This window comes from Natator depressus, chromosome 10 (genome assembly GCF_965152275.1).
Source record: "Natator depressus isolate rNatDep1 chromosome 10, rNatDep2.hap1, whole genome shotgun sequence".
NCBI classification, from domain to species: domain Eukaryota; kingdom Metazoa; phylum Chordata; order Testudines; family Cheloniidae; genus Natator; species Natator depressus.
In genome coordinates this window covers 14,785,458-15,073,815 of record NC_134243.1, presented here as the reverse complement: position 1 = coordinate 15,073,815, position 288,358 = coordinate 14,785,458, and the positions used below count along the sequence as shown (strand labels likewise).

At 41.7% G+C, this 288,358-nt stretch overlaps 2 protein-coding genes and 1 long non-coding RNA gene across 6 annotated transcripts; 2 read left to right on the top strand and 1 right to left on the bottom strand.

Annotated features, from left to right (window-relative positions):
• Positions 1-34,607: 34,607 nt before the first annotated feature.
• LOC141994382 (uncharacterized) lies at positions 34,608-39,086 on the top strand. Of its 2 annotated transcripts, none has more exons than XR_012641116.1 (3): positions 34,608-34,649; positions 35,192-35,232; positions 38,741-39,086. It is a non-coding gene; the product is annotated as an uncharacterized LOC141994382 (long non-coding RNA). The 2 variants fall into 2 exon arrangements; XR_012641115.1 differs by having other exon boundaries at positions 34,643-34,676.
• Positions 39,087-91,857: 52,771 nt separating this feature from the next.
• TMEM130 (transmembrane protein 130) lies at positions 91,858-110,708 on the bottom strand. The gene is made up of 8 exons (XM_074965260.1): positions 110,333-110,708; positions 106,354-106,656; positions 103,167-103,338; positions 102,072-102,241; positions 100,428-100,512; positions 94,829-95,031; positions 92,824-92,936; positions 91,858-92,245 (listed from the first exon to the last, which is right to left on the bottom strand). The coding sequence occupies exons 1-8, from the start codon at positions 110,412-110,414 to the stop codon at positions 92,060-92,062; spliced, it is 1,314 nt and encodes a 437-aa protein (XP_074821361.1). The 5' UTR covers positions 110,415-110,708; the 3' UTR covers positions 91,858-92,059.
• A 3,556-nt stretch (positions 110,709-114,264) lies between these two features.
• On the top strand, positions 114,265-270,928 carry TRRAP (transformation/transcription domain associated protein). Of its 3 annotated transcripts, none has more exons than XM_074965258.1 (72): positions 114,265-114,374; positions 114,742-114,791; positions 117,932-118,042; positions 118,727-118,831; positions 119,667-119,750; positions 120,867-120,923; positions 127,283-127,408; positions 128,587-128,664; positions 128,883-128,971; positions 130,606-130,702; positions 131,129-131,267; positions 132,966-133,044; positions 134,642-134,876; positions 136,562-136,883; positions 136,996-137,093; positions 137,764-137,958; positions 138,872-139,063; positions 140,492-140,657; positions 142,887-143,143; positions 144,114-144,314; positions 147,901-148,052; positions 150,896-151,095; positions 151,978-152,195; positions 152,333-152,530; positions 153,198-153,458; positions 155,474-155,635; positions 158,372-158,468; positions 160,141-160,262; positions 162,094-162,264; positions 163,855-163,923; positions 166,753-166,806; positions 166,940-166,960; positions 168,071-168,190; positions 168,514-168,633; positions 168,932-169,096; positions 170,645-170,826; positions 171,099-171,297; positions 171,962-172,090; positions 172,930-173,196; positions 173,991-174,197; positions 175,278-175,436; positions 175,517-175,651; positions 175,855-175,965; positions 176,866-177,012; positions 181,199-181,412; positions 182,062-182,187; positions 184,320-184,466; positions 187,066-187,268; positions 189,519-189,640; positions 190,548-190,761; positions 192,399-192,578; positions 193,031-193,177; positions 195,153-195,272; positions 195,582-195,869; positions 196,413-196,550; positions 197,020-197,132; positions 197,610-197,745; positions 205,314-205,505; positions 223,009-223,204; positions 223,519-223,784; positions 224,333-224,433; positions 228,175-228,376; positions 231,664-231,828; positions 234,503-234,593; positions 236,420-236,619; positions 237,692-237,953; positions 250,682-250,907; positions 251,638-251,855; positions 254,997-255,181; positions 257,568-257,771; positions 258,972-259,166; positions 269,690-270,928. In XM_074965258.1, the coding sequence occupies exons 1-72, from the start codon at positions 114,275-114,277 to the stop codon at positions 269,972-269,974; spliced, it is 11,583 nt and encodes a 3,860-aa protein (XP_074821359.1). In that variant the 5' UTR covers positions 114,265-114,274; the 3' UTR covers positions 269,975-270,928. The 3 variants fall into 3 exon arrangements, with proteins under 3 accessions (XP_074821359.1, XP_074821357.1, XP_074821360.1); XM_074965256.1 differs by having other exon boundaries at positions 223,009-223,237; XM_074965259.1 differs by lacking the exons at positions 166,753-166,806; positions 166,940-166,960.
• The last annotated feature ends 17,430 nt before the right edge of the window (positions 270,929-288,358 follow it).

Here is a 288,358-nt window from a genome sequence, read left to right as displayed (position 1 = left end):
TGCTCAGCTCATTGTCACCCTACGTCTCCTGGGTGCTGGCAGATGTGGTACTGCATTGCTACACAGCAGCAGCAACCCATTGCCTTGTGGCAGCAGACGGTGCAATAGGCCCGATAACCATCGTCGTCATGTCCAAGGTGCTCTTGGCTGCCTCAGTAAGGTCGCTCAGGAGCGCCTGGGCAGACATGGGTGCAGGGACTAAAATAGGAGTGACTTGACCAGGTCATTCTCTTTAGTCCTGCCGGCAGTCCTATTGCACCATCTTCTACCAAGCAGGCAGGAGATGAAGATGGCTAGCAGTCCTACTGCACGGTCTGCTGCTAGCCAAAGATGTAAAAGATAGATGGAGTGGATCAAAACAAGAAATAGACCAGATTTGTTTTGTATTCATTTGCTCCCCCCTTCCTCCCTCCCTCCCTCTGTGAAATCAACAGCCGACAATCATTTTGGTGAGGTCTGTCAGGGGCACCTTGAAAAGTTTAATGGAGATTCAGTCCTGCCTGAAATACTGGGGGCAGGGATAGCTCAGTGGGTTGAGCATTGGATTGTGCATTGGCCTGCTCAACCCAGGGTTTTGAGTTCAATCCTTGAGGGGCCCATTCTGTGTTACAGTTGTTTTTGTTTCTCCTTGATGTAAAGCCACCCCCTGTGTTGATTTTAATTCCCTGTAAGCCATGTCGTCGGTCGCCCCTCCCTCCGTCAGAGCAACGGCAGACAATTGTTCCGCGCCTTTTTTCTGTGCAGACGCCATACCACGGCAAGCATGGAGCCTGCTCAGATCACTTTGGCAATTAGATGCACATTAAACACCATGCGCATTATCCAGCAGTATATGCAGCACCAGAACCTGGCAAAGCGAAACCGGGCGAGTAGGCGATGTCAGTGCAGTGACGAGAGTGATGAGAACATGGACAGAAACTTCTCTCAAAGCACGGGCCCTGGCAATGCGGGCATCCTGGTGCTAATGGGGCAGGTTCGTGCGGTGGAATGCAGATTCTGGGCCCGGGAAAAAGCACAGACTGGTGGGACCGCATAGTGTTGCAGGTCTGGGACGATTCTCAGTGGCTGCGAAACTTTTGCATGTGTAAGGGTACTTTCATGGAACTTTGTGACTTGCTTTCCCCTTCCTTGAGCTGCAAGAATACCAAGATGAGAGCAGCCCTCACAGTTGAGAAGTGAGTGGCGATAGCCCTGTGGAAGCTTGCAACTCCAGACAGCTACCAGTCAGTCGGGAATCAATTTGGAGTGGGCAAATCTACTGTGGGGGCTGCTGTGATGCAAGTAGCCAAGGGCAGTGACCCTGGGAAATGTGCAGGTCATAGTGGGATGGCTTTTCTGCAATGGGATTCCCTAACTGTGGTGGGGTGATAGATGGAACCCATATCCCTATCTTGGCACCGGAGCACCAAGCCGGCGAGTACATAAACCGCAAGGGGTACTTTTCAATAGTGCTGCAAGCACTGGTGGATCACAAGGGACGTTCCACCAACATCAACGTGGGATGGTCAGAAAAGGTACATGACGCTCGCATCTTCAGGAGCTCTGGACTGTTTCAAAAGCTGCAGGAAGGGACTTTATTCCCAGACCAGAAAATAACCATTGGGGATGTTGAAATGCCTATAGTTATCCTTGGGGACCCAGCCTACCCCTTAATGCCATGGCTCATGAAGCCATACACAGGCAGCCTGGACAGTAGTCAGGAGCTGTTCAACTACAGGCTGAGCAAGTGCAGAATGGTGGTAGAATGTGCATTTGGACATTTAAAAGTGCGCTGGCGCAGTTTACTGACTCGGTTAGACCTCAGCGAAATCAATATTCCTATTGTTATTACTGCTTGCTGTGCGTTCCACAATATCTGTGAGAGTAAGGGGGAGACGTTTATGGTGGGGTGGGAGGTTGAGGCAAATAGCCTGGCCGCTGGTTATGCCAGACACCAGGGCAGTTAGAAGAGCACAGGAGGGCATGGTGCGCATCAGAGAGCTTTGAAAACCAGTTTCGTGACTGGCCAGGCTACGGTGTGAAAGTTCTGTTTGTTTCTCCTTGATGAACCCTCCCCTGGCCTGGTTCACTCTACTTCCCTGTAAGCTAACCACCCTCCCCTCCCCCATTTGATCACCACTTGCAGAGGCAATAAAGTCATTGTTGCTTCACATTCATGCATTCTTTATTAATTCATCAGAATATGGGGATAACTGCCATGGTAGCCCGGGAGAGGTGGTGGAGGAGGGAAGCCCCAGGTGGGGTGGTGGAGAAGGGAAGGACAAGGCCACACATCACTATAAAAGTTTAAAACTTATTGAATGCCAGCCTTCTGGAGCTTGGGCAATCCTCTGGGGTGGAGTGGCCGGAGGGCCTCCCCCACTGCGTTCTTGGGCGTCTGAGTGAGGAGGCTATGGAACTTAGGGAGGAGGGCAGTTGGTTACACAGGGGCTGTAGCGGCAGTCTGTGCTCCTGCTGCCTTTCCTGCAGCTCAACCATATGCTGGAGCATATTAGTTTGATCCTCCAGCAGCCTCAGCTTTGAATCCTGCCTCCTCTCATCACACTGCCACCACCTTTCAGCTTCAGCCCTCTCTTCAGCCTGCCACTTACTCTCTTCAGCCCGCCACCTCTCCTCCCGGTCATTTTGTGCTTTCCTGCACTCTGACATTGTCTGCCTCCATGCATTCGTCTGTGCTCTGTCAGTGTGGGAGGACAGCATGAGCTCAGAGAACGTTTCATCGCGAGTGCATTTTTTTCACCTTCTAATCTTCGCTAGCCTCGGGGAAGGAGAAGATCCTGTGATCCTTGAAACACATGCAGCTGGTGGAGGAAAAAAAAAAGGGACAGTGGTATTTAAAAAGACACATTTTATAGAACAATGGGTACCCTCTTTCACGGTAAACCTTGCTATTAACATTACATACATAGCACATGTGCTTTTGTTACAAGGTTGCATTTTGCCTCCCCGTACCGCGTGGCTAACCCCTTATCCCTCCCCGTGGCTAACAGCGGGGAACGTTTCTGTTCAGCCACAGGCAAACAGCCCAGCAGGAACGGGCACCTCTGAATGTCCACTTAAGAAAAGCACCCTATTTCAACCAGGTGACCATGAGTGATATCACTTTCCTGAGGATAACACAGAGATAAAGAACGGATGTTGTTTGAATGCCAGCAAACATACACTGCAATGCTTTGTTCTGCAATGATTCCCGACTACGTGCTACTGGCCTGGCGTGGTAAAGTGTCCTGCCATGGAGGATGGAATAAGGCTGCCCTCCCCAGAAACCTTTTGCAAAGGCTTTGGGAGTACATCCAGGAGAGCTTTATGGAGATGTCCCTGGAGGATTTCTGCTCCATCCCCAGACAGACTTTTCCAGTAGCTGTACTGGCTGCAAATGCCAGGCAAATTAATCATTTAAACACGCTTGCTTTTAAACCATATATACTATTTAAAAAGGTACACTCACTAGAGGTCCCTTCTCCACCTGGTGGGTCTGGGAGGCAGCCTTGGGTGGGTTCGGGGGGTACTGGCTCTGGGTCCAGGGTGAGAAACAGTTCCTGGCTGTCAGGAAAACTGGTTTCTCTGCTTGCTTGGTGTGAGCTATCTACAACCTCATCATCTTCCTTGTTCCCCCTACCTGCTTCCATGTTGCCTCCCTCTCCATTGAAGGAGTCAAAGCACACAGTTGGGGTAATGGTGGCTGAACCCCCTAAAATGGCATGCAGCTCATCATAAAGCGGCATGTTTGGGGCTTTTTGCCTCTCTGGTTTTCTGGTAGGCTTGCCTCAGCTCCTTAAGTTTCACGTGGTACTGCTTCAGGTCCCTGTTATGGCCTCTGTTCTTCATGCCCTGGGAGCTTTTGACAATTTTTTTGGCATTTCGAAAACTGGAACAGAGTTTTGATAGCACGGATTCCTCTTCCCATACAGCAATCAGATCCTGTACCTCCCATTCGGTCCATGCTGGAGCTCTTTTGCAATTCTGGGACTCCATCATGGTCAGCTCTGCACTCACCTGCAGCTTGCCATGCTGGCCAAACAGGAAATGAAATTAAAAAGTTTGCAGGCCTTTTCCTGTCTACCTGGCCAGTGCATCTGACTTGAGAGTGCTGTCCAGAGTGGTCACAATGGAGAAACTCTGGGATAGCTCCCGGAGGCTAATACCTTCTAATTGTGTCTATACTTCTCCAAATTTGACCCAGCAAGGCCGATTTCAGTGCTAATCCCCTTGTTGTGGGTGGAGTAAAGAAATCGATTTTAAGAGCCCTTTAAGTTTAAAAAAAAAAAAAAAGGGCTTCGTCATGTGGACGAGTGGAGGGTTAAATCGATTTAATGCTGCTAAATTCGACCTCAACTCCTAGTGTAGACCAGGGCTAACAGATTTATTTGAGCATAAGCTTTTGTGGGTAAAAACCCCACTTCTTCAGATGCATGGAGTGAAAGTTACAGATGCAGATATAAATATACTGACACATGAAGAGAACAGTCCCCGTAGGCTTTCTTGCCACTCAGACAAACTGAACTTTGTGATAAAAGGTTATATAAACCAAAAATCACATCACATTAAATTACTCCCAATCCCAAAGGGTCAGTCACTTACCCCAGATCAATTTAGTACTTTAGATCTCACATCAAAGACAACACTGGGAGCCAATTCTCTAGTAAACTAAAGATTTATTAGCTAAGAAAATAAATGAGATATTGAGAAGTTAAAGCAGGGGAAATACATTGAATGGGTGGGTCAAAATGGATATCCAAAATGATAGCAGAGATGTAGCAATCTGCTAGTTTCTCAGGTCTTTCAGGGTTACCCAGAATAACTCTGGGGATCTCAGTTGGCTTAGCCAGATATTCCACCCTGTTAGAATCCAAACAGTCCAGAAATAAGGATTATTCCTTTGCATCAGTATTTGTTTTCTGTGAGCAGAAACTATAATCTGAATTGTCTTCACCCACATGGGCCAGTGAATTTCTATTATCGAGCACAATGGCCCTTGCTTTGAAGTTTGCATTTCTAAGGTTCCAATCGTGTCTGATGGGTAATTTAATTACAGGAATATACACACTGTAAAAGGTAATGTAATAGCACACACCAATCCTTCATTAGTTTTCATGAAGTTTACACATCAAGTACATTCTCATCTTAACACTGACACACACTTTTGATCTAGGGTTAACTAGTTACAGGGATATACATAATGTAATGTGATGGCAATTAACTGGTTATAGATAAGCGAAGACAATACCATTAACATTTCCTTTGACCTAAACTAACACACAAACGAATTGGCCTGATTTCACGACAATACCTTTTGATACTCATTTGATTTCTATTAGCATATGATTATTATGTAGCCCTGCCCAGAGCTGGCACCAGGGCAGACAGCATCACAACCTCTACTATGACTTGCCAGGGCCACCTCTAGGAGTGAGAGAGAAGTTGCATCTCCAAGCCCACGCTCGTTCTAAACTGCTTTCCTGTGGCTGCCAGCAATGGGTTTTGTGACATGGGCACCTATCCGCCAGGAAAGGGACTGAGATTTGGATGCTGATTACATTTGGTCACTGTTGACCGAAACTGGATTCAGACCTACAACTCCCTGAGAGATGGGAGGTGTGTGGGGGAAGCTACGTATCAAATTTCTGACTCTCTGAGCCCAAAACGGGTATTAATTTATGGTTCATGGAGATTCCTTAAGTCCTCCCTATGGGTCCTGTGCATCAGTTAAGTTTCCTGGTTTTCAGAGATGGTGTGTACTAGCAGCTCCAATTGACTTCAGCTGGAGCTGTGGGTGCTCAGGATCCCTGAAAACCAGACATTAAGCATCTCTATTCTGGGATGTTTGACTAACTTGGTGACTAAGGGTATGTCTGCACCGCAATTAAAAACATGCGGCTGGCCCATGCCAACTGACTTGGTCTCATGGGGTTCAGGCTAAAGGGCTGGCTGTTTAATTGTAGTGTAGATGTTCAGGCTTGGGCTCTGGGACCCTCCCACCTCATTGGGTCCTAGAGCTGAGGTCCCAGCCCGGACGTCTGTACCACAATTAAATGGCCCTTTAGCCCGAGCCCTGTGAGACCAAGTCAGCTGGCACGGGCCAGCCACGGGTGTCTAACTGCAGTGTAGACCTACCCTAATCTAGGTCCCACTGCAGTCAAAGGGAACCTTTTCACTGATCAGTGGGAGCTGGAACAGATCCGGCATGCACTTACCTCTCTGAATGATGGCCAATTTAATCTCAGAGCAGTAATGTTGCTTAACTCTGCAGTACAGTTTGCAACGTCTGCTAGGTTGTGCTTAACAATTAGTCATTTATTTAGCACTTGACTGCTGGAGCCTAACGGTACATAAATAACAATGCTGTCCCACATTGGTAATTAGTGTGGTTAAAATTAGCACATTAAATACACACTTTGGTATTAACTGCCTTTTTCCTAGACATGGTCAATTACATCTTCAAAATGAAAGTGTCTTGATGATTAACTGTCCAAAAGAAAGTCATTTTGATGTCAAAGTCTGGTCTAATTTGACATCCAAATAGATTAAATATTGCTTTTGTGTCAAATTAGCTTTTATAGGCAGAGTATTTTGTTAGACTTTTGGCTATATCTGAATTAAATTGTGTTCATTTTGCTGGACCTGGGAAGTAGTGAGATCACCTGGCCGGATGATCTTTCTCTGGGACACACCTGCCGTTATCAACAGGAACAGAGCAAACAGCTCTTTACTTAACACAATTCCTTAATTGCTATGGTCAAAAGACTAAACTGAGGGGCTACGTTATTGGATACAGAATTAATTCTCTTCATTTGTTCTACATGTCCCAATTTACAGTATTGATGCATTTTTAGATCTAAAAAAGTCCAGAGTCATTATTCTGATTCATACTTCAGTTTGTACAAGATGCAGCTTTGATCTGGTTTCACAATGGAACTTGCTCTATATATTACATTCACCAGCACGGACCACAGAAAGATCTTTTCTTCAAGCAATAGGCCAGGTCTACACTACAGACGTATATCAATATCACTGTTATGCAGGGGTGTAAAAATCCACACCCCATATCTACGTAGTTATATTGACCTAACCCCCCATGTAGATAGCACTATGTCAATGGAGAAGCTACTGCTTCTCAATGTGGTCGCATCTTTGCTAAAGCGCTGCAACGGTGCAGCTGCACTGGAGCTGTAGCGCTATACGTGAAGACAAGCCCTAAGTCTCAGAAGCTTCCCTGAATGTTTCTTATGGAAATGGGGGATGGTGTAGTAGGCATCTTACCTTTCCACCCTTCCCCCTCCCCAACTCCAGCAACAGCCAAACAAGCAAAACAACGAGAAGAAAATACCGGGGCACGTCAGATGTATGTGGGAGGGAGTCTCATCTAGGTCCAATATGGGATCAGAGGTTGCCTTAGCTAACAGGTTCATTTCTTATGTCCTCCAAAGAAAGCTGTATTCCTTAGACATTTGCTCTGCCCTCTCACTAACAGTATTCTAGATGTCCATTCCTAACGTTAAACAGACGAGTGTGACATTCCCGGGGTACCCAGAGTAGTGAGGCACCTCACCACCACCTGCCCTTAGCATGAGGAAGTCTTTTCTGTGCCTGCTTTGGATCACCAGCTCCCTGAAATGACCATCCTCTGGCAGCACAAGCACTGCCTTCCAGCCTCCACAGGCCTCCCTCTTTCTGTCCTGGTAGAGATAGGCATAGACCAACCCCTGAGTCATTAGAGCATTCCCTATATTATCCAGCCCCACGTCCACTGGACGCTCACAGAATTGCCAGACCTACTCTCCCCAAAGGAACAGTACACACCAGTTAGTAAACTTCAACTCAGGATCACTACTTTGCTTAACACCACAGCACTTTGATGTATTTATAGTGAAAACAAGAATACGTTTATTATCAAAGAACAGAGCTTCAAGTGAGAGTGAGTAACAATATCAGAAACAAATGGTTACATATAAAACAAAATCATAACAAGCTTTCTAGAGACTAAACTTAACTACTGAGTTAACCACCTATCCAAACAAGCTTACCTCACCAAGAATTCTCTCCAGTGTTTTCAACCAATCCTGGCTGAGACTCCTCTTTCAAGAAGCAAACCTGCTATCTATTTATTTCCTCAGCGAAGGATGCCAAGGTGTCGTCTTTGTCTCCCAAATATACTTGATGTTCACCTAAAGATAGGGTAGTCCCCACTACCGCCCACCTACCAGCTACTTGCTTTTTCCTGTTACTTTTCTCTCTTCAAAGTTTTCATAATCCTTCATTAGCATTCAGTTCAGACTGGTTAGAGGAGACCCATTGTGAACTATACAATACGTAATTTATATATAAGCAGACAGCTGGATAAACATTTCTTGTCTGGCGGGATCTGTTTTTCACCTTTGCTGGTGACCAGTCCCTAGACACAGACCATAAGGACATAATTTTCAGTGTAGAAACATAACTCCTTATACAACATCCACATGTGCATTTCACAATTATATTGATGACCAATGCGACACTGGCTTTTATTTGAGACCTCACTCTTTGGTGAACTAAAAATATACATACCAGACTCAGGAGATCCTTGTAACACTTCTGCACCCCCTCTGTACTCTTTGCCAGTTGGCACTAAGACGTTCCTAGGTTACAACAAGTCAGTCAGCCAAGGGAGATATTTACAAGGACTAAATGTCTTCAAAGACTAAGCCAGAGGTTTAAGACATTGGGAATTTGTCGATGGCTTCTAAAAGATGGAATTCCCCTACTGACAAGACAATCAGGTACTGTTTGTTCTTCGTTTTTTTCCAAGTGGGCAATAGGTAGGTAAGTTGATCTTCCATCTGCGCAGGGGAGATACACAAGCTCTGGAATGGAGTTATTCTCCAAGAAGAAAATTCAGTGTTTCTCCCACAGAGATGAGAGAAACAATTCTGAAGAAGATCTTGCCATCCATGTGAAAGAGTTTACAAGCCAGGCTTCTGTGATATTCTGTACACAGTGAAACCCAAATAGCTGCAGGGAGACAGAACGTGGAGGATGCCTTGGAATATGGAAATCCTGAATCAAGTCACACAATAAGGTTAAAGTGCTAGGCCAGATGGATGGTGCGTGTGTGCACAGGTGTGGAGTTGGCTTTGATTTTTGGCAAAGACTGACCATTTTATTGTATTTATTGTAAATATTGCACCCTGAACATCCCAGGGAATCAAAAAGACTTGAGGAACACACATGGCCCAAAAGATTGCTTTGCCTCTGCTATTCTACCCGCTGAATCATTCTGCCTGCTTATGTTCTGCTTGAAAATCAACAGAACCATATGGACCTGGGAATTTTGCTATTACTTGCACTGTCATAAATCTGGAATAAATCCAATGAGTGTAGTGGAGTTACACTGGAGCAAATCCAGATTAACTGGCAACATAATTTAATCCAATATATCATTATCATCTTCGCCTGTGGAAGCACATATGATATGCAGTGATTAATTTAAGAGTCTGGTGTTATCAAATATCAAATACGTATCAGTCACTTATTTACTTCCGCACCATGTTGGGATCTTAATGGAAACTGAGTAGCAGCCGTGTTAGTCTGTATTTGCAAAAAGAAAAGGAGTACTTGTGGCACCTTAGAGACTAACAAATTTATTTGAGCATAAGCTTTCATGAGCTACAGCTCACTTCATCGGAGTACTTGTGGCACCTTAGAGACTAATAAATTTATTTGAGTATAAGTTTTCGTGAGCTACAGATGCATCCGATGAAGTGAGCTATAGCTCACGAAAGCTTATGCTCAAATAAATTTGTTAGTCTCTAAGGTACCACAAGTACTCCTTTTCTTAATGGAAACTGATTCCAATGAATTTTGTTTCCTTTACCAATGCAAACTGACTGGGGGTACTGGTGGATTGAGCCATGATTTATTTCAGGTACTTTTTGAATTTCTGTTTTCAGATATATGCTGTTGCAGCTTGAGCAACCCTTCCTGTTGGTTATTGCAAGAGCTAAGATATCAAATACCAACTTAAATATTTATGCAGGTGGCATATCTTTGCAAGTGCTGCTTGGTGGTGAGGAAATAGTGTTTAAAGAGACATATATTGTGGTTCAGAGGGGATGAATACAGGAAAGCTGTCCGTGTTATGAACAAAATCTGTGGTTACATGAAGTGGTAAAATTACTCATTCTCAAAGTCTGTGCTTTGGGAGGAAACACATGTGCTGGCTAATGATTCTTTAGTAGTGGCAAAGAATTCCATTAGAACATAGGTGCATTAACCGAGCATTTCTGGTCATTGAAACTAAGTAGTGAGGGGTTCAGGCAGTTCACTCTCATTTACGTTAACAGAACTTGCACACCTCTATCGTCTAAAAATTGATGCCCATATTATTCCCTAATAGTTTGTAGAAGTACTAGGGCAGAGGTGGCCAACCTGTGGCTCCGGAGCTGCATGCGGCTCTTCAGAAGTTAATATGCGGCTCCTTGCATAGGTGCTGACTCCGGGGCTGGAGCTACAGGTGCCAACTTTCCACTGCTCAACCCCAGGCCCTTCCCCCACTCCACCCCTTACCCCAAGGCCCCCGCCCCTTCCTGCCCCCTCCCCTGAGCCTGCTGCACCCTTGCTCCTCCCCCCTACATCCCAGAGCCTCCTGTACACTGCGAAACAGCTGATCGTGGTGGGCAGGAGGCACAGGGAGGGAGTGGGAGGTGATGATTGGCAAGGCTGCCAGTGGGCAGGAGGTGCTGGGGCTGGCGGCTGATGCGGGCTGCTGATATATTACTGTGGCTCTTTGGCAATGTACATTGGTAAATTCTGGCTCCTTCTCGGGCTCAGGTTGGCCACCCCTGTACTAGGGAAAGCAACTATTTGTTCTTACACCAGATGCAACACCGAAGTGGAGACCATGGGGAGGGAAAAAACCATTTGGTTTTGACCATTTTCCAAGACCGACGGTAACTTTTACAAAGTCCTTGTGCAAAAGTTCCAACTTAGCACCTGCTGCTCGAGACCTGCCCACTTGATCTACATAGAGAAATGCAGTTTACACATGCAAACACTCCGATGCCAAAAAATTGCGCATCCAAACCCCCATGGCAGATACAGTGTTAGAAGCTGCTTTAGGAATTTGTCCTTCATCCTTTTTCGACATTTTATCATCAAAAAGGAAGGGGTATGTGTGTAGATCTAGCAAAGGCTTCTGGAAGCATTTGATAAGAAGTACAGTAATTTGGACAATTAAATCTGCCTTCCGTAACTTTTAAAGTTTTCTTTAAAATATTTTTGGGACTCATGTTGAGTTGCCATATAGGTTACAGTAGCTGCACAAATACTCATCATAAAGACCATATCAAAATATAATGAAAGTGACTGAAACTGCCATCTAAAGTCCCATCAGAATGTAGCGCTTTAGGGCCTGAGAGAGATCAATGGAAGCCTTTCAGTTGCATTTAATAATTGATATTGAATTAGGCTTTTCGTGGAGCTGGTCTACTTACTAAAGATCAAGCACATTTGTAATGGAAATTCTATCCATTGTGAATGTATTTATATTGTAGAAACATGCTTATTCATAAAGGATTTTTTCATATCCCAGAAAAGAATGACAGTATTACTTACTAGTGGAACTCAAAGGTTAATTAATAATACAACGCCCCTGTGGGCTTAGTTTATTCGATGAGGGGGCTGTGCTCTTTCAAAACACATAATGCATAAAGCAAAATGCCAGTAAATAGACAAAGAGGTAGGCATTGGTGTTTCTTTGAAATCATCCATCTTGCGAAGGCTGGTATTTACTTGTTCAGTTTGTGCACTTGGTACCTGTTCCTGGTGCTACAAAACTGAGGGGCAGAATGATCACTGAAGGAGTCCTCTATTGAAGGAGCAGGGAGGACTGGCAGTGCCTTCTCTAAGTTTCCTCTTTTATTAGAACCAGGAGGGGTGGTCAGTGGGGCTGGTCAAACATTTTCCAAAAAATTTTTTTTTGATTAATTAAAATTTTTCTACAAAAAATGGCTGCTCTGTATAAAATTTAACTTTTTTTTCATTGAAAACTGAATGCACAAAACCCAAAGTATTTGGATTTGGTGCTGCAAGGCTTCATGGGAGCTGTAGTTTTGGTGCCTCGTGCTCTCCTTGTCCTCTGGCTGGGCTCCCTGGCTGAACTTCACAGATGCACTGTCTCCTCTCAGGAGGCAAGACCATGGTACATTGTGGGAGATGTAGTTTGACGAGGGACTCTGGCCTGTAGAGGAGAATTGGAGCATGAGGCACCCAAATGACAACTCCCAGGAGGCACTGTGACAGCATTTCCAAATGGAAAATTTTGGTATTTGAATTTTCTCAGAAAAAATGGAAATTTATCTGTGCAAAATTTAAATGAAACAATGTGGTGTTTTGGGGCGGGGTGGGGTGGGAAGGGGAGGAGGGGTCTGTCATTTCCCACCCAGCTGTAGTCATCAGTTATTAACAAGCAGACTCATTCCCCAACCTTGCTGATGTAACCCAATGTGGTGTTCTGCCTCCTTAGTGATGGATGAGCCTACAACTGCCTCTTACGGCTAAGAGAGGTGAGTCTTTTCACTCAGGTAGTAGAGGCTCCTCCATTAAGATTCAAGACTTCCCAGGTTCAGTGCCCATGAGCCATCCAGGGGTGTACAGAAAGCATTTATTTTCCAGAAGGAATGCCTGGAAGAAATAAAAACACGAGCCTCCTGGGAAAGAAATGCTTCATTGTATCTGACTCTGAGCTTGGCAAAATAGTCAGTCTGCCCCTAAATGAATTATTTTATAAACATTAATTTCATGTCTAATTTGGAACACAGGTCTATCTTTTCCTTTGTAGCATATGGCAGGTCCTACGTAGTGGCAGCGGCAGCGAGGAGACAAAAGCAGCTGAGAGAAAATTACCAGCTTCCACATCTAGCGATTCTGAGCTGCTGCTTGTGTTGTAGTTGGAGATAAACATCATGGGGTCAGATTTCTGTGTATGTATGTGAGGAGTTGGGACGTGCAGCCTCCATTAACAATGAAATGAACTTTGCATCTCCTTCCTCACGCTAGCTGTTACCGCCATGGTTGCAGCTCATGTGGATTCATAAGTGAACTGCCTCATTCTGTAACAAGTTAAATTACAATCTAGATACATCTTCTGATAACGGCTGAGGGGAGAAAAAACAAAACAACTTACAAACCGTCACAGGCAAATGCTTTCATCAAAGAAATTTGCGTTGATGGTGCATTGAGTGCTGTGTATCTTGAAAGGCAACCTCCCTCTAACTAGAATGTGTGTATTTGTTATACATTGTATAGGCCGAGGCTTGGCCATCTGCTAATATATTCAACTAGGTACAATAAAGCAGCTTTACATCATTTTAGATTGTTACTTCAAGTTCTATTTTTGTTGCCGTTAGGACAGATACAGCTGAGCTGAGACTCTTAGGAACATGTCATGCATTTTATAATGGACATATCTAAAGAAAATTCACTGAAGGATTAGAATTAAAAAAAAAACTAGGGAGTTTAAAATTGTCATTATCTTGCCTCTTGCCAGAGGTAGCTTATAACCTTTGTGTGTGTGCAGAAGTTGAGTCACTTTCATCTTTGTATTATGTAGTCTGTACAGTGTGAGCCTGTATGTGTGAACTGCACTGCGATTAGATTGGTCAATAACACCTGTTGCTAGTACAGCCAAGAAAAGCCTGTAATTGTGGTCTTGGAGATTTGTCAGATTCAAAGTCTCCTGAGTGGCAGAACAATATCTACATTAAGTAAAATAAATAAATAAAGGGAATCACTTATTTCATGTAAAGGTTAAATTCAAGCTGCTAATATTTTGAAGATTTGATTTCTTTCCCTTTATTATAGATGCAACTCTTATTATTCATACAGAATTTAGATGTGCTGTCTGGTACTGATCCTGAGAATTCAGTGGGAGTCAGAGTATGAACGAAGTCTAACAGTTCATATTGAACTTTCTTGAACCTATTGAAATAAGAATGCAGAGTAAGGAGAGAATGAACTTTCTCATACTATTTTAAAGTGCTTTTTTCATGCGTCTTTGTTTTTGACCATAACAGTCATTCAAAACTGTTTGATAACTTGAAGACATAATGCTATCTTGTAAATGACTTAAAAAATATCTTGTAAATGTCAAGCTGGCCTCATGGGTCATGAAACAGAATAGTGGATGAAACCAAAGAAATAAAATGTAGACTGGACTGAATCTTCGGAAAACTTTCTTATAGTGAGATCTATTGGTTACATAATTTCTTTAGGAAATTTACAGAAGAGGAAATCTAATTGTTTGGGGTGTATTAAAAATATATTGGACAAAGCACTAGAAAATAAACTGCAGGGAGAAGTGGGACTGGGTTCATTGCAACAATTGTTCTGTGCGTTTCTGCTATATTGCAGGGTCTTAGCCACTATTTTTTAGTTGTGCATCTGTTTTAGTAATGTAAGAGGTTATACTTCAAATAAATACTTCAAAAAGAGGTCTATTAAACTGAAACAATCCTTTGCGTATTCACTGTGACTAGAGCAGGAGACAGGTCTCAACGCCAGCTGTAAATAAGTATGAGCTCAGCCAACCTCTGTGAACTTCTGTCCAACTACTAACAGAGTGAAAATGGGTGGGATTTTCAAAAGCTCTTGGCATTGACCTGATTCAGTTCCTATTGAAATCCTGAGTAAAACTCCCATTTAGGTCTCATCCAGAGACAAAGTTGCATTGGTTTAAATAGAAGTGTGATTTTGTTTGTTGTTTGTTAAAAATGATTTTGTTAAACCTGACCGACTTTGTGTGTGGACACTCTTAAATCAGCTTAAACCTGGTTTATCAGTTTATCTTGCATGTGTAAATTCAGGTATGTAAACTGATGCAACCAATTTTTAATGAATGTGTGTCCATCCAGGGATTCCAGTTTAACTACATGAGTTTTTAAACCAGTTTAAGTTAAATTGATACAATTTCTGTGTGCAGACAAGCCTTGACTTCAATGGGAGAAGAGTTGGATCAAAGCTGAGTGTCCTGAAAATGCCTCCCAATATCTTCTGTACATAAGAAGGCATATTGATCTATTTGAGAAACGATGATTTGAGGTGATTTCAGAACAATTAGTGACGCTGGTGCTGAGCACTGACTGCTCTACCTCCTTCCAGTTCTTTTGCACTCTAACCTTGGAGGCATAGTTCCCTTTTGGGTCTGGAAGCATCTGGAAAATCTAAGCCTTTGTTGTTCCTGAGAAATTCTTTTATCAATGATGCCATTAAAGTACTAGGAGTAGGAAGAGTAATTGTAGTAGCATCATGCCATCCCACTCTTACTGCTGGAAGCCGTGTTGATATAAATTGAGGAACCTGTGGGACTAGGATGCTGTCTCATAGTACCCTGGCATGACTATCCTGAAAGACTTCCAGTAAATTCATTATGTATGACCAGCTCTTCCTGCTGCGGGTCCCAAATTAGCTGTGTTATTTGCCAAACCTTTTCCTCCCTGAATCCTCGTTCTGAGACTTCCCTGAGTGATATCAAGCAGATTACTTGGCTGTAATTTCTATTATCTACCTCTCCGCACATTTGCCCTGCTTCCCAGATCCCTGAACAGCGCACCAGGAAGACAAACCTTGGGAACAGGAGCAGGAGAGAGAAGTTGACCGGAGGTTCAATATTTGTTTAGTTGCTCCAGCCAAATGTGGGGAGTGGAGCTAGGTGTTTGGGGTTGTACGCAGCTTTCTCCCACCTCCACAGACTAAAGATCACTTTAGTCCCCAGGGATGGGAGGCTCAGAGGGGAACTGGAGCATGATCCCACCCTGCAGCAGCTCCTGTTCTGCTGGGCTGGCCTGGCTCCCTGCTCTGGCCAGATGGTCTTTCTGTATACCAAGCAGGTGGGGCCCTTCTCCTGCCCAACCCCCTTCTGGCTTTGGTACTGCCAGATCACCTCCCCTGAACTGGGCTGTGATGGGCCAAAAAGTGGTTGGGTCATGGCCAAAGTGGCTCTCCCAGCCTTTGGTATCAACACATTCCGGAGCCAGCAATGTTGATCTTACTGAAAGGTGGCTTTCCTTTCTATGTTCTGCCTCCTCAGCAGAGTAGCTGGCTCAGCCTCAGGCAGCCAGCTGGTCTGCATTTTGCAGGTCTTTGAATGCTGTTGGCAGTAGCATGGGTGGAGTTGCTCCCTACAGCTGTGTACTGATCTGGGTCTTGCTGTGGCTGTTATTTCCAGACTGCAATTATTCTGAAGGGTCTGTTAATCACCTGTGGATTTTTTTGGGTGGGGGTGGGGGGAGAGTAGAAGTGGACCAGGAAGGAAAATCATTGTCTATCTTCACAAAAAGAAAAGGAGTACTTGTGGCACCTTAGAGACTAACCAATTTATTTGAGCATAAGCTTTCGTGAGCTACAGCTCACTTCATCAGATGCATACTGTGGAAAGCGTAGAAGATCTTTTTATACACACAAAGCATGAAAAAATACCTCCCCCCCACTCCACTCTCCTGCTGGTAATAGCTTATCTAAAGTGATCACTCTCCTTACAATGTGTATGATAATCAAGGTGGGCCATTTCCAGCACAAATCCAGGGTTTAACAAGAACGTCTGGGGGGGGGGGGGTCCACCAATGTGATATATGCCATCATGTGCCAGCAATGCCCCTCTGCCATGTACATTGGTCAAACTGGACAGTCTCTACGTAAAAGAATAAATGGACACAAATCAGATGTCAAGAATCATAACATTCATAAACCAGTCGGAGAACACTTCAATCTCTCTGGTCATGCAATTACAGACATGAAAGTTGCGATATTACAACAAAAAAACTTCAAATCCAGACTCCAGTGAGAGACTGTTGAATTGGAATTCATTTGCAAATTGGATACAATTAACTTAGGCTTGAATAGAGACTGGAAGTGGCTAAGTCATTATGCAAGGTAACCTATTTCCCCTTGTTTTTTCCTACTCCCCCCGCCAGACGTTCTTGTCAAACCCTGGATTTGTGCTGGAAATGGCCCACCTTGATTATCATACACATTGTAAGGAGAGTGGTCACTTTAGATAAGCTATTACCAACAGGAGAGTGGGTTTGTGTGTGGTGGGGGGGAGAGAAAACCTGGATTTGTGCTGGAAATGGCCCAACTTGATTATCACACACATTGTAAGGACAGTGATCACTTTAGATAAGCTATTACCAGCAGGAGAGTGGGGTGGGGGGAGGTATTTTTTCATGCTTTGTGTGTATAAAAAGATCTTCTACACTTTCCTCAGTATGCATCCGATGAAGTGAGCTGTAGCTCACGAAAGCTTATGCTCAGATAAATTGGTTAGTCTCTAAGGTGCCACAAGTCCTCCTTTTCTTTTTGCGAATACAGATTAACACGGCTGTTACTCTGGAACATTGTCTATCTTCCAACCCTAGTGATAAGCGTATAAATCCAAGCTGACCTTCTCCTTGAGCAAAAGAGCCAGAAACTCACTCAAAGAATTAAAATCAGGCCTGATTTCCCCCAAGTTCAGGAGGCCTCAAGAGGGTGGCTCTGAGCATTTTTATTAGTAATGGTGCCCACAAGCCCCAACTGAGGTCAAGGTCCAAGGGTGCTAGTCACTCTACAACCACATAATAAGAGACAGTCACTGCTCTTAAGAGCCTATAATCTAAATCAGGGATCGGCAACCTTTGGCAAGCGGCCTGTTCGGGAAATTCGCTGGCGGGCCGGTTTGTTTACCTGCAGCGTCTGCAGGTTCGGCTGATCACAGCTCCCACTGGCCGTGGTTCACCATTCCAGGCCAATGGGGGCTGCAGGAAGTGACGTGGGGTGAGGGATGTGCTGGCCACCGCTTCCCGCAGCCCCATTGGTCTGGAACAGAAAAAATGAAGTGTGCAACCCTCTAGTATACAAATCAATCCATGATGTATAGGTGCTATATGTCAAAGTTGCATGATGATACTAGATAGGCATCCATGAAAGAAAAGATGATAATTTCATAATCTCTTTAACTCCTGCAGTATTTGGGGGGGAGTAGGGGGGAGAGGAGACATATTCAAAAATGGATTTCAATAAAAACATCATAAGGGATTCTTCAGAAATTGGATGAACTGGAAATATATCCACTCCAGTATATTTGGTTCCTTCTACATCTAAGGCATGTGACTGAACTAAGAGGTGTTTTGGCAAATGAGAATGGTAATTGGCTAGTGGGCTGGAAACCAAGAAAATGGTTTTCAAGTCAATGAGAGTTTGCTGATAGTAGCAGGTGTACATTGCTGGAACCTTGGTAAATTACAATAGCTGTGGCCAATTGCCATGAAAAATGAGATTTCCAAGTTTGCAGAAGTAACTAAATGCAAGAGCACAGTAAATAATGAAGAGAAGCATGCAGACATAATGTAATCTAGACATCAAATGTGTTTTATACCGTTGTCTATTTTACTGGTTTGGCATCAAGTTAAGTTCAGATAAAAGCAGAACAATAAACTCTGAAACAAACCAAAACAGTAGGTAGGATTTGGAGGGATGTCATTGCTTAGCTGAAATGTAATGCAGGTACTCACAACCCTGGTACTTGTTATGTGGGTGAGGACGAATGCATTATCCTAAACAGCCTCCTTCCTTTCAATTACAAAAGTGTATCTGAATACTTGAAATCTTCAAATAAGCTTCAGAAATTGAAAACTCAGCTTTAAAAGCTTCAGAAGTGACCACGGGGACTAGCTGCTCACAGGGAGCAAATCTAAGCTGACAGCTTGGATTCCCCACTGGACCCTGCTAAATCCTGCACTCGGGGTCGCGTCACTTCTGAAGTCCTGCCAATGCACTGAGATCAAGGGGACATACTGATTACCTGATTTTGATAATGTGCTGCATCCACCAAGTAGCTGGTTCATATGGAGCACACAGTTACCTGCCCCTCCTACCTCTTCTCTTCTGCGCTGAGGCATACATTTCTTTGTTCCTAAGCATCTGCCTCCCTCCTGCCCTCATAAATAAGTGTGCAGAAAAGTAATGTGAGGATGAAACAAAAGCTCAATCAGGCTTTTCCAAAACTCCTGCTCACTGATTTCCCCCCCAAGATTGACTATAGCAGGGAGGCTATCAATAGAAGGGGAATGCCACAGTGCGCACACAGACTACGCAGTGCTCTTTCTATCGTAATTATTTTTATTAACCAACCAAACAACAATACACACACTGCAATCTGGTAAAGGAGCAAAAGACCAATACAGAACGCATAGTATTTGCATTACTCACACCATGCCTTGCAGAAAAACCCAAAGTGTTAGTCATCATCGTCATCACCAGTGGTTGTCATCCTGGCATCTCCATTCCCACTCCCACAAGGCACACAGGTTGGGATACTGCTTTTATAATGTATTACACTGAAGCCCACTGGGGTTCATAAATATTTATGAAAGTGGTAACCCCTTTTCCTTATTTGAACTTCCACACCACACTACTTTTGGGATGCCCAGTTTTTCATAGGCAAACTCATTTAGTTCCCATTACATGTATGTCCCCTTATCACCATAGTAATAGGCAGTTACCTTAATGAAGTCTCTAAGATTTCAACCCAGCTACCAATGGTCATCTTGTGGTGCCCACTGATCTCTTGTGGACATTATTACCCAAACCCACCAGTTACTTGCAAAACATCAGTGTACCACAGACATAGACACAAGCTCAGCAGATTTATTATTGGTTGAGAAAGTTTATTCCCACCCTTCTCAATTGCTCATTCTCATCAGGGTCCCCTCTCAGTGCAAGCATGTTATCTTTATATATATAGCTAATTTATCCTAAGGCCTAAGGCCTAATTTGGCTAAGCTAAATCTCTTGCAGGCCTGAGGCTTGTAGTCATTGTCTTAAAACATTGTTATATTCCACTTCTATATCCTAAAGATACCTGACATCTTTTTCATCCTGGGTTACAGAGAGAAGTGCTGTGAAGGCAGGGCAGTGTGAAGAAGAGAAGAGAGGCAAAGCCCTGTTTTATCTATTAGTACTTTTCCTTTTCCTTCTTTATCCGAGAAGGCCCTTCTGTCTCACCTCTTCTATGTTTCTCTCTTATTTTTGTAATCATTTTAAGAATTCTGTGACAAAACCTGAATCAAAGAAATGTAGGGCTGAAAGGGACCTCGAGAGGTCAAGTCCCACTCCCTGAGCTGTGCCAGGCCCAAGTAAACCTAAAATCATCTTCGTCCCTGTCTATTTAAAAAGCAAACAAACAAAAAACCCATTCCACTTTTGCAAGTGTTGATACAATTAATTTAAACTTAAAATGTCCTGGAAAGCTTACGGCTTTGGATGGAAAATATCGCCCAGTTGTTCCTGATGAATCCCTTATTCCTTATTGAAACTTCCTAAGTAGTTCAAGTATCCCTGAGGATTGTAACAGATTTCCATTTCCAAATCCAGCTCAATTCATCACTGCATGTTGGTCCCTTGACTTCTTTTTCCTTTATTTTGTATCATGTCAGCCTGTTCTAGCTGAGGCCACTGAATCATTTACTTGAAGAATTCTCCTAGGCTGTCTCACTGAAGAGCATTCTCAGCTTTGAAAGTCACCTGGGTATTTCCTGCCTGCTCCAAGCCATGAATCCTCAGATCCTCTGTTTTGGTCTCATTGTTTCAGATCTCCCCATGGGGAATTCTTAGTCTTTTTTTTTCTATAGATATTTTTTCACTGTTTCATGTTAATAATAAAGAAAGATGCAATGTTTCAATTCTGCTGGAGTTTTTCCAAATCAATTCATCAGTCTCCCCACATTGTTTCTCTCCCCATAAGCTTTCTGGCTTCCTGTTGACCGTGGAATAAAATTGAACCAGTTTAGTCAGTAGAGAAAGGTGGGCAAGGGAGTGAAGATGCCTGTCAGAATGGTAGTTCTTTGTTCCAAACTCACAGCTCATTTTGCAGAAAATGGTTGTTGGCAAATTGCTTAAGGTAGAGCAGTAAAGCACTGACAATATGTTAGGAGAAAACATTCACGCCCTTGTGTAAATCTTTGCAGCATTCGTTAAAAAATAAAGCAAATATATTGACCAGAAAAATAGTCCTAAATCTTAGGACTTGACTAGCACAACAAAAATATATTCTTTTGATAATAGTACTATTACAATGAAGTTAACCATTTGCTGAAAGGGCACTGACCTTACATTTTGCCGCAAGGAATTTAGTTTAACGAGTTACCCAAAAAAAGTCTCTGACTAGAAAAGACTTTGCCCGTATGAATAGTCTATCCTTTGAAAAAACTGGATCATTGGAGTTAGAGATGGAAATGAGCTGTTGAGTCACTTGGTTCATCTTCTCTGCCACTGTGTATTATAGTATATCTTGTTCCCTATGATCTTCGTGCTTGCCCATCTAGGATGAAATGTCTTAGGTAGTGGGTATTTTGCCACTTCCATTGCCAGTGGCTAATTTTGGTTTAGTTAAACTAGCTTGCATCCTAAGAAATACTGGGGCAGATTCAGCTCATGATCTCTGCTGTACATCCCAGTGGTGGAAAGCTCACCACTGGGGGAAGATGCAGCAGCCCAGAGCAGCTACAGAGGTCAGTATCACTTCAAAAGAGATCGGTGCTGGCTATTGGGAGGTAAAGCCTAGGTATGAGCTGAATCAATGCATCCTCTTAACTGTCTCTGTTGGTGGAGAGCTTTTGGAGATGGCAGATGAGTGGGCCAGAAATGGGAGGCAATGCACAGAAACGAGGCCTCCACGCAAAGGAGGGCAGAGCTATGAAATCATGGATCTAAAAGTTGAGGGCTGAGCCCCCTTTCCCTTGCAAACTCTGGTTTCTCTGATTGGAAAACAATGACCCCAAACTTGGTTTCCTTGCCTCAGTGAGGGAGTAGCCCACAGAGAAGCATTAGGCAATAAAATATTCAGGTTTAATCACATTCTTCCAACACCCCTCGCCCCCCACTCCACCACTGAAGTAAGTCTCATTACTCCCTACTGCTTTTTGTCTGCTTGTCCCACAACACTCCATAGGCTTTCTTCCATGTGACCCTGTACACATGGAATAGCCTTCCTGACCTGGTTCTCACAGACACTATCATCTCCTATTTGTGATAGGGTCCAGAAATGCAAAAGATTATTTTTGGCTTCACATAGAAGTATTATTGGTCTATGTTGTAGCCCATTGTTTTCTCAGGCTTCTGGAGACGCGTGTGTGCCCGTATATATCTGTTCCACATGTTTCTGCAGTCATCATAGTTGGCATTAATTTTAGAAACTGGGTTTCAGTGTTTACACAATTATCAACTTGAACTGTTTGTTTCCAAATCCTTTGGAATCTAGCATATTTCTGTGGCTAGAACCTGATCCAGCAAAATACATCGCCTTCTGCACTACTGAAGCTCCAAAAAATACCTTTTGCGTTAATTGGAGCAAAAGCTAACTGTAATTCTTAAAGGATTACAAGTGCCTCGCGACCTGAGGACTCTACAAATCCAGGAGAATACTCAGCACAGCCTACATTCTACCAGCTGCCACCCCCAGACATATGTCTGTGTTTTTTGTATATCACTTGATAAGGTTAGAGAAGGGCGCTAATGCTTTTTTTCCTTCCCACCTCCCAACTGAACAAATGTGATACTTTTTTCTAAATTTAAACTACAATAACTTGCATGCACTTAGAAGAATGACTAATTTATTATAGACGATGTAATGTATTGAAGCTAATGAAGTTACACTAGAGAGGGATTTGGCCCGTTTAAGTTATGACATTATTAATAATGACTTCCAATATTTTTGCATCTGTATTTTTATTTCAGTGGTGTCTAGGGGCTCCATTCAAGGACCAAGACCTTATTGCGCTGGGTGCTGCACAAACTTGTATGAAGGGGACCGTGAGTTTTCAATCTTTGAAATTCAAGCTGTGCTAGATAGTTGAGTGAGATAAATAGGAGGAAGTTTACAGTTAAATGAGCTTTTTTTAATAACAGAGTAATCTTTAGATTACTTTAGATTCCAAAATGCTTTAGAAACCATGGATACAGGAATTATCTTCCCTACCATTAAAATGCAGTCACGTCTGGGGAACAAAGGAACAATCACAGTAACACTGCAGTCACTAATGACAGGAAGTGAAACATACCATATCTAATCAAATTAAATTCAGTGTTTTGCATTTTGTAGCTATGTGTTTATAAATGATTATAGGGTGTGGGTAGGCATATTGACATAACTATATGGAAACTACAGGTGGAATTTGGTTATGACACCATGGTGAGCAATACGTCTACTGTAACAAGTGCATGGTAGTTTTAACACAAGTTGCTATGACCTGGGATTTATGTCTTGTGCTCTGCTTCTTCAGCAGCATTGCAAATATTAGGTAACACCACTTCATGTGACACAGTGGATTTCCTAGGGACTACTGTGCAACTGCTGACCAAATCTGACCTTGCTTAATTTCTGGTGGAAGATGGAGAGTTTTATGGTTAAGACACTAGCCTGGGATTCAGGATCTGAGTTCAATTCCCAGTTCTGCCACAGACTTCTTGTTTGAACTTGGGCAAGTCACTTGATCTCACTGTGCCTCAATTCCCCATATGTAAAATCAGGATGATAATATTTTCTTTTTCTTCCCCTCCCCCTCATCCTTCAATTTTATGTATTTAGATTGTCAGCTATCTTGAGCAGGGAGTTACTATATGACTGTACAATGGGGCCCTGGTCATGGTTGACCTCTAGGTGCTATTATAACACAAATAAATAATAAGGAAATGCTAACTTCAACTGGTATGACTTCAATAAAATATTTGATGTAATTTTAATAAGAAAATATGTATAGGGTCAATTATATTCTTTACAAGATATGTATTAAGCCTTCAGGTATAACTTTTCAAAGACCTGTACAAGGTTTTATTTGCATAATTCTTATTGACTTTAATAGGCATTGCTCAGCTTAACCCCCTGACATTTGTTGTGTTGGTGTGAAATAGGGAGGGAATACTTTTATTTTTACTACCTAATGAAATAAACTTTGGGCCATATTGTCCCACTGGTTTTAAGCAAAACTTGACCTTTAATAGATCTGCTTAAAAATTGATGGTGTGATATGGCTCAGGGTAATTAACAATACATTTTATAAGTCCTTGACAATCTTACAAGTATTTTTTCTAAATGAAATAATGAGGAAATTAGTAATTATTTTAGTTATTTAAATATATTTATTTGAGTTTTGTGTAACTCAAAGTGATGCCTCCCAGGGAATTAGGATGTTAGAACCCAGAAAACTTTACTGAGAAGTTTTTGAGTTTCAAAGTCAAAGGTTCCATATATGTGCCACTAACTAACCTGATAGAGACAAGAATACATTTTCACACTGCAGCTCAAGGAGAAAAGTAAATATTCCTTGAAATACAGTATCAGTCCCCTCCCTTATTTCGTTAATGAATATGGACCTGATTCAGGCACGCACTGAAGCATATGCTTAAAGTTAAGCACATGCTTTAAGTACTTTTCTGAATCAGGGCCTATAATAGTGAATAGTGAATTAGAGAAACACTTATAGAGCATGGGTCAAAGCCCACTGGAATCAGTGGAAAGATTCCCATTAATCTCAATATAAGAACATAAGAATGGCCATACTGGGTCAGACCAAAGATCCATCTAGGCCAGTATCCATGTGCCCTAGAGGGAATGAACAGAACAGGCAATCATCAAGTGATCCATCCCCTGTGGCCCATTCCCAGCTTCTGGCAAACAGGCTAGACACACCATCCCTGCCCATCCTGGCTAATAGCCATTGATGGACCTATCCTCCATGAATTTATCTAGTTCTGTTTTGAACCCCGTTATAGTCTTGGCCTTCACAACATCCTCTGGCAAGGAGTTCCACAGGTTGACTGTGCTTTTGTGAGAAAAAATACTTCCTTTTGTTTGTTTTAAACCTGCTGCCTATTAATTTCATTTGGTGACCGCTAGTTCTTGTGTTATGAGAAGGAGTAAATAACACTTCCTTATTTACTTTCTCCACACCAGTCATGATTTTATAGACCTGTATCATATCCCCCCTTAATTGTCTCTTTTCCAAGCTGAAAAGTCCCAGTCTTATTAATCTCTCCTCATACGACAGCCGTTCCATACCCCTAATCATTTTTGTTGCCCTTTTCTGAACCTTTTCCAGTTCCAATATGTCTTTTTTGAGATGGGGCGACCGCATATGCACACAATATTCAAGATGTGGGTGTACCATGGATTTATATAGAGGCAATATGATAGTTTCTGTCTTATTATCTATCCCTTTCTTAATGATTCGCAACATTCTGTTTGCTTTTTTGACTGCTGTTGCACATGGAGTGGATGTTTTCAGAGAACTATCCACAATGACTCCAAGATCTCTTTCTTGAGTGGTAACACTTAATTGAGACCTCATCATTTTATATGTATAGTTGGGATTATGTTTTCCAATGTGCATTACTTTGCATTTATCAACATTGAATTTCATCTGCCATTTTGTTGCCCAGTCACCCAATTTTGAGAGATCCTTTTGGAGCTCTTCACAGTCTGCCTGGGACTTAACTATCTTGAGTAGTTTTGTTTCATCTGCAAATTTTGCCATCTCACTGTTTACCCTTTTTCCAGATAATTTATGAATATGTTGAATAGGACTGGTCCCAGTACAGACCCCTGGGGGACACCATTATTTACCTCTCTCCATTCTGAAAACTGACCATTTATTCCTACCCTTTCCCCCCTATCTTTTAACCAGTTACCAATCCATGAAGGAACCTTCCCTCTTATCCCATGACTGCTTACTTTGCTTAAGAGCCTTTAGTGAGAGACTTTGTCAAAGGCTTTCTGAAAATCTAAGTACACTAGATCCACTGGATCCCCCTTGTCCAAATGCTTGTTGACCCCCTCAAAGAATTATAGTAGAATGGTGAGGCATGGTTTCCCTTTACAAAAACCATGTTGACTCTTCCCCAACAAATTATGTTCATCTATGTGTCTGACAATTTTGTTTTTTACTATAGTTTCAACCAGTTTGACCGGTACCGAAGTCAGGTTTGTAATTGCCAGGGTCAACTCTGGAGCCCTTTTTAAATATTGGCGTCATATTAGCTATCCTCCAGTCATCTGGTACAGAAGCAGATTTAAATGATCGGTTACAAACTAAAATGAGTAGTTCTGCAATTTCACATTTGAGTTCCTTCAGAACTCTTGGGTGAATACCATCTGGTCCTGGTGACTTATTACTGTTTAGTTTATCCATTTGTTCCAAAACCTCCTCTAATGCAGTGGTTCTCAAACTAGGGCTGCCGCTTGTTCAGGGAAAGCCCCTGGTGGGCCGGGCCGCTTTGTTGACCTGCTACGTCCGCAGGTTCGGCCGATCGGGGCTCCCACTGGCCGCGGTTCACCGCGCCAGGCCAATGAGGGCTGCAGGAAGGGTGGCCAGCGCATCCCTTGGCCTACGCCGCTTCACACAGCCCCCATTAGCCTGGAGCGGCGAACTGCGGCCAGTGGGAGCTGTGATTGGCTGAACTTGTGGACGTGGCAGGTAAACAAACCGGCCCGGCCTGCCAGGGGCTTTCCCTGAACAAGCGGTGGCCCTAGTTTGAGAACCACTGCTGGAATGACACCTCAATCTGGGACAGTTCCTCAGATTTGTCACCTAAAAAGAATGGCGCTGGTTTGGGAATCTCCCTCACATCCTCTGCAGTGAAAACCGATGCAAAGAATTCATTTAGTTTCTCTGCAATGTGTTTTGGATTAGATCCATGGGGTGAAATCCTGGCCCCATTGAAATCAGGGCAAAACTCCCATTGACTTCCATGGGGCCAAGATTTTACTCAGAGTTTTGAAAATGGGATATTCCGAGGATAAAACATGCCATTCAATAATATGATAATTATAAGGAAAGAGCTAATGATGGCACTGTATAGTCCATGCTATATAATGCAATGGAAAAATGGCAATAGTTTCTATCAGCCGCACTTCAAATGAGAGGTGGAAATCAGTGTTCAAAGGAGTCAGTTTGTACTTATTCCACTGATTTTTTTATTTGAAAAATCGAAATATTTTGTAGTCTTTATAGGTCAAATTCACTCCTGATATAAGTTCCTCTGACCATCTGTGTTTAATGTCAGACTCTATAACCACTCCTGCAGGCTTTTTAGAGAGATTGGATGCATGATGGCAGCAGATCATATTTTATAAGGTGTTGCTGTGAAAATTGGCAGATCATGTTTTATTAGGTGCTGCTGTGAAAACTGGGAATTTTGCCTAAATCTTGTTTCTGAGGCTTTTTACTTAAAAATCTCTGAGAAGGGAAAATATCCACTCGCTAAAAGGAAGAATGAGATGGGGGCAAATAAACTTTTCTCTGAAAAGGCGGAGTCATCATCACTGTTGAGTGGTGAATTTAAAATATCCTACCCTCCACTTTTAACCAGCACTCCTTACCGATTGAAATCAGGAAAACTACTTTAAAATGGATGACATGGTATGGTCCCATTTGTTAAAAATATTCCTGGAGATTCCTTTGGAATGAGGTCTGCCTTTTGAAGAGGAACGGCATTACTGTCTCTCATTAATTGGAATCCCATATAATGATGGACTACCCTATGTGTTCTTTGTCACGTGGCCAATAGACTCTCAAACTAAGATAGAAACACAAGACCTGAGAAGCCAAACAACTAAAACAAGACAGCCAATTAATTTGAAACTTACTACTTTGTAACGATATGTTCCTGAGTTGCTTGAACGTTAACAAGGAATCTGTCAGGAAGTATTTCTATCTTGGAGATCCAACAAAAGCTCCAAATGTCCAAAAGCCACACTGCAAGCTCAGGCAAAGCATGGATATTTCCCTCTTGTTTTAAGGAAGGCTCAGTCTTTCTTGTTCATTACCACAGCTACATTCAGCCTGTTGAGGGTAGCAAATACACTGGCTGTTTTGGACAGTGCAGTTATCTGTGTTGCATAGAACTCCAGATTTGCCTTGGAGAGGTGCTAATGGGAGTTCATTTAGCAGTGTAAGAGTCCTGGAGTTTATCCCCAGCACTTTAGTAGTATTAAGTACTTTAATTTCTAAGATTTATTAGGATTATTAAATTGTACGTGTTCTAACTTCTACTGAAAGGATCTCCAAGCATCTGCAAAAAGTGCAGTACTCCTCTAGCAGCACCTTTATTCAGAGTCCAGTGTAAAGTCTCAGGGATGAATATATATAAAAAAATTATTAATTATTAGAGGATCAGGTAGTACTTGATGGGTCTTTTGCTGGATATTACCGTAATGGATAGGATGCCTTAGCAATTACTTACTAGGCTATTAAAGGAAATGTGCTTTTCCCTGGAGCTCTGATATAGTCCTGTTTTAATTAAAAGAAGGGAGTATCCTCCATGAATATTTTTTAAAGCTTGCTTTAAAAAAAGAAAATTCCCACCTAGTAGATTTTTACAGGTTTGACTAAGGAGATTTCAAAATGAATTCTTTGAGGCTTTTGTCCAATTTATTTATTTAATTCGGTTACTGGGTGCAGTACCTGAGACTTACTCTGTGAAACACATTATAAAAAAACCTCTTAAAGGTTTCCCCCCACAATGGCGTTAGTGCAATTGAAGCAATTAATATTTGGATAGCTTCAAATCTCATTACAACTAATTCCCCAAACACCACAGTAAATTGAATGCCTTCATTTCCCATTGATTTCAATGGAAGCTGAGGTTGCTCAGTTTAGTATTCTGCAGTATGAAGCCCAGCCCTCTCTCTTCCCCTTTGCAAAAAGCAAAGCGGTTACGAATTAAGGACAGTCAAGGTCCCTCATATTGTCACCACTCAGCATACAGCAACCTCATGCTCCAAGCAATGTAATCCCCCAGCCCCTCAACGCCTGTCCTTCCCCTTCCTGCTGTCATCCAGAAGCCAACTGAACCTTTTGAACGTTGCCTGCTCTGGGCCCAAGTTCCAATATAAATGTGAGTGATAAAAGTCTAAACCTCCCTACAGAGAAGTGAAAATTAAAGGCACTATCATGCTAATCTCACTACTGGCTGTGTAGACAGATCTCAACAAATGATAAATCACTTTTAGAACTAATGGGTGTAAGGGACTGGGGTGTAGGCAGTATTGCCTAGCGGTCACAGTTGGGCTGAGGTCTGCCCACCAGGGGTAGGAGTCGCCAGGCTGGAGTTAGAGGAATCGCAAGGTCAGGGTCAGTCAATCCAGGGTTGGTGGCCAAAGATCAGAGGCAGTACCAGTTTAGGACCTTGAGGCAGGAGTCAGTGTCAAAGTCAGGCTGGAGTCAGATCAGGAGACAAGACAAAGTCCAGCATAGTAGCAGGCCAAAGTCCTGTATGTCCCAGACCATTTCCTATGGCAAGCCCTACGGTTAAGTAGGGGCACTTGGCAAATCAGAGGGCTGTGGGGTACTGCCATTCTGGGTCTCTTGCAGGGTACTTCCTGTGGTATCTATTCTTCTGTGGCTCCCTGGCTGTGCCTTTGCAGGGCCTTCCAGTGGCCCTGTGGGAATATCAGACCTTCCATGCTCTACAGATCTGGGTCCTTACAATGGGTCACACATAGGGTCATCATTGAAATTCAAAAGCAAAAGTAGGGGCTAAGTGCCCAGCTCCCAGTGAAAGTCACCTAACTCATTTGTGCCTATGAAAATCTCTTTTTTCAAGATAGAAGGCAAAGGGATTTATATCTTTTTGGGTAGCGTTACCATATTTCAAGTTCCCAAACAGAGGACGCTGCTGTGAGGTGGGAGGGGTAATACAGCAGCTGCTGCTCTCCAGCCACCCAGCTCTGAAGGTAGTGTGGAAATGAGGGTGGCAATACCAAATCACAGACATTTGTTCATATTTCAAAAATCCACCTGGTCAGAGATCGGAGGAACAAAAAAAATCTCTTGTCCAGGTAAACCTGGATGTATGGTAAACCTATTTTTAGAAGCTCAGATCATATAGAATTTTGAAAGTTATTTAAAGGTAGTTTTCATCAACGCTGTGTATTCAGATTCCACAAGGACCCATTTAAAACCAAATATTTCAGCATTCACATTTCATGAAGGCTTTTTCAGCCTAAGGAAGTCATTGAGAGGGCTGAAATAACATGAGATTTAATCTTCTTGTTGCATTTTCACCATTCAGGAACTGAAATAGCATCTATTTACATTGGGCCAAGCCCTGCAGTCCTTATCCAGTTCCATAGGAGGATAGCTTGGTAAAAACTGAAGGCCATATCCTGTTCATATGCGTAGCACCTGACTAAACAGACTTTGGGCATCAAGCCTTGTTACAGGGCAACTTCCCACTCTTGTCTTTTGCTCTGCCTACACTGACTCTGAGGCCTTCAGTTGTTAAACACCCAGTGTAGTTTATTTACATTTGCTCTTCCTACCACCTAACTGATCCATGCACCATATTATTTACAGTTTCAGTTTCTCCTCAGTTCTCTGCCAGGGACAGGAGAGGAAAGAGAAAGAAAGGCTCTCTACCCAGAGATTGGTCCTGGTTCTTTTTCCCCTACACATCCTTCCTGTGCTTTCTTATACCTGCTGTGTTAATGGGCCAATTTGCTCATTAGTCCTCCCCCAGCCTATTCTCATCCACTAATTAGGCCCTTCCTGGTCCACCCTGGGGGGAATTAATTGGTGTTTAAGTGACCAAAGTGCTGGCTCAGTTGTTGATTTATGCACACTCTATCCATGGTCCCACGAAGTTCCTTGTCTTCCACCTCCTGGCACTGGCAAATGTGGCCATCTGTTCCACCAAGAGGAGGATGCTGGACAGGAAGGTGCTCTGTGACTGTGGGACCTACTTCCGCTCCTGCCTTCACTCACATGTCTGGGCAGGGTTCCTCTGGGTTGCGTCCGCCATCTCTCTAGACACCTTTGAGGAACAGTGAGCACTGTCTGGGGTTCTCTGCTTGGTGTCTCCCTCAGGTTTCATGCTTATGACCCTGTGACCCTCACACCTGTTCCTAGGGTTGCCAATTTTGATTGGATGTATTCCTGGAGATTTCATCACATGACATAATCTTTAATTAAAGATTAATCTTTAATTCCTGAAGACTCCACACCAATCCTGGAGGGTTGGCAACCCTATCTGTTCCTGGTTTATCATTTGTTGTCCCCCCCAATTCATTTGAGCCCTGGGTTTAGTGGCTCCCCTCCTTAGGCTGGAGTACGGGCCTTCAGACGTGGGTGGGCTTGTGCCTGCTTGCTTCCCCAGAACTCAATAGGTGTTGCTTCCCAGTACTCTGTCAGAGGCCTGTATATACACCAACTACCACATGCTACTTTAGGACTGTCACAGTACCACAGTACCTGTCTATTTGTGTGTTGTGGTCAGTGGACCTGTGCAGCTGCTGATCTTCTGGCCAGGACGTTGGCTTCCTCTCTAATTATCACCTCTCACAGTGCCAGGTGGACAGGCCCCCTAGGGGAGTGCCAAGATAATGGGGTACCCCCTCTGTAGTCTTTTCTGGTCTAGTATAGCAACCTGGAAGAAGAGAATAATTTCAAGGAGGCACCAGGAAATCAGTGTGTGTGGATTGCTAGGAAGGCTGAGCTGCATTTGGGGCATCTCTATAAATTGGTGCATTAGTAAAGAGCTCACTTAATTTAATAACAATGGAGTCCTCCTGTGCTATTATCCAGTATGTGATCCATCAAGCATCTTGCACCACCCTGCAAAGTACCTGTGTATTTTGGGCTTGCTGTAATTGTAACCCTTCCTCAGGCTGGGCTGGAGGATTTGGTGCTGAGTAAGGATTCTAAGATTTGGCCCAGTAGAAATCAGCATGACTGCAAAAATGTGAGCTGTCATGCATCTGACTGACTACTGTTGAGCTGGACTGCGGCTTTGGGTAGAAAAGTTTTAGCTGAAGAGAGGCAGCACTAAACACACCTTTGCTGATATTTAATGCTTATACGGTGCCCTGTGCTGTTGCAAAATAGCAGTTAAGCAGGTGACTTGACCCAGGGCTGAAAGACAACAGGCCTTTTTCTGAAAGCACAAGGTGCCATCTGTTACTGGCCCCATCAGATAAATAATAAATGAAAAGTAAAAAGGTGATGCATAATTGCAGAAATATGGCTCCTAAAAGTCAGAGGTGAAAGGGATGACACATGAAGTGTTTGCTCACGTTGAAAGGAGCATGAATTGACGTTTGTAGCCCTGAGTAATACAGTAGCTCTTTCATGATTCTAGTGCACCCCTCCACTTTGTCAGAGTTTATATAGCTTGGAATCAATCCTTTCTCCACTCATCAAACACTCTGTGCTGATTTTAATAGGTAAGATGAAACGGAAGACGGCTCAGTATGGGTTGTAGATTGAGTCATGGTTATTGAATTTGTCCAGGGTACAAAGGTTCTGTTAGTAGCAAAATGAAATGTGACTTTTTAAAAAAAAACCCAACCCTGCAAGAACAAAGAGATCGGAGAGTAACATTTGTCACACTCTCTGCAACCTTTTGCTTGTCTTGATGCTTCTGATGAGAAATGTATACAACATAAACCAAGGAAAGTTTAAAAACTACACTGCAAACCTCCAAAAACTAAGTACAAGAATCGACTTGAAAATGAAGTTTAAAAAAAAAAAAAAACCTCAGCCACAACTTTATTTTTGCTTTACTAACAAATGTAAGGAGAGGCCATCTTGTCCAATGGTTAGGTTACTGGCCTGTGACGTGGGAGACCCAGGTTCAATTCTTTCCTCTGTCATAAGTTTCCTGTGTGACTGTAAGCAAGTCACTTAGTGTCTCTGTGCCTCAGTTCCCCATGCGAAATGGGGATAATAGCACTTCCTTACTTCAGAAGGTAATATGAGGATAAATGTACCCATTAGGACTTCATGCTCCAATCCTGCAGTACTACATATGAGCTTAATTTCAGGTCCCTGGATAATCCCATTGAGTTAAGTGGGTTACATACGTGTCTGTAGGATCAGGGCCTAAGGCCCCAATACAGTAAGGTCTTTTAGGTACATGAGTAGTCCCCCCTGAAGTCAATGGGATGTGTGCTTAAGTACCATGTTGAATGGGCACCCCTTCAGTTAAGCAACATTGCTATATGCACCTGCAAGTATATTTTTAATACCCCATTATTCTCTCATTATATTAACATTGGTTCCCCATCCCCAATGGAATGGTTTAGAGGAAAGCTAGCAAAAGACAGGACAATTTGAGTGAGGGATGAGAGGGAAGCTCTGAATGAATAAAATATTAATTTTCAATTATATCCATAGACCTTCAACAAAATGAGCCTCCTTATGCCTATTTGCAGTGAGTGATGACAGCTGATGTGCTCTGTGCCTATCTGGCCTCTTCTCTAATTGAAATGGAATTAATCTGTTTTTTTTATGTTGTTGCATAAGACTTTTCTTCTTTTTGTTAATATGGTGGCAACCTTAGGACCAATCCTGCAAAATGCTGAGCACCCTCAATTCCCATAGCACGGAGGGATTCCCCCAAGAACTTATTGCAGCGAAGGCTAGCTTCTGCAGAGATTACCTACAGGGTTGCTAGAAGGTAGAAATTTATAATATACAATCTAGCTCTCAGACCAATGATCCCTACGCATTTTGACTGAGGTGGCCCTCGACTGAGGGATTCTAGTGCTTCAGGTACAGTCCAGGATTCAGAAGACCTGCGTTCAAGTCTCCGCTCTACCACAGGCTTCCTGTATGACTGTGGGTAAGTCACTTAGTGTCTCTATGCCTCAGTTTGCCATCTGTAAAATAGCATTTCCCTACCTCATGAGGCTAAACCCATTAAAGCCTGAGAGTCTCAAATACTATGGTAATGGGAGGGGGCATATAAGTATTTTAAACAGATATGCAGCTCTCCTCTTGGGGTATGTCTACACAGCAATTAAAAACCCACTGCTGACCCATGCCGTCTGAGGTGAACTGCAGCCCCAGCCCAGAAGTCTATAGGGCGATGAAGCAGCTCTGCAGCCCGAATCAGATGGTATGGGCCTGCCGCGCAGGGGTGAAAGTGAGAGAAAATACTTACTAGTAGGGGGGCCTGGCCCCAGGCCCCCCAGAAGGGGCGGGGCCTCAGGCAGAAGGGGCGGGGCTTGTCAGCCTCCCTCTGCCAGCCCTTCCAAGCTGCCTGGCCCATGCGCCTGGGGTGATTTAAAGGGCCGCCAGGGCAGTCCCTAGCCATTTTGGTGCCTTACGCACACCCCCCCCCCCCGCGGGGGGACTGTGTGGGGCCTCGGCGGGGGGGGAAGCACTTGCTCCTCCCTCCCCCACCCTAGGGTCTGGGCTGCGCTCAAGGCCGGCGGGGGCGCTTTGGGGGGCCCCACAGACCCGGAGTGGCCCGGGGGATTAGCGGGGGGGGCCAGGAGCAGCCCGCTCCGCTTCCCTCACCCAGCCCCAGCCGTGTCGCTCGGGGGAGGGGGCTTGCGGGAAGGGGTCCGTTCCCCCCCGCCTGGGGAAGTGGCGGGAAGCGGAGCAGCCCGGCCCCAGCCCGCTGTCCTCCGCCAGCTCCCAGCGCGGTGCTCCGCTTCCGCCGCCGTCCCGGTCTTTTCCCCAACTCCCCCCTCCCCGCAACACGGCTGGAGCCGGGGCGAGGGAAGTGGAGCGGGCTGGGGCCGCGTCGCTCCGCTTCCCGCCGCCGGTGCGTGCGGAGCGCGTCCTTTCCCCAACCTCCCCGCACGCACCGGCGGCGGCAGGAAGGTTGGGGCCGGGCTGCTCCGCTTCCCGCCGCCCCTGGTGAGTGCGGCGTCGCTGGGGGAAGAGGTGGAATGGGGGCGGGCCGGGGGCAGAGCGGGGGGGGAAGGGTGAGAGGTGGGGTGGAGGGAATTGTCCCCCCATGGGCCTGCCCCTCGCAGCTGCCTACGGCACCATGAAATTTGGGGCAATAGGCAGCTGCGTATTCTCTGTATGCCCAGGGACGGCCCTGCGGCCCGCTTTTACTTCTGCCACCGCAGGTTTTTAATTGCAGTGTAGACATACCCTTAGTGACCCAGACCACAATTTGTCCCTATGTTGGCTAATCTGTTGTTTTTTATCCCTCTTCACCTTTAATACAGTTTGTTTTCTTTTAATGACAGAAATCACACAAGAAGTACTTGGAGCTGAGGCAGATCTTTCAGCTTCAACTTAATATCTTTGTCCCCCCTTTCTGTTTACAACTGTATAATAGGATAGTGTTACCAGTTAACTTTCCATGTCTTAGCTTTCCTTAGTTTGCTTCACAAAAGAAATCATAGCTAATCGTATTTATTTGTTCCCTGTCTAATGACACACCATAGGAAAGAAGCTTTTGGGCAGGAATGTGTACTCCATAGTCAAGGTAATGTCTCAAAGTGACTCTTGAGTTTGTATTCCTCATGCATTGTGTCCCATAAATATGTGAGCCTGACAGTTATGTAGATTTTTCCTTTTGTTTCAATTGCTTCAACAAATCAACAGAAATGAATAAACTTTATCAGGAAGGCGCAGTAAAGAGAAAAGCCAGATGGAGTGAGATAAACTCTTTACCTCCTATATCAACTCCTCAGTGTGAAGCATTGTCGTCTTCCATTAAAGCGCAGGCTGCCAGCGTGCCCTGTTGTTCCCAAACTCTGTTGCCAAGGACACAGAATCAAATCCTCTGGCTCTGACTAACAGAGCATGATTAGCGGTTTTCTCATAATTTAGGATAGGTTTGGTTCTCATTCCAGACACCTCAGTGGAATCCTAATCTTATCTAATCTTGCCATTTTCTCTGTATTTGACTGATCTTTTCTCACCTTAAATCGCCAGCCTGCAGACACAGTAAGCAGGCAGGTTTGTTCTTCATCTCCAGGTTCACTCGAGACTGGGCTGGGCTCAGTTTTTTCCTCAGTTGAGCATCCTTGGCCAAAGAGCTTCCTCCTAAGGGGAGGGTGTGATGCCATCTCTTGACAGTTGTTATTGGTAATGCTGAAATTTTGATTTTTGGTTGGCCTGCTGTTGGCCATTCATAGGCTCCCTCTTACCCATTTGATTTTGTATCTGTTACAGAGCTCACTTTCTTGATTCTTCCAGCTAGTTGAATACTGATCCTTTTTGGTGAAGTGCTAGCCTACACACCCAGACATTTAATTCATTTTAATTCATACCTTTTGTTATTTCTGTATAAGTCTCTGTGTGGACACTTATGTTGGAAGTGAAGTGTCCTATATTAATTTAGCTTAAGTAATTTTTTGACCAACTTAAGCTAAGGCCAGGTCTAGACAACAAAGTTTTGCCGGCATAGCTGTGTCTGTCAAAGGTGTGAAAAATTCCATACCCCTGACTGATTTAGCTACACTGGCAAACTCCCCCGCCCCGTGGATACAACTAAAACAGCAGGAGACTCCGTTTGCTGGTATAATGAAGTGAGCTGTAGCTCACGAAAGCTTATGCTCAAATAAATTGGTTAGTCTCTAAGGTGCCACAAGTACTCCTTTTCTTTTTGCTGGTATAGCTTCTGTTGTTTGGGGAGGTGGTATAACTGTACCAGTACAAGATCCCCTTTCCCTGTGTAAGTGTCATCTCCTTTCTAGTGTAGACTAGCCATAAACATTTTTTCTCTATCTTAAGCTGAACCAAAAAGGACACTTATTTCAAAATAAATGTCCACACACAAACTTGCAGCAAAATAACAAAAGGTGTGAATTAAGCCAATGGAGTTATTTCAGTTCAAGTTTGTGTGTAAACCAACTTTACCTGTGTTGTATCTGGCTGGTCATATTGTCTTTAAATTTTCAGTATTACGTGTTTGGGGACGTAATACTGGTGTTACGTCAGATCTTCAGCTGGTGTTAATTGTCAGAGTTCCATTGATCCATTTAGACTTAACTCTATGGGGCTCAATAAAAATTCTATAATTGCAACACTTGTTGTGTGTAGTCTTCTCTGTCCAGGAAATGCTTCTTACATGAGGGGGCCATTTTGCAATTGCTGTTTGCTGGTGAAATAGAATCAATGAAACAGTCCCAGTGTACATTGCCTGAGCTCTTGCTACCTAATGCAAATCAAAACTTGAAAAATGTAGGCAATGTGTGTCTGCTGTTTGCATACACTTCTTAGACAAACCCCTCAAGAACAGCAAGTCAGGTCACAGTTGCAACGTATACTGCTGAAGCCTATCATTGTCCCCGGATAGGGGTCATGTGGGGTCCAGCTTTCTATGCCTTCATAGTCCTCATCATGCCGATATTGTAAACAAAAATGCAAAATTTTACCTCTAAACTTCATAAGACTGTTCTCCAGATCAGACTGTAAACTGGGGTTCCTAAGTACCACAAGTATAACTAGCAGGGATATCTCAGCTCACATGTACCAACTGAATTCTGAAAGGAAGAATAAAGATGGCGGGGGGTGGGGGAAAGTGTAACATGATCATTCCTCCTCTTTCTCAGGTTACATAATGAACTCTTATGTTCTGTTCCCAGCACTGCCACTGACCACCTGTGTAGCCTTGGGAAAGTCACTTAGTTTCTCTGTCTCAGTTTTCTCTTCTGTAAATTAGGACAATGAAGAAAAAGGCACACATTTTAATATGTTCCTCAGACAGTCAGTATGTCAGCCCAGAGGCCTATAGTTACTAGTGGTGTAAGGCACTTTTAAATGAGAAACCCATAATCAGATGTTGAAACTGGTATTTCCCCTACTGGGCAAAGAGATGATTGGGTCAAATTAACTGAGGGATAAGAAGTTATCTGTACAAAAAGTTTCCTCAATAAAATATGTGAATGAGTTGTGGTACATATGAAATGAAAATACATTTTTGCAGCTCACGACTGAGACGCAGTATTTCTCTTGAGGTTTGGTAACTCTTTTGCTGTGTCTAGTTGGGAAGTGGATTTTTTATGGCCGTATTATGAAGTTAGTACATCTATTACTCTTCAAAGATTTAATTTGCCATCTGGAACCATATTTCAGATTTGTGTGTATGTAATTACTTCTCAAAACAAATGAAGTTCCTAAGCAGCTTGAGTCTGAGCAACTTGTAACTCAGCTGGCCGCTTTCAAGACATTGACTTGCTGATGTGTGGAAATGTTTACCTACAACAGAAGCACTTTTTTTTTTTTCTGGAATACCAAGCTGTGAATTTCTGGAGGAGATTTACACGTTAGCAACTATTACTAATAGTGTAAATTACTCTCCAGAGCTTTGTGCTTTTCTCACTCTTAATAATTAAAAAAAAGTATTGGGATCAAGTGGGTTTCATGGTATCCATTCCTTGTAAGATAAAAATCAGAAATAATGTCTCTTCCATGGAAACTTACTAGAAATCATCAATATAAATAAGATAAACTCCAGTTGTTTTTCAACATTTATTTGTTCTGAAGATAAAACTCTTTGCTCAAATTACCCTTTCAATGCGTCTTATTTTATTACAGCTATAATTTTCTACATAGGGGAAACAGGCAGTTTTAGGTTCTGATACTGCAAACACTTACACACATGAGTAACTTTACACATATGAGAAGCCTCATGACTTCTTATGTGCATAAAATTACTCATCAATGTGTTGGCAGGACTGGGGTCATAAGGTACATTTGGTGTTTCTATTAGAAACTACTCCTAATATAACCATGCTAAACCACTCCTTGCTAACCCACTAACTCTATAATAGATACAATTGTTTGCATTTCACTTCTAAGCCATAACTTCATAGCAGATGCTCCCACAAAATCCTCCCTCCCCACCTCAGCATTGATGTGGGGTGAACGGGGTTTGACAGTGAAGTATGGTGGAGCGTATGCTATGGCAGATCTTACCAATCCGAGAAGGTGTCGAGTTAGCATCCACGGTAGTAGGGAGCCTGACCATACCTCTATTACTCTAGGGCGACCCGGCCAAACTGGAGGGGGTACCACAGCTACAGGGCCCATGGGCTGGCATCCTGAATGCACTGCTGCAAAATTCTTCTGCCAAACAAGCCACACAAAGCAGAATAAACCAGGAAACTGAGCATAGACCATGCATCGGCCTGACCAATGCTCACGACCCAGGGTATCACAGGATGGAAAATGGCTAAAAGAACAGTGGAACTAGTCGTTGCAAGTCACAAAACAAGAACATTATCATCTGATCTGTACGTCGATACTTACATTGAAGTCACAAAATCAATAAAAGCCGATGTCATCAGGATACGCACAACAAGAAGAACAAAACACGTCATTGCACAATGGAAAAGCGGAGAGCAAGTATTCCTAGGAAGACACTCTAGTGAAGTGTCCTATATTAAGATTTAATACAACATATAATACGATATATTGACTAGTATAATAGGAAGTATTATCATATTGTAAATAATTAAAGAAACCATAAACTGCAGTTGACAAATGAACAAAATGTTTTTGATGGGTTTTTTAATTGTGATTGTTTACTTATTAAACTTTTAATATTGGCAGGTAATTAGCAGTGGATCTCCCAAGCGTTAGGTGAATTAGTGAGGATCTGTTGTAATTAAGTTGTTTGTTTAAAATCAGTTACAAAGTAGGAAATGGGAAGGAGCACAAGACAGAATAGAGAATGAACAATTAAATAATATTTAGACAAGTTTGATGTATTGAAGTCGGCAGGGCCTCATGGAATTTATCTTGGGGTACTTAAGGCAGTAGCTGAAGCAGCCTTGGATCAATTATCTTTGAGAACTCATGAAGGATGGGTGAGGTCCCAGAGGACTGGAGAAGGGCAAACATATGACCTGTTTTTTAAAAGGGAAACAGCGAGGACCCAGGGAATTATAGATCAGTCAGCCTAACTTTGATACCTGGAAAGATACTGGAACAAATTATTAATCAAATTGGAAGCACCTAGAGGATAATAGGGTTATTAATAGACAACATAGATTCCTCAAGAATAAATAGATAACATAGATTTGCCAAACCAACATAATTTCCTTCTTTGGTGGGGTTACTGGCCTAGTGGATAGGAGGAAGCAGTAGATATGATGCATCTTGATTTTACTAAGGCTTTTGACACAGTCCCACACAACAGTCTCATAAGCAAACAAGGGAAACATGGTCTAGGTGAAATTACTGTAAGGTACGTGTGTAACTGGATGAAAAACCATACTCAAAGAGTAGTTATCAATGGTTTGCTAAGTTGCTCAGGCTTCGGCTTGAGCCCCAGATGGCTGGGTTTGGGGCCCTGGGCTTCAGCCTCACACAGTGGAGCTTCAGCTTGTTTCCCTGGGCCCCAACAAGACTAATACTGGCCCTGCTTGGCAGACCCCCTGAAACCTGCACGCGGCTCCCCAGGGGGCCCAGGTCCCCGGTTGAGAACCACTGCTCCAGGCGGTATCCTTCTGGCTGCAACAGGTCTCTCCTCACTGGTAGAAGGATTTTGGTCTTTTGTCCCATCAGTGTCTGCACTGGACTGTTTTGGCACCCTGCGATGGGGTATGCTTGTGTGCCAAAAATGCTAAGAAGAAACAGCCTTGTGTAGCAGTCTCTTTACCCATTTTCACAGCTGATTCCACCCTAGCATTACTCTGTGGATATTCTGGGGAGGAACTGTGGTGGCCAAACTCCCATTTGCGTGCAAATTCCTTATAGTCTTGTGAGGCAAATTGGGGTCTGTTGGCGATTTAATACAGTGTCTGGAAAGCCATAGCTCACAAAGTAGGCCTTCAGTTTGCCACTCACTGACTTGCTCTTTGTATCAGGCAATGACCTCTCAAAAATTTGAACAATAGTCCACTGTAATCAAATATTGCTTTTCACTGAAGGTAAATAAGTCGGTTCCCACCTTTTTCTTTGGTCACTTGGGCAGCTCATGTGGTCACAAAGTCTTTTTCTGCTGGTGGTTATCACATGACTGGCAGCTGTCACACCCTTCTATCAAGTAGTGGAGATATGTATTTATTCCTGGCCAGTAAACACACACTCAAGCCTGGCTAAGACAGCTGTCCATGCCGAGGTGTGGTGTTTTTTGCATGACATCCCTGTGTAATAAGATGCGGTCAACCGCTCTGTCTTTGAAATATAACTCTATCCTGCACACTGAGCTCATTTTTAGTTTGAAAATATGGTTCTGCTCCTACTGCTGCTTGGCTTTTATCTTCTGGCCACCCTGCTACTATCCTTCTCTTGGCTGCCTGTAATCGGATGTCTTTTTCTGTAGTGTCTCTGTTTTCTATTAGCTTCGCTTTGAAACTGGGAGATGGTGCAGCATGTTAATGGATTCAGTGTCATGATCCCCTTGCCCGCAACTCTCTGGGTAGATGTGCCCTGCTCAGGGTGGCAGCATGCACCAGTAACCATTCTCGACAATATCTGAGTTCCACCTGGTAGTGCTGGATTTGCATCAACATGCCCTGCAATCTCTTTGGAGCACTGAGAAGGGGCTTTGCAGGATTGTCTCCAGAGGGTTGTGGTCTGATTGCACTAAACAGCCAGCACCATACAATTAGCCCTGCCTGCTGCCCCTGGGATGGTGTGTGGGGTTTAATTATTAGAACTAGTTGGGGATGGAGGAGCTGATTATCCTAGAAAGAGCAGCAGAACAAGAGAAGGCAGAGTACATAGTCTGCTGGGAAGGAGTAGGCTCCAGCAAGGAACCTTGAGCTTTCAGGGAAAAGGGCCTGGGCAAGCCTCAACAGGAAGATTGGGAACATGGACTTGATGGGGATTTGAGCACTTATTTTGAATATTTTGTTATGTTAATAAATCCAGCCCCAGTGCAGGTTGTTGCAAGGTACAGGGTTTAATAGACCTTGCACTCAGCTCCGCTCTTTGCAAATGAAACTAGGGGCAGGATCTAAGCAGAGAGTTCTCTGAAGTGCAGAGTTAGCAGCGTGGGCCATGGAACTTGGTCTGATGCTCCCCAGAGCTTTGGATTTTGCAGACACGCACCTAGCCCAGGGAAGGAGCAGGTGGAAGAAGGAATTCAAGCTGTTCGGATCTGGCCCTGCAGGAGGATGACAACAGCAGGAAAGTAAAACTATTAGTTTATCTTATTGGTAAAGATCCAATTCTGTCAGGTCAGGGATTTTGTGACTGTTACGGACCTCCGTGACTTCTTCGGCTGACTCAGCCTGCTGCAGCACGGAGGCTGGAGCAGCTGTCAGCCCCCGCCCAGGAGCAGTGGTGAGGCTGGAGTAGTGGCCCAGGGCTTGAGCAGTGGCAGCGATCAGTCTCCACTGCCGAAACAACTGCTGGGTCCAGGTCAGCTCCTGGGCAGAGTGACAACCGCTGCCACAGGAACAGTGGCCCCTGGGGCTGGAGCATGAGCAACGGCCGGGGCTAGGTCAGCCTCCAAGGCTGGAGCAGGGGCCATTGGAACAAGAGCTGTGGCCACCAGGACCAGAGCAGCCCCCTGGTAGAGTTACCACCTAGCCAGTATTTGACCAGGCTCTCTGTTTTTTGAATGGCTTTGGCCAGTTGCCAGAAAAATAATTTAATCTGCCAGGTTTTCTTTTTATGTGGCATTTGCATTATTATCACAATACACTGGGATATCTAATGCAAAACGTTTTTGTGTCCCGCTAAAGATTCTGCAGTTTTCCCACTTCTGTAGTTTAAGCGATAACAGATCAAAACAGTTGAAAATACAGCAGCTGTGGGCCCACCAACATGCAATTGCACCGCGCGTGTGTGAGAGAGTGTTTGAGTCACGTGAGAGTGAGGAGACGTGTGAGGCATATTAAAGAATGGAAGATCAGAGATCCTACTACACCCCCCTAAAAACTTGCATCAGAAACTGCACATTCAATGACAACTGGCTAAATGAAACAGATTACAAAGACTGGCTGGCAAAGTGTGCTGATAAAACAAATATTCATTTGTTGTCAATGATGTTATCAATCTTATGTGTATGTGTTATCTCTCTAGATACTATAAGTGGCTGTTGGGGGGAGGTTGCAGAGTTGCCTTGTGGTTGGGGATTGAGGTTGCAGTGGGCTTGCCTTGTGGGGGAGGGATGGGAGCCTTCCCCTCCCCCAAGAGGTGGTAACCCTAGCCCCCGGGGCTGGAGCCATGGCCACTGGGGCTGGCAGTCAGCCCCCAGGGCTTCTACAGCAGTAGCTCTGGCCCCCTAGGCCTGGAGATCGAGCTGCGGCCTCCCCGGGGCTGGAGCAGCAGCCGGGCTGAGTCGGCTCTTGGCAGGGCTCTGACTGTTAGCCTCCCCCGCGCCCGACCCCCTGCCCCAGGGGATTTTTAGTAAAAGTCAAGGACAGGTTGTGAGCTTCTGTGATTTTTTGTTTATTGCCCGCATCATGCCCTTGACTTTTACTAAAAATATCTCTGACAAAATCTTCACCTTACTGATTGGAGAACAAGGCCAAGATGTTACCTGCAAAAATTTAGGGCACCCCGCCTATACTCTACCAAGGGCTCAAGGCGTGACCCAATCAATGTCGGCACCCCTTCCCTTTCCTTTCTGAGGGCTCAGGGTGTAAGGCACCTACTTTTACCCATGGTTCAATGTTTTAAAAAATTTAAAATAAAATTGACAATTTCAAAATGAAAAGTTGATTTTGAATTAAAAAAATGAAGTTTCATTTCAGAATTTTTTTTTTACCCAAATTGGTAAACCAACATGAGATTGCTGTATGTGTCAACGTGGCTGACTCTGCATTTTTTTACCCAAACAAACGCCACAAAAAACAGCTTTGGCCAAAGAATTTCACCCAGCTCTCCCCTGGGTTATACTTCCCTGATTGCCAGCTATGACAGTGAGCCGGTTCCAGGGGCTTGGCTCCTGCAAGAGTGTCTCTTTGGGAGCCGGTGAACAGTAACAGTGTGCAGTGATATAAAAACAGCTTCTTTAAAAGAAAATATAGTTGATCTTTCTCAAAAGGTGCACAGCATTTGAGGAAACAGATTTCTGTTACTTTAAATCCACGTGCGTACTCTTTTACCTACATTTGACCCTCCCCTCCAATCTCTAGGTAGATATGACCTAGCCTTGGTGCTCCCTGTTTTCTTGGGGTCTAAGTTACAATCTGCTTGCTACAGACCCCAACTCTCAGTCAGCCTATGTTATCCTGCAGCCCCTGACAACTCCCCCACCGCCTTCTAGCCCTCTACGTAGAGTATTTAAAAAATAACTGACTTTTGATTTCCAGATTCTGAGCCTTGGCAAACAGCCTCATCACCAGGCTTGGGGCTGAGGAGTCCCTCCTCGAGGCTATAAATCTGACTATTCTGTTTGAAAGGATGTTCCTTATCTAGGCTATCATTCTACCTTTCCTGCCTGGTTTCTTTAACAATCCCTTTTGTTGCATTCAGACAGGGCACTATCACACAGATACATCAACACATCGATATGATATTTATTTAAAAAATACAAACATTTTCCAGTGCTCCACAGACTGACTTAAACGATCCTTTGTTGTATGCAGTGATGCTGTAGCCGTGTTGGTTCCAGGATATTAGAGACAAAAGGTGGGTGAGGTAATATCTTTTATGGGACCAACTTCTGTTGGTCAGAGAGACAATGGTCCCATAAAAGATATTACCTCACCCACCTTGTCTCTGAAATTATCTCTTTGCTTGATTTGACTCTGAGAATGAGGCCCAAATTAGCTCAAGTTGGTCATCCAAAATCACGGTTTGTGATAACATTGGGCACACCATCTCTGTTTCTGTAAATATGGACGATGCCTTCCTTTATAAAGTACTTTTAAACCCATTGATGAAAAGTGCTAAGTGGTGGTGGTGGTGTAGCAGTAACAAGCGCACTATATAAACCACAGTAGCAGCTCAATGCAATATCGGTGAGGGGTTGGGATGACAGGGAGAGCAGAGGTTCCTTTACACAGCTGATCAAAGGACTCATGAATAATATTGGTTGTGAGTTATAGCATTCCAATAAGCATTTGTGAATAGAATGAATGTTTCCATTGGTTGGCCAGCTCTATTCCTTTTCTTGCACCAGATAGCTGTCAAATGTGGTACATATAAAATAAAAGTGAAGAGTTAGCAGTCAAGTTAGCAAAAGAGCAACTACAAAGGAGATTATATTTGTTTTCTCTCCTTTTTTCTGAAGGGAGAGCACCATAGCTTACAAAGAAGTATATTAAAGTAGAACGGTGAGCATTTAAAACATTTCTGTGCAAGTTCTGAGTTTGCTAAACTCTAAGTTTAATCAATGGGAGAAATATTGAAAGGGGTGGGGGAGTGCTTAAATTTTGATTCTGGACTCACCATCTCTCATCCTGATTGCTGTGATTCTCAGAGAAAACAAAACACCCAATGGCTTAACTACAGCTAGGTTTTGGCCTTTGGTGTCCAGTTACCAATAGATAAACTAAGAACTTTTGGTATTACTTTCTTTTGAATGGCTTGGATTGCAAGGTTGATCAGAGTTCCCATTTCTGGTCACTGGTTCATTGCAGGCCCCTTTAATGCTAATTATATTACTGCAGAATGTACATTAAATTAATTCTTATCTCTTTGTAAAGAGAAGAACCACATTGACATAGTATGGACCAGATCAGAAAGTTGACTAGAGATATATGAGGGGAGAGGGGTTATTTTCTTAAGTGCCAGAATTCCCCAAACAGTGTGGCACCTTTAACAGGAGACTTACACTTTTTACCTCATGTTGTTAGCAGTCTCTCCTTTTCCTTTTTTGCCCAGCAGGATTCTCCATCAAAGATGAAGGGGTCTTTGGAGGTTGGCATGAAATGTTTTTCTTAGCTCTGTGGATGCTAATATTTTAATTAGGCAATTCATTGTGGTGTTAACTAGCTTTCCAATCAGCCGTTTTTATAAGTTTGCTCACCTTTGCTAATTATATTACTGTAATTCCTTATTGAAGAAATAAATCTCAACGGACAAGAATCCTTTTACAAAAAATCATTTAGCTTTCATGACATAATGGTGATTTCTTCCCCCTCAATTTTAGGCCTCTTAGCACTCTACAGAGAATCTGACCAGAAAGACAGCAAGTCACTGAGATGAAACATCAAGAATCAAGTTGCCCCTGAGCAGGGAACAGGAAACTGCCTAGATTTTTACTTGAGAGTTTCTAGCTGATTATTCTGTTAAGGGGAGTGGAACAAGAAAGAGGGTTCTGCAGCTGCATGGAGTTCAATCTACTTTTCATGGAAGATCATCAAAAAATAAAGTGAAGCACAGAAGTGAGCCCAAACAGCCAAATTCATTCCTGATCACGGGAGTCAAACATAAGGTAAAACTGGCCAAAGGGGATCCCCTGAAGATTATTTTCAGTTACACTTTATATTAAGTTTCCATTTGTAAATGGTTTATAAAGGGTTAATGAATACACAATGATTACAACATGGGTAGTATGTGTTATTGATGGTTATAGGTACAGCAGTAGTTGTTGTAGGAGGATATAAGCCCTGGTTATAAGAAACCTGTTGGACACTCTAACTGATTTAACCATTTATTAAAACATCTATTAATCATTTATTAATGTTGTATAAGCAGAACTTACATAAATCATATAATCTGTAACTCTTCAGTTATGTCAAAGTAAACCTTTCTGGCTATATTGCTTCACTATAAATGTAAGAGTGTTAACTATTTTTTTTTTTTAATGAAACTGAAGAACTTTTGTGTGGTTTCCTTTGATTCTGACCATTAAAGATATCTATGGAAATCTCAGCAGAAATTCAGTTAAAATCAGTTTTTCCCTTCCAGTTGTTGTTGTATTTAAGAAATTGTCCATTGGTGAGAAAAATCTCATTAAACAGACTGATGAATGATTGATTGTATTTCAATCAGTGTTTCAGATAGATAGAAGTGTAGAGATAATTTTAATAATTTTAGGGCCATATATATATCTAGATCCATGGCTCTAACTCTCATTGATAGTAATTGGAGTCCAATTAATTCACTCCTCTCTCATTTTAATCTTGGGTTTCAAGTACCTTTTTAAAATGATGAAAAATGTAGCTCATGCATTAGATTAGTCTTCATGGGAAGACTGAGTGGCCCAAGGAGTTGATAATTGGATACAGAGAACTAGAGCTTGTTGAAAATTTTTTTGACTAAACTGTTTTCCATAAGAAAATGCAGTTTCATCAAAACTGAAACATTTTGTAGAAATGCATTGATTTGGACAAAATTTTTGACAGGAAAAAGTCAAAATGAGTAGTTATGACTTTCTTGATTGAATTAATTTCATTTACATTTTTGTTCTGTATATCTAATATAGCATACTTAGTATTTTATATTGTTTTGACATTGTGGAAACAGTTTATTTCAATGCTTTTGATTTTAAAAGTTTTTCAAATTTTTGTTCAGTGTGAAATTTTGAAATTACTGTTTCTTTGTTCTGATTTCAGAACAAAAGGAAATTTTGAAATATCATTGTGATAGGTGCATAGACCACACGTTAGCATTCACAAAATGGTTAATAGATGGAATAATCACCTTTCAGCTGTTACTAAGTGGCTGGTTGGTGACAGCTGGGATAAAAGGCTTACAGCCTAGGCAGAGAGGGAGGCTTGGAGTTACCTTGGAGAAACTTGAGAGAGAGATAATAAATACAGCTTGTGAAAGATGCCTGCAAGCAGGCAAGAGATAGGAAGTAGCCTGGGGAAGTAGAAGGGATCTTAGGAAGCAATTTTTAGTATGCAGAGTGGCTGGATTGGAACCAGAGGAGATGGTAGACCTGCATTCCCCTACAAGCCAACACAGCAGGGGAGGTGCAAACTCCTGAGTGCACAGTAGAAAGGACATTTGGTTCCATTTGAACTTCTTTGGTATCCTGGAGGGGGCAAGACTATGAGCAACCTGGCTAGCAGGATTAATCTCAAGAAGGGATAGATTGTTGTGGGGCCTGGAGTGCGTGTTGGTAGGAGGTGCCTGGTGCAGAGGGAATGCCATGCTGTGCTCAGCCACAAGAGGGCACACTCACCAGTGAGTGGCCCTGCAAAAGTCAGAATGTCCTGTGGAGCAGAAATTCTGGTTCCCGATCAGCTCGACAAGAAACCTTCGACTTCTCATTGTTCAAATTAAATAATGACTGATAAGGTGTATGACCTATCAGTCACTATGTGATATGCATTAAGAGTGTTAGTATAGTCCCTAAGGGACTGGTCTTTGTATCACAAAAAATCTCTATTGCAATTGTCACTAATCAGGGGTGCGAGTGGAGACTCTCTCCATGAGATGGTCAAATATATTTTATGTAAAACAATAAAGAGCAGGTAATAAGATGCTAACTTACAGGATGGGGGAATCTCTCTCTCTCTTTCTCTCTCGTATATGTTCAATGGGTTTCTAGAAAAGTGAATCTAAAGCAAGTCTATAACCATATCCCGATGTCGGAGACGGAATACAAACACTCCACCAAAGGAAACTCAGGTGATGACTGTAAAATTAGAAAAAGGGGGCTCTGCCACCTCATTTATTATGGACAAGTCCTTTAGTCTAGAAGTGACTGGACCACATTCTCTTTCCGGAAGGAAAGTCTTTGTCTAATGCTACAATAAAATCAAAGTTCTAGGCTAAAATTAATTCAGCCAACCAGCTATCATTTCAGAAATTCTCTGTAGATTTCCAGTGGTACAAGCTCATGTGGTCAGTGATGGAGAAAGCAATGTTACATATCTTCCACTAGGTAATAGGCTGCCCAAAGGTAGGAGTAAATCTAGCATACAAGACATGAAGGCAAGAGGATGTCTGAAATGGTGTCTGTGTGCACTACTTTCAGAACAGAAGACTTCCTCCTGATAACTCCTAGGCAGTGAGAGAATATACTTAAGAGGGTGACTTGAGTAATGCTGTGGATTCTCAAGATCCATTAACTGCCCTTGGGGCGCATAAATACTGACTCAGGCTGGCAATATAAGCTGATAGGTTGACTCAGCAGAAACAAAATAGACCCTCACCAGAAATCAAGACTTGCTAATATTTGGAACCCCCTACTCACAAAAAAGGAGTAATGGAAACTCCCCCATCCCAGTGCAAACACACAAGGATCCCAATCCTTAAAGCCTTTGAGAACAGGTTAGAAAAACACCTGTCAAGGATGGTCTAGGTATACTTAATCCTGCCTCAGCACAGGGGATAGACTAGATGACCTATTTAGTTCCCTTCCAGATCTATATTTCTATGATTCTCAGGGGCAATCCCTGCCCCAAAGAGCTTACATTATAATTAGACAAGATGGAGAGGTGAAGTGACCAAGGTCACACAGCAAGTCAGAGGCAGAATTGGGAATAGACTCCATCTCTCTTTAATCCCAGTGTAGTGCCCTATGTACGAGACTGGACTGCCATCTGGATCAGGAGCCTACCCTTCTACAAAAAGAAAAAGGAGTACTTGTGGCACCTTAGAGACTAACAAATTTATTTGAGCATAAGCTTTCGCCACAAGTACTCCTTTTTCTTTTTGTGAATACAGACTAACACGGCTGCTAGTCTGAAACATACCCTTCTACAGACAGTCTTCCCTTCCTTTATTTCAAACGGCCAGTGTCTTTCCTTTGAGTGCTTGTACAAAGGGAAATTCTGATAAAATTAATCCCTGGCCCTTGGCCTGCATAGAATTATGTCTTTATCATGTGAGGTGTCTAGATATCAGGAAACATTTTTTTCCACCTTGTGCACAGCACTGTTTTGGTCGAGCTGTGTTGTGTCAGACTATATGAGGTTGTCTCCTGGTGACGAGGATTTTACTCAGAAGTACTATGGTATATGAGCATTTGGGGGTTCTGATAAAATGTTAAAATACATTTGAGGCCATCTCTTAGCTCTGAAAAGAGAAGATGCATATCTGTGCGAAATACATGAAGGGTAAACATCTCTAAAGAATGGGTGCTTGTCCCCAAACTGGTTCTTCAGGCTTTTGTAATCAATTCTCAAGGCTTCTCCCTACTTTAATGATGATAGCTCATGGAATATTGACTGTACCCAGTGCAGCTGAGGTTTGTAGCAACAGGAACCCAGTACTCATGGACAAAAGCATGGTAACATACTCCCTGAGCCATTTGCAAGTTTGAAAATGGCCCCACTGAAACATGGGCCAGACTCTGATCTTGCTGTATGTAACTCTGGAGTAACTGTACTAGATTCAGTACAATCTTCATACCTGATTCTTCTCTCGGTCCATGGAGTTGCCCTTGGGTAGAGATAGTGCTTATTAACATGGGGGAGTTGACTGGTGTGGCTAAAGGATAATAAACTATTTCTCTGTAGCAATTCCAGAGTAATATATTATGCTGTCTCTGTGCCGGTCAGTTCCCTGTGTAGACACGCCCTACGTCAGATCACAGAATCAGATCTTTAGTTTTTAAATTAACTTTCTTAGAAAAAGATAATCCTTTTTTGACCCAGACCTGTGTTGGGGGCAGCGTGGAGAGGTACCACAGGCATATGACCTCTCTGTACTGTAAGAACACACAAGCTGCTCTGCTCCTTTAAGTGATGCTGCATACTCTACCTTGGGTGGCCAGCTATGGGGGTGAGATTGGGCCATGGTTAGGACTCCATCCCACCTCACATGGGGCACTGTGAGGTAGTAGCCCTGTATGCCTCTGAATGCAGTGCCTGGAGTTCTGCACAGCCCTTATTCCATCTGAAGAGAGGTGTGGGGAAAAAGAGGAGAGAGGAAACTCTGTTCTCCCTCAGAGAACACCGTCAGAAAGCAGTGGGTGCTCTGTTGGTACCTGGTAGATTTCTGTAGCTCTGTTCTGACATGGAACTGGGGAGAGGGGAGGGATGGCAGCTTGGTGCATGCATAAAGATGTAATGGCTATGAGAGAGTTACCATATATCACCACTGTATATAACCTGCAACACTGAAACATGATGGTGGCTATTCCCTCTTATACAGTGATAACATTCCTATAATAGTTCTTTTTTATATACTGTAAATGAGAGGTTGATAGGAAAAGAGAGTCATACACCAGGCTTTCCAAAGCAGAGCTGACTTTCTGCAGTTTCCTCCAGGGATATGTCTCCCGTAGCAGGTTTCTATTGCATATGGAAGAGATGATGATCTGTCAGTGACCCACGGAATTCTTTTCATTTTATCATGGTGAATAATCACAAAAAAATATCTACAGCTTAATGTCATAGGAGCTTCTGATTTAAAAAATAAGGAGCTTAGTACGTGCAGGGTCAGAGCACAGTAGCAAGAGCAGTAGGTTAGATACTCTTTCTGTTGTTGAAAAGGAGCGTTGGGTAACCACACTTTAGGAGGGATTTATTATAGTAAAAGAACATCACCATTCCCTTCTACACCTCTTCTTTTTCCCCAAAAAGACTGATTGGAAACAAAGATGACACAAAGCTCCAACTTGAAAAGAAGCTGAGCCTTAGACGTCCGTGCTGTGTACAAATGGATGATTCACCTGAATCCATCTTTGTGGTTTTTAAGCTTGATTTCTGTTTGAACTATAAAGACATCAGACTTTGTACAGATTCCAGGTTTGGGTTCTATGCTAATCCCTGCTTTTATCAGGTAAAATGTCATGTGATGGCATGGAAGGGGCTGCCGGGATAAATGCTCCTCTCTGTGAGTAGTAGAGAAATAACCGCTGAATTCTCTCTCTTGCCACCTCCATAGATGGTTAAACTGGGCACTTTAGCTGAATCCATATAGGCATTTAACTGGGCCCTCTGCCCCAGCGCTGTGGTGGGTGTGACCTATGTGCTCTTCTGATCCTGAACACACCCTGTGCTGATCTGGTTGTCTACCCTTGCCTAGAGCAGAGGTTCTCAAACTGTGGTCCGCGGACCACCAGTGGTCTGTAGCTCCATTGAGGTGGTCCATGGACAGTTCCCTCTAAGGTGCACGCCTGGGCAGCCGCACACAAGAGAATGAAGGGCCACCCACCGAATTAGTGGAGACACGCAGGCACGGCTCCACAAATTAGGTGCCTGGACCCTGGAGAAGACGCACATGTAAGGTGAGGTGGTGGCCTTGGGGAGATTAGGGGGTAGGTGGGAGGGGGCGAGGAGGTGGGGGGAATTTGGGATGTGCACACCTGCGGCGGCCAGAGAAAGAGGCGGCTGTCCCCAGCTCCAGGGCTGTGGCTGCTGGGGAGAGACGGCCTTCCTTCCCTGCTGCCAACAATGGTAAGGGACTGATACCTCACCAGGGAGCATTGGGACATAAGGAAACTCCAGTCACCCCACCTTTCCCTTGTCTATGCCAGCAGCATGGGAGAATAGGGTAGCAAGGAGCCTATATACAGGCCTTACACCAGAAGATCTTCCTACTCTAGCTACAGGTGGCTATGCCAGCTTTAGGGATGAAGTTGGTGGAGCTTTACTGATTTTTGCCAGCTGATTATCTGGCCCTACATGTGCATGCACTGAGCGAGCCACATTCAATCACTATGTATTATATGGGCCAAGTTCATCTGTGGTGTAACTCCATTGATATTGCTGAAGTCAAATCAGGGAAGTAGTAGGAATGTACCCAGAGCTGGACGCCAGCCTACAAACTGTGAATACAAATAAAAGTTTGGGGGGCCTGTAAAGAGTGTGTGTTGCAAGCAAAACTGGAAGTCCTAAAAGCTGAAATAGAAGTGCTGCAAGACATCTACAACATCAGTACTGTGCATTTCTATCGTGCCTTGCTGCTGAAGGGAAAATATTAATTAAGCCTCACAACAGAGGGCTAAACTCAGGCACAGAGTTTAGCCCTCTAATTCTCCAGTGGGATTACATCACTAGTGTAAAACTGATGTGAGAGTAGAGACAGGGCTACAGATGGAGTGTCGCTTGGCCCACTGGATAATGTACTGGCTCAGAACTTGGCTGTAGCCTTGACTCCGCCTTTGAACTATGTGACCATGGTCAAGTCACTCCCTGCCTCAATTTCCTCTACCACCTTTCCCCCTGTCTTCTTTCTATTTTGACTGTAAGCTTTATGGGGCAGGAACCATCTCTCCCTATAGGTATATAGAGTGCCTAGCAGAATGGGGCCCCAGTCATAGTTGGTGCTAGTGTAATAAAAATGTCCATAAATCTGGAATACTTGATTCCTCTGCCATGGAGTTACTCTGGATTTACCCCAGTGTGAGTGAGAGCAGAATCTGGCTTTTTATATGCATAACTCCTCCTCTTGTTCCCATTTAGCCCTAACCTTGTGCTCATTCCAAAAGCATGACCTTGTACCTCTACTGAAGCAGCGACAAATCACGTAGGCTTGCTTTCTGCAAAGTTTGCTAAGCAGCATCAGTGGGAAGTCGAGGGTAAATGGAGTGTACCCACTTCTCATTTGGGGAATATGGAGGTTAGGTTAGTTTACCTCGTTCTCCTCCCCTCCCCCGAAAGCGTGCCCTGTGGTGTTGTGAGTCTTCATTTCATTCACGTTTGTGAGTTGTTAGCATGCTATATGTAGCTTGTCATTCTTTTGTACCATGTTTCCCTTTCAGCACTTTTTTTTTTTTTTTTTATTACTGGCAAATAGAAAAAATGCTCCCGGCTCCCCAGTTAAAATCTTTTGCGGTCAGATGCCCTAGTACAAAGTTGCCCTGTCCTGGAGACTGAATAGTCCAAGGCCTGCAGCATCTGTCTCAAACTTGCGAAGTGTTATGTCTGATGTTGTTTGGACTCTTTCATCTTTAACACCAAAAATGCAGCATGTCTTTGTTTAAAGGGATTGAGAGTTGAAAAGAAAAACACAAGGCACCAAACCCCATACATAGTGAATGCTCTGCCTTGTGCCTTCTGGACTTAAAAACAAAAATAAAAACAAACAGCGACGAGGTGGGTGAGTTAATATCTCTCATTGGACCAACTTCTGTTGGTGAAAGAAGCAAGCTTTTGAGCTTACGCAGAGCTACAACACTGCAAAAAACAAACAAGCAAGCAAACAAAAAATAGTGTGTGAGATTCTCATCTCATGACCTTGATTCTGAGACCATGATCCGTCCCCTTACATTGATCTGCAGGGCGAAGTATGCTGCAAAAATAACTAAATAAAATATAAATGACACATTCTAGGAAGCAGGTATCACCCAAAACCGTGCAGCAGAATGTTGCCCTAGCATAAACACTTTCAGACTGACTGGATTTTAGCTCAACCAAAAGTTGCCAGAAGCATTTCAATATTTTTCCCTTTCTGCCAAAGCAAAAATGGCAAACTAGAGACACGTTATGGTCTCCTTGGGACTCATTAGCATGGCACAGCTGTAGCTTCAGCAAGTGATAGAGTCAGCCACAGGGGAAAGTATCACACATGCAGCTAATGGCAACCTCCATGCAGGAACAAATCTATGAAGCAAAACTGGGAGGGAGGGAGAGAGAGGAGGAGAGAATCATAGTTAATATGCAAATCGATGTAGCAGTTCACAAAGATTTGATTTGGGTTTCGAGGCAGCTGCTAAAAATGTTGTTTTAACCCCTCTTGGGAGCATAAATGTATCCCATAGACATGGAGTAGGTAGAGGGTGATTAGGTTTTTTAATAATGTTAATTTTACAAGGCAGAGCATTCCAAAGCAGTCATGTCTTTAATCCTTGGACTCAATTTGCCAGAAAGACGTCTCTGTATAGGATACACGTATCAGTGTTAATATGATAGAACCATACCAGTCTGCGCCAAAAAATGGCACTCTCTTAGAAATACACTGCAGCAGTTTTATTTATTTATTAATTACCCAGCTCTTATATAATGCTTTTTATCAGTTGATCTTAATACGCTTTACAACGGAGGTCGGCATCATTTAGTATTCCATGAAGTATTGCTGTGAATAATTAAACCTGCAATATAATGCACATATGTGATGCCTTCTTTTTTCTTTTATTATTGTTTCAACACTGATGGTCCAATACTGTGTGGTGCTGAATGGGCTTAATGCCGGGGGTGTTGCAGACTGCTTGTGGCCTTGCTGGATTACGCCCTTTGTTTACTAATCTGCAAAGTTCAGTTGCACAATGGCTCTCCTATTCCCTCGTGGAAACAAACTACTGAGAGTTTACTGCTACTCTGAAACCTGCATCTGTTAATGAGATCTCACACTTTCAGACATCAGGAATGGAAAGTCACTAGAGTTACATATGACAGAGGGCAGAATCTGGTTTAGTGGGGTTGCTTCATTGTGACACAGACATAAGAGAGAGCAATATTGTGGCCCAGTGTCTGTGCCAAGGAGAGAGCTGCTTTGTGACTAACTGGGTGCTTGGCAGGACTATGGGAGATCTATACTCAGAGACCTGAGCTCCAACTGCTGTGAAATTAATAAATTGTCAGTACTCTCCATTTGTAGTTAGGAAGGATGTTGTTTCTGTAGAGTCTCCTACTATGCTAAGTAATTATTCAGAAACTAGAACGTTTGTTGGGCATGATCAGGCCATGTTTGTTTTGTTCTCTGGTATTCAAATGAGCTGCTTATAGTCTCCTTCAGGAGATCACGTAGATAGCTGCACAGAATTATAATTCCTGTTTTTCACCTTTTTAATGTTATGTTATTTTCTTTGTATTGTGGTAGCGCCTAGAAGCCCCAGAAATGAACCAGGACCCCTTGGGGCAAGGTACTGCATAAACACAAAATAAAAACCCACAACGAGCCCACTCCAGATCTCTAGTTTGGTTGGAAGGATAGCTGTGGTCTCAACTAGAATGATGACACAAGAAGTAATTCTTCTGCTCTACTCTGTGCTGAATAGGCCTCAACTGGGGTATTGTGTCCAGTTCTGGCTGCCACATTTCAGGAAAGATGTGGACAAATTGGAGAAAGTCCAGAGGAGAGCAACCAAAATGATTCAAGGTCTAGAAAACATGACCTGTGAGGAAAGATTGAAAAAAATGGGTTTGTTTTGTTTGAAGAAGAGAAGTCTGAGAGGGGCTAGGGTAACAGTTCTCAAGTATATAAAAAGCACTGGAATAAATTGCCTAGGGAGGTTGTGGAATCTCTGTCATTGGAGGTTTTTAAGAGCAGGTTTGACAAGCACCTGTCAGGGATATACTTAGTTCTGCCATGAGTGTAGGGGACTGGACTCGAAGACCTCTCGCAGTCCCTTCCAGTCCTACAATTCTGTGATGTTGGGGCATTTTATCACACCGCAATAATCTCCTTGATGATAAACCTCTGACAGTGTGGGACTGGTCCAAGGCTTCAGTATAATTCAGGGACTTGGTTAACACACAGTGGATGTTAGGCAGGTGATGCAATGAAAATTCATAAAGTTAAGGCCAGACGGGACCATTAAATCATCTAGACTGACCTCATGTATATCACAGGCCTTTAAATTTCACCTAGAAACCTCTACATTGAGACCAACAGCTTGAGTTTGCTTAAAGCATTTCTTCCAGAAAGACATCCAGTCTTGATTTGAAGACAAAATGAGACAAAAAATCTACTACTGCCCTTAGTAATTTATTCCAGTGGTTAATCAACCTCACTGGTAAATATGTGTGCCTTATTTCTAATTTGAATTTGTTTGGCTTCAGCTTCCAGCGGTTCTTGTTATGCCTTTCTCTGCTAGACTACAGAGCCTTTTAGCACCGAGTATTTTCTCCCTGTCGAAGGTACTAAGACACTGTAATCAAGGGACCTTCCAGTCTTTTTGGTAAATTACACGGATTGAGCTCTTTAAGTCTCTCATTGTAAGGGATTTTCTCTAGCACTCAAATAATTTTAGAAGATCTTTTTTGCACCCTATCCAATTTTTCAATATGCTTTTAAAATAGAGGACACCAGAACTGGATGCAGTATTCCAGTATCACCAATGCCATATACACAGGTAAAATCACCTCCCTGCTCCTCCTCATTACTCCACTGCGTATATATCCCAAGATCGCATTAGCTCCTTTTTGTCGCAGCATCACACTGGGAATTCTGTTGAGTTGCTTGTCCATTCTGACCCCTAAACCTTTTCAGAGTCACTTCTTTCCAGGATAGAGTCCCCAATTTGTAGGTATGGCCCACATTTCTAGTTCCTAGATGTAGAACTTTGCATATGGCTGTATTAAACTCGATGAAAATGAATGAAAGAATTTCCATGGTATACCAAGATCTATTAAAAATTAGCATCAGCAGGCCAGAGACCCTCTTGGTTAGCTCTTTCAGAACTCTTGGGTGCAAGTTATGTGGACCTTCTAAATTAAAAATGTTTATCCCTATTAGATGATGTTTAATATCCTCCATCATCTTTATGTGATACAAGCACATCATCCTGCTTCTTTCCAAATACAGAACAAAAATATTAACTGAACGCTTCTGCCTGTTCTGCATCATTAATAATTGTATCCTCTCCATTTAATAGTGGATCGCTAGGATTATTTTTGTTCCTAATATACTTAAATTCCTTCTTACTGTCCTGGGCCCTGCCAGCCATGAATTTTTCCCTTATGTCTTTAGCTTTTTTCTACACTTCATAACTTCTAATTGATATAAGTTACTGTCTATTTCCCCCTTTTCCCGTTTGTCACATATTGCTTTTTTTGCTTTCACTTCACCACAGAACCAGGATGGGCTTTTAGCCAAAGTTTTCCTCTTTCTTGGTTGTGGAATTGTGGTTTTTTTGGGGCATGAATAAACTCTTCTTAAAGAACTCCCAATTTTCATTCACATTTTTCTGTCTAAATTTTTCCTCCCAGTCCATTTTGCTCATTATTTTCCTCAGCTTTGGGAAATTAGCCATTTTGAAGCACCAAGTGTATACTACTATAGGACTACTGCTTTCTATCTGTATCTATATCTAACATGTTCATCTTGCTTTTCCCTTGTTCTCCCCATTCTGTTCTTATTTGTAGGGTTTTTCTGTTCAACTTGTTGCATCTTATAATACTAGACTGTGAACTGTTGTGCAGGGTCAGTCTTATTTTCATGTTTGACCAGCACGTAGAACAACAGGGCCCTGATTCTTCATTGTGGCCTTTAGGTGCTATCGTGATCCAAATAATCTATAACCTTCTGTCCCGAGGCACCCTCAGAAATGTTTCCCATGGTACACACAGCAGAATCATTCTCACTTTAACTTAGGATAGCATCTATGCATATGCTTCTTTTACTTTACACTAGGCACAACCCTAGGCAAAAGCCCGTCATGTCTGCCCTACTTCTGCCCCAGGGGTCCCCACTGGCCCTCTCCTGGACAGCTCCCCCATGCAGGTACTCACTGCAGCTCGCAGTATTTGTAGCAGGTCTTGAGGCTGTCACTGAGTGAGTTCTGGGGGCAGAGCAGAAGGGACACAGGCTGTTGGAATTGGGGCAAAGCTGGGCAGGGCCCTGAGGGAGGGGAGCTCTGGTACAGTAGCCAGCCCCATAACAATGATGGGGAGCGGTGCTGTCCAGCTCACTGCCCATTCAGGTTTGGCCCTGCAAGCCAAAACTGAGTGAGTAGCATTGCAACCTGGTTTGGCCCTACAAACCCTCCATCATAATGCCAGGTCACACCACCACCTACTCAATTTTGGCCTCATCCTCCCATCATGGCAGAGGGCTTGTGTGGTCAAACCTGAGTGGTACTGTGATCCCCGTGTGCCAGGTCGCAATGCCATTCACTCAGTTTTGGCTCCCCCACCTCCTGTCATGATGCAGGGCCGTGGGGCCAAACCTGGTGGGGGGGGAGCCAGCGCTGCTGCTCCTTGCCACTGCTGTTGTGTGAGCATCTGTACGAGTACCTAAAGCAGACCAGCTGGAGCTCAGGTTGGGTGCTCCCACTAAATCTTCCCTAGGCACGTGCCTGGGCTGTCGATGCCTTAATCCAGCCTGCCAATGTGTCTGGAACACACGCAGGTGGTGCTGTTGTATCCCGTCTACTCTGCATGACAGCACCCTGTTATAACCACCATGTCAGGAGATGACAACACTGAGCACGGTCCTCCCACACCAGGAATATGTTCTTGCAGTGTATCAGAGGGGTAGCCGTGTTAGTCTGTATCCACAGAAACAATGAGGAGTCCAGTGGCACCTTACAGACTAACAGATTTATTTGGGCATAAGCTTTCGTGGGTAAAAAACCCTCTTCTGCATCTGAAGAAGTGGGTTTTTGACACACGAAAACTTATGCCCAAATAAATGTTAGTCTTTAAGGTGCCACCGGACTCCTCATTGTCCTGGCAGTGGTGACTCGGTAGGGCTAACGGGGCCTCAAATAAATAGCTCCAAAACTGGAGGCTGCTGGTTTGGAATGGTGGCTTAAGAGACCTGCTGCTGTGAGAGACTAACAGAGCGGATGTAAAAGCAGTACATGGTGCAATGCCCGTGTGCAGAGACACAGCTGTACCAATTGTTATGAAATAACCTCCTCCTGCTGTGACAGAAACTTTGGTTTGTATGTCTGAAGGTTGCTGTTATATTACTGTGTGTCTGTCCAGTGAGCTATGCAAGGCTAAAGATCCAGTGTTTCGCAGGAAGATAACTACGGTGCACTTTGCCCTCCTCATCAATCATTCTTTGAACCACCTCTCTGGCATGTCTAGATGATGGCTCTGAATCCTTGACACTTAATTGATAATAGAAACATTGTTTTGTACAAACGTGTCTGGCAGTGTTCAGGAGGTCTGCTGAGTGATACCTAACCCCAGGCGGCAAACAGAGAACAAGCCTCATTTCAGATGGTTCAAGAGACATACAAACCTACTTTATTAGGTCCCACTGAGCTGAAGATACTGTGTGGGAGTTAGGTTGAGACAAGCCAAGCGCATGTGTGCAAGTGGGAGAAAAGGGTGCACTGGAGTTGAGCACAATACGAATGGGCAGAACTGGCACTAGCCCCCCGAATGGGGCCCATGGCCCTGCATACCCTCCAGGCTTGACAGCGGGCCAGCCTGGGCATTCAGGGGATTGCATACTGCACGCTCAAGTGGTTGTAGAGTTTCTACTTCTTCATGGCCTCGATCTGAGCCTCAAGAGGGATTCTGACTGCATGAGGAAGCATTCCTGCTAGGGTTCTGCTATGCTCCTCTCCTTCCTTCCTACCCCAGATGGTGATGGCCAGGGCTTAAAGGGCAGTATCTGCCTCTGAGTGTCTTGCTGGTGCTGTCTTCTGATTGGCACTTGTGCAATGCCTTTTCTCCCTTCCTCCCTCTCTGATGTGCGTCCCCAGATACCTAAACACATCCTATTGAGACTGTCTAGTGAGCACAGAGCATGCTGACTGCAAGCTGCTGAATTCAGCTGACAATCAGCTCCTAATGCCAGCACCTATTTCTGTTTTTATATACTCTTCTTCCTTCAATCTGATGTCAACAGGGCCAAGTCCAGAAACTTTTAACAAAAGTTATTTTCTGGTTAACAGGCAACAAGATGAGCAACAGCTCCTGTTTTTATGTACACCAGTTACTGCTGTAAATACTTTTCTCCGTTGTAAGCTTTGTCTTCTAATGGCCTGGTAGTTCTGGAATGGTCAACACTGTCACACCCTGCAGGTCTATCTGCAAACGTTACTTATTTCTGTGTATTTGTCATGGTTCTGTTGCTATTTCAGTTGCACTCTGGGCCATATTCTCTCATTAGATCCAGCTCCTCTGAGCTGCCTGAGGCTAGTGGTGGGGGGAAATGGGTTCAGAGGGGGCTAGGAATCAACTGTAACTGGCCTATGGAAAGCTCCCTTGTTGGAGTGGAATTCCCTGCTGGTGAAGGTGCGTTGGTTTCAGGCTCTGCATCTCAGACACCATACCTAGGGTTGCCAATTTTGGTTGGACATATTCCTGAAGGTTTCATCTCATGACATAATCTTTAATTCCTGGGGACTCCAGGGCAATCCGGGTGGGTTGGCAACAGACATGCCAAACCCACGGGAAAAACATAGAAATTGGGCTTGTTTTCAGCTTAATTGGCTTGTGAGTTGCTTGTTGGCTAGTTTTTGGCTTGTAGCTTGTTGATTCTTTTTTTTTTTTTTGATTGGCTCCTGACAAGCAGTGGCAAGGGGTGGCAAGCAGGGGCAAGGGGGGAGAGAATCAGGGGTGCACAGCGGGCCCACCACAGTCTCAGACTGCACGCCAGAGGGATCTAGTCACATAGAGTGTTGGGGTTCTTAGGGATTGGCTTGTTTTGGCCTCGTTTTGAAATGGGATTAGCTTGATTTTTGGTTTATTGTGAAAGTCAGGGTGCTTATTTACCGTGTGAAAGTTGGCAACTGTGGTTGGCAACCCTACCCATATCCCTTATTTAGGAGTGTTTTGGGGGATCCTCCAGCAGTCCTGCACTGCCTCAAGATCCATTAAAATCCATTAAGGACCCAAAGCCAGTTGCACATCTGAAAGATATCTGAATTAGTAGCTGTACATTATACAGGTGTATACTGAAAATGTGCACCATCCAGTAATTAAGATGTGTGTGTATGAAATCATAACCAGTACTAAGTACGATGCTTCATCACTGTGCTGACTATGGATATTTTAATTTAATTAACACTATTGCCTATAATTTTAATGATTATGTGCCTCGATGTAGGGAGGGGTGTGTGTGTAAATACTCTGATATATAATAATGACATTTGTATCTTGTGTCTTGATGCATGTGGAATCTGACAACCTGATCCCAATCCCACTGAAGTCAACGGGAGTCTTTCCACTGTTGTCAGTGGGCTTTGGATCAAGCCCTGAATGAAGAGTGGATCTGGCTTTTGGGATCTGTAATGTTCATCTCTTTTTGTGGACTGTGCATGCCTGTAAAGAAGGCCTTGGTTGGCACTATTGTTTCATGATTGTACTGAAAGATGAGGCATTCTAGTTTCTGCTGTCATTGATGTGCTGAAACTGTTTGTTATGGATAGATAAGGAAGCAACCAAACTTGCTGTTCTTTCTGAGGCATTGCTAAGGGTGCAGAGTTAAGACTTCTTAATGGAAAGTAATTTTAGTCTCATCCTTATAGCAGCATTTTGTATGCATTGGAATGAATAAACACCATCAGCCGCAGCAGAATGTCCCATTAATACTGGCCACTTATTATTACTTATGACATTTAGCTCTTAATATATAATTATTATTAGATACTGAACACAGTCTTGCACTAGAAAATCTGTCCTCTCTGTTTCTGCTGATGGTACAGAATTATTGTGATTTATACTCTTCATATTAGAAGCAATATGATTATTCAGTTAATCTATTATTCATTTCACTCATGATCTATTCTTTTCACATCCTTGCTCTGAGTCAATTTTCCCCTCCCTGCTATTTTAATAGAGTAGCATTTTAAATTGTGAGAACACCACATTAAACATGTATAAGATTTTATCTAATCTAAAATGCTTTCTTCTAGCAGGATATGCCTAATAAGCATAAAAACAATAATGCTCACAATGCTATGGCATATTAACATGACATAGTGTGAAGGATGCATTTTTCAAATAAAGCTAAGCACTAATTAATGAATATGTTAAAACTTTCTTGTATTTCCCCGAAGCTGCAGCATGATAGACACTGAAGAATTCTTTTGACAGAGTAGCACTGCGTATAAGCTGCTTTGAAGTTTACAAACGCTGTTACTTGCTGTCTAATATGACCTCTCTAAAATAACATGGATGTTCAGAGATGATCTGTCCCATTATTAATGTTAGGTTGATGCTGATGTATTGGTCAACAATTAATTTTGTAATTCAGCTGGCACTGGATGAGTATATGTAACCTACCGGTGAGGGTACGTTGTAAGTCCCTCTCCACCTACGCAGACTGGTTTTTTATCTCAAGTCAGCTCTTGCCTCTAGCTCTGGAGATCCGCAGTTCAGTCCCTGATGCATTGGTCAAGATGGTGCCATCACATATGCAATGAGGTAGTAAAAAGTTAAAGCCTGCAAAGACTTACATAGTATTTAAAGTTAAGCCTGTGAGTTGTCTTACTGAGCTCAGTGAGAGTACTCATGTGCTTAAAGTTAAGTGTTTACATCTTTGCAGGACTGGGACCTAATTCTCCACCTTCTGTTAATTAGCACCATTACTAATTAGCATACATTGCTCTCCACTTAGTTTTAGATTTTCAGGAAATTCAGACAAGCAGTGGGAGTCCAATTTGTGCATGCAATTTCTTTGATTACTCATACATTGCAGGCAATTCTAAGCACAAATGGTCAAAATTAGCCATTCCCTGCCATAATTAGCCGGTTTTGTGCGCATAATCGCAATAACTGCACGCCATTGCACATCCACACGGTCTGAAAATCTGGGCTGAAATGGTGTACAAAGAAATTCAGATGGTCAGATAAAGAGCTCAGAAACTGCCATGTGTTTCTTTTCTAGACCCTGTAGAAAAGCGACTGTGTGTATCCACACGGCAAAAAAACCCACGCAGCAGCAAGCCTCAGAACCTGGGTCAACTGACTTGTGCTTGCGCTCCAGGGCTACAAATAGCTTCCCCTCCTCACTGGTTTCAGAGTCCAAGTACCATCCTGAGCAGGGACATCTACACTGCTATTTTTAGCCCTGGAGTGTGAGTACTGCAAGCCTGAGTCAGCTGACCGAGGCTCTGAGACTCATTGCCACAGTGTATTTTTAGCTATGTAGACATACCCAGAAGTTCCAAATTACAAAATAAAATCTCTCATGAGGTCAGAGCATGTATTTTAAATGTGTCATTCCTTACGCAGGAATGACAAGGATTTGTGTCGGAGTAAGGAATTATGGTTATATTCGGCAAAGGACTTAAGCGTATGCTTGACCCCATAAAAGTCAATGCTTTTGGTTAGTTGTGGTAGTATTTTTATTCTCATTTTGGTAGAGCTTAGGAGCCCCAGTCTTGGATCAGGACACCATTGTGCTAGGTGCTGTACAAACTCAGGAAAAAATACTGTCCCTCCACCAAACAGCTTAATAAGGATGGAGTTAAGCATTTGTTTTGCTTCACTGGAGATCGTATGAGGTAAACGTTAACAGGAAAACAGATGGGTTCTTGAACTTTTTTTAAAAAAGTTTTAGTAGAGTAAACGTATGTACGAGGTATTTTTTTTTTAACCTAGAGGGTAATCTCCCTTTGAAATTCCCTGTCCCAGAAGAAATTTTCAGAATCCGTATTGCAGGGATTCAAGAAACTCAGCAATCAGTTTCTGGAGTGCTGATGATCTCTCAGGGTATCAAAGAGACGAGACTGGCACTGAGGTGATTCTTGCTGACATGTACAGACAGGGTTGAAACGATTGCCAGATTCAGACGTGAGAAGGAATTTTCTCCCAGGGAATATTGTCAGGGACTGGGAGTTACTCTTCCTTCCCCCATTACTCCCATCATTGCTGCACATGGTCAGTTTCCTGTGGATACAGGAGAGTGGCATGGCTGCATGGCTGGCTTAGGGGCAGGTGATCAGAGTGGCTGCCCAAGGTGCCAAATCCCCAGGGTTTCTTTGCTTGTGTCTTTTGGGTTGGAAGTGGCAACAAAAACATTTTCCACCTGGGTGACAAACACCTATGGCTAGTCCTGCAAAGCTGGACCTCAGTGCTTCTGTTTTCTGCTGCTATATTTCAATGCTATTTTGTGATTACATCCCTGCCTTTGTGACAACGTGGATTATGGCAAGGTTGGATCATGGCAATGTGCTCTGCCTGGTACTACACTGGAAAACCATTCAAAGACTTCAGCTGGAGCAGTATGCCATTGCCTGGCTGCACAGAGAAACTTGTTACACAGAACACATCACACCTGTGTAGCACTTACCTACGGTGCAACTAAAGGTGGTAGTTCTGATCTAGAAATTTCTAACTGTTTTGGGTCCTCAGCCCCAGAAGTCTCAAGTTGGACAACCAAACTCACTGGCTACTTTGTGCCTGCGGTCACACAAACAAGACATAACTTTCTGCACCTATCCAAGTGGTGATACTGTTTTTGTGAAGACTTATTTTGGTTTCAGCCTTCAGGAAATAACAGAGGAAAAAATGTCTTTGACAAATTTTGAAAGCTTAACTGAAAAAAGTTCTAGCTGGCTGCTATTTTTTCTGTGGGTATTTGGAAAAATCCTTGGAATGATTTTCAGTTGCCTGGTGAGATGAATGTTACTATGGTAACAGATACAGAAATGTAACATAAAAGTTTCTCAATAGGTTTTTTTTTTTTAAATTCTGCCATAAAATCATATGACCACGTTACTGAGAAACTGGGTCAGACATGTCATAATTCTATCTTATGGGGTGGTTAGAAAAAAAGAAACAAACAAACATGTTGAAATCTTAGTGTTCTGGATCCCAGTGTAGCAGCAGAAAGAAAAACTGAAGTAAATTAAGAAATAGGAAAAAGAATCCCAGCAAATAAAACACAAGAATCTTTTTTTATTTCAGTGATTTTTTTTTTATTACTGATGCTCCATTGATTGATGTGTCTGAGAGCTCTAGAGAATGCAATCCGCTATTTAATCACTGCTTAGTTACTATTTGATCAATCTGGCCCTCTGAAGTGCTAGCATTTCTCCATAAGCACTGGCTACTGCAGTACAAGCTTCCCTGCACTATCAGCATCCCTCAGCCCTGCTTGAGAGGGATAACCTTGTGTAAATGAGATAGCAATTAAGAAAGGACCGCAGGCTCCCTCTGCTGCCGAGAACAAAACTGCATTGGGAGGACAGAGACCTAGAAAGTCATCTAGTCCAGTGCTACTCAAAGTGGCGGTTCGGTCCGTGAGCCATCGGCTGCCGGTCTGTGCACACATTGGAAAAAAAAATTGCCAGTCCCCCACATCAGATAGCCTGAGAAGCACTGATCTAGTCCACTTTCTTCTCCACTATTATCAATTAGTCAAATCCTGCAGTCCTTAGTCAGACAATACTTCCATCACTGGGAATCTTGACAGAATAAAGACTTGTGGCTTGATTTATTCCACGTCTGAAATGTGGTCATGGGGGAACCCTCCTGAAGTTCATTTGAACTTGATAAGAACAAAACTATTCCAGAATATTGTGTAAAGGCACATTGGTCCATGCAAAATCCAGACCCACACAGGGATGGAGGCAGTAGTAGTCATGAATGGAAGGTCTGGAGGAAATGCTAGGCATAGATGGAAGGCCTGGAGACCGTGAAGACAATGTTCAAGTTCTGCATTTTTATTTCCCTAAGTGGGTTAAGGAGAGATTCCACATGGACTCAGTTATTAGAACAATTTAAGAAATATGTGGGTGGTTTTTCCACACAAGGTCTTTCTTACTGGCTTGGTGATAGCAGAAGAATTTGGTGGATAAAAGAGCATTACACTGTGTGTGTCATCAGGACTCTCTAGCTGTTTACATGTGTAATTACACAGAACTCTAAAGAAAAGGTCAAACCTAAATCAAGGCCAGGAGTTCTCTCCAATGCTGCATTCATTGCTACAAATACTCATGAGAAAACAAAGAGTCCTGTTCATATTCCCTCCCCCCTCCAGGTCACTTGCAATAATTGTACATCAATGCTGTTGCTGGTACTTAGGCCCATACCTAAGCCCTTCATCTAAAAAGGTCTAGTGTGGGGATTCAGAAGCCAAATCTGGATGCAGATCCATGTGTCGCAGTTGGCCCCTGTCTTTGTAATGGACCCATCCAACCCCCCAGATTCAAGCACCCCCAGAGTTTGAAGGGTTCAAAATCTGGATAAAAGTTTTGCAGTTCAAGCCTACCTCTAGACTATATGTTGTTCCTACTAAGGCTGAATGTGCATTGAAGGCAATTTGCCCTTCTGGTGTTCTTGCATTTCTCCATAATAATTACATATAGTTCAGCAGTTTTTTCTTTATTTTTTTATGTTAATTATTTCCTTTTGTGCCTGAATGCCTGGAGGCAATATTAAATCCGAGAAACGAAAGGATAGGAGGAGGGAGAGGAAGGTAATCAAAGGCCTAATAGTCTTTTTTTTAAAAAAAAGATGGAATGCAGCTATTACTCCTGCATTAACGTTGACAGGATCCAAGCAATTACACAGCAGGCTGGGAGAGAGAATTCAGGAAAAACGGTGTGGTTTAGCAGACCACACTTCAGGTCCGAAACACGTATAGCTCCCATTTTGGCAGGGTTGATGCAGCCTTTCATATTTCCAACATAGACGCAGTGAGTTCCTTGCAATATACCCTGGAGGTAAGGGCCTGATCCTGAAGGCATTGGTGCAACAAGAGACCAGACAAGCTGATGAGAAGTTGCCATTTGATTGCCCTGTGGATCTGGGACCAACATTTTCATTCAACTTATTGGTCCAAATTGTCCACTCAGTTTCTCTGATCCAATTCTGTTGAAGTCATTTAAGTCTTCACTAGAGCAGTGGTTCTCAGCCAGGGGTACGTGTACCTCTGGGGGTACTCAGAGGATTTCCAGCGGGTACTCAACTCATATAGATCAGTGTTTCTCAACCTGCATGTTGCAGCTCCCAGAGGGGTCACGAGACAGGTTCAGGGGTGGGGGGGGTCGCAAGTGCAGGGCCAGCATTAGGGGTGGCAAGCAGGGCAACTGCCAGGGATTCCATGCCACAGATGACCTGGCAAAACTAAGTTACATGCTTCAGCTCTGCCGCTTGCAGCTCGGGCTTCAGACAAGGCTCACAAATGCAAAACAGACTCAAGTAAAATATTCATATTTCTATTGATTTATTTTATAAGTATATCATAGAATCATAGAATATCACGGCTGGAAGGGACCTCATGACGTCATCTAGTCCAACCCCCTGCTCAAAGCAGGACTGATCCCCAATTAAATGGTAAAAATGACAAAGCAAGCAATTTTTCAGTAGTAGTGTGCTGGGTCTCCTCTGTATTTTTATGTCTAATTGTGTAAGCAAGTAGTTTTTAAGTGAGGTGAAACTTGAGGTATGCAAGACAAATCAGACTCCTGAAAGGGGTACAGTAGTCTGGAAAGGTTGAGAACCACTGCAGAGGTGTAACAGGGAAGAGAATTTGGCCCAGTACTTTCATACATGAGTTCTCAATCTGAGGATTGGACCCCCCAGGTGGATTGTGGCAGGTCCAGGGGAGATCACTCTCATCCACCCTTTCTTTATGGATAGATGGGAGGAGGTTCCTGAAACTATGGCGATGTCTACAGTACGAAATTAGGTCAAATTTATAGACGTTGGTTTTGTAGAAAGCGTTTTTATACAGTCGATTGTGTGTGTCCCCACACAAATGCTCTAAGTGCATTTAGTCGGCATTTAGTCAGCAGAGTGCGTCCACAATACCGAGGCAACCGTCGACTTCCGGAGTGTTGCACTGTGGGTAGCTATCCCACAGTTCCCGCAGTCTCCGCTGCCCATTTGAATTCTGGGTAGAAATCCCAATGCCTGATGGGGCAAAAACATTGTCGTGAGTGGTTCTAGGTACATATCGTCAGGCACCCCCTTCCCTCCCTCCCTTCCTCCATGAAAGCAACAGCAGACAATCATTTCGCTCCTTTTTTCCTGGGTTACCCGTGTAGACACCATACCACGGCAAGCATGGGGCCAGCTCAGCTCATCATCACCATGTGTCTCCTAGGCGCTGGCAGACGCGGTACTGCATTGCTTTACAGCGGCAGCTCATTGCCTTTTGGCAGCAGACATTGCAGTATGGCTGGTAGCCATTGTTGCCGTACTCCAGGGTGCTCTTTTAGCTGACCTCGGTGAGGTCAGTCAGCAGCGTCTGACTCAGCCAGGTCATTTGGGATTGACTCAGCCAGGTCATTTCCCTTTTAAATTTCGCCTCATAGCGATTCAGTCCTGCCAGCAGTCCTACTGCACCGTCTTCTGCCAAGCACCCAGGAGATGACGATGGCCAGCAGTCGTACTGCACCGTCTGCTGCCAGCAAGATGTATAAAGATAGATGAAGTAGATCAAAACAAAAAATAGACCAGATTTGTTTTGTATTCATTTTTTCCTCCCTTCCTCTCTCCCTCCGTGAAATCAATGGCCTGCTAAACTCAGGGTTTTGAGTTCTATCCTGGAGGGGGCCATTCTGTTTCTCCTTGATGCAAAGCCACCCACTTTGTTGATTTTAATTCCCTGTAAGCCAACCCTGTAAGCCATGTTGTCAGTCACCCCGGCCTCCGTCAGAGCAACGGCAGACAATCATTTCGCGCCTTTTTTCAGCGCAGTCGCCATAGCACTGGGAACATGGAGCCCGCTCAGATCACCGCAGCAATTATGAGCACTATAAACACCGCACGCGTTTTGGGAGTACATCCAGGAGAGCTTTATGGAGATGTCCCTGGAGGATTTCCGCTCCACCGCCAGACATGTTAACAGACTTTCCAGTAGCTGTACTGGCCGTGAATGCCAGGGCAGATTAATCATTAAACACACTTGCTTTTAAACCATGTATATTATTTAAAAAGGTACACTCACCAGAGGTCCCTTCTCTGCCTTCAGGGTCTGGGAGCCCACCTTGGGTGGGTTCAGGGGGTACTGGGTCCAGGTCCAGGGTGATAAACAGATCCTGGCTGTTAGGGAAACCAGTTTCTCCACTTTCTTGCTGTGAGCTATCTACAACCTCCTTCTCATCATCATCTTCCTCGCCCCCAAAACCCGCTTCCATGTTGCCTCCCACTCCTTGGACAGAGTCAAAGCACAGGGTTGGGGTAGTGGTGGCTGCACCCCCTAGAATGGCATGCAGCTCATCATAGAAGCAGCATGTCTGGAGCTCTGAACGGGAGCGGCCGTTTGCCTCTCTGGTTTTTTGGTAGGCTTGCCTGAGCTCCTTAATTTTCATGTGGCACTGCTGCGGGTCCCTGTTATAGCCTCTGTTCTTCATGACATTGGAGATTTTTTTTCAAATATTTTGGCATTTCGTCTTTTCGAACAGAGTTCTGCCAGCACGGATTCGTCTCCCCATACAGCGATCAGATCCCGTACCTCCCATTTGGTCCATGCTGGAGCTCTTCGGCGATTCTGGGACTGCATGGTCTCCTGCGATGATGAGCTCTGTCTGGTGACCTGTGCAGGTGAGCTCACCACGCTGGCCAAACAGGAAATGAGATTCAAAAGTTCATGGGCCTTTTCCTGTCTACCTGGCCAGTGCATCGGAGTTGAGAGCGCTGTCCAGAGCAGTCACAGCTGAGCACTCTGGGATAGCTCCCAGAGGCCAATACCGTCGAATTGCATCCACAGTACTCCAAATTCGACCCGGCAAGGCTGATTTCTGTGCTAATCGCCTCGTTGGGGGTGGAGTAAAGAAATCAATTTTAAGAGCCCTTTAAGTCGAAAAAAAGGGCTTTGTCTTGTGGACAGGTGCAGGGTTAAATCGATTTAACGCTGCTAAATTCGACCTAAACTTGTAGTGTAGACCAGGCCTATGAGAGTGGGCTTCTAGAAACTCTTTTCTGCTCTGACACAGGGTCACAGTAGGGAAAAAGCTTAGAACTGCTGATAGTTCAGGTTCTACAGGCAGGGTCTAGAGCCTGATACCCCGCAACCATTTTTATGTCTTTTCAAAACTATAAAATCTCTTTTAATATGCCTTTGGAAACTAGCCTGTAGGTGGAGAGCCCATCATAGGAGCTACATGCCACTTAACTTTATTCTGAAATGTGTCATTTTAGGACTATTTTATTCAAAAGGACCCAGCAAGCAAATAGCAAACCATTGGATGCTGCTGTAGTAGTAATCAATCATCATAATTAATAATATAATGGAATTATATATTGGGTCCCTGGTCTTCCTGCAGTCACAGTAATGTTCTGGGTGTTGGTGTGGAGATGGTTGGGGAGCAGAAGAGACAGTGATTCTAGCCACTGTTAATTTAGGAAAGGATTGAGGAGTGTTGCACATGGAAAATGAAAACCTGTGTAAACACGTAGGCAAGGGGGGACGGGAGCAGGGGATGTAGTTGACTTAGGTGAGCTACACGTCATGTGGCTTGTGTGTCAGCTTCCTCCACAGCTACACCTCAGCAAGCACAACTGAAACACAATCGTGCTCTGAAGAGCATGTTGTGGCTATAACTGTTTGTCCAGATGGAGTTTTATATTTGTTCTGCGGTTATTAGTAAGTAGGTGCTCACACTGTGCTCAGCACCGCAGGAGCTAAGAACCTACATAGGACAGAATAGAAGTAGATGTGCAAGCTTGGGAAATGGATAGGAGGATGATGAGCCTGGATTGAACAGTAAGGCTCCACTCCTGCATGGTGCTGAGTACGCTCCCACTGTTTCTGGTGGGAGATTCATAGATATTTAGGTCAGAAGGGACCATTATGATCATCTAGTCTGACCTCCTGCACAACGCAGGCCACAGAATTTCACCCACCATTCCTAAAAAAAAAACCTCACACCTATATCTGTACTATTGAAGTCCTCAAATCGTAGTTTAAAGACTTCAAGGAGCAGAGAATCCTCCAGCAAGTGACTCGTGCCCCATGCTACAGAGGAAGGCGAAAAATCTCCAGGGCCTTCCAATCTGCCCTGGAGGAAAATTCCTTCCTGACCCCAAATATGGCGATCAGCTAAACCCTGAGCATATGGGCAAGATTCATCAGCCAGATACTACAGAAAATTCTTTCCCGGGTAACTCGGATCTTACCCCATCTAATAACCCATTGGGCCTATTTACCATGAATATTTAATTACCAAAACCATGTTATTCCATCATACCATCTCCTCCATAAACTTATCGAGTTTAATCTTAAAGCAAGATAGATCTTTTGCCTCCACTGCTTCCCTCGGAAGGCTATTCCAAAACTTCACTCCTCTGATGGTTAGAAACCTTCGTCTAATTTCTAATCTAAATTTCCTAGTGGCCAGTTTATATCCATTTGTTCTTGTGTCCACATTGGTACGGAGTTTAAATAATTCCTCTCCCTCTCTGGTATTTATCCCTCTGATATATTTATAGAGAGCAATCATATCTCCCCTCAACCTTCTTTTAGTTAGGCTAAACAAGCCAAGCTCCCTGAGTCTCCTTTCATAAGATAAGTTTGAGTATGCTCGCTGGGGCAGAGTCACAGCTGGTGTAAATTGGCATTCATTCCACTGAAGCCGATGGAGCTCTGTTGATTTGCACCAGCTGAGCATCTGGCCCACTTCCCAACAAGAACGAATGCTCGGCACCTTGCACAGTAGACCCTTAAAAGAGCTTATTACAATTTCAGTTCTCCTGGAGCAGCAGAGTCTGATCTAGATGCCAGGGCACGTACTGAGTATAAAGAGTTGTTTGAAGTGCTGCCTTTTCCATTGTACCTGAGAGAGACCATCAAATCAACCTCGAAGAAGTGGCACTGGAGCTCTCATTTTACATATTGGGCCTGATTCTGGTCTCACTTACACCACTGAATATCAGTATTAATTCCACTGAAGTCAGTGCTGCCATCCCTTGGGAAAAACAGATGAGGAGGTCAGAAACAAGCACTGTTCTTTATGTATGTATGTGACCAACCCGAGCAGGAAGCAACTCAAGAGAAAAGCTGGAAAAGATCAGCTTTAACTGCATTTTTATACTTATTATTGTTATTATTTTACTATACTTCATATCAATCCCGGACCTTAAAACCAAAGTAAAAGATCACATGCAGGGCTTTCATACATAATTTACTTACAGCTGACACCAGTCAAGGAGCCATAAAGCTGAAAGAGCGCTGTGTGCCCGTTCTGTTTCTAAAAGCACTGCAGGAGTTAACGCTGAATTTAAAACAAAAATACTGCTGCACTTTTTTCTCTGAGGTTGGATGAGGCTCAGGAGTTCTGAAAGATCTGGCTCAGGCCCCAGCCCATCAAATACCATTGGTGGTGCCTGGAAATGTACTCTCTGTTCATTCTCACCCTCCCACAGGAATAAATAGGCTGAGGGAAAGAATGATCTTGTGTTAATTCACCGGACTTTGACTCCTGAGATCTGGGTTTGATACCCTGCTTTAACACTGACTTCCTGAGTGATCTTGGCAAGTCACTTACTCTACCTGCGATAGATTTTTTTCGAGGGTTCATTTCCCATTTAGGCACCTAAATAAAGGCCAGATTTTCAAAACTGCTCGGTATCCCGGAGCTTCCATTGTGACAATTCTGGCCACATTTTCCAAAGAGCATCCAATGTGCTTGCCTTTTTTTGTAAATATGGCCCTTACTCAAGGGCCTAAATGTGTGCTGAGTGCTTCTGAAAACCTGGCCCCCATTATGGGCGGTGAAGACATTTTGAATATTTGGCCCTCTTTATTCAGGTCCCCATCTGAAAAATGTCCTTTGACTTGTCTATTTAGGTTGTAAGCTCTCTGGTGGAGCTGGCCAAAGTTTTCCATCTGAAAAACTTTCCTTTTGAAAAATGCGCTTTTGTGGAAAACAATTTGTGCATGGGAAAATGTCACTTTGGATAATGATTTCATTTTAAATTGATATTTTTGTTCTCGTTGATTTTTCCCAATCAAGCAAATAAATAAATTTTTCATTTTTCTCCTTTTTGTGACTGAATGCAGTAGAATGAATGTCGAAGTATTTTTCTCTGACTTCCCACAATTTGTTCTTTGCCAACTGGAACTGTTTAAAACGTATCCAACTTTGGAGAAAATAACAGAGTAGGAAAAGGACAAATGAAACACAGTAACTCTGCTGCTATGTTGCTTCTCCAGACTTTGAGAAGTCTTGAAAAGTTATACAGTAGCAGAAGGAAAAATGGGGGAAACTGAAAAAGTGAGGGGGGAGGAAAGAAAGAAAAGCCTGCACATTAGTCATCCATTTTATTGCACAGGGGGGTAAAAAAGAAAAAGGAGAAAGGGGAAAACTTAAATTCTGAACATTCAAAATTTAGAAATCTTGATAATTTAAAATAAGAAGCATGACAAACTTGTATTTTTTTTCCATTTCACATCATGGGAAAAGGAAACAACATCACATTTTCTAAATTTCTCACAAAACTGTTGTTCCATTTTTTTTTGCTGAGTTCTACTCTTCGAGGTAGGAGCGGTCTCTTGGTATGTGTTTGCACAGCGCTTTGCGCAGTGGGTCTTGGCTGAGGTCTCTAGGTGCTACTGTAGTACAAAGAATTAATAATAGGCAAAGCCTGAAAGTTTGACTCTAAAGTTATCAGGTTCATCTCCTACCAAAGTAGCGGAGGTTGGGAGCAAATGTTGCAGAGAAGGGATGGAGAGAGAGGAAAATGCCAAAGAAAGCAAGGTGAAAAATGGAATAGTGAGAAGGCAGAATGGAATAGAATTAGGAAGATACTGAGCAGAAGGAATAGAGAAAAAAAGTTTAATGGGGAAAATTAAATGCCCTATACCAGAGGGGGCCAAGAATCAGCATTTGGATCTGGTGCTGAGCTACTTCACCAACTTGGCAATGCTTTGTACAGGCCAATATAAAGAGTGAAGCTTCGAAGCCTGGGTCTGAACTTGCCCAAAGCTTGAGACTGTTTGAGTCTAGCTCTTAGGGCACTTTACAAACCTCTCTCTTCGGGGAGAGTCCGGCTATTTGTAGTGTATAGCCCAGACTTCCCCTTCACTAGCCATACATGTGGCTGGATTATGGTTTTGTTTGTGGGTTGGTTTTTAATTGACATGCCTTGTTTTAAAACATGGATTTGAAGACCATGAACAAACATTCATAAGTCTGAGTTAGTTATTTGAGTCCAAAAACTAGTGCACAATGTTGTCCAAACCTTTGACTCCACAATGAGGAAAACGGTTAGGGCACAAGCCTGGGACTTGGAAGTTGTGAGTGCCATCCCCTGTTCCTTCACAGACTTCCTGTGTGATCTTGGGCAAATCAGTCAGACAGGCAAGCTGGGCCTCAGTTCCCCATCTGTAAAACAGGCAAAACAGCATTGCCCTGCCTCACATGGGTGCGGTGAGGTGCTGAGATACTATCGTGCTGGGGCTGTGTAAGTGTATAGACAGAACGATATGCATCCCCCAAAAGTTCACAGCAAATATTTTTGAATGAGTGTTTTGCAAGTGTTTTCTCTCAGTAGACCATGTTACTGCTCCATCTTGCCCAAAGTTAGTTCTGGATTATGCAGCAAATCTCCTAAAAGTTTCCTTCACTTAAAAGAGGGGAAAAATAATTCTGCCAATGGCCTGGCATCTGTACGTGCTTAGCACGCAGCACAAGCTCTTTATAATTCATCAAAAAGGCCACACAGATAATGAGACAAGGTTCTTACTGTAGCTGGATGTTCTTTCTGATGCCTCTTAAACATTAAAAGTAATGAAAACCTTGTTATGCTGGCAATTCACAATGAGTCACAGCGAGTTAGTAGTATGGAGAGGCATGCCTGTGCCTGTGGGCATTCATCATCCTACTTCAATGAGGTTCCCGACCAAACCATGAGCCTTCCCTTAGTGAATTTGCTGGCACTGAACATGGGTTGAAATGGCCAACTTTATGCTAAACTAGCTTCAAAGGCTCTCAGACGTGCCTTTGTAGCTATAGAGGTTCCACTGTTGCCCCCCTGCTGTCAGTTTGCTCTCATTCTACGCAGGGACACCTTGTAGTGCAGTCAGACTTTATGCACTCAACAGAGAACATGGCCATAAGAGAGAGAGAACATTATGGCCTTGAGCTTTTTTGTTTTGTTTTAGAACACACAGCAAACCGAAACTTCTTGAGGCCCTAGAGAAAGAAGGCCACCCCCAGGAAACCACTCCACCTTTTGGCACCAGCTCCAGGAGGAGTCAGTAAAGATTTCACCAAGCTTCCTTCCTGATGATCTACACTTTATGCTTAAAGATGTAAAAAGGCACTTTCCTTCAGAGCTCTATGAAGCATGGCAGGGAGGGCTGCTCCTACAATTAGCTGTAACGAGAGCTATAAGACTGCTCACAAGCACCAAACGTACAAGACCGGCCAAGTGCACATTGGTGTTCACTGATATATCTTTTTGCACACACAGTGGGTTCAATTCTGCTCTCATATATGCAATTCCCTTTGACTTCAGTGGGAATTCCAGGGGTCTCCGTAAAGTTGGAGTTGTCTCGCCATATCTATACAGTAAAATTCTCTGCATGCAGGCTAACTCCCTTTGCTCACTATTAGTTATCCCTTCATCTCCCTTTAAATTCAAACCACAAACGCTTTGACAAAGTAACTGAAAAGGGAAGCAGGTTTACTGTACTCTATTGAAAAGATGTTTGGTAACTTCCTAGTCCTACATTAATCTTCTACAGTGAATCACAGCCAGTAATAATCATGACATTGCAGAGAGAGGGGATTTTGCACGATGCAGCCTGAATGTGGGTAATGTTGTGAGCCATGCTTCTATGCCAAGGGCTGGCTTCCTGCATGCTCCAGGGTGCATTTGGGCTCTACTAAGGAGATGGGATTTTGTGTGCTCCTATGTGTATATTTACAAAGTTTAAGGTTTACATGTTTGTTTTATTTCCCTCCTAGTCCTAGAAGCAGCGTGAAAATTATTTCAAAGGAAAAAATGATTTTGTTTCACTCTGAATCTGTCAAAAGTAAGCAAGGGAAACTTGGAAAATATGAAATCCTCTCTATCCTCGCAGGATGTGAATCCAAAACTAAAAGTCCATGTAAAGTCAAAACACGACATAGAAACGTCTCCAACCCCCATCTCTGTTACTAGTAGGTCCTGTATTTTGTATTGCAGATCGAAGTATGAGAGGTGACATTAGGAATTTCCCTGGAAATGGGCCAGGAGGGTTCATTAATAAGTATAATCAGAGGTCTCACTTCCTCCTCCCCCAAGATGACGTTTGAGTCATGGCCTAGGTAAACTGCACATGATTGCCCTGACTACTCAACATACATTTCTATGTCTTTTACGATCAACAGATCATGGTAATTCAACCAGGATCAACAGAGGTGACTAGCCATGACAATACCTGCATGTGATTCCAAAATGAAGTAAGCAACTAAGTTTAACTATCTATCCTCTAGGAATAGGAATTATTGTGGCAATAACCTGTTGAGTTGCTGGTTTTTATTGTACAATTATTTGCGTTCAAATCTGATGGTGAAATAAAGTACAATGCTGAAGCACTGCAGAAAAAGACAATTTAATGCATAGAATACATGTCCACAAAGAGGAAAATCCCTGCTGACTAAAATCTACAGCTCTTTCCCTACAGCTCTAGTTCATACATTTCTAAAAATGATGGGTGAACCCCCCCCAGGTTCAGAGTTTGCATTCAATTCAGAAGAGTTTCCCAAAAGTTCAGCTACTTATCCAAAGCTTATGTTCTCTATCAGAATGTTACGAGTCTGCAAAGCTGGACTGGAAATCCGACGAGGATAGGCTGCTTTGTAATATTTCAGCATTTCTGGTTCCCACAGGAGCACAGAAGTGCAAAGGCATACAAACCTGAACCAATTCTGAACCTAAAAAAAAAAAAGTCAGTTGAGTACTAGAAATAGACAAAAGTTCACGGCTCGAGGAGAGTCTGCCAACATTGGCTTTAAACAATAGAAAATTCATGTACCTCTGACTGGGGAGGTGTCTGCCAAATTGGGTCAGTATCTTGCAACCTGTAGACACACAATACTGTATCATATTGTCACACCCTTATGAAAATATTATCCTGGGTAACATGCTAATACAGTGTGGCTCTTTGTCCTCCACCTGGTGGCTAAACTGCATATAAAGGTTTTAAATCTGCTACTGCCTCCGAGCTGATGGACCCCATCCTTTAGTTCAAGCAGTCCCCCCCAAAGGTCTCAGCCACCAATGTAATTACCCTGAGAGGAGGCAGTAGACTTGACCAGTGGATATAATTTCAGCTGAAACTTTCTGTTCTTTAAAAACAAAACAACAAAACATCCCCCAGACCAACCAAACCCCTTGTTTTTCCCAGACAGTACAGTTAAGAAGGCTAGCCCCTATTCAACTTTGAGATATATTTTCTAGAGGTTGGCTCCTCTTCCCTTTGAAGTCAATGGGAGTTTTACAAATGACATCCGTGGGAACGCTGTGGAGCTCTAGCACTTGTCTCTCTCACCAAGAGAAGTTGGTCCAATAAAAGATATTGCCCCATCCCCCTTATCTCTCTAATATCCTGGGCCTGACACGGCTACAGCAACACTGCATACATCAGTGGGCAGAGCTGTCCCATCCATAGGATGGACCAGGGCAATCTGGGGGGCTCTGCGCTTCAGGACACAAGGTCCAGGGCGGCCTGGGCGTTAGCAGGGGGCCTGGCACCGGCAGCAACGAGCAACCCGGGCCCAGCCTGCCCCCGGCCCCTGGCATCGCTTGGGGGAGGGGGCAGAAGCCAGAAAGAGATGGGGCGGGGACAGGGGCTTGGGGAAAGGGGTGGAATGGGGGTGGGGAGGGGTGGAGCAGGGACGGGAATAGGCAGGTCAGGGGCTTGGGGGAAGGGGCGGAGTGGGGGTGGGGAGGGGTGAGCAGGGGCAGGAAGAGGCGGGGAGGGGGTGGAGCAGGGGCAGGAAGAGGCACGGCAGAGGCTTGAGGGAAGTGGTGGAGTGGGGGCAGGGACTGGGCCGGGGGGGGGGGGGTGTCCTGGGACCCACACCCTCCTAGGGACAGCCCTGTCAGTGGGACTGTTATTTGGCCTCAGATATACATATCATTTATAGATAATGACCAGGATGGTCCAGGAGTGCAGAGTGCCTGTTCGGTGCCTAGAATCAATGTAAATTTTTTGGAGAAGAGTAGAAATTCTCTACTTGGAGAAAGAAGGAAAAAAGTTTTGTGCTTGGCGTTTTTAAAACAATGGTGATTGATTGAGGCTACTCAATGGTTTTGGAATATTAGAATCCAACCTGGAGAAGTAGAGCCTGGTGCATATGAGGTGGTCAGAGGTGTGTGATAAATGCAGTTCATCACATGGTTCCACAATTTGTCATATGGGTATCATCACCAGGGGTGTGTGTTTATAGAGCCGATCAAACTAGCGGCTATGGAGTTTACCCTGCTTGCCTCTGAGCTTGTGGTACACCTGGAGTACAAGGAATATCTGAAAAGATTTGGTGTTCCAGAGTACCCTAGTGACCCCATTGGGTAGGGCTAATTTCAACAGAATTAATATTAAAGCCCCAACCAATCCCAGAGTTGGATAAACTGTACTGACATAGCTGAGAGCCTGGGTTATGTTCTGTATAAAAGCCATATTGATAAGCCAGAAATCACAGGGGAGATTCTCAAAGGCAAAAACAGGGGTGAAGCATCCAACTTTGAGATTCAGACATATCGGTGCCCTTTTTACCTTTGAAAACTCCCCTGTGTGGACTACTGGCACACATTAGTGAGTAAAGACTATGTGCTTTCCTGCAATGTGAAAGTGTACTTTCTTCCCAGCTCACTAAAATAAAACCACATAGTTATTTTTCAATCAAATCACTGGCATGATGGCCCTTGTACAAGTGCTGACAATGAAAGGCATGTGGCATTAAACTCTGTACTGAGAAATTCAGTCAAGGCAGATATTAGAAAATTTAGCTATGGAAGCTTTAGCTTTAGAGGATGTTTTTGTTGTTTTGTTTTGAAGTCACATTGTGAAAATGTTTACAGGCAACTGTGCATTCGCTTAGCTGTTTAAACAGCAGGCTATTGATTCCCGCCCCCCCCCGTCCTTCCGCACTCTCCCTGGCCCCTTCTCTCCAGACTCCAGGGAACAAAGTTCCTCCTTTTTGAACATAAAGCAAGAAAACTAAATAGCTGTAAGTAAACCTGAGCAGCTCTTTAATGCTGAATCCTTGCTATACTTTTGAAGGTTTTTGGATTGTAGTGTTTCCTCTCAGATGTAACATGATCCACTCTGTAGCATACTAAAACCACTCCATAGTTTACTCTCTCTGTCTCTGAAAGTAGGAAGCAGTTTAGAAACAAACCCTAACATAGCACATATATTTGGAGCATGTATAGAGTAGGAAAATAAGTCATGGTTAAAAATGTTTTGGCTAATATGGGTCTCCCCCCACACACCACAATGTGGAATTTCATTCCCCAAAGTACTCAGGCCCAATGTCCATGGCTTGCAAGATTCAGTCCTGGCCCAGTAAAATATCTCCGATGGATAAAATGTCGCACTGCATGTTACTGGAGAAAAGATTCCTAGCTGCCCCCTCAGACTGAGCAGCCCATTTGTAGCCATGGAAAGGCCAGAGTTAGCAGACTTTAAAACTGTGGCATTTGCAGGCAAATAAAAGCTATGTTAGGTCATTTGTAGAGGTTTTTATGTTTCCATCTGAGGCCTGCATAATTAGATGGATGGTAACTATTTGGCTTTACTCGTGGAAGGATATGAAAAACCGTCCCAATAAAGAGAAAAAATAAAGGAAATCCTCTAAACATTCCTCGAACAGTTTCTCAAACCTATGTAGCATGTACAGAATAGGATAACCTGCATGACCTCCTTATGCTATCCACCCACTCCATGTAATACACTCATTCCAAACTTACACTGATAAAATGTGTGTAGCACCCCATCGTATATTTCCAGTTGATAGAAAGAGCGAGAGAAAGAGAGAGAGCGATCCAGCTGCTGTGAATGCATGCTACCTTTAAGGCATATATTAGGTGGAAGTTTTCCAGGTTTTTATTTTAAAACTTGAGGTGCTCAAGAGCATTCGCACTAAATAGGCTCCATCTGTCTTAAAAATGTGCCCAGTACTGACAACAAGCCCCAAGGACTCAATGGAAATTGGAAATCTTGGATAGGACACAGCAGTGCACCAGGTGACTTCTAAAGTAATGGGAGGATTTCCAAAAACTGTTCTTGTACCTCTCTTCTCAATGCCACTGGGTGGATGCACTCAGCAGAAACAAGGGCTGCATGTCTGTGTGTAATGAACTAGACCTGAATGATGTTGTTTTTCTAATGAAAGGGTTTTATTACAAACTTGAATCTGGCCCAAGTTAGCTGAAAGGTTCACAAACTCTTCCTTTTTACTTAAAAAAAAAAAAAGGGGGGGGGGGGACATGATCTTGACCTAAATATAACCCCAGCCCTCAATCTATTGAATAATACCCAGGTCTGGAACCAAGATGCCCCATCTTGAAGTACTGGTATATAGGAGGTGGTTGTTGCTCAGTGCTGTGCAGATGAGTTTGGTGCTGTCCAAATTGGGTCCTTGGTATCTTCCAGACTGTCCTGTAAAGGGCAGAAAAAGGACACCTCTTCCTGTAGGGTGATAGTACTGTCTCGCATTTGCTGACTGGCTCTTAACTGGTCACTTGTGTTTTTCCTCCTCAAGTTTTCCTCCTGTCTGACAAAACATCATGATATTGTAAAAAAAAAAAAAAAAAATTACCAAACAATCGGGGCAGGAGGCCACACATCTCCAGGGTTTGCAGATGACTGATGTATGCTCGGGCATGCACTGAAATGGTTCCATTTTGCCATACTCAGATCTGGATTTCTGCCAGTTTCAAGTTAGTGCTGCTCTGGGGACAGAAGAAAGAATGGAGGGAACTTAACTTGTCTCAATGCAGTGATTAGTCTACTGCTTGTCACTGCCAATGAATTGCTAAACCCTCTGTCTCTGATAGCTCCCTGTGATCTTGCGAATGTGCTTTGATTCCCATTGTCTTTTTCCTTGGCTCTCAAGAATGCATCTGAAGGAAAAGGCAGTTGTTGCTCAGAGAATTCCAAAACCAAATGATCTTCCCCTAATCATGCATTCATGCTTCATTTTTTGACTGTTCCCTGAAGAGAGAATTCTTTCCACTCTGTTTTTTGCAGACAGTGCTTGTCTTTACAATATCCTTATATTGGTACTATTGTTTATTGACATGTTTATTGCTGAGTGGTTTCTCTTTCTGATAGTCCCTCTTAAAATGGTCTTGTTTATTTTAATACTTTCCATGTATGTATTGTGCCAGGGTCGGGCCAGATGGCTATAGGAGAGTAATAGAAAACAGATATATTAGCCCCAGGTTAAGTATGTCCCTTTTCCCTGGGTAAGGTAACAGGGAAGGTTCCAGAACAATCAGGAACCTTCTGGAGACAATTAAGACAGACAGGCTGATTAGAACACCTACAGCCAATCAAAAAGCTGCTAGAATAATTAAGGCAGGCTAATCAGGGGACCTGGGTTTAAAAAGGAGCTCACTTCAGTTTGTGGTGCGTGTGTGAGGAGCTGGGAGCAAGAGGTACTAGGAGCTGAGAGTGAGAACGCTGGAGGACTGAGGAGTACAAGCATTATCTGACACCAGGAGGAAGGCCTATGGTGAGAATAAAGAAGGTGTTGGGAGGAGGCCATGGGGAAGTAGCCCAGGGAGTTGTAGCTGTCGCACTGCTGTTCCAGGAGGCACTCTAGACATCTGCATACCACAGGGCCCTGGGCTGGAACCCGGAGTAGAGGGCGGGCCCGGATTCCCCCCAAACCTCCCAACTCCTGGTCAGACACAGGAGGAGTTGACCTGGACTGTGGGTTCATGAAAACGGCCAAACTGAGGGCTACCGTGAAGCTCCAAGGCAAGCAAATCCGCCAATAAGCACAAGACCCACCAAGGTAGAGGAGGAACTTTGTCACAGTATTCTTTCTGTTGTGTAAAAATCAGCTGGACCACAACTGTTAACAATAACAATGCATCTCTGTAATCATCTCAACCTCCCAGAATATAGAGGAGATGAAGAATTCATGACCTCACGGGAACTCATATTCTTAAGCGCATGATGGGCAAACTACTACTTGATTGCTGTCACAGGGTGGACTGGGCCTTTAAGAGGGAACTGCTCCAGCCTACCTCCGTGTGTTAACAGCGTTGACAGGGTCCGATGGAGGTCAGGTGTTTCCCAATCAAGACCAGAGAGGAACAAGAAACAGGGAAAGATGCTTCAGAAACTTCAGGGCATGGGAAGGAACGGGGCGAGAAAGAGAGTTCCAAATACTGTGGACTGTGATGTTCTCAAGGCGCCCTGAAGGGGTGAAAACAGAGGCAGGGTGCTGCAGAATGACCTCTGGCCATGAGGGGCTCTCAAGAAATAGTCAACTCTGTTTAAGTCATTTATTGTGCCTTTAATAAGCATTTTACAGGCTGGCAAATTCTGGGCATGGAGAACAGTTTCTTGTCACCCATCACTGAAGTGCAGCTACCTCTGAGATGGAGCCTGGCAACTTTTAAATAGTTCTGAATGGTTCTGAAACAGGATCTTGAAAGTATGGCAGGGTTAGTTCCTGGACGCATTATGGAGGACATTTACCTGTCGTTGAACAAAGAGGTTCATAATATGGGGATGCTCTTGGGCTGTGAACCATTGGTTAAATCGCAGGTAACATCAGTGGCTCAGACCATTTTCTGGTGGGGGATTTGTAATCTTTCTTTTTGGATAAGGATCTCACTACTGCATTTGATGCCTTTTGTGACATCAGGGCTCGATTATTGCAAAGCACTCTACAGGAGCTACAGTTAAATCCACCTTCCATTTTGAGAGAGATCACCAGTCCCAATGACATTTCCCATTTTAAGCATAGGCAATATCTCAGACATCTTTAAAAAAGGAAAGGAAACTTAGCGTGACAAGTGGGAACACACCTAAAGACCAATGGGAAGCTACAGCTAGTGCTGAATTGAGCTGTCTACTCTTAAAGTGATACTACAAACAAAGGGAGATATAATGCCATGAAACAGTTCTGCAGGTGCGTCCAGGATAATATACCTAACTCTAGATGGAATCATTACCTTTCAAAGCACTCATTGTTTTGGAACTTAGGACTTGCCATGCTGGATAGATGCCAGAAGAGCTGGTTGAAACTTAGCAAATTTTGAGATCTCAGAGAAAAAATTGAAATTTGTAATTTAATTTTAAAATAGGGAATATTTTCCACAAAATCTCTGTAGTTTTTTCCTCTGTTTTTCAATCACTCATAGAGCTAGTTGAAATTCTTGCAATGATTTTTTTTTCCACTTTGGACCTCTATCTGCTCATTACTTCATCTTCTGTAGTCTTGCCTCTCCTAGAGGCACGTTTATTACAGCAATGGATCAAGTGGAAATTCTGTCAGTATTTCAATGTAAACCCTGATTTTCATGGTTAAATTAAATCAGATCATGCTGAGACTTGGGGAGTTGCAGTTATCAGCTCCAAACATTTTATATAATTTTAAAAAGTTCAAAGCTATTTTAGAGTTCCCGAGTGAATATCTTTCTAGCTAGTTCTTCACCAAAATAGTTTTAATGATTTTTTTTTTTAGGAAACTAGAAGCTAATGCCGACTCATTCTCTGGTGAGTTGCAAACATTTTATATTGACCATACATTATAGTTAATTTTTTTTAAAATACAAACAAGCTTTTTACAATAAGGGCTGCAGAAACCTTGTGGTGAAATAGGACACATTTAGGGCCCCAATCATGAAAAACGTAAACACTTAATAGTTCCATTAAGTCCAATGGGACTACTCACATGTGCAAAATTACTTTTGTGCCTAAGAGTTTGCTGACTCAAGGTCTTAACAAGTGGTATTTTAATTATATTAAAAGTAATATAGCCACTAGTTTGTGGGAAAATTAAGGCAACCTCTATTGCAAAGGTCATAAAACAGAATATACAGAGCACAAATCTTTACGTATAGGCATCCTGCTGGTAGCAATTGAGGTGTAGTAGCCTGTTGTTATCTCTCAGTTGTATGTGTCATTTGATCCCTAGGGTTGCATGTCATGGATGGCGTTTGCCTTCTGAGATCCCTGTACCTTTCCTCCTGTATTTTATTAGTAATGGCTGAGGGTCCTCCTGCCCATTAAAAAATGGATGCACTACTTACCTGATTTTTCTCATATTTTCCTTATGAAAAAGGATGTGGCTCCTGAAGAATTTAAGTGAGTGCTTTTATGTTTCATTACAAGGGGCTCCTCTTGTGAATAGATTTCCCCCCTTGCTTCTCACCTGATTGCAACCCAAAGGAGAGTAGAGACCTAGCTAGAGAAAAGGGAATGCAAAGAGAGAATTGTATGATCTAAGCCCTCTTCCCTTTAAATATCCCTCCCCATTTTTCATGTGCCTGGTGCATTTTAAGAACATAAGAACGGCCATACTGGGTCAGACCAAAGGTCCATCCAGCCCAGCATCCTGTTCTCTGACAGTGGCCAACGCCAGGTGCCCCAGAGGGAACAAACAGAACAGGTAATCATCAAGTGATCTATCCCCTGTGGCCCATTTCGAGCTTCTGGCAAATAGAGGCTGGGGACACCATCCCTGCCCATCCTGGCTAATAGCCATTGATGGACCTATCCTCCATTAACTTATCTAGTTCTTTTTTTGAACGCTGTTATAGTCTTGGCCTTCACAACGTCCTCTGGCGAGGAATTCCACAGGTTGACTGTGCATTTGTGTGAAAAAATACTTCCTTTTGTTTGTTTTAAACCTGCTGCCTATTAATTTCATTTGGTGACCCCTAGTTCTTGTGTTATGAGAAGGAGTAAATAACATTTCCTTATTTACTTTCCCAACACCAGTCATGATTTTACAGACCTGTATCATATCCCCCCTTAGCTGTCTCTTTTCCAAGCTGAAAAGTCCCAGTCTTATTAATGTCTCCTCATATGGAAGCCATTCCATACCCCTAATCATTTTTGTTGCCCTTCTGTTTGTTCTGTTTGTTTGCCTTCCTTGGGCCCACGTACTCCTGTTCTGCTGCTGAGTAAGGGAGTCTAAAAGGATGCAGTTCTCATGCCAAAGAGCTGGAACAAGGTGTAAATTAAAGTAGCCTTCATTCTATTTTAACATGCACCTTCTGACACCTTTCTTTAGTGCCTCGGCAGTAGTAGGTTACACCAACTTAAACTTCCATACACACCACTAGATTAATGGTTAGTTGCTCCAAGGGGATCTAACTACATGTAGGAGGGTCGACATACACCACCTGATACATCAGCTCTGAATGTGATTGCCTCCCTCTGCCTGTCATGGAGTCCCCAGGGGTGCTTCTGCTGAGAGCCCTTGGATGTGCAGGCTGGAGGTAAGGTGTTTCCCATGGAGTGTTCTTAGCTGTGAAACTTGCTCTGCCTGCTCATCCCCCATAGCCTGGGTTTACTACCTTTCAGAATGACGCACAAGGCACACCTCTTTTGAGTCAAGCACTTGTTTGGCTAGTGACTGTCAGAGTTATTTATCGTAATTGGTTGGGATGGTGCAGAAGCCGGGGCTGTTTGTACTGCGTATGGTGAGCATTTTAAATGGAATCTGGTATTATATTTAGTTTAGATGCCATAGTGATGCATGCATAAACATAAATAGATCAACCACTGGTCTGATAGCAACTCGTCTTCTACCAGCTCAACCTGCTGGGGTAGATTCAGTGCAAACATTCTTATGCTTAGGGAGACATCTGCTGTGCAAACTGCCAGCTGCAAGCAGGATTTTCTTACAGCACACCGCGCATTCCCTCTAGGTCCTGCTCACAAGCTGGTGGATCCCCCCAAATCCATGTGGATCTCATGCTGCTGCCAGGGGTGCAGAAACATCTCTATGGAGGCCCTGTGTTGCTGCAGCATCTCTGGGTTCCCTGCAGCTCTGCCCCATTCCCTGGCAGATTTCAGAGTAACAGCTGTGTTAGTCTGTATTCGCAAAAAGAAAAGGAGTACTTGTGGCACCTTAGAGACTAACCAATTTATTTGATCATAAGCTTTCGTGAGCTACAGCTCCGATGAAATCCGGTGAAGTGTCCGATGAAGTGAGCTGTAGCTCACGAAAGCTTATGCTCAAATAAATTGGTTAGTCTCTAAGGTGCCACAAGTACTTCATCCCCTGGCAGTGCATCTTCATCCAGACCTATTCTAAGGAAAGTATAATATAGCAAGAGGCTGCATTAACCATTCCACCCCCACCATGGTAATACTCTGCTGCTCAGTCCATGTGCTCTTTGTTGCTTTCCCACATGAAGAAAGCTTGCTGGGTGCCCTTTGCTGCATCTGAGGGATGTGGGGAATGCTACTGTGGAGGCAACTGACTGCCCCTTTACACATGGATAGGAGAGCCCCCTCCATACGTAGGGATCACAAGCACACAAATTGGCCCCATTATCCTCTACCATCCTGCATATGTGTCTTGGAAGAGTCTGTTTCAGACAAAACCAGGGAAAACAGGAAGGTGATTTATAACACTTGTTGATTTATGAGCAGGTGCAAACCACTCTCTGTTGGTTCATGAGACTATGATATTGGAAAGGTCTTGGCCAATTTCCAACTAATATGGACTTCACTTCATTTTCATGCTGCAACCTTATTGGCTCTGAAAGCTGCAGAAATTATTTGGGGTTTGTTTTTGCTCTCTTGGACTTCAAAAAAAGTCTTATAAAATAGGCTTTAGATCACTTCCTGGCTAGCAGTAATACCAGCTGGGTGGGTTTCCTTTTATAATCACAGAGGTTGGGATTCAGCAGACAATAGAAAGTCCCTTAAATGGTTACACTTCTACATGGGGAAACGTGGTAGGGAAAGATGCTTAAGATGTTATCCCTGCTGTATTTATTCACATGTCAAACACTATGGCCTAGATACCTTTCAGACTTGTATTCAAAGAAGGTTGGCGCAGTGATTAGGACAACTCAGGTTCAGGTTCCACCATAAACTTCCTTCTCTCTGTGCCTCAGTTCATCATCTGTAAATTAGGGATGATACCACTGCACTATGTCACAGGAGTATGGTGAGGCTAAAGGGAGGTGCTCAGAGACTGTGGTGAGCTCTTTGGATGGAGCTGTGGAGCCCTAGAAGATTCTGAAGCCCCTGGAATCCCCCAGTTGGTACTTTAAAAATCAGACCTTGTAGCGCTCAGTTAGTTGTCACAACTGAAATGTGCAGAATTTTAACAATTCAGCTGAATGTGCAGGGCCCACTTCGGTTTCCATGGAAACTGACATCGGCTCACCAAACTCAAGGCAAAGTGTTGGCTGATTATCTGATGATAATGCTGAGAATTTAAATATACAGTGATTATTCTGAAGCCCTTCACCTTCCTCTTGCTGAACCAATTTCCAGTCCTAGCTCATTCAGCAAAGTAGATAAGACTCTGGAAGTTTTGAGTTGGGGCTTCAGTCTGCTATCCAGTCAGGTCTCCAGAAGTGAAAGACAGATTAGTGTCTTGGCCCTTATATTGTGTTAAGAAAATGGGGTAACTGTTCCAAAATCTAGCAAGTAGTAACTGGGTTAATTGAATATGGTACAAACTAGAGGATAATGATTTATTTGCTTTTTAAAATTCAAAAATTTTGGATCTGAATATCTTTGTTTGTAACCCATCCTTATAAATTCTAGGGCCAGATTCTGCTCTTGGTACATTGGTGTAGTTTGGAGTAACTCCACTTTTACCTAGCTTTATAGTGGTATAACTGAGAGAAGAGTTTGGTCTATAGAGTGCTCTGGGGAAAAAAAGCTAAAAAGTTAGGGAGGGAGGTTTAGAACGTGGCTTTAACCCGGCTTGATACCAAAGGCTTGGTCAACACTGCAGAGTTGGGAGGCAGTGGCCAGTGTTGCAGTAGGACTGGGCCAGCTCCATCAGGGGTGCTGGAGCAGCTGATCAATGGATACTCACAATCTCTGAAAATCCAGCTGTTATCTTTCAGTTAATGTATAGGATGCAGAATTTAAACCCTCATTATTTAATTTGATCAAAAGCAGCTTATTGACATATGCCACGGATGTGGAAGAAAAATGCAAAAAATATTTAGTTTTGGCTGCTCCTTTTTTTTGATCCGTTTTAACCAGCTCTGGCCCTGAATTTCATCTGAAGTGTGTTTAAACATAGTCTCAAACTGAGATAAATGGTCAGCGGTTAGAGACATGTCTTGAGAATGGATTCCACTCTTTCCAAACAGGTACCGAGTATTCCTTGAGAACTGAATGAATACAAGTGACAATATTGAGTTGAATTGTGGGTGTCCTACGCCAGCACTTAAACTCTAATAAAATACATGATCCATCTCGATCCCTCCTGGATGCTGGAGTAGCATGGGGAGGTGCATCGGAAATTGAAATGGCTACTACCTTATGAATTACCAGGTATAACCAACATGACAATCCACTAGATCAGTGGTTCTCCAACTCTTCGATAGTGTGAGCCCATGTTACAACAGAAAAAAACACGTTGAGACCCCCTCCCCTTTAACCAAAAAGGAAGGGAAGTGGTTGTCACCCACCTGGACCTGACCAGGGCCCCTAGGTTGAGAACTCATGCAGTAGACTAGAGGAAGTTACATGCTCAGGAAATAAAAGAAGAAAATCTTAATGTATAACGGAAGCAGTTACATTTTTACACCTGGGTTTATTCAGTGTATTAGCTGTGTTCCAGTTTGTGATGCTGTTTGCTTGATATCCAGGATGCTGTGCCATGCAATTTGATATAATGTCCTTTCAATGTGTTTCTTCCCTTATTCTTGTTTTATTAAAAAAACAAGTTCCCTCAGTTGCATAAACTTCTTATCTGTGTATACTCTTGCTTATCATCTGACCTTAACCGCTCTCCTGCTTTCCACGCTCTGCTCTCGGTTTTGGATCAGTGAATTTCATCATTTTGCTGAACACTTTTTTTCCCCAGGTCACTGATTTAAAAGGTTAACAAAATGAGTCCTGCTGATTCTTGCTACGTTGCACTACTCGCCTCACTCTGTCCTGAACTGCTCAATTACCCTTTGTCTTCAATTTCCAGAGCATTTACTGAACCCATAAATTAGCTTTTTTGTGCAGGAAGTGGTCTCGTACCATGTCCAAAAATGTATTAATGGGTGTATTCCTTTTACTTATAGCCCAGTTTGTTAGGGTTATTCAAATCTTCTATTACTGATTTGCCTTTTGACAAGCCCTTTTCGATTTCTGCAAACAATCATCCTGGTGCTACAAAAGCACAGCCAGTATATTCGGATTTCCTGCCACCAATTTACTCCCTTAATTATCTGTACTTTCAAGTAATAATGATAGTTCCCTACCCAAACTTCCTGCAAGAGCTATCTCTGTTACTCCCAAACCTTCCATTCTCTTCAATTTGTCGTAAGCGATTAGCATTTCCCAATATTTTTCAGCATTGACTTTCACTTTCCTACCCTTTGTGTTTAAGCTTTGAAATTATTTGGCTTCTTTGTCACCCTTCTTGCATTGTTCTAAAGAAAATGAGAACAGATTATTTCCTGGGGTTTGCCTTCTTTTTTGCAATTCTTTTTTCTTGATACCATTTTTTATTTCTCTCAGTAATTGATCTCTTTCATGCATAGGCCAGTCCTTCACCCTATCCATTTACTTATTCCTTTTCAACTCAGAGTAGCCCAGTTCCCACTTTTCTTTACATGATGGATTCCACACCCCAACCAGTGCTTGGTCTGATCACTTTCGTGGGGCTCAGTCATACCACTGTAGAGGCTGTGGTGTACTGGGGACAGTGAGGAGGTGCACAGCTGAAGCAGTGGTGCTAGCAGGCATATATCCCCAGAGTTGTTTGGGGGTGGATGGAGCATATCACAGGTGTACGTAGTTCTACCCCAGCAAAGTCCTGCCTGTACCTTCACCCCATGTCCCTTTTTCTAGGGCATCTAGTGCTGCCAATCCTTCCTCCCCTATTGCCTGCAGGCAAATTCTGGCCAACTCCAGTGGAAGTGTGATGGGGTATGGGGGAAGAGAGAGGCTCCCTGTATCCACTCTCCCCCACTCACCGTGCCTGGGTTAGCATGCCCCACAATGTAGTATGTATGAAATAAATGAATATCAAACGTCATCAGCTATCTTCATGATCTGAACTTCCCTCCTCACATAGCAATTGCTGAGGGCAGCACTGTTCTCTGAGGCCACCATGGGGCAGCTCAGTCATGCAAACCAAATGCCTCCTTTCCAAGGAACTGTGCAACCTTTTGTGGGGTATGTTAACAGCCAGGAACTAGTCCTGTACCTTCTGGCAATTTTTCAAATTGATATTATCTCAGGAATAAGCAGTATTATTCTTGCTTATAATTAGAACAAAATAAGTAGAGCCACCTTGTTAAGACTGACTGAAGATAAGATTTTGGCATTAGCACACCTAACAGGAACACAAAGGACACCTTTTGTAATTCAAAGGTTCCACAATTCACTTGTAAATACACCATCAAAGCCTTTCTTAAAAAAAAAAAAACACACAAACAAAAAAAAAAACTGGGGGTGGGGGGGAGTGGGGTGAAAGTACCTGCTAAGAGAACTTGGATTGACTAGATCACTTTTAAGGGTCCTTGTCCTCACCTTAGAGGATCCCAACTCCCTTTATAAATATTAATTCAGTTAGCATCACAGCCCACCTGCTCTGAGTTAGGTATGAGCCCATGTACCGGTGGAGGCACTAAAGATCAGAGGTGAACTGACTTGCCTAAGGAAACGCTGCAAATTGGTGTCAGAAACAAGAAGAGAACCCAGGAATCCTAATTCTGGATCCCCTCCCCTTTAGCCATTACACAATATTTCCCATACTCCAGGTATAACAAAGTGCTTATAAAAACAGTGAGCAAAGCAGCAGGTGAGAAGATGGAGAACAGAGGGAAAGAAATGGAACAGAATTTGATTTTATGTAAATCTTTCAAAGTACTTAAGGGCTCTAGTACAGTAGTAAGTTAAATGCTAGTAGTGCAGTGAATTGGAAGGCGGCAAAGACAGCAGCGAGTATGCACTAAGCAGTGAGTTTGCACAGGTTTGAATGGCAGAACCTGCTCTGAGGGGCACTGACAGCCAGCACTGGTTTTAGCCTATTCTTTACTTTGTCTCTGAAGAATGCCAGTGGAAACTTCGCTGACTATCTAGGAAGAGATTAAAAATGGGCAAAAAGGACCTTATTTTAATGCCTCATCTGAAATATGGCACCTCTCCTGGACTAGAAGACGTTAGTACTGTACAGCGCCATCAACAATGTGTCGGGAACATAGCACCTTTTAAGTCATGTAATGTCCTCACACAGTACCTTGTATCTGTTGTTAGTATCTGCAGGTTTCCACCAGTGCAACATCAGCTATTATGTTCCTGGTGAATACTGTTTGCTAAAATTGAGGTCCTTTTAATGTCGCAACGTAATAATTATGGAGTCTGGTTCACTGAGCAGGGTATTGGAATAAGAATGTTTCCAATCTGTTGAACAAATAGGTTTTCTTTTAAGTACTAATATGCATTAGAGTAACAGCATTTCACCTGGTTCAGTCTCCTGGTAAACTGAATGCTGTACAGCTGTGAAAAAAGAGAAAAGCACTTTTTTGTCTTGAGCATTTCCATCTTTGAAACAAACAGCATTGAGATGGGAGTGATGTGGGAAAGCCAGACAAATTACAAAGGAGAGTGGATTTGGCAAACATCTGCACATAAAATAATCCCTCATAGGAATAACATACTGCATTTAAATGATTTGGCAATGCTCTCTACTGTAAGATATACACTCGTGTAATTCAAATATGCGAAGCCACTTTTATTGTGGATCAGGCTCTTTCCTTTTAAATTACACTATGAAGTACTCTTTAGCATTGGGCCAAATAAGTAGTTAATCTCTCTATGTACCAGCAAAAATAAACCATCCATGCAGCACTTGGCTTTTAACTCATCAGAAGAGAAAAGTTAAGGTCAGCAGTTAATGTAACCAAATGAAGCTGTGATCTTCACACTGTGTAAGTTTTGACTGGCTTGTACAAAGGATGGAGGAGTCTGTGGCTCTCCCTGACGGTCTCCCAATATTCTTGAGGTGGCTGAAGGAAACAGGATCTGCAGCATATTCGACCGCAGCTTGACTCAGAATCAGGAGAGGGATTTTTGTCAGACAGAGGAGAAAAATCAAAGTCAGCTACCTGGAAAGAACATCAAAGAGGGGGAGGTCACTTCCAAATCCAGGACTACTCTAGCAAGTGAAAAATCAGAAATGGAGCCAGAGTCAGTTTCTCTCTTAACAGGCCTATTATTTATATTGTGCTACTGTCCAAAATGTTAGTTGCTTTCTAAATATCTAGGAAGATATGGTCTCTGACCCTAGCAGTCCCCTCTCTCAGCACAAGAAAATATTGGAGAATATTAATGGAAATTCAATTTTAAATAGATTTCCCACTAGAATTTGCACTGCAGCCTGAATCAAATAAGGACAAAGAGCCATGCCATGTGACTTAAATGACCGCTTACAAAGCTCAAATTTCTAATAGTGAATTCATGCAACAAACTGCTGTGGAATGAACTACAGACCGAGAATAATTTGGTGAAACTATTCAGTGAATAATTTCAAATATAGCTGAGAAAATCACCCTGTTTGTGGGCAATCTGCAACCAGGAAAAAGAGAAACAACAACAAAAAAAGTGGTGGTGGTGGGGAATAGAAATTCATCCAGTGACTTGTTCTGAATTATTTGCCCAGCGCAAAGCAACACAACCCCTGTACCTCCACAAGATCCTTCTGTTGAGAGCTGCTTCGGAAGGTCGTGTATATAACAAATCCCAGCATCACTGAAATCAGAGCAATACATGGCAGGGCGAAGAAAGCTGGGTGAATACCTGGGGAAAGAGCACAAGGGAATGTGTCCAGTATAATATAATGCACTGAGATCAGGCCATTCTAGGTGAAGAAACTTCAAGACTGTGTAGAATGAAAGAGCAACATGCCCTTGGGCACAGCTTATTCTCCCCAAAACACTATTTTTTTAAAAAGCAAATTGCACAGCTGTATTTGAATAGTTTGGTGTATGCTAAATTGTTTTCAATTCTTTGAAACCAGCCTTCACTTTGCCAAATATACTTCCTCTTCCTCCCTCTGCAACTATGTAGCATTTTAAGCATACTTGTGACTACACAGGGGATACAAAGGGTCCTTGACGCTGCTCTAAAGTAGGCACCTGAAGATTTCCCAGGCTCCTCCCTGAACCTACCCTAAGTTACGCCAAGAGTTGAATCAGTCCTTTGCTGACCGAAAAAGTGCAGAAACAGGAGACAGAAAAGTGAAATAAAGTTTCCCTGGGTCTCTCCTCACCTCCAGGTGTGCAGAGCATTGGGCCCAGAGAAGTGGAGGAAAAGAGAATACACAGGCTAATCAGAAAATCCATATGCTAAGGCAGGGAGAGATTCCACCGAGCAAGCCTGCTTTGTAAATATATTCTACCTATTCTGTCCCCTAGTGCATGAAGTAAAGCAGATGATGTCAGAACAAACCTCACATGTGGCTGCTAAATCTTCTTAACGCGGTTGCCTGGATTCTGAACAGACCGTGGGATTCTGCACCTTTAACCTCTAGGCCCCTGGTTCAAATCCAGCCTAAATTTTGTAGCAACCAAAAGTAATTCCCATCTGCTAGCTTTCCGGCAGCTTCAGTGAAATGAGGCGGTGGCTAAGTCACAGGTCTATTCGACAGGTGCTTGAATCATTACAGCTGGCACTTTTGCTGGCTAGCTCAGGCCAGTGACTGAGGACCAGAATGGGGCCAGCCCTTATGAGAGAACAGGGTGGTGGCGTGGGAGGTTGTAAAGGTCCTTTCCTTCTCCCCTTGCATGGTCTGCACAAAGGCCAGGTGCATAGGCAGCTCCTCAGTGTTTGTGTGCATGTTCTTGAGGTGAGCAGGAAAGAGGTGTGGCCAGGGCCCACTTTCACAAGCTTGGGGGATGGGTTGGCTTTACAGCCCCCAGTGTGAGTCAGTGTCTTAAGGGCGATGGAAATTGAACTACCCTCTTACCCCTTCTCCTGAGAATTTTTAGGCATTCTCTCATCATTGCTCCAGCAGGCTGTCCTGGCCATGCTCTCTTCCCCACAGGGCACTGATCATTTGCTCAGTGCTGGCCCCTTACAGATCTCTGAAAACTGGTTTCAGTTCTGGTTGCCCTGTCTCAAAAAGTGTATAACAATTGATGGCGCGGGGAGTTGGAGGGGCAGAAATTGGCAACAAGAACAATTACAGACCTGGAAAAACTTCCCTATAAAGAGAGCGACTGAAGAGAACGGGACTGCTTATTTTAAGGAGGAGGTTAATACGAGGGGACGTGAGAATTTGTGTGTCCTGTTTAGCCTCTCACAATGCATGAGCAAGAGGCCACTTGTGAAACGTAAAGGCAGCAAATTTAAAACTGATAAAAATGCATTTTGTACACAAGTCAGTTATCCTATGGAACTCACAAGGTACCACTGAGACTTAGTAGAATTTTAAAAAGGAGTAGAACATCAGTGTTATGAGAGGAAATTTAAACAAAAAAAAAAGAGCATATAACCTCCATGCTTCAGGGCATAAGCCAACTTCTAGGGCATAAACCAATTCAGGAGGAAACCATCTCTGGGCTGGTTATTCCATAATTGTCCACTAAGAAGCTTTTTGCACTGTCCTCTGAAGCTTTTGCTAGTGGCTACCGTCAAAGGCACATCTAATCTGAGCCAACACGGCAGTTCCTCTGTATCTCGAGTCTCACCTGTTGGCCACACTTTAATCGCATGGTACGTCTGCAACATGTTCACATCATTCTCCACTCTCACGCTGAGACAGTATTGTCCTGCATTACGAAAGATATGGCTCAAATTGTAGGAGGAGCCATTAATCACCACTAGATGGCACTTTTCCCCTTCCAGTGGAATACATTCAGCCTTTATGAGCCAACATAAGGTGAGTGGAGGGCTGAAATGACAAGGACAAAATTCAGCAGAGGCTTGTAAAAAATTATTTGAAATAGGAGTGCATGAATCATATAGATTAAATAGCACAGGAACTTTGAAAACATTGACGGTTGGTGTAAGTAGTAATATTACACTGAACTAATGCTATGACTAAGTAACTGTACACACATTTATCTATTGAACACTTACACTTACATAGCCATGGATATTTTATATAGATCTGACCGCCAAATGCCTGACAGGCTAGTGGGGCAGACAGCTTTGTGTACACAACATGAATGTCAGTTTCTGATTGCTTAGGCAAGAGCAGCAGGACGCACACACATCGCGTCACAATTCAGTAGTTACAATTGTAATGGCTCAGCCTACCTTTTGTTGGGAATAATGGACCAAAGTCTCAACAAGCACAAATCAGCGTTCCTCCCTCGCCTTCAGTGGAACGATACTGATTTACACCATTTGAAAATGTCCTACTACTCACAATGACTTTTCCCCAGTTCTGTTAGTACATTAACGAATCTTCATTTCTGCAATAACATGAATTATTCTTATGCCAAAACACTGCGGGGAGTGGGGGGTGGGGATGAGGGAACGGGGGATGAACAGGGGCTGATGGAATAATTTTCAGCGTATGGGTTTTTGTCAAACATTGACTATTTGTCTTTTGTGCTGTGACACTGATCACCCAAATCATGTGGTATTGTTTTTGTGATGCTGGTAGACCAGGTGCCAGTTTTTGCCAAGTCTGTAGGCGTCAGCTGAGCACTGACAGATTCAGAGCTGGAGACCAGACGTAGCTCACCTGTATGTTAGTGTTGTTGAAGACAGGTGTTAGACTTGTAAGGATGGGTTTAGTGTTTAGACTCTATAAAATGCTTGTAAGTTGCTGCATGCATTAATGCTATTTGTAGTGTCTGCATCCCATGCTATAAAGGTAATCTATAAGTTTTGCTTTATAATTGTAAAAATGCCAGCTCTGAACTTGTAAACTCAGACAGGAGGAGTGATTTCCCCCCCACTCATGAAGGAGAACTATCAAGACTAAGGCTGTGAAAAAACACCCCCCTGAGCAACAAAAGTTTTAGTGCTGAAAAGCACCAGTATAGACAGCGTGATAAAGCTACCACTTCATTTGGGGTAGTAAAAAATCAGAGATCTCCAAGTCAACCTGGTTTAGCCCTAACAGACATTCAATGGACAGATTACTACGTCTCTATCATCTTTGGAAACCACAGACTGTAACTCATTTGTGCCTACATGTTGCCTGCTTTAACCTGTAAATAACTCATTTCTTTTTCTTACTTAATAAATCCTTAGTTAGTTTACTATAGGATTGGCTACAAATGTTGTCTTTGGTGTGAGCTCTGAGGTAGAAATTGACCTGGGGTAAGTGATTGGTCACTTGCAACTGGGAGCAACCTGAATATTTTGTGACCTTTGGTGTAAGTGACCATTTATCCTTAAGTCCAGCTTGCCTGGGTGGCAAGATAGACTGGAGTGCCCAAGGGGCCTGCCTGTGTCTTCATGGTAAGACTGGTATAGTGCTTCAGGAGTTCACATTTGTTACTAGATTGGTGAAATCTAATTATAGAACATACCACAAGTTTGGGGTGTCTGCCCTGCTCTTTGACAGTCTGCCCTGAGGCTGGCACTCATGATTGTGAATCATTCCACACAGTGACAGTTTTTGCTTAGTTGACTGTAAATTTTGAGACCGGATAATAAGTAAACTTCTGTTATTATTTTTTTGGATGAATAATCATTTGGGCTAAAATTTGTGAATTCACAAATGTTTTCCTGAATACCGGGCAACTGTCTGAATGGACATGAATAATATGATACTATTATTAACAGAAAACTAAACTTTGATTCCTTTATTTCTTTATGAAAATTTGTTATGATCAGGCTGTTTTGTTTGTTTGTAAGTCGGTTCCACTTACCATTATGAAATGCTGTAAACATCTAAGAAATATATTTTAAAAATTGAAAACCACCAGGACTCCTAAAGTATTTGGTGTTGGCCACATTCAGAGATGGGATACTGGACTATAGTGACCTTGGCTGTGATCCAGTCTGGAAATTCCTATGTTCCTAACTTTTAGTCATAATTCAACCCTAGCAATGAGGTCAGAAAATGGACTTCATATGTAAACATCCTGCACACAAACAGAAGTGGATGTCTATTATCATTTTCATCACTTTCATGGTATGCTACATAACTAGCCTTTCCTTGATCATCATCATCATCACATTCCACAGCCAAGACTGAAAAGGAATCCCCTCTAGATACTGGAGGGGAAAAACTTGTTCCACCGCCTGAAGATATACCTCAGGGTCCAATCCTGCATTCGTTCTTATCCAAAACACCCATTCATTTTGGAAGCTTTGGGTCCTTTGGCCTGTTTGGTTTTATCAGAGCTTACAAACTAAGCAGGACCCAGAAGCACTCTGATAGGAAACCTTCAAAGGAAACCCAAGATGCTGCAAGAAGTGGTGCTGGCGATGCATAATAGGTGCATGTCTCCTTGAACAATGCGCCAGGGGTACTGCCTTTTGAATTAAATGCGAAACTGAGGTCCTAACCGTCTGTGGCGATTAACGATCTCATGTGGTTTTTAACAAAGTAGGAGTATTAATCGTAGAGCCCAGGCCAAATTGCACCTTGCCGGATTACATTCTGCATACCTAGATGCTCCTGCAGTTTTATCTAGACAGAAACTGTCTTCATGTCACATAGGAAGTGAAAACTCTTACTGTCTCCAGATAAAACTGCAGGAGCAGCTAGATATATAGAATGTAATCAGGTTCCAATTCTTTGTGCTCCAATCCTTTGAGGTGCTGAGTGCCCTCAACCACCACTGACTTGCACGGGACGGTTAGCACCTCACAGGATTAGGTCCTTAAACACCTGCTTTATTCTACCCCTCATGTAGCTGGATTTCAGGGGAAAGGAAAGGATCTTCACAAGGGTACATAGGAACTTTAGGAATAGTTGGCATGAAAGGTGCTGGAAAGGTAAAACGGTATTATAAAAAACGTGTGTCTCTATTTTTCATCCCTTCCTCAACTAAGGCAAGCAGAAATGGACTTCATTCCCAGAGGTCAGAAAATGTTATTTTTCTTGTTCCATGGACAATAAGAGAGGTCAATGTCTGTGATTCTGTGACACACCCAGGATTTTCATGTGTGTTCTCTGCTCATAAAAAGACCATACAAGAGCAACAGATGAGCTCAACACAACTATTTGGATTAAAGGCTTGGCAAAAGTAAATAAAGCTTGTAAATCACAGCATCATCTTAAAGCAATGTCAGAAAGCTCTTTATTTGCTAGAAATACATCAATGTACACCACCATTTCCACAATGTTTTGGCCATATAGCTTTTTGCTGTGTTTTGCTTGTGCTCTTTATTTACATTTTTCAGACCTTTGCGCTACATGGTTCTGCAGAGGCTCATCTGCTGCTCTCTGGACTTCAATTCTGATGATAAACTTAGCCTTTCTTGATCCTTTTTATCAACATCCACTCCTCCAACCCTGCAGCACATTCATTGTTGAGTGAAGAAGTCAGTTTGTGCGTGGCTCACTTTGAGTTCTGCTTCTGTCATAAAAATCCCATCCCTCAGGCCTGATTTTAACTAGACCAGTTTATTTATCATTCAGTGCTGCTTTATATCACCCATATTCTTTTGAACATGTTGGTGCTATTTCTTCCACTAGAGTTTAGGGTGTGGTTGGGTTGTTCATTCTAAAACCCGGTTTCAGGGGTCTAAAATTCACCTGCCAAACAATTTTTACAATTTATGTTAATTTGCACGCAATGTAGGCCCTGCGCCTGAAAATGTGTAAGCCCATGAATAGCTCATGAGCAGTCCTGCTTGATTCAACAGATCATGACTTATGTGCAGGCAAATTACCAGTGATGTCCTGGTGTCACAAAGTTTGGGCACCTGGCAGGAGCCTTACATACACCTGTACTCGTGCTACTGTCCTCCATTTGCAATGCACACAGCAAGGCTGTATCAACCCAGCCAACTCTCACAGGCAGGCCTGGCAAGCCTCACTCACTGGGAGGAAGACTTATTGCTGTGGGATAATTTTTAAGCCAGCGTTTGTTCAGTATCTCTCTCTGCTGATGAAGGATTTTGTTACGTGTTTCAACAAGACATTTCAAAACTCCTTCCCTATCTGAAAAGATCTCCTTCACTCAGACAGTCACACAGCTTGACAGAGCATCTGCAAGGCTACACTTGTGTGTGCCACTCTCGTGTTCCTACAGCCTTGAACCTTTAGTCCCAATGCACCACTAAATGCACCAAAGTGGTGCATTGGAAAGAGGGCCGAGACCAGCCTCTGCACTGTAATCTTTCTCTCCCCCCCAGAACCAGCTGTCTTTGGCTAACTTCTTCACTACTATCCAGTTCTTTCGCATGCAGATGACATTTTCACTCCTCCCCTTCTGGGTCTACTGCCGCTCAGACTCTTCTTGCCTGCTGCTGTTACCTGGCTGAAACAGTATCCTAAACTTACCACCCCCTAGTGTCAGCCCTGGTATGTCTATTGGTTAGTGTGCCCTACATGCGGTGTGCAGGTTTCTTAGTGATAGGGATCAACGAGAAAGAAAAGTCCAGAGCACAGTTTAAAAAGCCCCTTATTTTCCTTCCTTTTTTCTGCTCTCTGTTTCTCTTCTTACTGTCCTCTTTGATCCTCATTAACATTTGTAAAAAGAAAAGGAGTACTTGTGGCACCTTAGAGACTAACCAATTTATTTGAGCATAAGCTTTCGTGAGCTACAGCTCACTTCATCGGATGCATACTGTGGAAAGTGTAGAAGATCTTTTATACACACAAAGCATGAAAAAAATACCTCCCCCCACCCTACTCTCCTGCTGGCAATAGCTTATCTAAAGTGATCACTCTCCTTACAATGTGTATTAGGGTGGGGGGAGGTATTTTTTCATGCTTTGTGTGTATTCAAAGATCTTCTACACTTTCCAAAGTATGCATCTGATGAAGTGAGCTGTAGCTCACGAAAGCTTATGCTCAAATAAATTGGTTAGTCTCTAAGGTGCCACAAGTACTCCTTTTCTTTTTGCGAATACAGACTAACACGGCTGTTACTCTGAAACCTGTCATTAACATTTGTGTTGTGTGTAAAGCACTTGGGGATTCGCTGCAGAGAAGTGCAGTTTATTAATATTCTACATTCCTGCAACCTATTGCAGTATGAGAGATTTTTAGAGTCACGAACAAGTAATGTGCAGTAATAACTTGTTTATAGAAAATAAATCTTTCTAGGGATCAGTTCTGTAGCATGCAATGGGTTACACCCTGGGGAAATCAGAAGAAAAAAAAACAACAATTTTTTTTATAGCAAGGGATATTTGTGTGTTACTTACCTGCCATTGATATGTAGAGATAAACTTAAGTTTTCCATTACACGAGTCTCTCTGGAGCCTATGACATTTATACTTTTAACACCATCTGGAAAGAACAGTGTGACAAAGTCATGAAACTGTGGCTTTAAAATCAAAAACAATTTCTTGTTTTACCGTGAAAGTTTAATTTTTATGCACTTTTCTATGCTGTCTTATTTTAGTCACATCAGAGATATTTATTTATTATTATTATTATTTCTTTTGCTAATAAATAGAATAGCTTCAGGTCAACTAGTATGTTTTGTCAGTTATCTTTAAAAATTACAATTGATCATTTTTATTTTTAGGCTTGGAAAGATTAGATTTCTATCAGTAAATGTTGATTACACCATATACACATAAACCGACAGAAAATTTCCATCAATGATAATTAAAATTTACAGATAGGCAAAGTAAGAAAAGTGCTGCCTGAAAAAATATTAGAGTTTGATTTTAGGATATTTACTTTGTATATTTAGACAATGTGATGCTGACAATTTGTGTTTTAACCATTACAAGCATTAGGTTTTTGAATCTCAACATCTACTGTCATTAAATAATTATGGTCCGACCCCACCATTGTCTGTACCTCCCCACAATAATTTCCTGCATCTGTGAAAATGTAAATCTTTGAAAATTTAAAAAAAATGCTTAACAATAAACATTGATATTATCTGCTGAAATTATCAAAAAATAAAAATAGAATTCTGCCAAGCCTAATTTCATGCATTTATGAATTGCCCTTTGCTATGGCCTCTGGGTGCCAAAGCAAACATAAACTAGCCTCATGTAGAGCTAATCAATATAATTAATGTAAATAGAGCGATTACACAATTTTTAATATAATGATTACAAATACAAATTATTTTTGTAAGGTTTAAATTTTGCATTTTTTTTTTAGCACAAAATGTATTTGAAAATTTTCATTTACTAAAAACTAGGTTTTTGATACATGGAAATCTTTAATAATGGTTATGATTAAAAATTGCAGATTAGAAACCTTATAAATAATTTAATTAAAAATGAAAAATTTAGAAAATGACAGTTTTTTCACTGAATGCTTTCTTTTAAAAAGGGCTGTTTTGATAATAATAAAACTGGTCATTTGAAGAAAAACCTGAAAAGCTCTGTTAATAAACTATAGGTCTGATACAATGCTTTATAAAAGATTTCCATATTTGTTTAATTATCATGCTCAATTTATGGTCTAGACTAGGGATCGGCAACCTTTGGCATGTGGCCCACCAGGGAACTCTGCTGGCGGGCTGGGACGTTTGTTTACCTGCAGCATCTGCAGGTTTGGCCGATCGCAGCTCCTACTGGCCACGGTTCGCCGTCCCCGGCCAATGGGGGCTGCGGGAAGTGGCTGCCAGCACATCTCTTGGCCCGCGCCGCTTCCTGCAGCCCCTATTGGCTGGGGACGGTGAACCGTGGCCAGTCGGAGCTGCGATTGGCCGAACCTGTGGACGCTGCAGGTAAACAAACTGTCCCGGCCCGCCAGTGGATGTCCCTGACGGGCCGCATGCCAAAGGTTGCCGATCCCTGGTCTAGACACTACATTATACTACAGCTTGTGCAACAATACAGGAAGTTCTGTTTTGCGCATCCAGCACCATTTATAATTACCCAGCAACTCCAACTCGGTGGTGAAATCTCCCATTTTCTGCACAATCTTTCTTTCCTGTGTGGCACTCTCAATTTGCTCCCATTCAGCTACAACTTTGAGATGTACCTTGCAATTCCCTGCCGTAGAATAATTATAGTAGACAAAGGGTTCTTCAGTTAGCAGCTGAGTTCTATGGGTAGCATGAAAAGATTTAGAATCAGCATCACCTCTGTTTAGAAACTGTTTGCATCAGACATTTTAGATACATGAAGGTCTGAGTCTTTGTTACACTAATAAAAATCAGGACTAACTCCCCAGAAGTTCATGGAGTTATACTTATGTCAAACTGGTGAAAGTGATATCAGAATTAGGTCCACCAGTATGCTTTTCTTACTTTGTTTAAGTTTTTCAAGGAAAACAATGGCACAATCATCCCTAAATATCATTAATGGGTCAGAATTAGAAAGGGTGATAATGATCTAATATTTCTTTTATTACAGTCATTAAAGCCGGGGTGCCACCAGAAAACTAAATTTTTTAGTAAAAGAATATGGGCCACTATTTACAAAAATCAAACCTGAAATGTACACTCACACACATTCATGCCAGAAGTGCTTATGCACTCATCCAATCAGAGAATAGAAACAGTACCATGTGACTATCTAAGGTATTTATAGATGGCCAGTCATTGTCATATCTAGTTACTGTTCAATAACAACCGAGGAAAAGAATACAATTGCTTATTCAAATTTATTTAAAATGAGAAAATTTCAATCTGGTCAGGGAGATTCTGTAAGCAGAAAAACATGCTCAAGTCATTAAATACATTATTTACTATGAAATATTCGTTCAGCTCTATGTATTTGCACTAGCATACCCTCTCTAACTAAACATGGACTTTAACCTAAAAACACCCCTGCATTTTGGGGAACCTCAGCACACATGAGCACCTGAGTATCACAATGAAACTTGGAGACAGATCCTCGGCCAAAGCTTATTTTTAACTGTTTGTGAGCTTCTAGACTATCTGAAGATTGTGAGTGTAGGAGTGCGTTACACATCCTTACCAGAAGCATCCAGAGCCTTAGCATAAATAAACAAACAACTGGACATACCCATCTCCGAAATCCCAGTTGTAGATGAATGATGCTGACTTGAAATAATTACTCGGATCATGCAGAAAGAAAGAAATCAGGGTCAGAGTGTCTGTGGCAGAACTCGAACCTTGTTCGACAAATGTTCTGTTGTCTTCTATTTGTGCAATGGTAAGATTCCCTACTATAAACTCTGCAGGAGAAGATGATAAAGGAAGAATAATGAGACTATATTTCACTTTCATAGCATTACCTACAAATCTCAAAGCCCCGTTTAAACATTAATTATTTTAATCTCTCAACATCCCTGTGAGGGTGGGTAAGCATTTTTATATCTATTTCACAGATTGGTAAATTTAGGTAAAGAGATTACATGATTTACGCAAGGTCACACAGCCTGCAATACAATCCAAGGGGGGAAATCTTGGCCCCATATAAGTCCAGAAAAGTTTTGCCATTGACTTCAATGGGACAATGATTTCACTACAGGAGTCCTGTCTCTTGACCTAACCAATACACTCTCTCTCTAAAACAAAGTATAGAAAAAGAAAATTTTAACTATTGTGAATGACTGACATGCTATACACAATCCCATACTGATTTAAAATACAGTTATACAATGTCAAGTGATTCCATGCAAACAGCATAGTGAAGTTCGAAATTTCATGTCTCCCCGTGCTAATATCCTCATATTTGCTTGGTTTATAGGCTGAAAGATGTTCTAGGGCTATGTATACTGCATTTAAAAACCTGCCGCTGGCCTGTGCAAGCTGACTCAGGCTGATAGGGCTCAGGTTTGCGAAGCTGTTTAATTTCAGTGTAGACATTCGGGCTCGGACTGCGGCCCGAGCTCTGGGACCCTCCTAGGGTTGCCAATTTTGGTTGGATGTATTCCTGGAGATTTCATCACATGACATAATCTTTAATTAAAGATTAATCTTTATATCCTGGAGACTCCCGGCCAATCCTGGAGGGTTGGCAACCCTACTCCCACCTCACAGGGTCCTAGAGCTTGGGCTCCCGCCTGAGCCCACATGTCTACACTGCCATTAAGCAGCCCTGCGAACCTGAATCATCTGGCATGGGCCAGCCACGGGTTTTTAACTGCAGTGCAACCTGTGATATAAGAAATTGGGCTGGAATCTCTCTAGATCATGCATAATCATGATGATCAGATTCCAAGGGATAACCTCATGATAGATAACGAGACAGATTAGATAGATCACCTGTAACACATATTCTGCTATCCAGTGGCAGATTAGCCACTGGGACAATCGGGCAGTGTCCAGGGGCCCTGGCCAATTGGGGCGCTCCTAGGCTCCACGCACCCGGCGCTCCGAGAGGGGTTGGTATGTAGGGGCTTGCCCTGCTACCCCCACCCGCCTGGCACTCCTGCCAGGGAGCGGGGTTTGGGCCCCCACTTGCTCTGGCCCTAATCTGCCTCTGCTGCTATCTTGTTAACAATTCTCTTGATCGGCAAACAAAGTTAGAATGAAACTCACTCCTCCAGACTGGGACTGACTCTGCAGAACTAACCGGAGACAAAACTAATACAGACTTATTTTTTATTCTGGAGCTTTTCCTTGGGCTCCACAAAGCCAGTGCCTGAGGGCCTGCTTGCTTGGGGAAACTAGCAAGGTAAAGGCGAATCTTAGCTTTCATAGGTTAAAAAGTTTCTCCTCCTTTTCCTTGTGAAGATAGCCTTGAAAACATAAGCCAATGGAACCTGAGCACCGAGGTTGAAAGGAATAAGCAGATAGGCTCTGCTTTGGCAGTAAGAGAAAGGAGAGGACCGAAAGATCCTGTGCACGCATTCCAACGCATCGTGTAAGATGGCTTGGTTAAGTTTGAGGTATTTCTCAAAGAATGATCTCACTAACCCTCCCCAAAATGTTGTTCCCTGTGGCTAGTACTATGATCCTGATGGATGAGAATCGGTTATGTTTAGGGATGATGGAGAAAATCCTTTCACAGGCCCACCCAACAATCCTGAGGAGGGGTCCACTGGACAGTAAAATCAGATCATGTGACTCTAAATAGACACATGATCAGGTCTGTTGAGTGTGTAAGCTCTTTAGGGCAGGGACGTCGTCTGTTCTGTTTGTACGCTGCCTTGCATAATGGTCCATGACTGGGCTCTTAGGTGCTATGATAATCAGGGGTGAAAGTGAGCCAGTACGAGCCAGTACGGTGTACCGGTAAAAAGTGGCCGCCGGTACTGGCCCGTACACAGCCGACGTTAAAGCTTAAGGACCCTGCTTAAAGCGCTGACGCGTCAGCGCTTTAACATCGTTGCCCCTCCCCTCTCACCCCTGGGCAGCTGATGGTGGGGGCCAAAAGGAGTAGCTGCCGCGGGGCTGCTGCTGCTGTAGCCCCGGGCCCTTAAAATCGCCGCTGGAACCCTGGGCGGTGTGGGCCAGGCAGCGCGGAAGGGCTGGCTGGGGGACGCTGACCCCAGGCCCCGCTCCTTCCAGGGGCCTGGAGCCGGCCCCCGTACCGGTAAGTGTTGAATGTTACTTTCACCCCTGACGATAATACAAATAATAACAGAAGTGATATTTTACATAGTCCCACTTGTGACTGTAGCCACACCTTCAACTGTGATCCAGCGATAGTTATTCAAAATACTTTTATACAAAGTATAATAGCTCTACCATGCCGATGGCCTCATGTTATTCCTACTTCAGTCATGACTTGTGCACAACTTGGATGTGACTGATAAAAGGGGAAACTTGTAGATTGCTGCTGCTGGAGGTCAGCTGAAGTTGGGAACTAGATATGCTGAGCCAGTGTCACAGCAACAATCTGAATCTTCAGGAATCTAGATTTCACAGAATAAAAATGGCCGATCCATACCGGGCTCACTCTAGCTTTTGTGAGCTACAACTAGCAGAAACATGTGAAGTACAACTGCTCAAACATGAGGTTTCTAGCATGGTTTCCTTGAGCAGTGGGCACAGGGATTTTTTTTGTAAGGGAGCATGTTACTGATTTTCTGTCTTAGGTAGTCTACAGCATGGTCTGGTGACCACAGTTCATGGCAAAAAATCTCTCTGTCCACCAGTCAAAGAAACTGTTCTAGAGCCCTGCTAGTAGAAGCCATGTTAAACATGGGTGTAGCTAGCACCATTCTGAATCCCAGAATACACAGCGCCTATCTCAGTGTAATGTGTGAAGACTTGAACGAACTGTTCTAAAGATATTTTACCTGTAATGTGAAGCATTGTGACGCTTTTGGCGATGGGCTGACATAACCAACAGTGTGTCTCAGTTGCCCAGACAGAAATGGGAAAGTCTCCAGAAAATTCACCAGTCACTGTAATCGTAGAGTTAAATCGCTGCTCTGATTTCTCAATCAAAGTCAGAGGGGTGAAAATCCAGTTAAAATGATAGGACTTTAGGTCACTAATGAATGCAACATCATCAGTCTTCATACTCAAGCTGGCCTGAATTGTAGCTTGAGCTCCCGTTGTGATGGGACCATTGTTGTTGATTTTCAGAACATACTGCACTGTAAAATCAGAAAACAAAAGTCGTTGTGTTTTATATATATATATATATATATATATATATATATATATATATATATATATATATATATATATTCTCCCTGTGATCAAACGTGAAAAAAGTATTAACATGCTGTAATTATGTGGTTCTAGTGCCCGATGGCACTAAACACAGTCAAGCCTCTGAACAGGCACTGCACCTTGGTATTTAAAAATATGTGTATAAACATTATTCTCCTCTCTAGCTCCATGACTAGTTATATGTTATTTAGAATTAAAATAATTAGCAATGAAAAACAAAAATTTTCATAGGAATGGGTCCTGGAAATGTTAAAAAATAGAGAGGGGCCCAAACCAAACTGCTAGATCAGAATACTCACAACACTTTGGGGAAGTTTAGATCCAGATTTGGACCTTGCAGTTGGTTAAATAAAAGTGTATACACAGAGAAGGGGCCAAACGTATCTGTGAAGTAATAAAGCCTCCCCGGCTTTGTTTGACTTCTGAGATGTTACAAGTTAAAACAAATCCTTCCTGATAAGGGTCTGTTCCAAGATGTGTAAACTCCTTCCATTTTAGGGTTATTTCTCTCTTTCTATGTCACCATGTACAAGCCTGAACACACTTTTTACACCAACTTTGTATGGTGGGGAGAAAAAAACCTTTGTGTAGTTAAGAAAAAGATTCTGTGCAGAGGAAAATGCAGGCTTCAGAGATCAGCTGGGCCAAGCTGCCTTAAAGTAGCTTGTAATTTTAAAATATACGGGCAAATTTAGTCCTGGTGGAAGCAGGCACAAACTTGGTCCAGATTTTTAAAGGTACCTGGGCGCCTAAAAATGCAGATAGGTGCCTAGCAGGAGTTTCAAAAGTGCCTATGTGGCTGACTCCCGTTGAAATCAATTGGAATTAGGCACCTAGGTGATTAGGAAAATTCCACTAGTTGCCTAAGTACCTCTGTACATGCATTAAAATTGTTGGTGTTTCAGCTTCTTATCACCAGGGTAGAATTTGTCTTAGGGAAATGGGTGTGATGATTTGGTCTGGGGAAGTCATTACAGAGCCAGTCTCTGAATTTGAAACAAGACCAGTTTTACTTTAAGCCTATAAAAATAACAAGCATTATTCCATTGTGGCTTTTTCAGTGCAAGCCAGAAACTGAAGCATGCATGTTATATGGACATGCCAACTCTCGCAAGTTTATTGTGAGAGAGGCAATCGCTAAGTCAAATGAAGCCTCGCTCATGATCTTGTGATAGAACTCTCAAATCTCAGGATTGTTTTTCTACCCTGGCTGGGTGGGGCTCATTTTCAGCCTTGGGTGGCTGTTCCCCTAGCATCCTGGAAAGTGGGAGAGGGGACTCTACTGCAGCCCCCAGAGGCCTGGGAAGGGGGAAGAGGAGCAGAGGTGAGACTAGGAGGGCTACTATGGCCAGAGGGCAGCAGGAGGGCTGAAGTGAGGAGGTGACGGGAGGTACCGTGGAGGTCTGTATTGATGGTGGGTTCTGAGCAGATGGGGTGAGTGCTGGGAGGCTGAACTGAGGGTGCTGGGGGTTAATGGGGAAGGGGGCTGAACTGATGGGGTGGTGATAATGAGGACCTGGGGAAGTGAACTGAGAGGGACTGAATTGTGGGGGTTGGGTGGGGAGAGAACCGGTGGAGGACTGGGGGCGGGATTAAGTACTGGGCAGGTGATGGGCAGATGTGGGGGTGAGAGCTCCTGCAATAGGGGCCAAAATCACCTTATCCAGCACAGGTGGGAGAGTGGGCAATTGTTAAATGCACACACCCTGGGGATGGGCATGGGGAGTTCAAAAACCAAGAGACTGACCTAAACAACACAATACCATCTTCTTTAAAATGTCACAATTTTGGCGGCCAATCTCATGATTTTTGAGGGTCCAACTCATAATTTTTTGTGTTTTGCAATTTGGCAATACTGTACAAGTTAATATCATAGTACTTCACTCAGGGAATCCCTTTTCCCACCTGTATTCACTCTTCCTGCTAGTGTTGGGTCAGGCTTTTGTAGCCACAACTCCATTTTCTCCAATCACCCACTTCATTTAAAAAAATAATAAATAAAAAGACCACAACTCCAATGCAAAGAATAAATTTTGTGTGAGCGGATCTCATGCTGTTTCTGCAGACCTCATCTTTATAAATAGAGTCATTGCTAGCTACACCCTTCCCTTAATCAGTGTTTTCCTTAGCGCAGTTTTGGCTTGAAGATGTGTCCATAAAACCAGGTACGTGTTACAGGTTTAATCCCCTTATTTCCTTATTAAACCCAAGAAAAATGCAAGTTTTTCCTTTAGGCTTATGTGTATGAAGGAGAACATACTTTTTTGTTTGTTTTTTGGTCCTCCATTACTAACCTTTCCTCTCTCTACTTCTCCCAGCCTGGGAAAGAACCAGTCTAGGGCCCTAATGTAAAGGAAACATCCACAGCCTAAATTGCATACGCTAGTGAAGGTTGGCCCTGTATTCCAGGGCAATGAGAAAGGGGGGTGAGGGGAAACTCAAGCCCTTGTGGAATGGCTGGGAGTAGAAAGAAACATGGTGGTGCAAAACTGGAAAAACTGAACTCCTTCCTGACGCAGGTGACCTTTTAAAAGCCTAAATGGAGAGATGTCTCCTATTTCTCTATGAAAATTAGACTTAGCTCACTGTCCATTTTGCTGAAGCACAAATGGAGGAAAATAGCAGAAATCAGGGAGGGATATCAAAAAGACACTGGGGAGGGGTCTTATTGAAGTATGATAACTGAGCGAGAGGGGGGTTAAGTGACTAGCTCAAGGTCATACAATGCATAAGTGGCAGAGTGGAGTATTTAACCCAGCTCTCCCGACTCACTTCTCCTCATACCATTTGATGTAAGATGCAACACATCAATGTTAGGAAGGAGCAAAGGGAGAGGCAGGCTGTCTTAGTCATTTGTGACTCACTGGGTGCAATAGCAGTGAGGGAGCAGAGATGCTTTACTGCATCCCAATTAGGAAGGAAATCTAGAAGGGGGCTGACAGACTCATTCTTGTCTGAGATCCCTTCCTCCCAGATTTGCCAAGCCTCACCCTGAAGAGGAGGTGGGAGCTGAATGAGGTTTATGGCTTAAAAAGGGCAGAAGTAGCTGCACCTCCCTCCCCCCTTTTGATCCGTGAGAGAACTTGCTCATTATTGCCAGCCCCACGGGGAAGGTGTCCCTTGTGGGTACAGCTCCCTTCACACCTGCTCCAGCCATTCAAGCAGGATGAATGATTACACAATCCACTGCAGAACAGGAAAACAAAAAGTCTTCCTTATAAATAACCAGTGTTCAAGCTAGGAGGTTTAAACACATCTCCTTCAGTTTCAGAGTAGGGTTTTATCACTCTTCAGGGAAACAGAAACCTAGCACTGCAGAAATTAGCAATGGGAAAAAGATCTCTCATCTAATCTGTTCCCCTGCAAATGCAGGATTGTTTCCATATGTAGGATAAATATGACACTGCAAACCTTGCTGCAAATGCAGGTAGAGCATATATTTTCATGCAAACGCTAGGAATGCTAAGTTGCTTGGAGCTTGCCTGGAAATAAATGCTCATTCTGTGTTTACAGCAGCATAAGATTGCTTTTCAGGACTGCTTCTAATGACCCCTGGCTCATTAGCCCTGTATTGAGAAAGGAGCAGATCTACCTTACCTGCTGCTGACTTGAAATGGAAAAGGAACAGCACCATGCAAGTCACTTGGAGGATGCTCGAGGTGAAAAATGCCAGGGCCATTTGTAGTCAGTGTGCCAAGAGAAAGGTGCTGCTGTCTGTTCAGCTCCGATAGCCAGACTTCATCTTCCAAGTGGGCTCGAATTTGTCTTTATGCTGGGGAGGAGATGGGGAGCAAACAGCCACTGCTGCTGTCCCCTAGAGGCAATGTGGGCGTACTGCACTGTCTAGTTTTTTGTTTTGTTTTTTTATTTTCTCTGTACATTGTTTACCTGGCAAATGCTGGCTACGCCTAACCAATTTAGAAAAATTCTTATTAGGTTTTGTTACGGGCATATTAGACACCTGTTTCAACCAACAGATTAGAAAAACGAGGCAGAGAAAATCCCTATCTGGGGTGTTAATGAAAAGCTCCTAGAGCTGCAAGAATTTTGAAAACAAAAATCAGTTTTCTGGTAATAGAATAAATGTATTGGTATGTTTGGCCATGTGTATCTTGCAGAATTTTGTATAAAACACTGTATAAAAATCTACAATAGACTGAAGCTGTACAGGGCTTAATATCCCATTAGAAAACAGGTGAAGTACTCTGCCCATCTACTGTATCATATTCTTGATGGTAGAGAAAAAAATGCCACCTTAAAAAATCTTCCCAAAACAGATGAGTGATGAATTTTTATGAGTCATACAGCTAATAATACAATACAAAGCAATAACATTTCAGGACCCATTCCTGCAAGCCCATAACTCTTTGAATGTAAGTAGACTCATTGAACAGACTGGGACTACTTCCATGCATAGTTACAAACACATGGGTGTTTGCAGGATAGGACCTTATTTTGTATTAGCTCTTTCATACAAACTGGGTGACACTCGGGTTTTAGAGAATCATGGCAGGCTGGGTAAGATGAGTTACTTTTAATAAAAGATATTTTATTGTAAAATAGTACAAAGCATAGATTGAGAGAGATGAGCTCAGTACAAAATATAATATCCCGTTTCGTATTAACTGATTGCTTCTTGCAGTACAGTTTGTTGCAAATCAAGTTTCTGAACTTGACTACTGCCTGGGAAATCTTCTCCCGCAACCCACCTTCCAATGTTTATACTCTATTCCCTTGTATTTTCTATTCTATACCCTGCTCATCACCATAGTAATCAAGAGCCACTGAATCAGCATAGCTGACTTTTCAAAAGAAACCATTGGGCAGAAACAAGTTTTGCCTCCTTAGCTAGGGTAGTTGCTGAAGTTTTTGCTTTCATTCAAATCCAGTTATTTGGTCCAGTCCAGTTCTGTGGAAGACTATATACAGGTACCTCGTCTGTGGATCTCCAAGCACTTCACACAAGGAGTGGGGTGGGATAAAACGTATTACCCACATTATAGACCAACAGGGTTTCACAGTAGTTGAGTTTCTGCGTGCTTAATTCAGCAGCAGGCTGTCAGCTTATCTGCCATCTCCTTTCTGCTCACGTTTTTAGGGGGAAAGCGTATTGTTTCCGATCCTTTGAAGCATCTTTCTTCTACATGTAAGGTATTTCGAGCCGGGGAGAACACAGCGCCTTTCGTTTTTAACCTCCCCACTGTCCCCTCTATCACCCAGGCTTGAGTCTGATGAAGTGGGTTTTAGCCCAGGAAAGCTTATGCCCAAATACAGGTGTTGGTCTCGAAGGTGCCACAAGGACCCCTCGGCTGTTTTTGCGGATACAGACTAACAGGGCGACCGCTCAGGAGCCCGCCTTTGCCGGCAGAAGCTGTGGCTTTAACAGCCGGGCGGCTCCGCAGCGGGAGGGGCGGCTCTGCCCGGGAGGTCACCCGTGGGCCTGCTGCTGGGAACTGACGAGCTCCGCAGCTTCCGAGGGTAAATGCCGGTGCGCGGGTAACGGACAAGGCCAGGCCCGAGCTGGAGGGGCCGCGGGTGCCTTCGCGCGCAGCCTGCGCTGGGTGCCATCGGCCGCGCCGCCGCCGCCAGCTTGTGGCCGGAGGGACTGGGCTGGGCTGGGCTGGGAGCCCTGCGCCGGGTTCTCGCCCGTCGCGCGGGGGTTGGGAGGCCGGAGCTCTTGGTGCCTGGCCGGGGGCATTGGGGCTGGGGAGCCCCGGGCCCCCCGCTGGCTGACTGGGGCGGGGCCGGGGCGGCCGAGGGGCCGGGTGGGGGGTGCTGGAGAGAGGCTGGGCAGCGATGCGCAGGGGGTGGCGGGGAGCGAAGCCGTTCGCAGGCGGCGGCGGCCGGAACTGAACTTCGGCAGCTTCCGTCGTGCGCTGGGTGCCCATGCGCCGCGCCCGGCTGCGGGCTCAGGCTGGAGGCGACAAAGGAGGGACTCGCGCGAGCTGGGGGCCGGGGCGGGCAGGTAGAGCCGGGGGCGGGCCGCGGCGGCAGCAGCCGCCCCGGGGACAGACCAGACGCGGGGGAGGTAGGGCCCGGCCGGGGACTAGGCCCGGGGGGGGGGCGTGGTGCCGGGGTAGAGCCTGGGGCCGAGCAGTCACGTCCCGCAGAGGCCCTGTCGTGAGGGGGGTGGGGAGGCCCGGCCCGGCCTGTGTGAGGGGGAGGGGATCTGGCCCTGGGGGGGAGACGACACCCTGCTCTAATGGTAGGGGGCAGGGATCTGTGGGGGGGGAGTCCCTGCCTTGCTGGGGGGCAGGGATCTGTCGCGGGGTGGGGAGGCCCTACCGTGGTGGGGGGCAGGGATCTGAGGAGTGGGCAGTCCTAGCCCTGGTGGGGCTGTGGGATCTGAGGGAGGGTCAGGAGCTCTGGCCTGAAGGGTTAGGGAGATGGTATAGATGTCAAGGACTTGGACCTGAGAGGAAATGGGGGTTGGTAGAAGGAGCTGGATGCAATATCGCCTTTGTGCATATTTTTAAAATCCATAACAGGATTCGCACAATTACAGGGCCAGAGCACTGGCTGGCATGGGGTCAGCATAGATGGAGTCCAATCAAAGAGAAAGTGCCCCCCTCAGTCAGGAGAGAGCCACCGAGACAGAGAAGGTAAGGTAGAGAGAGGAGCTGAGACTTCTAGGTTGTATTTCCAGTGCTGTCATGAGCTTTCTCCCCCTTTGGGCAAATCACAGAGCCTCTCTCTTCCCCTGGGGGCTCCCTTATCTGTAAAATGGGTAGACCAATTGTCATAAAACTTTACAGGAGTTTTGTGACATTTAATCAATATTTGCAAAGATATTAAGATGAAGGGCGCTGTAAAAGTGAGGTGTATTTTTATTGAAATGTAGATTGATCTGAAAGCTAAACCAAATTAAGATGTCAGATGTGACAGAAAGTAAGCATGGATTGTGAAATGAGTTCAGCAGTAAAGCTCTGTGACAGACAATGAAAACTAAAACCAACTGAAACTCTACTGCTTTCAAGTTTTATTACATATTGGAAACTCAGATCATGTTTGTGGAAAAGCTTGCTTCAGGTACCCTGAAACCTTGTTGAGAGATACTTAAAAGGACATTATCAACTTGAAATCTAGTCACGCTAAAGAATGCTGTTAAAAGAAGTTTATGTTATACTCCCACCTCTGAGTTCCCTTGCTAGTTTTTTGTGTCTTTTCCACTGTATTTTCCTAATCTTTTAAAATGTTTCTCTCCCCTGTTGCTATTTGATAGATCCACACAAACAGGAGGGAAAACTGACTATATGCAATTCTGTAAAAGACTCAGTAACAATTTTTCTCTGATTTTTTTTTTCAGTTAGTTAGATGTTATGAGTTTTGGTTATAGGCTTAAATACATGTAAACAAATATGATTTTTAAATTGATGGTGCTCCTTTAAAATCATATGTCATAGGAATAAATCTAGATGACGGTGTCTCCACCAGTAAGTAGTCCTACTTACAATGTTTTTTGTTTTTGTAGGTGGGCTGATTCCCCTCCCCCCCCCCCCCCCAGTTTTTTAATAAACTCTAATCTGGTCCAGAAGAAAAATGGCCTTTGTTTCGACACAAGGGCCCACTGTGGTTGACCAAACCACTTTGATGAAGAAATACCTGCAGTTTGTGGCTGCTCTAACAGATGTTAATACACGTAAGTTTATTTTCCATTTATTAAGGAAATGTAATTCTTCTTTACTCATTTGCTTCAAAGAGTTCTGTAATATTGTCTACTGAGTTGGTTGGTAAACTTGCATGGGGTTCGCTTTGCATTTCCTTTGATCCTTGATGTTTGAAGAAGCAAAATGATGAGCATTATTTACTTGAGCCTTAGAGAGATGTGTGTGAGTATGAAGTGTGAGTATGAAATTGTGTGATTGTGAGAAATGAGTACCTTACAACTGGGCAATGATAGCTAAACTGATAAGATCTGATTGCTTCTTTCACCTGTGAATGTTTGATGGTATTTGTCTGGCTTTTTTTGCATATTTAATTATTCACTTGAATTTGCGATTTTTCAGCCGATGAAACAAAATTGAAAATGATGCAAGAAGTCAGTGAGAATTTTGAGGTAATTATAAAATTAGCGTACTTTTGAATGATTTAAATGCAATATTTCTTGTTCTTGGTGTGTATGCAATCTGGATTTCTGGTCTTGTTTTGTTTGTTGTTTACTTAAATTCAAACATATACTAATTATTAACAGCCATTACTCATTGGTTCTGTGTTCAAGAAAAACCTTATTTCATTTTTAGAATGCATTACATGTCTCACTTGAAATTTATTAGCAGAGTTATTAGAGAATTGTAGGTTGTGTCCCTCCAGGGGTCTCTCCCCCCTCCCCCCCCCAAATAATTGTTTTAACAGAAAATCTTTGTTCAGTGAGTAAGTTTGATTAGTTTCTTTATTCAAAAATGTATTTGAATTTTACCTCTCCAGTGTTTACTGCGTAACCTGATAAATTTGTCTGTGGAATTGTTTCTTTAACTGAGTTCAGGTGTACATTTAGCTCTTTTGAAGTTTCGGGCTGCGTGGCTGTTTTGTATTAAGATATGCAATAGTTTAGAGGTGAGGATGAGTTGTCAAGTGGGGATTCCTTCCTTGAGGATTGTAATGAAGTGGAGGTGACAGCATTGACCCTTTTCAGTTCCTGGAGGGCCACAGGATTCAGGTTGGCAGGAGAAAATAGTTTAGACATATTATTAAGAGGTACCAGGTAGAAATATTAGATGCTAGGTTTTGGGGGAGGGATAGCTCAGTGGTTTGAGCATTGGCCTGGTAAACCCAGGGTTGAAAGTTTTATCCTTGAGGGGGCCATTTAGGGATCTGGGGCAAAAATTGGGGATTGGTCCTGCTTTGAGCAGGGGGTTGGACAAGATGATTTCCTGAGGTCCCTTCCAGCCCTGATATTCTATGATTGTTTGCTCAAGAAATGACACCATTATATTACACTAAAATCTGAATGGAATTCCCCCATTCTTATGTGTTGGCTTTTATTTAGAAGTACTGAATTCTAGGTACATTAGCCAAATAGAATTTAATCTGGGGAATTCGGGCAAGAATATCCACATTAATGAAAAATGCCACATGATGTTTAATGACCAGTGCTGAGGACCTCTGTTCTATGTCTTACACAAAGGTACATCCTACAGAATGGTAATCTCTGACATTGCTGTTGAATGAATTGCTGCACCACTTCCTGTTGCCCCTGGGTTATCCATGGCGATTTCTCATCCAAGTACTGATATGACCTAACGCTGCTTAAACTAGGGGCACACAACTCAAGCTAATATAGCTCCACCATAGAGAAGATAGTGTTAAATACAAAGTCAAATATTGAAAGAATGTAGGCAATACTTCTTTACCTGAATACATATATATTTTTTTGCCTACGCAACTCTGTTGACATCTGTGGCAGTCTTTCATATCAGTCTCTTGCAAGTATGTGATGGATGAATTTGGAGTGTCATTCTTCAAAAATTGCTGCAGGAAGGGAGAATGTTTGTTTTTTCTCTTCCCCCTGTTCTAGAGCTTCTTGGCCGCTGCAAAGTTGGGAGAGAGCTAAGAGGTCTTGAGTACCTCCCCATCCTCTGTTTTTGAGCCTGTCTCTCCTGAGTTGCTCCGGTGTCTGCCTCTGCTGCTACTCATCTCTTTTGTGCAGTAGTGGGAGTCTGACATTGACTAGATTCTTGACAACTTTGCCCTAAAAGGCCCTGAAGAGCAATTCTGAAATTGAGCAGAGTCCTGTTAATTTCACTTTTCTGCTTCTTAGTGAAGATACATGGGAAGAAGTCTTTATAAAGCAGGAGCGAGACCTGTGGCTGTGTGGTAGCTTTTGCTTCTTGCACTGGTTAGTGCGGGCCAGAAAGCATCATGGATTTCATGCCTGTCAGAGGTGTTGAAGGGTGTCTTCTCTTCTCTGATCTCTTCAGTGTGCTGGGGGGAGCAGGGTTAGCCTGCACTCTCCCAGTTCTTCTGTAGGGCTGGGGAGTCAGAAACATAACCAGAAGGAGAGTTTGGTCAAAAAGGGAGAGACCGTAGGACAGAGGAGAAGAGGAGGTACCGGATGGGCAGCTCCTTTCTTGGTTTTGGAAGGGAGCAGGGACAGGCCTGCAGTTCCTGCTTCTGCTGCTGAGTCTTGGCTGATAAGTGCCCTTTTAATTTTAACAAGTTTTAAACTGTTTCTCTGCAGTCCTCCTATTGTATCTACCTGCAGTCTTACACTTGCATTGTAAGCTCTTTGGGGCAGAGACTGTCTTTACACAATGCCTAGTATATTGGGATCATCCTGGTTTATGACTGGGGTCTCTAAGCTCTACCACAAATCAAATAATAAAATTGGCTGTATAACTTGTTTTTTTTTTTTTTTTTTTTTTTTTCCTCTCTCTCTCTCTCTCTCTCTCTGTGTGTGTGTGTGTGTGTGTGTGTGTGTGTGTAAAGGAGGGATGTGAATAGACAGTTGACATATTTAACTATAATTAATAAAATATTGCATTCTTATTTATGCCTAACCTAAATATTTGTGTTAGAGGCATTCTGGTGTACTTTTGAAGTTTACCTAATACTATTGTTTTGTTGAATATAGCTAAGAGTTTCCAAGTAACGATTAGGATGGGTAAACTAGGCTTCTGAATTAAGTGCAGCACTTATAAATGGAGGCAGCTTGCTCCTCTGATACTGTTCCCAACTTCGTAGCAAACAAAACAGCAGCATGAGATCAGTCCTCACAATAAAAAGAAGTAGAAATGTTTAATTCTAACTTTTGTGGTACGTATGCCTGCATAAATAACTGTAATCTGTACTTAGTTGTGGGTGAGAAGGCTTGAATGTCATTGAACAAATGAGTTCACTACATCCAGGAATTTAGTCAGCCCTTTCATTTGAAATGGTAACATTTACAGTATTTGAGCAGTTTTTCTAAATGTAAGTAAGGTGTTACCCCAGAAGGGGAAGGCTATTTTTTCCTGTGTTCAATTTTATTCATTTTTAATGTCAGCTTTAACTTCCTTTCTGTCAGAAGATGGTTGATTGCTAATACTTTAAAGATTTGGGTTTTTTTTTTTTTAAAAAAAAAAAAGCTTTTTCAGTGGTTCTATATTTTGATGGCTGTCTGTGTAGCATGTGTATTACAAGTAACTTGGTTAAATCACACTTGAAATGAGAATATTCCTCCTCTGCTCAAAGAAAGTATTTTTTTCTTTTAATAACTAGAATGTAACATCATCCCCTCAGTATTCTACATTCCTGGAACACATCATCCCTCGATTTCTCACCTTTCTGCAGGATGGGGAGGTGCAGTTTCTTCAGGAAAAACCAGCACAGGTACTCTGTACAAAGCAACAGTTATCTTTTTGTGCAGTTTGAATTTACCAATTCAGAAATGTGTGAGATTAGAGAGAGTGCTGAGTGAGCAAATCTGTTTTTGAATATATGTTTTATATATATACACAAAGAGGCAGAATTGAAAAAGTCTGTGCTCCTTTCAGTAAGATACTTGTTAAATAAAGCTGGCTATTCTGTTTTTCAAACATGCACTTTAATACCCTCTCTTCTATCACTTAAAAGTAGCGTACATGTTACAGTTGGCTCTATTACTGAGAGGTGATCACAACTCAGTTTGCATTTCAGAGTTAAAGGCAAAAGTTGAAGCTTTACTGTCAAATAGTTACCAGAATATTTTTATCATTTTTTTAATTTAAATTGCATCTTAAGAATGCAAATTAAATTTGTGCCATGCTTTATAGCCAAATAGTTGAACATTAGAAGAAAATACTATGTATACTTATATAGGCATTTAATCTATTTGAAGAAAAGAGTTTGTTTTTTTAAAAAAGCATGTAATTTGTCATTTTAGTGAATTAACTAACAATGTAATTTAATGTGAATTAACATTAAATATTTGACTTGAACAAGAAATCTTTTTTTTTTTAAATGATTAAGGATTGTCCTTTCAAAGTTTTGCTTATTTAAGTTCTAATAGATATCTTTGTTCATTTTGTTTTCCAGCAATTGCGTAAACTAGTTCTTGAAATAATTCATAGAATACCAACAAATGAACATCTTCGTCCCCATACCAAAAATGTCTTGTCTGTGATGTTTAGATTTCTAGAGGTATTTTTATTTATTTCACTTTGTTAAAACTATGCTTCAGATTTGGAGAAAGATTCCTCTTTCTCCTCCTTCTCAAAAATATTAGGGTAGAATTCTGACTACACTGATGCTTGGGGTTAGATAATCTTTAGAGTCACTTTGGGATGGGGTTGTTCTATTGTTAATAATTGCATTGTTTGAGCTGCTTGGACAGGAGGGGAGGGGCAGTTGATTAGTCTTCACTGTATGATGTTGGTTTGAGATATAACATATCTGGGTTCTATTTTACCCTTATGTAGACTCTTGAAATGTTTGTTAGGATTTTACTGAGACACAGAACTGTTCTTGATAGCTTACTCAAGGTAAGATGTCATGAAAGAACATTTTTTCTAGACTAGCTCATTACATAAGTAAAGAGGAGGGGCCAGTGGCCCATTTTAAATCCTTCAGATTCTTTCTTGCATAGAATTTAAATTATTGATAAGTGAGGCCCAGTGTAACCTGCTCTGTGTGAAAGGATCACTGTCCCTGTAAGGAGCCCTATTGACTTTGGTTAATCAATGGGGCTTTGCAAAGGGATCTGCTGAAGTAGAGCAGGTTGCAGGATTGAGGCCTGATCTTGCCAAATATACAGACTCAATATTTCCATTGACATTTTAATGGGATCACCATGGACACAGATTGCAAGACTGGGCTCTGATAAGGAACATGTCAAAAATGAGATGTTTTCCTTGTGGCAGTTTATATTAGGCAGAAACTTTCTAGGTTGCCAAGATTAAATTAGAGCTATATAATATATATTGAATGAAGTTGTTTAAGAATACAACAATGGGCTAATTAAACAAATGTTTTCCAGACAGAGAATGAAGAAAATGTACTTATTTGTTTGAGAATAATTATTGAACTACACAAACAGTTCCGGCCACCAATCACCCAAGAAGTGAGTTGTATTTTATTATGTGATATTGAAGAGTTACTCTACTTGATCTATTTCTGGCGTATTTAGTTGATGAATATGCCAGAAATATTCTTGCACTGCTCTCAGTGTTTTATAGGTATTAATATGCTGTGGGTATCCTGCATTTTAAAAATTCTCCTGAGAGTTAATGCTGTAGACAAGGATTGAGCCAGGGTTTACAGGCTCAATGGTTTTACTCTGGAGCAGCATCAGTTTTGCTCCTTATGAGCCATCCGCCTAGATTTATTGCAGTGGAGTAACAACCTGCTGTTCTAACCAAATATGCAACTGACTAGCTTTGTCAGTTTCACTCTGATGATATTATTTCTGCTAGAATTCTGTGTGCGGAAACTGTGGTACCAGCATGACCTTGGGGAAAAGCCAGAAGGAAAATAAATACATAGAAGGGAGGTGGCATCCCAAAACATTCCAAATGAAAGATAAGGATTGAAAGGCAGAACAACATGGGATGGGGGGCCAGAAGATTCTGGATGAGTGGGGGAAGGTGGAGGACCAACATTTCAGGATATGGAGGTGGACCACCAAAAAGAGGGAATCCATGAGAGGAGAAGAAAAATTGGGGGTATTTTGTTCTGAGAGAGGGGAAGAAAACCAGAATAGGAGCAAGAAGAAAGTCTGCAATCTATGTAAGTTCTTATACTGTACTCTGTTACTAGGGTTATGAGTATCTTACAAGAACTAGAAAACCAAAACTGTAGTATCTCTTCTTCCCGCATCCCACTATTGAGAGGATTTAATGGTTTTGGAATAATGTAATGATGGTGTATCTGTGTTTGAATTATTATTGTGAGTGTCTTCCTACTGCTATTCAAGTTTAATGTTGACAGTAAACTGGCTTGGTAGTCAAAAGAAACTCTCCAAAAGTATCTCCTCAATCCATTTTAAATTTTTGAGGATTCACCTGCATACTTAAGTGAAATTTAATCTGCTGACAGTAAGTAATTTAACAAAAGATTCTTGAGTACATTTCCCCCCCCCCCCCGCCCCAGTATTGATACAAGGATCTTAAAGTAATGAAATTGATTCTCCCTTCTTCTGCCTCATCGTCTTGTAAACTTAATATTCTTTTCTTCCTAGATTCATCATTTTTTGGACTTTGTGAAACAGATTTACAAGGAACTTCCAAAAGTAGTGGTAAGTCTTATTCCCTGTGATCACACTGTGTCTGGAAGTGGTACTTCTTGTTTTAATTTGTGCTAATTATAAAATGACTTTTTTAAATTTAGTGACATGTAACTAATGCTGTTTAAAGAAAATAAACTATATAACAAATATTACATTTTAAAAAGGGAGAAATTAGCAGACTTCTATTGAGTTCTTACATTCTGATTAACCTCCATTTTAGAACACAATCTAACTAGCGTTAGAAAGTGAAGTCACTATTAGTTTGGTCAGGGATTCTTCTTTTTTTGACTTAGAGCCTAATTCTAGACTCACACAAACAAAGTATATTTTGAAGAAATCAGCTGCTATGCCTCAGACAATACCTAGTGTTTGGAGGCATGCATCTGTAAGTGCGCCCCCACTCAAAGATCTGATTTGAGCCTTTCTTAACTGCTTAATAACTAGAGTTGAACGTGGAGAGACTACTATTTCAATCAATAGTGAGTAAAATGAGAGTATTAGTACTCTGTAGTTTAATCTTATGTTCAAGACTTAGTGTGATAAACACTTGGCTAGTAATAGGAAGTGTGAAACCTGTTTTTGCCATGTTCAGTCACACACTATTTTGATATTTGCCATCATGAAATAGATTGGTTTTTGTCGCTTTCAGTGTGTTTAAGTCAGCCTTTACACTAACATAGGAAGAGAGCAGCATGCGTGATGTGGGGTCTTAGAGACACTGCAGCTTAGGCATGGGCTCCACAGATGCAGTTGCAGTATTGCTAGGCCCTATAACCCTATTAGTGGCCCTGTGTTTTAATAACATTGTTTAATCTACAGAATTCAGCTTCTTTAAGTCTATGTCCACAAAGATCCCACTGTAGGTGTGAGTGCTTCGTGTGCGTGAGCCTGGAATCTTCTAGACATCTGTTTCCTTCGGAGCTGCCCATGTGTCCTGTACGCTCTCATGCCACCTACAATGAGGGTATAAAAATGGAGCAACCCCAACCATCACTCACTTTCTTCTTACTGCCCAAGGCACTGAGTTGATGCACAATGTCTTTCTGCTTCGCTATAGCTCTTGGGGATAGGATTAGGGTTTTATAGTTAGTTTTGTGCCCCACCCCCTGCAGCCCCTGTAACTTTTTTTTCTTGTTTCATTTAAGCTGGTTGACTAACTCCTCTACCTCCTCCGAAAGACTCCTTGTTTTCTTTCCAAGTCTCAGGTCTGATAGCTGAGATCTGCCCTGCCTGCGAGACAGCTATGCCAATGAATGATACACATATAAAGTGCCTTTTTTGTTTAGGAGAATCTCCTACCTCAAACAACTATTTTATTTATAACCCTCTTTTTGAAAACACACAAGGAATGTGATGACCACTTGGTGCTGTTTTTGCTGGAAAAGATAACATTTTGACTGTGAGATTTCTGCCCGAGAGCAGTCTGCTTCTGCTTATGAACTTGTTTCAGCTTCTGCTTTGGCTACAAAAGATGCAACTTGGGGGGCTAAGAGCTCTTTTGATTCTGGGAGTCCCTGAAACATTGAGCCTTCTATTTGCTCTTAAGAAAAAGAGAAATGATGTGAACAGGATTTCAGGCTTTTTGAAGAGTCACAGTACCAACGTGACTTTGAAAAAGCAGAGATCTCTGGAGGCAGCTTGGCACCAATCTGTATCGCTGGTACTGGCCAAGAGGAAGGATAAAAGTCTGCCTCTGAGTTGCCTAAGGCTATTCCTTCAAACTCACATTGGTGCCATGATTCTGTGAAACCCTATTCTTTTGATGCAGGGGTGCAGCATATGTCTTCATTGATCAGTACTGTTGGCATTGGTGTACTGTATGCCACCAAATCACTGCATTGTGATAAGAAGATATCTGCCGAGGCAGCTGCATTGGAACCATTGGTCACAGTATCATTGACATCGGTACTACCTCCTCTTTCTTCCCAGGCTATTTTTAAATCTTCTGCAGATCTAGCTATCACCCTGGAACTGGAATCCCCTTTGCTGAATCTCTCTCCTTTATCTGTGATATCCAACCTCTGCTTGGAGTCCAGAGTACCGAAGGTGAACCTGTCTACATTGATCCTCTATGGTAGTAGTGTCTACCTTTCATACCAAGGGGTTCTGAGTTTGTGTTTCTACACTTTTAAGTATCTGCACCTCCTTTAGAAGAATTCTGCTTATCTTCATAAGGCAGAAGATGTTGGCAGCAGATGTTGTTCTCCTAGGAGATCTTCTCATTTGCCTAGAGCGGTTCCTGAGAGAAACCTTTAAAAGGAGTCACAGATCTCATGCTTCTGTCATGTTCCTTGGTTCCCATCTCTTTGGCACCATATGCCTTTACCTTCTGGGACGCAGTGGCCTTAATGTTCTGTGTGGAGTCCTCAGCCATTCCCTGCTCTGTGCCATATACAGCTGCATCAAGATCTAGAATAAGGTTGTTGTCTTCCTAAAAAACCACCCCTCCACAACAAAACAACCCCAAACCAAACCCACACCCCATCTCAGTCATTGCTCCAAGAGCTTCTTCATGGTTCTAAACAGAAACTGTATAGTAATGAGGAAGACCTCCTCAAGGAATATGAGGACCAATCTGGTCGTATCGGCTTTGTTGCCTGATGAAGGTGTGACACCATCTACTACGTCAAAAATAGACCATTTTAAGGCCATGCAAGATAGAGATGTAAATATCTGTAAAAAGTTAACTGTTTAAATGATTAAAATTGTTTAATTGGTTAACCGATTAAAGGGAGAGGAGCCCAGGGCTGGGGGTCAGCCGGCCGGCCCGGGGCTGTGGATTAATGGTTAGGGTTGGTTAACCAGTAAGACTAATGCTTACCAGTTAACAGTTTAGTATTTTACATCACTAGTTCAAGATCTCCTTAGAAGAGTAGTGGACTCTTGAGTTTCTGCTTGAGATCATTTTAAGAGAGCTCTCCTAAATTATTTGACATTTCCCAGGGTTGCTTAGCCATGCCTATTAATAAAGGCATTCTCAAGATAGCCAAGGGTCTGTGGCAGCCTGCACTTTCTAAAACAGCCACATCCAAGAGGGCTGACATAGATGCCCTGCTAGATAATCATCGAGATCAGGAGATGCATCACACCAAGTCACTAGGGATGTTCACATAGTTCTACAGTTGTTTTCCAGACAAGGCCTTAGCATCAGTTGAGACATGTCTGATTTCACCCCTACTGAATCCACAAAATTTATATGGGTGGTGCTGGACTTCACTTTGGCAAGAGCATACATTCCTAAACAAAGACTTCTTTTCACGAGTCACCTCATTTCATACCTTCGATCTCATCTGAGAACGTCAGTAAGATTCTCCTCAGTTTACTGGGTCACATGGCAGCTTTACTTATGTGACTCCATAAATCCTCCAGTCTTTTCAGAGTTGGTTAAGAACAGTTTATGAGCCAGTCAGATACAACATGGACTTGCCTCTAGGAGTGCTACCAAAAGTGCTAACATCTCTGCTTTGGTGGATAGACCCTTAAAAATCTGCCAGGGAATTATGTTTCATCCACCCCCCCCCCCCCCCAAACTCTTGTGATGGATGCATTTAGACGATGCTGGGGTGCGCATGTGGACTTCCTCCGAATACAAGGCAAGTGATCCTAAGCAGAGCCTGTTACACATAAATGTACTGGAGCTGAGGGCCATTCATCTAGCCTGGAAGGCATTTCTGCTTCTCCTTCTGGGCACCACCACTCAAAGCTGTTGCGTTGTCCATCAAGATATTTGTTGTATGAAGAGTCCAGGGGGAGTGAGATCATACCACTTCTGTCAGGAAGTGATACATCTATGAGACTGCTGCATCCTACATAAGATCATCCTAGTAGCTCTCAGTCTGTCAGGTACCCAGAAGTATTTGGCAGATCATCTAAGCAGAAAGAGCTCTATCACGATTCACATATGAGTGGGAGCTGAAAGATTGTTCTAAATCAAGTGTTGCTAAATAGAGAGTTCCCTGTTTGTTGGACCTGTTTGCTACCAGTGTGAACATAAAGTCTCCAATGTTCTCTTCCCAAAGAGGAGTGAGTTCAGGATCTATGGTAGTTGTATTTCTGATTTGGTGGGAGAAGAACCTGCTAAAGTGTTTCTCTATTTCATTAATTCCCAAAGTCCTTAGAAAGATATATCAGGACAAAGCCCAGGTGGGAACGATAGCTCCAGCCTGGGTGGATCAGTTCTGGTATTCTGACATGATACATCTATTAATTGGGCCACTTCTGCTACTAAACCTCCCAGATGTCATTCTGCAGAAAAAAGGCCTGGTGCTGCACACCGACCTGGCGTCTCTACATGTGACCAGCTGACTAAGGTCTTTAGATAGTGGCTGTACAAGAGCTTTTGATCCAGAACAAAAAGGCCTCTGAGAAGTGTGTTTCAAGCTAAAAAGTCGTTTCTTGTTGTGGTCCATTGAGACACATTCAGCCCTTCTATTCCAGCTCTTTTGGACTATTTGCCTTTGAAACGCTTGGGACTGTAGATTAACTCTGAGTCATGCGACCACTTTATCAGCATATCACCCATCTGTTGAGGGTCATTAAAAAGTGGTTTCAGATTTTCGTATAAAGCAGTTTATACACTTAACTGTAGTTTTTCCTAAATACCCTGTACAGGAAAGTCAGGAGAACCGCCACACACTTATAACTCTGTAGTATAGACCAGGTCTGCCTACCGAAGTTGCCTTACATCTACCTAATTATGTCAGTGTCTACGCTACAGCCGTGCTCCACCGATGTAAGTGCCATACTACAGCGACATAACTCCACCTTCACGAGAGGCTTAAGTTGGTGTCGTTAGGGCGACGCAGTGTCTGTGTAGACACTGCATTACATACATGGGCTGTTGGCTGTCTTGTCAGTTTCATGGTAGGAGAGCTGGGTGGCTGTACCCCATTCCTGGCTGGGAACCTTGGCTGTCTTGTAAATTTAAGGGCTCCTTGCTAGAGCCCTGAAATAGACAAGGCTGCCTGGCTCCTGGCAGGGAGTGGGCTGGGAGGAGAAGCTGGGTCAGCTGGACCCTGCTCCCCAGGGGTGAGAAGCCCCAGGCGGCTTCCCCACCACTCCGGGCAGGGAATGGGGAGCAGACAGGGGAGGCAGCCAGCTGGGGCTCAGTTCCCCACACTACCGCTCCTAGATCAGTGCAAGCGTTCCTAGTGTAAGTCGATATAATATAGGTCAGCTTAGTTTCTAGTGTAGACGTACCATTAGATAGTCTTAGGGCTATGTCCTTTTATCTTTCCAGAACAAAGCCATTTCTGAAATCATCCAGACTTTTTGTGGCTTTTGGTGATAAGTCTACAGTGCAGGTTGTTTTCTCTGAAAGACTCTTAAGTGGGTTACCGTCTGCATTTAGATTTCCTGTACATTAAACAAACAACCTTTTTCTTCTCAAGGTAGAAGTGCTCTACTAGTTCTCAGTCAACTTCTGTTTCTTGTTTCAGGGGAGACTATTTCTGAGACTTATAAGATAGCTAATTGGAGTTCTGTGCATACATTTAGCAATCATTGCTCCTTTGTGGCAGTTTCAAGATCAGATGCCCAGTTTGGTAGGGCTCTCCTACAGTCACTTTTAGGTAGGGCTCCTGTCACCAACCTCCTTGAGAGGTAACTGCTACTTAATCACCTGTGGTGGGATCTGTATGGACAAATGCACGAAGAAGAAAGAGAGGTTACTTGCCTCACAATAACTGGAGTCTTTGAAGATGGTTTTTGTCCACATGGATCTCATCATCTGTCCTCCTTCCCACTCATGTGGAGTCCTTACCTGCTTATTCTGTATTAGTGAAAGAACTTAGTGGGGCTGTTCCATTATTTATATTCTTTGGGGAATGCAAAGGTGTATCCAGCAAATGTTCAGTCCCAGTGGACACTGGTGGTTCAGAGTTTGTGGGCTCACAGCTACAATGGGATCCATACGCAGAAAAGCACTCCGAAGAACTCCAGAAACGAAAGTAAGCTGTTTTCTGAAGAATTTAGTAGTATTACAAAATACTTTCCTCATGGACAACCTACCTAATTCTCAATTACTGAGGGACGATATCCACTCATTATATTTTGCTTTCCACAACCAAATCTCTGTACAGCTTTTCATGAGTGATGTAGCCGAGTATTCGGATTCTAATATCTAAACTGTATTGTTAAATATATTCACCTAAATTTGGGTTATTGCTGATTATGTACTCTATGTATCATATAACTTTAAAAACAAACCTGTATTTGTGGATAATCTAAGCACTATACCCAGATGTACAGACACTTTTCTCAACCTAAGTATTATATCATTGTTAACATTAGCTTTAATACATTTTTTAAATCTGTTTCTCTTCTTTAAAATTTCTGCCTTGTGTGTGTGTGTATGTGTGTGTGTGTAGAATCGATACTTTGAGAATCCTCAGGTGATCCCAGAGAATACTGTTCCTTCCCCAGAAATGGTTGGTATGATCACAACAATTGTGGTGAAAGTAAATCCTGAACGGGATGACAGTGAAACAAGAACAGTGAGTATTTTGACCAGGTGACCTCAAAAACTGAGTACCTGTAAAATTGTCTATATGTTAAAGATAAAATCTTACTGAAAACAACTAAACAGATAAAAGGCATTCAAACTTATTAGCCATAGAGGTGGGAACAGAAGATACTCCTTTTACAATGGGCACATTGCATAATTTGCCTGCAGCCAACTCCCAATGAAGTTAACAGAAAAACTCCCATTGACTTGATGTGGAGTTGGATCAGGCCCTGCGTAAGTTGTGACCTCACATGATGGAGTAAATTAAAAAAAAAAAAGCCTATTAGCGCATATAGATCTCTCTGTGGTAGGGTTTACCTGGTCTGGCTTTGGACCCTGCTGCTACCCTAAGTTTCCCTTTCCTCCCCAGTCAGTCATACTTCGCACTGTTAATGTTTTCTCAAAAATTCTCCCCTTGTGGGAGAATTTTATTACCACAAAGTTCAAAACAGCCCACACCTTTCACCCAGCCTACCTAGCTGGCTCTTGCTCCTAGCAGGCTTCTTTCCTGGGCCTTCTACCTAGGAGTTCTAGAGAGTTACTCAGTCTCTGCCACCTCACTGACCCTTTCCAGATAGTGCGCCCTGTTCTTTGATGGAGTGGTTCCTCCAGAGTTTGTTCTCCCTGAATGATCACTAGCTGCTCTTATGTTTCCCAGCAGGCCTGATTCTTAGTAACATGCTCTGTCACATGACTATTGTATTCACTCCCTCCACCCCGGAGATTGGCTAAGCCTAGCCCAGGTGCAGTTGAGCTCCAAACCTCTTAAAGGGATAGTTCGCAGGTGGCACCATCTCTAATGTCTATGATTCTATGTCTTGAATTACCCAAAAGTAGCAGGTATATTGAAAAATATTCTGTTAAAAATGTGTGTGACTCACTCTTCTTGCTGTTGGGAGTTGTACTTATCAAAGCTGCATTTAAAATGCAAATGTAGTTGCAGATCAAGAAAAGTCTGCATAGAATTTTTATTTGGCCAAAGAATAAAACTTCCATATAATATCATGCTCTCTGAAATTAAATATTGTTTAACCCTGAATGTTTAATTATTAAAAGGAATGATAAATAATGTACATGTTTTTATGAAGGGATTAATTATCAGGTTTTTTTGTACTTTTTTCTTTTGAAAAGGAATGAAAATTTTAAAAATATTTTTACCTCTTTCAGCATTCTATAATTCCCAGAGGGTCTCTCTCCTTGAAAGTGTTGGCTGAGCTTCCCATTATTGTTGTTCTAATGTATCAGGTTAGTACAATATCTTGCATGTGAATATTTTACTATTGCTTATTCAGATAGTCTGTGTACTGTGTCTAGGTTGTTAGTTAAAATGGATATAAGATCTTGTGGCAAAAGCCACCATGATGATGATGATCCATTCTGATGTGCTCTCAAATAATTTGCTGAGCACAAATGTGAAAAATGTGGGTATTTGATTTTGTTTTCAAGTTGTTGTTTCTTTTTAGCTCTATAAACTGAACATTCATAATGTGGTGGCTGAATTTGTGCCCTTGATCATGAACACTATTATAATACAGGTATCCTCGCAAGCAAGGTAAGACTATCTTAACAAACAATTTCAGTTGAATCTGGGTCATATTGGTGATAGATCTAAGTATGACTCATGCTCTGTAGTGTAGTGTGGTGTGTGTGGGGGCGGGTTCTTTTCTTCCTTGACTTAGAAGTAACACAAGAACCAGAGGTAACCCAATGAAATAAATAGGCAGCAGGTTTAAAGCAAACTTAAAGTACTTTTTTCACACCATGCACAGTCAACCTGTGGAACTCATTGCCAGAGGCTGCTGAGAAGGCCAAAAGTTTAACTGGGTTCAAAAAAGAATTGGCCCTATCCTTCAGAACTTTTCTATCAGTGGCTATTGGCCAAGATGGTCAGGGATGTAACCCTATGCTCTCGGCTTTCCTAAACCTGACTGCTGGAAGCTGGGACTGAACAATAGGGAATGGATCACTTGATAAATTGCCCTGTTCTGTTCATTGCCTCTGAAGCGTCTGGACCAGCCACTGTAAGAAGACAGGATACTGGGCTAGCTGGACCATTGGCCTGATCCAGTATGGCCGTTCTTATGTTCGTAGTTTACTAATAGCTAAATTTGCCATTTAAAAATGATCCAAAATCTTAAAAGGTAAATTTCTCTCAAAGCACATCTGCTTGCGTTTGGTTGCTTTTGCAACTACAATAAATGTCGGCTACTTTTGATTTAAAACTGTTCTATAATAAAATTATCTTGGCTCTCAGGAAATTAAGAGTCTTGGAATATTTCCATTCCAGGTCACTGGCCTGAATCTGTCCCAGTTCACTAGTGACCTAGACTGTCATCAGAACTGTCTCAGTTTGTTTTTAAGTGGACATCTAACAACATCACAACAATTGCTATTGCAGTGGGCAGTGTTTGCTGGGCCCCATATTTACACGCATGGAATCTCTGTTCTGCCACAAAACTGGTATTCTTGCTCTTCTTGGACCCATGAGAGCCTCCTGTCTAGGCAGAGCATTGAGATTCTGCCTATTGGTTACTACTGTCTGCTTTAGAGAGACAGAGTGCCTGATAAGCAGCCAGTGGTTCTCTAAGGGGAAGGAGGAAGAAGCAGTCTATCACAATCTTCCCAATTCCTTGAAGCAAGAGATTGCTTGAAAGGCAATAAGGTAGGGAGAGCATTCTTGACCTGAGGGAAAGTGGAGGTGACCCCTGGAGGAGGAGGTACGGAGTCATGTATTCCGTGTCGGTGTACCATCTTGGAATTCTGTAGAAAGTCAGAAACTGCCTGGTGGTCTGAAACTCATTAGAAAGCGCTCACATTCTGAGGGCCTTTTCAATATTAATTGTTCATTTTAATAAGTTAAAACCTTCAAATGCCTATCAACCTATTACAGAATTTCCAGTATGCCACAGTGTATGCAGGGCCCTGATTATTTAACCCCTTTCTGCCTGAGGCTAAGCATCGAATGGGCAAGGAGCTGGAAATGTTAATGGTGGGTCTTCCCCTACTAGGTTTAGGCCCCTTTAGGGCAAAGAAGGGAAGGTTTGAGAGCCCAAGTATGCTCTACATTGGGTAAATTAACCATATAGCAAACTGAAGACCTTTCTGGCACTATTCATGAGCTCTAAACTCGTTTCAAAAAGAGAGGAAGAACAAAATAAGCATAACACTTGTTCAATTCAATTTCAGGCAACACAAACTTTACAATAAGGAGCTGTATGCTGACTTTATTGCTGCCCAGATTAAAACATTATCATTTTTGGCCTACATTATAAGAATATACCAGGTAGGTTATGCTAAAGATTATCCCCGTTATAGGTAATGTGAGTTCTGTTGCAGGGAAGCAGCCAGAGGAGGAGGAGTGGCACAGCATGCATCTGGGACTAGGGAGGGAGGAGACTTGTGCAGCAAATTTGGAGTTACAGGTTTCTTCTATTAGTGAAAGTTGTTGTGTGTTTGTATTTTTTAAAAAAAAAAAGAGGATCAGGTTCAAGTCTGCAGACAAACCTTCCAGCTGAAGAAAAGGTGTATAGAACAGTTGTCTACTGAACTTCATTTTAATTTTTTTACAGGCAGAATTTTTAAAGAAAAAAAGTAGTGAATTTCTGCCAGAGGGGCCTGTAGATAACTACGAATACAGAAAACTGAAAACAAAACAATTGTTTAAAACAACCTGCATTGCAAATATAACTTGAGCATATTTACTTTACAGGATTTGGTGGCTAAGTATTCTCAGCAAATGGTAAAAGGAATGTTGCAGTTACTGTCCAATTGTCCAGCTGAAACTGCACATCTCCGAAAGGAGCTTCTGATAGCTGCTAAGCACATTCTTACCACAGACTTGAGGAGCCGTATGTATTTTTTTTTTTTTTTAATGTGTGTAGAAACTGTAAATATCTCAAATCCATTCTGTTTGCTTGATACTTTGGGTTTCCTTTTTTTAAACCATTCGTAGTGATTTTAAAATTGCTTAAATTGGGCTGTATTGGATTGAGTTCTTTGGGTGGGGGTTACTGGGACAATTGTCAACAAAGTTGTTCCTTGACATCTTTCTTTTGTCCCAGGCAAGGGAGCTTGTCCTATGTCCTAGAGTGGGACGGAGAACTGAGCAGGGTGCCCTGACAGCTCGTTCTTTTTTTTTTTTTTTTTAAACCTGTGCATTGCCAAGTTGCTACTATACAGTGATAGACACCTAGACCCTAATCCTGCAACCACTGACGTGCATGCTTGACATAAAGCACTGAGTAATTCAGTGACATCAGTGGGAATAGTCACTCACCTAAAAAGTGATCTTGCTTGGCTAATTGGGCTCGGTTCTTTTCTCCAGACAGAAGACCTCTTTCAGTCTGAACTAATGTAGGTTCTTTGTCAGATTTGTTCTTCATTCTTTTCTTTTGGCAGGATTGTCAAGTTTTAGACTTCTCAGAGTTTCACCTTTTATTTTTCCATCTTTGCTGTCTTGTTGGGAGGAGAAGGAAAAAAAAAAAACAGTCCGTGCGGATGGGTGGAGTAGCTCACTGTGTGTGCTAACAAGGGTCTGCTGCTTCAGGTGCTAGAGCTGGGCTAGGGAGGTACAGAGGAATTACAGAATGTTTTCCTTAGGTTGTCCAAGCTTTTGAGTTTAGTATTGTAGTCACACATAAAACTGTTTTATTTTGGATGTCACATGTTTGCGAGGGATTCCTTATGCTTAAAATGAGGCCTAACATGGGAACCAGTAATATATCTGAGTGGAAGAAATTTTCAAAGTGTAACCCCTACGCTGATTGACAGATCATATAGTACTTGTCATTATGGTTCTTCCTCCCCCTCCCCCCCCCTTTTTTTTTTTTTTGGAGCTCAGTCTTCTGGGGGGTGGGCAGGGGAGAGAAAAGATGTCCTCAGCCAGCCTGGCACCTGGTCCTCCCTCTCGATGCAAGAGCTGAACTTCTCTGCTCTGCTGCTTGTCTTATAGAGGGCCCTTCTGGCCCCAGATTGGCTGCTCCATCAGCCTCCCAATTGGCCGCTCCTCTGCAGCCATCCTAGGCTGCCTGGAGGACCTTGCTCTGCTCTGTTCTGGGGCAGGGTAATGCAGGGCCACGAGGCTGCCAGCACGGGGCCTCCAGACCTAGTCCACCTTGTCACAAATAGGTTTTAGGAAAACTTAGTAAGAGCTTTTGTCCTTAATATAAGTTGATAGCATCTCTTATATATATTACAAAATTATTTTGGGGGGATTCACCCCTCACGCTTAAGGTTACTTTATTTTTTTGTTATATAGAATTGGATTTTTTTTTTTTTTTTAATTTATACCAATTTTGTGGCTTTGAGTACATGCTAAAGTATACCATCTAGGGAGAAAATTAGTGCAAAGTTCCTAAAGTTAAGTAAACAGACCTTTTTTCATTATGATATTGCTTTTTGTGTGCTTGAAAAATGACTTGCACAATAAATTCACTGTAGTCTGGTAGTGGTTAAGTACATTTGTTACTTGATGCAATGCTTAATTAGTTTTTGTTTTGTTTACTTATTTTCTTGGTGATATATGTCGTGGTTTTTTTGTATTATAGAATTTATTCCATGCATGGACAAGCTATTTGACGAATCTATTCTAATTGGCTCTGGATACACAGCTCGAGAGACACTGAGGTATGAGATTAAATTTGTGGTATCTGTCTGATTGCTTGTCACTGGTGGGTTTTAGTGGTATTTATTTAGTGTTTTCTGAATATACAAAGTTCTAAATCATTCACTCCATTATACTTGGGTATTGTGTGTGCTTAAGAAAAGACTTGTAAGGGTATTTAACACTGTGTGGTATCTAAACATAACTGGATGAGTTAAAGGCAAAATGGGAGCTTTTGGTGAGAATTGTCTTACTGTTTGGACTTGCTGTCCTAATACTGTTTAAATCAGGGCTTTACAGATGCACTAGTTGTGAGATGGAAACTTTGTGATGAGTGGAGGGGGATCTTCTCTACAAGTTTTTACAGAATATATGTACAGTATTGGGTTCCTGAAACTGCAGAGAATCTGAAACAATAAAGAGCAACAAACTGCATAAACTCCAAATCCTGGCCTCAGTACAAAGTTTAAGATTTTAAATCACCAGCTGAACATGTGAGCTTAAAATTCTCAATAAGTAATTGTAAAAATAAATGGAATGTGTGTAGCTACTAGGATCTCAGTTGAGAGAGACATCTGGTTTTTAGGACTTCTTACTGGACAATCAGAGAGCTGGATTTTAGGTTCTGTTAAGTAAGCAAGAAGAATTAACTTTAAAATATTGTTTTTAAATTCAGTTATTAAGATGGACACGTTTCTTCAATGACTTAAGCTCGTAAACAGTTTTTAAATGATTTTAAAAGCATTTCATTTTTCTAAAATGTATCAGATTTTTTAGTCATCCAAGTTTTTAATTTTTTTTATAAGTTAGTGTATTAGTACTTTAATCTGAGTAAATATTTCTGCATATGTACAGTAGGATACACAGAGAGTCCAATTGCCAGATGACAAGCATGATTTTTTCAAATGGGGCTGCAACCCCTGCTTTTATTAAAATTCAAGCTTATATTTGCATACTTAATGGCATTTTGCATGTACAAATGGAGATTTTATTGCCACAACAGATGTTTGGTAAATTTTTCCTAGCATGGTCATTGTGTGCTGCCTTAAATGTGTCCCCACGTGCTAATGGAGTATAGAATAAAAATTTGCATTTTCTTAAAATTTTTGAGCCCAGGAATTACAAAAGTGTCTGAAACAGCTAACCAGGAACACTTTAAAAGTTATATTCTGTTACCTTAAAACAAGCTAACATTAAACCAAGCTATTTGTTGTGGAAGAGGGCATGTGCTTAGGACATCCTGGGAGAGGAGGAAGAAAAACTGGGGAGGGAATATTAGGGTTTAAACAAGTTGTGTTGGCCTATTAGTGCTCCTATATTGAGGTACAAAGGAAATGTATAATCATTTGTATACAGGAAAGAATCAAATACATTATGTTGAGAGCTAAATGTGAATGCACAAATAAAGCTATTACAATTTGAATTTTAATATTTAATAGTTATTAATGTAGTAACAATGAATGATATCCGAGGAGCAACATACTATAACTGTATAATCAATAAGAAAAGGAGTACTTGTGGCACCTTAGAGACTAACCAATTTATTTGAGCATAAGCTTTCGTGAGCTACAGCTCACTTCATTGAATGTGATGTCTTTTTATTCCTTTTTTTATCCATAGGCCACTTGCATATAGTACACTGGCAGATCTGGTACATCATGTCCGTCAGCATTTACCACTCAATGATCTCTCCCTTGCTGTCCAGTTATTTGCCAAGAACATTGATGATGAGTCATTACCTAGCAGTATCCAGACTATGTCTTGCAAGCTTCTTCTAAACTTGGTAGACTGTATCCGTTCCAAAAGTGAACAAGAAAATGGAAATGGCAGAGATATTCTTATGAGGATGTTAGAGGTATTGATTTGGATGAGAAGTTTAATATTGGAATGATATATAAATGATCATCCAATCTCTTAATCTTTGTTAATATATTGACAAATGCTTCTTGATACTCTCTCACATCCACCCCCCTGGGAAGGAGAACATACAGGAATAGCAGGACTGAAATACACCACCTAGTCTTTATTGCCTTGAGCAGTGTACAGTTCCAGATAATTCAGAGGAAGGATTTTAAAACTTGTGCAGTATCTTAACCTGAAGGGACATTCCTTTTTGTCACCAGCTGGTGTTCAGCTTATGTTTGACAGCTGGAAAATTGAATTGCGATTTAGTTGGAGGTCCTCCGCATCCCTTTTTAGAATACTGGGTGTGTCCCCATTCCTTTCTGTTTAATAAATACCTTCTTTAGGTTCCCTTGTTATAATGCCCATCTTTCCAGCTGAATATTGGATGGGAGTTCCTAAAGAACCTGTCTTCACAACTCCTTTATATACTGGGAGTTTTGCTGTGCTAAATTGAGCATCCATTACCTTTCAAGGGTGAAGCATACTTCCTCTGTAGAACCTTGTTCACACTGAGGTTTGTGTGACTATCTCCCACTGCTGTGCTAGTGTCCGTGAACTGCTAGTTGCAGTCAGGGTGTTAAAGTAGAAGGGCCTCCAGTGCTTCTACCACCATATGATCTGGACTTTCTCTGAGCAATATTTATACAACATGGTTAGTTTAACAGCTGGAGACTTTTACAAAGACCTCCAGGTGAACATGGCCTTGAGGTATGAGAGCAGCCCTGGGAATCAAAGCCAGGTCAGTCTCATAGCAGTTCAAGGCTGTGGCATCATAGTCTTTGTCTCCTGGGCAGGCAGGCCCAGAGATACTGTGATCCCTGGAGATTTTGGTTTTTCTCCCTTCCCTGTCTTCTCTCTAATCTGTTTATAATGACAGCTTATATCATGGCTCAAGCTGCCTGGGGAGGGGGTGACGAAGGGTGGGGTGGGGGCTGGGTTGGACATGGCTGCTTTGAAATTTAGTCAGCACCACTCCTGAACTATGTCATAGCAGAGTAACAGGAATTACTGCTTAGGCTAGGCTTGGCTAGGTTTTTAGTCTACAGCTGGCAGTTTTTCATGGATTGTAAGGCATGCTTTCACTCAAAACACAAAGTAGATCTGACCCTATATATTAAGATTCTTTAATATTAGATGGTATTGAGTGGTGTAGTGGACTGGCAGTGTCTGTGTTCCAGTTATCTATGATTTTGCTCATTTATCAAACTGGAAGTTAAAATTTAGAAAAATAATCAATTAAATAATTAAATAGTGAAAGCTAGGAGCTCTGCAGGTATTACTCTAGGATTATGTATGACTGTTCTAATTTTTGTTCTCTGATGTCAGACAGATCAGGCAAGTAACCATAATGAGCTCAGATCTCAGTTGGGGGGCTTAATTTGTCTTCAAGTATTATTACTTTTGGAATGTGTTAAGGTAAATCAAATATCATCAATCCATTTTTAGAAGAGCATTTGAACAGTGATCGCTTGAATTATTATGAGGCTATTTGATATTTCTGAGATCTTGAGTATAATTTTTATTAACCCAGCAGTCTTGGTCTGAAGCGGTTTAACCCTAACGTTGATATACTAGAAACAATCTTCAAAATTAATTCATTCCCTCCCCCCCCTTTTTTTTTCTTTCCTGCCTCAGGTTTTTGTTCTGAAATTTCATACCATAGCACGGTACCAGCTTTCTGTCATTTTTAAAAAGTGTAAGCCACAGTCTGAACTTGGTGCAGCTGAAGCAGCTTTACCTGGAGTACCAACAGGAGCAAATGCAGCTCCTGTTCCATCCCTTGTCCCTGCCACTCCTGTGGCCCCAGCACCAGCACCTGTGTTTGAAAAACAAGGGGAAAAAGAGAAAGAAGATAAGCAGACGTTCCAGGTCACAGATTGCAGAAGCTTGGTAAAAACTTTGGTCTGTGGTGTCAAGACAATTACATGGGGCATAACATCATGCAAAGCACCTGGTGGTAATACTACACAATATTTAATTACATCCATTTTTAATTTTGCACTTTATAACATAAAATCAAACTATATTTGTAATAGAGGTAAACTTTGCTTATTCTTTCCTTCTTCCAGAAGCACAGTTCATCCCTAACAAACAATTGCAGCCAAAGGAGACACAGATCTATATAAAGTTGGTGAAATATGCAATGCAAGCTTTGGATATTTATCAGGTATGTAGTCTGGCCAGGGCATAATTGTCACTTTTATATTCAAAAGCTCTGTATACTGTGTTTTTGATCCATGATATTGATCCAGAATATTTTTGATCCATGTATGAAAATGAAGTCCATGCGGCTATATTTATTTACCTAGGTTTTGGGGTTCTTTTGTTTTTGTATGTGTGGAATTTATGATGTTTGAAATGCTTCTGCTATAGAATTTCATTAATTTAAAGACTCACGAAGTGCTTGGTGGTCTGTGAGGAAAAATGTGTATTTTGTCAAGAAATATTCTATGGTCCGTGTTATGTTGGAGGTCACTGTAGAATCTATGAAATAAATACAATCCTGCCTTCAAAAATTCATGAAGGAATTCACTTACCATATGTCTAACTGAAATCTGTAGTTTAAAGGCAGACTTAGTATGAAATTATGTAATTGCCCAAATATAATGTGATGTTATCTTTATCTCCTCCCCATTCCACTCTTGACTTGGTGATTTTTAATTTTATAATTGTGCTTAAAGTATTTTCTGAAAGCTTCCCAGGGCTGGGGCATTGTTGTCTTGCATGTAAGGCACTGTGTACCAACTGGCATTCTATATAGATATTTTGAGAATAATAGGGAAATTGTTCATGTTGTGACAGCATTACTTAACTATGTGCTAACTTTGCTGCATTAGGTCCAAATAGCAGGAAATGGCCAGACGTATATTCGAGTTGCGAATTGTCAGACAGTCAGGATGAAAGAGGAAAAGGAGGTCCTGGAACATTTTGCTGGTGTCTTCACAATGATGAATCCTTTAACTTTTAAAGAAATCTTTCAAACTACTGTTCCTTATCTGGTGGAAAGAATCTCAAAAAACTATGCCCTTCAGGTAAATGGCTTTACTTTATACAACGGTAAGGCATAACCGTTTTTGCTCTAAATCAGACTTCATTTTTGGTTTTAATTCAGATCATTGAAATTAACTTTTTAAGGTATTTCTACAATTGAAGAAACAATATAAATATTCTGCAAAGATGGATTTTATTTTCTACAGTTATTGCTGTGTAGGTAAAATTTAAACCATGTAACTTAAATTTAAGCATTTCAAGTTAACAGTGAAAGTATCAGTGGACTGTATTATTCAAGTGCTGAATGTAGTGGGTTTTTGAGTTGTGCAGAAAGTAGTAACCTAGAGCAGTGGTTCTCAACCAGGGGCCCACCAAGCAGGGTCAACATTAGACTTGCTCGGCCCAGGGCTGAAAGCCGAAGCCCCACCGCATGGGTCTGAAGCCCACGGCCCTGAGCCCCACCACATGAGGCTGAGGCCTGAGCAATGGAGCTTCGTGGGGGGGTCCTGTGGCATAGGGCCCCTGGGCATTGCCCTGCTTGCTGCCTCCTAACTCTGGCCCTGGCTTTTACGTGCCAAAAACCAGTTGTTGTGGCATAGGTAGACTGTGGAGTTTTTATAGCATGGGGGGGGGGCTCAGAAACAACAAGGTTGAGAACCGCTAACCTAGAGCTCTCATCTACTGTCCTTCAGTATTAATTCCCTTAGACTGCAATGTGATATTGATACTTGTGCCATAACTATTGGAGCTGGGCCAGTTAAGTGAAAAGTTTGATGTGTGGCACAGGGAACAGGATAACTTATCCTTTGTGGATAATGTAAACTGAGTCACTGGTGGTGGAACAGCAACAGCGGGGACTACTTTTTTTTTTTTTTTTTAAATGGGAGCAAGTTGACTTTCCCTATGTTGCTTTCATAATGCAATTACTATTGCCCTATCTGCTTCTTTTGACAGATTGTTGCTAATTCCTTTTTGGCAAACCTTACCACCTCTGCCCTTTTTGCTACAATTCTGGTGGAGTATCTTCTAGATCGGCTGCCAGAAATGGGCTCGAATGTGGAGCTGTCCAATCTGTATCTCAAGCTGTTCAAGCTGGTCTTTGGCTCCGTTTCACTATTTGCAGCTGAAAATGAGCAAATGCTGAAGGTAAAGTTCATTTTGACCAAGGGAGGGAAAATATTCCAATTTGTGTTTGCATTTTTCTAAACTGTTTTTAGCAATAAAATGCCTTTCCTGAAATGACCATTTTAACATTTGAAAAATGTTCTTTATGTTTTCAACCCCCCTCTCCCCCCAGCAACAAAAAACCCTGCCATTAATGACAGTTTGTGGGTTCACTATAAAAGGACTGGTTGAGTGCTGTCTAGATAGAGCAGTTTAGTCTTACTTATGGATTACTAATTTTACTTGCTTCTTTGTAAGGCAACAGTAATCCAAAACAATATGCATGTAATGTGCTACGTTTCCCCTCACCTGTCATCAAAATCAAGGTCACTTAGATTTTATAAACTGCAAATCCAATTTAAATGGTATGATTTACTGCCTTCACAGTTCCATGCTTCTGTTATATTTTTGTTTCAACAGAATTGATGATGTGGCCTTGAGTAGACAATTTAATTGAATGATGAAAGCTATTCACAGCAGTTGTGTAGCAGAGTACAGGACTTTCAGATGTTAATAAAACCTATAATTATTTCACTATTCATACCTGGGATGAGACAGTCCTGATATCTCCTTGCAATTTTTAATAAGTTTCCACAAGCTATTAATGCCCTACATTCTAAGATGACCGTAACCAGAATTGCAATTTTCTAATTGCAGAGAGATTAAAAAAAATATGGATTGCTTTTAAAAAATTAGTGAATGTAGTGCTCATGAAAGTGAAGGCTTTAATGATAGAGCTAGACCTAGAGCAAGAGGATGCTGTAGAAGTTCTCTGCTCATTTACCTCTGATATTTCTGCTAGTCCATCCTTAAGGTTCTTTGGCACACAGACTGCCAATTATGTCAGATTTAGTGTTTTGTTTTGTGCTTAGTAGCAGGATAAGTGAGCAGACTCTCTCTTTCATTTGTGACTAATGTGAACCCATGTCTCCAGTGGTTGAGAATGATACATTTCTTAACTCTAATTCAGATAATCTCTTTCTATATTTTTAATGCTTAACCTTTAGCAGCCTCTCTGTTAAGCTTGTGTTTCTGCTGCTCACCTATATCAAAAGTATTTGGGGTAATCAAGGAAGGTTATTTCATTTAGAACAGTGGTTCTCAAACTTTTGTAGTGGTGACCCCTTTCATACAGCAAGCCTCTGAGTATGACCCCTCCCCCCCCCTTTATAAATTAAAACCACCTTATTTATTTTTAACACTACTATAAATGCAGGAGGCAAAGCAGGGTTTGGGGTGGAGGCTGACAGCTCGTAACCCCCCCACGTAATAACCTCATGATCCCCTGAGGGGTCACGACCCCCAGTCTTGATCTAGAAGATTGACAAGCAAATAACTTTGTATCCTGTTGAACTTTTAAACAGTGGTGATGAAATGGATGCTTTAATCTTGAAGCTTTTCTTTTTATAGCCGCATTTGCACAAGATAGTGAACAGCTCTATGGAACTTGCACAGACTGCCAAGGAGCCATACAACTATTTCCTTCTACTTCGAGCACTGTTCAGATCTATTGGAGGAGGCAGTCATGATCTCCTGTATCAAGAGTTCTTGCCACTGTTACCAAACTTATTGCAAGGTCAGAACAAATACCTTTCCCTATTTCCAAATAGGTGTTGAAAATACAGTTCTATTACTGGGTAAAAGTGTTTTATAGATATCACACATAGTGACTCTTGGCAGTTGACATTTTTTTAAATATCTGAGGCCTGGTCTACACTGGGGGCAGGGGGGATCGATGTAAGTTAAGCAACTTCAGCTACGTGAATAACATAGTTGAAGTCAACGTACTTAGATCTACTCACCGCGGTGTCTTCACTGAGGTGTGTCGACTGCTGACGCTCCCCCGTTGACTCTGCCTGGAGTACCGGAGTCAATGGGAGAGCGCTTGAGGGTCTATTTATCTCCTCTAGACTAGACACGATAAATCGACTCCCGCTGGATCGATCGCTGCCCGCCAGTCCGGCAGGTAGTATAGGCATACCCTGAATCTAGCTTATTTCCCCTTGCTATTCACTACCTCCGTCTCCAGGGTTCTGGCTACCTTAGCTCCTGATATTCACTCTTTCTGCCTCCTGTTGTGAGTTCTGCTATGCTTGTTCTTGTTAGCGTGTAGTACTGAGGAATAAGAGTGGGGTAGGAGAAGCAATGTGGCCAGAACCAATGCAATTTGGGTAGACAGCTACAAAGAAAAACTGCCTTTTCTCAGATTTAAAAAAATAATGGTGACGGTGTCTTAAGACAAACTAATTTAACAAAATTAGATTGGCTAAAAGGGTCTGCATGACTGAAAAGATAGCAGCCAGAAGTATTAATGCTGAGCAGGGGAGCAAGCAGAACCACTGAGATTTGGAAAGAGGTAATCAGCATCAGGAAAGTGAAATCCTGTGTTACCCATCTTCATCTAGAAAATTTTATTTTCCATTTAGTTAACAAATATATGTAAGCTACATATAACCAATCTGTACATAAAGTGCATTGGGGAAAATATATATATCCAAATAGAGTTACTACTTTGGGCTTATCGAATCTATGCCAGAAAAGTGGGGTTTGGTTTTTTTGGTGGTTGTTGAGGGAGGAGCTAGAGGTAGGGCATCGTGTACATATTTATTTTGTGGACACAATAGAAGTTCTTGAAAATATTTACTGTATTTTTTAGTTTATCTTTACTGGCAGCCCAAACTCTTAAATTAAACCACTCAGGTTAGCATGTGCTCCTTTTTATATTTAAAAAAACAAAAAAAAAACAAACAAAAAAACCTTACTGAACATATGAATTCTTCCAGCATCCTCATTGTCCGAAGGCTAGAATTAACCAAATTAGACCAATGTACTAAAAGGTTATTTCATTATGTTAAATGTGCATTTTACTGTGTTTGCGTACACATGTACACTCTTTTCATAGTATTTGCAGTCTGTTTTCTATTACATAACAGTTATCTTTGGACCTTCATATGTATAGGAATAACAGACTTATAGTTAGGGAATAGATTTGGAGAAGCAGCTTTACCAAATGCATTAAATGTAGAAACCTTAAGGCACACTGAATGTGATTTGAAAAATATTGGTTGTTTTAGACCAGGGGTGGGCAAACTTTTTGGCCTGAGGGCCACATCTGCGTATGGAAGTTATATGGCGGGCCATGAATGCTCCCAGAATTGGGGGTTGGGGTGCAGGAGGGGGTGAGGGCTCGCTGGGGGTGCAGACTCTATGGTGGGGCTGGGGATGAAGGGTTGGGGGTGCAGGAGGGTGCTCTGGGCTGGGACCAAAGGTTATGGAGGGCAGGAGGGGGATCAGGGCTGGGGTTGGGATGCGGGAGCAGGGCAGAGGTGCAGGCTCCAGGAGCTGCTTACCTCAAGCAGCTCCCAGAAGCAGCAGCATGTGCCCTCTCCAGCTCCTACGCAGAGGCGTGGCCAGGCAGCTCTGTGTGCTGCCCCGTCTGCAGACGCTGCCCCTGGAGCTCCCATTGGCTGCGGTTCCTGACCAATGGGAGTTGCGGGGGCAGCGCTTGGGGCAGCGGCAGCATGCAGAGCCCCCTGACCGCCCCATGCGTAGGAACCAGAGTGGGGACATGCAGCTGCTTCCAGGAGCCATGCAGAGCGGGACAAGCCCCTGACCCCGCTCCCCGGCTGGAGCGCCAGAGCAGGACAAGCTCCAGACCCCGCTCCCTGGCGGGAACTCGAGAGCCAGATTAAAACTTCTGGAGGGTCAGATGCAGTCCCCGGGCCATAGTTTGCCCACCCCTGTTTTAGACCATATTATTATAGTGTCTGTTTTTAAAAACATGTAACTTCCTACTATTTTTCAGGACTTAACATGTTGCAAAGTGGCCTGCACAAGCAGCATATGAAAGATCTGTTTGTAGAACTCTGTCTCACTGTACCAGTTCGATTGAGCTCCCTCCTTCCTTATCTGCCAATGTTGATGGATCCTTTGGTGTCAGCTCTAAATGGATCTCAGACCTTGGTTAGCCAAGGTTTGAGAACTCTTGAATTGTGTGTGGATAATTTACAGCCAGACTTCCTGTATGATCATATTCAGCCAGTTAGAGCGGAGCTTATGCAGGTAAATATGTAGTTTTTACTAAAACCACAAGGGGTCATTGATCACTTAAATATCCCTAAACTTTTGCTTTGAAATTTAGACTTGCTGAATCTCAGGGTGGTCTGTGTTTTTGAGAACCATTCCCATTAGGTACAAAGTAGAGGCAGAGGGTGATGCACATATGAAAAGCTTTAAATTAAACTAGGCCAGGACATAACATTTTGGTAGGTCTTCCCCCTATATTTGTTCTTAGAAAAAACATTTGAAAGCTAAGAATTCAGATTCGGTATCAAGGTGGCAAGTACAATAAGATAATAGATACAGAAGATGAAGAAGTTTAGGTAATTGACTGGAAAATAACTCTTTTAAATTACTTTTGTGTTATCTGCTCTTTTTAAACCATGTGGTATGTAGATTTGAGCCATGATTTATTTCTTAAAGGGGGTTTGGATCATATTTTTAGATGGAGGATTATCTTGAAATGCTACATCACGTTTAAACTTGGCCATTTCCTCTAAAATGCAATGTTCTTCATCACATGCAGAAAAAGCTGAATATACCTTGCATTCCAAACATAGCATTTACTTTTCAAGCCCTGTGTATATGGCACTTCCTTATTAAGTAGCACACTAATTTAAATTTACTTCAGCATCTGTGAGTCCTTATATTTTGTATATTATGCTTCCCTTCCAGTGTTAGCCATGAAATCTAAATTGTAATTGAGCACTGTACCGTTTCTTTGTTATATTGAGAAAAGCTAATACTGCTTTTCAGAACCAGAAGTAAAAGACCAGCTGCTTAAATACAACATAATGGAAACATTTGATTTTTCAAAAAGAGGAAATTCTTGTAATGTCTGGTAAGCTATTGGAGGGAGAGAGAGAGAGAGAAATAAATTTATCTTATATAGAAATGTGCAGGTTTAATTATTAATATTTTGAAGCAACACTTCTCTAAATATAGCACACTTAAACATTTAAATTATCTGTAGGCTTTATGGCGTACATTACGCAATCCTGCTGACAGCATTTCTCATGTGGCTTATCGTGTCCTTGGTAAATTTGGTGGAAGTAACAGGAAGATGTTAAAGGAATCCCAGAAACTACAATACATAGTTACGGAAATTCAAGGACCCAGTATTACAGTAGAGTTTTCAGACTGTAAAGCCTCTATTCAGCTTCCAATGGAAAAGGTAAGCTTACACTTTTTTCCTCATCAGTTTCCTTCCAGTAAAGTTTCTGCACTGTTAATATTTGCTGATGAAAGATCCTCATTAAAACTCCTAGTACATAGGCCATCAGTGATGAATTGTTGATGTCCTTAAACACATTTTTATTGAATTATATAAGTGGCATAATGGATTCCTGATGCATTTAGCAGGGTTTATATTTTTTTCAAACGCAAGGAAAACAATGAAAGGATTATTTTAATTTATACCATTGTATCTGGCCAAAGAGTTCATACTTAAATTATTATTTCTTGGCCCATAAATCAGTTCTTCATTAGCAAATAAAAATCAATTCAGGTGTTTTCGGGACACTTCCTGACTTTCATTGCCTTCTGATACATAAAATTGCACAGGAAAAAAAAGCCAATAAGTAATAAGTTTGCAATAAGTAATTAAGAGAGAGAGCTGTTGGTATTTTGCCTAAGATTCACTGGAATTCCCTTACAATTGGGGGTGATCCAGCCTTGCTGGAGTTGGACAATTTGTTGAACTTCTTGTACCATTCTTTTGGCATGCAAAACTAGTTCAAGTTTGGCAACTGTTTTTTAGTTCCCTTCTAATTTTGAACCCTATTTTACCCCAAAGGAGAGTCAAAAAAACCAAACAACTTGTTAGTATAAGTCTGTATTAGATTTTGAGGACAGGAAAATGCCTGAAGCTTGGTTGGCACAAGTAGGGTGCCCTCTCTATGTGTATACTGTGGGTTTTTTTTCTTATTATTTTTCTCTCCCAATTCTCATAGTTTTGTATGGTTGGCTCAGGAGCTGAGAACTGGAACCTTCTGGTTTCTTTTCCTGCTGTTTTTTTAAATAGTAGAACCACACTAATGTAACTGCTTGAGATTCGAATGTGTACCAACCTCACTAATGCTGATTTCTGTCTAGCCTTCTAGAAAGCTGAATTTGCATGGTATCTAAAGGCTTTTATGTTTCACAGCTGTTTCTTCAATTACATGGAGCACTGGTCAACTTCTTAGAGTTGACCAGGAAACAAAACTATTTACAGTACGCTTAACTGGTGCTGAAAGTTAATGCTGAATTTTAGAAAATTTTGGAATGAGCTGAAAACGTAAGAAATCCATCTTTCCTTTTAGTGCCCTGATGAGAAAAGTTCCACTTCAGTGGTCTGTGATAACTCATTGTTCTTTTCATTGAGACCTTGATAAGATTGCTTAAAAGATGATAGAGCAGCTAGTTAAATTCAGTAGATGAAAAGATTATTTTCCTTAGAAAGAATCAAAATATCCCTTTGTATGTAGCAAAAGGTCTTCAAAGGTCATTTTTATCTACCTAATCTCATATTAACTGTTTAAGCATGGATGATTAGGTTTCATTTTACAATCAGTTAAGCAGTGAAATTTCTTATTTCATGCCCCCCAAATGAATTTTCCACATGGGTCACATTTGATGCATGTTTGTCTTATATTTGGGTGTGCTTTTCCATTTCAGGAGAGGATATAATATAATGTATGTGCACTTGTAAAGATTTAACTATAAAATATATAAGGCCTGGTCTTAAGAGACAACTTCAAGTATCCTCAAATGTCTTGTGTACAGTTGTTCTTCTTTTGGCGGAAGACAGATCGCCATTAAATAAAGTGTTTGGATCTGTTAGCAGTTGCTTAATGTAGGTTTTATAATGTATGATGTAAAAACTTTTTGTATTGGGTGGAAAAAGGAACAAATCCTCTATGAAGAGAGACACATCACCTTCATATTAGTGTACATAACAAAATTCATGTGGGGGGGGTGGGGCTTAGGTGTTCAGAGTATGGGAGGGGACAGAGGGTTGGGTGCAGGGGTCTGAGGGCTCCAGTTGGGGGTGTGGGCTCTGGGGTGAGGCTGGGGATGAGGGGCTCAGGTTTGGGGCGTAGGGGTGTGAGGGGCTCCGGGGTGGGGCCAGGGATGAGGGGTTTGGGGTGCAGGAGGGTGCTCTGGGGCTACGGTGGGGAGAGAGCACCTGGGCTGTGGGGGAGAGGCACCTCTCCCTGCTGCGGGATCTCTGGGGCTGCAGGATAGCTGCCCCTCCCCCAGCCCCAGCAGGTGGGGAGATCTGCCCCAGCTGCTCCTGGGGCTGGGCCGAGGTCGGGCTGGGGCTGGGGCTGCCCCGGCTGTGGCGGGATCCAGGCTGATCTGGCTGCGGCTGAGTCCAGGTTGCTTGGGCTGCATGCCCTCCCCCCCAAGCAGGTCTAGGGTTGGGGTGCAGGGGTCTGAGGGCTCCAGCTGGGGGTGCAGGCTCCGGTGTGGGATCGTGGATGGAGGGGCTCAGGGTTGGGGCTGGGGGGTGTGGACTCTGGGGTGGGGCAGGGGATGGGGTGCAGGAGGGTGCTCTGGGACTACAGTGGGGAGAGAGGACTCCCCGCAGCAGCACCTGGGCTGGGGGGGAGAGGCACCTCTCCCTGCCATGGGATCTCTGGGGCTGCAGGATAGCCGCCCCAGCAGGTGGGGAGATCTGTCTCGTTTGCGCCTGGGTCCAGGCCAGTCTGGCTGGGCCTGGGGCTTGGCCAGGGTTGAGCCGGGCTACGCTGACCCAGGCCACAATGCCCAGACACAGCGGGATCCAGGCTGACGTGGCTGGGGCTGGGTCACTCGGGCTGGACCCCTCCCGGCAAGTGTGGGCCGCAGGCTGAGTTGGGTGTGGGGGAGGGGCACCCAGACCGCGGCAGTTTGGGAGTCTGGAGAGGGGTGCCCCTCCCTTGGCCGCGGCAGGTCCCTGGGCGGGTTCCCTGAGTACCTGCGCTGCAGTGAATAGGCTGCTGCACAGCCATGCAGCTTATAGGGAATTCACACTCACACTCACACTGTATATCCAGCATATGTGGGAATTATGTGCAGTAAGTACGGCTGGAGGGAAGAGACAAAGTGTTTTCATGGGGAGTTGGGGAAGGAAGGAATAAATCTTCCATGAGTTTGGCCATGATGTAGAGCCCTGCAAATCTGTGCATATCTGCATCTGTGGCTGTGGTTGTATTAATAGACTCATAGAAGATTAGGGTTGAAAGAGACCTCAGGAGGTCATCTAGTCCAACCCCCTGCTCAAAGCAGGACCAACGCCAACTAAATCATCCCAGCCAGGGCTTTGTGAAGCTGGGCCTTAAAAACCTCTAAGGATGGAGATTCCAGCACCTTCCTAGGTAACCATCTTTTTACCATCTTTGCGTATCAGATGCAGATCCAAATTTTTACATTTGCACAGGGCTCTAACAGTAAGATAGGCTGTTGGTGCGGGTGCACATGCCGATTCTATATAGTAGGTGGAATGCGGATCGCAGGTAATTGTTGTGGATGTGGATTACATGTTTGTATCCGTGCAGAGCTCTACCACGATGTAGTCGGAGCTTCCCATTCACATGAAACCAGGATAAACATAACAATTTCAAGTTCAGTCAAGCCTACGTACATTATGCAAAATTTGACATTTGTAATGTGAAGAGGTTTAAAGAGAAGCAGAAGTAGTATTTAAATGACTTAGGTACCCTTACAAGCCTATTTATTATAAGGCAACATGATTAACCAGTGCTCAGTTGATGATGTCTCATTTTTCATTGCAGGCAATTGAGACTGCTCTGGACTGCTTGAAGAGTGCTAACACAGAGCCATATTATCGGAGGCAGGCTTGGGAAGTGATCAAGTGTTTCTTGGTAGCCATGATGAGCCTGGATGATAATAAACATGCTTTATACCAGCTCCTTGCACATCCCAAGTATGATGATCCTTTAAAGCATTTATATTTATGTAAAATGTGAACTGTCCATAGAATAGTGTAATTTTGAGGCAAAAATTAATTATTGAGTCTATACAATACATGTCCACTGTGGGATTGTTACCTGCAGTTTGCTTTCTGATACTTGATCCTATTATTGTTTTAAATGTCCAAAGCCAGGGACCTCCCTTCTCTTGAGGGACAGTTCTAGAATTTTGCTTTATTTACCATAGATGATGGATGTTAGTTTCTTGACACTTCTTCCTTACCCAAAGCCAAAAAAAAAAAAAAAAAAGGCCGGGGTGGGGGGAGACTGGAGGATCAGTTTAGTAAGTTAGATGATTTAAGACAATACATGTGTCCTATTGGTGAATTGTTGGTTGGAATATTCCAGAATTTTGAGATTCAGAATTCTAGATAATGGTCAAAGCACTATAGAGAATTTATCTGTTCCTTCTAATATCCTTTCTTAGTGATTAAGCATTTTAAAGTGATTTTCGTACAATAATATCTTAAACGGTCAACACTTCGCCACACAGAAGAGTTATTCTTTTCAGAAAGCTGGGTAAATTTTTGGTGCTATGTAAATTCTTTAATATGGATACAGATTTTTGTTCTGGTTTCAATACAACAGGTCTTCCTGGCAGTCCAGAAACCTCTCTTCTTGCACCTTGCCTAATCTCTACCTCCATGTGGCAGCTTGCATGCTCATACCCTTCTCCTTTCCCTCTTCTCCTCCCCCATCCAATTTCTGTCCAAGAAAGCTATGTACTTGGAACCCAGAACAAAGATGGCTGAATCTGAGTTCATATTTAAGGTAGAGGAGGATACTAGAGGCTGACATAGACCTGTCTACACCTGTAGTAGTATGTAGGGTACCTGTAACTACACACCGCAATGAAGGGCAGGCTGCGTCCACTCTCACTGTGGTGTGTAGATAACACGTGGCAGTGAAAGTCTGGCGGGCACGGGGGGAAGCTGGGGGGAAGGCTCCGGCAGCGGGGAGCTGCCAAAGCCTTTCCCTGCTCCCTTCCTTCTCCCAGAAACTTTCACTATGACGAGGAAAGGCTGTGCTGGTGGGGAGCTGCAGGAGCCTTTTCTCAGTGAAGTAAAAAGCTCCAGCAGCTGCCCTCTAGCAAAGCCTTCGCTCACCTCGGTGAAAGGCTCTAGGAGGAGGGAGGCAGCAGGACACTACGCTGCTAAAAATAGCAGAGTAGGCATGGGAGTTATAGCTCTCTACATGCCCAAGCTGTGTAGGGTATGTACTCTAAGGCAGTGGTTCTCAAACTAGGGCTGCCGCCTGTTCAGGGAAAGCCCCTGGCGGGTCGGGCCGGTTTGTTTACCTGCCGCGTCCGCAGATTCGGCCGATTGCGGCTCCCACTGGCTGTGGTTTGCTGCTCCAGGCTAAGGGGGGCTGCAGGAAAGGTGGCTAGCACATCCCTCGGCCCGTGCCACTTCCCGCAGCCCCCATTGGCCTGGAGTGGTGAACCGCGGCCAGTGGGAGCTGCGATTGGCCGAACCTGCAGACGCGGCAGGTAAACAAACTGGCCCGGCCCGCCAGGGGCTTTCCCTGAACAAGCAGCGGCCCGAGTTTGAGAACAACTGCTCTGAGGTTCAGGTGTGAAGGTCACTCTGCTTTACTATTCGTGTCTAAGTTCTGCCTCAGCATCTGCACTGCTGTTTATATCCGTACTGGCCTGGTGCTGTTTCTGTACTCCACATGCGGCTGCAAGTGTAGACATACCAATGGGGTAGATGATGGAAGGTGAATCAGATGATGGCTAGGAATGGGGCCAGAGTCCTCAAACAATCTCCTACCTAGTAATCTGTATGCTAAGACAATCCCTTCCCCATTATGTGTGCCCACTTTGTGCACCTCCTGGGGAAAGTTTCCTCCCAGCTGTGTCAGATTTGCCCTTCTTCTTTCTTCTCCACAGTTGCCAAACAAAACCCTGATGTTTGCTTTCTTTTCTCTTCCCTTAGGAGTCCTAATGGAAGGTTTCCTATTAGGGGGCTGCTTAACTCTTATTTAATATTTTTCTGTGCAATTTAAAAATAAAACTGTTTTTGTCCTGGACACAAGCCTGAGTGGAAAAAGCAGTGTAGTTAGACATTCAATCAGTGTGTTCCATGGAAATATAAAACCTTTTTAAAGTTGATCTTGGAAAATACTAGGTATTTGCCTGAGCTAGGGTTTGTTAAATTAAGCAGTTGCTTTTCTAGGTTTTAAACTTAAACTACTTTAACTAATCATGGATAATAAAATTGTTGCATTAAAGTTACTTTTGCCATCTGTGTGCATATTGTATATGTTACATTGATTCCCTCAGCAAATAATAAGTAGCTAAAAACCACGATTGTTTATTTTTATAATGATGTAATACATTCATGTCAAATCTAAAATATAACTTTTAAAAAGTCTATTTGGACTTTGAAGCAAATAGGTTTTATTGGGCAGTGAATTAATAAATAAATAACATTTCAGACCTTAAAGATCAAAATCAAATGTCATCTTACTTAATAAAATAAAAGTGTGAAAGTATCAAAAATGCCATTCTGTAATTGAATTCCAGTATGATGCCTGTATACATATTATTTGGAATGCGTGTGGCCTCTTCTGAGCCACTGGCTTTAAACGTTCATGATGAAATTGAGCCATCCATCATGTTGCCAGTGGTTGCCAAAATTAAAATGGATTAAGTGAACTGATCTAGCTTTATCAGAATGGTGGGGTGGGGGTTATAAGTCAGAAACAAACTGTAAATTAAGTCCTTGATGGTCATGGTTGAACTGTTGGTATGGTAGTTTAGGATTATAATATAGATATAATTTTGTCTTTTCAGCTTTACTGAGAAGTCCATACCCAATGTAATTATTTCACATCGGTACAAAGCACAGGATACTCCTGCCCGTAAAACATTTGAACAGGCATTGACAGGTGCATTCATGTCAGCAGTCATCAAAGATCTGCGACCTAGTGCTCTGCCTTTTGTAGCCAGCCTGATTCGCCATTACACAATGGTGGCAGTAGCTCAGCAATGTGGTGAGTAAATACAGAATAGAAATTGCATGAACTGCCAGGAGATAGGACAAGAAGGTTTTTAGTCTTTTGCAATAATTTATTGCAAAAAAAAAAGGCATAAAATTGAAGTTTGGTACATTAAGTTCTTAGTTTGGTTTCTTAATTATATTATTGTTACAACACCTATTTGAATATGCTTACTCTTCCTCTTCTGTTACTTAACTGTTTCAGTTTTTAAAAAATAGGTTTGTAAGCCATACTTACAAAGTTGTACCTTAATTATATTTTTAAAATCAAACACACTGAAATGTGCACAAGTTATAACTAAACAGACCACTTTTGAAAACTATGAGCTATATATATCTCTGATATCAACGGATGTAGAATGCATTTATAACCTTAAATGCAAAATTTTTGTTATAGGCTTTCCACTTCCTCCCTCCCCCCATGTTGGGATTTGGGAACATTTTCTTTTGTTTTCTTTTAATTTTTGAAGGACCAGAAAAGGAATTGTGTAAATAACGAAGAGTAATTTTTCACTTATAAAATGTAACTTAATAATCTTGGTTTGTGCCTTTTTGTATAGTTCAAGTGATTGGAAAAAAAAAATTCTGTAAGCATATCTCTTCAAGATACTTAAATGTAATTTTATTTTAATATTCTTAGTTTTAGTTTACTTTCATAGTGAAGTACATAGTCACTGAATTAAAGGCAAGAAAACATTTGTTTTTTTCTTTTAAAAACTAAAAAAACTATGACAATCCATTTACATGCAAATAGCCAGAATTTTCACTAGTTTTGCGATGCACTGATCAGAGAAGATAGGAAGATCTAATTTAAAGACTGTTAATGCTGATGGATCCATTTCTCTCCTCTACCACCCTCCCCCCCCATAAATTGTAGGCCCTTTTTTGCTGCAGTGCTATCAGGTTGGAAGCCAGCCCAGCACAGCCATGTTTCACAGTGAAGAAAACGGATCAAAAGGAATGGATCCTTTGGTACTTATTGATGCCATAGCCATCTGTATGGCATATGAGGAGAAGGAGCTCTGCAAGATAGGGGAAGTGGCTCTGGCTGTGATATTCGATGTTGCAAGCATTATTCTGGGTTCAAAGGAAAGGGTAATATAATCTTTAATTGTTTAGTTTTAGCCTGTTTAATAGTGCTCTTGAACTCTTTAAAACTGGGAATAGGATGTGTTGATTGAATTAAATAATAAATCATTGACAGGTCTCTTTTTTTTTATTATTATTTTTAGGCTTGTCAGCTTCCTTTGTTTTCATACATTGTGGAGCGTTTATGTGCTTGCTGTTACGAACAAGCTTGGTATGCTAAACTAGGAGGTGTGGTGTCAATTAAATTCCTCATGGAACGATTGCCTCTCATTTGGGTTCTCCAGAACCAGCAGACTTTCCTCAAGGCATTGCTATTTGTCATGATGGACCTAACTGGAGAGGTATTTAATGTATGGATGATTTCAATGAGTGTTTGGGAAATCGTGGAACTTCATATGTTAAATTTATACAAACTAAACTCTTGCTAATCTGAGTTTTATTACTTCACAGTTTAGTATACCTGTAACAGTTGTTGAGAATGTGTTCGTCTTTTTATTTGAACCTAGTGAAGATCTCAAGCACATTGGGTCAAATTTAGCTCTGGTTTTATTGGTTACAACCCCACTGAAGTTGTTGGAATTGCACCTGCTTACCTCTGAGTTAAATTTGACCTATAGACTTTTAATCAACAAAAGAAATTAAATATGCTGTGGACAAACATTATTTTTCTTTATTTTAAACTCTACTTCTGGTAAAATGTGTATCTTGCTACCGATCAGCTTTAATGTAGTTCTTGTTTAGTAGATGCTTAGAGAATAGAGTTCTTGACCTTTTTTGAAACCTAAATTGTTCACTAGCCAAGCTATCAGTGTGTTCTTGCTTTAGGATTTCATTTACGAAATTGCATAGCACTCTACTTTGCTATCTTTGGATGAAAGGTGGAAAAGGTTAAAAAGGTGTGTTAACTTTTTAAATTTCTAGCAGAACAGCCATTCATAACTGAACATAGTGTTTGTAAAGGTCGCTAATCTGCATAACAGCAGCACTAACAAATCCATGACTTCTTAGGTTTCCAATGGAGCTGTTGCTATGGCAAAGACCACACTAGAACAGCTTTTGATTAGATGTGCCACTCCTTTAAAAGATGAAGAAAAAACAGAAGAAATCCTAGCAGCACAGGAAAAGTCTTTCCATCATGTGACACATGACCTGGTTCGAGAAGTAACCTCTCCAAACTCCACTGTAAGAAAGCAAGCCATGCATTCATTGCAAGTGCTTGCACAGGTCACTGGGAAAAGCGTTACTGTGATTATGGAGCCACATAAAGAGGTGAGGTTATCACTAAGGGGATTCATTGAGACACCAAAGTATGTTAAAATAACTTAAGGTTTTTGTTTTGCAAAATGTTTTTTGAAAGGGTTTTTACACTATTAAAACAAGCTCTAAAGTACTATTAATTCTGGATGTTTTTCATAAGGCTTTCACAGTAACAGTCCAGGATAATAGCTTTCCCCCTACTAATGTTCCAGTGGTGCAATGAGTCATTGAAGCTAACTTTCACTGAAGCCTACTTTTCAGGCTGTTTTTTTCCCAGCTTATCTTCTGACATATCTTATGCAAGGAGGTGAGTTTGTAAGCAGTTGTCACTCCCCATAGGAAGGTGATAGCTGGTTTGCACAGTGTTTTGTGGTCTAATTTACAGTTCTAAAACTTCATGATTAAACTGAATATTTTAGTGCATTTTAAAAGCCTTTAATGCTGATCTGTGGTAACCAAAGAGGCAACCAGGCTGTGTAGGCTCACTGCTTGCGCCTACTTGGGGCTTGGCATAGCATGGCAGCTTGCTCTCTGCTGGGGTTTGCTGCTGCTGGCTGCCCCACTCTCTGGTGACTTGCCTCTTCCTCTGACTTAGCCTGCCGGCCAGGGTCACTTCAAATTCTCTCCCCTTTCAGGGTAGTCCATAAAAAAAAAGCAAGGGGAATTAACACAAATAAACTGAGTTAGTAAGAGAGAGTGGGGAATGACTCCCTCTTAGGGTGTACCAGGATCAGGCAGTCCCTTTCCTCAATGAGGGTTCTTCAGGCAGTGGTTGTTGGAAGTTCTTGCTGTCAATTGCCCTTTCCTGTTTTCTTCCCTGCTCTGCTGGTCTGCCCCCAAGTAAGCTGTTCTGCTTCTCTTTTAACTCCTCCAGCCTGTGCATTTGTGGAAGGGTGGAACTGGTTGAGCCCAGAGCAGGTCCTTAACCCTTTGTTCTCCAGTGTGGTTTGTATAGCCCATCACACAAGCCCAACCTAGCTTTGTTAGGTTTTATTGGTCTAAGCACATTTCAGAGTTGGACTGTTACTTGCATTTGTATATATAGTGTCTGGCTGTTAGGGCAGAATCAGTGAAATATATTTTACTCTGGATAATTTAGTTCCTGAAATTGTAGCGTAGACCTTGTCCCATCCTTCTGGTACAAGCTGAAGACTGCATCTCATGTTACCCTCCACACGTATTCCAAACAGACTTTGCTGTGCCTCTCCCTATCCACCCTCTCAGTGTTAAATTCTCCAAAGTTTACATGCAGGCACAAATCACCTTTTTTCGCCACTTAGCAGATAATGACATAGGATCCCTCAAAAACCTTGTAAAGTGGGCTTTCGATAGGCCAAAAGGATCTGTACAGGATCTCCTCTTACAACAAGAGACGTTCATATTGTAATTCAGACATGTAACTGGGACGACATTTAATAATGGCAATTTGTCAGAATTTCACAGGTAGATGGGGGTAGATAAGTGAGAATAAGAGGTTGATGTAATAATTCACCAGTAAATGAGTATTTCCATACTTTAACATTTTAGGATCTGACAGTATTCTATTTTGCATGACCTAAAACATGTTTTATCCTTAAATCTTTGAGTTTTCTGTGACTTTCAGACATCTATTTTTTTTTTTAATATCTTCAGGGTTCTAATAATGTTTTAAAAGAAAATATTGATCCATTTACAGCCTTTACTATCTTGACAGTTTTTTGTCTAGAGTTGTGGTTTTAATGTTTACAGTTTTGTGTAGATCTTTTGTCTTTTCATATGAAACATGTAACAGTTACTCATTCAGTCAGAAATAGTCATGATGACAAAAAGCTAATCATTCCATAAAAAACAAGAAAATATTAGTTAAAAATAGGACTATGTAATGGCATGTTAAGCAAATTATTATGAATGACATTGGCTCAAGGAAATCTTTTTCAACTCGATTTCTAAACAGGTATTGTGAGAGAGCCATAATGAGATGGATATCCTCTTAATAGACTATTTATATAATCATGTATGCCTATAATCAAGACACTGTTATTTTGCAGGTTCTCCAAGACATGGTTCCTCCAAAAAAACACTTACTTAGGCATCAGCCTGCAAATGCCCAGATTGGGCTCATGGAGGGGAACACATTTTGCACAACTCTGCAGCCCCGGCTGTTTACAATGGATCTAAATGTTGTGGAACACAAGGTTTTCTACACCGAGGTACTTCCCTTTTTGTACATTCTGATATTTCAAACAGAAGTTATTTATATTATATCCTATAGCAATGATCTAAGCACTGACAATGTAAGTAGGGACAATGGAAATAAACGTTCAGCATCTCTGTGCGTGCTGTATGTTGAGGCTAACCCTGGTATTTGTGGGTATCAGTATTTTCTGCTGAATTTAAGATTTCATTAAAAAAAAACAAACAAACTTTTTGGTTCTCATTGAGAATATAACCTTTGAAATGTGAACTGATGAAGGGCTGTCTGCCTGCATCTGCAAATTAAAACAATAGCTTTGAGAAGTGTGGAGTGTTCTTAATGTCAGTGAGGTAGCAGTTTAACTGTCTCAGGCCTTGTTTACACACACTGTTCACATTGATTAACAGAATTGGTGCAACCCCCTAGCGCATATGCAGTTATATTAATTTTAAAGTGTTTATTGGTTTAGTTTATATTGGTAACTGCTTTAACTGAATTGGTTATACATTTGTGTATAGATCAGCCTTCAGTACTGTTTTCTGCTTTAGAAACATCCGGCTAATTTGCTTAGAGTGTAGCTGGATATTTTTTAAAAGGATGTTCCACTGAAATAAATTTTGCAAGTTTAAAAATAAAGATAACTGAATGTTCTTGCGGAACTATGAGACTGTCCAGAAAACTGGGGACTTTCTCAATGTCTCAGGACTTACCTTAGTTTCAATATAATTGTCTAGCTGCCTGGTGATCCATTCCTTACTCTGCAATGCCCCAATACACTTCTTGCTTGTGAAAGGTCCCCGACACCAAACTTGCACCACCAGCCTGCCTCTTTATTGTGTGTCTAGACAGATGTGGCCCATATTTCCTCTTTACGATAGGGAGGAGAATTCAGGGCCTCTCTGCAGTGGAAGAGAGGAGGCTAAAAAGCCAAGTATAGTAAGTGGCACCCTTTTCCTCCTCTAGGTATTAAGTACTATCCTCTCACCTCCTTAGACCCTGCTTCGCTCAAGGACAAAACCCTCAGCCACCAAAAATATTTTCTGCTTCCTGAGTTTAACCTCTTTCCTCAGTCTGCAAAAACTCACTTGCATCTCCACAGTGGATTTTTTTTTTGGCTCGAAGGACTTTTTGGAGACCATTAACCTACCTTCCTTTAGAGGTTGTTTCAGGTCATTGTGATTATCTACCTCTATAACCAGGGCCTATAGACAAACTCAGCAGTACACCTCTACCCTGATATAACGCGGTCCTCAGGAGACAAAAAAAAAATCTCACTGCGTTATAGGTGAGACCGTATTATATTGAACTTGCTTTGGCCTCCCCCCCCCGTTCCTTGTTCCCTGACCACCCTCTCCAGAGACCCCCATCCCTAATCACCCCCAGAACCCCACCCGCTACCCAACCCCCCTGCTCCCTGTCCCCTGACTGCTCCGGCCCCTATCCACACACCCTGCCCCTTGACAGGCATTCACTGGCAGCAGCAGGAAGCGGTGCAACGCAGCCCCAGCCTGCTCCACTTCCCACCTCCGAGCTGCGGCGCTCAACTTCCTGCCGCCGGTGAATGTGGGGAGGTTGGGGAAGGGACGCCCTCCACGCTCACTGGCGGCGGGAAGCGGAGCGATGCGGCCCAAGCCCACTCCGCTTTCCTTGCCCTGGCCCCATCCGTGTCACTCGGGGGGCCTGGGGAAAGGTCCCGCACTCATCTGTGGCGGCAAGTGGAGCGCTGCGGCTGGGAGCTGGTGGAATGGAGCGGGCTGGGTCCGGGCTGCTCCGCTTCTGCTGGTGAGTGCGGGGGAGATCCCTTCCCCCAAGTCCCCGCCCCCGAGCGACACAGCTGGGGCCGGGGTGAGGAAAGTGGAGTGGGCTGCTCCCAGCCCCCCGCTAATCCCCTGGGCCACTCTGGGACTGCAGGGCCCCCAAAAGTGCCCCCCCACAGCTCCTGCCTCCCAGACCCTGGGGGTGGGGGGGAGGGAGCCCCTGACCGCCCCTGAGACACTCTCTGCCCCTTATCCAACCCCTCGTCCCCGGCCCGGCACCCTTAACACGCTGCTCAGAGCAGCATGTCAGAGCTTTACCGCGTTGTATGTGAACCCACGTTATATCGGGGTAGAGGTGTATCTCTACATCCTCCTGGCTTTGAGCATGAGACTCAGTCTAGGGAATGGACCATGATCTATTGATAAAGGTAGTCTTCTGGGAAAGAGCTAGGTAATGACCTAGTTCTTGTTCCTAGTTGAAAAAAATGATGCAGAGAGCAGGTCATATAAACCAGGTTGAGGAGTCGTCATAGTAATACCTAGCTGTTATATAGTGCTTTTCATCAATAGACCTCAAAGCATTTACAAAGGTTGTTAGTATCATTTATCACCATTTTACAGATAAGAAAACTGAGGCACAAAGTGGCGAAGCAGCTTGCTCACGATCACCTCAACAAGAGAGCCAGAAATAAAGCCCAGGTCTTCTGAATCCCAGTCCAGTAAACTAGTAAATTAAAGCACTGAACCTAACCAGGGTTCTTAGAAATTGTGCAGGCTGACACTTTCAAGTATGGAATTGTGTACATCTTGTATTTTCAGCCTCTTGTATGAAACTAATTGTTTGTCTGAAAATAACTTAAAGCAGCTAATGGCGAGAGCAGAGCTGTGTAGAGAGAATTATTGCCATGCTGAAAATGTGACTGGAAAGATTATTTCACAGTAATCACTGGGCTAACCTCTCTTCCTTTTTTTTTTTTTTTTTTTTTAACTTTCAGCTGTTGAATTTGTGTGAGGCTGAAGATGCTGCCTTAATGAAATTACCCTGTTACAAAAGTCTTCCATCACTAGTACCTCTTCGAATTGCAGCCTTAAGTAAGTTAAAGCATGTAAATATAGCTTGTGGTAGACCGACACTCTCCTTATAATAGCAGCAGGTGCTTTTGTAGATAATCTCAGCAGACTGAAGCCCTTGGAAGTTGTTCTTTCCAGATCATAGTTTGGGAGATAATGATGGGGACAGCACATGGGAGCTCGTACTTCCATTGCTGTACTTGTTCTCTGGATGAACAGGGTTTAGTTTTCAAAGCTGTGAATCAGATAATTGTCACAAGTAGGGTTGCCTATTGTCTAATCACACAAAAGCAAAGACCCTTGCCATGTTCCGTCCCTTCCCCGCCCCTTCTCCAAGGCCCTGCTCCCCCCCTCTCCCCCCTGCATTGCTAGCTCTCTCCAGCCCTCACTCAGTTTCACCAGACTGGAGAAGAGGTTTGGGGTGCGGGAGGGGATGTGGGCTCTGGGCTGGGGCCGAGGAGTTCAGAATGTGGGAGGGGGCTCTGGGCTGAGCCTGGGGCAGGGGGTTGGGGTGCAGGAGGGGGTGTGGGGAGCAGGCTCTGGAAGGGAGTTTGGGTGCAGGAGGGGGCTCAGGGATGCGCAGGGGGTTGGGGCATGGGAGGGGGTTTGGGGTGCTGGCTCCAGCCGGGCAGCGCTTACCTCAGGCGGCTCCTGGTCAGTGGTGCAGTGGGGCTAAGGCAGGCTCCCTACCTGCCCTGGCTCTGTGCTGCTCTTGAAAGTGGCCGGTACGTCCCTGTGGCCTCTGGGTGGGGATTGGGGAGGCTCCATGTGCTGCTTTTGCCTGCAGGCACCGACCCCTCAGCTCCCATTGGCTGCAGTTCCTGGCCAATGGGAGCTTCAAAGTCCGTGCTCGGGGCGGAGGCAGCGTGCGGAAACCCACTGTCCGCCACCGCCTTCCCCCCCGCCCCCTCCAGGGGCTGCAGGGACCCGCTGGCCGCTTTTGAGAGCGGCGTGGAGCGAGGGCAGGTAGGGGGAGCCTGCCTTACCTCAGTTGCACCACTGGATTTTTAGTAGCTTAAAATCTCCTGTTTTGGCTTCAGTAGCCTCCCGGAGATGGAGCCCGATTCCAGGAGACTCCCGGCTAAACCGGGAGGGTTGGCAACCCTAATCACAAGCAATAAATGACATACATTCCAATGAGAGAGAGAACATGAAAATATGAAGCAAGCCAGGAGCTTCTATAGGCAGTAATGATCCTGAAACGTCTTTAATTCATGTGTGGCTTTATTGCCAGAATTAAAAGAGAGAAAATATACAAGTGATCTGAAAATGAGGAACTATATATTATATCCAACAATGTTACATTCTCACTCTGGATTAAAAAGAAATTATTAACAAGAAAGGAAAATACTGCTCTCTGTTAACATACTTATAACCTTATTGAAGTCAGTGTGATTGCATGTGTTGGAGAGCAAAAGTTGACTGACTGCTTATTCCAGTGACAATATTCCTCAGTTCAGTTAATTACAGTAATGATTTTTAGTTCCTAAGGATTAGAATGACTTCCTTGAATAGCACTCAGAAAATTTAAAATACTATTAATAGTAACACCAGTCTTTTGTTCTTCTTGCGATGTCTGTTGCTTGTGGCAAAAATGTTAAGGCTGTAGCTGTCAGTAATTTCAGAATAAATAAAACAAATGGCCTTTCCTTTTGTATTTCAAGTTAACAAAAAAAAATTTTGATTTTTGCAGATGCTTTAGCTGCCTGTAATTACTTACCTCAGTCTAGAGAGAAAATCATTGCTGCACTTTTCAAGGCACTTAACTCAACAAATAATGAACTGCAGGAGGCGGGAGAGGCGTGTATGAGAAAGGTTAGTGATATTAAAACAATGCTGCTTTGTGTGTGTCTTTCTTTATGCTTTTCCCAAGAAGCAGTGTAACAAGGAAGCATTATTTCTAGTGGGATTAATGACTACTCGGTTTGTGTTAGGGCGGCAGCAGTATAATTAAGTTACTTTCATTGTTTCTATGAAGTGTTTTTGGGGAGGATTTGATCTTGCCCATAAAAATTTCCTCTGGTGGAAACCAGGCATACAGGCTCTTAGCCAGGAAGCATATTTTTCTTTTGGACTAAATATATTCAGCTTTGTTATTTCAAAGTTTTATGGATGTGTCAAACTGCTCCCAATCAAAAAAATCAGCATTATGCTTCCCTTGTGCTGATATATTTCTAACATAGCTTTAATTAATAAAAAGATATGTAATTATTAATATTTAGTAAGTGTTTACTATTCATAGTCCGTATCTACTTCATAATGAGAAGCAGGTATTTGTAGCATATTGCACAGGATAAGTATTCACACCAATAATGTCAATGATCCACAGATTTGTAGGTTATGTGTATACTATGGATCAGATTCCTTCCTATGACAGTCTTTCTGTGGTGATGCCAGAGTTGGTTAAATATAGCTCCCTGATTGTGAGGGCTGGCCTGGCAAGAGTTAGAGCAGCTAAGAGGCTTAAATAACTTTTGCCATTGGTAGAGGATCATCTCCTGACCTGTTCTAAAGCCCTTTCTCTCTTCCCCTGTGGCAGGAGTGTGGGGGTAGTTGGTGCAGGAGCTGCCTTCACCAGCTTCATCCTAGCAAGGGGTTCAGTTACACCAAAGGAAAGCTCTACTAGCCAACTGTGGCCAGATTCCAAGCCCTTTTCACTGTTGGGGAAGTGCAAAATGACCTTGGGATTTCAGCAGAGAATCTGGCCCTACAGCTTTAGCTGAGTTTTTAACCAGTTACTGATATGGCTGGCCCTAAATATAGATTCTCCACAGTCCTTTCTTCAGTGGACTATGGCAGCTTGCAGTATTTTGCCCTTGCCTGTGGCATAAGAGAGCACACAGCTGTCTTCCTGTAAACTGTTGTGCATACCATTTTTTAATATAGGTAAAACCTCCAAACAGTGCTTGTGGATCTGATTTGGATGACTTTTTCCATCCTCAAGTTCCCTTTGCAGTAGGATATCCTGAAGAGTACTTCTGGTGCCCCTCTGTTTATCTTTTCTCTTGTTGCTGTCACCTGCTAAGGCCTTATAGATTTGCAGCCCAAATTTTCCTGTAATGCTCCTTTGAAATGCAGTTAGGCAACATGGATAGAGAAATGCAGTTAGGCAACATGGAGACACACACTGATGCTTGGTTTGTTGTGAAAAAAGCTGCTGTGTGTAAAAAAAAAAAAAAAAAAAACTTAGCTGTGTTTATTATGACCAGGGTTCCAAACATAGTGCCTGCGTGTCTCTTACCTCTCAGTTAAGATTTTTTTCTGTTGCATTTTTAAAACTGCTGGTTAAATGAGAAGGAAATTAAATGATTATATACTTCTTCCCCAGTCAGAATTTTATAACTCCACAGTTAACAGTAGTATTCTAGGAATAAAATCCTGTTAACTGAATCTCTTGTTTGCAGCACATTCCGTAAACTGAGCAATGTATCAGGATTAAACATTTTCTTTACGAGTCCATCCTGCCACCAAAAGCATATTTTAAAACCAAACATTTGTTGAACCATTTGTTATTGTACAGCCATTTTATTGTGAACTTTAAAAATATGAAACCAGTTCTGCAGAGTTACTTTTTGTAAGTGTCTGTACAGAAGTAACTGAATTTTCTTTTATTTCTGTTGTGATTCCATGCTTTATTTCTTTGCAGTTCTTGGAAGGAGCTACAATAGAAGTAGATCAAATTCACACACACATGAGACCATTGCTCATGATGTTGGGAGATTATCGAAGCTTGACATTGAATGTTGTGAACCGCCTGACTTCTGTCACTAGACTTTTTCCAAACTCCTTTAATGACAAGTTCTGTGATCAGATGATGGTAAGCCCAGTCCTTTTATTTTTTTTTAAACGTTCCTAGAAGAACTCTCCTTTTAACTGACATCCATAAAAATTGAAGATTAAAAGAGCAGTTTAATAGTCATTTAATGAATAGATTTGTACAAAAGGTTTCCATGCTTTACAATTCATGTATATTAATTTGTGTTTTGAAACGTTTGCATGATTAGAATTTGATGAAAACAATCATTTTGAAAGAGGCTTAGTTTAGTGAAAAGGAAAACAACAAACAACTCTTTTTTTCTTCTAATGAAGTCAAACTTAATTATACTGAAATCTCCTTGGACAGCTTTCTCTCTAAACGAGGGGTTGCCAGGATACTATGGTAAACATTGTCTTGGAAACTTGCTTTTTCCTTTTCAGTGGATAACATTTCGTGGGCAGGCTGGCTAAATGCTTTGAATGCTAAAATGATGGTGGTCTTGCCTTTATCTTCTGTATTTCGATTTCTAAAAAAATTTGCCTCTATCCTTTTGCCAGGGGCTCTAATACTCAGGAGATGAGTGATCATACTTGGTCATTGATTTATATGATTTGTACATTTGACCAAATATGAACACCCATTCCCCTTTGCCTATCAGACTTAATAAATATCTTCCCCTTCAACCAACATACACACTTTCATATTCATCCCTTTTTTGAAAATTGGGGAAAACGTACCTTGCAGAAGGCCTTAACGGTCAGTCGATTGGGGCTCTGTTGGATGAAGTGGTGACAGTAGTTCCAGAGTTGAGGGCTTTTAACACCCTCAGGTGACCTCAGCTGCTGGGATACCAGATAAGGAATGAAGTGGCAGCCATTAGATTTTGCTGTGCCTGTGTAATCCACTCCCTGTGGAAAGAACCTCTAAGAAAGGAGACCTGCTGCATTTTTCACTAGCTAAAGTTCCCTAATGGACTTCAGATGTAGCCCCTTGTAGGATGTATTAGTACTCCAATCTAGAAGTGACAAAGGTATGGATAATTGTGGTAAGGTTAAAAGAAAAGCTTGCAACCTTCCAATCAAGCACAGGTTTAAAAGCTCTCTTGGCCTCTGTAGGTAACTGGGCAGTTTAGAAGCAGGTGAATGTCTTCCAAGACTGGTAGGTTGCAGACCAGTGGGTCGCAAACAGCAAGCGAACGTCTCCAATCAAGGGAGCTGAACTAACTACTTGCAGCTGTTTTGTTTGCTTCCCTCAAAAATCAGGCTGTACGTCCACTTTATCTCGTATAAAATCTTGATGTGGCTTTCATAACTGGAACTGTAAAATTAGAGTAATCCTACTGATGTTTCAGAGTAGCAGCCGTGTTAATCTGTATCCGCAAAAGGAACAGGAGGACTTGTGGCACCTTAGAGACTAACCAATTTATTTGAGCATAAGCTTTTGTGGGCTAAAACCCACTTCATTGGATGCATGCAGTGGAAAATACAGTAGGAAGATATATATACACACAGAGAACATGAAACAATGGGTGTTATACACACTATAAGGAGAGTGATCAGTTAAGGTGAGCTATACCAGCAGGAGGGGGGGAACAAACAAACAAACAAAAACCTTTCGTAGTGATAATCAAGATGTTGGATTTCCCCACAGCAACACCTGCGTAAATGGATGGAAGTGGTAGTAATTACACACAAAGGAGGACAGAGGAGTGATGGAAATGTAAGTTAATAGTTCCTTTTATGGGGGAGGGAGAAGCAGAAGTAAACAGTATAAACGTTTATAAAATACAGAAATCATACAACCATAAATGTTACCATAACTGGGTATCCACTGTGGTTTTTTTTACAAGGCTGCGTAAAATTACTTTTTTGAAATATATGTGACAAATCTTAATATGGAAAGCTTTTGCGTCGCATTTTAAATTTGTATTTACAGTGACTGAAATTCACCTGGCAAAGATAGTGCCTGTACAAGTGTCTCAGCACTTTTGCTCTGAAGCTGAAATGGTGTGGAGGATCTTTGGTGGGATCCTGTGTAGTGGGGTGAATTTCATCCAGTGTGCGCAGTTTCCTAGTCCCTAATCCTGCATTGAGGTCTGTATGGGCAGAATGACTTGAGCGGGATCTGCCTATATGGATCAGATTACATGATCAGTGCCATAATTTCTCAATAGTCCGTTTTTTAAAATAATTCAGCTTGGTTTTATAGTTTAGTTTTTAGTTAATATGCTGGATGTTCATGTCATATTTTGTCAGCAAATTTATACTACATATAACATTCCCCCTTCCATCTTAAATATGATTTTTGAAAGCTACATTTTAAAATTTTCCTTAATAATTAAGGTCAGTTTGTTGGTTTATTGTGGGAAGTGATAGTTTGTTGAAATGTGGGAATTAAGTTTCCTTGCAAACTGGAAATTGCATCGTTTAAAGGCAAAGTGTGTTCTATAATATTATACTTGTAGGAATAATGATCACATTCAGTGCTATAGTTTGTATTGTGTTTGCAGTTCTATTAGGAACTATACCAGTAATTTCTACTAGGGGTAAAGATTTATCACTGTCTCAAAACTTCCAAACTAGGAAGGAATCTGTTTTGTTTTTTGTTTTGTTTCAGATTAGAACTAAATTGGGCTGTCTGTTTTTGTTTCAAGAAATCAGTAGATTGAAATGATTTTGTTAACTATGTTTTTCCGTCCCATCAAAAAGCTAACTTCAAATCTAAATTGGTCATCACTTCTGAAGTGACGTTAGATATTTTGTAATCAGATTGGGTTAATTTCTTCTTTGCATTAAGACTTAAAAGTAGGCTACTGTGCATGCATGTTTGCCAAAATACTAATATTTATTAATTCCTGTGCACTGCTATGGCTTTCTATAGACTTCTTTTTGGATCCATTTTTTCCCACTCCCAATGATTATAGATATAATTGAGTCTTTCATAGTAGTCTTTCAGTCCACAGTGGGGCACCACTGTAACAGTTTTGTCTCGTTCTCCCTACATATTAGACCTATTTCACTCAGCTGTGAATTCTTTTGCTTTTAATGTTTTCTTTCACAATCTTTTGTCTATGTATTTTTTGTGTTTTAAATACCCCCCCCTCCAACAAAAAAATTTGTGGTGGAGAAAAAGCTATTTCAAACAAAGTTGTGAATGTTTGACACATGTTCAACATTTTCAAATAGTGTTTTTCTGACACTTAAATTAAAAAAGATTTGATTGATTTTAAAAAAAGATAATTCAGTCTTAAATTTTACTCTTTTATTAGATGTTCATCTCAAGACTCCTTAATACTAGAAATATTAGTAAATTGACGCAAATGAACTTTGACACTGATCTTCACGCAGTTTAGACAGCAGGTGTTGTTCATGCATCCATATATGAGATGTCTTTGTAACTTCATCTCCTAAGAGAGAGAAACAGGGGTGAGGTTAAGTAGTCAAGGGGATTAATTGTAGTTGGCATTAATACTTGTTTCTTCTTGGGGTTTGTGGACTCCAAAATTTCACTGGTTCACATTAAAAGCAAATTTCTGAGTGTGAAGTGCCGTGTATTATACAAACTGATTGTGAATGCTAGCTTCAGGAGGAGATCATAACTTCAGTGGAGATTTACAGGCTGAGAAAAAGAAGCACATCTGCTTGCTTGGTGAGAGGATACAAGGGTGGTATGAGGAACTATACCTTTTAAAAAAAAAAAAAAAAAAAAAAGACCTTCAGCAATTTTTATCCTTCTCTCTCCATCTATAAATTGGGATGAGGTGGTGAATAGGACTCCATGCTCTTTTTGAGCATGCTTGTTTTGATACCCAGGTTGTCGTGCAGTTCTCAGAATTCTGAACACTCTGATTAGCTGACAAGACATTAATCATTTTGCCTCCTAGTAAAGTATTTTACTGCAAAATTCCACAAGGCCTGCATTTTTCAAGGAAAACAAATGACACTTGTAAACTAAAAAGGCTGAAAATCTCAGTTAAAAACTGATTTATAATGATGTAAGGTCTGTCAAGGTAAACTTCAGGTGTAAAGTAAGGGAGCCAGAATTATTCAGCTTTTTTGATCATTCATCCTTGCCACTTAAAACAGCCCTTTTGTAGCCTAATATAGCCCTGATTATATGTGACTTGCTGTAAAAAATTGCATTCCAAGTGGAAATGAATTTTTAATTAATGGATCTGAGGTTTAAAAGCTTCATTAAAAAAGCTAGTCTTTCCTTACTGCATATGAAATATATAAAGTAACTTTTCTGATCAGGCAGGTTGCAACAAATTTTTCCCCCTTCATCAACAATGCTGCTTAAGTGAAAATTTGAATTTTTGTTTTGGGGGAGGGCTGAAGTCCGTTTAAAAGGACTTGTTTGTTTGATATTTTAAGCATTGAAGGTTCTTGTTGTCTCCGTGGGCAATACTTGTCTCTGAAGATATCTGACTATTGTTTCCACTGTCTTGTTCATCCCTAATATTTTTATTGTGCACAAGTATATGGGAAATTATATGTAAATGATGTACAAATAGAAAAAAAAAAAGATGCTTTTCCTCCCCATCCTCAGGAGAGCATTTCAGAGTGCGGGAGATGTTCGTTGTCTCCATTCTGTCAGTTTGAGGTGAGAACATAACCCTATTAAAGTCAGTTTCTGACTGCAATCTGAAGAATAGCATATACTTTTTTTACATTTTTGTGTTTCTTTTTTTTTTTCTTTTTTTTTTTTTCATGCTGTAATTTTTGTTTTGGTTCAGCCTGCCGTGGAAGGGGTAGAGGTGAGAAATTCAGTGGAGGCCCCAGGAGGTTCTTTGTTGTTGTTGTTTTGGTTTTTGCTGTGATGTTAGCTGTATTGTTATGTAATGGGCAGAGTGCATTGTGCCTTTGAGTGCAGTGCTGTGACTTGTCCTATGTTTGTCTGTGGCAGAGTTGTTTTAGTAACAGTGCTGTGAAGGATGTTCAGCATGTTTTGTACTAGGAAGTTTGGAGCAGAACTTTTAAGTGCTTTCCAAGGGATCTAATATTTCAATGATTTTATAAATTTAAGCCCCAGTCTGGCAGTGTGCTCTGTCTGGGCAGCCGCAAGGACCTCCTTGTGCAGATCAGATCACAGGATTGGGGCCTTAATGCTTTGTATTTAATTTCAGTTTAAAAAACACCAATAATATCCCACTACAAACATGGTGCATAGTGTCTGTTAGAAATGGATTTTTTCCCCCCCTCTTCATGTGGTTCCTTGAATACTATTCATTAAGTAATACTCCCACTCTGAATAGAAAATACAGTTCAGTGCCCTAGGAAAATATGAAACAAATTTAAACTACACAATTTTAAAAAGAAATCCTGAAATTTGCTCAGACATTTAGAAGAATAAATATTTGATGGGAGAGCAAAGCTGTTTTTAAAAATAGCCAGCCATATGCAACATGCATTGAACAGTGATGGGAGGGTTCTTTTCTTTCATTCCTATTCTGCTGTTGTAGAATGCGTATGGGAAGTTGTTTTGAGCTGCTAGTTTGGGTTTTTGAAGTGTGAACCACTCAGTATATTGCCGCGATGAGTCCTCATAACTCCCCTCATCACCATTCTCATTACACACAGTTTAGCTTTAATATTAAAATATCACTAAAGAGACAAAGTAAATAAATAAAATGTGCCTACAAAAACATGATACCAAAATGGGAAAAAATATATTTCCCCAGGACAGATTCCTTCCATGTACTGGGGTAAGTAGTTGCTGCTTATATGTTAACTCCTTGCTTTTGTTTGCCAGCTGTGCTAATATATAGATAGAGAAATGTAGTCATGGTAAGATCTGTGGTAATATGTTTGTATGTTTAGTTAGGAAGTGTTTAGTTTATTTTGATAATGTTTATTTTTATCTGTAGGAAATGAAGATTTGTTCAGCAATCATAAACCTATTTCATCTGATCCCAGCTGCTCCTCAGACTCTGGTTAAACCTCTGCTGGAAGTTGTGATGAAAACAGAACGGGCTATGTTGATAGAGGTAAAAGTGGAGTTTAATTTTGCTAATTGCATCTTTTATTGTTTTTATAATACTCCCATTTTAAGTGGTTTTTTTTAATTGTTCCAGCCACCTGCGTAGGATTATTTGGTATAAAAATTGATTTGTAACAAATTATCTCCTCTTTTAAGACTGATAATACTTGATTGTTTTAAGACCTTGGGGCGGTTGTAGTTGCTAACAAATCCATTTTATACCAGTACACATGCTAAGTTCAGTGCCCTATTCTTTGCCAGATAATATGAGAGGAATGGATAAATTGAATAAAGGGAAATAACTTAATTAAAACATTATGAATGTTTCAGGCGGGCAGTCCATTCAGAGAACCACTGATAAAGTTTCTGACACGTCATCCATCCCAGACTGTTGAGCTGTTCATGATGGAAGCGACTTTAAACGATCCACAGTGGAGCAGAATGTTCATGGTAATCTCTGCGAACAATAGTCCAATTTTGATAAATTGGAAGTTATTCATGTACCTTTTTACCATTATTCTTACTGTATAGTATCTGCTGTGTCAGACAAAATACCAGACTTCAGTCCTGAGGACAGATGATTTGGCACCTTTTTATAAGTATTAAATTCGGGCACAAAATTAAAATGCATTAAGGCTGAGTGGTATAGGTAAACTATAAACGTGGGTATACAACTGTATGATGATACAACCTTCGGTATGTTTTCTTTAAAATTTATTCCTTATAATGGTTGGTTGCCCTTCTCCAGAGTTTTTTAAAACACAAAGATGCGAAGCCTTTACGAGATGTCCTGGCAGCTAATCCAAATCGATTTATCACTTTACTGTTACCTGGTGGCACCCAAGCTGCTGTTAGGCCTGGATCACCAAGCACCAGCACAATGCGTCTTGATCTTCAGTTTCAGGCTATCAAGGTATTTATTTGCTGTTTTTTCAAACGTTGTCATGGATAGTTCATATCTGTTTAGAGGGACACTCGCTATAGATACATTGAGTAATGTCACATACATATTGGTAGATTTGTGTTTAAAAAAAAAAAAAAAAAATTTAAAAAAATCGAATTTCTCTTTCACCTGCCAGTTTACTTGTTGCATTTTACGTGTCTTAAAGCAAATAGACAATCAGTTTGACTCTTCTGTTTCTCATTTACTAGCATAACGCTGCCAATGCTGAATAGGAATGTTTTTTAAAAAATTTAAATATATCTGTCATTGGAGTTAAAAAGAAAATGAATTAATGGCAGTGTTTCTATGGACAATTCTTGTAGAACCATATTTAGCCCTAAATCAATCTGAAATGTGTCCCTGTATATCAAGATTGCTATTATGGAGTGTTGCTGTAGCTGTGTTAGTCCCAGGATATTAGAGAGACAATATGGGTGAGGTAATATCTTTTATTGGACTAACTTTTGTTGATGAGAGAGACAAGCTTTTGAGCTACACAGAGCTCTTCTTCAGGTCTGGGAAGCATACTCAGTGTCACAGCTAAATGCAAAGTGGAGCAGATTGTTTAGCATAAGTAGTTAACACGTATTTCATATTTTTAGTGTCTAGCAAAGTTATAAATTTAAGCTCCAAGGCACCTTCAACTTTGGAAGCTTAAATGCATAACTTTTGCTAAACACTAAAAATCATGGACTTAATAGAGGCACTGGATTTATGGCTTATTACAACAATCTATAACGCACTAAACCTCCCCACAGTTTTCCCCTACTCCACCCCCTTTTCCCCACCCCACCCCCGGTGATTGGAGAGGTGGTAATGGGCCACTTCACCTTGAGTGGTCCCTTGAAATATATGTGAACCACTTGTGCTAAACAGTCTGTTCCACCTTGTATTCGAGAGACAAGGTGAGTGAGGTAATATCTTTTACTGGACCATCTTCTGTGAGATGGTGAGACAGATAAGCTTTCAAGTTACACAGAGCTCTTCCTCTGGTCTGGGAAAGGTATGAAGAGTGTCAGTTAAAAACAAGGTCAAACAAATAGCATATGTGCTAACTACTTATGCTAAGCTAAGGCAGAGGTTCTCAAACTGGGGGGCTGGGGGCACAGAATGTATCCGGGGGGGGGGGGGGGAAAGAGCATGAGAAGTTGGTCTGTCTTCAGAGCTGGGCGCCTGGCCAGCAGCTGCTGCTCTCCATGCTGCCTTCAGAGCTGGGCGGTGGTTTATGTACTTGAGGGGAAGGGAGTGTAAAGGGCTACAGACAAAAAGAAGATGGGGGTGGGGGGCACAATAAAATAAATTTGACAACCACTGTTCTAAGGGACCATTCAATGTGAAGTGGCCCGTTAACACCTTGTTTCCGAGACTAGAAGAAGTGCTCTGTGTAAGTTCGAAAGAGTGTCTTTCACCAACAGAAGTTGGTCTAATAAAATATATTAACTAACCCACCTTGTCTCTCTGATTGCTATTATTAGATATAGGTCTAATAGATGTATTTGTCTTGTTTGTTTTTGGCAGATCATAAGTATTATAGTTAAGAATGATGAATGTTGGTTGGCAAATCAACATTCCTTAGTGAGTCAGTTAAGACGTGTGTGGGTAAGCGAAGCTTTTCAAGAAAGACATCGTAAGGAGAATATGGCTGCAACAAACTGGAAAGAACCTAAACTACTGGCATACTGCTTATTGAATTACTGCAAGTATGTAGAACTATTTATTGATCAAATCAATTTTTTTCCATTTGTGTATATTTTTTCTGTACTTTCAAAATAAAACTGCTACATAATGCTGTGTGGAAGAAAAGGCTGAAAGTTGCTCCTTAGTGCTGCCGTTAGAACCAAAACCAAGGCTACTTTCAGGGATTTTTTAACTGTGCATGTTTAAAAGCAGTGATGACTCCTCCCCCAAGTCATCAAACAAAATAGTCTGATACTAGTTTCTCACAAGAGATTTTAATTGTTTCCTTTTCCAGAAGGAATTATGGTGATATAGAGTTGCTCTTCCAGCTGCTTCGAGCTTTTACAGGCCGTTTTCTGTGCAATATGACTTTCTTAAAGGAGTACATGGAAGAAGAAATCCCAAAAAACTATAGTATTTCCCAAAAACGGGCTCTGTTCTTCCGGTTTGTAGACTTCAATGACCCAAACTTTGGAGATGAGCTGAAAGCCAAGGTAAGTAAAGCAATTAAATCAAAATAGGCTGATATTTAGGTTTAATTCTCATCTTGGGAACTAGGGCAACAAACCTTGCTTGCTTAAATGTCAAAAAGAGTTCAGTAATTGGCAGAGCCAATTACGTGAAATACCATATACGTGGAAGACCAACAATACATGGAGTCAGCAATTCCGCTGACTTTCAAAGTTGATCATTTCTTAGGTTGTGCCTACGTGGCCCTGCAGTTTGGACTATGGGGTGTAAATTGCAGAGTGCACTAGCGTGCTGTGCTCTAACTCCCATGTGTGATACACAGCTGGCGTGAACTAAAAGGTAGATACAGCACAGCATGCCAGTGCATTCTGTAGTCCATACCCAAAGTCCAGATGCAGGCTGTGTAGACAAACCCTTAATCTGCCCTTTCTAGGAAACCAATTTTTGTGTTGTGTGTGTTTTTTCTCTCCTCCTCCACCCCCCCCCCCCCCCCCAATTATCTGTCTGTTCAGGCTTTTTTACATGCGATCTCTCTAAGTTTGAAAGAGAGAACGTCAAGAGGTTCTGAAGCTGCAGTGCACTGGTTTTGTCAGTAATCGGGAATAATCCATATAGCTTTTTTAAGTAATTGTTTTATTTAGAGAACTTAATAGCATAGTATTAACTTCTTCCATTTCTGGTTTGTAGGTTCTGCAGCATATCTTGAATCCTGCATTCTTATATAGTTTTGAAAAGGGAGAAGGAGAACAACTTCTGGGACCACCCAACCCAGAAGGAGATAATCCAGAAAGTATCACCAGTGTTTTTATAACAAAGGTATCAATCTCTGCTAGCTTTAAAGAATTGAAAAGCGAAAAATAAAATAAATGTAGCTGAGTTGATTGACATTTCAATCCTGATTTGAATTATTCTTGCTATTTCTGGCCACGGCCTTCTCTAAATATAAGTGATCAATTATACTGACTCATATAATAATTTTGAATTGTGGAGAAATATCCACCAGGAACTAGAATGAGATTACAAATACTCAAGTTACTTGTGACTTGACTAGGATTTCAACATATTTTTTTACAAATGAAGGCTTGCTGGGGCAACCCCCTGTATCACCTATCTCTTGGTAAGAAGAGTCTTTATAGACTCCTAGAAATGACTTGTGCCTCATTATTATACCAGTCAGCAAAGATAAGATAGTCACTGTTGAAGATATTTTAAAGGCCAGATCTTCAGAAGTGCTCAGATCCCCTTTTTATAAAAATGTGCTCACTTCATTTAGTTGCCAAAGTGGGAGCTGATCTCTTATGAAAATCTGGCGTCCGTTGTGTGTGCTGAAGACTTTTGAAAACCTGGCCCTAAATATAGATGTATGTGCAAATAGTGTAATCAAAGATCATTTGGGCAATAGAGGAGAAATGGACAGTAGCCCATTCCTTTGGAGAGTGCTGATAGCTGGTGATAAAATTACATTGTTCTAAAAGTCATCTCATCTGTTGCTGTAGATACCAACCTGTAAAAGTATGTTTTTTTTTTTTTTATAGACTTAGTGAACTATATTTGTTCTTGTAGTTGGTAATGTGTGTGTAGAGCTTACAAAGATATTTCTTTTTTTTTCTCTCTCCTCCCTTCTCATCTTGCTACCCCTCCACTCTTGGGTATAGGTACTTGACCCAGAAAAGCAGGCAGACATGCTGGATTCACTCAGAATTTATCTCTTGCAATTTGCAACACTTCTTGTGGAACACGCCCCACATCACATTCATGACAATAACAAGAACCGGAACAGCAAACTACGACGCCTGATGACCTTTGCCTGGCCCTGTCTCTTGTCTAAGGCATGTGTGGACCCAGCGTGCAAGTACAGTGGACATTTGCTTTTAGCACACATCATTGCAAAATTTGCCATACATAAGAAGATAGTGTTGCAGGTATTGTTTACAAATTTGCACTAATATGCTAAAAGGATGCTGATAAGTACTGTTTCTGGTGTACGCTTTCTTTTAATCCATTATTTTGTTCTGTAATGGAGGGCCTGTCATGGAGGATGGAGATGTAGTTTTGAATAATCATTATACATGTGATAACTAAAACCGCAAGAGCAGATAAAATCACACAGGGAGCAAGTATAGAAGGAGCAGGCCAAAGACCAGCACCTTGTGGAGTATCTACAAGAAGGGAACTAGTGAAGGCAGTAGGTGAGAGAGGAGAGTCACCTGGGAAGCTCAGTGGGAAGAGGGGCTTGTTCCTGGTAATGATGGCAGCAAAAAGATCATGAAAAATGAGAATTGGACTTAATGTGGAGAAGATCATTGGTAACTTTAGGGAAGTTTTAGAATATGGAGAAGGTAAAAGGTAACTGACAGGTGTAAAGGAGAGAGATGAAGGCACTTCAAGATCGTGGGCGTAGATGACACTTTCAAAGAGCTTAGAGATGGGGGAATAAGGGAGATGAGGCAGTGAAGAAACAGGTAATATTTAGAGGTCTCTTAAAATCAGGGCATTAGCGGCATCATTTGAAAGAAAGGTGTTTGAGAAAGAGGTCAAGGGATTCGTGAGGGAGAGAATATAAGAAAACAGCATCAGACACTGGGGAAAAGCAGGATAGCAGGTAGGACAAGGGAGTGAAACTACCATTTATTCAAGGAAAAAGGTCTTAAAGAGCTGTATTATTCTTTAGAAGAAGAGGTTTGTATCATGTTTAAGAGGATCACTCCTTTTTTAGGTTTTTCACAGTCTTCTAAAAGCTCATGCAATGGAGGCTCGAGCAATTGTCAGGCAGGCAATGGCTATTCTAACTCCAGCTGTGCCTGCTCGAATGGAGGATGGACATCAGATGCTGACTCATTGGACACGAAAAATCATTGTAGAAGAGGGCCATACAGTTCCACAACTGGTCCATATTTTGCATTTAATAGTACAGCATTTCAAGGTATGTATACAGTGACCAGCCGAACAATTGGACAAATTATCCTAGATGCCTAGGAGATATAATACAGATTAAATAAAAATTAGTGAGATTCAAATTATACAGCAGAGAACAAATATTTAAAGGAGATAGTTCTCTACGCACATGTGCGTACTACAAACATTTAAAACTGAAAATGTCTGCTGTTAATGTACCAATATATCTGGCCAATTCTGAAATGCCTCTGTCTCTTTGAACTTTTGCTTTTACATTGTTTCATCTTTCCCTTTTCTACTCACATGCCCTCTGTATTTTTTGTTTGTTAAAGCCTCCTCCACCCATATATGGTCATTTAAAGAGTCATGTTCCCAAAAGCGCACAAATGCCTGAAATACCAATTTAACTTAAGCAAAGGGTCAGCTTGGTCTTGGTCCATAAGTACTTTTAAAATTAGCTTGCACACGGTATGAAATAGCGTAAATAGGGAGCCAACTGAAATGCTAGTAAAACTTTGAAAGCAACACTGAAAGTGAAGTTTGGAGTGGTTTGTTTCCAAAATGAAACACTAGATAGGTATGATTCTTGGGCTATGTCTGTATTGCAGCTTATGTCGGCATAACTTATGTCAGTCAGGGGGGTGAATAAATTACACCCTTGAGTGATATAAGTTACACTGACATAAGCACTGGTGTGGACAGCGCTATGTTGGCAGGGGAGCTTCTCCCACTGACGTAGCTACCGCTGCTTGCGAGAGAGGAGTAGTTAAGCTGACGGGAGAACTCTCTCCTGTTGGCTTAGAGGAGCTACACTAGAGAGCTTGCAGCGATGCCGCTGCATTGGCACAGCTGTTCTGCTGTACACTCTCTCTAGTGTAGCCATAGCCTTAGTCTGGTTTACCTGTGGGTCTGGGAAAATCTGGTCAGAAATGTCTGTTTTACCAAAGAACCAGCTTCTTGTCTTAATTCTAGAGGGATGAGCGTGGTACAGATATAACCAACTCTGGGCTTAAATGCAATTAATTTACCATCCTGTTTTCTGTGTAGTAGGGAATATGTAGAATATAATTAGTTTACATGTAACATATTTATGAATCCATTTCTACAGGTTTATTACCCTGTAAGACACCATTTGGTGCAGCATATGGTTAGTGCCATGCAGAGGTTGGGTTTCACTCCTAGTGTTACTATTGAACAAAGAAAACTGGCTGTGGACCTTGCTGAAGTAGTCATCAAATGGGAATTGCAGAGAATTAAAGATCAACAGGTAGGAATAGTAACAGTCTTGATGAACCTCAAAATGTTGTCATGAATTTTTTTTAAATGTGTGTATCGCTGATATTTCAGCCAGATTCAGATATGGATCCAAGTGCAAGTGGAGAAGGAGCAAGTTCTGCCTCATCTTCTGTTAAAAGAGGATTGTCTGTTGATTCTGGTCAAGAGGTGAAACGATTCAGGACAGCTACTGGGGCAATAAGTGCAGTAAGAAATATTCAGTTTCCTTTTGTTCTTATAACCAGCAATTTTAAGATTAAGTAACCTTTATGTTCATTTTCCTTCGTAATTTTGTAGCCTGCTCACTGTTAAACTACGATTAATTCATAGTTGTGCTTTATATTATTATTTAAGCACAATTTATTATATACCATTACCCCTCTTTTATTGAACAAAAATTGTGTGCACAGGTATTTGGACGTACTCAGTCGTTGCCAGGAGCTGATGCACTTCTTTCCAAGCCAATCGACAAGCAGCATACAGATACTGTGGTCAACTTCCTCATTAGAATTGCTTGCCAGGTACTGTATGATTCTGAAATGCATGTACCAATGCTTCATTAGTGTTCAAAAATGCAAATAACCTTTTATTATACACTCTGGGATAAGTGTATAAACTTCAACGATGGCTGTCGTCTTCTGAAAAGTTTGGAAATTGGTATGAAAAATTCATATGAAAAACATAGGGTTGTGCTGATTTTTATGTAAATTTTTATTAAAAGTATTCATGTTCCATATCTTTGTAGTTATACTCCGAGATGTCTGGATAGCTGATGAGACATTTAGATGTAAAGAACTTTAAGACATTGACTTGTTTCTGAGATATAAAAATATATATTGGAACAAAACTAGAGCAGTTATTACTTAGGTTTCTACATGCCGAAATCACATGATCAGTGGGTGAGAAAACTATGTCCTACTGACTTGCACTGAGATGTAGTCTCTTAAGTGCCTAAGTAACATTGGAAAATGTGGCTTAGACTCCTAAGCCACTGAGATGCTTTTGAAAATTTTACCCACAGAATAATTTTAAATGTGAATAAACTAAAGAACTTTAAACTGCTCATTGACAAATTGTGAGCATGAACAATTAAATTAGTCAAAATAGTTCCTGTGAATTGTTTGCTCAGCTGTATTCTTCGCATAATACATTTAAAAATATTGTTGCAACCTGACATTCCTTTGAGAATTTTTTCAGAGACTAGGTAAATCCGTTAACATCTTAAAAACAGTTTGTATATAAACACAATACTAGCCTTTTGTGTAATACAGTATCGTGACTGTGTTGGTATAGTTACTTTAGCTAAGCCTTTCCAAAACTAGACAATGATATGCTTATATAGGAGTATAAAAAATTAATGAGTTATAAAGATCATGGTTATAAATGGTTGTCATTCTGCAGTAATTTTGATTAATTGCTAGGTAAATGACAACTCAAACACTGCTGGATCTCCTGGAGAATTGCTGTCTCGACGCTGCGTTAACCTTTTGAAGACAGCTTTACGACCAGATATGTGGCCAAAATCAGAACTCAAACTGCAGTGGTTTGATAAACTGCTAATGACTGTGGTAAGTTACATTCCAGCCCTGTAGAGCTTTAAGATTCAGTAACACAGGACATAATTGAGTACTGGCTTAATAAGATATTGAAGGTCTTTAACAATTTACCTATTTCTTGATAAGTCAGTATCCAAGAGATCTATTTTATTTATAATATGCAGATCTTAGGTTTAGACTATATATTGAAGATAGTAGCACAACATTGATGTAGAGAATTTTAAATTAAATGTTGTCCATTTAATTACTAGTTTAATCACTGTCATTACTAGAACTAATGAAATTGATTTATAGGTTTTTTGAGTAATTAATTATTCTTGTCATTTTTCTTGACAAGAGGATTTAGGTAAAAGTCAACATTTGAGAATGGAAGTGCACGTTAATAAATGTTAGATTCTTTCTGTCAAGCATTTGTAGCAATGCTAGTATTGTTAAATAATTTTAGTTTCTTTGTAGAGTCATTAAAACTGATTTTTGGTCTAACATGTAATGTAAATACTACATATAAAATCGATAGAAACAAAATAAAGGAAACAAATAAGCTTATGGATCAGTTTGCACATGCTCAGCAGAGACTTATAAAAGTATGGCAACTAAAGTCGCTGAAGATTCTATCCGTGCTGGACATGCTCCAGCCTAGGGTGGCAGGACTGTCTCTACAGTTGCCCCTCTTGGCAGCTGGGCACCGCTGAGACACCCGGCACCAGAATTAAGAGCATGGAGGCAGTTTGTTCATTGTTCTCAGTGCTTCCTTTGCTGGTGCCCAGGCAGGATGAAGGAGAAGGAAGGAGGCTGTCTGACTGGAATGCAGAGTGTTGAGGAATCGGGTCTGGGGATGGCGAGTAGGGAAACTGGGACAAAGGTGGTGGGGAAATGACTGGTGCAAGGAGTTGGTGGTGGTACAGACTTGAAGAAGAGCTCTTTGTAGCGCAAAAGCTTGTCTCTCTCACCAACAGAAGTTGGTCTAATAAAAGATAACACCTACCTTGTGTTAGTGAAAGGTTGGCATTCTATACTTAACAGTGAAGTTTTTAATTATGGCGTAGTTAATGCATGCTATTAACGTAAAACAAATTAACTGGATTAAAAAAAAAGTTGTGATAAATTGCAGTTTTAATTACACTATTAAACAATAATAGAATACCAATTTAAATTTATGATTAATATGTAGAACACTTAAATGTATTTTTGTTTTGTTTTTGCGTGGTATATGAAAAAAAAATGTAAAACTTTAGCGCCTACAAGTACAAGCATGAAGAGGCATACGAATGTTTAGCATATCTGGCATGTAAATTCCTTGCAGGGCTGGCTACAACAGTGCCATTCGAACGCCTGTTCTCACTTTCAGGTGACATAAATAAGAAGCGGGCAGGTAAATATAAACAAACTCATTTGTCTTAACGATTGGCTCAACAAGAAGTAGGACTGAGTGGACTTGTAGGCTCTGAAGTTCTACATTATTTTGTTTTTGAGCGCAGTTATGTTAAAAGAAATTCTGCATTTGTAAGTCGCACTTTCAGGATAAAGAGATTGCACTACAGTACTTGTATGAGATGAATTGAAAAATACTATTTATTTATCTCTCTTTGTAATATATAATAGATATATTATATTTGTAATAAAAATAATATAAAGTGAGCACTTTACACTTTTCAGTTGCAACACAGAATACAATCAATGTATCTGAAAATGTAGAAAAACTGCCAAAATATTTATAGTCAATTTAAATTGGTATTGTATTGTTGTTTAACAGTGCCATTAAAACAGCAATTAATCGCGACAGTTTTTTAAATCTTGTGATTAATTGATTTTTTTAGTCATTTGATATCCCTATTTTTAATACATTACATGACAGTATGCCATATAATATGCCATTACAATACTATAAACTAAGTTATTTGTACCATGCTACTACTATAAGTAGTATGAACTTTCTTATTGTGGTAAATATGTTGGGATCACTTTTTGGTTTCCACTGTAGAATAAAGCAGTGGCAAAGCCTACTTCGCTGCAATAGTAAATGAATTTAAGATTTTTAAAGAGTACTTTTACCATGATTCCTTTTTCCAAATGTTTAGAAACTGTACATTACTGGTGTGAAGATAGTTGCTTTTGTAACCTTATTTTTAAAAGGTAGTCACTTAATAATTTTCTCCTCCTACCATTGGGGCTGCTTTAGTTTACCTCTGTTTAAAGGTGGTTAATGCTGTTGTTTTTATATACCTTGTACATTTGGCTTTCAACCTCTGTAGTTGATGATGCTTCATCATTATTCATTACTCAAAACTCTACTTATGCTTCTCAAAAATACTGTACAACTTAACTAATGAGAACTCCCATTAACATTCAGCACTTCAGGAGCAAATGTTATCCACGCTGAATAGAACATGCACAATTACTTAACCGCAGTTCAGCACATCATTTTCTCTTCAGTCCTACAAATGAAATACTGTACATATTCAGCTTTTTGTCAGAATTCTCTCCCACCCACCTTTCTTGGTCTCAGTAATTCCAATGCAAATATATTTATCTGAGTGCAGGCCTTACAAGGTATTGGTGGCTGAGCAGAAATAACAGGACTTGGGTAAAACAAAACTGCACTTGAATATTTCTGTGAATAGAAGATGCAGGGGCTTGTACTGAGCACTAAAGCTGGGCCAGGTTTTATAGCTGTAACTTTTTTCACTGAATAATGCAATTTTGGGACAATTTTAGTGAATTGTTTGTTGAAACAATATATATATTCACAAGGGGGATTTTAAGCACAAAAACTGGAGGAGGAGCAAGAGAAATAGGTGGTGGTAGTGGTGGTGCCCCCTTATAACATTTAGTCTGGTGGTTAGGCCACTCACCTGGGATGTGGGAGGTCCAGATTTGAATTGCTGTTCCGGAGCAGGAACCTTGAACCACTGTTCCTCCTCTCTTCCCCATGTGAGTGCCTAACCTCCAGGGTATTCTGGGGATGGGGCTCTTTTAATTTCTCCTGTTGTTGAAGCTGTTCCACTTTTTACAAAATACTTAAATATTCAGTGAAGTAGACCTAGGAACCAAGTATGTCCTCCCCCCAGATGAGGTAAGTCCTCTGACCACTGGGCTATAGAATCATTCTCTGTTTCTGGCCCAATGATTACTCAAGTATTTTATACGAAGATTCATCAGGAAAGGTGAGACCCCCCATCTCAGAATATCCTATCGCCTGGCAGTTAGGGTACTCACTGGCAGCGGGGCGACCTGCATTCAAGTCCTTGCTCAGGAGTGGAGTCCTGGAGCTTGTTACCCTTTTCCAGATAAATATAAGAACATAGAGTAATGGTGAGGATGGCAAATTTACTTGCATGAGCAATTGAGAGAACCAGGTTGTCTGGGACTTCCAGTTGTTGAACTGTAGTCTGTCCTAACTCCCTCCAGTGCTCTGGAGAAGAAGTCTTCCAGTTTGTCATCTCTTGCAAATCTTCTGCTTTCTTATTGTGGTCCTGTAGGCATCACAGAGTTGGAAAAGGCAGGGCTCGCCGCATCCAGCAGCTAGTAGGCCAAAAAAAAAAAAACAGGCAGGAAGGTGGGTGGCCCTAGTGCTTATATAACATTTAAATGGTAAGCTAGCATTAGGGCTCCTAGGCACTACAGTAATCCAAATAATGAATAATATCCTTCTGCTTTCTGTTAGGTGAAGTCATACAGCCTAATTCACTGTAACAGTGGTTATATTTTAGGATGGGAGACAGACAAGGCTAGCAAAATCTTTTATTTTCCACTCATTCAGTTGGTTTAGTTTCAAACATCCTGTTTCTGGGCTTGAAGCACCCATTTCTCATAAGCGCTTCTTTTAAAGGTCCATCAGAATAAGCGGTTTTATACCTGCTCTTCAGTATCTTTTTCTTTAAGGTATTTCCACAGGCAAATGTAGTGCAGCCCATTGTTCCAAGCAGTGTCTAGCTAGCCACTTTCTTTGCTGCTTTCACCACTCCTGTAATGTTAAAACTATGCAAATAGGTAAATTTCAGCTATGCAGTTAGTGGCTTCCAAGGTCTCATATTTTGCAGATCTGGAAAACATGGCTGGCATAAGAGAATGGAATTGAAACTCTTGTAATATGGAAACCTGGAATCATGTTGTTGTAGATTTTACACAGGTTTGATGTGAGTTAACAAGTCTAATACTCTTTTGTTTGTTGTTTTTTCCCGTATATGTGTCCTTCTAGGAACAGCCCAATCAGGCCAACTTTGCCAACATTTGCACTGGGCTAGAGGTCCTAAGTTTCCTATTAACTGTACTGCAGTCTCCAGCTATCCTTAGCAGCTTCAAACCTCTGCAACGAGGAGTAGCAGCTTGTATGACATGTGGAAACACCAAGGTTTTGAGGGCTGTCCACAGTCTACTCTCTCGCTTAATGAGTATATTCCCTACAGAACCAAGTATGTGGTATTTTCCTCTTCCTTTTTCTTTTATCACTGCATAACTTAAGTGGTTTTGGGGGGGGGGCAGGGAGAGATTTCTAATATGCTAATCTTCTGTTTTATGTGTTCTGCATTTTATGGTCCATTTTAGCTTGCACTTTCAACCTCTGTTTAAAAAAAAAAAAAAGTTGCAATAAGTAATCATGTGGAATACATCATTATCCTTTGACATAAAAACTTAATAACCTGTGGCAGTCATTACTTTGACTCAAGAAATGCCTGCTATAAATTTAATGTCTTTTGCAATTACCATTTTTCTGCTTTGAAAAATGCTGTTTTTCAGTAGTTGAACATCACTGTTTTACTAAGACAAGAAAGAGAAATTGGGTGTAAAGAGAGGCTTTAGGTAACATGGAACACTTGACAAGGATAAGCACTACTTAGTCATAGCACTACTAAATTAATCGAGACCATCTTATTACTAGGAAAATTTTAGTGAGCATACTGGGGAAGTGATACCCAACACAGAGGCCACAGTGGTTGTATAATACATACAGGGTTTTTTTACATGCAAGTACGGAAGGTTCAGAGAGAGCCCCTTGTACTGTTTTAATAACTATAATATTATAAAACTTATTTGGTTTTTATGTTGTCAACTCTGTCTCAGGTACTTCAAGTGTAGCATCAAAATACGAAGAGCTGGAATGCCTATATGCTGCAGTCGGAAAGGTTATCTATGAAGGACTTACTAATTATGAAAAAGCCACTAATGCTAATCCTTCCCAACTCTTTGGTGAGTTTCTCGTTCTTCTCGGACATGTCTATAAATTGGCTCGCTAATTAGCGTGTTCTCTGTCATTAGGTTTTATTTTATTTTCTGTAAGGGGGTTGATAGCCGTGTAGATAGTGCTGTGTGCCGCTCTGGGAAATCTGGATGTAGACATGACCTTGGGAAGAAGGCTGACAGCCTTGAGGAATAAGACTACAGGGCTCATTGCATTCTATCATTCCCAAGCAGCTGGCTTGAAGATAAGTATTGAAAATGGATACTGGTGGCTGGATAGGTGCCTTAGTTACTAAGGGCACATAGGAAGGAGAAAAGGCATTTAAACTAACAATGATGTAAAGTAAAAGCTATTGGAAATTTCAGCTGGAGCAGCCAAAATCCTCCAGTTACTATTTTTGGGGCATAAGATCATGGGTGTTTTAAAAAATGAAGTAAATACATGTAAATGTTTTTTGTCCAGTATTTTTCATTTGAATACAAGCACCAGTTTGTTGAAAGCATCAAATGTTAGCTGATTTAAATCACATAAGAGTCTTCTTTAGAACTTGGATTCTGAATCAGTGAAGAATCCCAGATACAGTACACTCTTTTCAAAAGGTATTTTTATGAAGCACATTTTTGAAAAGCTGAAACACATTCCTAGTTCACTATTTATTTACATTGATTAAACTACCAGGGAACTAATCTCCCTTTAGTTCTTGTCTGAACGCTTGACTACAACTGAGATATGTTGGAATGATTAGACAGTTTGGCTGGTCATAGCAAGTTTGGCACAGAATTGGTTCTGTCAATAATGCAAACTTGAAATTGCACTAGTTAGAAAAGCTTGCTGCTTTAAATGGCAAATGTCCTTCACTATCCTAGTTTGTGATCTGTGTAGACAGGTGTAATTTCACTTAGGGAATTGCCTATTTGTCAGGTGTCAGGATGTGCTATACAACACACTAACCAAGAAAGAGACTTTTTATCATTTGTCCAGAGCACACTCCAAGGTTAGATTCTACTGTTTTCTCTGAGTCAGTCTATATCTTATCGATTATAAAAAAGCGGTCCAGACTCTTAACAGATAGATACCAGAGTATTTGTGAGGGGTGGAAAAGGAGGGACAAAATAAAGTAAAGCTTTCAAAGCAGTCATTCTGTCTGTTAATAAAACACTTAAACTCTAAATATTGTTTTGGGTTATTTGATGAATTATGAAGTTGCAGAAAAGTAGGAAATGGTTGTTACTGCCAGAATAGGGTTTCTAGTCTATCTGTATACTGTGTGAGGACAGGTGTTGCTATATATCTTGTAAAATCAGCTGCCGTACGTGAACACCAACATACTTCAGAGGAGCATCAATCTCTACATTTACATCCAATATATGTGCACAGGCATTGTTAACAAATATACAGTTTGAGGGGGAAAATACATATTTGTTCTAATACAGACACTTAGGAAGCGTCTTTAATACTAAATGACAGCTCCTGCATAGCTCAAGTATATACCCTTTTAATTACGGTGATTTCTTACCTACTTAGTAACTGATATATGAAACTAATTAATTACATTCTGGGAGGATTACATCTGTATCCAACAAGTATGATGCTTTATTTTCATATTATGGGATTTAAGAACTGACATGTTCCAAGGCATGAAAAAAGCCATTTAACAAGGCAAGAGTCAACTATTAGATATATCTGGGGTATTTCTATTGCAAAACTGAGCTTCTGACTGAGTAGAAAGGAATGCTTTGAGAGAGATAAATAGCAAAATATTGCCATTAATCTTGGTTTGCTAACCTTTTCCATTATGCATCGACATAGATTTCCTGTCTTTGTAACAGGGATAGCTGCATATCCAAGGTAGGACACAACTGTCCAAAAGTAGAGCACTCCGCCTGTCCTTTCATAGGACAAGTACAGAATTATTTGGTTTACTCAAAACAGAGCATGGTGTCCCTAGCCTCTGTTTGCCAGAAGCTGGGAATGGGCAACACGGGATGGATCACTTGATGATGACCTGTTCGGAAGACAGGATACTGGGATAGATGGACCTTTGTTCTGACCCAGTATGGCCATTCTTATGTTCATCTGGTTACCCAAATTATGAATGATGATTTTAGTTGTCTTTAAAGAGTTTTTATTTATACCTTAGGTACTTTAATGATTCTGAAGTCTGCATGTAGTAACAATCCAAGCTACATAGACAGACTGATTTCAGTCTTCATGCGATCCTTACAGAAAATGGTCAGGGAACATTTGAATCCACAGGCTGCATCAGGAACAGCAGAAGCAACCACAGGTAATAATGCAGGTTAATAAAGGTTTTAAGTAATGTAATGCATCCCATCATAATGCAGAGATTTAGAGTGGTTTTAGCTGCTTGTGTATTTAAGGTTGTGAATTCCATAGTGCGTTGAATGATTTGAAAATAATCCAGTAAAAAGTGAGAAATCTTGTTGAAAGTATCGACTGGAAAAAAATAACATTTTGTGTGTTCTTAATACCTGCTGAACAAAACTCTAACATAATATTGAGTCAAACATCACTTGGTTAGTAAATGTTTGAAATGCAGTATATTTAAAAATGATTGGATTCTTCAGGAGTGTAGATTGACAGTTCTCTGCTTTCAGTGACTCTTAAAATAAGAGGTGTAAGCTAATAGTAGTGAAGCAGTTGTTTGTGAAATCCGTTTGCTCCGAGTTGGTGCCCTTGTTATCTTCTTAAAATGGTGACTTTATCAGTAGATGGAGTTTTGTCTGTCATCAAATGACCCAAATCATGAGTCAATAAAAAATGTTGCTAAAGAAATACAGTGATATTAAAGAACAAAATATTTCAGTTAATGGTGAATTTGCTGAGGAAAATAGTTTGGAAAAAGCACTTCCAATATTAGATTTCTAACTCGCATTCTAATTACACAAAAAAAGAACCTTGTGAATTGAGACTAATCCGTGAGTAACTCATTGCAAATTATTAAATTTGGCAGATAAGCAAGTCAGGAAATTAACAGAATAAGAATACTGCCTCACAAAATATTGTTTTCATTTTGACAAGTTTAGCTTCAGTTATTTATACCTCATGATTTATTGGTATACTGTAATATTTGTCAAAGTATTATTAAAATGAGGCCTCACCATCACCTTTCCAACTGAATTATTTTCACATGGACATGACCAAAGGGGAAGGCTCTCCTGAAGAGCACTGTGGGCCATTGTTTTGGGTATGGTACATAGACAGACTGTTTTCAAAGTGATTATAAGGATTTGTATCCATGGTAACATTTTCTGTTGTTATTTTAATAGTTTTCCCTAGAATTTTCCATAAAGTTGCACCCATAAAGAGGCCTTTAACCATGTTATCCTTAATTGCAGGATGGATTGATTTAAATCAAGGCAATTTAAATCACCACATGGAAAGCCTCCATTTAAATAATTGATTTAATCAACTTTTCCACTTGTATTTCAGTTATTTTCTGAAGAATTCTCATTGGTTGATATAACTATTAAAACATGTTGATTTATAACTAAATAGAACCTTTATGCTAGATTTGGTAAATCTTTTTGCTACCTAGCAAACTATATACATTTATTTAAGCAATTATATAGCTTAGTATTTTCTGATGCTTATTAATTGTACATTTTCAGTAGGTTAGAAAATGGTGAATGATATATTTACTAGATAATTAAGTTTTTTGTTCATGATTTGTCATGCTGCATTAGGATGGTAACTGGAATTTAATTAAACACAAAACCGCATATAACATTTATTTTTATTAAGCAAAACCTGAAATGTTTTGGATATATAAACTTCTCTTATCAAAACATGTTTCACGTTGACAACTAAATTATAATTAGGCCTTAACATATTTTGTGTTACGTTTATTTTGAAAAATAAACCTTTTAAAATGAAAGCTATTATAGTTTAAATAATAAAATAAAAAACCCTATTTTTAATTTTTTTTATTTAAAAAATCATTGATTACCCACCCTGCTTAACTGGGTAGGTGGTAGTACTGCTGAAAAGGATCTGGGGGTTATAGTGGATCACAAATTGAATATAATTCAACAATGTGATGAAGTTGCAAAAAAAAAAAAAAGCTAATATTCTGGGTGTGTTAATTTGAGTGTTATATATAAGACACTGCAGGCAATTGTCCTGCTCTCCTCAGCACTGGTGAGGTCTTAGCTGGGTACTGTGTCCATTTCTGGATGCCACACCTTTGGAAAGATGTGGACAACTTGGGGAGAGTCCAGAGGAGATCAACAAAAATGATAAAAGGTTTAGAGAACCTGACCTATGAGGAAAGGTTAAAAAAACTAGACATATTCAGTCTGGAGAAAAGAAAACCGAGGGGGAACCTGATGAGTCTTCAAATATGTTAAGAGCTGTTACAAAGAGGAGTGTGATCAATAGTTCTCCATGTTCACTGGAAGTAGAACAAAAAGTAATCCACTAAAGCTACAGCAAGGGATATTTAGGTTACATATTAGGAAAATCTTTCTAACTAATAAGGATAGTTAAGTACTGGAGCAGGCTTCCAAGGGAGGTTCTGAAATCCCTGTCATTGGAAGTTTTTAAAGAACAGGTTGGACAAATACCTGTGAGCGATGGTCTAGGTTTACGTGGTCCTACCTCAGCTCAGGGGACTGGACTAGATTAGATTACCTTTTGAGATCATTTCCAGCCCTGTATTTCTGTGATTCTGTGTTTCTTGTGTAACGTGTTCATTAGCTTACCTATCTGTTGCCTGAGAGAAGGGGTGATATTTAGCAGTTATCAGCTTCACAGATTGTTAGCAAAGTTAGAACTCAAAGGTTCTACTGTGCAGTTCACAGTGAAACCATTTTTTCTGGCATATGAAATGACTGATTAATAAAATTATGCACTTCTATCCATAGCAGGTACAAGTGAACTGGTAATGCTGAGCTTGGATCTTGTGAAAACTCGTCTTGCTGTGATGAGCATGGAGATGAGGAAAAATTTTATCCAAGCTATTCTAACATCTCTCATTGAAAAATCTTCTGATGCTAAAATTCTTCGTGCAGTGGTAAAAATAGTGGAAGAGTGGGTGAAAAACAATTCTCCAATGGCAGCCAATCAGGTAAATTGAAAAGTTAAATCAGGTGAAAATCCTTATTCCAGTCAAAAACTAATGAAAACCTGTAACTTACATTTTCTGTTTAGTGTTTGACAAAGGGTTCTGTAAGGACCTAAGTCTGCATATTTTTAAGTGCGATCTATAAGTTGTGAACACTCTGGGCTCCCAAGGAAGAAATGGAGTTAAGAATGCTCAGTACATTATAGGCTACATTTTCCCTTTCATGTGAAATAGTGCTTTGGTAAGAAAACTTTTTTTTTTTTTTTAAAGCCAAAGGTTCAAGTGTCCAAAAGCCAGTATTATAGGGCCATGTAAAGTTGCTTCAGTTAAAGTAAGATGACCGAATATTTGTAGGTGAAGCTATATCTTACCAATTATATCACTTTCCATAACATCATGCAGTATCCTTACCTACATCTTATTTCTGAAAGAATTTGGCAGTGAATAAGGTCCAAAATGTTGCGAGTTCAAGCTAAGATCCTGATTCAAGTTTTTAAATTTACAGGCTGAAAATTTTAGACTGTTGAAAATCTTCTTTCTTTGGTGTGATGAGTACATATTTTTATGCCTGTGGGTGTGTGTGTACTATGGGGCTTTTCTCATGCAGTGACCCAAAACCTTTTATTTGTATGTACTTCTCAAGGCATAATTGCTGTTGACTTAAGTGTAGGGGTTTTTCCTGCATTGTTCTTGCCTACGTTTTTTGTGATAGGTGTGTATAGGCTCCTGAGTGTCGTAAGTGGGTGTTGATCATTGTAGCAGAGATATTCTGCAGGTTTTGCATCTGATGTTCTGGCAGGGTCTGATGCTGCTTTGAGTTGGTGTGCCCTGGTGTGTAGGGAGCTTGCTTCTGATGATGAGCTTGGAGAGGTTGCGAGGTTGTTTGATGGCCAGAAGTGGGAGTTCAGGAAAGATTTGTTTCAGGATGGGGTCCCCATCAAGTATGGGTTGTATGTGTTTGATATCCCATATGGATTCCAGTGTCGGGTGGTTAGGTGACAACTAGGGGTGTGTGGACAGAGCGTTTTATTTTTGGATTGAAGCATATTATCTCGGGGTACTTGGGTGGCCCTTACAATATGTGCTAACTACTTATGTTAAATAGTCTCTTCCACATTGCATGTTGCTGTGATGCTGGGAGTACTTTTCCCAGACCGGAAGAAGAGCTCCGTGTGGCTCGAAAGCTGGTCTCTCCCACCAACAGAAGTTGGTCCAATAAACAATATTGCCTCACCCACCATGTCTCTCTAGTATGGTTCAATGGCAGTGTAGCCAAAAATTTTTTTTACACCTTTCTGGACCACTGGTTGGTCACAGTATTTATAGTCACAAGAATGTCCATACTAGGTGAGACCAGTGGTCCATCTAAACTAGTATCCTGTCTTCCAGTAGTGGCTGGTCTCAGATGCTTCAGAAAAAATGAGCAGAACTGGGCAATTTATTGAATGTTCCATGCCCTGTCATCCAGTCACAGCTTCTGGTAGTCAGAGGTTTAGGGATACCCAGAGTATATGGTTGCATCCCTGACCATTTTGGCTAATAGCCATTGGTGGACCTTTCCTCCATGAACATATAATTCTTTTTTGAACCCAGTTTCCACAGGTTGACTGGTGGAGCGTTAGTAAGTACTTCCTTATGTTTGATGTAAACCTGTCGTTGGGTGACCCCTGGTTCTTGTGTTAGATGAAGGGGTAGATACGCTTATTCACTTTCTCTACACCATTCATGATTTAGACCTCCATCATATCCCCCCTTAGTCATCTCTTTATTTCCTAATATGAACTGTCCCAACCTTTTTAATCTCTCCTCATGTGGGAGCTGTTCCAAACCCCTAATCATTTTTGTTGCCCTTCTCTGTACTACTTCCAATTCTAATATGTTTTTGAGATGGGGTGACCAGAACTGCATGCAGTATTCAAGGTGTGGGTGTACCATGGATTTATATAGTGGCATTAGCTATTAAACAGTTAAACTTTTATCTTTTTTAATGATTTTAAGCATCCATAGCTTTATTTATTTATCCATAGCATCCATTTATATTTCCAGCATAGTATCTATTCTAGAACTATATAAATACTTTAGAGTTTTTGGTTTTTATACTTTTAGAAAGCATGACCTTGTGTCAAGCCATTTTTCAGTAGCGTAGGAGTGAAAAAAATGGTGTAGAGGATGGCTAAAATGTACTTTGAACATGCCATTTCTCCTTGTGTTTCAAGATGAATTGAGAAAATTAATCATGTCTCATTTTAACAGACACCTACTCTCCGGGAGAAGTCCATTTTGCTAGTGAAAATGATGACCTACATTGAAAAGCGTTTTCCAGAAGACCTTGAATTAAATGCCCAGTTCTTAGACCTTGTTAACTATGTCTATAGGTAATTATAGCAATTAATCAAGTATTGCAGCTTATTGGTTCATAATTTGTACCATACATGACCTTTATAACATGCCATCCATCTTTTAGGGCTATATTAGATTTGTTGTAAAATGCACAATCAGTTTATTTCACTGGGACTGGAGTAAACATATTTACATATTCACATTAGATCTTCAGATACAAAATCTTTTTACAGCCCTTGCTCCAAGCAAAAAGAAAAGGGGCTGTGGCATCTTCATAGTTGATAGTGTTGCAGAGATAGAATTGACTGCTAGTGCAGTGTCCCTCCTTTCCCCTTTGTATGAAGTTTTTCTCCTGGAAACTTATTGTAATGCACTAATATTTTCTTACATGCAGGGGCAGAAGTTTGAGAAGAACATTTATGGCACCTGGCTAACAATTATTGTCTATAGTGATTAGCATTGTATACACATGAACTTCTAGTTTGAGTGTGAGATGTTCTAAAAGCAGTTTGCATAACTGCATGGTGCGGGGTGTTTCCACCACCCAAAATTCCAGCTTGCCCAATCTGGACAATGGACTCATATTGAAACCACTGAAACATTGCATTACTAATTTGAGCCCTATATCATTAAGCTTCTAGGAAGGTTTGTTGGACAGCTAATCCAGAGAGATAAATAGTGACTTCCATTGGACATGGTGGGTCTCTTGGCCATTGTGGTATTTGTTCTTGTGATCTGACTCCAGGTGAGATGATCTGAAGGAACTTTTGGATATGTCACAGAAACTTATGCTTTTTTTGGTAGTAGACAAAGCCACACTTGACTCTAGATATTAACATCTTCCAGAAATTGGAAGAACAAAAGAAAATATCCTCCGGCTAAATAAATAGGTTATGCTTTCACAGGCCTGTGTATTATCAATTGCTTATGTTTTCTTCCTAGGGATGAGAATCTTTCTGGAAGTGAGCTCACTGCTAAACTTGAACCTGCATTCCTTTCGGGGCTGCGTTGTGCTCAGCCGCTCATCCGAGCCAAATTTTTTGAGGTCTTTGACAATTCTATGAAGCGTCGTGTCTATGAACGCCTACTTTATGTAACTTGTTCTCAAAACTGGGAAGCAATGGGAAACCACTTTTGGATCAAGCAATGCATTGAGGTAGGAAAATCATTTTTTATGAGAACCGTGAATGTAATTTTATAAATGATATTTGCTCCTCCTTTCCCTTATGAATGTGTAGCTGTATTGTGTATCTTGAAAAGTGATATAGCCCTGTAAAACTCCGCATATCAAGGGTGCCATTTTAGATGCTCAGAACATTTTAAAATAAGTACTAAGCTTTTAAATATTGAAAAGCTGATGTCTGGGAAATCTCTGCAACCATGTTCTTGAATCCAGTTGACAGTGACTCCAGTGACTTTTAAAGCTTTAAGGCTTCAGTTTATCTGAGAAAAGCCTAGTCAGTGCTCAGATTTTCTTTTAAGCAAAAAATGACTTGCAAACAAAAAATGACTGGAGGAGGAATCTTTTTGGCAGATTGAATCCGAAAAGACAGATCAGAATGGAGTGTCAGAACTGTTGCTGAGAGAGATTTTAAAGGGGGATCGCTGTGGTGTGAAACCTGGTTTCTGATCACTTTGTCTAAAACAAAACATAACTAAATCACCAATTTCTTTGAAACGATCTGTATTTCAAAATTTGAGTATAAAATAACCAAGCACAAAGCAGTCATTTTATTAACTTCATCATCTGAGAAAAATCAGAGCAGCTTTCAGGGTGACAAGGAACAGGAGGAATCTTCTACATCTCTATTTAGGTAAGCCATGTATTTTAGTGGAAAATTGTATATATTATGTAGATTTAGACACTAAATAAAAAAAATTCCATGAAAATATGATGCTTAGATGCAGAAGACTCCTGTTCCCTATGTGTCCTTATGGGGTCTCTAATCTTACTGTCCTAACGTATGGCAATACATTTCCTGTTGGAGCTATAATCAAATGGCAACCCCAAAGGCACAATGACCTACCACATATCAGTGACAGAAGGTGATTAGCTGAAGATGGAAGTCCACTTTGTTCTCTGAATATGTGTGGCATGAACAGCAGGACTTCAAGCTTCTCCCCTATTGATAAACCTCAGCTCTGACCAAAAGGGGAACATCTAGCAAAGACAAGATACTCCATGCCCATTCAATCTTTGGCCCTTCTGATACTGCCAGTAGAGGTGCGGATTAATGGCCAAATGTCCATGTCCTAGACTCTCACTATCCAGTTTTCTCCAACTGCTCGGCAACTTCAGTTGCCATCTTAACTTCCTTATTGACCTTTTTGTGCTTGAACATATACAGCAGAGAATATAAATGCATTTCCTTTCTGTTGTTCTGTTCAGTCTAAATCTTTTGTTCTTTTAAGATGTTTGAATTTGTTCCTATTTCAGAAACACAGGGAGAGTGAGGGATATGTCAAACACAACAATGGTTTTTAATAAAAAAATTTAAGAACTAGTTGGTCCTTGGCTTCTGCGCATGAACCAGTTGGTAGAAATAATTGCTCAGATGAAAAGTAGATAAAATTCTGACTCATTCAGGCCAGCCTGACATCCAAACTCAATTACTAAAGGGAAGTTCAAGCTGCTAAATGTTGTCCTCCCGCAATTCACGGTGGATTTGAGAAGGACAGAGTCCTCTTATGACTAGGAAAAAAGGTGTAATAAAAAATAAATCAAGGGCATGTGTGCTTAAATACATCACACACACCGGGTTAAAATCTTTGCCTTGTTTTTTAATTTCTTAGCTCCTGTTGGCTGTGTGTGAAAGAAATACTACAATTGGCACAAGCTGTCAGGGAGCCATGCTTCCATCTATCACTAATGTAATCAACCTTGCTGACAGTCACGATCGGGCAGCATTTGCTATGGTAACCCATGTCAAACAAGAGCCTCGAGAAAGAGAAAACAGCGAATCCAAAGAAGAGGTAACATTTTATTTTTATTTTACAGGAGATGATGATGTCTCACCAAGCACAGTTTATGGGGCACATCCTAATGCTAGTCTGAATTGCTATACACGTGTGTAAAGTAATGTGCAGTGACACCTACTGTAAACGAATAATGAAGTTAAGTAGATGTAATTGTAATTAAATTTGAAACAATGGTTTACTACCATTGGACTTACTAGCTCTGTGAACCCATGTTAATTCATCTTTTTTTTTAATCTTCGGTCTATTCTAGATGACTGCTTTGGCCCTTTCTTTCTCCCTTAAGAGTGGGAATTAAATGTTCAAATCCTAAAAAAAATGACAATAATAGGTAACAAGGGATGAAATAATGAGTAGAACACTTTTTTTTAATATTTGTACAGAAATGGAGCGGTGATAATTACTTACTTGAAAGTATCAGCATTCTAATTGGCCTTACTTTTGTGTAGGATGTGGAGATTGACATTGAATTGGCTCCAGGAGATCAGACGAGTACGCCTAAAACCAAAGAACTTTCTGAGAAAGACATAGGCAACCAACTGCACATGTTGACCAACAGGCATGACAAGTTCCTTGACTCTCTTCGAGAAGTGAAGGTTGGTATAAGTTATTGGTCGTATAGCATGAAAACCATTGCTGCAGTATTGAAATCCCCAAACTGTGATGCACACAAATTAATTCTTTTTTGTTTCTTTGGTTCTACTGTTCATTTTATTTTATGCTAATACTGTATATTTCATAAGTCTTTTGAAAACTAGAGCCTACCAACTTTTACATTTGGCTTTCTCCTGGTCCTCTCCCCCAGCATCTAACTCCATTCTATACCTATGCCATCATATTTCTCTCCTCCATTTGGAAGAAAGAGTATCGTCTTCACTTTGCCCAAGTTCTGAAAACAATAGGGCTCAGAGATTCAAGAGGTGTAATCTCTGCAGCCTGTTTTACCTGGTCCTGTCCCAACGCTAATACACCTCTGCCCCGATGTAACGCGGTCCTCTGGAACCAAAAAATCTTACCATCTTATAGGTGAGACCGCGTTATATCAGGGTAGGGAGAGGAATCGCTCCCCGCCCCAGCTCACCTCCGCTCTGCCTCCGCCTCTTCCCCTGAGCGTGCCGCCGCCACTCTGCCCCCCCCCCCCCCAGCTGATTGGCGCTGGAAGCCTGGAAGGAAGGAAGGAAGTGGGGGTCGCTCAGGGGAGGAGGTGGAGCGAAGGTGAGTTGGGGCAGGAAGCGGTTCTTCTGCGCCCCCGGTTACTTGCTGCGGCCCTCCCTGCGCTCCCGCCGCCCCAGCTTACCTCCGCCTCCTCCCCTGAGTGCGCCACCGCCGCTCCGCTTCTCCACCCTCCCTGTCTCCCTCCCAGGCTTGCCGTGCCAAACAGCTGATTCGTGGCAAGCCTGGGAGGGAGGGGGGAGAAGCGGAGCAGCGGCACGCTCGTGGGAGGAGGCAGAGGTGAGCTGGGGGGGGGGGGGCGCAGCAAGTGGAGGGGAGCGCAGAGGAACTGCTTGTGGTAACATGAATTCGGATATAATGAGGTAAAGCAGCCCTGCTCCCCGGAGCGCTGCTTTACCGCATTATATCCAAATTCACGTTATATTGGGGTAGAGGTGTATATGTCACTTTCATGGCTGCCACTGCTGCTCCTGTGGTACTTGTGGTGCTGATTGCCTTGGCCACCTCAACAGTCTTGAGCTTTTGCAAGCAATAATAAGGGCCTAATTAATCTCCAAAACCCTGAGGTTAAGCAAGCTTGAGTGAGTGTCTTCATTAAGGAATAAAGTGAGAACTGCTTAGTTCTACTGACAATTTGAAAAGTTGCTAATTGTATTTCCAGTCACTTTTGTTAGTGGAAATTATGTACTATCATGCTGGTACTCAATCTGAAGGGCCACATGTGGGTAAACACAGGGCATCTGGAAAACCCTGCCTTTGAGTGGGTGAAATCAGGTGATTTGGGCTCCTAACCTCAGTACACATCAATTAAGGTTTTGCCAGATACACCTATTGCATTTAGAATTGAACTAAATATCTGTTGCATTTAGATAAGAAAACTAGTGCCATGAAAACACAAGAAAGGATTAAATCAATTAGTAAAGCGTGGTAACAGATTATAAACAGCATTGGCTTTTAATAATTCATAAGAAGCTAATTGTTAGATGAGCGCTATTTTGTGGTACTCTGATCATATCAGTAGATCTAGCCAATTAGCCCGCTTGTTTTGTCTTACCACCAAATAGTCAGCAACCCCATTGGCCACCCTTTTCTCTTCTCTTCCATGAGAGCTTCTTGCTATTTTATTTGTGGCTGTTATAGTCATGAGTTGTTGTCTTAATAAACATTGGAATATGACTACATTTATTTCACAATAGTTTTCTCTTTCCACCAAAGGGAAATTTTGAAAAATTGTATTGGTTATGGAACACTTGGTAAAGCAAGTAATGTAACTGCGTGCACACATCTTGGGGAAGCTTAGCTGCTGGACTGAATTATACAGTAACTCTTTCATGGTGCAAATTCATTGAAAGGTCTTTTTTTGTTCGTTTGCATCCCTAATTGTTTCTCTATTTCTAGACTGGAGCGTTATTAAGTGCCTTTGTTCAGTTGTGTCATATCTCTACACCGTTAGCAGAGAAGACTTGGATCCAGCTTTTCTCCCGATTGTGGAAAATTTTATCTGATAGACAGCAGCATGTGAGAATCATTTTTGTGTCTTTTTGGTAGTAGCTGGTGTTTCAGTAGATTGTAATTTTCTGCCATAATTACTTGTTCCCTCACTTTAAAAAAATCCATTTCTAGTGTTTCCTCCAGCTATATGTCTTAATACTGGTTGCTTTTGAAAGAAATTGGTCTCTTCAGATTTCAAAGGGAATTAATCTTTTCATGTTTTAACTACTATATGAAAATTCCCTGATCTGTATATCATTAGTAAGACTTTAAATATGTCCTAAGTGTTGGAATCGTCTGAATGAAATAGTCACTGTTTCTGTTGTTTAATTCCAGGCTCTTGCAGGTGAAATAAGCCCTTTCTTATGCAGTGGTAGCCACCAAGTGCAGCGAGACTGCCAACCGAGTGCACTAAACTGTTTTGTGGAAGCAATGTCACAGTGTGTTCCTCCCATTCCCATCAGGCCCTGTGTGCTTAAGTACTTGGGTAAAACTCACAACCTATGGTTCCGTTCCACATTGATGCTGGAACATCAAGCCTTTGAAAAAGGACTGAGTCTTCAGATTAAACCTAAGCAGACAACAGAATTTTATGAGCAGGAAAGCATAACTCCTCCTCAACAGGTAAGGAATAACATTAATTCAATTATGATAGCCTACTAAAGGCAGAGAAGACCTAGGGTGACCATAATCAGCTGACACAAAAAGTTAAACATGAAAGTATCTGTCCAAACTGAGTGCTAAAGTGTGTAGATATCATGTTAATTACCATAAAAAGACCTAATATGCTAGTGGAGACAAGCCAGGTCAACAGGTGAGCAAGTTTTGAGAGCAGTTGAATTATAATATGGTGCATTGTTAATTTTTTTTATATATCAGGTGATAACAGACCACTTACTTCCTGGGTTTTTAAAGAGTGATTATACAGTAGAGGGCTATACATAAAATTAAAAAATATCATATTTAGAACTTAATTGTTGTGTTTACGTCTTTCTTTCTTACAGTATGTTGTGTGGTGTTTTTATCATACACTTTATTTTAAAATACGCCAGCTAACATGCTTTAATGTGTAAGGCATTTACTTAATAAAAAAAAATTGATCACAAAAATCCCGCAACGTTTTGACCTTAGAAGAATGTGCTTGGTTATTTGCTGTGGTTTTTTTAGGAAATACTGGATTCCCTAGCTGAGCTGTACTCTCTGTTACAAGAGGAGGATATGTGGGCTGGACTATGGCAAAAGCGCTGTAAATTTCCAGAGACAGCAACTGCTATTGCTTATGAACAACATGGCTTTTTTGAACAGGTAGTATTTGCACAATACAAGTACATTGTTAAACTTTGCTTTTATATAGATTAACTATCAGGTATAAGCATACTAAAAGCCCACAAAATGTGTACTTTATTATTAATAAGAACAAATAGAAAATTCATTTGAGTTGAGGATAATGTCTCAAATAAAACTTCTTCTGTTTGAAGTATTAGTTTAAGATTCCATGGTACCTTGATAAGATATGTTTGAATATAGCTAAAATTAGTTTCTTGCAGTACATCATTAATTTGACTAAGAAGCATAAAATTGTAAACAGGAAAATAAGTTAATGCTCCTAATCTCCTAATTTATTATAGAACCTGATAATAGAGGTATTTAAAGAGCGTTTTTAAATCATGTATGTGTCTTCAAAAAACATCTTAATGACATGCAATCAGATATATGTTTAGAGCAGATATAAAACTAAAATGAAGTGCCTTTTATTTTATTTTATTTTTTTAAGGCACAAGAAACATACGAAAAAGCAATGGAAAAAGCCAAAAAGGAACATGAACGAAATAATGCCTCCCCTGCTATCTTCCCTGAGTATCAACTCTGGGAAGACCATTGGATTCGGTAAGATTTTAAAATTGGAGCAGAACGATGTTACAAAGCAATGTAAAAGACTTATTCTAGTAGTTTAAAACATTGGTTACTAAAATAAACTAAGCCCAGCACATTTAAGATACAGAGCAATTTAGGGGAATAAAATATTATACTGCTACTCCTTTAACAGACTTCAGAACTGCTATACATAAATCATTGCAAAAGTATTAATTTGCTGTTTGTGGAAACAGACTTCACATGGAATTTGTTTTTCCATTTAATATTGGGGTCTCGGTCACATGAAAGTGCAGTTTCCCCCCTTCATATACTTCTATATTATGGTTGGTTTTGTTGTTGTTTGTTTTTAATCCTGCAGTCTATTTATAGCCATTGCAATGCCTTCTAAGCATTTTTCAAACATACACGAATGCAGATGCTCTCCTGATATGAAATGCTTAAAGTCACTTTTAAGTAACTCTTGCTAACACCGTGTTTTCATTTTCGTAGCTGCTCAAAAGAGTTGAACCAGTGGGAACCTTTGACAGAGTATGGCCAGTCAAAGGGCCATATAAATCCCTATCTGGTACTCGAATGTGCATGGAGAGTCTCAAACTGGACTGCTATGAAGGAGGCACTGGTGCAGGTGAATATTTTTCTTTGAGAATGTGCAGAGAGAATGTGTTGTTTCATTGTTCATTGTGCTGATTTGTGTTTCTTCAGAGTCAGCATTACAACTCATTTCACAGAAGCAGTAAATCCCTCTTAGGGGATTTTCTTCTATGTAGTACATAGCTGGGTATTTTAGCAACCAGAGCATATTATTTCAACAGACTAACTTGAGTCTCTCTTTTTACCTTTTTCCCGTCTTTGCTACCTTGTTATGAAATATCAATTCTGAATCATAAGGAAGCTTTGTAATCACCAGGGTGTGTGAAGGTTGGGACATGGTGTCAAAATATTAAAAAGCACCTAGTGGCTGACTGGTGAACATGCTGGTGCCAGTAGTGATTTATAAGGAAGCTTGCAGAAGCATTTACAGTGCTGCATAAAAAACATATCTGGGGGGGAAAAAAAAAACCTAAACATCAAACCAAAACTTGTGGGTTTGTGTGGTATGGGGATAAATTAAGCCTAAAAATAGGTGTAAGATGGTAGGGGCAAGATAGGGATGGGGAAAATAGGTTTTGTTTATCTCTTTATGGTTGGTTGTTCCAGGAAACAAGGGATTGTGATGTGAAAATCAAACTGTTGTACCTTCTATGGATGGATAGATTGTAACTAAACTCCCAGTTTTTAAATGGAAAAGCCCTCTGTCTGCAGTGTTAATGTAAGTTTTGATGCTTTGATTTTAAGTGATAGAGGATGAGAACACATGGCCCTTTCCTTCAGAGTCTTATAATAAACATTACTGCTTCCACAACCATCTACTGTGTATAGTTTTGCAAGGCTGTTAGGGTGTGCAAAGGCTGAGATTGACACCTACATAGGAAAACCTGCATACACCAGGAAACTGTCTGGATAAATTTTGGTTTCCCTTAATCGACCCTTTATAGGGAGGGGGATGCTTGTTTCCATTTGTTCTGATATTCCAAGATTGCAAGGGACATAGTTAAATTCCAGGATATCCAGAGAGGCCTGGAGTTTTTTTCATAGAAGTCCAGTGCCTGCCTTCATTCTGCTAAAATATGAGATTGTGGAAGGGAAAATGAGATCATGGAAAGTAAGCATCCCCTGGTTTTACCTGGACTTGTCTCCTTCCCACAGCTGTGGAGCTCAAGCCCTGTGGAATTGTGGTGCAAGGTTTTTGGGTGCTTTGGGGAAATGGGGTGTATGCCACAGAACTGCAGTATTCTTTCCCCCACCCAGATCCACCCTGTTAAGCTTGCAGCAGTAGAATTGAAAAGCAACCTCAGGGCATAATGCTGAAAACCTAAAACTTGATCTATTTTAATGTAGACCACATTATTTCAAATAAAACTACATTAATTATCAGTAATGCACAAGCTACTTCAACAAAAGAAACATCCCTCTGCCTCCGTATGTCATTAATATGCTGATAGGTAGGATTGGCAGACTAGTGCTAGGTCTATGAAAGAGAAAATGGAGTAAGCCACACATGAAATTTTATTTGCTAGGTTTAAATACAGAATGCCTGAGATTTGGAGCGTACTTGCTGTTGTCATAGCTCTTGATAATGCCAGCAGATATTATTTTAGTGAAACAAGTATTGCAAACTGGGGCTGCAGGCTGTTTATATGCTGTGATTGACACATGGCAATTACATGCTTGGCAAATACCTGTTCTAATTTTTCTTCAATTTTATTGCTCTGCTCTGCAATGCCATAATAGTATATTTGTTTTGCTTTCAGAAGGGATATTTATACAGTGTGACCTATTGGAGGAGGACTGTTTCCCACGTTAATATTCTTCCACTTTCTGTTTAAATTATAAAAGACCTCTGAAGTAACTGTTGGGTTTCTCCTTTTATTTGGCCTTTTTTTGAGTCTACTTAATTTTATTTCAAAATGAGTCTCAAATATTCATTTTTTTTAACAGCAAATCCACTCAACTTTAAACTTTAAAACTACATTTTAAATAACCATATTATTGGCAGGGCTGCTAGCATCACCTATTATTAAGGTTGCCTGACACTTCCCATTATAAGACCCTGTTTTCAGTTGTTTATTACTTTGCCAATCTTTAACCATTTAGGGTATAATTTTCCATGCTGGGTGTCTGCCTCAGGGTGATTTTTAATTTCCTCCTAAAAAGGTTCAGCTGTTTCTGAGACCAGGGCTAGGGAAAAAAAAAATATTGTTTTGCCTGTGTTGAACTTTTGAGACATCTTCTTTGAAATGCTCTAGGGATCCCCATACTTCGGAACAGGGACTTCAGATTTGATGGGGGGTGCCCTTTGTGTCAGGGATGTGCCTTTTTTCAGCCTCCAAATCCCTCCAAATGTGGCCAGTGTTATATTACAGTTTGCATGTGCTTCGTAGAGACTTGCTAGTGCATTACAGTTAAAATATCTGAAGATTCCATGCTCACTGAATATGCCGGAACCTCTCCCAGCTCCTAGCACGGGCCAGACTGCACATGTGCCATCCCCAGATGGTGACTGAGCTACTTCAGCCCAGGGCTACAGGAATGAAAATGATTGTCCCTCTAATGCAGTGATACCCAGACTGAGGCTCGCAAGCTGCAAGTGACTCTTAAATGGGTCTTTTGCAGCTCTTTGCAGCACATATTAAGAGTGTGTGATTTAATTATTAACCACTCAGGAAGTGTTTACTATATTAACCAGTTGTAGTTGATAAAATTATTATTATTTATTTTATTTTTATATATAAGACTTTTTTGGGTAATGTTGATTGCTAATTTGGCTCCTGAACCAGTGAGGTCTGAATATCGCTGCTCTCATCTACTCCGGGCTGGAGTGGGGTTGGGCACTGGAACTGAGACCAGGGAGCCTATCCTGTGCTCTCAGTGAACCCCCTGCTGGCACCCAGACAGCATGAAGGAGAAAGCCATCTGATTCAAATGCAGAGGGGATAAAAGCCAGACCAAGGGGGCTGTCAAAGAAGTATATATTAGCACAAGGAGTCTGGTGAGACTTAGCACAGGGAGACTGGTGGATGGGCATGGAAGATAGGACTCTGAGTCATGGGTGGATGAGGAAGATCGGAAATGTCATAGGGGGAGAGTGGGAGCAGTTGGCTGGGGAAGGTAATGAGATTTGAATGAGGAGCTGTGGGGATAGGGGGAAGACCTGGGACTGGCTGGACAAAGACTGTGACTACGAACCAGTGTGGTGGGGAATGGGTGGATGGACAACTGATCAGGCAAGGAGCTAGGGTATTGGGGGAGAACTTGGACTGGCTAAGCAAAGAGACTGGGACAAGGAGCCAGGCGTTAGGGGAGAGACTGAGTTTTGATAAGAGGTCTGGGGAGCTGGTGAGAGGAGAGAAAGAATGGATGAGGAGCTTGGAAGGGTGAACTGGACTGGCTGGGCAAGGAGACTGGAGGCAAGGAGTTGAGGTGGGAAGGGGGTAATAGTTGCATGGGGAAATAGCAGAATGTCTGAACAATTTTTTTTCAGATTTTTTTAAATCATTCCTATCCTGAGACTTGTAGTTTTTGTCCTGGAAGCAATTATCACCAATTGACAAACTTCTAGTAATAGGAACCTGGGGTAGAAAGCGTGGTATGACTTTGTCGAGTTAGTATTACTGATCTGAGCTACTGTAATGAGCTCATCTTATACCTTTCGGATGTCACTGCAGATAAGCTTCAAACTGTCTGATGTGCCAAGATTTTTAAATCAAACAAATCTTCAGGCTGCAGGTTCAAAATGTGTTTAATGCATTGGAGATAATAGGTTTTGAATCGGCTCTTATAGTTTAATGTGAGGCTTATTTTAAATATGTGACCTTTAGAAGCCTACAGTGCATATATACTACCTCCTTCCCTCAGATTTTCTAAATTCATTAAGTGGCACAGATACTGTGTTTCTTTATTTGAGATGAGGAACCGGGTATGTGAGGAGAGTGCATTGGTCTTATTTTTCACTTAGTAATTTGTAAAATGTATGGTTTGTAGCTGCCTACTATTGACCTTCCTGATTCATTAGAGTTCATTATTGTGTTCTGGTTATAATCCATTCTGCTGAACAACATGCACTTGAAGACCACTTAACCTTCCTCTTGTCCTTTTCTAGGTTCCACTCAAGAGATTATGTGGTCTTTGCTATCCATATGCTTGATTAATGAATATTTTGTAAAGTTTTGACTGTTGTAGAGCAGTCAAAAGGCAGGAGGAATGTTGTATACAGTAAACCTATTTAAAGAAGTGTTGTTTTTTCAAGGCATTCAGAAGTCAGCAATATAGAGATTTTGACCGATTTTTTTACAACTAAATGGCTACTAGACTTTTTTTTTTTTTTTTTTTTAAAGAATGACTCCTCTGTGAAGACATAGTGCAAAAATAGTTAGATACTTTCACTTGAGATAAAACTTTGAGGAATTTTTAAACACTCTTATGTCCTAATATAAAAAGTGAAGTACGTTGAAGCATGTACAAGAAATCACCCTTATTAGGCAACCTCTGGTCTTAAAGCTACATCCCTCAGGCTCCTAGTATATGCTAAATGCCACCTTTTATTACAAGTCTATCTGTGTTATGCAACAGATGAGTGGAGTTCCTTGTAAGGTTACTTAAAAATTTCAGCTTATACAGACTTAGACCACCTGGAAAGAATTACAGAATTGATGTGGCTACACAAGTACATTTTTCTGGTATAGTTGTACACATGCATTTCTGTAATACTTATTGAATCCTTTTTACTTTGAATTTGAAATACTGTTCACATATTTTATAAAAGTAAGTTGAAAGCCTTTTCTTTTTGAGAAAAAGAATTCTGTAATGCTAAGTAGATTTGTTTCGCTTAGGACTTTGCTGGTATGGGACATTAAGCCAGACGTTGTACCCAGATCATCAAGGTGAGAAGCTAGTGCATTAAGTCATGAATAGAAAGGAGTTTGCTGGTCTACATCTCACACAGTCACTATATAGTGTGACTTGATTGTTCCTCTTTGCATAAGAGACCGGACAGGAATAGCAAATGTTATTGCATTTCAAGATTCAGTGGCGTTGGGAGAGTCCCATGAAGAAGCTTGCACAGCACCTTCTTATCCCATATATGGATTTAGAAAAACAATTAGTCCCTCACTTCCATAAATAGAGACAAGGTGGGTGAGGTAATATCTTTTATTGGGGTAACTTCTGATAGTGAGAGAGAGAGAGAGAGACAAGCTTTCAAGCTTGGACAAGAAGACCTGTGCGTAAGCTTGAAAGCTTGTCTCTCTCACCAACAGAAGTTAGTCCAATAAAAGATATTACTTCACCCGCCTTGTCTCCATTATCTTTGGACAAACACTATTACAACAACACTGCATACTTACATAAATACTAATTCTGAAAAATCTTCTGTTTCTGAACCCAGCACATGCTAAGTAGAAACTATTTACTATCTGCAAATAGTTCATGCATGTAGTGATTTTATTTCTCTAAACGTCCAAATATTTGCAAAAGATGAGCCTGTTTCTTCAAGTTGCTGAATATCCTTAACTCCAGTTGACTTCAGTATCTTGCAGGAGCAGTTTCCTGTATCCCAAATTCCTCCTTCATGGTGACTATTTATTCTTGGATGATAAATACACTACATTATATGTTTCTTAATATATACACAATCTATCTGAATTCTACATCAATTTTTGGGAAAAAATACAGTTTCTCAAGGTTTTCTTAGTGTAGAACACCTGTTAATTCTTCAATAATTCTTTTTCCTCACTCAGCCGTAGAAGAGGGAGATGCAAAATTGAGCTTGTCAGGCTGTATCGGTGTGAGAAATTGAAATTTCTGGTGTTAACATTACTGATGACTAGAATTGAATATTTGGCTTAAATAGCAGTTTTGTCACTTAGTGATAAACAGTTATCTGTCCAAAAAGAGCAAATTGTGGGTGTTCAACATAAATTAAAATTACATATTTGTTTTTTGTTGCTATTTTTAAATCAATAATGTATTCCGCCCTATTCAAGTATGCACAAATTCTGGAATAATTACACAGAACTTCTAAGAACACTTTTGAGGTAAGCTTTCTACAGCTACAAAATAACAAAAGTGTTGTACAGTAGATTTTAAGCCTTGAGTTGTAGCTGAGTGAATTGATCATGTCTGACAGGTTCTACTTCTGATGGCTTTCAGTTTAAGTAGAAGTGACAACCAGCACCAACTGCAGATATGTTTTAGCTGGAGTTGTGTGAATGAGATATTTTCAGTAATGGGGAATTTACTAATGGACTAAAGAGAACATACTGAAGCTATAAATTGAGTTTCTGTGGCTTTAGACAGATCCATGTAATAGTGTCAGGAAACGTATTCATAAATAGCTGGATGTGAAAAAATAATTACTTGTCTGCTGATAGACTTACTGGTTTCATTTTATTGATACTCTTTTATGCTGATGTTTCTGAATCTGACTTTGAACAGCTTATATTAATGTATTATTTTATGCAATTTCACTCTTGATCCACAGGGAGCGATCAGAAAAGATGGCAGCTATATATCAGTTTTCCTAAATCTTTGTGAAACCGTTTTAATAATCTACCTATTAAAGTTGAGGTATTAAAATAACAAGTGGCCCTTGATATAGGACCCAAGACTCATTTCCATTTGCTCACATTGCCGTTGTGTTTAATGATCCAGCGTATCATGTAATAAAAAAAAAAGACGATTTTCATTTTATAAGTGTAGGGTTGCTACCTGACGGTTTCTCTTTACAAGCTCAGTCTTAAAAGCTAGTTGAAGATAAACTGAATCAACATTTAAAGTAATTGATACATTACTTTAGCAAATGAAAGTGATTCCTTTGATATTTTTAAGCTAATGAAAATAGAACAAAGCTAATGTAGCTGGAATTTTTGTTCAGTACATGAATACAAAGGGAGCTGCACTGGGAGTAGTGAGTGTTCAAGGTATTCAGAATCAGGCCTTTACTCTCTGCTCTGAATGCTAATGAGTGTTTGCAAATATTTGTGAGCTAATTTAAATGTACACTCTTTAGTCAGATCTTCTCAAATGTGTGCAGTAATCAACCTTTCAGTGCATTTGTTGCAAAACATTTACATACTATGTAAATTGTGCTTTGATTCTTCTAGATGTCCTATTTCTGCCACTTCTGTGTCTCGGGACGTCTCTGAAAATAGTTTAATATTTATTCCTCGGTCATTTTAAGTAACAGTCACTTTTTGACTGAGTCCCTGTATGCAGATACTATTTTGACATAAACATATAATTTAGTGCTAAATCGTTTTAAAAAATTGTCAACTACTTATTCCCCTAAAAACGTAATGATGTACAGGACCAGCTAGGCAGTCTAGTATCTGTGCAATATGTTGACATGTAAGGTCAATTTATGTTGCTGATAAGACATGAATATCAACAGGCCAACAGAAAATCCCACAGATTAGAGATTTTAGTTTCAGGAAATGCTATTTAAAGCATTCTCTTTCAGAAACTGGAATTTCTAGAAATTAGTCAGTTAAAAAAAAATCAAGTTGTATGTCCATTTAAGGTTTCTTTTTGCTTTCAGATTTTCTTGTGTTTATGCAAAAGAGGTGTTTCGTAGCTAATTTTCTGTTTTACCATTAGGTGGAGCTGAGTTGTCCAAAAGAGATGGCATGGAAAGTCAACATGTACAGAGGATATCTAGCAATCTGCCATCCTGAAGAACAGCAGCTTAACTTCATTGAGCGCTTGGTAGAAATGGCCAGCAGTTTAGCCATTCGAGAATGGCGAAGGCTCCCTCATGTAGTGTCACATGTTCACACTCCCCTTCTGCAGGTGAGATTAAGAACATAGGAACAGCCATACTGGGTCAGACCCATGGTACATCTAGCCCAGTATTCTGTCTTCTGACAGTGGCCAATTCCAAGTGCTTCAGAGGGAATGAATAGAACATGTAATCCTTGAGTGATCCATCCCCTGTCCTCCATTTCCAGTTTCTGGCAGTCAGAGGCTAGGGACACGAGGAGCCAGGAGTTGCATCCCTGACCATATTAGCTAATATCCGTTGATGGACCTGTTCTCCATGAACATATCTAATACTTTTTTGAACCTCGGTGAGGTTTTTGCCTTCACAACATCTCCCTGGCAACAAGTTCCATAGGTTGACTGTGCATTGTGTGAAGAAGTACTTTTGTTTGTTTTTTCATTGGGTGACCCTGGTTCTTGAGTTATGCGAAGGAGTAAATACATACTTCGTTATTCACTTTCTCCACACCATTCATATTTTATAGACCTGAATTATATCCCCCCCCCGTTTGTAGTCTCTTCTCCAAATTGATCAGTCCCAAGCTTTTTACTCCCTCTTTATATGGAAACTGTTCCTTCTTCGAGTAGTGTCCCAGTGGGTGCTTCACTGTAGGTGTTTGCGTCCCTACACTTCTGATTGGAGAACTTTGGTAGCAGTGTCTGTTAAGCCCGCACACATGCTGTCTCTCTTTGTGCTTTGCCTCAAGGAGGCTAGCCAAGGCATGTGGGCTAACAGTCCTCAGTTCCTTCTGAACCGCCCCAGCTAGAGACGGAGCCCTTAGCTGTCCATTACTGGATCATTAACTCTACTTTACTTTTCAGTTGTTAATCTTTAGCTTTTAGAAACCCTTACCCTTTTTTTGACACTTATTTGGCCGTCTTAAAAACCAAACAAACAAAAAAAAAACTGCAACAAAATGAAGAAAGAAAACATTGTTCTTGTGTCAACCTCTGGTGGAGGGAGACCCCTGGACAAGAGTATGACCAGCTCTCCAGGTTTCAAGAAATGTCACACTTGCAGTGAGGTGATCCTGGTCCTGGACAAGCACTCCCAGTGCATTCACTGCCTCAGCGAGGGCCATATCCAACAAAAGTGTTCCCTCTGCCAGCAGCTGCACCCGAGATCTGGTAAGGACAGAGAGCTCCACCAGAAAATCATCTTTATGGAGGTGACTTTCCAACCCCATGCATCCAGCAGACATGAGTCTTCCCCTCAACCTTTGAGTTTGAAGAATAGTGGATTGAAGAAACGGTCTGGGGACTCTTCTTACAAGTTAAAAAGAGCAGGGATAGCCAAAAGCGATCACCATCTCTCTCGGTATCCTCGGCGCTCCTAGCACTGTGATTGTCCTGCATTTATGCCTTACAGTTTCAAATCGCCAATTACCAGGCGCTCATGGTGAAATATGACTACCCGAATTACAAGACTTCATTAATAAACTGACGGAGAGCTCCAGGAATTCCTTCAAGGCCATCATTCAGGAAGGGCAACTGCTTGCGAAAAACCTCTCACGTTTTCCGAAGGGGGTGTAGACCAGGGTGGAGGACCTCTCCTTTGAAGGGGTGAAGTGCTTTGCTGAGAAAACCGGTGCCTCTCTCCATTCCTTGAAGGATTCCAGGGCTGCTCTCAAGTCCTGGGAATCTATGCACTTGGGCAAAAGAGTCACTTTAGCCCTTGTTCTTCCCAGTTCCCATCACAATAGCGCTATGAGCCCCAGAAGAAAAAGGGTAAGTTCTTGAAACTAAAGCCTTCAGGTTCCGAGCCATTGACCAAACCACCTGCCCCTAAGCATCACTTTTGATGGGCAGGTCGAGGTGCCATGAGACCACTCTCCACTACTACCTGTGACCATGCACTCATTTGGCCACCGTTTGGCAGTGTTCCACAGTGCCTGGGAGCACATAACATCAGACAGATGGGTCCTAGAGATCATCAGATGCAGATATTCCATCCATTTCACCTCCCTATCCCCTCCAAAACACCCTTCTCCGTCCCTCTTCAGGGTCCCTTCTCATGAGTTTGCTGTGGCAGGAGATAGGTTGACTGCTGCAGTTAGAAGCCATAGAACCAGTACCTCAGCATCTGCAAGGAAAGAGGTTCTATTCTGGTTACTTCCTAATACCCAAAAGGAAGGGTGGTTAGAGACCTATCATGGACCTCAGAACCCTCAACAAGTTCATCAAAGCTCAGAAGTTCAAGATGGTCACCCTATTGACGAGCATTCCGTTACTGGAACAAGGAGACTGGTTTTCAGTCCTCGACCTACAAGATGCCTACTTTCACCTCTCAATACTACTGGCTCACAGACATTTCCTCAGGTTCGCTCTGGGGCACGAGTACTACCAATACAGGGTCCTCCCCTTTTGGACTTTCATCGGCCCTGAGAATATTTTCAAAATTCTTTCAGTGGTGGCTGCCCATCTATGATCTAAGGGATAATGATCTACCTTTACCTGGACAATAGTCTCCTCAGAGCCTGGTTGCTTCAGTAGGCTCATCAAGCCATCCAAGACATGATAAGCTTGTTCACGGAGCTGAGCCTGCAGATCAGTTCCCAGAAGTCGACCCTCACACCAGTGCAACACCTAAAATTCATACGCCAAAGCCTTCATACCTCAGGTCAGGTTTCTGTCCGTGGTATCACTTATAGACATGGCCCTGTGCAGCCCTCAAGGGCCAGCCAGAATTTTGCCTCCAGCTCCTGGAGCATATGACTGCTGGCAGGGTGGTGATTCCACACGGCAGACTTCACATGCAGTGCCTACAGGTATGGTTCAGCTCGGTTTACAGACCAAACAAGGACAGTGTGGACAAACCCCTGTCACTCCCCATCAGGATCAAGAACTCCTTGAACTAGTAGAAGAACCCGACCAATACATGCAAAAGGGGTCCCCTTCTTACAGGTGCCACCTTCATCACTCCTTACCATAGACGCATCCCTCATAGGATGGGGTGCGCATCTAAATGGTCTAAATGCTTGCCTGTGGAGATCTCCCTGCACATCAATCTCCTTGAGTTGAGAGTGGTCAGGAATGCCTGTGCCAGTTTCCTCCTGGATCACATCTAAAGGTCCCGACGGACAACATAGCCTGCATGTATTCTATCAACCACCAGGGGTGAGCCAGATCGACCTCTCTGTGCACAGAGGCAGTGAAACTTTGGAACTGGTGCATCTCTCACATCACCTTATCCCTGGCTTACCTCCCGGGTACACAGAACGAGGTAGCAGACAGTCTCAGTCACACCTTCCCACATGAGCATGAGGGGGAGATGCACCCGTGAGTACTTTTCGTCTTGTTTGCACTGTGGGGAACACCGTCCACAGATTTGTTCACCTACCTGAGGCAGATTATGATGTACCCACCAATCTCCCTTCCAGCCACTCTGCACCTTCTCTCTCAGGGCAAAGGGCCTATTTACCTGCAGAAATGATCCAGGTTCCAGATTTGGTGCACGTCTCAACAAATCTCTCCAGTGTCAGCAACTCTTCCTCATAGTCTGGAGTATGCCCTGACCCTTAACCTCAATTTTATCCCTGAGCGCTCTCAGGGTCCACCTAGCAGCTATTACAGCAGCTCATTAACCTGTAGAGGGATACTCAGTACTTCCGCAGCTGGCCACTAAAAGGTTCCGTAAGGGAATAACAAACCTTTAACCTATACTTCCTACCCTGTTGTGGGATCTAAACCTAGTGCTGAAAGGGCTGACTAGGCCTCCCTTTGAACCTATGGCCACCTGTTCACTAGCATATCTATCGATAAAAATGATATTTCAGGTTGCAATTACCTTGAGTAGAAGAATGGGGAAATAGCAGCTCTCTTAGCACATCCCCGTACACAGTATTCTTCCCTTACAAGGTTACACTTAGGCTGCATCCAAGGTTCATCCCTAAAGTGACCACCTTGTTTCACATGAATTCAGTCGAATTCACCTTCACGTCTTCTCCCCAAAGCCTCACCGAGACAATAGGGAAGCCATACTGCATACCCTAGACCAATGGTTCTCAACCTGTTTACCACTGTGAGCCACATACGCAGCTCTCTGTGTTATGTGGACCGCATCCACACTAGAGAGAGAGAGAGAGAGAGAGAGAGAGCTGGAAGGGACCTTGAAAGGTCAGAGTCCAGTCCCATGCTTTCACAGCAGGACCAAGTACTGTCCCTTATTTTTGCCCCAGATCCCTAAATGGCCCCCTCAAGGGTTGAACTCACAACCCTAGGTTTAGCAGGCCAATGGTCAAACCACTGAGCTATCCGTCCCCCATATATTACCTGTATGGCCCTCAGGGCTGCAGCTATGTGCTGATTGCCTAGGTGTTAGGAGAGCTCTTGCATTCTACCTCAATAGGACAAAAGCCTTCAGGAAGTCCCCTAAACTATTTCTCTCTGCGGTGGAAAGATCTAAGGGATCAGCTATATCAGCCCAAAGACTATCCAAATGGGTCTCAAATTGCATCAGGCAGTGTTACCAAATTCATAACATGACCCCTCCAGTCTCAATCCGTACACATTTCATGAGATCAGTCTCATTTGTCTCCTTCCTCAAGGATGGCCCCATCTCTGAGATCTGCAGAGCAGCGACGTGGGCATTAGTCCACACCTTTGCAGAACATTATGTGATCACTAGGGACTCTGCCTCTGATGCCAACTGAAAACTGACCATTTATTCCTACCCTTTGTTTCTGATCCATTTGGTGCACATCCCAACAAACCTCTCCAGTGTCAGCAACTCTTCCTCATAGTCTGGACCTTCCCTCTTATCCCATGTCTGCTTAAAATCCCTTCATTACAAAATGATTTTTCCAGTAACAAGTTTCAGTATTTTAGTAATCATAAGAAAAAATTTTTGATGAAACATAGTTGATATTTCTTGGAGGTCAGGAAGGGCCAGGGGAAGATTCTCAAGTAAGTTTATAGCAAGAAAGAGTTCTTTTGTTACACAGTACTCATAAGTGAAAGGTTATTCCTGGTGATATTTTTAAATTAAAATTGCAACATTTATATTTTGGTTGGAATTCCTTTATAAAGGTTAGTGTTGCCATGGGAGGTAAACTAAGCTTTGAAAAAGTTGGCCGTGTGGCTCAACCTTTTCTTTTAAGGGACTTTGGACCAGCTTATAAGTCATTGGAAGGGCTCCCATGCACTTCAGTGGCCTTTGGAATCAGGCCCATTGTGAGGATGTGATGCTATTGCTTTATGATAACACCTGTGGAAATGTAGAATGGATCTGTAAAATGATTTTCTTTTCTGTTCAACACATTGTAAATACAATATAGGTTTCAGAAGCCTCAAATCTATAGGTTACTTTGAGTCTTAGCTGGACTTCTTCAGCCAAGCCAACTGTTTGAAGTCAGTGCCATTAAAAGAAAAATGTGTGTTCAGGAATGCTGGCATTGCTATCATAGGAGTAGAGTTCTGAACACTAAAGTTATGTCTACACAGCTGTAAAATACCCGCAGCTGGCTCTTGTCAGGTGACTTTGGCTCACTGTGCTTGGAAATTGCAGTATAGACGTCTGGACTTGGGCTGGAGCCCAGGCTCTGGGAGCCTCTCCTTTCCTCTCACCCTGTCTACTCTGCAGTTTTATAGCCCTGCAGCCTGAGCCCTATGAGCTTGAGTCAGCTGATCCAGGCTAGCCACAGCTGTGCCACGACTTTTATTGCAGTGTAGACATCCCCTTGGCTCAAGGCTTGGGGTCAAAGAAGAACTTGTTTTCTAAAACTCTGGCATTAGTGAAAGACTGTCTTTTCCAAAGCGTAATAGTGCTCAGCTGAAAACTACTGCAGACTCTGGGCACCTAAAGCTTGATGAGCATGTGTAGTCTGTTGAAATGAAAAAGGAAATGGTTCTAAATTGTAATTCTTTAACCAGCACTAGGGACTTTCCTCTGTGCAGAAACCAAAAGCAAGACTTGCCTCAGAGGCTGGTTTTTCATGCCCCTTTGTACATCTCTTGAAGATTCCCTCTTGTACAGCGACTCCCTGTCCACCCAGACATATCATACAGTTAGGAGACTAGGTGCCTTCTCACTCCATTGCAGCCCTCCTTCCTCTTCCCCTCCTCTCCTGCAGAATCCGACTATGAAAATCAGGATCAGAACACTGAGGAAGGGTTCTTTCCACTAGACTTTTTGGAAGACTATGTAGGGAAATAATTGCAAAATAACTACTTCTTCTGTAGGCAGAATGTGTTTCTTCTTACTGTAGTGAGGCGACGACTCACCGGTGCGGCACCGCCTGCTGGTCGTCTTGGGAATTAGCTCTTTCCAGCCCAGAGTGCCCTCTGCAGGCCGGTGTTAGCAGGCTGGAGTTCCCCAGCACTACTCTACTCAGGTACCCTGCTCAGCTCCCAGGCAGCTAGGTCCTTCTCTCTCTATGGCTAGAGAGAGACTGCCCCAGCTGCTGGTTCACAGCCCTTTTATAGGGCCAGCTGTCTCCTAATTGAGGGTGGCTCCAGCTGTGGCTGCCTTCCCAATCAGCCTTTTCTTATTGGCTCTCAGCCTCAGCCCTCTCCAAGGGCTGGCTTTTAACCCTTTCGGGGCCGGAGCAGGGTGACTCCCCCGCTACACTCACTACTATGGCTGATTCAGATCCACTGGATGCGCAAGGTGATCAACAAGAATAGTGCTGTCTACTTACTTCATGCTTCGTACTTGAAACTCCTTTTTGGTGACCTGCATGAAAGGGAGCAGGAGGCGCTAGCTCACATCCTAGTTTACTAGCTTTGTGATGTGCCTGGATGAACGGGGACGTCCTGTTCAAAGATGAATCCTTCAGAGAATTTCCCCTAATGCTGCAAAGGAGGCGAAGGAAGGGCAGATGGAAGACCTCTGTATTTGAGAGTGTGTCTACACTACAGCCACTAGAATGGGACAACTCTGGCAGTGTAGTGTAGATCAATTTATCCCTTGTGCTGATGTAAGGGGGGAGGCTCACGTAGGTGCCATCCCATCGTGTATCCTGGAGACTAAGGTGAATGCTTGTATCCTGCACAAAGGTGATCTCAGCTGTTCCCCAGATACAGTATAGAGTGGATAATGCCAGCAGCATGAAAGGTAGAACAATCCCACTTCAGACTGGGTATCACAATACTCCAGGTCTTGGGAGTAAGTTGCCTTTACTGCAGAAAAAAAGTCAGCTACCCCCTGCTGGATAAAAGGAAGCATGGAGCTGGAGGCAGACTGCCCCTGAAATGGGGTGTTTCTGGACCTAAAATTCCAGTAGTGTAGCATTCCACTGACTTGTGCAGAGAGAGAAGTGAGGAGCAATTCATTAATTCCGGACTGCAGGAACCTCCAGCAGGAAAATAAACAACTAATTCAATACCACCTACATCAACTGACATAACTCTTCTGGCAAATGTCAAGATGTCATTTAAAAGTAGGATGAAAATGTTTATAGCATAAGACTTTCCTATTTTTTTGTGGAACTGCAGTACACTGTACATAGCATGTGCATAATTTCTTAAGACTATCTCATGTATGCGTGCCAATCCTTGACTTCTGTGTACAGAAACAAGTACCGTTTCAACTGGAAAACCAAGCATATAGCACACAGAGACTCGGCCAAACTGTCATTTCTGTGCTGTTTTGCTACTTAGTACATACTATCTTTTATCTCTTCTATTTCCTATTTTTAGATTAGAGCTGAACTCACTGCCAACTCTTGAATCGTTTTTAACAGAAGTTATTTTGACTTCAGAAGCAGGCATGCGATTATCTGCATTTTTGCAAACAAAGTGTACTTTCTTTGGAATAATAGACGTAAAAATCCAGGGTTTTCCTCCATTGTTAAACAGGACCTCAAGCTTGGGTGTTTGTTTAAAGGCTCAGTGTTTAAAATTTGTTAGTCCTTTTTCTTATCATCTTTAATGACCTTCTCCAGAACCTGCTGCAGGGTCTGACAGCTAGAGTTTCTGGGGCGTATGTGATATGGTGTGTGGAGCTTTTCTGTTTTGTTTTGTTTCCTTATGTAAACCTAGTTTTACTGGTATTTCAGATTATGAAGAACTACAGGTATAGATTAAAAATACTGGTTTTAAACATTCTCCTTGGCATACACCTTACTCGAAAATAAGATCCACATGAAAAATTAGGGGAAAGAGTTTCTTCTTCTTCGAGTGATTGCTCGTGTGTATTGCACAATAGGTGTGCGTGCTCGCCACGTACATTGGTGCCGGAAATTTTTACACTAGCAGTACCCGTGGGGGGAGCGCCCCCCCCCCCGCAACCCCTGGAGCAGCACCTGCCTGGTGCGGTATAAGGGGGGCTGCGCTCCCCCCACCCTCAGTTCCTCCTTGCCGCCAGTGAAGGTGTGTCGGAACTGCTCAGCTCCAGCTTTGCTGCAGCTTGTCCCCAGAACTCTTCGTTTGTTCGGTGGTACCTGTATTCAATTAGCTAATTCAGTTAGTTTAGTTAGTCATTGAGCCTGGGCTGGGGCATGACCCGCACCCCACGCTTTAAGTCGTGCAGCTCTTGTAGGCGCTCTATGCCAAAGAGTGACCTGCACGCGGATTGTCTGCGCTGCTTGGGAGAAACCCATATCAGCGAAAGGTGCAAGATCTGCAAGTCTTTCAAGCCCTGGACTAAAAAAGAAAGGGACATCAGGCTCTGGGCCATCCTGATGGAGTCGTCGCTGACCCCGACCCTGGCTGGAGTCGGCACTGCTCCCCGTCCATGGGGCATGCCAAGAGGACCGGAAAGACTCCCTCTTCGCAACGGCACCGAGGGAAGTCTGGGACAGAGGCTAGGCCTATGTCGGGTAGTTCTCGATCCCCATCGGTCCCTAGGCCTCTGACTCACGTTGAGTGGAGTAGCCCGGCCCCTTCGGAGCAGGCCTCTCTGGATGTCCGGATGCCATCTGCGCCCGAAGCCCTCCAAGCAGCCAGGAACATCATGTACATGCCGGTTCCCAGAGCTCTGCCGATGTTGTCCCCACGCTCCAGAGGCAAGCCGCTGCTGGGATCACTGCAGTCACCACTGGCCCGGTACCGGTCTCGGTCGAGGGAACGTTCCCGTCATCGCCCAGCGACCGTTCAGGGCTCAGTCCATGTAGATCGCCCTCGACACAGGCCAGACTGTCCGGATGGGTGCCGTCCGACCAGGACTCCCAGCACTGCTCGTCTTCGCGAAGCAAATATCAATGGGACCGTGGCGGATGTCGCCAACGGTCCTCGTGTCGCAGGAGATACTGCAGTCGGTCGTGGCACAATCATCGATACCTTTCCCACTCGGACTCCCATTCCAAGTCTCCATCAAGGCACCGTAGCCCCGGGTGTCGATCGCTGGTGTCTCACCGATGCGGGTCCACCCGTCGAGACCGTTCGTGGAGCAACTACTACCGTTGGTGCCGCTCCTCCACTTCGAGATTGTGGTCCCGTGGCCGACGTAGATCCCGGCACCGCCGATACTCCCAGTCCAGGGGCAGCTGTGGATCATACTCCAGCCCGGCCTCCCCTCACAGATGCCTGTCTACAGGCCAAGCTAGCCAGCCCAAACAGCAGGCCCTGCCGGTACCTCAGCAAGCACAATGGCACCAAGCATCATGGCTGGCCCAGTGGTACCAGTGGGCACGGTGGCCTCCAGCACAGCCCCCGGTGGGGGCTCACTTGGTGGCCGGGGCCTCAGAAGCACCGTTGGCGTCCATCTTTAGACTGCCAGAAAAAAGGTTGGTGGGACCTGTGTCCTCAGTACCGTGCATGGAGTCCGACCAGGTGGTGGATCCTCTGGTGCCGGACGACACCCAAAGCACCACACGGGCCTCACCCAGTCGAGAGGAGCTGATTGTGGCCCCGCCTCCCTCTGTCCCACAGGAGAACTACCGGATCCACCAAAACCTCCTAAAAAGGGTGGCAGGGAGTCTCCATCTCCAGGCTGAGGAGATGGAAGAGCCCTCAGACTCCCTGTCCATCTTCAGCACCGGGCAGGGTGGCCTTGCCCCTCCATGAAGGGGTGCAAGAATTTCAAATGCCCTGTGGCAAACACCAGCCTCGTTGGCACCCATCTCTAAAAAGGCGGAGCGCAAGTACTTTGTACCCACGAAGGGACACGAGTATCTGTATACCCACCCGGCGCCCAACTCCTTGGTAGTCGAGTCGGTCAACCACAGGGAGCGGCAGGGGCAACCAGCCCGACCCCCAAGAACAAAGACTCTTGGAGGCTGGATACTTGCGGGAGAAAAGTTTATTCATCGTCAAGCTTTCAGCTATGAGTAGCAAACCATCAGGCTCTCCTGGGTCACTAAGAGTTTAACCTCTGGGAATCCCTCCAAGTTTGAGGACTCACTCTGGGAGCGAGATAAGGAGTTTAAGGCACTCGTGGAGGAAGGGGCGGTGGCCACAAGGGCATCCCTGCAGGCCACTTTGGATGCAGCGGACACAGCTGTACGGTCCATGGACTCAGCGGTGTCCGTGAGACGGGCTCCATGGCTTCTGGGCTCTCCAGCGAAGCGCAGTCGTCAATGCAGGATCTCCCTTTCGACGGGAAGGCTCTGTTTGCTGAGGAAACAGACACAGGGCTGCATGGCATGAAAGACTCCTACACGACCCTCCAGACCTTGGGCCTCTATGTCAAAGGGGGGCTCTGGCCCATCATGGACCTGTGAGGCCTGAACCACTACATTGTGAAACTCAAGTTCCGCATGGTTTCTCTGGCCTCCATCATCCCCTCCCTGGATCCCGGGGAATGGTATGCTGACCTCGATCTATAGGACACACACTTCCACATCCGCATATTCGAGGGGCACAGACGCTTCCTCTGTTTCGTGGTGGGACAGTCACTACCAATTCATGGTCCTACTGTTTGGTCTGTCCACTGCCCCCAGGGTCTTTACAAAGTGTATGGCGGTGGTAACGGCCTACCTCAGACACCAGAGGGTCCAAATACTTCCATATCTGGATGACTGGCTAGTCAAAGGCATCTCCTGGTCACAGGTGAGGGATCATGTAGCTCTCCTCCTGTCCACATGTACTGCCCCGGGCCTGTTTATAAACAATGCCAAGTCCATGTTAGTCCCAGTCCAGCACATAGACTTTATTGGGGCGCTACTGGACGCAATGTCGGCTAGGGCCTCTCTCCCACCAGACAGGTCTGAGACCCTGAAAGGGCTCATCGACTTGGTCATAAGGTTCCCGGTGACGACAGCCAGGGCTTGCGTGCAACTGCTGGGTCACATGTTTGCGTGCACATACGTGGTCCATCACGCCAGACTCGGAATGAGGCCCCTCCAGCACTGGCTGGCCTCGCAGTTCTCCCAGGCCACAGACAGAATGGACAAAGTCCTCACTGTGCCGAACTCGGTGATTGCCTCCCTGCGGTGGTGGTCCGCCCCAAACAACATGCTCCAAGGGGTCCCATTCAGAGACAGGGCCCCGTCGTTGGAGCTGGTGTCTGACGCGTCAGACCTGGGTTGGGGGGCCCATGTGGCAAACTTTCAGACCCAAGGCCTGTGGTCGCTACAAGACCTACCCCTTCATATAAACGTCAAGGAACTTAGGGCGGTGCAAATGGTGTGTATGGCCTTCTGTTCGCACCTGGAGGGCAAGGTAGTCAGGGTCCTCACGGACAACATGACCTGGATATTCTATATCGGCAGACAAGGCAGGGCCCGATTCTCTGCCCTCTGCCACAAAGCCCTCAGTCTCTGGGACTTCTGTATAGCCCACGACATCTACCTAAAAGCCTTCCACCTGCCGGGTGCCTGGAATGTGAAGGCGGATTGCTTGAGCAGGGATTTTTTCCTCTCCGCACGAGTGGTCTCTACACGCGGAGGTGGCTCACCAGCTCTTCCGAAGGTGGGGTACTCCCCAGGTGGACCTATTTGCGACCCGGAAGAACCGATGATGCCACCGGTTCTGCTCTGGGGGAGGCCTAGGGAGGGGTGCTATCTCCGATGCCTTTACCCTGTCCTGGTCAGGCCAGCTCCTCTACACCTTCCCCCCGTTCCCACTGATCAGCAGGGCCCTGTAGAAAATAAAGACAAAGCCAGGGTCCTCCTCTTTGCCCTGGCATGGCCCAGGCAGCACTGGTAAAGGACCCTCTCGGGCCTGGCTGTCGCTCCGCCATGGCAGTTGCCGCTCCGCCCGGACCTGCTCTCTCAGGACCAGGGCCACCTTCTCCATCCCAGCCTATCAACGATTCACCTCTTGGCGTGGCTGCTCATTGGCTACGTGGTGAGGAAAGGACATGCTTGGAATAGGTTCAGCGCATCCTCCTCGAAAGTAGACGGCCCTCCACTCGCCAATCCTATGTGGGGAAGTGGTCTCGTTTTTCGAGGTGGGTGGCAGGCCAGGCTGTTTTCTCAATGGCCGCCCCAATCCAGCTTATCCTTGATTACCTCCTTCACCTGAGGGCCTAGGGACTGGCTCCCTCGTCAGTCAGGGTACACTTGGTGGCCATGTCGGCCTTTCATCCCCCAGTGCAAGGGCACACGGTGTTTTCCCATGCTATGACTGCCTGGTTCCTTAAGGGTTTGGACCGTCTCTGCCCATATTCCAAGCCCCTGGTTCCACTGTGGGACCTAAACCTGGTGTTGGCTCGTCTCATGGGGGATCCACTTGAACCACTGGCCATGTGTTCCTGGATTCACCTGTCATGGAAGGTGGCCTTTCTGGTAGCTATCACGTTGGCCAGGCGGGTCTCAGAGATCAGGGCCCTAACCTCCGAACCGCCGTAAACAGTTTTTCATATGGACAAGGTCCAGCTCTGCCCACACCCCGCATTCCTCCCGAAGGTGGTCTCCGCCAATCACATGGGTCAGGATATTTTACTGCCAGTCCTCTGCCCCAAGCCTCGTGCGACTAGTGAGGAACTCCGTCTCCACATGCTCAACGTGAGATGAGCTCTGGCTTTCTACCTCGAGCGGACCAAGCCATTCAGAGTCTTCGCAACTGTTTGTCGCCTCGGCTGAGTGCAGGAAGGGTCAGCCGATTTTCCACTCAGCTGCTTTCTAAGCAGATCACTTTGCGCATCCATTCCTGTTATGAGCTGGCCGGTGTTCCCACACCGCCCATTGTGAGGGCACGCTTGACTCGGGCGCAGGCCTCGTCAGCTGCCTTCGTGGTCCACGTCCCCATCCAGGACATTTGTAGGGCTGCCACGTGGTCTTCGGTTCACACGTTCACCTTGCACAATTGATAGTCTCGTAGGCCAGGGATGATGCTGGGTTTGGCAGGGCGGTACTCCGTCCTGAGAACTTGTGAACTCCTACCCACCTCCAACAGATATAGCTTGGAATCACCTATTGTGGAATATAAACGAGCAATCACTCGAAGAAGAAAAGACAGTTCCCGTTTCCGTAACTGGTGTTCTTCGAGATGTGTTGCTCATGTCTATTCCACATCCCACCCTCCTTCCCCTCTGTCGGAGTTGTCTGGCAAGAAGGAACTGAGGGTGGGGGGAGCGCATCCACCCTTATGCCAAGCCAGGCAAGCGCCGCTCTGGGGGCCGCAGGAGGGCTCTCCCCCCTACGGATATTGCTCGGGGAAAAACTTCCTGCCCGAGCACGCACACCTATTGTGGAATAGACATGAGCAACACGTCTTGAAGAACACCAGTTATGGAAAAGGTAACTGTCTGTCTTTTTCTTGTCATATCCTGAAAGGGTTGTGAAAACCTTTTTGAGAACATTTCTTTTAAGCACTCAGAAATGTCTTTGTGAGGCATTTTGCACAAATTTAAAAAGTCTCTCCCATGAAGAGTGGGCAATATAAGTTCAACATGACACAGCAAGTATGAGTCATAATAGCCTGAGTGGGGGGGAAGAGAGGAATGAAAGCTGCTGGTGATATTATACGTAACTCAGTAAGGAATGGCACATCTTGAAGGTTGAAGAGCTAAGCTTCTAATTAGACAGAAGGCTCCTGGTGTGGTGGCTGACTCTCCCACAATTTGCATAGATGCTGCACTACAGCCAAAAAGGACTCCCACCTCACAGCTTGCAGTATAAAATATCAAAACCTGATACTCTTTTCAGATGATTTTAGCTGCCTGTATAAATATTTTAGAACTTCAACAGATACTTTTTTTTTTTTAATGAATCAGTACCACTGCCAAGGAGGGGGACTTTTTAGCTGTCAAAATGTTTTTTTGAATTATTGATCTGTTTTTCCTGACTCTCTTATGGAAAAACCACAAAGAGAGAAATAATGACATTGAACATCCATATGCCAAATAATTACCTTTTTAAGGAAAAAGCTGCAAAGGACAGAACTTAGAGTTCTATTAGTATCAGAATATCTTTCTTTCACTTTGTTAAAAATTGAATGTCTTTCAACTGCCACTGAAAATATTTATGCCCCATCTATACCAGCCAGCATGAGCAACAAAATTGTGTTTTCTAGCTTAATCACACTCTTGAGTACATGGCACACTTCCAAAGCCTGAAGTGTAAAAGATTTGAATGCCTTTGGGTCACAGAATAACCTGGGAAGCCAAGATTCTGGGAAGTTTTTAAGAAGTGGGACTTGGAAGAGGCTGTCAGAACTTTTGGGTTTGCCATTATCATTGAAAAGGATAAGTCTTAGGAAGGGGGTTAATTTAGGGCGGACCTGTGAAGATTTGGTTTGGGTTTTCTTGTAGTTCACTCACTTGCCATTTAATATCTTAAGTTCTAAGCTGCCTAAAAAGTGAGTGTATGATCTGTAGGTAATTATTGTCTGTGGGTAAAATTGTCAAAAGTGCCTAAGTGACTTAGGCCCTTAGGACTCTGTCTCATTGGCTTTGAGGATCCTTCATGCTTAAAGTCACTTAGTAAAATTTGACGTAGGCTCCTGATGCTTCTGAAAATTTTACCTTGTGCCCTTATTTTTGTGTTGTACAGAGTCTACTAGTTACTAAAAATTGGCTCGTGTTACTATTTTGAAAGTTTAACTTTTCACATCTAGGCTACTGTTTCAACCACAGCCCTGTGCAATAGTGATGGAAAGATAGCATCAACTGTTCATTTCTTAATGGACAAATCCTCATGTCATTAAAACCCACTGTTACCTTTGCTGGCAATTTTAGTAAAAAATCCTAAATTGATTGGGCTTGGGAGCTACCTTGACACATAGACATGCATCCAAAAGAGGGTAAGATATGTTGCCAGGACAATGGCAAGAAGTTTGCAGGGTCGCCACCCGTGGTGTATCTGTTTTACACATAAATTGGACTTAGTTTTTATACTAAGAATCTGACCCCTTACATAAGCAATACATTCATGTATAAAGCCCTCTCTTGACCATTTTTAATGGATGTGCTTTATGAAGTTTCCCTTATGATCTATGGCTTTTGCAAGAGTTAAGATAGGTCTCTCTTCCTTATTCTTAGTACTGGATATGATCCATAAATAGCAAAATCTTAAATCTGAAAGATCTATAATACATAACTGAAATCATTATGCTTGTGTGGACATGTCCTACACAGTAGCCTGTTTCCCTGAATTTTCCTAATCGTTTATGCTGCATTAGATGGATAGTGAATGAATACATAAGGTTTCTACATCTTAAAATATGAGTGTCAGAGTACAGTTATGATAATAGCAGAACACTTAATTTCTTTGAAATGTTGCATCTGGAGGATGGCTTGATTGAATTAACTCCTTGCTACCAAGAGTTGGGAATTTATTTAGCTTTTTTCAGGGCTGGCAATGGAAGTGCCCAGAGCCCCCAGCATGAAAGGATTAATGTTGCTAAATAAAATATTTAAAAGGTTCCACATGTGACATCAGTTAAAGTTAGTATTTTTAAATCTTTTTATATATATCCCCAGTGTAGAAATGATAAAATAGGCAGTGATTGATGAAGGTACAAACCAAACAATGAATTTGCACTGCAGTAATTACTTTTTTTATATCAGATAGTGTGTGATTAAATACCTGCAAGAAAATTAAATTTACGTGATGAATGGAAGTAGTTAAGCTATTGTGTGAGCTGATACTGAGATGATTGTGGGAAAATATTACTTTCCTTAATTTATTTTGTTTCAAGAGATTTGACTTTGTAAATGTGGAATGATTTTTGAACAGTTATTTTATTGAGTTGATTAACAGTGAATGCAAATGTTATCTATTGAGAAGTAGCTTAGAGGATAGTTTGTTGGTTTAATTGCACTATAGATGATTAAATTCCAGTAGAGAGCGTGGGTCTTTTCTGTGGATTGTTGAAGTTCAACAAAATGTCTGCTCTTTCTTGTAGGTGTGAGACTGCTGCCATCTTCTGTTTGTTCCTTTCCTTGATTTGAGCGTGCTGGATGGCTGTAAAAGTCACTTTTAAACTGGTTAAATACTATGAACGTTCACATTTTTGAAATGTCTTCTTAGTTTTAAGCAAGCATAGACCGTATCTTATGCAGTTATGCTTTCATTGTGGAGTTCAGGGAAGGACCAGTAACTATTTTTACAGGTTCTATGAAAAGTTTGCATTCCATTGATTTAGGATCAGTGCTTTTATTCCAACCTGCTACTTTATCATAAACTGGGTGCTCTCTACTATTTTCTGATTGTCTAAAGTTGATATAAATTCAGATTGTATTTGAGAAGGCTTCCAGTCAGAATTACTTTGTTTGTTTTCAAGCAGTAATAATAATTGAATCATATGAAAATCTAAATAAACTTTGAAGGTTTTCTTTCTGGTGATTACAGAGTGGCAGCTAGCTAGCCAGCCAGCTATTGTTGTCATTTGGATTAGGGATGTATGGAAAAAAATACTCACTGTTGTAAAATAAAACTTGGAGAAGATGCAAAAAATTGCAGGTTCACCACCTCTACTGCTTCTGGTTTTCATGAAAAATGAGTATTTACAGGCAGAAATTTTATATGCAAGACTTGTTGAAACGGTTTTAGACAAAATAAAATAAATATAAGTTCTCTTGTTAGTTCTACCCTATGTGAGAAGCCATGCTAATTGGTTACCTGAACTTTTAGGTTGGTCCCAAATTTTTTTCCCCAAAGATATTGGTAAACACATACTATTATAGAGGAAAATAGCTACAATCAGTAATGTCCACTCAGAATGTACATGGTGTTAATGGTTAGGTCTCCTCAGAAAGACAGGAATGCACAGAGTGAAGTGCTTGGTACTTGATTTGCCTGTCTGGAAAAGATGAACATCTGAACCATCTTACTGGAATTTTGAACCCAAGAGTGTAGGGAAGCACTTTAAACCTGTTTTTTTAAGACATCACCTCTGGCATGAACTGAGTCTCTAGACTGGTGATTCAGGGTGTCAGTGATCTTACGTTTATTGAAATTCTCATCTCAAAATGCTAATTCTACCTTTTGATTTTTTGGCTTAATAATTGAATTCGTTATTGACTGTGTATCTTCACTAGAGGTTATGAAATCCTCTATCTCATCAATAACCAGTTTGGCAAAATAAGAATATAAATAGCTCAGCTATGTACTAAGTGACTTAATCAAATTATTGGTGGATATCTTCATCTGATAAAACAGTGTGGACAGCTCTTTATACGTCTGTATTGCTGCAGTCTTAAGATGGACTTCCTTGTTTAGTGACCAAGATTTTATGTCTTGTAATTCATATTCCTTAATCCTTCTAGGCAGCACAGCAAATCATAGAACTTCAGGAAGCAGCACAAATAAATGCAGGGTTGCAGCCAACTAATCTAGGGAGGAATAACAGCCTGCATGATATGAAGACTGTCGTAAAGACTTGGAGGAACAGGTTACCTATTGTGTCAGATGACTTATCCCATTGGAGCAGCATTTTCATGTGGAGACAGCATCATTACCAGGGTAAAACTGCCTGGTCCAGCATGCATTCATCATGTAATTTTCCAGACCACCCACTGTTTTAAAAATATTTATTTTTGTAAATGTATGTCCATTCTCTAGTTTCAAGCACTCAAGAAATTTGATTTTGATATTTAAATGATCAATTTGAAATAGAACTTAGTTTTAAAATGTTGCATATTTTGCATCGAAAACATACATTATCAAAGCTAAAAAAAAAGTTCGACTATCTTAAATTTCCATAAGTCATTTGTTCATGTGTATTTTCTCTGTATAATGTTTGTTTTATAGTAACTTTTTACTTTCTGACTCTCTAGCCATTGTAACTGCCTATGAAAATAGCTCTCAGCATGATCCCAGTTCCAATAATGCTATGTTGGGAGTTCATGCTTCCGCTTCAGCAATTATCCAGTATGGAAAGATAGCTCGGAAACAAGGACTGGTCAATGTAGCGCTGGACATATTGAGTCGTATTCATACTATCCCTACTGTGCCTATTGTGGATTGTTTTCAAAAGATTCGGCAGCAAGTCAAATGCTACCTTCAGCTGGCAGGAGTCATGGGTAAAAATGAGTGTATGCAGGTATGTTTGTATTATCTGTGTCAAGACATGTTGCTGGGGACTTTGAGGGTTTGATCTGCCATCAGGTGTGCAGAGGGGGGGGGGAAAAAGACTCAGGATTAAGTGAAGATTTAAACTAAGTTTTGAGTGACTTATTGTATGTGTGTGATGAATAGTCACACATTTAAATATTAAAGTCAGGATATTAAAGTGAAACTGAGTGAGTTAAATGGGTAAGAAAAATGGAATGTGATGGTAAGCAAAAGAAACTGACATACAGTATTAGGTTTAGTGAAATTTAAAAGTAGAAAAGGCAGTTCATGGCCTACCAAGTGCAAGGGATAGGACCCAATAAAGAATTTTGCATAAAGGCCAAGAAAAGTTGAAAAAAATTCTGCATCTGTTTAGATTTTTAGAAAGCATTTTTTTATTTATTTAAGAATTCGAACAGATTGTTGCTTATTAAACGTCAAGAGAATTTCTATTTTGGCAGCTTTTTAGGAAGCTTTTTCCTTTTATTGATACAGAATTCTTTGTACCAGGCTCTTTCATAAAAATTTGTTTAATAGGGCCTTGAGGTTATTGAATCTACTAATCTGAAGTATTTCACCAAGGAGATGACGGCTGAGTTCTATGCACTGAAGGGAATGTTCTTGGCTCAGATTAACAAGTAAGTATGTTGGTTGGATGAGATACCAGCATGCATCTGGGAGAAGTGCAACATAAATATTTCAACAAAATGTTTAAGCAGCTAAGTTGTTCAAATGTTAAACCAGTATAAAATCAGGATAAAAATGAATATACACACTGATACTTAGCTTCTGTGTGGTTTTTAATAGTAATACACGTCCCTTTACCTTTTCAAAATATTGTGGAAAAACTAGATCAAGTAATCCTCGCACTGCTTCTATTAGAGAAGTTTTACATATTGAGAAAAAGTAAAGTTAACTGACTTGTACAAGGCTCCACAGTGAGGTTAGGACTCAGAAGTTCTCTGCCTAGTTTGTTTTGTATGACAAATATAATATCATAGTAAGATGGGAGCTGCCAAAAAAGGAGACATCAATATGATTAAGTATTTGGGTCAAGAATTACTTTGAGAAAACAGTTCACTTATGAAAAAAGTCTGTTCAACCCATAAAATCAGAGCTGTCTACTGAGCAAAAGTGGTATGCTTTTGTTCACTGTACATCCCTTTCTTAAACAATAGCTATTAAAGGAATAAGAAACAATGGTGACGAGAGACAGCAAATTGTCTAAATAGTCTGAATCACACAATATGGCAGTGCCATATAATAAACTCCTTTCAAATAATCATATTGAAAGCTTGATATGCGCTGCAAAGGTCTTGCCTGTAGCAGATTAAAAACATTCAATTCTAAGGCTTCCTTTTAAACAGATACCTGCCACCTGTTTTTCACCCTCCGTGTTAATAAGTGTTTTATTACTGTTGGGGAGGATATGGCACCTTTAATCCAGAAGGCAAACTAATTTACAAGCTATAGGTCAAATTTTGTCCCATGGCACCTATGCAGTTTCAGTAGAATTCAGCAGGAATTTGCATACCCATTTATAAAGGCATTATTCTTGCATGCTTTATGTAGGGGAATCACTTCACTTATCAGTACAATGTAGCCATTCCTTGAGTGAAATTCATCAGCTTTTAAACTGTACACTGCAACACTACACAACAGATCAGGGCAGGAAATGATGACTATCTTCTCCGATGGAAACTACAGGGAATTTTAAACAGGGCAGAATGTAATTACTTTGATGGGAAGTGAAAGAGGATCTTTAATGGCCACAAATGGGCCTTAGTTTTACACTTCATCTGAAAGCTAGGCAGTTTAAATTTTTAATGGGGGCAGATGAAATAAATAATTAATGATGTCTGTCTAGAATCCAAGCAGATTTATGGGGTAGAATAGTAAGTTTTTCAATGCAATTATAAGATATTTACTCTTCTCCCTTTTCTGCAAAAGTATACTAAATTAAGTGTAGAATTTCAGTAATGTATTTGTCTCCTACAATTAACAAAATGAAAGTGGCAGTTTTGCATTGCACGCCTCAGTGAATGAGTGAATTCTTTGCTGCCTATAAACTGAACTGGAACTATAAAAGTCACCTGTGGGTGTACCATCCCCCCTTTGCCGCCAAGTCTGTGAACAAGGTGATAAAGGTAGTATAAAGAGTCATCGGTGGTGTCAGAGTGATAGATAATACAGGAAAGAGGAGAGAAAGGGAAGACTAGGGACAAAACCTGTTGGTAGAAATGGAAAGTAGTGATAAAGAGAGTCATTTATCAGACTGCTCTCATAGTAATCTGTTCCAAGACTGCACAACCTGGGACATGGAAAGCTATTGGAGGAAAATAAGTGGCTGTGTAATATTGAGAGTAATTAGTTTTTAATAAGCTATTTGACAGGCAAGGTTATTTTCATTTACATCGTGATTTTTCCCTAATGCTGGTCACTTAGGTTTTGTATTGCTATAGATAATTACAAGTTGGGTGGTCTTCTGAATTGAATATTCATATTTTTGTATTAAAATGAGATTTTTAAGGTTCACTGTTAATAGAGAAACACAAGCAATACTTAACTATAGCACTGTTCATTCCAGTACTTATCTAGTAAGAGGAATGTATTTATCTTCGAGCACTTCTATATCAAAGAAGCCCAAAATGCTTTGAAAGATTCCTCATTTCAGTGTTGCAGTACATATGTGAGAGGGATAAAAATTGATGCTGAAGTGAGGTCTTTCATCTCTTATTTATTAATGTACTTGAAATGTACTTAGTGTGTGCACCATATTATACAGATTCAAGAGTTTAATTTATATTGGGGTAATTGGCACCATATGCACAACCTTCTGTATTTGGGGAAGAAATCAGAATGGGAAATATTTAAGGTCTTAAGGTTATCAATGTTAGGGGGAGTTCTGTGACCTGTCTTATACTACACAGGGAGTCTGTTATACTATACAAGTAGTTTTCAGACATCACAGTGGTTCCTTCAGGTTTTGCAATCTATGACTCTCTGAATTCAATACAGTTTTAGTTGCCAAAACCTTCACTTTTCCCCTCTCCTAAAATTAAAGTGTATGTCAGAGATCTGTGATCCTCCTCAATCTCCGAAAAGCCACATGTTCTGGCTGTGAAGAGATGGAAGGAGTCACTTTCCGATCACGTTGATTTGGTGGCTTTATTCATTTCAGTATGGGAATTCCACACTCTTCCCCTCATTCTTCTGCAAAAATCTCTCTCACATTTGTTTGTGAGTTTCATTTCCAAGTCCTCAATGTGCTGGACAAGGAATTTGGATGTGGTATCAATACATTACCAATCCGACTTCTCCCCTTCACATCCTCCCAAATTCCCCCCGCTCCCCCCCATTGCCTTTCTGTTCATCATGGAGAAATATTTCTGGCTGCTCCTTCCTCCACCCTTCCTGTGTTATTTCCCCACCTTTTCTTTCCGCCAGTATTGCAAACAAGTGTTGCTTGTTTGCCTTGCAACAGTAGTGAAAGTGATTTTGCTCCTAATCTGTTTCCCCTGCTTCTGAGACACAGCAGAATTGCTCTGCAGGTGCAACACAGGAGCAAGTCTCAATTTTGACTGAAGTGCTTTTTGGGGGAAATGTTAATGTGGGAAACTAGCTTTTGCTTCTCTTTACCCCCAACTAAAGATCATGCCTGGACAAAATGCTTTCCCTGTGGCCTAGCTAAATGAAATCAACTAGGGTTGGGTCAGTTTTATACCACTTCTGCTGCTCGGTAAACAAGCGTGAGAGAGAATTTTGCTGAAAAATGAGGGGAGGCATGTGGAATTCCCAGAAGGAAATTAAACACAAGGGACATACTGTGCACGTGTGATAAACAGTGAATTGTTGTCATTTTCCTCTTTGTAGTCGGAGACTAATTCAAACATTGTTTGAAGATCATTAGGAGATAGATGATCATGACTTCAAGGGATGAGAGGATAAGTGGCAGGATCAGATGAGTTCTAAAGAAAGGCTGTTATATTTAATTCCCTATTCATTATTTGCTAGGAGAGTTTGCTTGAAAATACAGGCTGTTTGGCTGGTTGTTGGTTTTTTTAATACGAAGATTTTTTTCAGTTTTCCAAGTGGTGGTAAATATAGACCTTTTAACAGTATCTCGGTGTTCCTGTTATGAAACTTTTATTTTAATAAACATTCAGCTTTATATAAGAAAGCTCATGGAAAGCTAACAATGTGGGGGAGGGAGAACCTCATTACTAGAGAACTGAATAATAAAAATGCAGTTCAGTGTTAAGAAAATAACCAGGTTGAGTGCCATGTTTTGTGATTACTGTGTTACTACTTATTACGCAGCTTAGTTTTTATTAAGGTAAAATAAATATTCAAATTAGTCACGTACTATAATCCTGCAGGTCTGAAGAAGCAAATAAAGCTTTTTCTGCAGCTGTGCAGATGCACGATGTGTTAGTGAAGGCTTGGGCAATGTGGGGTGACTACTTGGAGAATATCTTTGTGAAAGAACGTCAGCTGCACCTAGGAGTATCTGCCATTACTTGCTACCTGCATGCATGCCGCCATCAGAATGAGAGCAAATCAAGAAAATACTTAGCAAAGGTAAGACCTAGAAAATGTATTTTTTTTAAGAAATGGTTATTGTACAGCTGCATAATAAGAGCCAAGTTATTCTTTGGGACATCAGCATTGAGGAGGACAGCACAGATGAATAAGATGCAAGACACGTTTGGTTTGGTATACACATTATGCTACAACTTTAACTGCTCAGTAGGCCTCAGAAAGTAAGTAATACTGCCTGGCAATATTTCAGTGTAATGCAGTATGCATCAGTGATTGTATAGGTCCCAGCCCTCCCAGCATAAAGGAGGAAGCTATTCTTGGCCCCTCTTCCAGTCAGAGCCACGAGAGTCCAGATGAAGGGCACTTCCTGTTGTATAAGATCTTAAAATCAACCTCCCCAATCTGCATAGTTCTTGCTTCACTACTGCTGTTGAGGCACAGGGCAACTACATCAATAATCTTGGACTCCAGCTCTCCAAAATCCATCCTATACTGCAGGAGTGTTGTAGGGACTAAACTTAGCTCCTCCAGCTGCATTTCCAGTCCACTATGCAAAGAGAAGTCTGCATGGGAGATGTCTTGCCCTTGAAAATCATCTTGAATTTACATTTGTCCATATTATATTGTTCAGTGACCAATTATAAGGGTTTGGGTTTTTTTTTACAACAGTTATTGAATTAAAACTAGTCAATAAGAGTGAATATTTCTGTATGAGCTCTCCTCCTTTTTATTTATTTGTGTATGTATGTATTGGCGTTTATAACATGGCAACCAGCTCTCACTGTGCATGTATGTCTTCACCGTTAAGTGTTCACTTTTTAACAACCCTCATGGAAAAATCTGAAACTGATGACATTCTTTGCTGGGAAATATTCTCCCTTCGTATGCAAAAGTGCAGAAAATATCCCGTCTGAATAATGATGACACGTCCGGTGCTTTAGAGGATGTTACTGTTCTCCCAATCCAGTTCTACAATATAAGACAAAGATTATTAGCAAGAACTTTGAGTTCTGCTTTTTAATTTAGCTGAATATTTAACAAATGAAAACAGTATTAACAATACTGAAGATTTTCTCTCTTGAATTTCAACTTCTACACCAACACCTCTTTCTTTTACTTAATTGTAGGGGAACGGCCCTTCTGACTCCACCAGAGGTGGTAACAATATCACTGCTGCCATAATCGAAGCTGTGGTTGAACTTTATTTGTATTATCTAAAAGATTTAAAAACACAATTAACACATCCTTTTCTGCAATTTCTTGGGCTTTGTTTTTCATTTTTAGTTCATCAGACAAATACATTTACTATCTTTGTGCTCTGCTGTTAACTGGCAGTGTTATGTTGCCAAATCACCAAATTTTACTTCAGATGTCTTATCTCATGAAATAACTGGCACTTGGGGTGTGTTTTTTTTTTTTTTTAATTCAAATACAAACAACAATGTAGCATTAAGGTTACATAGTTAAAATCAGAAAAATTCAGAAAATATAAACATTCAGATTCGAGCATCAGAGTTAGCTTAGCTGTATAGCTCATTGTCTACATTATGAATGGACATGGATAGTCAGAAAAAACCCCAGAAAATGTGCGCAATACAGCCAAAGTAAAATTGCTGTTGTAGTCTTAACTTTTGCATTACCTGCTTTGCAATTTTAACTGCACAAGCTTAGTATTACATTTACTTATATATTTTGCATTTAATTTCCTTTTAAGAAAAAGGTGAATTTGCCCATCCCTAATAATATTAACCCTTAAGTTCCAAATTAGGCTTTGAGACTTTCACCGTAAGTAGATGAATGAAATAAGATACCATCTCTGCTGAGACTCTTTGACCGGAGACCATTTTCTATGGGCTTATGTTGTTAAAGCTGTATTTTTGCAATGGTAAAAGCTGAATGTTTTCCAAGAGCGCTGAAAAATGTACACAGTGTGATAAAAGGCAGCAAAACAGGGATGTTGCTTTCTTTTTTCCCTCTCCACCCCCCCGCCCGACTTCTCCTGTACTTTATGTTAAGGTCGTTCATTTCCTTTATTCAGAGTGTCTCTTGTTGTTTCATTGAGTTGCTTCTAGTTTCTCTCAAGTAAATTCTCTCAGCACAATTCCAGCACAAGCCTCCTGGTGAAACCAAGCTGAGGTAATATCTAGTGATGTCAAAGGGTTCTTCACAGGAGCTGTACTCCTCATAAAGGACTGAGGAGCAAGCTTTTCCTTCTTCTCAAAGCTACAGTGTACATTAGTGCACCTTGTTACGTGAGCTTTGGGCTCTCCTCCAAAATTAAACAAAGGAGAGGCATGTCACTGATCATCTAGAATTAGTTATACAAACTGAATGGTTCCAAGTTTAAAGTATTATGATATGACAGTGAAACAAATATAAAGCAAAATTCACATGTGAAGACTTGCTGATGGCTGAGAGGCTTATTTCTAAATGCTGGAAATGTGAACAACCTCAAACTGCCAAAGATTGGCTGGCTGACACCTACACTGTTTTTTTCCTTCTGAAAAAGCTACATATAAAATCAAATGAAAACTGAGCATTTTGATTCAATTTAAATCTCTTACTCACAAAGATTTAGCTGAAGGTTAGACTCTCTAACGTGATATAAAAAGTGAAATAAATTGAAAGATTAAAATAACTATATTATTTATCACAAATAATGTAAAATATATTAAATATTTTACTTTTCCATATAAACAGAGTGTGTAGTTGCTTCAGAAGACAAATGGGAGAGGAGTTGATTTCATGCAGTTGTGGAGGGGAGGTAGTTTGCAAGATGATCTCTTGAGGATGCAGTTGCCACTATGGATAGTTTAACAGATCCATAAGTAAATATGCTTCTATTCAATTAATGCTCTTAGCATGTATTTGCATGAATAAAATCCACTAATTGATGATTTTGCAGAATGTGCCTCCATCTCCTATCTTTATTCTACAGTTGAAGGATTTTTCTGAGGATGTATCATTTTGAAGTTCTTTCTTTCAAAGTTCTGTGTTCTCTAATATAAAATACAATAGATGTTTTTCTTTAATGATTGTATGGATTCCACAGACTGTGCAGATTCACCTTTGTAAATAAAAGTTTGATAATTTTTTTCATTTACTGTAGTTTGTCTTGTGTAATATGGTTGGCTATGCAGGGCTTTCTTCTCCTGTAACATTTTTTGGTTAATATTTAGAAACCTAAACATTTATGGGTGAAATATGTAACTTACTAGTGACCAGATTCCATACATCACCTTTTGAAAATACTTAATGTCAGAAAGATACAAGTTCAAATATCCTCTTGAAGCTGCTTCTTTTTTTTTTTTTTTTTTTGCTTTTAGGTTCTCTGGCTTCTGAGTTTTGATGATGATAAGAACACACTAGCAGATGCAGTAGACAAGTATTGTATTGGTGTCCCACCTATCCAGTGGCTTGCTTGGATTCCACAGTTGTTAACATGTTTGGTTGGCTCAGAGGGCAAGCTTCTTCTGAATCTCATTAGTCAGGTAGGGTGGATGTTCGGTACAGATGATCGTTTCTACTTCTTTGTTATTCATATTGTGTTTTTGTAAGATTAGGTACTGTAAGTATTTTTAAAGCAAAATGAAGGAAGTGTTAAGATTTCAAAATTTTACTGAGTGTACAGTTATGAACATGTTTCTCCATTTTTTCCATGTAAACAGGATATGTTAATTTCAAAGTGAATTTTTGATGAAACAAGATTAAATAAACAACTATTGTATACCAGGTCTGCAACAAAACATTACAACTTTCCCTCTGGTGTTGTACTTCATATTGCAGTGTTGTGAACATAATTGCCCATGTTTGAAGATGCATGGTTAAATTATGCATATAATGCAGGATTAGGAATTGGAGAATTGTTCTGGTTTTGCCCTAAAGTGATTTTAAAAAAAACCCCGATATTGTTTTGGTGGGTTTTGCGTTTTGTTTTTTGGGTTTTTTTGTGGGGGAGTAGAAGGGGCTTGAGATGTCGGTTAAAAATTTAAAAATACCTAGCCCTGCGAGAATAATAAGCAAAGCCTATGTGGAATTTTATTCAGAGATGGCATTGCCAAATAATTAGAGAAATGACAATGAGGTTTGAGGGGTTTAAACTAATAATCTAAACTCATGGGTTCAGCTCTTTCAGTGATTTGCTATATAATCTTGGACAAAGCACTTAAATCCCCGTGCCTCAGTTTACCAATCTGTAAAATGGGTGTCAAGGGATCTTTTTTCCTTGTAGTCTGTCCAGCAATCTTCACAAGAGGGTTGCATCCATTCTTGTGGCCTGGATGGAGAACTGAGCCATCATAGAGCTACCTCACCCTTAATTCCCACCATAGGAAATTGGCAAAAGCTGTTACTGACACCAGGATCCTGTTTAGACTAGGAAAAAAAATGGTTGGGGGGAGGATGGGTTTTTTTTGTTTGTTTGTTTTGTTTTTGGTAAATGTGTTAACATGTTTTAGATTTTGATGGTTTAGTGTTTGAAAATGAGTTAGCACTTAGTATAGAGCAGTTTAAAATATGTTAGCTGTTCATGGTCAAGCATAGGCTTCTTACCCACCTAGGCCCTGTCTCGATGGTCAAAAAGGGTGATGTGTGTTAACTTGATTGAGCTAGCACAATTGTATCTTAACATGACTGAAAACCCCTTTTAAGATGCAGGCTAATGTATGAAGTCATGATAGCTGGCTGTGTTGTAGCCTACGCTGCTCCAGGCTACAATGTCCCCTCAGTCCCCTGGATGCTGACAAAAGGGAAAAATCATCCCTTTTCTCATGACTTCCCTTTCCATTTTTACACTGCTCCCACTCTCTGTATGTTTGCCCTTGCCCCTACCTTTTTTAGGGTCCTAAGAGAGAATTACTGTGTTTTAAAAAGAAATATAAGATAGCAGAATTACAATAAAATGGAGATTTTGAAAAGAGAGAGACTCACCTGCAGCCTTGAGGAAGCAGAATATTTTGGGGCATGCTTCCTGATTTCATTGTATCTTGGTGTTGTGTCTTTCAAAACAAGAGTTCAGCTGTCTACTGAGGATTGATGCATGTACTTCTTGCGTTAGAATAAAAACTGTTTCACCAACTTGTTGAGGCTCAGTATTTATAAAGCTCTTTTTAGTAAAATTTTCAAAAGTGCTAGGTGATTTAAGGCCTCAAGTCCCATTGAGAGTCATTGGGCTTAGGTCCATAAGTCCCTTAAATGCTTTTGAAAAAATTTCCTTTTTTGATAATAGGATGAAAGAAGGGTGTTATAAAAGTTTTATGTATTATTAATTTGTGGCCTTAAGGCTGCAGAAGAAATTAAAAAATGAACTTTATTGGAAATGAGATTTTTACCAGATAAACTTCTCATAAAATCATTTATTCCTGGATTGACTCCATGGAAAGTATATACATCATGTCAGTAATCTCTGTTCAGTTACATTTGGACACTCTAACATTATTTGTACATATCTTGCTCATTTAAATGTAAGGACAGTATATTTTTAAGAAAAAATATGGCTAGAAAAACTTTTTTGCCATATCTTATGCTTGCCTACATCATATGGCCAAGTTAGGTACATTGTTCCACTCATTTAATGGACACTGAGATTTATAGATTTAAAGGCAAAAGTTGTATGTTAATGTGTACTCAGCTTTTTTCTGTAGGAGCCATAAAACCTTTGTTTGGTGAAAGTGGTATCCCTTTACATTAAGTGACTATTTTTCACATTCAGTGCAGCAATTATGTGGAGTCAGGTTACTCTCTAATGGGCCCAGCTATCACGTGACATTGGGTTCATTGGGAATTGTGGCCTAATTTAAAGACTAACTGGTGTTATGTCTGTTTTTCTTCTATTATGTGCATGAGTAAGATCTTTGAGCTGGGGTCAGGTACTCTTGCATTATGCTGTTTCCAGATTTATTAGACAATACAATAGTGGGAATCCTAATTAGATATCCCTTACTACAGTGTGCAGAGATGCACCATGTCATTTCTATGACTCTACCCTCTTTTTGTTTGGATTTTTTTGTTGCTGAAATGAACTTTAACGATAGATTCTAAATAAATCAGTGAATTGTTGAAATGCACTTGTTTAGTATATACTCGAGCTCTTGTGTATTTTTTATAGATTCCATTTGTAAACCAACGAAATACTGACGATAATTTCCTGTGTTTATATTCAAATAGGTGGGAAGAGTCTATCCCCAGGCTGTCTACTTTCCTATCAGGACCCTCTATTTGACACTGAAGATAGAACAACGAGAGCGCTACAAAAGTGGTGAGTTGTTAGTCCTAAAATTCACTGTGCTCAGTTGGCAGTTGCAACTTCGTCTCTCTCCAATGGGGATTCCCTGACTTCCTGGTAAATCAAGTTCACTAGGAAGGATAGCTACATATCAAGGCTTAGAGCTAAGGGAATAATTAATGGTAAACTTGTTTGGGTTTAGCATGTGTCTGTCTGCAAATATCTATGAATACTTTACAATTTTGTTGAATATATTCATTATATTAAGTTCTATATACTTATGTGCCCGCATTACTGTAATATCGGAGAGCTGCACAATCATTCATGGGTTTTTATCCTCATAAAGCCCTTGTGAGTTACAGAAGTGCTGTTATCCTGAGTTTGCATATGGGGAACTGAGGCATAGAGATTGAGTCACCTAAAATCATGCAGGATGTCTGTCAGAATAATAGCTGAACCCAGTCTCCAGAGTCCCAGTCCACAATATTAGCCAGGAAGCTGTCCTTCCTTTTGGTTAGTTTTGATTGGATGCATAGGTCACATGGCATTCTAGTCACTGTTGGATGAACGTAGCTCTTTAGAATCAGCTTTCAGTGCACATGTCAGTGTTTAAGATAAACTTCTTGCCATATATGTTCTCTAAATTTTTACCTTGAATTAAACTTCCTCTGTAAATGCTCTCTCAAATTCACTGTCACACTATATTTTCAAGGATACTAACCACACGAGTGCAAACAAAATAGAAGCAATTTTGGGTTTTGATCTATTGGGGTGGGGGGGGGGGAATGAGGGATATGTCCAGCTATTTTCAGGAACAAATCCCTTTGAAGCATAACCATATCAAGCAATTCCACAGCACCTACTTATTCTTTTGGCCCATGTAGTCTCTCAAGAATAGCTCCCAAGAAAACTATTTGAACAACATAAATATTTCCTTTTGTTCTAGTTTTGTTTTGTTTTGTTGTTTTTGGTTACAAGTGCATTGTTTAGGTAATCGCCTGTTTCACTTGTGAATCAGTGTATTTTCTGCATACATTCTAAAGGGCACTATTTAAGTAACATCCTATTTCCTAGGTGTATTGCTCTACAGAGGGAAAAATGTTCACATACAATAATACTAAAATTACATTTTATTTCTTGATATTAGTTGTATATTGCCTTTTTGTTGGTTTTCATTACATTAATTTCCAGAAATGGATGTTCTGCATGCAAAATTCTGCCTTAATGATATCACTGCATGTATAATAGATAGCTGATCATTTTTCTCTAGACTCTACCTCATACTTTGTAACGCCTAAACATTGCTCTTAAGTCATATGGTATCATTTGAAACAGCGTCTCATCATTTAGTAAGTTGCAAGCTCATACCCTGAAATTGACTGGTTAATTATATCATTCATAAGACCATTCAGTGGTCTTTGTATAAGAAATTAGTTTTAGTAAGAGATGTTCCTTAGGATAAATTTCATATCTGTTGATACTAGATCACCTGTTGTCCTAGTTATGTTATGAGGTTTCATGAAAGCAGAAAGAAATTGAATATCTTAACTTTTGCCTTTTACTTTAAGAGGAAATGTATTGCGCAAACCAATGCAAAAAGATTAAAAGTACAAGTCTTCACTCATTTTAAAAAAAAGTATGTTTTGCTCTTACCTTTATGAAACAACGAAATACCATTTGCAACAAAATTATATTTTAAACAATTTTGATTTAATCTTTTATTTTCCACTGAATTATAGAAAACTAGCTTCAGTTTCCTTTGGAAGCAGATTCAGACAGTATATTTTTTTGAATACCATGCAATCATCTCTTTCATAGTTCTCTGAAAGTTTAACTGTGCTGTTTGGGTTTTGTCCCAGATTCTGGACAGCAGCAGCCAAGTTCAGTAGGAAATCAATCTCATTCTGCATCAGATCCTGGGCCAATAAGAGCCACTGCACCTATGTGGCGCTGCAGCCGAATTATGCATATGCAGCGAGAACTGCATCCGACACTTTTGTCCTCACTGGAAGGAATTGTAGATCAAATGGTCTGGTTCAGAGAGAATTGGCATGAAGAGGTATTTTGGGCTTAATATAACTATTCAGAATTACTTTACATGCATAAAATCCAAATCAAATTTAGATGTATAATATGTATAAAATAACAGACTGTTTATTTTTCATATCTGACAGTATTTTCTATAGATTTTGTTTAGTAAACTGTTGCACAATAAACTGGTCTGTTTAAAAAATAACCCTAACAATTCTGCCTTCAGACGTAGCAACTTTTAATTTTTCTATAGTCTTAGAAGTGATGTAGATGCTGTGGAAAAAATCTCTCCGAAATAATTAGTGTGATAAATATTTCTTCTAATCGTAGAATTCCAGCTGAATGTTGTATTGCAAGGGACACTTTAAATTCTTGCATTATGTTTCTTTGTGTTTCCCTTTAGATGTGGTGGTTTGTGAAGTAGAATTGGGAGCTACTGCACAAAGTCTAAATTAAATTTGATTTGTGTATTTTGGAAAGTAAATACAGCACATTTAATACTCTGGAATCTTGCTTGACCAGATTATCCACTTTAGCGTTTGCCTCCCAAAATAATTGTTTCTTACCCCTACTCAGAAGAGATTTAATACCATAGGCTTTAATAAGGTCTCATATTACTAACACTTTGTTATTTTATGAAAACCCCCTCATGTTTATTAATGTACTCCAGAATACTGAGAATTTAAATTACAGCTGTCAAATGAACAAAGTACATTTTGTGATGCACTTTATTTGTTACATCTGTGTAATTTGCTAATTTTCAGTGGTAAGACTCAATGCTTCAACTGTCAGGCCCTTATTGAATATCTGATGATTTTTTTTGCTAAACAGCATCTCAGGCACTACTACAAATAAAGTTCTTCTGTATTTTGACTTAAGGGCCAGCTATTGCTTCCAGTGACTGCAATGGAAGCAGAAAGAGGCCTTACATAAATAAGATTCATAATCTAGATTTAAGTAAAGGATAATTTTACTATTAGAAAATGTATTCTGGTTTTGCTGTATTCTAGTACCGCATTGGATGGTAGTAGTAGTGTATATTCGTTGTCAAATCAAAAGACCTAACAATATACTTGTTTTTTCTTTTATTCTTTTATTAGGTTCTTAGACAGCTGCAGCAAGGCCTGGCAAAGTGCTATTCAGTTGCCTTTGAGAAAAGTGGAGCTGTTTCAGATGCCAAAATCACTCCCCATACACTAAATTTTGTCAAGAAGTTGGTCAGTACCTTTGGAGTAGGACTGGAGAATGTGTCAAATGTCTCCACTATGTTTTCCAGTGCAGCTTCAGAGTCGTTGGCTAGAAGAGCACAGGCTACAGCTCAAGACCCTGTATTTCAGAAATTAAAAGGGCAGTTTACAACAGGTGAGACCTTACAACGTATGTTCAAGTGGCAAAGAGTCCTATGGCACCGTATAGACTAACAGATGTATTGGAGCATAAGCTTTCGTGGGTGAATAACAATCTGCAATTAAAATATTGTTTGTCCAATGTTCAGATCCAAAAATGGTCTTTACTCTTCCTTTCTGAGGAGGAAAAATGACTATAGAACAAACCAAATTTTTATCATTTGAAAAATTTACAATGGCCTGTCCATTCCTATACTCTTTGGAGTAGTAAAAAATGCGTGCAAGAAAATTAGACCACAACACCGGAGAAAAAACGTTTGTAGTATAGTATGTAGTTTTTCCATTCTTGCCATATCTGCAGTCAAATTACTCTGATTTACAAAAATAAGTACATTACAGCACTTCAACAAAGGATTAGCACATTTTGACTGCTTGTATAGTGAATAACAAAATTATCTGGCAGATTAAAACTATTAATAGCTCGATAGTCCTTATTTATACTAAAAGCACACAATGTAAGTCACTTAAAATGTAATCACAATTTTCATCACAAAAGTCCAACAAACAGTATTATGTACAGTTTTCCAAAATTATCAACATCTGATAGGTAATATTAATTTTGGATAGCTAGATTATAAAATTCTCTACTCATTCACATAATTGTGTTAGATAAATCCATAACAATAGGCAGGTCTAATAAAAAGGATTCTTTTGGGAAGTAGCTTATTAGGTATTTCATACGTTTATTTGCCAGCAGAATTATTATATTTTATGTGTCTCTGGTGTTGAATTGAAAGTGAGTCACTTACCTAAGAAAAGCCTACAAAGCAGTTTTAATGTAACAAACACTCAAAAGTATCAAGGCCGCTCAGACGTTGTCTATATATGAGATACAGAAGCTTGACATTTCATGGGAGGGGATTTCATGGTTTCCTTGGTCATGGAAATTTGCTTCTGTTGCAGCAATACTTCCTTGGCTTATCCTGAAAAAAGACTAAAAATCAGAGAAAGTGGAATAGTAGACTGTAAACTCTTTCGAACAGAAAAATATTAAACCTCTGAATTGGAAAGGCATATTTTAATGTAGAGCTAAGTTTTCAACTGTTTTTCTAAAGCCTATTTTGATAAATTCATTTTAAAATTTTAGACGTTAGTGTTCATAAGTAATTATGGACTTAACTGTATTCAGTATTCAAGGTCAGCACTGTTACTGAGTGCTTTATTGAGTTAGAGTTATAGTGTTTTTTCAAACACCTTACTGACTATGATGTGAAAATAAGTGATCTGTTGAGATTCTTGTGAAAGTAGCTCCCAGTCACAGATATGACCTACATATCTTGTGCACATTATGTATTGCATGATGTACTCTTTGAAACACAGCAGTTGCATGACAGTAGATAATAGAAGTCCTGAACCATATGATTAAATTTAATGGATAAAGGCTACAAGGGAAGGAAAGAGTAGTTGAAGCATTTCACATATCCCCAATTGTCTGAAAATTACAGAGAATCAAAATACAGTTAATGTAGATAAGGATTTCTCATTTTTGAAAACCTTTTATTATTTACATATTGCAATATCAGGACACATTTAGTCACTGAAGATAATTGTTTTTATAGTGTTTTTTATGCTATCTTAGTCCTTATTAATTTCTCCTGATGCTTTGTTTCCTTCCAGATACAACTTCTGGGAGATCTTAATTTTTGTAGGCTTTAGAGGACAATTAATTATGAAGTTAGACTTGGAATTCTAAGAGGAACATAGAAGAGAGTAGTTACTTTTTAAAAACAAAAAACAAAACAAAAAACCCCGCAACCTCCTAGGAAAAGTATTGTAAGACTTAAGATTAATTAATTTGTAGTGTCCAACTTTGGTATGAAAATATCTTATACTGATAACATATTCATTTTATTCTGTATGGTATTTTCTTTGCACAATTTCAAAATTTATAAGTGGCATATTTAAAGTTTCTAGCTTTGTTATCCTGTCAGACTTTTACAAAAATTATATGCATCAGTGTTTAAACAAACCTAAAGGGAGCTATCTGGAGCTATTTAATGAAATAACATTTTAAAGTAATTAAGATACAAAGTGTTTCCCTTAAATTTCAGTTTAAGAATAAGGAATTTGCCTGATTTTTTTTTTCGTGCAGACTTCAAAATTTATTTTTCAATTATGATTAAGCGTGAGTGGTTACAGGATTAAAATAGTTATTTTAGTTAGTGCTAGATTAGATTATGCTTTAATCTATTAAATTTGGGGTTTAATTCAAAATTGAAGTGTGAAAAAATAGATGAAATTAAATTGGTGAATATGCTTGCTTTGTGGAGTCTTCTATAATTTAATTTATTATGCAGAAAATGAAATTAGGTTTGTGATTAATTTGCAGTAGTAGTAGAAACTACAATATCAAATTAATAGAAACTTAATTACTGGATTTAGCAAATGTATTAACATTTTGGACAACAATTAGTAGTAGATCATGCCTACATTTCCTTATGTGCTTTGGGCCTGTTCATTCTGAGTCAATGGGGTCTGCCTTCTGTTACACTTAGAAGTGACCATGTTTGTATTTATAGTTTTCAACATCTATTGTATTTACTTGATGTGTGGATATTTACATCTGGTTTCCAAGTCTTCTATGACATGTGTATATTATTTAAGAATCTATCTAAAGGTAAACTGTGTTCCTGCAGTTATTCCTAGGTTACGGTTGACAGATAGATATATTTTCAAAAGACATATGCAAATAATGTATTGTGGTTCCATAACCTCTTCTTCCAACAGTTGAGATGCATCTTTCTTCCTGCAAATACAAAAAGGAGCTCAGATACCTCCAGGAGGCTCCAGGGATTGGCCATACCCTTTCCACCCTCATTCTAAAATCTCTATCTACAGCCAAGCAAATGGAGTTCAGCTTGTTTTCCCTCTTATCTGTTACCATCCCAGCTTTTAAAGTCAAGTTTAAGTTCCAATAGTTCCCCACTCTATAATTTTGCCAGAATTTTTGATGGGATGGTTCTATAAACAGGACCATTTGCCAAGTTCTGTGCCTTCTCTCTCCCAACATAGTACAGTCGGCTAAATAGAGCCAAGGCAAGGAGCTAGTCTGTCTTTGAAGAAATCTCTCCACAGTCATAGAAAGAGAGTATTGTTGCAATTATTCCTAGCGTGGGCGGATGGATGTTGAGCCTGGAACAATCCTATTAAATACGAGCTGATGGTGAATGACATCTCTCACCTTCTGGTTAATAGGAGTAGTAGAACTAGTTCCCCCAGAAAAAAAGCTGCTTCTTCTAGTATATATCCCGGTGGGTGCTCCACTGTAGGATGTGTGTGTACCTGAACACATGCAGTTGGAGATTTGACTCAGCAGTGTCTGTGGGTCTGTTCGTGGACGCTCTACTACCTTGTGTTCCAAAGCAAGAATATAAAGGAAGGAGAAGATCTGCTGTTGCTCCAGTTTCTTCTCAGTGCTTGCTGCTCAAGACAGAGTGACTGTGTCCGCTGCTTCCTAGAAGACTTTGCCATTAGTTGGTTTATTTTCTTTTCTCAGTATTTAGTTTCCTTTTCCTTCCACAAGTTTGTGTGTTAGGGGGATTCCTACCCAGGACTGATTCCTTGGCCTTCCTCTTCTGCCAAACTTCTGGGCTTTGTTGAAGGTCCCAGGATTCAAATCGTGCTAGACCTGCAACATATTTTTCTCCTGGAGTGATGGGCATTGTAGCTGTTTCCAGTGTCTCAGAAACTTTCATTCCATCCAAGTGCAAAATTTGTATGGGGTTTAAGAGGAAGTTCTTACTCCTTTGATTTGGCATCTACATTTGATGCCAGCTTGGAAGAGTAGTGTTGCAGTTGCTTTAATATTTCTCAAATCTTTCTCACCTGGTGGGTCATTGTGGTTTCTCAGATGCATATAGGTAATTCTCAAAAGAGGAAGTTAGTTATTGTAGTAATTGGTTTGTTGAGATAATTGTCTGTATAAGTCCATACACTGCACCCACCTTCCCCACTTCTTCACATTAGTTGGTTAAGGATTTTTGAATTACTGGAAAGAACAAAAGTGGGTTCAGGATTACACCTTGATGTATATGTTCGGACTCTGTTATGAGTAATGATAAGATTTTGTCACAGAGATCACAGACTGTGTCTTTCAGAGACCTGTGTGACATTTTCCCTTCAGCTTTAGTCACATGCCCTGAGTGGCGGGGCCAGAGCCTTGGAGCCCCAGCCACTGCGGGGGCCCTGAGGTGTCAGGTACTGTGGGTGGCGGGGGCCCCGAAGAGCCGAGTTGCCGGCCCGTGAGTCTTCAGCTGCCACGGGCGGTGGGGGCCCCGGATGTTTGAACTGTGGGCGGTGGAGGCCCCAGATGTCTGAGCTGTGGGCGGTGGGGGCCCTGGACTCTCAGCTGTTGCAGGTGCTAGACACATCCTCGCCCCCCACCCACCTCCCAGCGGGGCTCGGGTTTCAGTCATCCCCCCCATCAGTCCCCCATTATTTTTAGTAAAAGTCAGACAGGTGGTCACGGGCTTCCGTGAATTTTAGTTTATTGCCCATGACCTATGTGTGACTTTTATTAAAAATAATTGTGACAAAATCTTATCCATACAGCCTCTTTTCTCATAACTAAGGTTAAGTCCTTCTTATGCCTGCATGCTGTGGGATTCTGACGTACATGTAATTGTGGTAACTTGTTAGTTTTATCATAGTAATTGTAAAAACAATGTTTGCTCTGATCCAGAAGTATTGCTGCAGATAGGTAAATGTGTTGGTATTATCTATGGGTAATTCCACATTTGTCAGTATTTTCCCAATATTTTCTACACTTTACATTTGACTGTGATTTCTTCATTGCCTTGGTAAATCTTGAACTAATTCAAGGAGCAAGACTTAGCTTTTAGTAGTGGTTGAAATAGATAAATAAAACATTATCTGTCTAAATTAAGCTGTCTGCAAAGCAAAGTACAAAAGTCTTTCACCAGAGTGAAGCCAGTGATATTTCTTCTCCCCTTCTTACGGCTGAAGTTACTTATTTTCTTCTCACATGGGCTCTGTGTGGAGCCCATGTGACATGAATGAAAAAGATTAATTAATTGAGCTCACTCTCTGTCGTTCCTATCTGCTATTGAGATACAAAACAAAAAAAAAATCTAAAATAGGCATTTTTCACCAAATTGGAGTAATTCCTATAGTGAAATGAATGACTTGGTGTAAAAATAAATTAACATGGTAGCATATTTCTACCACGTTGGATATTTGCATGTCATTAGAATACTGTAGTTGTAATTTGGGGACATTTTGCTGCACTTCATGGAGTTACAGAAAGAAATAATGCAGTCCTATTGTCACTTTTTTGTAAAGTGATTTACTCATATTGCTCACTAGAGGGTAGACTTGGAATTATAGTCAGATATTTTTATTATAATATTTGTAGTTCTCACAGTTGTGCTGCACATAGTGTATAAAAGCAGAACAGGGACTGTCAGTTAACTACAGTAATAGTTCTTAGAGTCTAGCAGAATTAGTCTTCATGTCTCTAACCTGGACACCTGCACGTGTCCTTTATGAGTTTTTCTTATGTTTTGAAAGAAACTGAAATTAATATGTAAGTCTAATATAGGACAGTCTCACACTAAATATTTTGGCGTGAGAATCAGCATTGTTGTGGCTACCAATGGTGCTCTGAAAATTTTTTTAGAGCAGCTGCTGCTATGAAGCCAGCAGAGTGTAAAACACCATTATATGTTGACACAAAGAAAATAAACTTCTTTTAAATTAATTTGATTTTTTTGTAAATCAGAATAGAAAAAGATAAAGAAATCCTGTCATGATTTAAAAAAAACTCTCTAAAAGTTAGCAGCATCATAAGGAATTCATTAAATTGATATCGTCCGTGTGTGTGTGTATGTGTGAGAGAGAGAGAGAGAGAGAGAGAGAGAGAAGTATGCTGTATATATAATGAGTGAGTATATAGTGGTTACCCTTTAAAAACCTAAGAGATTTATGGCAACTGTCAGGTTTTTAGGAGGTGATTATTTGTGCATGCATGTATGCATTTCCTTCTCTCTCTCTCACACTGAATTGTGGCTAATAGTGTATAGGGCCAGTTTTTTTTATTTTGCATTCAAAAAGTACACCCACAAAAACATGGTGTATTGAGGTTCTGTAAAATTTGTTTGTAGAGGGAGTTACCAGATTTGTGGACACAATGCATCTTTTTGTGACCCGTTTTTGTGGTTGTGGTTGAAAATTTGGCCCCTAGTGTGTTTGTAATTACCGTAGGGTGCATGTAAATATTTCATTGTTAGTGCACTATAAATGGATGTTCATGGCAGATGTTTGTCTAATTTGATCCAATTTCTCTTTCCTCTCAGGTTTTACACTCACAATTATTTTAACTTATTTCTCTCAAATGCTTAATAGTTATATTGGAGACCTAGAAAATATTTTACATACGTAACAGACTGCACAGTAGTTTGTGTTCTAAATGTACTGTGTCATCTCTGAGATTAACAGATAATTTTTCCTAGCATTCTAGTTGTATTAAGCCATATTGGAGATTTCACATGCAGAAATTGTTCTACTATAAGGGTATGTCTTCACTACCTGCCGATTGGCGGGCTGCGATCGAGCCAGCGGGGATCGATTATCATGTCTAGTCTAGACGCGATAAATTGATCCCCGAGCACTCTCCTGTACTCCAGCGCTGGGAGAGGCGTAGGCAGAGTCGATGGGGGAGCGGCAGCAGTCGACTAACCACGGTGAAGACACCACAGGAAGTCAATCTAAGTACGTCGACTTCAGCTACATTATTCACGTAGCTGAAGTTGCATAACTTAGATTGATCCCCACAGTGTAAACCAGGGCTAACTGTGAATCTTATACAGGCTGTGAGGAAATGTGCAGTGCGTTTCTAACACAGTAAAGCTAAAGAAGACCTTGCTTGTTTTGACAAATTGATCAATGGTAAATATTATGCAATTTTCAGAGTTTAATATGCAGTAACTGGGATTTACACTATTGTCAGTTTCTATCTTGTAAATTCTGTTCTGTTTGGGCTCTTATCCCATGTTCTCCACTGTGGTACCTAAGCACCTGCCAATAGTTTGCAGTAGCCATTTTGGTCCCAGGATATGAGAGAGACAAGATAGCAGATAAGGTAATATCTTGTATTGAACCAACTTCTGTTGGTACAAGGCACAAGCTTTCGAGGTACACAGAACTCTTCTTCAGTTCTGGGGAAAGAAAAAGACTGAGGTAAATACAAGCTGGGACAGATTGTTAAGCATAAAACAGAGGTGTTAACAGATCTCTCTTCCTTTAATAGTCCCTATGTGCTAACTACTTAGGCTAAACAATCACCACCTTGCATTTAGCGGTGATGCTCGGAGTACTTTTCCCAGACCTGAAGAAGAACTCTGTGTGGCTTGAAATTTTGTGTCTCTCACCAACAGAAGTTTGTCCAATAAAAGATACTACCTCACCCATGTTGTCTCTCTCCTATCCTGGGATTGACATGGCTACTATTACACAGGCCAGATAAGGAGTGATCACTTTGTGAAAGTTGTTCGCACATGGTTGATAGGGTGTTTTTGTCTTTTATCATTTTTGTGTGTGTGTTCATTAAAGAGTTTAGTTTCAGAGTAACAGCCGTGTTAGTCTGTATTCGTAAAAAGAAAAAAGAAAAGGAGTACTTGTGGCACCTTAGAGACTAACCAATTTATTTGAGCATGAGCTTTCGTGAGCTACAGCTCACTTCATCGGATGCATAGCATATTGTGGAAACTGCAGAAGACATTATATACACACAGAGACCATGAAACAAAACTTCCTCCCACCCCACTGTCCTGCTCGTAACAGCTTATCTAAAGTGATCATCAAGGAGGGCCATTTCCAGCACAAATCCAGGTTTTCTCACCCTTTCCCCCCCCCCCCCCCCCCACAGACACACATACAAACTCACTCTCCTGCTGGTAATAGCCCATCCCTCTTTGAAACCTCTCTTTATAATGCGCATGATAATCAAGGTGGGTCATTTCCAGCACTAATCCAGGTTTTCTCACCACCACCACCCCCCACACACACAGCCCCCTCCAAAAACCACACACACAAACTCACTCTCCTGCTGGCAATAGCTCATCTTACAATGTGCACAGCAATAATCCAAGTTTAACCAGAACGTCTTGGGGGGGGGTTTGTAGGAAAAAAACAAGGGGAGATAGGCTACCTTGCATAATGACTTAGCCACTCCCAGTCTCTATTCAAGCCCAAATTAATAGTATCCAATTTGCAAATGAATTCCAATTCAGCAGTTTCTCGCTGGAGTCTGGATTTGAAGTTTTTTTGCTTTAAGATAGCGACCCTCATGTCTGTGATTGCGTGACCAGAGAGATTGAAGTGTTCTCCGACTGGTTTATGAATGTTATAATTCTTAACATCTGATTTGTGTCCATTTATTCTTTTACGTAGAGACTGTCCAGTTTGACCAATGTACATGGCAGAGGGGCATTGCTGGCACATGATGGCATATATCACATTGGTGGATGTGCAGGTGAACGAGCCTCTGATAGTGTGGCTGATGTTGTTAGGCCCTGTGATGGTGTTCCCTGAATAGATATGTGGGCACAGTTGGCAACGGGCTTTGTTGCAAGGATAGGTTCCTGGGTTAGTGGTTCTGTTGTGTGGTATGTGGTTGTTGGTGAGTATTCGCTTCAGGTTGGGGGGCTGTCTGTAGGCAAGGACTGGCCTTTCTCCCAAGATTTGTGAGAGTGTTGGGTCATCCTTCAGGATAGGTTGTAGATCCTTAATAATGTGTTGGAGGGGTTTTAGTTGGGGGCTGAAGGTGACGGCTAGTGGCGTTCTGTTATTTTCTTTGTTAGGCCTGTCCTGTAGTAGGTGACTTCTGGGAACTCTTCTGGCTCTATCAATCTGTTTCTTCACTTCCGCAGGTGGGTATTGTAGTTGTAAGAATGCTTGATAGAGATCTTGTAGGTGTTTGTCTCTGTCTGAGGGGTTGGAGCAAATGCGGTTGTATCGCAGAGCTTGGCTGTAGACGATGGATCGTGTGGTGTGGTCAGGGTGAAAGCTGGAGGCATGTAGGTAGGAATAGCGGTCAGTAGGTTTCCGGTATAGGATGGTGTTGATGTGACCATCGTTTATTAGCACTGTAGTGTCCAGGAAGTGGATCTCTTGTGTGGACTGGACCAGGCTGAGGTTGATGGTGGGATGGAAATTGTTGAAATCATGGTGGAATTCCTCAAGGGCTTCTTTTCCATGGGTCCAGATGATGAAGATGTCATCAATATAGCGCAAGTAAAGTAGGGGCGTTAGGGGACGAGAGCTGAGGAAGCGTTGTTCTAAATCAGCCATAAAAATGTTGGCATACTGTGGGGCCATGCGGGTACCCATAGCAGTGTCGCTGATCTGAAGGTATACATTGTCCCCAAATGTAAAATAGTTATGGGTAAGGACAAAGTCACAAAGTTCAGCCACCAGGTTAGCCGTGACATTATCGGGGATAGTGTTCTTGATGGCTTGTAGTCCATCTTTGTGTGGAATGTTGGTGTAGAGGGCTTCTACATCCATAGTGGCCAGGATGGTGTTATCAGGAAGATCACCAATGGATTGTAGTTTCCTCAGGAAGTCAGTGGTGTCTCGAAGGTAGCTGGGAGTGCTGGTAACGTAGGGCCTGAGGAGTGAGTCTACATAGCCGGACAATCCTGCTGTCGGGGGGGGGGGGGGTGGTGAGAAAACCTGGATTAGTGCTGGAAATGACCCACCTTGATTATCATGCTCATTATAAAGAGAGGTTTCAAAGAGGGATGGGCTATTACCAGCAGGAGAGTGAGTTTGTATGTGTGTCTGTGGGGGGGGGGGGGGTGAGAAAACCTGGATTTGTGCTGGAAATGGCCCTCCTTGATGATCACTTTAGATAAGCTGTTACGAGCAGGACAGTGGGGTGGGAGGAAGTTTTGTTTCATGGTCTCTGTGTGTATATAATGTCTTCTGCAGTTTCCACAATATGCTATGCATCCGATGAAGTGAGCTGTAGCTCACGAAAGCTCATGCTCAGATAAACTGGTTAGTCTCTAAGGTGTCACAAGTACTCCTTTTCTTTTTTCTTTTTAAAGAGTTTAGTATTTGTCTGGTTTCACCCACATAGTTGTTGTTGGGGCAGTGGATGAAGTACGTTGTTGTGGGGTTGTTTGAAGGTTGGTTTTAACACACTACGTTTGCCTGCTACTCTTAAATGCATATTTTCAAATCCCTTATGCATAACGGCTGACCCTCAATTGCCCACTTCATTTCTAGTGACCGCTTATAACGTGTTACCTCTTATGCTTAACAATCTGTTCTGACTTGTATTTAGCTCAGACAAGGTTGATGAGGCAATATCTTTTATTGGACCAGCTTCTTTTTGGTGAGAGAAACTTGAGCTTTTTTGTATTTAGCTCGGACATTCTGATTCCCTTCCCCAGACCTGAAGAAGAGCTCTGTGTAGCACAAAAGCTTGTACCTTCTACCAACAGAAGTTTGTCCACTAAAAAATGTTACGTCCCCTACCTTATGTCTCATCTACCAGTAATGCATGTGGCACATGGTTCTGTCTTTCTTCCTCTCTGCAGGGGGAAAATTCTGTGTGGATTTAAACTATTTTTATTTTCACTTTAATTTTTTAAAGATATTTTTATTTAAGCTGTGCTGTGTGTTCTTATTAGTGAGAGCAAAGTCAAGATGAGTGCGTTGCACTCAGAACAGGAAGTGCTAGGATTTATGGTGGTTCTTAGATCTTGCAGGATTTTGTTCTACAGTCTCAGATCAACTCTCGATAAAGCATTATCTCCTGCACAACCACACTTTATCCTTGTAGTAGATGGTTCCAGTTGTTGACCCCAATTCTCATCCTGGAGCTGTAGGCAACTGTTCAGATGTCCCGGCCCAGATTATTATCTTGAAGATATGGATGGAGATCTTGAATTTGATATGATATTCAATGGAGTGCGACTATAGCAAGCAGAGGACAAGTTTGATATTCGAGCGGTAACCTGAGTTGTTAAGAAGAGCTGCTTTGTTTTGTACTAACTGGAGTTTCCTGAGCATTGATTGTGCCCAAGTAGACTGTATTGTGGTAATCCAATCAGGATGTAACAAAGGCATGTACTATTGAGGCCACGTCCCACTTAGGATGGAACACTTATCTAGCCAGCCATAGGTAGCAGAATGCATTGTTTGCATATGTGAGAGTATAACGTCAGTGAGAATCCAAAACCATTCCCAAATTGCAGAGTCATTTGACTAATTGTGGGATATGTATCTTCAACTAGAGGAGACAGCATGTAGCTGCAAATTCTCTTTAAACTGGAACAATCTCTCTGCTGTTTGGATTCAGCTTCAACCAGCTATTCATGCTTGGTCTGATCTTGGACAAACACTAGGCTAGCTTGGAGACGCTGGAGTTAGGAAGGATGAACAGAGCTGTTTGTTTGCATGTTGTTGGCATTTCTATTCAGGATGTCTTATCCATTCTACTACTTGTTTCATACAAATATTGAACACTGAAAAGAGTAAAAAGAAATGTATTTTTCTGTTCTGAGCTGTAAGAAATAAAAATAATTGTTTTGAATAGCAGACAGCAATTTTACTACTTTGTTTTGGAATTACTTCTGACTTTCGAGATTACTCCCCAGTTGGTGCTCTTTCATCTCATTTTTTAAAAAAGGTATCTATACCCAGATACAGAATAAAATAGAGCTAAGATCTCTTTTGTACTATCTAATACCACTTAATTTCATTTTAAGTCAAAAGGAAGCTCACATTAGTAGATTGGAAAATAAGCTTCAGCCATTCTTCCTCTGCTGTATGATTTGATCTAATCCAGCCTACTCCATACCACACGCATTCCATGATATCTGAATTGGTGAACTACATAAAACCAAATAAAGACAGTTAATCATGTATAGTTACAGTATTCAGAGTTTTCACAGTGTTATTTCTAATGTCCCCATGACCATGAAGCAGTAAGGTATTAGGAGAATCTATATAGGCAAAAGAGCTGGGAAAACAAATGGATTTGTCTAGAGCTTTGTGCAGGAGAAGGAAGCAACAGAGAGCCTGGTGGATTAAGTCATCTAGTGTACAGTTTATTACAAATTGGTTGTAATTATCAGATTCCAAAATCAAACTTCATACAGGGATGAAATACCCAACAGAACCTGTGCAACTAAATGTAGCAAACCTGTATGCACCATGGAATTATTTTTGTTTGTACTGCTGTAGCGCTTAAATTCCTAGCCCAGTAGTGCTATGTACTCTACTCATATGTGACAAAGATGGTCTGATCCCTTTCACGAGTAGTTTCATCTCCCATTCTGTGTCCTCAAAATTAATCTGAACATATTAGCTTTTTTCTTTTTGTGTTTGGTATTCATCATTTGCTTTTAGTAACCACTCACGTGTTTTATACACTGACTTTCTTGGTAATGTTTTTTGTGTTCAAAATGCTAATTGTAGTAGTTACTTTTCCAGTGTATGTAATAACCATTTTTAGCATTTTCCTCCATATTACCACTGTAGATCTATTTTAATGCATAATGGTGTGCTGTACATGGTGCACCTAAAAATGTTTTGCTTGACGGCACAAAGATGAAAGAACAACTTTTAAAATGCCAACTTCAAATATCTGATAGTTAAATATACCATACGGCATTCAGAATGATATATTTTTTTTAAAAAAATTTCTTTTAGACTTTGACTTCAGTGTACCAGGCTCCATGAAACTTCACAATCTTATTTCTAAACTGAAGAAGTGGATCAAAATCCTAGAGGCGAAAACTAAGCAGCTTCCAAAGTTCTTCCTCATAGAGGAGAAGTGTCGTTTTCTAAGTAATTTCTCAGCTCAAACTGCAGAAGTGGAGATTCCTGGAGAGTTCCTTATGCCAAAGCCAACTCATTATTACATCAAAATTGCAAGGTAAACTACCATTGGGTAAAAGGTAGATGTAACTGAAAAAATAAAGGTTTAAAAAAAAAAATCCCCTTCCCCCACTTCTTGTGATGCAGTATCAATCCCAGTTACAGAAATGCACTTTATTTGTGTCTCTGTATTGAAATGACTTAATGGAATATCTAATGGCATGTTACATTCTTATGTCTTAACATAATACAGTTCTAATTTTAGATTCATATGGTAGTTGTACAGGGTCTTACTGGGAAATTAGGGAGGAGGAGAATATTTTTAAGCTCATTGTAATCTCCTTTACATTAGTGTAAATCCAGAGTATTTCTGCCAACTACTAGAGTCAGTAGAGGTATTCTGGTTTTTCATCAGTGTTGTGGTTATCAGAATCTGGTCAAGAGAATAGCTTGAATTAAAAGCTTCATTCTTAAATGTAGAAAAGACAAAGATGAAAACTTTCTTCATAACCATGTTCTTTTTTTTTTTTAAACAGAATACAAATCTTTGCTGAGCTCTTAGTAGAAGTGTAGCTTATAATAAGGTTGTATCTCATTTTAAAGAAGTCACAGTTGAGCGTTGGTTTTGCAGAAGCTCAGGAGCTAACAAGGTGTTTCTTTGTACCTCTAAATACGACATTTCTATTTTATTTTATTTTTTAAAAAGTCTTGCTTTGATCTCAGAGGACAGAAATAAAGCTTTAGGCTTCGAAAGCTCAGGTGCTTTTATCTGTTCCTTTTCTTGATAGATTTATGCCCAGAGTGGAGATAGTACAGAAGCACAACACTGCAGCCAGAAGACTCTATATCCGAGGCCATAATGGAAAGATTTACCCATACCTAGTAATGAATGATGCTTGCCTGACAGAGTCTCGCAGAGAAGAGCGAGTATTACAGCTCCTTCGCCTTTTGAACCCCTGCTTAGAGAAAAGAAAAGAAACCACAAAGAGGCATTTATTTTTCACAGGTACAGTAAGAGCAGGTTTTAGATAATTCTTTGTGTCTAAGAAAATCATGTTCCTTAAAGTGATGTAAGAAGATCTAATTATTTAAACTAAAATTTGAAATATGTGTGACATCAAATTAAATGGATGTAAATCCTGCCTCTATCCTGGTGATCACAGAGGCTTCCCAGGCACTGTGACTCCACTGTCCGAGGGGAAAGGGGAATGTGCGGTATTTCGGGACATTTTTTAGAAGAGGTTACAAATACTGTGTGGAGCAAAGTCATCTGTGAATGATTGGCCATACCTCTGCACTATGTCCCAAAGGATCCATTGCTGTGGCAATATGCAGATCCACCTGATGACATTTACCGGACAGTTTTATTTTAAATTAGTGATGTGTGAATACCAGACTACCCCCACCCACTTCTAGATGATCCAAAAGCAATGGGAAGGTGTGGAAGACAGCCACTCATGTAAAACTTTGAATTTGGTATCATTTCCATGTTCTACCTATGAGGCCATTACTCATTAATTCTTAGGTTTAAAATAAAAGGCTTCGTCGGCACTGCATAACGTTTACGGCTAAACAATTGCTAAACTAATGTGAGTTCAGTAATTCAGATATCTTTAATATAGACCTCTTTGTGTGCATATATTTATGCATGATTTTGGTCTTGAAAGAGCTAACTTAGAGGCTGTCTCCATGCTCACACTACAGCCTGGCAATGTTTGGGAACAACAGTGAACAAAACAGTAGCTGTCTTGCCTCTGTTTCCTCAGTTAGACCTCTCCCTCACACTGTAATTTTTTATATTAATTGCAAAAATCTTCATTCATGCAGTATCTTTATGCGTGCAATATTAAAGTTCAGAGACAAAGTGGGTGTGGTAATATCTTTTATTGGACAACAGCTACAACAACACTGCATATAGTAAGGTTGAAAGTTAAGTGTGTAAAAGACAGGAACTGACAGTTAAGATGGAAGGTACTGTCAATTCTTCCCCTGTGTACGTGCATTTTGATTATTTTGTGTCTTGATAATAAATAATACAGTCGTCATGGTGAAGTTGTGAAACACTCCTTACTGAGAGTATTTGACTCTTCACGGTACACTTGGTCTGCGTGTGACTTGAACACTAATGCAAATATAATGTCTTTGTTCAATTAAATTGTTGGCAAGTTCCAGCTGCCAGCCAACTAATACATTATATAGTAATATAAATACCCATCATCTTGGAAGATTGTGAAGCACTTAGAAGTTCTGTATACAACACCACTGTAATGCAATCAGAGGTGGAGGGCAGAAACCAACTGTCTCACAATTGAGGGTAAGGGAAATTTGTAGACAAGGACAGTGGGGCAGACTCTTGCTGTTTTAGCGTGGGTCCTCGAGTTTTTTGAGCCAGATTTTTGTGTCAGTCTCTCTCTTTGCACCCCCAGTTGCTGTTATGTACTTGATACAGATGCAGTCATGAACTTAGATGACTGACTGACATAAATTACAACTGCTAATAATTACAAGTGCAAAAAAGACCTAGCTTCAAAAATGTGACCCTTAATGTCCACACAGAGAAGAATCCCACTCAAAATTCCCAGCCAAAGGAATTCTTATCAAAAAGGCATTGTGTGTGTGTGTGTGTGTGTATAGATAGATAGATAGATAGCTCGATCATTGTATGGACATATGTAGGAAGTATGCATTCTCCAAACCATTGATATAACCTATCACAGAACAGGCAAAATAACTTGTGCAGTGTCTTAACTTCTTGGGGGTTATTTAGTTCATATATATGGGAAGACAACTGTATGTCATGCTCAGTACTAATGACAATTAAAAAGACGGGATAAACCCCTTGAAAGATATACTTAATGGATACAGAAGCTGACTCTTAAATGTAGCATATATAATAACATAAATGCTATGGTGGATATGCAAAGAACCTAATTTTAAACTACAATCTCTTTTTTAAAAAAATAAATAAAAAATCAAAATCAGTACATCCTCTTGTTGTGTTATTACACATTTTTGTCAGAGCCTACAAGTGAAGAAGGCTAAGTTTCTCCCCCGAGGGTTAAATGGAAGCAAAACAGAAGACCCAGCTCATTAATGACAATTCTGCATGTAACACAAATTATATTGGGTGTTTTTTTTTCAAGTTACTGAAGAAACCACATTGAACTGTTGACATAAGGATTTGGGGGTGAGGGGGGAAAACTCGTTGTTACAAGTAAGCTGAGATCAATTATTTCAACACTTTCATTGCTTGCAATGAAACAATCTACCTGGTGACCCAAAAGATCAAGATTGCCAAACAAACTAAATAATATCATCCGTGTAAAACTAGCTACAAAAGAGCTCTAGTCTGATTCTTTCTTAACAGAAGTGCAGAATGCAAATAGCAGACATGAGTGTTGCGCGTGTTTAGAAAAAACTAGTTAGACTCAGTTCTGCAAAGCATCCAACTGGATTGTAGGCAAAATTTCAAAAGTACCTATGTCTCTAGGCTCCTGAATCACTTAGGTGCTTTTGAAAATGTTAACTATTTATACTTAGTTGAAGAGAGACGCAATCTTATCATGTGAAGGTCTGTTCTTCACAGATTCTTGCAATGTTCTTTCTCTCCAGTTGTGGGTTCTCCTCAAAGTTCTATTAAATTTTTTTGTTGTTCTTTAGAGTTTTTTTTATATATGTATTGGAGTGAGACCAGAATGATTTAATCAGATACTGAAAACGTGTGTTCACAGTAGGTAGATTAGTATCTGAAACAAAAATTCTCCTCTTTTCTACAAATAAGAGACCCAGGATGAACTGTGAATCGCCAGATTTTTACTAACATGGTTTAGCTGTAGGAAATTCAACCATCCCTTTCAGTGTGATACAGAAATGTTTTTCCCACTCAGAAATTCCTTTGCATGGTATGACATGGAGTGAAAAAGAAAATGCCTCTCTCTTTTATTAAGCTTTTTTTTTTTGTTTAACCAAGTAGTTGAATGTGCTATAGGAATAAAAATCTTCACTTGACATACTTCAGTTGATTATCACAGCAATGTTTAAGGGCTGATATCTGCATGCTGATTCTCCCATTTCTTAGTGTTTTGATTATGTATTAACTATTTTCTTTCTGTCCTTTTTTTTTTCCTGTTGCAAAATTTATTTCTAGTCCCCCGTGTTGTAGCAGTCTCTCCACAGATGCGCTTGGTTGAAGACAATCCCTCTTCTCTCTCCCTGGTGGAGATCTATAAGCAACGCTGTGCCAAGAAAGGCATTGAGCATGACAACCCTATTTCTCGTTACTATGACAGATTGGCAACAGTCCAAGCACGAGGGACACAAGCCAGCCATCAGGTATTGAATCTTTGTTTACTGTTATTCAAACTCACTTCTTAGGGGCTTTGTGACATTATACTTTGCTTTCCTTTCTCGTGTTTGCTACATACATTGTATATGTGGTGGTGGTGGTCTTTTTTACCTGATATCTCATTAGTCCCATTATCTCATCAGTATTCTGAAGAATCTCAGGAAACTTACGCCCTCAAAAAACCTCACTACCTAGTCTACTTTATTAACTACATAAGTGTAATTCTAACTAGTGTAGATAAAAACGTGGTGTTTATATTATTTTCTAGTCCGATGTCTAGTACTTCTGAAAGGTGTCAGTTGAGAGCATCAGAAGCAGAACTCCTGGCACCACAAAAACAGATACAGTATTGGTAGATGTGGTGTAAGCTTCCCCATGCTGGTTTGCTATGGTATCTGAGTCAGGTTTATCTTTTTGCATGAGGGTGCAAACATGTCATTCATGAGGCCAGGTTTTGGAAAGTGGACGTCTGTTCACAAGAAGCTGAACTGAGCCCATGGATTTATTTCACCAAAGTCAGATGCAAAGTATAGTCAGTCACCACTAACTTGAACCTAATTCATGTTTGTGTCCTGCTGAGTACAGGGCTCCATATCCTATTGTAACTCCCAGGAGCCATCCAGTGCTGATGAAATAAGGTTATTAAAGGTTTTCATTTTTTATATAAATATATATATGTCTTTCACCATGCCAGTCCAGTTTCAGATTAGTTGTGGAAATACACAATATGTTTATCTGCAGAATGTGTTGTTGCAAGAAAGTCTTCCAGCCTTTCTGTGTTACAAAACAAAATGATGTGTTACGTAACATCTGTTTCTGTTTTGAGGCTGATTCCTTCAGGTTATCAAACTTCATCGTGAACAGTCATTTAATTGAAGCCAGTATGACGATTATTCTCTTTTGAATGTAATGGAACAGATTCTAACTTTATTTCTTTTTCTAATTAATTAGGCTAGTATATGCTACAGTAATTAAATATGGTAGTAGTTTGCAGATGTTTACATCCAGGGGAGAACTGTGCTGCACAGTGTGAAATTACAGAAATAGTTGAAAGCCTGCCTTTAGTTTTACTATTGAGAGGGCACCCAGATTGTGCTAAGCACTGTCCAAACATACGTCTTTGCTCCAAAGATCTTGTGTTCTGTGTTTTTTCTCCCAGTTCCACTTACTTGTGAAAATGCCCTTCATTTCCTCATACAAACCCCTAACCAAAAAGATAAAACAGTTTTTGTAGGTCTGTGCCTGTAATGTCCCAGATGCAATTTCATACCTTTTTCCTTGTAGCCCTTTATGTGTGGAATGCCATTCTGCAAAAATCTGTCCTCTTCATATCATAATGGCTAATGAGCTGAGACTATTGCAATTGATCTGTTCAGAGCTAGTCTATGACAAATATGCTCATACCACTGTTATCCTGTCCATCCTTCTTCCTTGGTGATTTGTTAGTCTCAGCAACCGGTTAACCTGCGTCTTAAGTCAAGGGCCTAATTTAAAACCCATTGAAGTCAATGTGGGAGTCTTTCCATTGATTTCAGTGAATTTAGGATAACGCTCCAAGAGTAAAGTTTTTGGGTCAGGGACTGTTTGATCACATCTGTACAGTGCCTAGAATGGTGGGTCCCCACCGGGCTCCAGAGCCTCTGGAAATAACTAATATAACTAAAAAATAATATAACTATCAAGTCCTGAAGGGAGGATTTGAGTTCACTGCAAAGTGCTGCTTCAGCTTGGAGTGAAACTGTCCATCCCAATTTGTTTTCTTTGCCTCTTTCACAGAGTGGAAAGAAACACTTTGTATTTCCTGATTGTGGGGTATGGGATATTTGGTAGGAGTGAATTGATGCTGGTTATATTAATGAAGCTACAGCAAGAAAATTTGCTTTTGAAGATGAAGAGTTAAGTACTTCTCTACTCTGTTATATGCAAGTGCAGCAGCAGGGTGTATTGAATGTCCTTCGGATCACTCCTGATTTTTCTTGAGATGTTGAGTAGAAGGTATAATAACTGTTTGGTCTTCCGGCTTCTGTTAGATCTGTAAGCAGCTTTCTGATGTCCTTATGGTAATAATTCATCTGACATTCTCAAGGCAAAGAAACATCTCTTGTCATAACTCTGAAATGACCTTGAAACCGTTCAGGATATGCACTTTCAGAATTTCTCATATGTTTATAGAAGAGTTAGAAAAAATACTGGAATGAATGCATCTGTTTTAGAATCATGATTCCACCTTAAAATGGAACAGTTGAGGGAAGAAGAGGGGTAGTTTAGTAAAGTTAGCTCTGATATTTCATTAGTACATTTTTATGTTGACCGATCAGTAGATAGTAGTGGTTTAAAAATCACTTGTCTTAACTAAATTTGCTTTGCTTTTAGGTTCTTCGGGATATACTTAAAGAAGTGCAGAGTAACATGGTGCCACGCAGTATGCTTAAGGAATGGGCTTTACATACATTCCCAAATGCCACAGATTACTGGACGTTTCGAAAGATGTTCACAATTCAGTTGGCATTAATTGGCTTTGCAGAATTTGTCTTTCATTTAAATAGACTCAACCCTGAGATGTTACAGATTGCCCAGGTATATTGCATTCATTGAAGATGCACATTTTCTTCTTTGATAAACTGAAATTTTGTAATTAACTTTTGAAATGACTATATATTTACTATACACTGTACACTGATTTGATTTTTTTTGCGTGCGTTTATGCACCCCGTGTGTAATCAACAGAGCATTTCAGTAGGCCTCTCTCTTCACTACATGATTATACAAAATATATATCAATAATAAAAATAATAAATAAATAAATCAACAATAAAAAAATGCCATCAGTGGGCGCACACATTACACTCTAAATTCTCAGCTTTTGGAAGGACAACTCCTGTTGATCAAAAAGGGTCTCAAAAACAACATAAAAACTCTCAAATGTTCATGTAGATGTGTGTACAGTCTGATTCCCTTTTCCCCATTCTTCTCAAGCACTATCTTGACTATTTTCCTGTGTCAAATATCAAGTGGTTTTAGAGCTTCATATTCTTATGGGAAATATTCATTTTCTAATTCCATTCTCTCTCCCCTCCCTCCCCTTTGGCACTGGTATCATGTCGAACTGCAGCTTCCATTGCCAATGTTTTCTGCTTTAACATAAGCATCTAACATGAGACTTGCCAACTTCGTAGAGCAAAGATGGTATATCTTAATGTAATTTTAATGCTTGGAGAGCTATACTCTATACAACAATTAAAAGATTAATGAATCCCCACCACTCAGACATGGCTTTCAGGTGTGTACTCAGAGTGAACAATGCAGTCCTTTGCTGAGATGCAAACAGAATGAAGATTTATCTTTCTTCCCCTACTCGCTCACCCACCACAACCACAAAAGAACCTGTTCTTTATGGTTGATATTCTGATCCCATATATTTAATATGGTTCTTACTTTTCTTCTGTCTACACATGATTTGTAAGAGAATAGTATGTTTGAAATTCTAGATACCCATTGTTCAAGTATTGCTTGATCGAGAGCAAGGCGGTATTTGAACAAAGGAAATTCAGTGTTTTTTTTATTCTTACATATTTAACTTCCATCTTTGTTACAACACTTTATGCTAGGGAAATGGAAATAATTTCACTGATGCACATGGATTAAACTTACCACTCTGCTCTGAGTATTGCCAGTAAAAAAAAAAAAAAAAAAAAAAAAGTCTATTAGTGATTTTTATACGTTGATTTTCCTTTCCTTTTATAAAGATTCATGCCTCTGTCTCATTTTAAAATCTAGGATACTGGCAAGCTGAACGTGGCATACTTCCGATTTGATATTAATGATGCTACTGGTGATTTGGATGCCAATCGTCCTGTCCCATTCCGTCTTACACCAAACATTTCTGAATTCCTTACAACCATTGGCGTTTCTGGTCCATTGACTGCATCAATGATTGCAGTAGCTCGCTGTTTTGCACAGCCGAACTTTAAGGTATGTACAGTATTTACCTTTAAATAGTGTTTTACAGGCATATCACACTTGCACTATAATGGACACCTCATAGGTCAGTGTACTTGATATGCAGGAGTTCTGACTCTACTCCGTCTTGGAATGCACCACCAGAGTTGGTGGCATCCTCGCATTGGAGGAAACCGGAGAGAAGTCACCATTCTCCATCTCCAGTACCACCCAAACAGCAGAAGAAGTCAAACTAGGGTGACCAGACAGCAAATGTGAAAAAACGGGACAGGGTGTGGGGGGTAATAGGAGCCTATGTAAGAAAAAGACCCCAAAATAGGACTGTCCCTATAAAATCGGGACATCTGGTCACCCTAAGTCAAACACTTTTGCATCTTCTAGCCAGAAAAAAGGCCCCCTTCATTTTTGAGGGCTAGGTCTCTGACAGAATCAGCCAGAAGTTAGAGCTTAGCCAGCTCTGACTAGATGCTCCCCAGTACCACATTCATCATCTAGCATTGTAAAGTTGTGGTCTCCAGCACCACTTCCTCCTAATCCCTGGAGGAGGCCAGTGTCTCTGAATTTTCCTCTATGGTTTCTGACAATAAGGTGTACCAGGAACTTAATGAAAAGAATAGTCATCTCCTGGGTGCACAGCTGGAACCAGTCCAAGACTATGCATATAAGTTAGAAGACGTTTTGCAGGCCCTGCTAACTTGGCTTTACCTGTCATTGAGGCCATCTTAGGTCCTACCAAAATCCTTTAGCAAATTCCCTCCCCTTTGACATCCACTGCCAAAAGGACAGGGAAGAGTTACGAAGTTTCTTCTCCGGGTCATTAGTATTTTTATTCACGCCCAACCCCAAGATCTTTGGTAGTAACAGCTGTGAATGAAAAGGCAAGACAAATCTAGCCCCAAAGACACAAAGAAATTAGATTTGTTTGGGAGAAAAGTTTATATATCATCAGGATTGCAGTTTAGAATTGCTCACTATAACCACTTTTACTGGGATTAAGTGTTGAAATTTGTGGACAAGTTGCCAGATCATGCCAAAGAGGAATACAGAGCACTTGTGACTGAGGGCCACCTGGTGGCAAGAACATCCTTATAGGCTGCCTTAGATGAGGCAGATTTAGCAGCTTGAATAATGGCAATAATGGTCACTATGCATCATGCTTATTGGCTGCAAACAGCTGGCATTCCAACCAAAGTCCAACAGACAATTGAGGATTTGCCTTTCGAAGGCATAGATTTATTTTTCAGAGAAGACAAAGCTCTGCATTGTCTTGAAGATTCTAGGGCAACTCTAAAGTTTTTGGGCATTTGCATCCAAGCCCTAAGAGAAAGCAGTTCTGTCTCCAGGTCCTGTAAAAGTACCTGTTCTATCCTTCAAGTCAGCTGGACCAAATCTAGGAGGTGCCAAAAGACTCAAAGAGGACCACAACCTCCTCCGCCACCTCTAACAACAGCTGCTATCTTTAAACAATCTTATAGCATTTAAGCAGTCTGATTCCTTAGTTGAGGCCAGCATACCACTCACTCTGATTTCCCCTCCCTTTGGCAGCATGTTGTTCCACTCATCAGCGGGTACTAAGCACATTGGAACTGGGATAAACCCTACACTTTTCCTCTGTTTTCCATTCTCTTTCCTCCCCGCCGCATCCCTTGTCAGGAACTTTTTTCGCAAGACTTCTAATTCAAGAAGTTCAACCTCTGTTACAATTCGGGGCCGCAGAAGAAGAGATTCTGTTCCCATTATTTTCTCATTCCAAAGGCCAAGAGAGGCCTCAGACCTGTCTTAGACCTGCAAAAACTCAACAAATACATTTTTAAAGAAGTTTTGTGTGGTTACCCAAGCATCTATTATCTCATCCCTAGATCCTAGTGACTAGTTTGCTGCCCTCTACTTAAAGGATGCCTACTTCCGTGTGGCCATTCACCAGAGTCACAGGAGCTTTTTAAGGTTTATTGTAGCAGATAGTTATCAGTTTACAGACCTTGCCTTTGGCCTGTCTTCAGCCCCTCAAGTCTCCACAAAGTGCATGGCAGTCATTGCAGCACATCTCAAGAAAGTAGGTGTCCAGGTATGCCCATGTTTGGTTGGTTTGAGGTCAGTCAAGGGAGCAAATGGAGGTAGCCATCAAAAAGCTCCAGTCCTCTACAGTCTGTGGTGGTTGCCTTTGTTCGTAGGGCCTGTTGATCAGCAAGGGCACATCAGTTGTTCTGCCTCTGCAGAGAATCCAATTCATAGTAGCAGTTCTCGATTCTATAACTGCAAGAGCATATTTACTTCAGGCCTGGCTTCAAGGAATATTGAACCTTTGCAGGGGCTTCAAGGTGTATCCTTGTACAGCAGTGAGGAATTTTCTGAGACTTCTAGGTCACATGGCAGCTTGTACATAAGTAAAGTCTGGCATGCTGAGTCACTTAAGAGTTATTCAGAGCTGGTCTGTCATTCTTTTTTGTTAGCTGTATGTACTAATTCATGTTCCTGCAAATGTCTTCTTGTCCCTGGATTAGTGGGTTGGACCCCACCAGGGTTTGGAAGGCGGGTTTCTTTTTTCCGCAACTCTTCCCTCCATGCCCCTGGTCATAGATGTTTTGTGTCTCAGATGGGGAGCTCATGTAGGGGACCTCCAGACTCAGGGACTCTGGTCAAATAAAGATCTGTCTCTGCACATCAGTGCTGAAGAACTTTGAGCTATCCACCTGGTATGTCAGGTTTTTCTCCCTCACATCAGAGGTGATACTGTGCAGGTAGTCATGGATAACACTGCTGTTCCATTTGAACAAGCAGGGAGGTGCCAGATTATTCCCCCTTTGCCAAGAGGAAATGAACCTATAGACTGTCTACATTCACGCAATTACACTCAAAGCATCTCATCTCCCAGGGGGGGTCCAAAAATATCTTGCACACCATTTCAGCACAACATTCAGCAGAGATCATAATTAGTTCTTCAGATCTGACATAGCAAAGTCCATTTTCAGCCTTGGGGAATGCCAGAAATAGATCTCTTCATCACCTGACAACAGGAAGTGTCACCTGTTCTGTTCAAGGGCAAGTCACAGTGCAAGGTCTTTGTCAGACATTTTCCTGTTGTCCTGGATGGGGGGAAATTCTGTATGCTTTTCCTTCCAGTCCCAATGGTACTAAGAGTTTTGTGCAAACTCAAGCAGAATCACACCAGTCTAATTTTAATAGCACCAGCCCAGCTTTGACATCATTGGTTCTCTGACTTGTTGAGTCTTTCAATTCGAGATCCCACATCTCTCCCTCAGTCTTGTATATAGTTTCACGGAACCACAGCCAGTCACTGCATCTCAACTCTCAGAGCCTACATCAAACGGCTTGGATATTTGGTGGCTAACTGTTCCTTTGGGGTTCAAAACATTTTCTTAACTAGTGGGAATTCTTCCACAAGGTATATTTACCTCAGGAAATGGCAGAGATTCTCCATGTGGTTCCGGCAGAAAGGTACTTCTCCTTTTTAGGCTCCCATACATTTTATTCTGGCTTTCTTGCTTCACCTAGAGGTAAAAGGACTCTCTATTAATAGCTGCCACATAAAAACTTAGGGTATCTCCTCATTCCATCCTATGACGGAAGATTTTTTTCCCTACCCTATGACTATTGGATTTTTGAAAGGATTGTACAGACTCTTCCCTACTGTAATTGATCCCACGCTATCATGTCATTTAAATTTGGTTCTATCAATTTTAATAGGACCCCCTTTTGAGCCTGTATGTGCCCCCTTTCTCATCTCAATGGGGATAGCATTCCTATAAATAGCATTACTTCTGCCAGGAGGGTAGGAGAACTACAGACTTTGGTTGCTGATCCTCCTTATTTGGTGTCTTTTATAAAGATAAAATTAGTTTACGTCTGCACCCTAAAAGTCTCACTAAAGTGGTGCTTTCATCTGAATCAGGCTACATATGTAACAACCTTTTTTCTGAAACCTCACTCTCTCATAAAGACAAGGAAACACTCTATAGTTTGGATGTCCATAGGCTAAGACTTTTACCTGGAGTGGACAAAACAGTTTAATGTTTCTGCAATTATTTAATTCCTTTGATGACCAGGTGAAGAGTCAGTGGGTCTCTTTGCAGATCTCCTCCTGTATTATCTTTGCTATGATATTGATAAGGTCCAACCACCTCAGAGTTTTAGCACACACTGCAAGAGCTCAGGAAGCGTTGAGTGCTTTCTTAGGTCAAACATCAGTGACATTTACAGGTCTGCGACTTGGTCATCTCTTCATACCTTCACCACTCATTATGCTGTCTCCCAGGCCTTAAGAGATGGTGCTAGATTTGGGAGAGTGGTGTTGTGTAGTCCTTGTTTAGGTAGACTCTGATACCTTCCTCCTGGAACTGCTTGAGAGTCACCTGAGGTGGAATGGACATGTGCAAGCACTCAAAGAAAAGATGGTTACATACCTGTTTCATAACTGTTGCTCTTCAAGATGTGTTGCACATCTCCTTTCCTCTTTCCCCTCTACATTTGAGTAAAAGAAAATATATGCCTCCAGTGTGAAGGAACTGTGGGGAGCGGTTGGCTCTGCCCCTTTATACCCTCAACTATCAGCACGAACGTGTGGTGGATGCAAGCACCAGCCATCAGGTATCACTGTGGGGAAAAGATCTCAAGCTTTGGTGAAATGACACGCAAACACCTGAAATGGAATGGACATGTACAACACATCCAAAAAAAAAACAAACAAAAAAAATCAGTTACTGAGCAGGTATGTAACCGTTCTTTACAGATTCTGAGAACGCCACAATAACTTCTTAAATATTACATCAGCACCAATACAAAGGCCAGTTGAAATCTCTGTAGTTTTAGTCAGAATACATAAGGTTGGAATAATTTCACTCTAAAATCACTGTTTGCTCAATCAAATTAATATGAACCAGTTGTTTTTATCATCCTAGCTTTGTAAGTCCTTGAAAATCTAAAAATGACAAATATAGCATCATTTAGATCCTTAAGAGTATACTGGGAATAGAAAAACATCGTGACACCTCATTAGCAGAGTAGGATGTTGAAAATACATTGTTGCTTTGATGGACTTTGGCTCTTGACACGTTGTAGTTTACTAAAGAAATTGGCTTAATTCCTTTTAAATTCTAATGCTTTACAAAAATGAGACATCTTGCAGTTAGGCAGCAATTTGCACCAAACAGCATTGCACAAAACACATTGTAGTTACTTTTTTTTTTTTTTTTTTTTTTTTAGCAATTAGGCATTCTCATACAGTGTGTGGTGGTTACCTTTAAAATTCAAATGGGTAAAGGTGAGTTCCTGATGTGACATTTTCCGTCTTTGTAGAACAGAAAGCAGGTGCAGTGTGTTTTTCCATAATTAAGCCACTTACAGGTTGACTTTACATATGTTTTAGGCCATGTTTATACATGCAGACAAATTTTCAGATGTGGCCTTCAATGTGTGTGTGTCTCAGTTTTTGCATGTACAACTGGAAACACCATAAGCCTGACTTTCATGGGTGCTGAGCACCCACAACTCCCCTTGACTTTATTTGGAGGTATGGAAGCACAGCACTTGTAACACTCAGATTGAGCACCTAGTAACATTGACTACTTTTGAAAATGTGGCTTGGCTTTTAACCTTAGTAAGCTGAATTCCTTTAATTCTTTTTCTTCAAAATACTGTTTTGATTAGAGATACCTGGGATGCCTAGAAAGACTTGGTTTTATAAACTATAACTCTTAGCATCAAAAGCTCAGACTGCTGGCATTTATACCTTACTATCAAGAAATGAGCTGCTAAGGGATGAGGGAAAATAGAAAACTGTTTTTTGTGTATTTCCTCTCAGTAACGACAGGGTGTCCTTAGGATGCCAGTTAGTTGAAATTTTAAAAATTCAGTTCAGAAATCCACAGTTAAAACAAGTCAAAACAAGAAATTACAATTTGTGGGACAATAACTACTAATTACGTTCAGCTGAAATATGCTGCATTTACATAGGTGGGTAGGATGTGGGACCAGAATTTCCTTTCCAGACTTTAGTGGTAAGAGTCATATCTGATATCATTCAGCTAGTTATTTCTATTCTAGAACAATATTTTTCCTGAAATAAACCTTCATGTTCTTGTTGGGCAAAAATGTGTGTGTGATGCATAGAAAATAGTGTGTGTGTAAAAATGTATTTGGTTTTGTAGTTCAGCTATGTAGAAATAATTTCATAGCTTTTTATAAATCCTTTTTGGAAAAAAAATCTCTCTTAGAGAACAAAAGAATTTGTTAAACAACACTTAAAGCTTACTGAAAGTCTTAGTGTACGTCTGCAGTACGAAATTATTTCGAAATTCTATTCGAATTTTCGGAAGCTATTTTATACATTCGGTCTTCTGCGTTCCCACTAAAGCGTGTGAATTCGGCGGAGTGTGTCCACAGTACCAAGGCTGGCATCGAATGTCAGAGCGGTGCACTGTGGGTAGCGTTCCCGCAGTCCCCGCCACCCATTGGAATTCTGGGTTAAGCTCCCAGTGCACGATGGGGCAAAAACATTCTCGCAGGTGTTTCTCGGTGTGTGTCGTCAGTCGCTCCTCCCTTCGTGAAAGCTACGGCAGACAATCGTTTCGCGCCTATTTGGCGTGCAGATGCCATACTGCTTTCAGCAGATGGTGCACCGCTGCTCTCCTGCTACTATGAATCCACCTCTCATTTCCTCTTATCTTCCTATGTAATCTCTACTATCTGTTCTCTCTCTTCCTCATCGAACGCTTCCGCTGCCAACTCTGCTCGGCCATCGTGAACCGAGCAACACAGCTTCCGCTGCCAACTCTGCTCTCCTGCTATTGCCACGCTTCTGAGCTTCTCCATGTCGTCTGTCCTGGGCTTCCGCCTCCATGAAAACTACAGAAGACAACCATTTCCCGCCTTTTTTTTGGCTATCGTGAACCAAACAGCACCTCTTCCGCTGTCACTCTGCTCTCCTACGTTTCACACCCTTTTTCTAGGATTACCCATGCAGGCACCATAGCCATGGAGCCCACTCAGATGTCCGCTGCAGTTTTGACCATTGTAAATACCTCATGCATTATCCAGCAGTATGTGCAGTACCTGCAAAACCGGGCAAGGAAGCAGCGACAGCGCGATTATGACAGTGATAAGGACATGGACACAGACGTTCCTAGAAGCACGGCATGTGGCGATTGGGAGATCATGGTGGTGTTGGGCCAGGTTCATGCTGTGGAACACCGATTCTGGGCCTGGGAAACAAGCACAGACTGGTGGGACCACATAGTGTTGCAGATGTGGGATGATTCCCAGTGGCTGAGAAACTTTCGTATGCGAAGGGCCACTTTCATGGAACTTTGTGACTTGCTGTCCCCTGCCCTGAAGCGCAAAGACACCAAAATGAGAACAGCCCTCACAGTTGAGAAGCGAGTGGCCATAGCCCTGTGGAAGCTTGCAACACCCGACAGCTACCGGTCAGTTGGGAATCAGTTTGGAGTGGGGAAATCTACTGTGGGGGCTGCTGTGCTGCAAGTAGCCAACACTATCATTGACCAGCTGCTATCAAGGGTATTGATTTTGGGAAATGTGCAGGCCATTGTGGATGGCTTTAATGCTCTGGGGTTTAATGCTCTGGGCGGGGCGATAGACAGAATGAATATCCCTGTCTTGGCCCCAAAACACCGGGGTGGCCACTATGTAAACCGCAAGGGGTACTTTTCCATGGTGCTGCAAGCACTGGTGGATCACAAGGGACATTTCACCGACATCAGTGTGGGATGGCCGGGAAAGGTGCATGACTCTCGCATCTTCAGGAACTCTGGTCTGTTTGAACAGCTGCAAGAAGGAACTTACTCCCCAGAGCAGAAAATTACTGTTGGGGATTTTGAAATGCCTATAGTTATCCTCGGGGATCCAGCCTACCCCTTAATGCAATGGCTCATGAAGCCGTACACAGGCAGCTTGGACAGTAGTAAGGAGCAGTTCAACTATAGGCTGAGCAAGTGCAGAATGGTGGTAGAATGTGCGTTTGGACGTTTGAAAGCGCGCTGGCGCAGTTTACTGACTCAGTTAGACCTCAGCGAATCCAATATTCCAGTTGTAATTGCTGCTTGTTGTGTGCTCCACAATATCTGTGAGAGAAAGGGGGAAACATTTATGGCGGGGTGGGAGGTTGAGGCAACTCGCCTGGCGGCCAGTTTCACACCGCCAGACAACAGGGTGATTAGAAGAGCGCAGCAGGGCGCGCTGCACATCAGAGAAGCTTTGAAAGCCAATTTCATGACTGGCCAGGGTACAGTGTGACAGTTGTCTGTTTCTCTTAAAGTTACCCGCCCTTATACATATGAAAGGAAATAAAGGCACAGTTGTTTAAAAAACGTTCTTTATTATTTGTTGCACAAAACACTGAGAAAAATCAGAAGCTAGACAGGAGAGGGGGGATATTGGGTTAGGGGGGAGGAGGAGGAGGGAAGGACAAGTCCAGAAACCAAATCAAAATTTAGGATATGCCAGTTTTCTGCTGCTTGTGCAGTCCTCTGGGGTTGACTGTGTGGGTCCCTGTAGCCTCCCACCCCGTGTTCTTGGGCGTCTGGGTGAGGAGGCTATGGAACTTGGGGAGGAGGGAGGGCGGTTATACAGGGGCTGCAGCGGCAGTCTGTGGTCTTGCTCTGCTGTATGGTGGATCTAATGCGGGAAAGGCAGCATGTCAGTTTGCTCCCCCATGAGCTTGACCATAGCATCCTGCCTGCTCTCATTGTGCACGTCCCTCCTCTCTTCGTATTCATGTAACGCTTTACGCGACTCCGCAATTGCTTGCCTCCATGCATTCAGCTGGGCCCTGTCAGTGCGGGAGGACTGCATGAGCTCGGCAAACATGTCGTCCCGAGTTCGTTTTTTCCGCCTTCTAATCTGGACCAGCCTCTGGGGCAGAGTAGATAGGGGCCACGTTGAAACATTTGCACCTGCTGCAGGAGGAGAAAAAGGGAGGGTAGTATTTTAAAAGATACATTTTAGAGAACAAAGGGGGACACTCTTTCTCAGTGAAACAGGCAATTCATAGTACACAGCACATGTTCGTTCTGTACAAGGTTGCATTTTGCCTCTTATACTGAAGTATCTGCCATTTTGGTGTGAGTAAGCCATCGCGTGCGGCTGGGCAACAGAATTCAGCTTGCAGGCAGCTATGGTAAGCCCTAGGGGCACGTGGGATTCTGCTTCTTCTGCATTCATTTCAAAGCTTTCAAACTGCTGGGCCCCGTTTCCCATAGCAAGCAATGCCTGGTGGGCTTTTCATATAAAAGGAGGGCCTGCGGGCTCTCTGGGATGATTGCTTCACACAACACCCTTCCTTCCTGCCCCTCCCCCCCCCCTCCGCCCACTGCATGGCTACGATGAGGCTCTGAGCAGGGATGAGCCCTTTAAAGCGAACAGCCCAGCACGGCTGGGTTTCCCTCACCGCGTGGCTCCGATCAGGCTCTCACTCACCAGAAGTGCCTTCTCCAGGGTCATGGTTCGGGAGCATTCCTTGGGAGTGGGGGGAGGCTATTGGCTCCAGCGTTAAGGATAGTTCCTGGCTGCGGGGGGGAAACGGATTCCCCACTTGCTGCCTGTGCACTGTCCTCCTCCTCCTCTTCGTCCTCCAAAAACTCATCTTCCTTGCTTCGTGCTACTCCCCCCTTGCAGGTGTCCATGGACAGTGGTGGGGTAATGGTGGCGTCACCCCCCATAATTGCATGCAGCTCACAGTAGAAGTGGCATATATGGGGCTGTGACCCAGAGTGCCCGTTCGCCTACCTGGCTTTTTGGTACACTTGCCTGAGCTCCTTGATTTTTGTATGACACTGCTCTGTGTCCCTGGAGAGTCTCTTTCCGTCATGGCCCTGGAGACTTTAGCGTACGTATTTGCATTTTTTTTTTTTTTTTTTGGACGTAGTTCTGCCATAACAGATTTGTCTCCCCAACATGCGATGAGACTCAGTACCTCCCATTCGTACCATGCTGGAGCTTGTCTGCAAATCCGGGACTGCGTGGTCTCTTGTGATGGTGGACTCTGCATGATCGCCTGTGATGGTGGACTGTGCTGATGGTGACCAAACAGGAAATTCAAAAGTTCCTGGGGCTTTTACTGACTACCTGGCTAGTGCATCGGAGTTGAGAGTGTTGTCCAGCGCGGTCACAAGGAAGCATTCTGGGATGGCTCCCAGAGGCCAATAACGTTGAATTCCATCCATAGTACCTGTAATCCGGAACTGCGATCTCTATTTTAGCGCTACTCCACTTGCAGAGGTGGAGTACAGAAATCTGATTAAAGAGCCCTTTTTAAATCGAAAAAAACTGGTTTGGTCATGTGGACGGAATCAGTTTTATTTCGAAGTAACTCGGTTAATTCCGAAATAACCATGTTTTGTAGACCAGGCCTTAGTCCTCTGAAGCAACCAGCCCCTAAAGGGTTAAGATTACAAAGAGACCAAAATGTCAAGATGTAATTTATTACAATTTAGTTAAAAAACTATAGTCTCTTGACACTTCTTCTAGTTAAACATAATTATCTAATTTTCTCCTTCATGCAGGTTGATGGCATCCTGAAAACTGTGCTACGGGATGAAATAATTGCTTGGCACAAGAAAACACAAGAGGATACTTCCTCTCCACTCTCAGCAGCCGGGCAACCTGAAAACATGGACAGTCAGCAGCTGGTTTCACTAGTTCAAAAAGCTGTTACTGCTATCATGACTCGACTACATAATCTTGCTCAGTTTGAAGGAGGAGAAAGCAAAGTCAACACTCTTGTAGCAGCTGCAAATAGCTTGGATAATCTCTGTCGTATGGATCCTGCCTGGCACCCTTGGCTGTAACTTGAAATTTAGATCTCTCTTTTGCTGCTCTTGTGTTGTGAGCCATGTATCCTGGTAAGAAGAAAATGTGAAGAATTCATTTCAAACCATGGCTTACCCGTCACTGCCTTTTTCATCAGTCTTCATTTTAATCATGTTTACAGAAATACTACAGTTTTAGTGTTTTAAGTTAATTTCATGACAGCGGTATTTCATGTACAAAGAAATGTGCTGATTTATTATTCAAAGACAACTTCCACAAATAGCTTAAAACGAGGGGGCGAGACTTAAAATGTGTACAGACGAATTTGATAACAAGTGCTGTAATACTGGCACTGTTAGATTTTTAGGAATGGCATATCCTAAATCTGCAGCATGTAAACTTTTTATACACTTTAAGAAACCAGTATTCCCAGATCTTCGATTTTACTTGGTGAAATTTTACTAAATTTTCCTTCATTATACTACTATGAAGGGACACGTGAACTGTTTAAATACTATCCGTTTTAATCCTTTCAGAAATTTACATCAGCTAAGTTGGTTTGTACAGAGATTTTTGTAACAAAAATGTATAGCAATGACTTTTTTTGGTTAGGCACTCAGAAAAATGATGAAAAATTTGCTGGCTTTTCTTGGAGCCCAAGTTATGTACAGTGAAAGTGTAAGCAATTTTGGATATTTAGTTAAATGTTTGACTATGTATAAAAGGGAGTTTATAAAGAGGAGGGGAAAGTCATCCATTGATACATGTATGTGATGTAAATGGTATAAAGAAAAGCAAAAGGAGCTATAAAATGAACCAGTCTGATACTTTCGATTAGACTTCTATAGATACTGTAGCTTCCTCAGAAAGAAACTGTTTCAATTTCTTCGTAATTTCAAAAACATCAGTTTAATGTTTTATTTGAGTCTTTCTGTTCTGTTAGCATTTTTATAAACCTGCAGTGTTGAGAATGTTATGCTTAAATTTGTACAGGGTGATTTTTTCAAAATAAATATTTTGTAAAATGTTCTATGGTACTTATGTCAATGTAGTGTATTTTTAGGTACAGGAAAATGAAATAAGTGGAAAAGGACCCACATCATGGGTAATACTATAAATGAAGTAAAAATTGCCTGCATCTGAACATAGGTAATTGTATTATTGGGAGTTGTATATAACTAGTTCTTCTTTGAGTGATTGTATTGTATTCCACTGAGTATTATGCACCAAGAGCCAGAGCTTTTCAAAGTAGCATTGCTCGGCAGTCCACACGTGTCCTTGTACAGTAGAATGTTAGAGTTACGAACTGACCAATCAACCACACACCTCATTTGGAACCGGAAGTACACAATCAGGCAGCAGCAAAAAAAAAGCAAGTGCAGTACTGTGTAAAACATAAAGGGAAAGCAACATTTTTCTTCCTAGGGCAATGGCGATGTACACGCCATACCCTTCGCCTGCCTGCATCTTTGCTGTCTACAGCTATGACTGCAAGGAGTCTGTTGTCCTATGCATCAATCCATGGGCACCATACTCAGCGCTCCATTGGAGGTTCTCTCTCCTTTTTGGTGGTGGACAGACCCACTACAAATCTGCTCTGGGATGCCCTTCCTCCCATCCTTACCGACCATGATAGTCATAACAGATGCATCACTCAGGCTAGGGCACGCACACTGGAGATCACATGACATAAGGCACCTGGACCACGTGAGAGACCAGGATGCACATAAACATACTCTAACTTATGACAATATGCAAAGCATGCCATTTGTTTTTACCGGTTATCCACTATCGTCACGTCCTCGTCATGTTATATACCACCACCACCACAGTATACTATATAAACAAACAAGGGGGCACAAGGAACAGTGCTGTGTATGGAGGTGATTCGTCTCTGGGAATGGTGCATCGCACAATGTTTTGTCAGCAACCTACCTGCCCGGCACCCAGAATGTGATCGCAGATTCAGCAGGAACTTTGCAACTGACCACAAATGGGAGTTGCACAACACGATAATCACAGACATCTTTGGTTGCTGGGGTACATGAATCAGAGACCTTTCTGCATCACACACCAACACCAGGTGCACCCAATATTGCTTCAGAGGAGGACTCTGTCCACTTACTGGGTGATGTGCTGGTCGTTGATTGGGCGAACTACACCTCTCCTCCCCCCACACACGCATTCCTACTCTATCCTCCACAAACTCCAGCAGAAGAGAGCGAGAGCTATTGTGGTCGCTCTGTTCTGGCCTCGCCAATTCTGTTTCCTCTTCTCTGCATGTCAAAACAACCTAGAAATATCTGGAGCAGGAGTGGAGAACTGCTGACACAACACAACGGCAGACTTAGAGTCCATGGATCTGGATGACTACTCCTGATGCATGGTTTGGATGGACACCTCCATTAGTATGAGAATGCTCATTGGCAGTGCAAGATGTCCTCTCCAGTAGCCAAAAGGACTCCACAATGTGATTCTATCAGGCTAAATGGGCACGCTTCACCTCCTGGGCCCAACAGCAAGGTCTTGCCTCTGAAGCTATGGGCATCCCCATGCTCTTAGATTATTTCCTCCATCTGAAAACCTCGAAACTCACTCTCAGCTCCGTCAGACTGCGTGCAGCTGCAATTAGTGATTTCAGTTCTACAGTGGAAGGGCATTCGATTTTTACCCACCCCTTGACCACCCGATTCTGAAAGCTGTAAATATCTGCCCATTCAGCCTATCACTCCCCAATGGGATCTTAATCTAGGCCTTACCTCTTTAATGAACTTTCCCTTTGAATCGCTGGCCTCCTGTCCTCTCTCTCACCTCTCCATGGAGGTCGCTTTCCTTGTTGCCATTATCTCAGTGAGGAGGGTTGGTGAGCTGGGAGCCATGATGGCAACCCCCCTTTCACCACATTCCATAAGGAGAAGGTCTCACTGCAACTGCATCCCATGTTTCTGCCAAATGTGGTCTCCGAATTCCACCTCAACCAACCCAAACATCTGAACCTTCTTTCCAAAATCACATGCCTCAGACAAGGAATGGTGGCGTCATTCCCTCAATGTGCGTAGGGCCCTGGCTTTTTACCTGTAAAGGACGAAGCCTTCCAGAAGTCTCCCAGGCTATTTGTTCACAAAGCCGAGAGAATTAAAGGACAGGCCATTTCCACCCAGATAATCTCTAAGTGGATCTTAGGGTGCATTGTGAACTGCCATCACTTGTCAGGGCACTCCCCACCAGATGGGATATGAACCCATTCCACGAGAGTGAAAGCATCAACCACAGCCATGCTCAACGACATGCCCATTGTGGACATATGTAATGCAGCCACATGGAGTTTGGTGCACACCTTTTCCCCTCACTAAGCTCTGGTACATGACTCTGCGATGGGCACCTCATTTGGTGCAGCGGTGTTTCGTTCTATGGTTCCGCCATCGTCCTCACACCCTCCTCCTATCTAGGTACTGCTTGTCAGTCACCCTCAGTGGAATACAATAGGGACCATCATTCAAAGAAGAGGAGGAGGTTACTTACCTGTAACTGGAGGTTCTTTGAGATGTGTAGTCCCTATCTGTATTCCAATCTCACCCTCCTTCCCCTCTGCTGATGGCTCTGTAAGTTTGTGGTAGAGAAGGAACTTCAGACACAGTCAGTCCGCCCCACCCTTTATTGCCTCCAGCCAAACCACAAGGCAATACAAGGGTACATGCGCAGACCGTCAAGCGATGCTACTTTGAAAAAGCTCCGGCTCTGACTGCATGCACATAACCCTCAGTGGAATACAGATAGCAACCACACATCTCGAAGAACCTCCAGTTACAGGTAAGTAACTTCCTCTTATTTACTCCTGAAATTGTTGAGCTGTGCATTGGACTTGCAAATAGTAAATGTATTCATGGGAAAAAAACACCTTGTAAGTATGTAGATAGTCCTTGCCAGCGTGGGGATCAACTAATTTGTTAGCCATCTGTCTCCCAAAATATGGTTTTAAATGAGACTTGAACCATTTCATGTTAACTATAAAATTAACTTTTGAGTGATTGTTTCAGAGGTCAAGATTATAGCTGAAGATGACTTGTGGCAGGGGATTTACAGTTCTCAGACTAATTTCTAGTCAGTTTTCCTGAAAAGGGATAATGATGCCATCCTGGTGCACTGCAGTACTCATTCCGATGCTGCATACTTGGGGAACTTTACCTACTTCTGTTCAAATGCAAACCCTGGCTCTGATGTTTGTGCACGCCTTCCTCGTGTGTTGCAATCCTGGCTTTTACAGTTGATTTTAGAGGCAGTAGCAAGCAAAATTATCTTTCCTCACTCTTCCTTTTGCCAAAGGGCTCCAAATTTCAGAGACTCAATTCCATGAATGGGAGCACCCACTGAAATCCTCTTCTTTCTTTTGTTCCTCCCCTCCCTGATTGGTCATGGCAAAGTGTGTCAAATGGAGCAAGCTGAAGCAAAAGAGCTTCTTCATCTGTGTGCGGAGACACTTTCAGCAGCAGCAGCAGAAAGTGTCAGTTATTCTTACTCTGAGTTACTCTGAGCCCACAGATCCTTACTCAGCCAAGGGGAGGGTGTTAGAATTCAGATGCCTTGTTGGGGCCTCTGCATCTCCAGACGCTTCTCCATTGACACTTCTGCAGGGGGTAAGTTGGCCCTCTTCAGCTGTTGGTCTGGCTTGCTGAGTCCTAGCCTAACCAAAGATTTCAGACTCAAGTCCAAAATACTCCATGAATCTCCTTGTCCAATCCACCTCAAAGGAGAAAATCACCAAGTCTTTAATTGAGTAAATGTGCAAGGAATCCAGCATCTTTTGGACTGTTTTTCCCAAGAGGAAGATCCCAAATCTCTTAGGCTATATCTACACTGGTGAACATTCTCGGGTTCTGGACCGTATACCTGCTTATGCATGCTCTCCATACCCACACCAAGTGTCCACATATCCTGTGCTGGACACAAGTACAGGGAGTCCTCGGACTTATGACACCCAAATTACGTCGGACGCCACTTACGACACTTTTCGATTGAGTGCTCATTTTGCCCCTACAATGCTTGTTTCCCCTTACGACACTTGCTTGAAGTCACTTCCTCGTTGTGTTATAGGGGTACGGAGCTGGAAGGGGTCGCTTCTGATCGGCTTTGAAGCAGTAGGGTAGCTTGTTGCCGGGTAGGGTTGCTGCTTGCTTTTGATTGGCTCCCAGCCCCGGGCTCAGCCAATCGGAAAGCTGGCACAGTGATTGGCTGAGGTTCAGCATGTGTGCTGTTCTCCCTGGCTTTCTGAGCCTGTGTTGCAGGCATTCAGAGCAGCATATGTGAGTTTATATGTTTATTTGAATGCTGTTTACAAAATACAGTGTACAGTAAATACATTGATGTTGCAACATTAGTCATCTATAATTCACTTAGTACAAAGAAAAGGAGGACTTGTGGCACCTTAGAGGTGAACAAATTTATTTGCGCATAAGCTTTCGTGAGCTACAGCTCACTTCATCGGATGCATTCAGTGGAAAATGCAGTATATACACAGAGAACATGAAACAATGGGTGTTACCATACACACTGTAACGAGAGCGATCAGGTAAGGTGAGCTATTACCAGCAGGAGAGTGGGGGCTGGGTCCGGGGGGAGAAAACTTTTGTAGTGATGATCAAGGTGGGCCATTTCCAGCAGTTGACAAGAACGTCTGAGGAACAGGGGGGTGGGGGGGAATAAACATGGAGAAATAGTTTTACTTTGTGTAATGACCTATCCACTCCCAGTCTTTATTCAAGCCTAAGTTAATTTGTATCCAGTTTGCAAATTAATTCCAATTCAGCAGTCTCTCGTTGGAGTCTGGTTTTTGAAGTTTTTTTGTTGAAGAATTGCCACTTTTAGGTCTGTAATCGAGTGACCAAAGAGATTGAAGTGTTCTCCGACTGGTTTTTGAACGTTATAATTCTTGATGTCTGATTTGTGTCCATTTATTCTTTTACGTAGAGATTTTCCAGTTTGGCCAATGTACATGGCAGAGGGGCATTGCTGGCACATGATGGCACATATCACATTGGTAGATGTGCAGGTGAACGAGCCTCTGATAGTATGGCTGATGTGATTAGGCCCTATGATGGTGTCCCCTGAATAGATATGTGGGCATATCTATTCAGGGGACACCATCATAGGGCCTAATCACATCAGCCACAATTAACTTAGGCTTGAATAAAGACTGGGAGTGGATGGGTCATTACACCAAGTACAACTATTTCCCCAAGTTTATTCTCCCCCCCCCCCCCGCTGTTCCTCAGACGTTCTTGTCAACTGCTGGAAATGGCCCACCTTGATTATCACTACAAAAGGTTCCCCCCACCCCGCTCTCCTGCTGGTAATAGCTCACCTTACCTGATCACTCTCGTTACAGTGTGTATGGTAACATACAGTGTGTATGGCTATTATTTCATGTTCTCTGTGTATATAAATCTCCCCACTGTATTTTCCACTGAATGCATCCGATGAAGTGAGCTGTAGTTCACGAAAGCTTATGCTCAAATAAATTTGTTAGTCTTTAAGGTGCCACAAGTCCTCCTTTTCTTTTTGCGGATACAGACTAACATGGCTGCTACTCTGAAACCTGTAATTTAGTACAGAAATCTGGGTTATTAGGGTGAAAATAGTGTATCAAGCCTTGGTTCAGGAACCAATCCCCCCTTCATACCATTGATTCCTATGGGAAAAGTGGTTTTCACTTGCATTTCAACATCTCAATGCAATTCTGAGGAACACATTGTGTCAGAAGTCCGAGGACTCCCTGTATGGTGCTGTGTAAATGTGTATACCTGCATCCATGCTGCCTCTGTTACTCAGCGTTAGCGTACCGTTTTAGGGGCAGTATCTCAGAGTTCTGTGCAGAGAGGGAGATGCTCTAGGAACCGCTTTACTGTGTGTTGTTGGTACTGTCCCACCACTTTCATGTGTTTGGCTATGCAGTCCCTGATCACATCTCTCCTCACTGTTATTTGCTGCCAAACTGGGTGGAAGACATAGAAGCAATGGGATGACGATATGGTTCTGCTCCAGCTCGGTATTGTGGGACAAATGGATTAGGTGATTGGTGAGATGCTGGATGGAATTTGGGCAGAACTTTCTGACATATTGAAGATGGCTGACCTTGAGGGTGAATGGCAGTTCATTCAGCTCACATGGTACAGATATGATGAATGCCAGTAGTGCCATGGTATGCCACTGGATGGACCGTCACTTCTGGTGCAGGAGAACCAGCATGGTATGGTGGGAATGCATCATTCTGGAACTCTGGAATGACCAACAGTGGCTACAGAGCTGCCGAATGCGGAAACAGATCTTCATGGAGCTGTGTGAAGAGCTTGCTCCAAACCTCCAGTGCCAGAGCGCTCAATTCAGACAAGCCATATTGGTCCAGAAGTGAGTGACTATTGCCGTTTGGAAGCTGGCACCCCAGATAGCTATAGGTCCATAGCAAACCACTTCCGGGTTGGAAAGTCCACTTGGAGGTACTGATTGTGCAGCTGTGCAAGGCAGTTAACACTGTGATCTATAAGAAAAGTTCCAGATTTGAGAGGAGGGGGTTTCCAAGCTGTACAGGGGCCATCGTATCCCACTACAAGGGGCAAGTGAGTGTGTGAACCAAAAGGTTACTTACTGTTCACTTGTTCGGCTAGCCTCAGTGGACCACAGAGGCAGATTCATGAATACCAACGTGGGAAACAAGTTCATAATGTCAGGGTGCTGAGGAGATCAGGATTGTACTTGAAGAGGAAAGTAAGGACTTTATTCCCCAGAAATGATAATGTTCTGTATCATCTGTCTGTGACATCCGTTATTTTGAGACCCCACATACCTACTCCCAACTTGGTTCATGAAACTATACCCCAATGTCAATGACTCTGGAAAAAGGGAATTTAGTTACAAGCTCACTAGCTGCAGAATGATCATGGAGTGAGTGTTCGGTAGACTGAAACCTCATTGGCACTCCCTGTGCACCCATCTAGATGCCAGTGTGGCTGACATTGTATAATTGTTGCCTGTTATGAGCTCCATCACATTTGTGTGGGTAATGGGGAGAGCGTCTGTCCCAAGTGGGCTCAAGACATGTCTGGTTGACAAATTTTGCACAGTCAGCCAGCTCCCACCCGGTTCACAGTTCCTGGTTTACAGCGAGTGTAGAAAAGCAGGGATGCCATTTATCTGCCTGTGCTGTGGGACACCTTCACAGCCCGTACAGCTGCTGGAAAATCACATACTCATGGCTTTGTTTCCCTGTAGACGAAGGTCATTAGCCATCCATTCCAGTGAAAATTCTCACATTAAAGACCGTTATAACAGGGCACTTCCACTGGGTTAAAACCTTAGCGTTCAGTTTGTGCGGTGGAGGGTGGCAGTTGAGTTGTAATGCAATCATTGTGCAATGCTTTTGTCTTATCTATTCACAGTTGTTTACAAACCCGTGTTATTGGGAACACTCCTCTGTCTTAATGCCCTGATAATATTTGCTTGAGGGAAAGGGGGTGCGCAAATTCTTTTTTCAAACTATTCCTTGCCTGCAGTGCTAACTGTACTTAGCAGCTGTTATGGAGCAATAATTGCTTCTAAGATTGAAACCGGGCAGGGTTTTGGGGCATGGGTGAGAGAGAGACCATTGAATTACTGGCCAATGCCTCTTTCATTACTTGAATTACTTACTTACTTACTTGAGTTGTGTTCCGATTTTCTGCATGTGAACTTAGCTGTAACAACATTTATCTACCTATTTTCTGTGCAGTAGATTTCTGCTGCATTGAGAACTAGTACTGCTTTCTGTATGCACAAAGCACTAACTTTCCCCATCCCTCCCATGTATTCTTGGGACTTCAGATATTTCTGAGGCTGGGGGAAGGAGGGGAACAGACAGAAATGATGGCACCACACTGTTACAACATTCCATTTCTTGTGCTGTGAATCACCCAATCCCAAACCTGAAAACATCTTGTGTCCATCATGCTTAGCAAGGGGGGTCCATGCACAAGGCAAGGAAGCTATAACATTTATTAAAAGTACTATAGGGAACATGTAATAAAAAATGTTTAAAAAGAAATTTAAAACATAACAGATCTGAATCTGAATAATTGCCGAATGTTAATATCTCTGTAGCCATATCCTTGACCCTTCCCTGCCAGTGGGGGAACAGCAGGGGAAAATTGTTCTTGGGGAGATCTCCTGCGTGGGCTTTTGGAAGGCAAGCACTTAGTGGGGTTCAGCGACTCCTGCAGGCTGATCATTCTCCTCCTGGATGCAAAGGTGGGGCCCCGTGCTAGGGGTTTCAAATGCTGGTGGAGGATGTGGTCCTGGGAGTCTCGCAGGCTCCACGTTCTCCCGGTCACCCGATTGTGTTTTGATTCTCCGGCTCAGCAGCACCCTGGGTGGCATCTGGAGGAGGATGGTAGTTCATAGACAGGTGCAGCAGCCACCTAGGTAAACCTGTTGCTATCCAGTCAAAATAAGGGCAAGGCTGCTATTCACTAGGGAAGCTGAACAAAGATAATAAGGAACAGTTGCTTTTGGATCAGAGAAGGCTAAATCGGCTTCTCTGTGTGTTTCTCCTCTGCTACTAGGACGAGTGCATCAGCAGATTTTAAAAGGGGGAATCTATGTCACACTAAATTAGCCAAGAAGGCCATGGTTTTCAGACGTAGCAGAACTGTTGCTCGTGTCTCTACTCCATCTTCTGAGCAGGCAGGAGAGTTTGTCTGAGTGTGTATTCCTTCATCCCAATCTAAACTGCTTGAACCTGGCATCTTGAATATTGAGCAGCAAGTCCAAAACAAGATGGAGACTATTCTAGCCTTGTGTAAGGCTTCTGCATGCTCAGCCTATGTAAGAGTTTCTTACTGGGGTGGGGTTAAGATAGAAATATGAACTCTAGGAAACCAGGCATTCAGTTCTAATTTCCTTCCAAAGTGGCCTTGGTCTGTATCTCCTACCATTTGCATCTTGATTTACTAAGACCATCTTATCTATCCAAATCAGGTTAGGTCTAGCTGCCCATAGTGTTTACGGACTCTTGTGACCTGTCCAATTGAACTGATGACACACAATTCCCTATGGGCCCCCTCACTTCTGAAGTTCCACAAGGATCCATTCTCTCTGTTTCTCCTCGTTATGTACATGTACATCCTCTAGGGTCAGGCAACATGGACTCAAGTGCCAGCAATATGCAGATGATAACTCTAGCTCTTCTTCACTACAGGCAACCACACCACTACCACCAAGATGGCCCAATGCTTGGAAGAGATCATCTCATGGATGAAGAACAGCTGGCTAACAGCAAACCTGAGCAAGTTTAATGTAATGCTGGTGGGCAGAGGGAAGCATTCTGAAGAGGTCACAGCCACGATGCAATCTTCTTTTGGTTGAAGGTACATACCCACAAATGGGCAGTTAGAGTCAAGGAGTACTTTTGCATTCCTCACTACTGCAAAGTCCCACATAGCAGTATCCATGAGTAACACCTCTTATCTTTGGTATCTTCCTATCCTGGAAACCTAGCTTTAGTTATCCATGGTTTTGTCATCTCTCAGCTGGAGCACAGCAATGTAATGTGCATGGGCATGAAGCCTTCACCTCTTAGGGAACTCTAACTAGTACACAATGCTGCAGTACATCTCTTCAGCAATCCACGCTCCTGTGTGCACATCACACCCGTCCTCCACTCTGTACATTGACTTCCCATAGAATATCAAACCAAGTTCAAGGTCTCAGTCCTTATTGTCAAGATGGTCCAGGGTCTGGGCCCAGGATATCTAAAAGACCACCTGAAGACCATAGTAAAGACCATGGTTAAGAACTTTGCTGCTCTGGCACAATGGAACTCTCTACAATAATTGCAAGTTGCTACAATTGGTGCAGGAGATAGAACTTTCTCAGGGAGCTGGTCCAAGACTGGGGAATGAAATAAAGAGCATCACAAATCTTATCACCTTCTGCTCCAAGTGCCAGGCTCATTTCTTTGCCTTCTCTAACACAAACACATAGCAACATGTATATTTTTAAAAAAAAATCCCTGTCAGAACAAGACACTGCATATGCTTCTTGTCCTGGGGAGATGAAAGAAGAAATGTGTGACAGATGCTAGTCATGTTGCTTAATGCACTAGTGGGAGGTGCTCAGGTACTACTGAGATGAGCCTGGTATAAGAACCTTTATAGAATAGAAAGTATCATTTTGATGAAGATGCTGCTTTGTCAAAATCATGCCAGCAAATGAAATTTCTCTTCTTATAAAACCCAAGCCTTCCTGTATTTTTTATGATTTCCGTCATACTCCAGTCATTCATAACTAAGATTAGTTATGAATACCTAACAGGAAATTGCCTCCTTTTACCCAGGACCTCAGCATCTGAAAGAGAATATGGTATATGCTACATATGAGCAGAGCAATAAAAATGTATCTTAATAGATCTGACCAATTCAGGAAAACATCTTTTTCTTACCCATTTGTTTGTCTCAATGTATCTGCCTCAGGGAGAGATCATTCCTAGAAAGGAACTAATCAGGTAACCTATATTTCATTCAGAATAGAACAGAATGAATGACAGGAAAGTGGAGGTAAAACATTTGTACAGGCACATACTGGCAAACTTGCGATAAAAGGGGGAAGCTGTCTGGCCTGATTCTGACTCTCCCAAGGGCCATGACTGAACTTCCATACAGGCATCTTATTACAGGAACCTTAGAAGGACGTTCCAGGAGAGGACCCAGGTGCCTTTTTATATTTTCATACAGCCTGTGACACTGTATGTTGTGATGCTGTCTGGAGAGGAAGGTGACCTGTCTACACCAGTATGGTCACCGCTGTTGCAAAATCGTGATAAACCTTGTACAAAGTATGCCTTGCAAGGTATCACTTGAACAGTTGCAATCTGCTGAGTATTATTATATTGTTATAATGTGTGTAAGGACATTGTGGGTGGAGTTATGAAATTTTGCTATATGTTTGTAATGCCAACATGATGTGAGTCTGAGAAACACCCACAGGTTAGCGTCTCAGAAATAACAAAGGAGCTGTAAACAAGGGCCTCTCCATGTCATCCACGAAGACACTGCAAAGGACACGTGCGCAAAAGATGTGAACTAGAATTTGCAATTCATATGAAGAACTGATGGCGAAGCATGTATGCTGTCAAGGTTCCTTCCCCACTCTGAACTCTAGGGTACAGATGTGGGGACCTGCATGAAAACCCCCTAAGCGTATTTTTACCAGCTTAGGTTAAAACTTCCCCAAAGTACAACCTATTTTACCTTTTGCCCTTAGACTTTATTGCTGCCACCATCAAGCGTCTAACAAATATATAACAGGGAAAGAGCCCGCTTGGAAAAGTCTTTCCCCCCAAAATCCTCCCCAAACCCTATACCCCCTTTCCTGGGGAAGACTTGATAAAAATCCTCACCAGTTTGCATAGGTGAACACAGACCCAAACCCTTGGATCTTAAGAACAATGAAAAAGCAATCAGGTTCTTAGAAAAAGAATTTTAATTGAAGAAAAAAATAAAAGTATCACCTCTGTACAATCAGGATGGTAAATACCTTACAGGGTAATCAGATTCAAAACATAGAGAACCCCTCTAGGCAAAACCTTAAGTTACAAAAGAGACACAAAAACAGGAATATACATTCCATTCAGCACAGCTTATTTTATCAGCCATTTAAACAAAACAGAATCTAACGCATATCTAGCTAGATTACTTACTAAGTTCTAAGACTCCATTCCTTTTCTGTTCCCAGCAAAAGCATCACACAGACAGAGAGAACCTTTGTTTCTCCCCCCACTCCAGCTTTGAAAGTATCTTGTCTCCTCATTGATCATTTTGGTCAGGTGCCAGCAAGGTTATCCTAGCTTCTTAACCCTTTACAGGTGAAAGGGTTTTTTCCTCTGGCCAGGAGGGATTTTAAAGGTGTTTACCCTTCCCTTTATATTTATGATATATGCCATGGAATTGCTTGACCTGATGACACAGCAAGAATTCTTCCAGCAAAAAAGGGTCAAGATATAAAAAGGGAGACCAAAGGCCCCTGACTATCTCTTTCCTACCCTATCTCTGGACTGGTGAATTCTAAGAGGGGAAGTTTTGAACAAAAGGACTGAGGTCCCCAAAACTATTTAGGCAACCTAGAGAGACTCCTAGAAAACTAGCAGAGTGGACATCCTTGTGATCATTTTGGACTACATACTCTAATTCACCTGTAATGTATTTTGTCTGCTTTTAACCTTGCTGTAACTCTCATTATTTTTTCTTAATTGATAAATCTTTTTAGGTTTAGTTTACTAAATAATTGGCTACAGCATTGTATTTGGTGAAATCTGGAATATATTTTGACCTGGGGTAAGTGACAGGCCCTTTGGGGCTGGAAGTATCCTAATGTGTGGTGAATTCTGGTTTTAATAACCTTCCATCAAAAAGTCCAGTTTGTCCGGATGGCAAAGAGAAGCTGGGGAGCCTAAGGGTGAACGTGATTCCATGGTAAGGCTAATGCAGTAATTCAGGAATGCACTTTTGTTACTGGTTTGATGAAATCTAATTGTAGAATATACCACCAGGTTGGGATGTCTGCCCTTTTTCTGACAGTCTGACTTGAGTTGGGCACTCCTAGCTGTGAGCTACTCCAGGCACCATGACATACGTATACACAGATTATTTATGGTCCTGAAAGGAAATATTTTTTGGGGTGGGGAAAAGGGAGAGGTATTTCAGAGAGATTCCTGGGAGTCAGAATGTGAGCAGATTAAGTGCTTAGATTTTTTTTCATGCTTTTGTAACATGAGTTTCCACCATTGTGAGTGGTGTATACCCAGTGATGAGCTGCCAAAATCTTAACGGGTTCCCTCCTCACCCCATGAGGGGGTCGTTGCCCACCCCCGCCCCCCGGGACTCTTGCCCCATCCAACCCCCCAGTGTTCCTTGATGCCCGCCCGCCCCCCCCAACCCCTGCCCCATCCACCTCCCTCCCCTGTCCCCTGACTGCCCCCAGAACTGGGCAGGTGGGTCTTGTAGGCCATCATAATGGGTGCCCACCCCACCCTTCAGAGCCAGAGGTACCTGCCGGGGGGCAAGGTGGGGAGTCCCGGAGGTGCTTACCTGGGGCAGCTCCCAGGAAGCATCCAGCAGGTCCCTCTGGTTCCTAGGGGCGGGGGAGCGTAGCTGGGGGGGAGCAGCCGCTCCCCCACTGGTCACATCAAAAGTGGAGCCTTAGGTGCCGACTCCCTGGGTGCTCTGGGGCTGGAGCACCCACGGGGAAAATTGGTGGGTGCAGAGCACCCATTGGCAGCTCCCCACCCTGCGCCTGGCCCCAGACCACCTCCGTTCCACCTCCTCCCCTGAAAGCACCGCCCCACTCTGCTTCTCCGTGCCACACCCCCCCCCCCCCCGGCTTCCCACGAATCAGCTGTTCGGCGGGAAGCCAGGGCAGGCTGAGAAGCAGGCAGCAGCTTCCGTTCAGGCCCAGGGACGCGGAGGTGAGCTGGGGCGGGGAGTGGTTCCCCTGCATGCCCCCCCTCCCCGGGTTACCTGCTGTGGCGCAGGCGGCCCTCCTCGCGGCCCCCCGCCCCAGCTCACCTGCGCATCCCTGGGCCTGAGCGGGAAGCCGCAGCCTGCTTCTCAGCCTGCCCTGGCTTCCTACGTGAATCAGCTGTTCGGTGGGAAGCCGGGGGGGGGGGGGGGGGGAGAGAAGCAGGCGGCGGCTTCATACTCAGGCCAAGGGTGGCGGAGGTGAGCTGGGGCTGGGGATGGGGCGGGGAGCTGCCGGTGGGTGCTCTGCACCCACCAAATTTTCCCCTTGGGTGCTCCAGGGCTGAAGCACCCGTGGAGGTGGTGCCTAAGGTGCCACTTTTGGCCGGTTAAATTTAGAATCCCTTTCAGAACTGGTTGTCCCTCGCGGAACAACCGGTTCTAAAAGGACTTCTAAATTTAACAACCGGTTCTAGCGAACCGGTGCGAACCGGCTCCAGCTCACCACTGTGTATACCATTTTCACTAGTGCTGGCCCCAAAGCAGTAAATTAAAAAAATTCTGTCACAATTGATGTTCATTTTATAGATGACTGTTCCTGAGGGAGAGATTCTTAAGCCGGAAGTCTTTTTCTATCTTGTGTGATCAGTAATTGTCTTAGCAGGTAACTTTATGTATGGCATTATACAATGAATGAAGTTCCTGATTATCGTTAAGAACAAGTTACATGATTGTCTATTATCAGTGCATCTCATTTTCCATGATTGTAGTTAGAGGTTATCTGTGCAGCTATGCTTGAGATATCTATAAGCAACGCTCATGCTGCTGAGCAGATACTTAGAAGTCAAATACATCAACTGTAGATAATCTCTGAAGGCATGTTACTGCCTTTAAAGTTTCTTCTCCAATAAATCACACCTGCATCATTATATCTATCTATATCTATTGTGACAAAGTTCCTGCTCTACCTTGGTGGGTCTTGCGCTTATTGGCGGATTTGCTTGCCTTGGAGCTTCACGGCAGCCCTCAGCTTGGCTGTTTTTCTGAACCCACAGTCCAGGTCGACTCCTCCTGTGTCTGACCAGGAGTTGGGAGGATTTGGGGGGAACCCGGGCCCGCCCTCTACTCCAGGTTGCAGCCCAGGGCCCTGTGGAATGCAGATGTCTAGAGTGCCTTCTGGAACAGCTGTGCGACAGCTACAACTCCCTGGGCTACTTCCCCATGGCCTTCTCCCAACACCTTCTTTATCCTCACCACAGGACCTTCCTCTTGGTGTCTGATAATGCTTGTACACCTCAGTCCTCTAACAGTCCGCGTTCTTACTTTCAACTCCTAGTGCCTCTTGCTCCCAGCTCCTCACATGCACACCACAAACTGAAGTTAGCTCCTGATTAGTCTGCCCTGATTAGCCTGCCTTAATTGATTCTAGCAGCTTCTTGATTGGAACACCTGCAGCAAATCAGCCTGTCTGTCTTAATTGTCTCCAGAAGGTTCCTGATTGTTCTGGAACCTTCCCTGTTACCTCACCCAGGGAAAAGGGATCTACTTAGCCTGGGGCTAATATATCTGCCTTCTATTACTCTCCTATAGCCACCTGGCCTGACCCTGTCACACTATATAGAGATCAATAAAATAAAATGATGCACATGATACAGTGTTTTGCTTGTGTCTTTATTTGAGACTGCAATTAAGCCATTTATTACTCTAGCCTACTTTGAAAGTAGATGATCAGAGTTAATTTGCTTAAGTAAATTATACTCCAAAATGAAATCATTTGCCATTAGTTGGTTGTTTCTATCCACCCCCCAAACCTATTATGTTGCTTTCCTCCCCTGTAATTGGGCTGTCTGTGAATTGTCAGATACAAAGAGAAAGAGATTAGTTATTATTGGAAGAAGACTCAAAGCATCTCAGCAGCAGCAGACAAGAAAAACTCTGTTTTGTAATGGCAGTGGAATATAGTTTCTTTTAGAACTGTGACCTGTTTCAAATGTGATGCTTAAAAGGTTCTTTTATGGTGTAGGAACCTATTCAGATAGCAAAATCCCAGTATGAAAAATGTTACCTACACTTTCACAAATGGTATTTAAATTAGGTCAATAAGGGTGCATTTTGCATTTTGAAAGAGCACTCGTAAAGCCATGCTACATGTGATTGATTATTATTCACTCAGTGTGCCATATACATGTGCAAGATTTTCAGCAAACAGCCAGGGTAAAATGGTAGCTGGCCCTGTGAGAGTACTTTGAAAATAAGGTGAAATCCAAAAAACTAGGCATTTCATTCACTGTAAATCAGTGTAGCATTTATCTGGAGATTTTAAGAAATGATGGGGGGATAAATCTTGCCAGCATACCAACTGCATTGCATTCTTCCTTCACTTCTGTATCTTTGTTCCAAACATGATCAACCAGAGGGGACTAAAGAAATCTTTAATATATGTCTACTTCCAGTTATGCCTTGGGGAGCAACATCTACATATACATTCTAACATATTTCTTCAGACATAAGACCTTGGGTTCTGATTAGAGCAGCTCTCATAAACTATGCACTTTTAAGATGTTGGCTTGGAAGTCCACCAAGGGAAATTCAGAAGTCCACCAAGGGAAATTTGGGTGCTGCCGAGAGTAACATTGGTTATTCAGTAGGTGTCACTCTTCCTTCTGAGGGTACATCTACACTGCAGTTGGGAGGTGTGATTGCAGTATGTGTAGGTGCCACCAATCTAGTTTTGATCAAACTAGCTTCCTAAAAATAGGCAGTGAAGCCAGGGCAGCATGGGCTACCCTCCTGAATACATACCCAGGGTCTTGTATTCAGGCTGTGGCTTCACCACTATTTTTAGTGCACAAGCTTGATCAAAGCTGGGTGGGGTATGTCTACATGTACTGCAATCACATCTCTCAGTTGCCGTGAAGTGTGCTGCTGGAAATTCCATTTTTTGAATTAGATGTAAAATTTTCTCCTGACCTTGTATAGCCCTGGAAGAGCGCATCATACTGTTTGTAAATGTTGTGGTCATGGTTAAACTCCAGTTGCATCATTACATTCTTCCTTGCTAAATTCTACTGTTTCATTTGGTATTGTCTTCAATTCTTGTTGTTAAGAGCTGTGCTGTGTTGCCGGGCCCTGTCAAACAGCTGCTCTGCTGCTGCATATCCAAGTTAGAAGTGATCACTAGTGTACGTATCCCGTCCTGTATTCCTGCAAGTAGTCATTTGGCTTTATAAGCGCCTCTAGGCAGAGACTCTATTTCTTGTCGTGTTCAACAACGTGAACATCTTTAGCACTTTGTGCAAATACATAACTTGCTTCTTAATCCGTGTCAGCGGGATACCTCTGTTTCATCCAGCATTAGGAAATCAGATGTCAGAGCCTCTTTTTTCCACCCATCTAATTTTTGTGTTCTTAAATGTGATGTGGATTTTTTTTGTTTGTTTGTTTGTTTGTTTTAAAGGTGACATTTGCTGTGGCTTTTAGAATTGGTGAGCTCCAAGCTTTAATGGCCAAGCCTCACTCACTGGCTGATGTTCTTTTTTTAAAATGGTTTAAAAGATATAAGTTTTATCCAGAGTCACTAAGCTGTTGTCAGAATTCCGCCTTGATCAATCAGTCATGGCTAACCCTCATTCCAGCCACAATAAGCCATTCTTCACAAGTTATATTAAGGAAGGTCTCTCAGTCTGTTATCTGGAAAGGACAGAGACCTTTGCAGGCTCTTCATTTCTCTTGATGCTAACACATTAATTATTGCCTCCATCCATTTCCCAGTGTTGTTTGTGAGACGTTGCCATTAAAGAATGAAATCCGCTTATTCAGCAAGAGTTCTGTAGCAGTTCAAAAAGCCACTTTAGAGTGGGTCAGACATGTGCTTAAGCTTCATATGCAGCAATACACAGTTGCATAGAGCTTTTAATTGAGGACTGGCTGTGTCATGAATGTGGT

Bases quoted from the DNA above. Each gene is read 5' to 3' on its own strand.
- TMEM130 (XM_074965260.1), bottom strand. From the start codon at position 110,414: ATGGCCCTGGCATTTTTCACCTCGAGCATCCTCCAAGTGACTTGCATG. The intron at 92,937-94,828 runs GTGAGACTCGAG...CTCTTTCCCCAG, and splicing joins GATTAAAGTGTGGCCAACAG to GTATTCACCCAGCTTTCTTC. The intron at 92,246-92,823 runs GTACAGGGGTTG...TGTTCTTTCCAG, and splicing joins AACAGAAGGATCTTGTGGAG to GTAGCTGACTTTGATTTTTC.
- TRRAP (XM_074965256.1), top strand. From the start codon at position 114,275: ATGGCCTTTGTTTCGACACAAGGGCCCACTGTGGTTGACCAAACCACT. The intron at 162,265-163,854 runs GTAAGCCCAGTC...ATTTCCCCACAG, and splicing joins AGTTCTGTGATCAGATGATG to CAACACCTGCGTAAATGGAT. The intron at 231,829-234,502 runs GTAGGGTGGATG...ATATTCAAATAG, and splicing joins TTCTGAATCTCATTAGTCAG to GTGGGAAGAGTCTATCCCCA.